The 288,358-nt window shown below is 45.7% G+C and overlaps 6 protein-coding genes and 1 pseudogene across 8 annotated transcripts; 4 read left to right on the forward strand and 3 right to left on the reverse strand.

The window, feature by feature from the left end:
• Positions 1 to 13,745: 13,745 nt before the first annotated feature.
• Positions 13,746 to 13,920, reverse strand: LOC135386471 (U1 spliceosomal RNA; annotated as a pseudogene).
• A 7,478-nt stretch (positions 13,921 to 21,398) lies between these two features.
• LOC135383632 (uromodulin-like) lies at positions 21,399 to 33,364 on the forward strand. Its single transcript, XM_064613017.1, has 7 exons — positions 21,399 to 21,539; positions 24,263 to 24,278; positions 24,351 to 24,460; positions 29,553 to 29,573; positions 30,527 to 30,739; positions 31,956 to 32,120; positions 33,109 to 33,364. The coding sequence occupies exons 1-7, from the start codon at positions 21,530 to 21,532 to the stop codon at positions 33,216 to 33,218; spliced, it is 645 nt and encodes a 214-aa protein (XP_064469087.1). The 5' UTR covers positions 21,399 to 21,529; the 3' UTR covers positions 33,219 to 33,364.
• A 12,637-nt stretch (positions 33,365 to 46,001) lies between these two features.
• On the forward strand, positions 46,002 to 142,716 carry LOC135385499 (mucin-2-like). The gene is made up of 11 exons (XM_064614847.1): positions 46,002 to 46,334; positions 114,246 to 116,523; positions 117,217 to 117,353; positions 117,865 to 117,992; positions 119,332 to 119,587; positions 129,727 to 129,876; positions 129,959 to 130,025; positions 131,730 to 131,855; positions 132,920 to 133,091; positions 139,304 to 139,447; positions 140,164 to 142,716. Exons 1-11 carry the CDS (start codon positions 46,088 to 46,090, stop codon positions 140,260 to 140,262), a joined length of 3,804 nt encoding a protein of 1,267 aa, XP_064470917.1. The 5' UTR covers positions 46,002 to 46,087; the 3' UTR covers positions 140,263 to 142,716.
• An 11,884-nt stretch (positions 142,717 to 154,600) lies between these two features.
• LOC135385501 (protein CDV3 homolog) lies at positions 154,601 to 175,685 on the reverse strand. 2 transcript variants are annotated; one of them, XM_064614851.1, is made up of 5 exons: positions 175,363 to 175,685; positions 168,765 to 168,844; positions 166,765 to 166,940; positions 163,420 to 163,618; positions 154,601 to 156,157 (listed from the first exon to the last, which is right to left on the reverse strand). In XM_064614851.1, exons 1-5 carry the CDS (start codon positions 175,531 to 175,533, stop codon positions 156,028 to 156,030), a joined length of 756 nt encoding a protein of 251 aa, XP_064470921.1. In that variant the 5' UTR covers positions 175,534 to 175,685; the 3' UTR covers positions 154,601 to 156,027. The 2 variants fall into 2 exon arrangements, with proteins under 2 accessions (XP_064470921.1, XP_064470920.1); XM_064614850.1 differs by having other exon boundaries at positions 175,333 to 175,685.
• A 170-nt stretch (positions 175,686 to 175,855) lies between these two features.
• Positions 175,856 to 199,231, forward strand: LOC135385500 (acyl-CoA-binding domain-containing protein 5-like). 2 transcript variants are annotated; one of them, XM_064614848.1, is made up of 10 exons: positions 175,856 to 176,031; positions 177,181 to 177,310; positions 183,690 to 183,762; positions 184,000 to 184,038; positions 187,869 to 188,016; positions 188,163 to 188,240; positions 188,309 to 188,382; positions 188,860 to 189,124; positions 191,258 to 191,478; positions 194,210 to 199,231. In XM_064614848.1, exons 1-10 carry the CDS (start codon positions 175,971 to 175,973, stop codon positions 194,345 to 194,347), a joined length of 1,227 nt encoding a protein of 408 aa, XP_064470918.1. In that variant the 5' UTR covers positions 175,856 to 175,970; the 3' UTR covers positions 194,348 to 199,231. The 2 variants fall into 2 exon arrangements, with proteins under 2 accessions (XP_064470918.1, XP_064470919.1); XM_064614849.1 differs by lacking the exon at positions 184,000 to 184,038.
• An 875-nt stretch (positions 199,232 to 200,106) lies between these two features.
• Positions 200,107 to 236,715, reverse strand: LOC135385502 (pyruvate dehydrogenase (acetyl-transferring) kinase, mitochondrial-like). Its single transcript, XM_064614852.1, has 12 exons — positions 236,297 to 236,715; positions 220,144 to 220,282; positions 217,333 to 217,404; positions 216,885 to 217,069; positions 216,413 to 216,499; positions 216,158 to 216,235; positions 214,103 to 214,179; positions 213,913 to 214,014; positions 213,137 to 213,247; positions 208,758 to 208,871; positions 205,193 to 205,416; positions 200,107 to 204,966 (listed from the first exon to the last, which is right to left on the reverse strand). Exons 1-12 carry the CDS (start codon positions 236,397 to 236,399, stop codon positions 204,957 to 204,959), a joined length of 1,302 nt encoding a protein of 433 aa, XP_064470922.1. The 5' UTR covers positions 236,400 to 236,715; the 3' UTR covers positions 200,107 to 204,956.
• A 45,264-nt stretch (positions 236,716 to 281,979) lies between these two features.
• Positions 281,980 to 284,088, forward strand: LOC135384721 (neprilysin-1-like). The gene has a single exon (XM_064613908.1). It carries the CDS (start codon positions 281,980 to 281,982, stop codon positions 284,086 to 284,088), a length of 2,109 nt encoding a protein of 702 aa, XP_064469978.1.
• Positions 284,089 to 288,358: the final 4,270 nt, after the last annotated feature.

The raw sequence follows: 288,358 nt of genomic DNA on the forward strand, positions 1-288,358 counted from the left end.
CTAAAGAAACCCGGTGATGGAGACATTCAGAAAATGAGCATTGTTCCAAACAACGAAAAGCTCGACGTGTTGGACTTACGCAAAGTGGATACTATCTATGGGGAGTCCGTGTACGTGGAACTCCTGATGGACAACGATAAACGCGTAAAGGTGTACCTACCCAGTCGTTTTAGGCGACTCACGGATGAAGATTTGCAAGAAATGCGAGAATTACCAGATCTGAAACTAGAGAAGAAGGAGAGATTCAGGGATGGTAAAAGAGCCGCATCGCCCGACATCATCTTTACTCACGCGAAGAAGAAGTGACCGCGACGAAAGTCCGCGTCCCATATGTAATCAGCGGGAAAAATAAAAATACATGTATTTCTGATTTTAAATGTTGCGTTGTTAATGTTGGATTAGGAAGATAGGCTGATATGATGGGAAGCTCTATTGATAGAATGATATGATAGGGAGCTATAGCGCGTATTCATTGACTAAGCGAGTGTAGTTTGTGGGGAGCTATAGAGAATAAAGGACACCAGGCGTTTTTAAGCGACAAACAACTTTTCTAGCAGCTTTATTGATTTTAGGTCATTAGCGGCGAGATTATCGGAAAACAGGGATACAATGCTCTTCAGTGATTTCCCTTTCGCCAACAATGTCGCCGCGATACAACAGTACACACCACACATTGGAGAATACAGGCTTTGGATACAGACATCATTATATTCGTCGACGGTGAGGCGTTTCAGCTCGGGTTCGATGGGCGGCAATCCGAAGGAATCAAAGTAGATGAGGTCATCCTTCATTTTCGCGTACAAAATCCAGTGCTCCCCAGCTTGCTGTCGCCGATCGGTGTTCACCACGATCATACCCGGTCTATCCAGTGCGGGCAGACGGTCGTCTCGAGCGTATACACCGCGGAAGAGTGCCGAAGTGTAATCATTGTACTTCAGGAGTCTCTCGATATCTTGCTCGAACATCGCTAATCCAGTGTGACGTTCCTGTTCTTATCGATGGACATAATTCGCACACTCTCGGACAGTATCAATACGGTCGTGGGTTCGGCCAAGGCACGTCGGAACTTGAGTTGCAGACGAACGTTTCCACGCCTGATCGGTGACAGGTGGACGGAGGATTGATCGGGATCCAGGTCGTAGTACAGTAGGAACTTGTTTCCAACGTAGTGGTCGTATTCGTAGGAGACGTGCTTCTCACACAGCTGCTCCAGGAGGTTGAAGTAGCTTCGGTGGTTCAGGTTATTGTTGAAGTCGAACGTGTCTATTCGCTGCGTCCCGTTCACGGTGAGCGTCGCCGACTCAATGTCGCAGTTCACGAATCGGTACGGGTCCCGATTGAATGCTCCCTGGTAGGCAAGGGTGGGCACGAATGCGACCACCACCTTAGACGGTATCTTCTCAGGAAATAAATCTTCCAGGCATGCATCCAGGTTGCCAACTGGTAGCGAACGAATACGCGATTCACTTCCGGCCAGTGTGTAGAGAGCCTTGCGCTTCTGCAATTCCGTTTCGTGTCCGAGGAATAGGCTGGGAGACACGGTGATTTTCTTTATGTACAAAGTGGCACTCATGATTTCCACTTTATGCGTGTGCTGCTCCTGATCGGTCTTCATAATGCGGAACGCGTCGGAGCCTTGATAAAAAACAAGCCTAATTTCCACTCCCGATATGAGTAGCTTAGGCTGCAGGAAAATGTCCGAGTTGATCTTGGAAACCAGGTCGATGGTCTTGCCGCCACGTGTGAGGTTGTATCGTTCGGTCGGTCCATGAGCGCGAATGTTGTTTTCCGTTTGATGCGCTTCTTCTTGCGTGTACAGACCTGCTTTATGCACGGTATTTTGCTCCGTGGTGCTGGCGTGAAGCAAAATATCCAGGTAGCTTCTATAGCTATACAAATCATTATTCGTAATCATGGTCTGATTCAAGAAGACGGCTACGTTCTTGAAAAGCGAGCTGGCGAACGCGTTGACGGGGTAGACCTCGTCGTAGGTCGTCCGATCGCCAGCCTGTGTTTCCGGTAGCGAACCATCGTCACGTACGATGCGGACTTTCGTCACTATGTACGCGGAGTTCAAATCGAGATAGTGGTGCCCCAAATTCGAAACCTGGAACTCTACGACGGAGGATATGTCAGCGACCGGGTAGAATACCTCATATTCCCCCTTCAGTATATGCCACTGCGTTCCCGGCACGGAAAATAACTGTGTTTCCGACTTATCCAACAGAGGAGTGTCGGGATGTACGACGTTAATCGTGTCCATCTCGCAAATAAATTGTGGCCGCGCAACCAGCGTGATTTATGCCGTCGAAGACGTCCGGTTTTCTCCTCTTTCTTCGCCCACCAGCCCCTCCGAGGTCGCGGAGAATTTCACGGCCCGTATCTTTCGCCGATCTTTTCAGTGCACTTCGGAAAGAGTCTCCCTCCGACAGATTTTTGGCCACGCGCTTAGCGGCCGCAACAGCCGTCTTTTTTAAGTAGGGCGATACGCGTTTAAAGAGTGGAATAGCGAAACGCCCGAGCTGAGAAAAGAAATTGCCTCCCCTCTGGTACAGGTGCGACCTGTATACCGTTGGAACGCCAAATCCGTAGATTGGTACCGCTTTAGTGTACATGCTTAAAGTGCAGCGTCAGCGTCGACCTACCGCGATTTTGTAGCGGTAGCTTGCGACCCGTGTCGTCGCGTATAGAGACGGTGATTGAGGAAATTTCGCGCTGCACTAACTTAAAATACTGAACGGGTAGAAAGCTGAAACTCAGTTGTTCTTTCGTTCTATCGTATACGAATGGAATTAATTTCAGTATCGGATGCCGACCGTTTCCCACTACGGAGGGCGTGACGAGATCCGTGTATATCATAATACAGTTAATGGGAAGATCTATGGTCACTTCGTCGACGCCCGTATCGTTTTCTGTAAATACGGTTTTCGCGCCGAAACCCAGTAGGTACGCAAAGTAATCGGATAATGTAAGCGACACGTTTTCCCGCAAGCTCAACGAACACTTCCTCGCCCACGCATCGTACGTGAGGGAAGCCTCCGGTTGCAGACGCTCATGGATGGCGCTCACGAGAGCTTCGGGTGTTTCGTAGTAATTCGGTGGAAGTGAAATGCGCCGACTTTCCGTCTCTTGAGTGTTTATGTGGACGCGGTACGTCTTCACTATGGGATTACACGTGATGCGCTTTCGGGATCCTTCAACATGGATGTGCTTCACCTGAATGAGGTCCAGGAACTCGGTCGACAAGTTGAAATTCGTCGGGAGAGAAAGCGAGTAAGTGTTGTCTTTGTATTCCACCCGTGATTCTGTATCGTTCGTCGCTCTGAAGAATTCGTTGAATGTGTCGGTAATGAGCGATCGGGGTTCTAAAATTAGATCGTTATTGATCACTATCACCCGGCGAACTCGCATCATAACGGCTCTTTCCTCCGCGAGTGGTAACACGTTTGGGACGGCGCGTACTTTACCGCCCTCCCGGTGATCTCCATCGATGTCGACGATTCCAAAGGCGAGATGCAGCGGTCTGTCGATTAGTTTCGCCGAGCGCACGCGCGACGGTAGCTTAAACACGTAGTGATCTTCCTCGTAAGTCCACTCTATCCCATATTCGGGGAATATTTTATTCAATAGCGTGTCCGTGTCTTCGAACGTGAGCTGTTTTGTTTGCCACTTCTCCGTTGATAGCGTTATCAGGTTATCAGGCGCTTGGTTCACGTTCAGAAAGCTGTTGGGAATGGAAAATCCCTCTAGACCGACGACGTACGAATCATCCAGGTGTAGTGGCTTATCTAACGCGATCGTGAAGTGATTCAGCGTGTTGGACGGGTACAGGTCCATGCTAGCGTTCGAGAGCAGATACACGTAAAATTCATTTTCTGACATCGCTGGCGGGCACCCAAGAATCGTCCAAATCCAAACCAACGAACCAAGTAGTGCAATACCCCGTTAATTTTCTTCTTTCTAATCACCGCGGATATGAGTCGCTTATCGTACGAGGAAAGATGGTGGACGGGCTGCAGCTCCTGCTCGTAGAATGATCCCAGTATTTCTTTTCCCGTCGAATCTTTCACGTACACTACGGGCGGATCGGTCTTTCTCGTTCGCGACACCTCGAACACTTCGGCCGTCCACCTTTGATCGTAGCCTTTGGCGAACACACCGCGATCTAACGCGAGCCTCACCTGGTCCCCTGATTTATACTTGCTCTCGCGCGGGGTCGTCTTACGATTCAATCTGTTGAACAGAGCTACTTCATTTCCGGCGTTCACGTTTTTCGGCTTTTCGCCCGTGACAGAGTGTACCGAGTCGTTATAGTCGGCCACTATCTTCGGCAGCGCGTTGATATAATTAAACTTCCCCGTACTAGTGAAATGCCTGGCTATTCTTTCTCTAATTGTTCTCTGCACGCGTTCACAGGAGGCCGCTTTCATTCCGCTTTGTGTGCTATAGTGATTTAGTAGCGACTGAAAGTACTGACGAACGGGGGAACCCCAAAATTCGCTCCCGCGATCAGTGAGCAAATTCTTCGGAATTCCGTGACGGAAAACTCGTTGGAAGGCTTTCTTTACGTCTTGCGGGCGCTTTGTGCGAATGGGGACCATGTACAGGTACCTCGATAGCGTATCTATGACCGTTAGGATGTACCTGAAGCCCTTGTTAAATTTCTGATATTTGCGCATATCCAGAAGGTCTGCCTGATATAAATCCCGCACGTGAGTTGCGATGATGGAGCGCCGCTTAAATTTTTTCTTCACTGGCTTGTGAAGGGTGTAAGCATCTTCTTTTTTCAGCTGTTCCAGGGCTTCTGTGCGCGTGAGCTTGTGATACCGTCGGTACCGATCCACTCCACCTAACCCTTTCTCCTTGATCTTTCTATAGGGCCCCATATTTGCTCCAGCGAGCAATGCGGTGTATTTTCAGAGCGCTTATAATTTTCGATACTTTTTTGTACCAGCAGGTTTTCTTGATGAGCGCGCTACGACGTGCTAAGTAGCTCACGAGAGCCACAATGTTTGAGCGATTGATTCGCTTCCCTCTATATACTAGCACATTATCCGCCTGCCAGGTGAAAACTTTCTTCAGTTCTTTTAGCACAGATTTCGCGCGTGCTTTATCAACGCCGGAGGGTAGAAGATTAAAATCGAATGGATTGGGTTCCGGTTCGGGCTCCGAATGGACAGGTTCCAGAGGAGGAGGAGGAGGAGGATGATAGTGAGCTCGCTTCAGCAAGTAATAGAGGGCTTCCAGTATTTTGCCCACTTTTACATCGTCCGAATCGTTAGATTTCAGAACTTCACCTATTTCTATTCTATGAGCCATGACCGATGGCTTTGGATATCGCTCGCCCGGCGACTCCCGCCACGAGACTTGATAGCCCTGAGAGGAGCAGTGGAAGTATGGGAATGAGACCACCTCGTTGTCCCCTAATATATTTCTTCAACTGCCGGGGGCACTTATGAAGTGACTTGTAGGCGAGGAAGCGGAGGATTTTTTTGTGTTTCTTCAGGTTTTTATGAAGTTCCGTCGAAAGTGGGATATTTCCGCGTAGAATATTCAGACAGATTTCCGAAAGGATTCGAATGTCGTCGCAGCTGAGCTCTTTAAGTAACTCTGCGCGGTGCGTCGGTTTGCTGGCGGCCAATACTTTGAGGAGCGTGAGATGTCTTCTAAGATCGGCCGTCATTTCGCGAGCGTAAACAGGAACTGCCGGTCGTGCGGTAAAATACCCGTTCGCAGGCTACGAGAGGGAGGTGTTTGCGCGTGCAGATCCACAACTAAATAGCCGTGCGCCTTCTCCGTCGCCTGGTTATATGCGTTGAGAAAATAGGAGAGCCCCTGTTTCCCGAATACCTGACGTCCGAAGGTTTCGATCTGTTGTACGGACCGCGCGTTCCGGAACAATACGATATAACTGGCGTTCAGCGATATCGTTCGAAAAGCGGCATTGTGATAGAACAAGGCTTGTGTGATCAGGATCACGGACGCATTCTTATGGTGGCTACCACGTACAAACAGCGACTCTACCTCCTATAGAACCCCCTTTTCCGTGATTTGATCGTCAATAACTATGAGAGTGGGATATCGCTCATCCCAATCTGCGGGTATCCTGTTCATAAACTCCACACCGTCGAAATCCTTTTCCCAGCCGGCTGCATACTTTCGTACGTAGAGTATCTTCTGCGGTGGAATGCTAAATAATTCGGGATGTCTCATTATATTCTGAGTGAGCACCGTCTTCCCACACATGGACGCGCCGGAGATGAGAATTCGAGCAGGGTGCTGGAACTGCATGCGCATCGTGGAATAACTCGAGCAGACTGTGTAGCGAGGTGTGATGCATCTTTATTTTCATCCATAGCTCCTAGCGCGATTGATGATCGTCTCCAGGACTCTTATTTCTTCCTGACATAGTTCCTGAAGCTCGCGCAGTGATTGCTCCCTGTAAGCCGACAGGTACTCGTCCAAGATTTCGCGTATGATTTCCCGCAACTTGTTTGCGGTGATACGGGAGCGCAATATGTGGCAGCACATCTCGACGAAGTTCTCTCGCTCGTGTGACGCCTCGAAGCGGAACAGCGCGGAGTTGATGCACCTGAGTCGCGCCATCTGGTGGCACGAGGTAAGTTTGGATGTATGAGATAGAGACATTGGGTTAGAACCATCTGAAGCCACCGCCGAGCGATCTGCGCACCATCTGGCGGCCACCCGCTAGCCCGGGTAAGTTTGAGGCCGCAGCGGTGTGTTTCAGCGGCGGGCGGCGGCCGCCAATCAGATGGGGGGGCTGGGAGAGTGATCAGTAGGCTTAGAATGGACCAATCAGCGGAGCCGGTTAATTAGCATAACGGGGGCGTGCTCAGCCATACGCGTGCACCAATCAGCGTGAAGAGCCGAGTAATTAGCATAAAGGGGCGGAGCTACAGTCAACCAATCAATGATCAGTGGGCTTAGCATGGGCCATTCAACGTTAACTGGGTGGAGCCCAGCCAACTAATTAGCATAAAGGAGCGGAGCTACGGTCAGCCAATCAGTGGCGTGGTGGCCAATCAACGTGAAGTGGGTGGAGCCGAGCCGGCTAATTAGCATAAAGGAGCAGAGCTATGGTCAACCAATCAGTGATCTGTGGGCTTAGCGTGGTGGCCAATCAACGTGAAGTGGGCGGAGCTAATGGCGACCAATCAGATGGCTTTGGATTTGGCTTGTGTTGGATTCCAACTGGATTGGATTGGCTTAGAACTGGATTTGTTGGCTTAAAAGTGGATTTTGGCTTAGAATTGGATTAGAACAGGAATTCCTAGAATTGGATTAGAAAAAAGGACGTCGTTGCGTGTAATAGAGAGCCGAGTAATTAGCATAAAGGGGCGGAGCTACAGTCAACCAATCAATGATCAGTCAAGGCTTAGCACGGGCCATTCAGCGTGAACTGGGCGGAGCCCAGCCAACTAATTAGCATAAAGGAGCGGAGCTACGGTCAGCCAATCAAAGATCAGTAGGCTTAGCATGGGCCAATCAACGTGAAGTGGGCGGAGCTAATGGCGGCTAATCAGATTGGCTCTGGATTTGGCTTGTGTTGGATTACAAGCGGATTGTGTTGGCTTAGAACTGGATTTTGGCTTAGAATTGGATTTTGGCTTAGAATTGGATTAGAATCGGCCATCTTGGATTAGAAAAAGGATGTCGTTGTGCGTAATAGGTCCCTACTACTAACACATTCATCAGGCGTGGGTGTCGAAAGATCAGCACGGCCATCACACACCTCCTCGGCTTCAGCAGCTGAGCTCCATGGGGTCCATCTGGCATTAAGCTTCATCATTTCTCAACTCACGTGCTCTCAGTGGTCTGTGTACAGTGACTCAATATGTGGCCTAGAATCATTGGCCTCTATGCTTATCACAGGGTCTCTGACCCTAATCGTTCATGATGTGCTGGGCCGCAGTATCGCAGGGTCATGATATCATATTACAGTGGATTCCTGGTCACTGCGGCATAGCAGGTAACGAGACTCTGGATGCTGCTGCACGCCGAGCACTTCAACACGGTCACGTACAAGCAAGTGCCATTTATTTCACCATAAGGGACGCAAAGAGAATGATACGTGAACTGAGACAACAAATGTGCAATTCTTCTTGGCTGACAGGATCTACTCGATCTCCGCTGTCGTACAGGGTCGACCCCGAGCTACGCTTCTAGGTACTTCCGTCATTGCCTCGGCAAGCAGCGTGTCTCCTGCACAGGCTCCGGCTGAATGTCCCGTACAGCGGTCGGTTGCTCTACAAACTGTCCAAGTCCTCATCTCCAAACTGCAGTGAGTGCGACGTTGTCGAGGACACAGAGCACATCCTCCTCAGGCGCTCCAAGTATGCCGACAGTCGCAGGACACTAGAAATCAGTCTGGCTTGCCTGACGCCCGACCATTTGACCTTGTAAAGCTCCTGGGTCCTCAGCCATTCAATCCCGAAGCGGCTGCATTGAAAGCGCTCCTACGTTTCCTCGAAGAAACTCATCTAATTGGCATTTTGTGAGACTTTCTGGTCCCTCGTTTGTGACAAGTTTTCCCACTTGTTCGGGATCTTTGTCTCAGGGCCCCAAACCACTGGGTTTTCTCCTTCTTTTTATTTATTTCAACTAACTGCGGCTAAGTGGTCTAAGGTAGCCAGTCTGACTTCGTCGTGACTTAAATTCCTCTTTTTTTTCTCTCTCTCTTTTTCTATCACATCATATCACATCACGCGTGTGAACTACGAAGTGGTTGTTCTGCCTTCGTTGTATACTATTGTTGGAGCACTCACATATCCGACCTCGGAACGAATTAATTATAGATACGGGTTATACAACACTTTTTATTTCCTAATTTGAAAACGCGTAATCAAAAATAAACTCTTCATACCAGTACACTCCCAAAAATGAACTACGCCGCACAGTGTGCTCTTAGCTAACCATCATCCCGAACGACATCGTCCTCTCTCCTGTGACTGGTTGAAAACGGGAGCCGTATGCTTATCACTGGGACACGAAGTGGTGTTCCAATGGATTCTGAGCCATGTCGGAATTTCAGGCAATGATCGTGCTGACGCTCTTGCTCCGCAAGCCCACGGCGCTGAGCAAGCAACTGTCTTTCCCCTTGTGCACTCTATGTGCCAGCTGAAAATCCGCCGCTTCACTGCCAACCGCACACAGCTCTTTCAGCAAGAAGCTATACGAACCAATGCCTTCCTTAAATCCATTGACCCTTTAATGACATATGCTGTGCCGCATCCCGCGCATCGAGGAATCGCTGCTTCATCGGCTGCGGCTGAATGTGGCCCTAACTCCTCTCCTCCTATTTAAGATGAATCAGCACCCATCACCTCTTTGCCCAACGTGCAGCGTAGAAGCCGATGTGCCACACATTCTCATTGCCTGCCAGCGGTACGAAGATCACCGATCGAGTCTCCGGCGCCGCCTTGCTCATCTAGGCTACCGAGAGCTTTCCCTCGTGGTGCTACTTGGCCCTACCCAGCACGCTGAAGTCACGTCTGCGCTGACACGATTCCTTCGGGAATCTAAACTCCTGGGCATTCTCTGATGCATCCTATGCGCAACGATTAGTGAAGGAGCTGTTTCTTCTGTATTTTTTCATAATTTTCTGTATCCCAGCTGTTTGTGTCTTCTTTTGTTTGCTTGAAAACATTAGGGAATAGCAAGCCCACACCATGGCTAACCTTTCCCTTCTCTTTTTTCTTACTTTGCATTAAACATATCCCCCCCCCTGCAAATTATGTATATACAGTATAGTCTATATCGACTCCAATTTTAAAATTTGGGTATGTTCCTGTCGAAAAGGAAACCTTCTGAAATCGCCTTTCGCTCCGGCAAACTATCGATCGTTTATTCCCTCGTAATTTAAAGGTTGAGCATATTTACTTTGAAAGCGAAAACTCCCGAGTTCGCGTTTCGCTCCTGCAAATTATATATAATCTATCGACTCCGAATTTGAAATTTGGGTATGTTTTTGTCGAAAGGGAAACCTTCTGAAATCGCCTTTCGTTCCTGCAAACTATCGATCGTTTATTCCCTCACAATTTAACCATTTTTTTAACGAACCAGTTAACGAAACCATCTGTATTCGGGTTTCGCTTCTGCAAACAATCGATAGTTTGTTCCCTCTTTTTTTAGAAGTTTAGCATGTTTCGTTCAAAAACGAGAGCTTCTGAGTTCACGTTTCGTTCCTGCAAACAATCGATAGTTTATTCACTCCGAATTTAAAATGTGAACTTGTTTCGTTTGAAAATGAAACTTCTGAAATCGCCTTTCGCTCCTGCAAACTATCGGTCGCTTATTCCATCGCAAATTAAAAGTTGAGTGTATTTCTTTCGAAAACTAAACCTTCCGAATCCGCGTGTCGCTCCTGCAGACTATTTATATTTTACTCACTTTTTTGAAAGTTGAGCAAACTATTTCTTTTCATAACGAAACATTCTGAATTCTGGTTTCGCTCCTTCAACTGACAATAGTTTGTTCACTCTATATTTAAAATTTGAGCAAGTTTCTTTTCAAACCAAAAGCGTCTACATTCGCGTTTCCCTCCTGCAAACTATCGATAGTTTATTCCCTCGCAATTTAAAAACTGAGCATATTTACTTTAAAAGCGAAAGCTTCTGATAGTGTTTCTTTCCATGCAAACTATCCATAGTTTATTCACTCCGAATTTAAAATTCGAAGGATGTTTCTTTTGAAAAGGAAACCTGAATTTTCGTTTCACTCCTGCAATCTATCAATAGCTTATTCACTCCGAATTTAAAGTTTTAGCATGTTCCTTCCGAAAACAGCACCTTCTGGATTCGCGTTTCGCTCCTGCAAACTATCAATATATTGATCACCCCGAATTTAAAATTTGAACATGTTTCTTTGCAAAACGAAACCGCCAGAATTCGTGTTTCGCTCCTGCGAACTATCGATAGTTTAGTCACTCGCAATTTAAAAGTTCGACTTATTTCTATTGAAAACGACACCTTCTGAATTCCTATCTCTTACGCACACTATTAATAATTTATCTAGTCTGAATTTAAAACTTGAGCATGTCCTTTTGAAAACGATATCTCTGAATCGTTTTGATCCTGAAAACTGTGGATAGTTTAGTCACTCGCAATTAAAAAGGTTGAACATATTTCTATCAGGAACGAAACATTTTAAATTCGCGTTTCGCACGTGCAAAGTATCAAAACGGTCGTCGGGGCAGTATCCCTTGCCGCGCTGTTTGTGAAGATTGCTGTTTGTGAAGCTTTTAAATCAATAGTTTATTCACTCCGAATTAAAAAAAATAGTTTGTCTCTTTTGAAAACGAAACCTCATGAATTCATGTTTCGCTCCTGCGAGCTATCAATAATTTATTTGCTCCGAATTAAAAATTTCTGCATGTTTCTTTTGAAAACGAAACCGTCTGAATTCGCGTTTCGCTCCTGCAGACTATCGAGAGTATGTCACTTGCAATTTAAAAGTTGAACATATTTCCATTGGAGATTAAACCTTTTGATTTCTCGTTTTTCGCTCTAACAAAGTATTGATAGTTTCTCTCGGGAAAAAAAAGTGGACGAAATATGATCATCGGAGAGGAAATATGAAATGTCGGCATATTAGACGTCTACACCGCTATAACCTGGGCATTTCTGAGGAGGAATTAGTGAAACAGAACTTGGTGTCTAAAATTGTCGCGAACCGGTATTACTGCAACAGTCACATAAACGGTTGATAGTTTTACAGTGTGTGCGGCTCCTCTGAATGATCTTTAACCACACGTATAACGCACAGTAATCCACGAACTCGCTTTGTCTATGAACATAACATTTTCAGGCAAGCTGGTTGGTGTAGACTTGATGTTAATATTGCCCTGAGCTTGAACGAAAACTGTGAGTCTGTCGAGCATTCTTCTCGACCTGTGTTTTCTTCAAACTCAAAGCAATGTTAACATCGGTTTGTCTGTTTGGTTGGTTTAAGTAAAATAGATGTTTCCATCACTTTTCCGCTCCTCTCTTTTATGTCATCGATTTTTTTCACGTGGGCGGTCTAAAACTATTTAAAACATGTCAATACTGCGTAACTAAATCAAGGTAGTTGATTACTGAACATAAAAATAGGATGCAAGCGAGCTGGTGATAATAAGAAGATTATTACATTCTTTGAGTCTGGGGGAGGAAAAACTTGCGCTGTCACTTCTCATTCGTCCCTGTGTCCACTCTCAATCTCAAGGAATGTCATCATCTTCGTATCTGATTATATTGATAATACAACTGGAAGCATTGCAGCAAACGCTTTTCGGCTGTCATTGACAGACAAATGAGTGAGCCTCAACCAACTGCACGACTGAAGAACATGATCAACACATCGAGCTTCGTCACACCCAAACTCCTAGAAAGTCGTATCGCCAACTGTAGGATGGGACATCACATTTCAAAAACAGTACTGCTCTCAGCCTAACAACGATGAGCAGGATATATTCACTCTCATTTTAGCTTTGAAATAAGGGGGATAGCGCGTACGCAGTCCCCCACCAGTGGAGTGCAGCTGTAGCTTCCACAGTTTCGCCACGAAAACCACCGCCCCCCTTGACCACGTGATCATCCGTAACGAATCACGACAAAATAGCCGGAAAACGGCGCCAAAGAGCGCGCGCTGGCTGATCGAACTGCGCATGTGCGCTGCGTGCCCTCTCCACACCCTCTCACTCATATCCTCCCCCCCCCCCCTGTTCCGAGCGCTTCGCCAGGTCATCTGCTAATATTATCGGGAAGCAGAAAATGAAAATCCAGAAGACGAAGGAATTCACATGTACAAATTTATTGACACGGTAAACATATACACAAGAAGCAACATTTGAATGCAAGTAAATCAACACGATTATTACAGAATACTGCAGAATAAACAGAGAATAAATAGCGCCGAGCAACAGAAAGCGTGACTATCATATTATACAATCCTTAAGGGAACCTATTCGGTTTGGAGAAAGTAGATATTATTATACATATCTATAGCACGTGATGAGTCGCAGAAGCCATCCGCTTCATCCCAGCACAACTGTCGAATTTTCTGGTGAGAGGGGCCACATGCTCGCAGATCGCAGGGCCACGAACAGCTGTCGGTGTCTGAATGAAAAAAACAAAAAACAAGGGAACCTGTTAATGATATGGTAAACCGGAGCACAGGCAACGTTAATTGGCTGAATACGCTCTATAAGACATGCCAGCGTTACGCGTCCAATGTCGACTAATGCCAAAATTGGAGGAGCCCTGCGTACGCGATGCACGCTGTTTTCCTTTTCATGCACACCAGTGTATTAAGCATCAGACACATTCAAACAGCGGAACAAAACGCAAGAAGCAACGCCACGCAGAATCATCAACCAGATCATGACTGTTAACCGGCAGAAAGTGGTGTAATACGGGGCAAGGTGCACACAGTTAGGCGACAGTATTAAACGTCTGATCACTGACATGCATCATACGTTTGTCTGCTTACCTTTCATTCAGGCGTTCATCCATGGCTCGAAGATCTTCGAGATCCACGAAACGAAATCACCGCCTGCTCACATAGGCAGACGCGAGCTACACAACGGTCAGACGGGTCGGCGCCTCGGAGAAACGAACGCGGGCGAATCCACCGGTTAAATGAGCCTCAGCCAATCATGATCGAGAAGGGTCACGTGGGAGACCGGAGCCAATGGAAAGTAAATAGCCGGAATTTGGCGGGAAATGCCAGTGGCGACACTATTTGCGCGGCGGCGAAACCGGCTTACTGTGCCTCCTCTGCCCCCACTACCAAAAATTACATGCCCCATCTGCCCCTGTTTGGGGTAGTGGCAGGGGTCAACCCAGCCGCAGTGCAATGGCTAGGCCTCGCCCTGGGGGAACCCCCTCGCTGATCAGGGTTGCCCCGGCACCAGGTAAGTATGATTAGCTTACTCTCAAAATCAGCCCCATGCATCCTTCGCCTCCTATTCGTAAGGGTGTTTTTAGTCCTATTTGAAGTTTATCGGGAAACTTTGTGCACGCAATATAGACGTGATACAAGTATTTACATCCGAAGTTTGTACTGGACGTGTTTTCTATTGAAGATAACAGGTTTCGCGAAAGAAACCATATTAATAGGCCAGGATTCCTTCACCAGAATATCGACCTTGAAGAACGTGCACACCCTTTCCCGATGCGAGGATGCCCTTCCCGCGCTCTCCTCGCGCTGCTCTGCGAGGAGGAAAGAGGATTGTCGTGTAGGGCCTTAGCACGAGATGGCACTGCAACGAAAGCGCGCATGCTCTGAAGCGTCCCAGCTGGAATGATTGTTTCTTATTACTCGCTCTCTTCTCCCACGGTACCTTTGGTACCTTCTCCGCCTTCTCCATGTGCGCCTTGCTCTTCCGGCCGCTCTCGGCGGCTGCTGCTTTGTCGTGTCACATTACGACTCCACGCCGATTTCTGCCAAACATTGTTGGCGATGAAAGATGGAAGTCACTGAAAAGGTTAGCCAGGCTGTAGGACTCGAACCCACATCTTCTGGATTGTCGGTCCAGGGCTCTACCAATTTTCTTAGGCACTTTGAGGCTTTGTATGTATTTGTCCTTTCTATGTGTTCCAGCCTCAGAACATCAATTTCTCATTGTTGGCGAACCCGTTTTTTGTTGGAGGCAACCGTGCAGTGTCCGTGCAGTCACACCACAGCGACACCAACACGCTGATTTATGCGCCGATCTTCCTCTCGACGACGTCGACAACACACGGACTCGACATTGTCAACAATTGCGGCTGCGCAGTTTATTTACGCGGCTTTCTAACGTTTGCAGAAGCTCGTAAACATGGATGACGTTTGCACAATGCTGTAATCACCACTGAATCGTCCTACGAGCTTGTCGTACACTTTACTGTGCGACTGTTGTGCGATTGTTTATGTACATCACGGCGACAGATAGCGTGTTTTACATCCAATATATCCGAATACTCCGTTATGATGTGAATAATGGTTTTTCCGTCATTCAATTAATTTTTTTATTCAGCCATATCTAACACCATATAAGCAAACAGAAAGGAAATCAAAATTCAGAAAGCCGTTCCTGCGAGTACGGTTCTTTGTCTTTTATTTTTTGGGTGTGCATACAGTCACGTGATACCGCTTTTATCCACGAAACCACGGTGGGAAGGCGAAACGAATCGATGGCAGGGAGGCGTGTCCGTTGCTTCTGTTCGGTTTGAAGTTCGTGTCACAGTCGGACTTTTGTGACTGTACTCGCCTCAACTCATTCTTTCCCATCCATTGTTTTATTTTTCCCGCGGTGCGCTTCCTTTTATGAAACACTGCAAGAGCAGGGCATTTTCGAGAGAAACCCCGGTTCATATTGTTTCATTCAACGTATTTTTCTCTGTCAACGGTATCGTTTCCTTGGGCTTTAGGTGCTGGTTGGGCAGAGACACAAAACACAAGTACAAAGGACAGGGGTTTTGTGTCTCTGTCCAACCACCTCCTCGAGCTCAGGGAAACATACAGTTCACATCGATATACCAGCTTGTTTGCATTTTAAAGGGACCATGAAATGATTTTCGCGAATTCCGAGCACTCTGCAGGAAACCGTTGTCGTGATCCCTCACTATCGTACACACATCGACTTTTAGCCGTATTCAGTACGACGGGGGCGCAGTTACCAGGCAAAAATAGCGGGGCGTGACCGCCGGAAGCAGACTTACGTCATCGCCATCCAATCCTCTCAGCCAACTGTGAACTGTGAACTTTCACGGTCCCTTTAATGCTCTGGTCATATTTTTCCCCGAGTACAGCTTTAGTAGAGCTACCAGGTGTTTGAACTCATGCTTTGGGCGTCTGCAGAAGAAGCCCTTTTTGTAGCTGCCATATTACAAAACTTCGAAAATGTGTGCAAACCGCGAAGTGGCTATTCATGTAAAAAAAAAAGAAAAAAAAAACGAACATCCCTCAAACATGCCACAACAGTCGACCGACTCCTGTTTCCTTGATTCCGTTCGCAGACCTCTCGGCGTTTACAGTCACGTCCAGGGGTGGATCTATAGAGGGGTGCCATATGTCCTGACCCCCTAATCGATTTCTATGGTCACAGTGTTTCACCGACCCTAGATCGCGTATCTACCATGCTGTCCATGGCTGGACGCCCTCCTCAGAACAATCCGGGATCCGCCCTTGCTCACATCAAGCAACATTTCCAGTTGTTTGTGTCGGGTATCGTTGTCGTACTAGCTTGACCTTGCAATCGACCAACTTCGTACCTGCAGATGGTACATCGTCGTCGCTCGTCGGCGTGGTATTGAAACAGTCGGCCGTCAGCATGTTAATCGACTCTGTGAGACTACGCAGGCTATCTTCAAAACACACCGATTGATATGATGTGGTATCATACTCCGGTCTTCGTCTACGTTATATTCTTTCAAGTATGTGCGCTGCAATCCAGTGGAACCACACACGGCGATGTGCACGCACGACGCTAAATAATGAAGCTGGAAACAAACAACGACAAATTGGAAAGCTCTTGAAAATATAGTGAATGTTCTTGATAAGGAACCCACGGCTGTTGTACGTAGCTTTATCTTGAGAAATGTCGGCGGTGGATTACGAGAAATAACGTGATTTAAATGAGATGTCAATTGTACTATAAATATGCTCACGATTTGAATGAAAAATCAAAGACAATTGATTAGCGCTCCACAGCAACTTTGGCAAAGGACATTAGGTGGTGGTTTGGCGAAGTCGAAGGCACCCATAAAAGTTCTGTGGTAACTGTCTCAACGCCACAAGGGCAAGTTCGGCGGCACATCGACCAAGTAAAGGGACACATGGTGGTATGTGCGGAATATACTATACAGTAACAACGAAGCATCTCATAACTGTGCTTACAAAAACTGTAATACAAATCACTTAGCGGTAGATATGCTGAAAGTAGAGCATTACTTTTTTTCTTTGTACACAACACTATGTTCTTGTTCATATTTTTGTAACCTGAAGACGTGCAGTCTCGTGCACGAAAGTCTTGTTTACCATGTGTAAGTAAATACGTTTCTCCTACCGTTTAATATCACTTCTTGATTTACTCATCACTGGCAACTTGACATCGCCTATTTTTTTGCCTTCGTACAATATACAAAGAAAGAAGAAGAAAACGGCAAACCAATGTACCATTTCTTTTTTTTTCTTTTTTTTTTGCGATCTGCAAAGAGTTTAAGCTTTAAAGCACAATTACGACTGTTTCCTGCAACGTTTCAAAATTTATGAAGTTAATCCTACGCCGTATTCGGTATATTGATATTGACCATAAGGAGGAAAATATACTTTTGAATCGCATCTTCTTACAATGTAAGCCGTTTCCCGCACATGTAAATGTAAAAAGGCGTGTGGCCAATCACGGACATTTGGACTGCACGAATTACAAAATCTGGAACATCTATTGTCACATGACGAATGATTTATAGCCCTCGCTTTTTGTCTTCCACAGATATTCTTCCATATTTTCAGACAAACTTGTTTTTAGTTTGTTGAAATAGGATTGTTCGTAGTATTGGACATGTGGCTTGTTGTCTATATCACGATAACACAATACTTGAACCACAAATGCCGCGTACCACAAAAAATCATTCGCAAGAAAGAGTAATTTGTAATTGGAGTAGATTAACAGGTGAGGTGAGTCAGCCTATTTGTGTGGCGACACGCTGCACGTGCCGCAAGATAGGACTGCGGATGAATTTCGACCACATTAGGGTTCTTTTGAAGGGCGACGGAAATCTCCGACACTAAACAGTAACTTGTGTTTTCCTGTCGCACCTTAGGTTCAACCACGACCTACTCCATACTGGAGACCTGGACAAATGGCAATCGCCTATGGGACAGCCATGTCATGGGTTCGTTACGATAGTGGCTGCTGCAAGCGCCATATAGCATTATTGAGGAGTGGAAATGTCATCTGCACTATTATCATCACTGCCACCGTCGTTCGTCTGCTACACGGCTTCACTGGGCTATACAAAAAGTTCAAAGTCCGTTTATTCAGGAATACATACAAGAAAACAAGCAATAAACGGGACTGTGAGGGCAAGCCCTGTTATAAGGCTGTCACAGGCTGTTGCTAAGCACGCGCTACTCTCTTCCGTACCTCTTCGTCGTTGTCAACACTGCCCACCACATTGCCGCGGTTTCGGCAAATCACGTGGTAACAGATAGTGCTAGCTATAGCGCCAAATCCCATAGCGAAGCGACGATTGCCAGAACTACTATACTTCGGTGCTGGAAGGTTTGCGGATGTCCAGGTTTCTAGTATAGTAGTAGGTCGTGCGTTCAACACTATAAAACTAGATCTTCACCGCATGACACGGTCTGCGCCAACCGGTGGCGTAGCCACGGGGGGGGGGGGGGGGGCTGGAGCCCCCCCTACCTGCCACGGACCGACCCACACAAATCGTGCAAATCCGAGAACATAATATATGGGGGGGAGGGGGGGACCAGTGTGACTATCGCGAAAGTTCTTGCAGTTCATGGCGTCTATCTAAGAAGCACTCTTGAATGGTTTTCAAAGTATGAGCTTTTCAAAATGCTTCCAATCTCGTGACACCACTTCATTGGTCATGACAGCCTATACATGTAATCGTACTGTGAACGTCTAAATCAACTATTTTCGTTCCCTTTTTTAATCCTCAGTTTTCAGTGTGCACAAGTATGTGTGTTGTCGACACAGGATCAGCGGGCGGGGGGCGAGTTTTCGTATCGAGCCCCCCCTACCTTTGAGGTCTGGCTACGCCACTGGCGCCAACAATGGTGCCGAATGTCGCTTCTGCAGAGAGTGAGGCGTACGAGAATGTGTAGAGCGTGTTGGATGGGTCTGATGGGTGAAGCGTATGCCCGTTTGTGGCAATTGACATCTAGTGCACGCTCGGTAATGTGACACTCGTTAATCTGACATCATCGCTTTTTATAACCATCTTGCCGGGGAACCATTCCCTCTCATCACTCTAAGAAAAAAAAGATTGAATAAGAGTAAATGGAGTATAACTATGACTTTTACACTTTTCTACACTCTTTTCCGCCCATCTTTACTCTCGTCACCCTCACCTTACTCTTCCGACACTCTCTTTACCATGCTATGATAACTATCACGTTGCCCTACCACACTGAATGGGCAGGTTCTCGTCCGTTCGAGGGATCGCAAAAGTATGGGCGTGCTAGTGAGCCATCCTTTGTCAGTCCAGGTCTCGTCTGTACACCCGTCCATATAGTCCCTCTCACTGTGTATACGCCCAGGGCGACGTCAGGCACAGGACCTCAACGTTAAAGGGCCTCTCTTCATCAATAAACAAAAAGCAGTAACAAAGTAACGTACGTGAAGGACGTTACGGAGCTTGCGGGAGAAAAGTTGAAGTTGCTTCAACTCGTTGCGGAAACGATCTTACGGGCGCCGCCTCTTCGTCGTCATGGCAACCCCCACCGTAAGCGCCCGTAACCCGTAGACGCAAGCGTAAACGTGACAGTGTGAACCAGCCTTTAGAATGCGCGGCCCGTAAAATGGTCGTCGGGGCAGCATCGCTTGCGGTGTTGTTTCCGGGAAGATTTTTCCTAAAATCCTTGGGGCAAGGAGTATGCGAGGGAGAAAAACGAAACCGGATGTCTTCAGAGGAGCAGTTTTTATTCGGTATCTCGAAAAACACACCATTTTGTGAGCTGAAACTTTCCCCACAGCAAGTAAGCCTCCGTGGCAGTTCGAAAAAATCAACTTCCGGTTTTCCCGGACTGTCCGCTGCAAAAAGCGACCGTGCGCAACGGCGGTGAAGAAAATGGTTAAAAATTGGGCTGTTCGGTACAGCATACTTTAAAAGCGATAAAACCCCCGTGCCGGGATAATAAATAGGAATAATAATAAGGATAATAAATCCTTGTTCGTCAGTCTGTGCCTGTGTGTTGTGTCGTCTGTTGACTTGTTCCCCGGCACGGGGTTTTATCGCTTTTAAAGTAGGCGGTGAAGAGCAGTACCATCCTGTGATCTGCCTGGAACCTCGCGCTGACGCTATAGACCCTTTTCACTGACCTCATTCCGTCCGCCATACTTTTGTTTTCGCACGCGCTCGCACCACAGTTAAAGCTGGTAGCGTGCACGCGCCATGCACAAAAGTATGGCTGCCACAAGCAGGGGGAAAGGCTATGCCGTCTGCGACAGTGACGTCAGATGAAAAGAGTCTATAAGGAGAACGCTCGCAGATTGGTCTAGAGAAATGTTGTCTGCTACCCCTCTGTCGTCTGCTATTCGGCTGTTCGGGGTTCTGAAAAAGCCTTTCTCCTGACTCGGTAATGATTCGGCCGCTCCTTTTATCCCCAATTCTCCGGGAGAACTGCAAAACTGGTTTACGGCGGCAAAGGGACAAGGCGCTGACCCCCACTGACAGGCGAACCAGAACGAGTTCTCCTTACAACGTCATCGGTGACGTGGCATCATACCTTCTCCTCCTCGTAATACCCGGAGTGGGAGTTAAGGGTGAAGGCGCGGACCCATGTTTATGTGAGTTTTTTTCTGGGAAACGAATTGCACACATCAAAACCTTTAGGCCCCATTCGGTAAAATGACACACACACTTTCATCAGACGTCTTAACCTGAAAATTTTTTGGGAGGTCCTCTGATGCTGTTCATAATTGTCACAAAAAAGGCTTACGCCTCCCGTTTTCAACAAATCAGGGCAGTTAACGATATCATTCGAGATGATGGTTGACTAGGAGTGTGCATGCGGTGAAGTTCGTTTCTACACTCTTAAAAATGAACTTCACCGCATAGCACGCTCCTAGCCAACCATAATCTCGAATGATATCGTTATCTGCCTTGATTTGTTGAAAACGGGAGGCGTACGCCTTTTTTGTGACACTTATGCTGTTCATAATTGTCACAGAAAAGGCGTACGCCTCCCGTTTTCAACAAATCAGGGCAGATAACGATATCATTTGAGATGATGGTTGGTTAAGAGCGTGCTATGCGGTGAAGTTCATTTTTAAGAGTGTAAGAGTGTATAACTAGCTCCTAAACTCCTAGCCAACCGTGGCCATTCCGAGTGATATCCTTCCGTCGCCTGATTTGTTGGAAACAGGAGGAGGTGCCTATCTTCGACATGCATAATGTCTCCAATACAGGCAGCTCCTCCCATTCTCAACAGATTAGGAGACCGAATGATATCATTCGGAAGGGTTGCTGACTGGGAGCTAGTTATGTGGTGACGTTCCGTATTAATGTGGTGGTATGATGTTCAAAGAGGAAGAGGAATGATGTTGGGTTCTTTGTAAGCACTATAGACACGCATTTTCGTGTAGATCGATCTACATGCAGTATTCGAAATTAAATATTGCTTTCGTGCTGTCATATAGCAATCTTCACCGGGAGCGGCTCGTGCTGCACTCACACGGCAAACGCCGTAGAAGAAGAAGGAGACGACTACGAAGAAGAAGGCGTGTTCTCAATAACGTGGCCCAGAAGAAGGATTATCGAACTAGACTTTGGCAAACGACCGGCGCTCAGTTGTCGACATGAGACGATGTAAGTTCGGTGTATTGCTTTTTTACTTGAGCTCTTGATTTGAAGCGCTTTGCACTATCACACACATCTGCGCAGTCACATTGTGAATGTTCAAAAACCTTTTTGTTTTGTTCTCCCTCTCCTTTCTAGCCCATTACTGCTAAATTCGAAACCATTGCCACGAATGATAAGGTTATTACTTCTGATTCGAAGAGAAAGTGGGGCGTACGCCTTTTTATGTCAATTTGGATATATGATAATTGCCGTAAAAAGGCGTAAGCCCCCCTCTCTCTTGGAATCAGAAGTAATAACTCTACACTCTTAATACAAAGCTTCGCCACATAGCACGCTGAAGGCCAACCATTGTACAGAGAGATAGCTCTGTCTCTCTTGATTTGTAGAAAGCGCGGGCGTACGCCTTTTTGTGACAATTAATATTTCTGCATAAGTGTCACAAAAAGGCGTACGCCTTCTTGTTTCTACAAATCGGGGAGAGAACGATGTCACTGGGGATGATGGTTGGCTAGGACGTTGTTATGTGGTGAAGTTCATTTTTAAGGGTGTATCATCTATGGCAATGGTTGGCGCACAGCGTGCTATACGGTGAAGTTGTTCTTACAGTGCACGTGCGTTCCGCCACCACCAGCGGAAAAGTAAAACCAGCGGACGGCGTCACTGATGTCCCTGTTGCCAGAGTAAAAAGTGAAAACTTGCGCTCGAAACAATGCACAAATTTTGCAACTACATCCAACAACTGTACTGAAAACCGGTCATGTACCGAAAGGCGTATTCAAACAACAACAACTTTATTTTCAGAAGGAGAGTGGGGAGGTTCATCGCCAGTGGCGATACTCTACCCCATTGTTGGTGGGGATGTGGGGTATAAAATACAGAGCCCCCTCACAATAACGATCGGAGTCCGATGGTGTCCAGAAATGTCAAAAGGGCCTTGAGCGCTGAACGTTGCTGGGCTGGATTGGGCCAGGGACCAAGCAATTTCGAGAGGGAGAAGGGGCGAGAGTCCAGCTGACGAAGAGACGTAACTGGCGTATTCAATACCGCATAAGTAAACTGCGTTTCTTGGCAGAGAATGCCTGGCGTTCTAGTGGTGCAGTAGGCGAGGCAGCGATCAGACATCACTCCATAGCAAAAAGAAAAAAATAAGATGACTCAGGAGAGCAGACGTCCATGTGCAGACAAGGCAGCGAACAAGTATAGTTCACCATAGAACAAGCTATAGGCAGCGAAATGTAGGTGGCGCAGATTCGTAGCGGAAGAGTGCTGTGATTGGCGGGCCTTGTGCTCATCCGCTTCTGGAACCGCAGACTTTGGGCGAAAATATGTACACTGTTAAAACAGAACTTCACCGCAAAGCACGCTCCTAGCCAACCATCATTCGAGTAATATCGTTCTGTGTCCCGATTTGTTCAAAACAGAGGGGAGGCCCCTATCTGGAACAAGATAATGTGTCCCAGATAGGCGCCTCCTACCATTTTCAACAAATCAATACACAGAATGATATCATTCGGAATGATGGTTGGCTATGAGCGTGTTATGCGGTGAAGTTCTGTTTTAACAGCTTGGGAAATCGACGGCGGAGGCGTCCGGCGCAGAGCGATGTTTACCGCTTTTTCGCTGAATTCGCTCCATGGAGGTTGGCCTTTACATGAGGTGGAGACTGCAAGCTTTTCTAAGGTGAAGTGCTGCGACACTGAGGGCCACCTGAGGATCAAAATAGAAAATCGTCTGCTAAGCAGTTTAGTAGTATATAGTAGAACTATACCGGGTGTTTCAGTTAAATCCCCGGGCTAAATAATTCGCGAACCGGTGCACCAATCGAATAACTTTCTTTTTTACAAGTATCTGTCCAATACCGCCTACAAGATGCGCACCGCGTGAATGAGCGGGAGGCGCTCATTATTTAAATAAAAGTTCAAATGAGTTTCGTGAAAAAAGCTAACTTCTAAAGCAGGGCGCCGTCGGCATTAAAATGTGTACTACCCCTTTTGGGGCCTTCAGTGGACACCTTTTAGAGAAAAATCTGCCACCGAAGCGGGTCATTTGTTGCAGTAATTAATTGGTTTCGGTTTACGTATTTTTGTCGCGGCTGGTCGCGGCGAAGCGCAAAATGACGTAATTCATTGGTGTAATTCATTGGTGTAATTCATTGGTGTAAGGACGTAATTCATTGATGGATAAGGGAGTGAAAGATCGTCTTTTTGCGCTTCGCCGCGACCAGCCGCGACAAAAATACGTAAACCGAAACCAATTAATTACTGCAACAAATGACCCGCTTCGGTGGCAGATTTTTCTCTGAAAGGTGTCCACTGAAGGTCCCAAAAGGGGTAGTACCCATTTTAATACCGACAGCGCCCTGCTTTAGAAGTTACGCTTTTTTACGAAACTCATTTGCATTTTTATTTAAATAATGAGCGCCTCCCGCTCATTCACGCGGTGCGCATCTTGTAGACGGTATTGGACAGATACTTGTAAAAAAGAAAGTTATTCGATTGGTGCACCGGTTCGCGAATTATTTAGCCCGGGGATTTAACTGAAACACCCTGTATAGTAATGCAGAGAGCAAGTATTTTAGGATGTGAAAGGATGTAAAACCTTCTCAGCCATAGGCCAGGCTATGGAACTACATCCCGAGGCATAGATGCATTAATGCTGTGCAACCAATCTCTGCAAAATCTCTGCCCTATAGTGTGTATCATTGTCTACCCTGTTATTCTCCCTTGCAGTCACTAGATCGTCCACGTAAGCAATCGCTACGTCTGCGCAATCTTTGTTAAATGAAAAGCGTTTACCTACATATTTTCCTTTGCGTAGGCAACGTAACCCAAACAAGTCCGAGTGTGGAGCCTTCGTTACGGTATTCCTTATGTGTATGTCCTTCTTGGCCTTACTCATCGCTCTTTTGGTGTTCATCTTCCACAATAGTAAGTATCACCTAGAAACAATCTGAGAACGAGTAGTAATCGCTTATAAGAGTTTCAAAGAATCGTAAGCGCATCGCGGCTCCCTATACATCTTGTAAATGGGATACGGAACGCCCTTCGAAGTGTTCTAGTGGAATGACACGCTTCTAAGTGGTAATACCAGCTCCCGTGTCTCAGTGGTTACCGTGCTGGCCATGTCACGTCGAGACTGGGAGGTACCCGGGATGGAATCCCGGTGCCGGCTGTGCTGTCTGAGGTTTTCCTGGGTTTTCCTCAGACGCTTTCAGACATATGTCTGCACAGATCCCTTAGAAGTTGGCCCAGGACGCACATTCCCGCAGGGCGTCAGTCGTGACGTTGCCCACCTCTGTGAGGCCGACAACGCCGAGCCCTTTCACCACCACCACCACCACCACCACCTTCCAAATGGTACGGTACGATTCCAACCACGCCGCTGTGGCGGCACCTAGGAGCGATGGGAGGAGGAATTAAAAATGAGTCAGTGTGAAGTTCCGTCGGCATAGCCGTTTTGTTTAACTGCTGTGTCATCTCTTCCTCCCTTTATTTCCTTGTCGCCGGAACGAAAATACAAAGGGAAAAAATTCCTTGGTAAGCACTCCCTGACTCACCTAATCAGTCAGTCAACCACAAAAATAAATTGTAGACAAGGAGGTGCAAGATAGGCAATAGAAGAGGAGGAGGAGGTATGGGGGAACGTTCTGGAAGAATACGGTCCTACACGGTACTGAGCCATTTCTGGTTTGAGATACAACATTTGGGTGCAGCTGACAGTGATCCGACAGTAAAATGCGGGTCGCTTTTCACGACGGCCTCTGCTTCCAACACTACAGCGATAGTTCTATGAGGGAACTTTTTCTCGGGACGGGCGTGGTTCCTGACGTCTTATTCGGTACGCCATTGGTTGGCGCAGCAGCAGATCTGAGAGCACACGAAAAGAAAAAAAGCGTCACACGCTATGGGGCGGCCAGAAAGGGTGGGTACGGCGTCTGCAAATATTATCCCGGATCAATATGAACTTGACGAGGAGGACCTCTTTACCTCAGTCAGTGAATACGCGATATAGTAATGTACATTACAGCGGCCAAGATGACGGAAGCGGATATTACAGGTAGAGGCACGGTGAGAACCAAGATGACAGAATTGGCCCGGATACCATGCGAAATACCCACGAATTGGTCCCAACAGGCAAATTCCTCATAGTCATCTCTGTGTATGTCCAGGAGATGATGTACCAGCTCATAACGCTACAGTAACAACATCAGACCGGCAGAGGTGGGCACCCTCGCGAGGGCTTGTGAGGGTGAGGGCTCCCTCACCCTCACCTCATGGAACTTGAGGTGAGGTGAGGAGCATCTTTTGGAGCAATGGTTGAGGTCAGGTGAGGTGAGGAAAAATCTTCCTAGAAGACGCTGAGGTGAGGTGAGGTGGGGTGAGGAAAATTTTCCTTGGGAAAGACTGAGGTGAGGAAAATTTTCTGAAAACTTTTTGAGGTGAGGTAAGGTGAGGAAATTTTTTCTCCAGAAAGGCTGAAGTGAGGTGGGATGAGATACATTTTCTGAAAAATTTTTGAGGTGAGGTGAGGGAAATTTTGTTAAAATTTTCTGAGGTGAGGATTCCTTTTTCATGTGAGGTACGTGAGGACTTTTTTTCGTGTGTCGAGAGAAGAAAAGGGAAAATTTGTCCGAAAATGTTTAGGTGATATGAGGCAAGTTGGCAAAAGGTACTTTAAAAGCGATAAAACCCCCGTGCCGGGGAACAAGTCAACAGACGACACAACACACAGGCACAGACTGACGAACCGGCACGGGGGTTTTATCGCTTTTAAAGTATGCTGTACCGAACAGCCCAATTTTTAACCATTTTCGGCAAAAGGTAGTTGTTAGGGCTGTCTTCTTTACTTTATTTGTTTTTTCAGTGACTGTTGGAAACCGAACAATGCGAGTCGTTGCACTTCAGTATCAATAATCGCTGCTTATTGGCTGGTCCTGGGTCCTGACGATGCACTTTTAAAAAATGAACTTCACCGCATAGCACGCTCCTAGCCAACCATCATCTCGAATGATAACGTTATCTGCCCTGATTTGTTGAAAACGGGAGGCGTACGCCATTTTTGTGACAATTATGAACCGCATAAGTGTCACAAAAAGCGTACGCCTCCCGTTTTCAACAAATCAGGAGAGGCAACGATATCATTCGAGATGATGGTTGGCTAGGAGCGTGCTATGCGGTGAAGTTCATTTTTAAGAGTGTGGGTCTAGACTCTGGCTGCACATCCCACAAAAAATAGGGGGCAATATGGGCACGACATTGGGTGCACTGATGACGTGACACTCATACGATTATGATTCACAAAGCTGCGCTTCGATTCGACCACCACTGTAGCGCTCAACCTATGGGATGCCATGCGAAGGCGGTGAACGAGACAATTAGCAATGCACCTGCCATCCCACTAGCTGATGGCGAGCGGCCATGAGATAATGCGTAGGACATGATCCGTAAATAATTTTAGCTATCATCGCCATTCATCAGTTACTCACCGCAGTCGTGGCGCTTTCTGGCCTCTGTTGCGCCTGCGCCACAAACACCTACAGTCACAATCTACCGCTGAAGCAGAGAGTCGGGACCTGATGCTTTAGTCTCGATAGTCGATACTTGCTTCACGCTGCGTACTTTCGTCATTTAAAAAAGTGAGAAGTGTCGACCTTGAGCAGGGAGGGGCACCCTCCTAACTGCAAGTGAGGTGAGGGCGCCTTGAACCCCCTCACCTCACGGAATTTGAAGTGAGGTGAGGTGAGGGAAATTCTCTGAAAAGGTTTTGAGGTGAAGTGAGGTGAGGAAAGATTTTTTCAGGAAAGGCTGAGGTGAGGTGAGGAAATTTTTCTGATAATGTTTTGAGGTGAGGGCAGGCGAGGAAAATTCTCTGATTTTTTTTAGGTGAGTTGAGGTGAGGGAACTTCTCCGAAAAGTAGTTGAGGTGAGGTGAGGACAAAGCTCCGTCCAGGAAAATCGAGGTGAGGGCAAAGACCGTGAGGAGTTTTGCCCACCTCTGCAGACCGGTGACGCCTCTCGCAAACTGCAAGAGTGGACCAACCATCGAACTTTACCGTCGCACTCAACCCGATGTCCCGCTCAAGCATTAGTCATGATAACGTGGAGTACAGCTTCCTGTTGTCTTGGTCCCACATGAACGCTATGAAGATGAACTTGTTCCGCGGGATCGACGTGGAAAAAGCCGCTTGTACGGTGATCGCACGAGAGCCGTCGTATAGGCGTGCCATGGCTGAAGATGTGAAGGCCATGTCAAGCTAAAGTATGGCTGGTCTTGTATACCGGCTATAGTCTGCTACGCTATGCCTTTTCCGTTAGCAAATGTCACAGCCGTCCGCAGAGTGCCTGGCTCCAAAAGGGTTGCAACTGAAGAAAGCTCGACGCTCAGGTAGTGAGGCCATCCACATCAACGTTCCCATTGCGCGCAATGAATACATCAAAGGAGAACGGAACTTTTTGGTTATACACACACTGTCTCTTGGTTAGCGAACAAATACACCTCTTCCCATACTCAATGACACGCATCGACGATGTCATCAACGAAACCGGGGCTGCAGGATATTTTCGTGCATCGATTTGACTAAAGGGTATTAGCAAATTCTACTTGTGGAAGAGTTCAAGAAGCACACAAGGAACTCCGTTTGGTGTACGAGTACTACCAGTTTCACTTCTGATGGAAGAACTCCGATGCTTGGTTTCAAAAGATGATGGACGACATATTACTACCGTATAAAGGAAAGTTTCGCGCTTTGTGCACCAACGACTTAGTATGCCACTCTGACACAAGAACATATAGCAGCCATGTCGATCAGGTACCCATGCAGCAAAGCGTGCATGATAGTCACATTTAGGAACAGCACGTTCTTCCGGGAGAATGTTACATTTCTTGGGCAAATCCTTGATGGTAGAACCAAAAGCATGTGCCGGTGAGCAGGATATCTCATGCAGTTGCAGAAATGGCATGTTACAGAAGTCGCACCGTGAATGTATATTATATGATATAAATTCACGGTGCACGGTAGAGCGTTTATTAGAGATTATACACTACAGTGTACTGAAACAACTTGCCTTACGCAATTAACCAGAGAAGATTCGCCTTTTGGACAGAAGTTTGTTTAGGGTTTGGTTTTGTTTAGTTAGTTCAAACTTCGAACAATATCATCCGACCCCATACTTGCACTACCAGACTTCACAGTAGCTGCCCTTTGACCTGAAAGCGGGTGCCCTGCATTTTGGAACTGGAGCAGAACTATACCAGGAGGCGATTGGAAAACCCGAGGGTCCGTCGGTATGGTCTTGTAGGGTATCATTTCTGGAAACAAAGTACATGACAACAAAGAAGGCTCTGCAGGCAGTGGTAGTGGCCCTGAAGTATACTTCGGTCCTTATTTGGAAGACCGTGAACTTTTCACGGAGCCTTTCACAGACAACCAGGCGCTGTCATACCTTCTGAAGCTATCTAAACGCGAGGGAAGCATACTGCGGTGGATATGTGAAATACAGTACTTCGACTTCAAGGACCCCCATCGATTTCCTCGAAGTTGATATTCAGCACCTTTGAGTACCGTAACACTTACGCGTGTATTCTTCACGACCATAACTTGAGAGCACCAAATAAAAATGTCTCCGGCATCACTGTAGTTGCGCATTGAGTAACCTGCCGGAAGCAAAAGCCACGAGTGTTCTCATGAGCGTGTCGGAAGTCAAGAAGCACGAAACTGTTGTGCATCACTGTCATCAGTGATGACGTGTGGCACTCAGCATCGTTATTCTTAATTCTGATCATTTTGTCGTTGCGTGTCTTAACACTCTGAAAGCGAAGGGACATGCTCAAATTTCGCACTTTTGAGCAATACGCTGTATGGGAAAGGCTTATTAGTAAACTGAAGTGTTAGTAGTACCATTCGATGATATCACAGCTGTGGATATCACTCTCTACAGAATATTACATCTGCATGACTTCAGCACTACAGTGTTTTCTTGCAACGATAGAACAGCAACATTGTACTTCTTGCTCTTTCAGTGGTTAGAGAAGACTTCATAGGTAAGCTCTTTGCCAGATAGTTGGCATGTATAGTTGGTCAGACGCGCACGGAACTGTGGATACACGGAATACGTAGATTTGAAGGAACACAGGCGTGTTGTTAGCACTCACCAGTTAGTGGTGGAACGCAACATAGGAAATGACTGTGAACTCATTCACTTTTCGATGTCGGTACTAGTATTCTTTTACCGAACATGCGCACTACAGGTAAGCTACGTTCAACAAAAGACAGGAAGAACAGTATAACGTTTTCTACCGGCAACTCTGGTCATTGCACAGGGAGGGTGTATGGGCCGGAACTTGCGTTGGTGGTAAGGGGGTAGGGGATAATGGGTGATGTGGCGGTACGTGTCGATAAATCCTAGCTCATTACCGTATTTCGCGCGTATAATCCGCACCGCAGATAAGCCGCAGGTCCCGTTTTTAGTAACGTTTAGAAACTTTTCGGGCAGATAAGCCGCGGGCAATACAACGCGACTGATTTGTGCGACAAAGGAGTCCATATAGAAGGCCGGGGTCGGCATGGTGCACAACAAAGGATGTCAGTTCTAGTGTTCTACCAAGATCGGATTGTGCCCTTGTTGTGTGTTTTTCATGGATCGACGGGTCAGTGGCCTTCCAGAAGACATGAATCACTGTCACCACTTTCGTTAAAGCTGCTTGAGGAAAGGCACCAGGAAGGTCAGACTACTTGAATGTGGACGCGCCCCTGTTACGTATTGTTCGTGCATTGGCAAGGCGATGCTGTTCCAGAGACACTGTGAGCCCTTTCGTTAAAACCGGCGTATGGGGAAAATACCAGGGGAAAATAGTTGTCAGATAAGCCGCAGAGCGCCCGTGAAAAAAAAAATCGCGCATAAGCCGTGGCTAATACGCGTGAAATTACGGTAGTCTAAATATCGATTAAACAGGCTCAGTTTCTCTAATTGTTCCACTGCCCTGGGTGTTTTCAGAGCGCATGGTTTGCCCGAGGCCCATTAAAATGATGCTTCAAGGCTATGAACGTTCCCCAGACACGTTGATGACGTCCGTGAAAAACGCCACGTGCGACAGCTATTTCCGCCAGGCCTGGTACCGCTTCGATTCCCCCAACGGCAACATGCGCATGCCGGAACGACGCATGCTACCTGGCATGTGCAACACAGGCGTGCCGTTCTGGTTCTACGGTACGTACAAAAAATGTCGACTGGGCGTGAAAGGTCACTTGTTCTTCGTTTCATTTATTTGGTTAATTTAGTTACTCTCTCCAGGATAGTCCGCAGAGTTCTCAGTACAAAATACCAACCGAGTTGCCGGAACAGAACAACAACGCTGGCTTAAGTAAAGCATGTAAAAATGGATAGATTCCAGGAAACACTTGCTAGGATGTTCTTCCTACAGATGCAACTTTGCACGGCATTGTGTCGCTAATCCTGCATTTGAGCTACATTGAATACCAGCCAAGGTCACATCTACCAGTACAATAGCTGGGCGAACTACTCATGACGGGCCTCTTGAGTGCCCTTCACCCCCACTTCACGCCCATGAGGTAAGGGTGAGTGAAGGGAAGCTCCCGAAGATGCCTATCATGACTCCACTCGTGAGGATTCGGATAACAATAAAGGAGATGAGATGAGGTCAAGGCTTGTGAGGGCAACACTTTGAAGCAGGGTGTGAGGGTGAGGCTGAGTGAGGACGTGTACTACTGAAGGCAGCGGGGTGAGGTTGAATGAAGGGTCGAGAATATCAGGTTAGGTTAGGTGAGGGGAAGTGAAGGGCGTGTACTGCTGAGGGCAGCGTGGTGAGGGTGAATGACGGACCGCGGATATCATGTTAGGTGAGGTGAAGGGGAGTGAAATAGCAACGAAATGCCCACCTACGACCAGTACTCCGCTTCAACGAACATGTACGTACTTTGTGCCCAGATTTCTATTCGTTCCCTCATGCATCTTGTCTGCAGTGCCTTGTACAAACTAAACTGCTCACGGCTTCCATGGCATGACAGTGACTTCCTTTCATTCGAGGGAATTCGTTTGCGTCCGGTCTTGCGTGAGAACATGAAGTGGCCGTGTTTGGAATGGGCGACTACGAGGTCGCCTTGTTCCCAGAAAGTTTCCGAACATCTATTCTCGAAATGTTTTTCTTATCCGATCGACTCATGCCATGCTGGGAGTCCTGCAAGTCAGCGGCAGTTATTATGCACGGTAGTTTCGTACCCTTGTGTTTCCAACACCACTTGGCGGTTTGTAGTTCCGTCATATGGCCCGTACTCCGATCAATATGGCATACAACAATTCGAGTAACGCAACGCGGACGTCGGAGGGAGGATAAATCCTCATCTATGTTAGAAACACGTGCTTTGTTATGCCATGCATCGAACTAAGTTAAGTGCCTGTATCTTAGGTGCACACCCCGATAACATAAGCCTCCCTATGCCAGCCGTGGCATGCGGTGCCTTGGAAGACGATGGCTGCAAGTTCTACGCTAACATCCGGGTACAGCACTGCGGTTCCTACATGGCCTATTACCTGCAGCCGCTACCCAAGTGCTACATGGCCTACTGCATGGGTAAGAACACAATTGGTTTTCTTTTATTTTTTTCGTCAAAATTCATAGACGTTTGTCAGATGTTATCGTGTTCATAAGGGAAGAAAATGGTAACCAGTTTGCCCCGTGTCACATGCAGCACCAATCGTATGAAAAAATCCCAATAGAAAATGTTCGGAGATTTTAAAAAAATATCCAGCGGAACGAAGTCACGTTTTGCGACACAGGAGTCTCACATTCGTTGGACCGTGAAGGCGCTGGAACTGACTAAATATCCTGGACGGCAACAGACGAAAACTGAAATGTGAAACTGCAATGAAAATATTGAAATCGTCAATGGTAATAGAAAGTATAGTTAAGCTAATGTACTGTGTCATTTAAGATGCGTGCAACTCTGCTTCATGCGAGTACGGTAGTAGAACAGATCCGTGTCCAGATTTCACAACATTTAATGTCTCATGGAAGGCACCTCAAACATTTTTTTATCACGTGATGCGACCATATACTACCTTCTGGAACTCTCACGCAAAATATTTCCCTGGCAAGCGCGCATTTAAAAATTAGTTTACAAGAGTGCAAGCAGCGGCGGTGATCTCTCCAAACTCTTTCGGGCATGTTGCGAAGTCAGATCATGAATCATTTCATTGGCTGCCGAGAACCGTCTGCTACGCTGAGGCAGCAAGGCGACGGGTCGACTACTCTCTGTCGGACGTGGGACAGCAAGCTCCAAATACAACCGCAAAAGGAGTGGGAAAAAATGTGAAGCGCGTGCCTCACTATATTTCGCGGAAGACGTGACGTCACAATCTCGCAGCCGACATATTTTTTACTCTTCCTCACATTTTTGTCGAGCCTTTCCATATACGCCTTTCAAATGGTTTAGGAAGCGTTGTCAGTGTGTAAACCTAATCGGATCTTCTTCTATGTTTGATGGTTGATGTGTTTGCTCTGTTTCTTGGGACTAGAAGTAGTCCCACGATATAAATTACCCGTAATTCTCTTAATGCAGAGGAGTTCGTTGCGGACGAAGGGGGAAGACAGCATCCAGAACAGTTTCACGAGGAAAGGGAGTATAACATTACGGAAGATGCAAGACATTCCTTCGACCTCGAGAAATGAGCGTCACGTGCAAATAATAATGAGATGGCGTTCGCGTCACCAGGAACTGTTTGGCAACATCGCTATACTTGGATCGATATGTTAACGTACACATGTGAAAACGTCAAATGTAATTCCGATATGTAAGAAAAGTTGCTATTTCACTATATATGTTTATTGTGTGTTGAGCGTGGAAGTATGACATGGTGGTCTTTCTGGTGGTGGTTCGGTCTGGTGAAAAAAACGAGAAGATGCAACCAAGAAGAAGAAAAAACCAAAACGAGAAGAAGCAGGCCATCCTGGACAGCATTTGCAGCGTCAGTTACCGATAGATTTAGTGCGATGAGAACCACCTGCTGCGCTTCTTTCATCGATGTATTGTCCATCGTCTTTATTCCTTTGCCCAATTGACCAGAAAATGTTCCGAAAACGTTTATCGCGCGTGTCTATCAGCCTATATCAGTGAAAGATCTACGAGCCAATTAGGTTTAACATTTCAAACTGCCATGGGCTTTGTGTGTGGCCATGGGCGTTTCAAACTATTAAAGAGGGCTTTGTGTATTAAGAAGGAAAAAAATCCGTAATTTTACTGCACAAGTGACTGCTAACTCTGTCGCCGAAGTATGTGCCGCAACCTATATGCTGCACAGTTAATATCCCTTTATTGTCAGTCTTCGTTTATGGGAGCTGTACAGTGTGCCCTCCCACGGATTTTTGAAACTGCTTTTTTTTTTTTTTTTTTTTTTGCAGTTCGGCACACATGCTGGCAACAGAGTTAACAGTGACTTGAGAGTAAAATTGCGGAATTTTTTTTTACAGTGTGATAGGGTTCGAGGAAACGCGGTTACATATGTGTGGGTTACATATTCGTTTTTGCATTCATTTATTAGTTGCCAGCAATGTTACTGCAACATTTGTGCGAACGATTGCCTCGGATTAAAGGGAAAGCAAACGAGTATGCGTCTGATGTAAATCTTCCTGCATGCGCTAGAACGTGAGTTGAACGAATTTGATTCCGGATGTTAGCACCGCGAAGCAACTGTAGATATGAGCGATGCTTGGAAAGAAGTTGAACGCGACATGACACCGTAGTATCGAATTTACAGTGCTGGACAGTAGAACAGCAAGGAGCGCTGTCATCCCCTTCACTCTAGAAACTGAACTTCACTGCAGAGCACGCTCTGCGCTAACCATTACCACAAATGATAGGGTTATCGCTTCTGTTTCGAAGAGAGAGAGAGGGCGTACGCTCTAAAAAACTGAACTTCAGCGCATACTCGCCATCACCTTCACCGCCAACCATTCGTGGAAGTGGTTGGCGCACAGCGTGCTATGCGGTGAAGTTCAGTTCTTTGAGTGTTCATCCCACTCACTATGCCATCAAAGCATCCATGCCGCCTCTCCCTGAAGAATGACTGTGTGTGAACTGCAAACGTCAGACTACCACAGAAAACTGACTGTGGGAGGTTTTGGTGGATCATCGATAGCTGAATCGTAGAAGATCACAGTTATGTACTGCATAGTACAAAAAAGGCGTACGGTTCCCGTCTTCACCAAATCAGGGGCGAGAACGATGTCGTTCCGGATAATGGTTCGGGATAGGGCACTAGATGGTGGGCGCTGCGCTCGCTTGAACGACAGAGACACCCGTGGCGATTTCGTGCGTAACGGTCTGGTACTAACGCCGTATCGGCGCCTTCGCGTATGTAGCTTTGGTGCGTACGGGTGGTTTCCCGAATTTTATATGTCGGCTTTGGGGATTTGGCCACATTAACCCGTGAGACTACTTGTGTGAAAGTGGTTTGTAGAAAGGGCATCTGCTCTGCAATACGAAACACGTAAAATGTATGCTAGAGGGAAGCTTTTTGCACGTGGAACATTATGTGTCTATGCACAATCTGTTACACAGTGTGCAGCACAGACAAGCGTGTAGTATGTACGTGAAGTTAAGTGCATATTTATCCGGAAGGGACTACCAATTATTGACTACAAATCAGAGGCCAGCTACGTCCAGTACCTGCGCTATGAGGATGGAACTCTCGCACTGAAGAATTCACATGAATAAAACAGTCAACAACAAATTGGAATATATGAAGATAGCGGAAAAAAAAAACTTTTTCGTTTCTTTGTCATGCATAATCCGTTAACGTGATCATGCACTGTGGTGGTAAGTTTCTTAATCAACTTGTTCCCAAACTTGCATCATTCTACACATATCTCACACAGATGTTGCTCAAGGCAGGAGATGCCCTTTTAGCCATTTGTGCCTGCATTTGACACACGGTCATAATAATAAAAATCAATCAGTCAATCAAGATTGATTCAGGGTATAAATAAGGCCTGTTTTTTGTTTGTGTGTTTGAAAATGGATATGTAGTGATAATAACGTTTTATTGGTGCTAAAGAACGGCCACAGCGGCCTTCGTGTAGGCGTACATAGCATCAGACACATTGTCGCAAACTGCAACATGGAAGTAGCCAGCCATATCATGCAAAAGAAAAGCACGACATAAACTATGCTAAAAAATAAAGCAGAAATCGACAAGAGTTAAGAAGAAACAGATATTTGCTGATCGACAAACGCATTATTACTTTTTTTTCTTCTTTTTTGACGAATAGGAAGGAGCAAAGAATCACTTGTAAACCGAGATCGCAAGATTCGCCAACGATAATAACATCATAAGGACAGAATGCACCTACATAAAATGATGACGGGTTGCGAAACGCAGCTCGGGGAGGACAAATACTTCTCATAATATTATAATTCCCATAAATATTCCCCTGTCTTCGCATGCACGCTGTATATTGAAGGAAGACCAGGCTTCCAAAAGCCAGTCTCTGCCGACACGCCACAAAATTAGGGTCCGAGTGAAAGGGATATATACTGTCTGACACATAGCAGACCTCATTTTAAGCCAAGCTCCACTATATTCATTGGTCATTGTATTTCGCAATTGTTTCACCCAAGCTGCTGTGCTATAAGTCCGCATCGTGACGCTCAACTGGTCGCTGACAAATATACTAAATGCATGAAATGAGTTAGAAACAACTGATTTTTTTTTCGTTATAAACAAACATAAACAAACGGATTGAGCAAGAAGTTTGATGGATTGCCGTGAAAGCGCTCTCTCAAATACGTGGCCGGCGGGATGATACAGCGAGAAGGACGAAAACTTGACGGCAAGTTGCCTCTCTTTCACACTAACTTGGTCGTCGTGACAGATTACAACATAGAATTACTTTCCATTTTATCTTCTTCTTTGACTTTCTATGCAGGCAGCTTCAAATTCATCGCTCTTTTCCAACGGCGAAACGAGCACACTAAAGCACAGCACTGCTAGACGCTGCTGTCTGGTACCAGGGCATAACGCCGCGTTTCCCCTCCAGGGGCCGCTGCCGTCGACAGAAAACTCTAGCGCACGGTGCCCATACACTCTTCAAAATAAACTTCACCACAAAGAACGCTCTTAACCAACCATCATCCCTAGTGATATCGTTATCGCCTTTGATTTGTTGAAAACGGGAGGCGTACGCCTTTTTGTGACTTATGCAGAAATTATAATTGTCACACACAAAAAAAGGCGCTTTTCACAAATCAAGAGTGATTGAGGTATCACTCTGTACAATGGTTAGCCTTCAACGTGCCATGTGGTGAAGCTCTGTTTTAAGAGTGTAGATTTACTAGTGAGTGGGACCTCTACACTCTTAGAAATAGGTCTTCTATCGTGCCGTCAAGAGCTGCCGTCTCTTCTAGATTCACGGTCAGGGCCGAAGTTTTAGACGACAGATGCCCACGTGACCCGGGAGAAAAGAAAATACCATAAAAAATTGTCTTGCTTTTTTTGGCGCGTACGCCGTGTAGAAGACACTTTTATCACGTGACCAGGGATCGGACGTCGTGACGTCTATTTCGTGTTGTCTAAATTTTTGTTGTATCGCGGCCGTTGTCTCTATGCGCTCGGAGTGATCACCTGACCGGCGTCGAGGAGTCACGTGATCTATGCGACGGGGCCAGACATGCTGTTGGCGCGGCACTGCTCACATCCAGTGTTGCCACACCTACAGATTTATCATGAGATCTACCTACTTTTTGAAAAATCTACAGATCTACAGAAATCTCTTGAAATCACATGATTTTTTTGCTCCAACGAATGGATCACTCAGTGCTTCGCATCAGTTCACAAAACGACCACGATGAAAAATGTCAGCAGAATGCGGGAGTGAGTGTTTTACCGACTGTTTTTTTGAATATTTTCTGGAGTTAATTTGATGAAAACGAAGAAAAGAAACAGCCTCTCAACGATCACCATAACTGGCCTCCCTGCACACGAAACGCATGCTGTTGGGTCAAGCTGCTTCGCCTTCGCCGTTGACAAGGATTTGATCGGTCGATCACAAAACTGGCGGGGCTCGCCGGAGGAGAAGGACGTCTACGGCGACTGAACCATTGGCGAGCCTCAACGCAAAATCAGTTTTCTTGAGTGTTTGTGTGCGAGTTACCAGTTTGCCTCGCAGACTTGACTGGCTTTGAAGTGAAACCACAACATTTATAGTTCACGTCACGCATGTACGCTTTCATCATGTCTGTGGAAATAATATATCGAGCTTTATTGTTTTTGTGGTCTATTGTGATCCTCGCTCACTGTGATGGTGGAACGAGCGATAGAAATGTTTCTACTACACGCGATGGCGTTATTCATGTATTGGAGCGGCATAGCTGATGTAAATACACGTGTCAAAGTATTAAAGTCTACGTGCAGTGACACTTTTTTAATTGTGATTGTAGGGGACACCTAAGTCTGCTACAATCATAAAAAACGGGACATAGTAAACCGAAACCGAAAGTTCCAACGCGTAATGCCAGAGCGCCGCAGCAATAAATTCCGGCTGTGGTCTTCAGCAGTGGAACAAAATAAGCCCTTGCTCTTCCACTAATTTAGAGACGCAAGCTGATATTCCAGATTTGAAGGCAAAACGTTCAAGAAACTGAGTTTTGAATGGCTACAGATTTTTAGCTCGATCTACAGATTTTTCGGACTCGGATCTACAGATAATTTTTTTTACGTGTGGCAACACTGCTCACATCTCGTCATCGATGCCTTGTCGCCAGCGTTTCCTCGCTTTGCTATGCGTTTCTGCGATTCTTTGCCAGGTAAGCCACCTACGTTTAATAAATTTTATTGCGATAACTATGCTAGCAGCAGTACTATTGTATTGTGACTACCTGTTACTTCCCCACACCTCTAACGAGCATTTGGAAGGTGCAAGTGCTAATGGAAGTGTCATGGCGGTCGTGACAGAACCAGGGGCGCGAAGCTGTAATAGAAATCTATTGTAGCTGAAAACTCACGTGACCTCCGGAGCTGCACCAATCACTGAGGACTAGCCACCCTTTTTTTTTTTTTTGATTATGCCGCGAATGACGTAAATGACGCGTTATCCGTTTCTCTCTCTCACTACTTTCCTCCTCTCTGCTCTGCTTCCCGTCTTCTTTTGTTGTTCCTTTTTTTTCTTTCATTCACTATTTTTTCGGTTCGCGTTTGTCGGAATGCAGTGGGAGTTACAGGAATACGACGGAGCCTTGGTTGTTTTTGTCACATGAAGTATTTTATTGTGCGACATACGGTTATGCAAGCAAGACGTGCACAGCATGACTGCGGTGACGAAAACAACATGACGTTAATATTGCTCCGGGATTTGCTTGAAGAAGCCTGATAACGTCGGACTGCCTCTGGCAAGGACTGCTACTGGGGACTGGAGCTCAGTGGCTGCAAGATGGAAAAAAAATGGTATCAGATATACAGCCATGCATGTGAAAGTTGCAATGTAAATAGAAAGAAGGTGCTATAGACCGTATGCAAAACCTAGCGCCATCTCGTAGCACTCCCGGGAACCTACCGGCATTCCGCCATGTCTGAGGCGTCCTCCCGGCACGAGCAATGCAAACGGCTGTCATACAACAGCTCTTTCACGTGTCCTGCTTCTCACATGTGCTGGCTAACTATCTTATTTGTGTGATGAGACGCGGGTTTCAAAGGGAATGTAAACCAGGTAAGAGAGCCTCAAATGTCTGTATTCCTTATTGCACTGAAAGCATGGAGCGCTCCTTAGATGGGCCCCTCAGACGGTGCACTCTGGCTGTTTCGATCATTTAGTGCGAGGACACTTCATGCTAGCCTTACAGTCACCTTCAACAGCTCCCCTGAGACAGATATGACTGCTAGCCATCAAGAGAAAAGATGAAGTTCAATGCTAGCACAGCAAATGTGTGTTCACGGCACTTCAAAGAGACTGATTTTGACGCCAACGTGCCAAATGGAAGACGGGACATCTATGAATTTGCTGTGCCATCAGTCTTCACATTCAAGAAGAAGAAGCTAGAGAGAAAACTACCAAGGGAACGTGTAGTGATGCAAAACTATCGATCAGTCACCGATAGTATCCAGAAACATAGATAGTTTTAGGATAATTGACCATCGATACTCCACAACCGTACTAAGCTTTTATTTTGTGCCAAATGTTTATGCCGTATACAGTGCAGTAAATAGTTCTTAAATGGACTGTACTGAACTGTCTAAATATGTCATAGGATGGCATTAAAGAGCAGGTTTGCACTAGGTTAACGTAAGACTCTCTCCCAAAATCGAAATGACAGCGCTCCAATGCAATAAGGAATCCAGAAGCACTCTTACCTTGCTTGCATTCTGTTTTGAACTCCTCGTCTCACCATGTGAATAACATAGTGAAACAGCACATGTGTGAGGCAAGACGCGCGATAGAACAGCTGGACGTGAGTCGTGTGTATGACTCGGGTCGGGGAGAGAGCCTCAAACATGGCGGAATTCCGAAGGTTTCCGTGCACGCTACGAGAGGGCGCTGCGTTTTGCATATCGTCTATTGAACGCGAAAAATAAGAACGGTGGTAGGGTTGGGAGAAGCTCGCAGCCATGGGGTGTGATGAGCGACCTTAGTACAAAAAATACCTGTTATTGTGCTACTTCACAATAGGCCGAATAGCCTGACAAACTGGCTTCGGCGCTACGTACAGAACAGATACTAAGTCAACGTCCTGCGAAATCACCGAGAATCAGACTTACAGTAGCGTCATACCTTTATACAGTACCACGTGAGCGGGTATTGAATCATAATATTTAGTTCATACTGTTTCACGAAAAGAAATATAGTATACCATCGTATCTGCAAAGCAACGCTGTATGTCTCGGTCACAGCGTATTCCGGTCCCGATTTATGGTAACTGTTAAGCAACTTATTCACAATTGACGAAGTGAATGCGGGTTTGTAAGGCAAAAAGCAATGACAAATGACTTACCTGTCGGCAGTCGTTGACCGGGTATCGGGTACGAGGCGTACGGACGCTCGAACAGTTTCTACACCAAGAAGCAGAGCAGAAATGTCGCGCAGGCATCTTCCCTGGAAGGCGTGACTGTTCGAGGACACTCACATGATACAGCTTGCGTTTTTAAACAGGAAAAATCAGAACTCGCAGTCCAACCCAACTGCTACACAACACGAGCCGTCCAAAACGGACGCCTGCGACTCCGGACGCCGGTTCCAACCGGCGCGGCCGCCGAGCTGTCGCCTGTTTGAGCGCCCGCGAACAAATTTGAAAACGGCCAATCATCGCTCAGAAAACGAATTCATCCTCATGGGAACCAATCAGTAATCACTAGCCACCGGATGTCTCCATGACGTTCAATTTATGACGTTTTCTGACGTCCGATGACGTGAAACGCATGAAGCGCCTCACTTTATCCCGCAATGGAACTGCCGAGTTTCGGGCCCTTGACAGAACGTCAACGAAAGTTATGTTGTGATGCTTGAGGAGAGAAGTTATTCGAGAGACGCTAATGTGTTATAAGCTGTATCCGGTTCGTAACTCTGTTAAATTGCCTCTAAAAGTGGACTTCACGAACGCTAGCGCTTGTGTATGGCGCAGGATGCTTTTGTCTTTCGGGGGCCTGTTTCGACCGTTGTTTGAGTAACCATTCTCTGTCTCGGCTGGCCGCAGTGGGTATGGACGTCACCAACGAAGACATCACTGGTGTTCAACGTGACGCCTGCAGGAAATGTGCGTGCGATTCATACCGAAGACTGACAGATATTAGATACACGGCACGAGTGTTACCCGGAACATGCGTCCAGTGCTGGCACTCACCTGTCGACTCACCTGTCGCAAGGTAATACAAGTGGCCGCGTTGTTCGCATTGCATGCGAGATGAGTTGATTCTAGTTATTCGTTTGTCATGTGATAGCTTGGCCTGACTAGCGTGTTGATCTCCGCAGCATTCAGTAAGATACCTCTCTGATCTCTCCTCCAACATACTTGATACTGCTGTGGTACCAATGTACCATTTTTCTCTCCTCGCCGCCTCACCTATCATCGTTTGAGTCTAAGCTATAGTTTGTACGCTTTCACTGTTGTCGATAGTGACCTTTATTACACTTAATGTTGTTCCTATCCACTTTGTAATGCTTCTTTGTCGTGGTTTGCTTTGTCACAGTTATGCCTAGAAGCAGAATTCCGATTCGAGGCCAGGATGGGAAGCATGGAAGAAACGCTGCACAATGGGTGACAACTGCCATATCAACAGCCCCCACAAAGAGATGGAGAGCCGCTGTAATGTGGTGATCATATGCCCTGAGCAACAAACATGCACCCAGCAGAACTCGTTTCGTAGCGAGTTTTAAGCTTGCAAATAGTTTCGCAGAGCGGCGTCGAGCCGCTCCGTTTCGTGCAATCTGTGATATTTTGACTATGTGTAGTAGTTCTTATTCATTTTTATTTTCTCTGAGACATTTCTCTGTGAACGGGGTATTTTGCTTAGTTTGCAAGTCTAGTCAATATTCACTGTATCACTGCCACAATTTCACAACTTTGCCGAAATAAAGTCTTCAATCCCGTTTGAAACAAATTCTGTTGACTCCGACCCTGCCTTCGACTGCGCCGGGGGAGAGGGGAAGCAGGAGCACGCGGGGAGGGGAAACGACCGGGAAAGGAGGAAACTGTGAAGCATAAAACAGACGCCACTTTTGTGTCTTCTACGAGGGAAACCACGTGATGCTACGTCATTCCCCGCGTTTTCGCGTGGTCTCTACGTAGAACCCTCAAAATTACTGTATCTCGGCTGTCTGTAGGAGGCACGATAGAAGACCTATTTCTAAGAGTGAGGGAAAGGACACAAGTCACTCTTGTTGGAAACAGGGCGTGTACACCTCTCTTGGACACTTTGCATTTTGCATAATCAGTCACGGGCAAAGTACCTCAAAATTACGTTAAGCTAAGTACCAAGCACCTATACTATCAGTCGTACTTCAGGTAAAAGTATAACGTGCCATATTTCAAATGTTCTTACAGTATAGAAAGCACAGTAATGCACGAAGCAATTCAAAGTACTAATGCAAGAATTAAGCTTGTATCGCCCCATATTTGTTCCGTGTGGTAGGGACACAGCCTGATGATGTCATTATGTGTTCATTGTTACCGTTATAAAGTTTGAGCAAGCGTTTTCGCCAAGTTAAAAAGCGCAGGAAGTTTGCGTCGACTCATTAATATAAACTGGAGCAGATGGTAGAGTTTGCATTTACACGCGCCCAAGAGTTCACTTCTTCTAGCGCAAACTATTATTGCTTCCCGACCTCCCTATCTGTCCGGTGTAGTGCTGTCGTCTGGGTGTAGAGTGAACCAAGAAGGGATGCTTTCAGAATAAAGACACACATGGCAACAAGGTTATTTTGAAACACTCCCTGCTGCCTTCACTGACATAAGGGTGTTTCACTTAACGTGTTAAAAATCGTACGAAAAAGTCTCCCTGAAAATCATGGTTTAACCGCTGTTTATCTCCAGGGAGCTTTTTTCATGGCTTCCGAGCACTTTTATCAATTTTAAGTCGCGAGAAATTAAATTTTCTGAATTGAACTCCGAAATTTGCCAGAAACACTCCAGAACAATGGTAATATATGAAGAGAAAAGAGTTATGAAAACAGACGTTTCGGGGCCCGCAAAAGGAGCCAGGCGAGGCGGGCATGAGTGACATGTCATGTTTCTTTTCTATGCATCTGCTGATAACGGCAGCATGGTTATAACGCAAAGTTATCTGACACAACAGTGAACAGGAAACAGGAAGAGTCGAGTCGCCATTTTCTTGCATTCACTCGACCTAGAACCAAGCTCTTAACGCATAAGAGAGAGAGAGAGAGAGGCAGAGCTTGGTCGACAATTACCGAAATGACGGCTTTCACATTCTTTTATTTTTCTGTTATTGTATTTTTTCAGCTATTACCATTGCAGCATTGTACCATTGCGAGATGTGCTTTCAGTTTCTGAGTAAAAAAAAAAAAGAGTTTGACCTGACAAATTTCTTAGTTAAATTCATACAATTCACTTTGTCACGACTTCAAATTGATAAAAGTGCTCGGAAGCTCCCCCGAGATATTTAGCCCTGAGCCCATAATTTTCTGACAAGTACATTTTTAATGTCTTTCTTTTTTTTTTCTTTTTTTTTTTTTGCAGCGTTAGGCTAAAACACCGTGTACATCACACGCCTTGCTAGAAAAGGAAACTGAACACTATGCAGAACTTTATTTTTTCTGTGGTCCTGTTGTTTCCAATAAAATTGCCACGTTAGTAAGAAAAAAAATTACAATTTCAAACGAAAGCATATGTGGAATACGAAAAAATAAAACCTATAAAACGAAGTCACCGCGGCACCCATCGCTAGTGCTTACTACTAAATACCAAGTAGTAGTTCTTATGACCAGACAACATTTGAAACCGTCGGCAAAGTACGCATACTAACCAGCTGTCTGCCTTTCCTTCCTGCTGCCCTCTCTCCATCTGTCCACACCTGTACGCCACAGTTGCTTCAGGACAGAGAACGATGTCATTTCGGAATGGTGGTTGCCCATAGCACTGCGTTATGTGGTGAAGCCCTGCTCTAACAGTGTGCACTCTAAAAACAGGACTTCGCCACATAACGCGCGCTGCTAGCCAGCGATCGTCACGGCAGACGTCGTTCTTTCGTTCGTCGTTGATTCGAAGAGAGCGGTGGGCGTACGCCTTTTCGTGACAATTTGGATATATGAAAATTTTCCATAAAAAGGCGTGCGCCCCCATCTCTATTCGAATCAGAGGCGGTAACCCTATCGTTCGTTGTAATTCGTGGCAATGGTTAGCGCACAGTGTGCTATGCGGCGAGGTTCTGTTTTTAGAGTGTAGCCAACCGTTATCCCGAATGACATCGTTCTCGCCTCTAATGTGGAGTTTTTCTTTTTTTTTTTTTTTTTTTTACTCTGCTGAAAACGGTAGGCGTACTCCTCCCGTTTTCAACAAATCAGGGGCGAGAACGATGTCATTCGGGATGATGGTTGGAGGAGCGTGCTATGCGTTGAAGTTCATTTTTAGGAGTGTGGTTCTGCGAATACACGGTTAAAATGGAACTTCGCCACATTACATGCTCCTCGTCAACCACCAGTCCGAATGATATCATGGCGTCTACTGATTGGTTGAAAATGGGAGAAGGCGCCTACACAGTAAATCGTTTTACACCTTTATTCGCTCAAAACAGGCGTACGTGTTAATTGCAAAAACGCATTCCCGTCACCGTTACAAACTTTTTCTGCCCCACTGGACTTAACGAACGTGCCGCAACAAATTGTATTTCAGTATATGATCCATCCGATACGCCAATATAGGCTACCGAGGTTTCCCAGGTTTCTTCAAACTTCGGCACTCACGCTGGTCCCACAGTGTTACCGAGCTAACGAGGCGTGCCTGTGACGGCTGGAAGTTTGGAGTCTGGAAGTCCGTGTTCAGGGTCCCATAGAAGCAAGAACGTCGAATAGTTGTGTCTGGGCATGCTGCCGCGGGAGCTTGTATAACACTAGCTATTTGAGAGGGCGTATTTGCCAGAAAACAACTCCATCCTAAAAGGTGTTTTCAATAGAATACTCCCCTTTTAAGGGTGTTCTTGTTTTTTAAACGCCCATTTTAAAGTGTTTTATGGGGAATACACCTAATTAAATGGTCTTTTAGAAAACACCCTTCATTCGGGAGTAAAGGCAACACCAAAAATGTGTGCGCCATGGGACAAGCCATTTACACCAAAAAAGTGTAAAGAAGTTTGCTGTGCCTCTTCGACACATTATGCATGCCCAAGATAGGCGCTACTCCTCAGTACGTGCGGTGTGGATTCATACCGCTATATGCTGCATCGTTCCCATCGCGGCTTCTCCCGCATCTGTTTTTTCCTCTTTCTCTTTCTTTTTTTTATGGAGTAGCAAGCCGGCACTTGCCTGGCTGACATCTCCCTTGTGTGAATAAACATATACCCCCCCCCCCCCCCCGCTATATGCTGTTCCAGTGGAAGGGGGGCATACGGTTAAGAAAACCAAGAATTCGCGTGACCAAGCAATGCACGTGCAACCTTATGTCCCTTATGTCAACGCAGAGAAGTTTCAGGCGTGGTATTCACAATGTATGTGGGACCCACCTAAAAAAGGGGTGCAGGGGTTGCAACTTCAGTCACCGAGACAAACCTTACAGAACACCTCAGCGTTGTGATCCTTTTGCAGTTTGCGAAGTTGAGTCTGCATTCAACATTTAAAGCGCACAAGGTCCGAACGCGCGCATAAGTGACCGCATGAATTCCTTCAGCCCAAGAGATCGTCCAACTTCGCCAACAGTTCCTCAGGTGGCGGTACAAGCCCTCGGATGCTGCGCAGGTTACAAGCATCCGGTCCCTCACCTGCAGCCTAAGGTAGCTTCCTTCGTGTGAAGGGCCACAAGGGAGGGGGAAAAGTGGGGGGATTCTTCTGCCAGCCGGCGACGACGTCGTTGCCCCTCCCCAGCGCAAGGAAAAAACCTGTTTGGAATGCCGCTGCGTCAGAGGCCAGTCTACGGTCAATCCGATCTCCTTCCGTCTTGCTCGTCTCGGTGCATCTCCCGGTGTTCGGATGTGGTGGTCGCTACCTGTGACGGTCGCGACTGCTATCTAAGTGACGGATACCGTGATCATGTTGTGTTCAGTGCTAGGGCGGGTTCACTTCCAACCATGAGGATTATAACTGTTGTGTGCTTTGTTGTCTCTGCGTGCCTTTGGCAGCGGACAAGCGGCTCAGGTAAGAATACGTGTGTCAGGTGTTCGTGAACAGCGCGTCAGTAGTGGTGGTGGTACTTGTGTTCCTTTATGACGTTGCTACAGTGGATGGACCTCGGTGTCAGAAAACGAAGGATGGTAAAACGCTTATCTTTAATGTGCGATGCCATCTGAAGCTAGCTGCAACTAATACCTCTTTGAAAAACGAGCACAACGACTTTCATGTTGTAGCCTGTCCCGACTTTGTCGGTACTCGCGTCCCCATATTTTTCTTCTTTCAATTAATCAATGAAAGGTAGTATTTGTCATTTACGATTCGTACTCAATGACCGATGGAGGTAACCTAGATTTCTATAAAGATACACGCATGTTTCTCGTGTTTCTCGCATACTCATGTTTCTCATCAGAAACATGCGTGTTCCTCTATACACAGTGCATGAACAAAGTCGAAACGAAAAGGCCCCGAAATGCTCTTTTGATCAGTTTCTTGAGGCTCAGGAGGACATAAAACTGGTGACTTTTCCTTTTGTAGTTGCTACGACATATTTCTTGTCGGCCAGCTAGCAAGAGATATGTCGTAGCCAGTAAAATAAATCCCAGTGCTCGGGAGCTCGATGCTCCGAAGCAACACGAACAAGGTGACAATATGTGCTTCTCCTCTTTCATGTACTACGGTAAGGCAGTGCAGTTAACGGCATACACGCAGAAATACACGAGTGCTTCTTTTTGTGAAGTAATCTGCATACTCTACTTTCCGACAACGAAACTTCAAGGTACTGACGAACAAAACGAAGATAAACACAACAGGACAAACGAAAATACGAATCAAGCGAACAGTAGGACCCCACTGTTACAGACAAAACAATGGCTGGAAGACTGCGCGCACAAGACTCCGCAGGGTCCTAAGCCGTGGTGTGCAACATGTGTAGGCTGTTGAATTCATAAAATGTTTCGCTTATTTTCGCTAATTTTCCTAATCAAACGGCTGTCTTCAAGTCAAGAATAAAAATTACTAAAAATAAAATTGCTGAAATCGGGAATACTTTTGTGCCAGTCATGATATAATTTATTGAAGTGGGAATTTCTTTGAGAGACGTCTTTCCTTTTTGAACTGGTGCAATTGTATGCATTGCTAACTGTACTATATGGGACAGTCGTATTGCCAACTGTATATGGGACAAGGCGTAATGTTTGTATTGTTGACTCTATGAGGCGTAATGCTTGCGAAAAAAAACAATATACTGCTAGTTGGAAACCCATCTCCACTCGCCGGTTTTGATTAAACATATTTAGCACAACGCGCAATATATTTTCACTGGTGTCGCTGTTTAGAGCAGCGCGCTGTAACTACACGTATACGTCGCACGACACAAACCACAAGATTGCGTTGCGACTGGTAAGGCACGTATACACTTAGTTTCATTTCTATTATGAGCCATGGCGGTAGGTAAGGATTGGTTGGGATCTTTATGTTCAAACATCCCAAAGGTGTGAGTGTACCAGCAGGTTCACTAGCTATGGGTGTCGATCAGGCTATCCCGAGCGGACAGCCACTTAGTTGTGCTCTGAATATTCTAATCGCACGAAAGCACGAATAGCAATGATAAAAACCCGAGCATGAGTAATGCTCTTGAGGATGGACTTCTTCACGTAGGCGGAGACATGTCCTCATTCCACGCGAGCACGAGTCGCCATTGTAAAGGCCAGAATAGTAGGGGCGCCTATGCTATACCCGAAGGCAATTGAACGCGGCCTCTTATTCCTCGTACGTGACGCCTTGTAAACAATGGTGTTAACATCAGGATGTCAATGCTTGGTTTCAAGGGTACATGCGCGTACGTCTCATAACGCCAGGCATGCACTATACTGTAACCTTCGAACACATCTCGGTTGTGTAGAAGTCATGTTCTTCGTATGACTATTTGAGAGTTTCGAAGTTATTTGGTAAATGAGTGTATATTTAATGAAATTTGTAATATTTTCGGGGGGGGGGGGGGTTCTGCGTGTCAAAGCACATTCTTTTGTTAGTTGTGCAAAACACAAGAGCACGGAAACAAGGGCGCTGCGAATCCATCTCGCCTGCATTTGAAGGTCAATCCATGGTTGTCATTCATGGACAGAACCTCTACCGTTAATGCTTTCAACGGTGTTATACCCGGTCGGAAGTCAGAACAACAACGACTTGTTGAAAGGCAAGCTTTGCTACTCTTCTGCATGGGCAAACTTAGAAAAACGCGTTAACGCTTGATGAACCTCTGTTACGAGAAATTCTTTACCTCCTATCACAGCCGTCATTTCTCGTTTACCAACCATCCCGTGATGCCATTACCAATCACATTCTATCACTGAGGATTTGCGAGCTCTATAGAGCCTATATGATAATGCCTATCAGTATCCGGCCACAACTTATTGTTGCTGCCATATTATGACGTGGGTTTGCTGACCCATACGTGTCTGATCCGTCCACATTTTTTTCCCTTTGTTCTTCAGTGAATTCAAACATCCTGATCCACGTTCTATTGCCGAGATGCGACGAGAGTATAACGATCTCCTATAAACAGTAGATTTCGTGCTATAGAAAACGGCACATTCTTTAACAACCCGTGGCGATGCGTCCGTCCAGACGTTCTCGCGATTTCACTTCTATTTCTTCCGAGTTTTAGGAGAGAGACTCGGTATTTACACGGCGCAGAAAGAGAACTCGGAGGGCAACGACTACCGAAAAGAATATTCTCTCATTCGAAACATTTACTAGTGAGAAATATGTTCGACAGGAACGTTTCCGTCACGCGCTATTGATGTGGAACTGGCTATTCCAACTAGAGCTACATAGAAAGCGTAAGTAACAAAGGGTTCACACCGGAGCAACATTAAGCGTGGGATCCTGACTACTTTCGTTTGCAGAGAAACTACTCTACTACAGTGTTGCTAAAGAAGGCACACCTGCTGGCAAAGGTGAACGCGCTATACGGTATTTTACACGCTATTCTAGGCATTACACGACGAAGAGCGAAACTTTGGTATTGTATATTAAACTTCAATAAATTCGGAGGTAAAGCAAATTGTAGACGGTTCTCTGTTTTCATCTGAGCATTTTTGTATGGTAAGCGCGTTCCCCACGTTCCGTTGTCAGAACAAGGTTTGCGGATCCATCCGCTGCCTGGAAGCATCGGACCGGTCTTGGGTAGTAACTATGCTACGAGAAACCTGTAAGTGAAACTAGCAGGTTTTAGCAATATCTAGTTAGTTTTCTAGAAAAGTAGTTTATATAGCTGTACGTATAGTTACTGCTCCTGGTTAAGGTAACTGTAAAATGTACCTGTAATTAAGTTACTCAGGTCAGGTATTGCAATATTTTCCACGCTTCAATTCTCTAGCGCCATTTTGTCCAGAATTCAAATACCCAGCCGTTTTCTCCAGGAATTCCACGAATTCTGTCATCTCATACGCAGCCAGGATGGCCTAGACTCACCCTCGTGCCATTTAGACTGACCCATAGGAAACACAATATTTATAACACACGTCTATACCGGGTGTCTCAGTTAAATCCCCGGGCTAAATAATTCGCGAACGGGTGCACCAATAAAAGGACGTAATTCATTGGCGCAATTCGTTAGTGTAAGGACATAATTCATTGGTGGATAAGGGAGTGGAAGAGCGTCCTTTTGCGCTTCACCGCGACCAGCCGCGACAAAAGTATGTAAACCGAAACCATTAATTACTGCAACAAATGACTCGCTTCGGTGGCAGATTTTTCTCTAAAAGGTGTCTAGTGAAGGTCCCAAAAGGGGTAGTACCCATTTTAATGCCGACTGCGCCATGCTTTAGAAGTTATGTTTGTTGACGAAACCCATTTGAATTTGAATTTAAATGATGAACGGCTCCAACTCATTCTCACGGTGCGCAGGTTGTAGGGGGTATCGGACAGATACTTGTAAAAACAGAAAGTTCTTCGATTGGTGCACCGGTTCGCGAATTATTTAACCCGGGGAGTTAACTGAGACACCGGGATATACGTATATACGTAAACACGGTCAAACTGTATGCTTGACAGTACACGCGCTGCAACAATTTTTTCGAGTTACATTTAACTAAGTTACTTTAATGTGGTAACTGTAGCTAGTTAGGTTTCAAAAAGAGTAACTGACTGTAACTTCGTTGCTTTTTTACTAAAATACCCATCCTCACTCAGGGTGCTGAATAGTAATGAAGCTCTTCATCCCTGAAGGACTAAACGTGTACGTTGTAGAAAGGTTCTTCACACTAATCGGGTGGCCCAGGACTCAAAATTTCCCTTGTACCAAACAGACGAAGTACAGCAATCCATGATCTTGCATAATGTCATTGCCTGAACGTGAATGACAGCCGTAAGGACGAAGCCCAGTAGGAACAGGTTCTTCCTCTCTCGCGTGGTATATGTTTATCGCCTTGCTACACCAGGATATGTTGCTCGGGCAGGGGGGATCTATCCGACTGCGTTGAGAACCCTGCCGACATTTGTCTTCAAACGTCCGGGGAAAGACCAGGGAAAACACCAAGATCAACCCGGGCCCGATCACTTCTCAGTCTTGGAGAGGAAGAACTACTCAACCACAGTCCAAAGGTTGTTCCCGACCGGAGTCTTGTTCATGTACTTAACTGTCAACGAACACGTCTTTTCCTTCCGTTCTCCTCAATTTATTTTTCCTGTCGTACCTCCGGTCATGTACTTTCGGCAACGCCCTTTAAACTCTGGTGAGGTTCAGTCATGCGTGCTATTTGCTTACGATATCGTTGACGTTGGGAGAAGATGAAGAAATTGCTGGCACATACCGAGACCTCGACCATTTGACCTTACGGGAATGCCAGAACGAATTTTGGGCGCCCTTCTCGCTTGGGCAAGCGCGGTGGCCTCAGGGTGTCTATAGAAGAGAGTGATGTACCGTAATACCTCAGCAAGTATCGACGCTTGCCAACATCGACAGACACTGGCAAAACTGCGCGTGTAAAGTTCCGTAAAAAGAAAAACAAGGCATACGTTGTGGGGCGTTGCCCACACGTCCAGGGGGATTTCAATTGCCTCGTCGACAGAGAACGCGCTGTTCACCACCGCCGCTTTGGCACAGAAGCTCAATGCTTCGTCAAAATCTTGGAGGGACCGTGTTGGTGGACAGACCGACAAAGGATCATGGTCATCGTTGACTCACGACGTCGGTTCACTAATATATATACTCATTCGACACAAACCCACGCACAGAGTGTTGTTCTGATCCGGAGTATACGTAAACGCTTCCGGCTGATTGCCAATTTTCACACTCTGACTCCGTGTGAACGCTCACACACACACGACCTCCTATAGTGCATACGTGAAATGTGAGAATTGACCATCGTTCCGAAATAACATTACATAGGAAACCGTCGAGTGCGAAGTCGAGCCTTGTATCGTCTGCAAAGCTATGGTTGCGTTCAACCTAAAAAAGGTACCCGGAGAAGCGCTCGTAATATTTCTGCAAAACAAGTAACTACGAAAGTACAATTACTAGGCGTATGAGCATAAGTATGAGGACTAACCTCTCCATATTTTTCTTTCTTTTGCCAATCCAATCCAATCCAGATGCTAGTTAGCATGTTTCATTTTCTTTCATTTTCATTCCATCATTTCATTTTATTTTCCTCAACTGTATGGGTTATTAACTATAAGCGCAAAGGATTGACTGTACCGTACCTAGGGGCAACACGACTGTATAGGCACTTGATATCATCTTATACGTCCTCTCCAGTGGAAGCTGCGTTCTCAAGGACTCGAGCTGTTTTTCCGGCTCCTTCATATCTGGATTACTACAATTTCTATATTTATTTTTTTTATGTTCAACTCTATGTACGCAATAAAGTGCAATTACGTCATGTTCCAAATCTCTCTGAAATGTAGAAACAGTATAGCGTTGTGATGAACAGATTATGCTGTGTAAACGGAAGAAATAAGAAACGGGCAGATTTGACAGCGTTCGGGTATTGCCTGGGAGTGGAAACTTTTGTTGCCCCGCGTTGTTGATCCCGCTCTGTCGCTACACATCACTGCACGGATGAAATTCCTGAGAAAAATCGAACAAAACCCTGTTAAGTGCGCATGCGATTTGACATAATGACTGCATATGAAGACTTTGAGAACCTTATGGCTGTATAAGGGCTAGCTCGAGACTTATTGTAAGGGTGCTGCCACACCACAGCGCATACCAGCGCTAGTACATACAACCAGTTGCAGTATATTTGTATAATGTCAAAGATTAATTTTATTTATTAGCCGACTGTTTACTTCTCCATTGCAGGCACTACCAAACTTTTTCAGGGCAACGCTTAAAAGTGTCTCTAGATCTGCTATATAGTCCGTGACCAAATCCCACTAACGCTCTGCCCTAAAAGCACTACTACCTTTTCTGGTCAGTACAGGGCTTCGGTCCGTAGTATTGCGAGCCATGGGGTGGTAGTGACGATGAAATATCCTAATCATCATCATCATCATCAAAATGAAGCAGTAGTATTTGTTTGTTTTTTGTTAGAAAGAAAGTACAGTGAAGAAACTGACCTATCGCTCACCAGCATTTCATTCAGCGACACCTTATCCGAAGTGCTAGTCTTCCCATGTACCCCGTAGAGGAAGACGCCGAACTTGTTTTCAGTATCGCCCGACTGACTGCAAACCAATGCTGGGCTACGTGACAGCTACTTGTTTCTTAAACATAAGGGATCAAAACTACGAAATCAGAATACAAAGACTCTGTCCGTCACCGTAGCGCGCTGGTTATGGCTAAAAAAATATGTCCGTTACAAGAACGATATATCCACTAGACTGAGTGGTAGGTACAAGACTCCACTATTTTTACACGTGCACCGTGAAATCTCTATCTCGTCAGACTGTTCCACACTTTTACTGCGAAAGGTATCATTCTGAATCTACGTTTGTATAACGGTACGAGCTATTTTCGTCCCGTACGAAAGCACGCAGGAGAAGCTGTTTATTTAGTATGCATTCTAAGACCAGTGCATACACCCAAATAGAGCATGCAAATAGGACTACACAGAACACGCGGATGTGTAGAATCACGCTCTACTGTTCCGCGCAATCTGGGCCATCCATTTCTCTGCTCCGAGCGTAAAGAACAACGTACCCGCTCCAGTATTATTCTTTGTAACCCGCGGAATTACAATGCTGTTCACGTAACGTCACTTCCGTAATAACGCCGACATCCAGCAGTGTGTGAGCATCGGGTGGTCAGTGGAAGCATATGTGCGCAAGAGTGTGCTCTGCCGAACGCTAATGGAACGGAAGGGAGGGACTTGCGGTCATTGTGTCGCAACTCGCGGGCATATAACGGCAGGTCTTTGTTCGAAGGATTCGTCTGTTGATCGACCTGTAGATCGGCGGTTGCAGTGCGGCATTGTGTTCAGCTGTTGGAGTCCTGGGCAATAGTAGTACACTAGGGCATGGAGTGCGAGCTGTTTGAAAGCGAGCTTCGCTTCCGACGCAATTTCAGCATTGGTAAATTGTTTTTGCAGATCATGCGCGAGCGCGAAGATGAAATTTATTCATTTTAAAGAGCGCACACCAACAGACAGGTATGGATAGCTGGAGAATTTACAGGAATTAAAAAAGGAAGACATGAAAAAGTAAGAAATGCAAAATCGTCCACCTGACCATGCACCCCGGAGAGCACATCTGAGATATGTCTTCTTTTTTTAAATATCAACCTCTGCTGTTGCGAGGTTGAAGGTCCGGGCAGCTGGGAAGCTCTTTTTCTTCAGAAAAACAGAAAAGCAGATGGGAAGGCATCTGGCAAGCTTTCTTGATAGCGGAGGGGGGTGACAAGTGCGTCAGCAGCGCTTCCATTGGGTTGACAACGAAGGAAAAGGAATTTGTGAGCTCTTTTAAGGAACGGTTGTTGTTGAAAAATAAATGTTGTTAGTGCGTTAACTCTGTGTCCGTCGTCCACGTGTTTTTAGCGCTTTTATTCTGCAGTCCGGGCAGACCATCTGTCCGCCTAAAATTTTACATAAAGATTATACACCATGCTCAGCTCTTCGACTTCTTTTTTTCTTTTCTTTTTTTTTTCTTTTTTGTAGTACGCCCCCTCTTCCCCAGCGATAAGCCTGAAAACACTTTCTACAACAAAATGTATCAAAACCTATTGGAATAAAACCCCGCTCTACTGTATGATGATTATACGCCCAAAGAAGAGAACAAGAACAGACAACCGACCGTCGCGGTCAACTCCGAAGCGCCACATTTTCCTCCTTCATCACCGACAATGACGCCGTAAATCCGACGCGAACTAGTGGAGTTGTTTTTGTGCAATTTGATGTAATGCACGGAAAGAGCAGACGACGGATGTTGAGAGCGTTCCGGAATTCCCTCTCTGTAGAAGCCACTTGGACAAGGCCAATCAGCGAGCGCCCTTTGACGCGGACAAGGCCAATCAGGGAGCGGCAGCGAGACCTTGACGTCTTGTGTGCGACCGCTGGGCGGAGGTGATGGGTGATGGCGTCTGCGGTCGCGTAGAGGCCTGAGATCGACTCGTGGAATGCTGTTTCTTGTTAGCGTCGTACGTGTTTGTACAGCCAGGGCCGTAACACTGTGTTCCACGGAACATGTTCACGTAACACTCACACTGGTAAGCGAGGGTCGGCGTATTTACCGAGGCCTTTTCACTTAGTATGTTGTGGTGCGAACGCGAAGCAGACGACCTCGGGACAATCACCTGCGCTCCCATTCGTGTGCCCGGCTGACGTCATTCTGGCTTAGCTGAAGAGGGAGCGCGAGTCTTTAAAACCCGTTTATTTAATAAGTACGCTGCTTTTGGACGAGAAACTTGGACAAGTAGACTGTGAAACCATGCCGAACGTTACCGCATAGGTCTCATACACCCCTTTCCGGATACGATAGTCCCTTTAGGAAAGTTTGCTTGTTTCTGAACAGTCTGGCTATGCGAAAAATTGCGCCAAGCGAGCATGTTGCCGATGTAGTAATGTTTCTTACATAATGTGACCATAGTCCTCCGATCCCAAGGCAGGACATCTGCGGTGAGGGAGGGGATGTGGTGCTGTCAGTCAACAAATCAAACTCCTTATTTCTCCTATCGTCAATGTTTATTTTATGTCTTTATTTTGCATTCTGCTCATTTTGTTTGAGGAGATTTATTGATCGTCAACACTAGTACACTATTACACTATATAGAATTCATTATGATGAGAAATGCACAAGCTACTATCACTATGATTGCATGACTGTGACTATGTACATATGACTGCATGACTGTGACTATGGGGCTTCTATATATACATTTATGGAGGCGCACCAGCGATACTAACATACAGGGTTGCGGAATTACCACTCCGGAGTTGGAGTGATTCCGGAATCATTCCAGCTTTATCAGACCCTGGAGTGGAATTGGAATCACATGGCGGAATCTGCGCTAGGAATGGAATGGGAACGGAATGAGGCCCTTTTTCGCAGGAATGGAATGGGAATTGAATGACGCATTTTGTCGCAGGATTGGCATGGAATGGTCTGGGTGCTTTGGTTGTTGATTTCAACCCAGTAGTTTCTGCCCTCTGCACACACACACCGCACCTGCACACGCTCAAGAGCGAAAAAGTATTGTTGAGTATTAGGCATGTGTAAACGGGGTTTCCACGCTCCTTCATTTCGAAAATAATGGGAGTCGAGACGCTCTTCAAGCTCTGTAGCTTTAGCTTCGACTTCCATCATCTGTATGTTAGAAACAAAATACATTAAAAAAATAATATTACCGGGAAGCTCTCCGCGGTGTGATGTGATGTGATAGAAAAAGAAAAAAAAATGGGGATTTAAGTCGCGACAAAGTCAGACTGGCTACCCCAGACCACTTAGCCGCAGTTAGTCAAAACAAATAAAAAGAAATAAGGAAATAAATAGAAAGGAGAAGAAACCCAGTAGGTGGGGGCCGGGAGACAAACATCCCGAACTAGTGGGAACACTTGACACAAACGAGGGACCAGAAAGTCTCACAAAATGTCAATCAGATGAGTTTCTTCGAGGAAACGTAGGAGCGCTTTCAATGCAGCCGCTTGGTGATTGAATAGTTGAGGACCCAGGAGCTTTGCAAGGTCAAATGGCCGGGCGTCCAGGTGAGCCAGACATATTTCTAGTGTCCTGCAACTGTCGGCATACTTGGAGCACCTGAGGAGGACGTGCTCTGTGTCCTCGACAACATCGCACTCACTGCAGTTTGGAGATGGGGACTTGGTCAGTTTGTAGAGCAACCGACCGCTGTGCGGGACATTCAGCCAGAGCCTGTGCAGGAGACACGCTGCTTGCCGAGGGAACGACGGAGGTACCTAGAAGCGTAGCTCGGGGTCGACCCTGTACAACAGCGAAGTTTGAGCAGATCCTGTCAGCCAAGAAGAGTTGCACATTTGTTGTCTCAGTTCACGTATCCTTCTCTTTGCGTCCCCTATGGTGAAATAAATGGCCTTTGTTTGTACATGACCGTGTTGAAGTGATCGTCGCGCAGCAGCATTCGCAGTCTCGTTACCTGCTATGCCGCAGTCACCTCCGCGGTCACCCCGGACTCCGCGCAGCTTCAGCAGACGTACAAGGAGTATTTTCCAGAGCTTCGCATATTATGACAGCACAGCGAAGTTGGCTGGTATAGGTTGGCACAGTATAGGCTGGTTGGACAACTGGTCTATGGCCTTGGAGACGGGACTTCTCCCCCAAAAATCGGGACGTCTGGTCACATTATTCTTACGTGTTATTGCATTCCCAATGAATTCCGTAATACACCAAGGTCACGAACTACACGTGCCCTCCCTTGTACGTCATCACCCATATTGTATGCATATGTAAGAAAATCCTTCTTGCAAATCCTTCTTGAAACTTTCTGCATACAGCTGTAATCCATTATTCAAACATCAGTCCCCAATGACATCAATATCATGCTGCAACAATAAGGCACCGCTAGGATAATCGACTTTCCTGTTAACCTTAAGATCGTCTGCATATTTAAGCACTTTCAGTATCTCACATTATTCATGATATATCGTTCACAAATGTACGAGGGGCGTTCAAGTCAAACCGGGACCTTTCATTTTTCGCAAAAGTAAACTTACAGGCGAGAAATTAGTTTTATTTTTCAAAGTAATCTCCCAGCTGCACTAATGCACTTGTCCCAGCGTTTCACGAGGGCTTGGATGCCGGCAGCGTAGAAATCCTTACAGACGCATAGCCACCATGGTCGGACTGCATTCTTGACCCGTCGTCGCAGCTGAAGTGGCGGCCCCCCAAGGAACGCCTTCAGTGGCCCGAAGAGATTGAAATCGCTGGGGGAGAGGTCTGGACTGTAAGGGGGATGTGGCAGCAACTCCCAGCCAAGTTCCTGTAAGGTGCGTGTCGAGAGATGCGCGGTATGGGGGCGTGCATTGTCCTGTAGAGGAGGACTCCTTTGGTGATGAGGCCCGGCCGCTTTTGGTTCAGCCCCTTATGCACATCCCTGAGAACCTGGCAGTAATATGCACTATTGATGGTGGTACCACTGGGCAGAAAATCAACATGAACAACGCCAGCCTTGTCAAAGAAAACCGTGGCCATGACCTTACCCGCAGACGGGGTGCTTCAGAACTTCTTTGGAGCTGGCGAGCCCGGATGCTTCCACTGTTTTGATGCGCGTTTCGACTCAGGAGTGAAATGGTGCACCCACGTTTCATCGCACGTGATGATCCGATCAAGGAACGGCTGTCCTTCAGTGTCGAAACGGTACCTTAGCTCTTGGGAGATTTCCAGTCTTCTCTGCCGGTCAAACACGGAGAGCTGCCTCGGGACCCAACGGACACTAACTTTCCGAAACTGGAGGTGTTCATGAATGATAGTGTTCAACGCTCCCACAGAAAGGTCCGTCTTTCGAGCCAGTTCGAGACATGTTGTCCGTCGGTCCTTGAGGATCAGTCGCTCCACAAGTTGGATGTTCTCAGGAACTCTGACACTGGGCTCTGAGCCGCCCCGCCCCGGCACTGATGTACGGCCGTCTCGGAACCGTCTGCACCACTCAAACGCTTTGCTGCGGCTAAGTGTATCGTGGCCATGCTGAGCCTGAAGTCTTCTGTGAATTTCAGATGACTTTACGCCTTCATTCACGAGAAACTTAATGAAAATTCGCTGTTCGATGTGCGCGCTCACCTCGTTGTCGGCCATCTTGTCCATCACGTGTCCTCTGTTTTGCACAAACTTTGGACCACCACGTGGTGAACGCGGAGGCCTGTCGCGTGTGAAAATGATGAAAAAGAAGTAGCGTGAGCCATTTGTACACTAAGGAGACAGAAAGTCCCGGTTTGATTTTAACACCCCTCGTATAATGAAAACTAATGGGGGAATATGTTTATTAAGAAAAAAGAAAGGAAAGGTCATTGAGACGGAGGTCGGCTTGCTATTCCCAAAAAAGGAAAATGGGGGAAGAAATGAAAAGGAAAAGAAAAATAAGAAAAGGAGAAGGAAAAGGAGAAAAGGGGAAGGAAAGGAAAAGAAGAAAAGGGGAAGACAAAGAAGAAAAGAAACGAAAAGGAAAAGAAGAAAAGAAAAGGGGACGACAAAGAAGAGAAGAAAAGAAAAGGGAAGGAAGAACACAAAACTAAAACTGAAAAGTCACACACACGGTCACACAATCACAAAACTAATGGGTCCAAGTATGACCCATGCGGAACCCCTGAACAACAACAAATAAGTAATAATGATGTAGTGGGATGTTTCGCCGCTGAGGCGGTACCCTATCCTACACTCTTAAAAATGATGGTGGTGATGGTGGTGATAGGGCTTGCCGTTGTCGGCCTCACGTAAAATGCCTTAAAAATGAACTTCACCGCATAGCACGCTCCTATCCAACCATCATCTTGGATTGATTTGATTGATTTTTAAAAGAAAAAAATGGAGATGTTAGTCTCGAGCCACTCACACTCTTAAAAATGAACTTCACCGCATACCACGCTCCTAGCCAACCATAATCTCGAATGATATCGTTATCTGCCCTGATTTGTTGAAAACGGTAGGCGTACGCCTTTTTTGTGACAATTATGAACCGCATAAGTGTCACAAAAAACGCGTACGCCTCCCGTTTTCAACAAATCAGGGCAGATATAACGATATCATTCGAGATTATGGTTGACGAGGAGCGTGCTATGCGGTGAAGTTCATTTTTAAGAGTGCAGGACTGGCTACTCCATGACGCCTTATTAAGAAAGGGAAAGAAAGGGAAATTACACAAAACTCGACGCTTTGCAAAGGAATGGAAACAATAAATGAGAACATCACCACCTAGCTTGGCACCAAAAGCGAAATCTCAATGCACAAAAACAAAGAGCGTCACAATCTGTCAGAGAGGTCCGTCGAGACAAGAAATTGCACAAGGGCGCGCATCATCGTGGATGATAACGTTACGTGCACTGATTTGTTGAAAACGGGAGGCGTACGCCTTTGTATGTGTCTGTGTGACACTTATGCTATTCATAATTGTCACAAAAAAAAGGGCGTACGGCTCCCATTTTCGACAACTCAGGGCATCACGATATCATTCGAGATCATGGTTGGCTAGGGGCGTGCGAAGCGGTGAAATTCATTTCTAAGAGTGCATTGCTTGAGGAGGAGAAGATGGTGAATGATGATGAATGTTCCAGGAGCCCTGTTGCTGCTAAGAAGGTGATGAGGGCTTGATGAGCTCGTAGCTGATGGGCAGGATTGACAGGAGGCCCAAGTCGTTGAGGAAGGGCAAGTGAGGGTGTCCCATTGGCTTCAGGTTGACGCTGGAGGACGCGTCGCTCAGTGAAACATTTCTGACAGTCGATGAGAATGTGCTGGACAGTACTCGGAGTATTACAGCAAGGGCATAGCATTGTGTTACTTTAACCCAGCTTGTGGAGGAAGTCTGGGGTGGGGTGAATGCGACGTTCAAACGAAGTCGACGGGCGATAGACGTAATGGTCCGACGAAGGGTAGCCGGCATTATGAAGGACAGTGTGGGATCTACTGAGTGGAGGAGGGATCCTTCCAGGATGTCTTGACGCAATTAATGGGCGGCCTTTGCTGATGCAAGCGCCGACAGGTAAGATCGTCTATCCCCTTTTGGCAATATGATGGAACACCAGAGATACATTCATGTGGAGCTGAAAAAGCGCAACCAACACAACCAACACGGACAACGCCGGCATGACACGACAACAATGAAACGACAGAACGATGACAGAGATTAAATTGTTTTGGGTGAAATATCGACCAGATATGACGGAGAAGAGCGGTTTGAGGGAATGAACCAGAAAATGAGCTGTACAAATTTGGTTTGTACGCTGGGGAGCGTGACAAGGGAGCCGAACGAGTTAGGGCATCATATCAGGAAGGTTAAAAATTCTTCTGTTTAGGAATATTTTTATTTCAAGAGCGTCTTGCAATTCACGAATATTTTGGACTTCATTTTCTTTGCGCTCTCGCTCTGATAATATATCGTATATATATATCGGTAGTATATGACTTTAGTCACCAAGATTGCAATCAAAGTTATTCATGTTTACGGCATCATAGCCCAAGCTCGCCCCTGATAAATAGCGGTCTTCGAAACCTGGTGCACAGTCAAGCTGTATCGTTGTACTGGAGCAAAGGGGGGAGGGGGACGAAACAAGAACAGCTTCGTAATGCTACACGAAATAATTGTATACTCTTCAAACAGAGCTTCACCACGTAGCGTGTTGAAGGCCAGCCACTGCACCGAATGGTACCGTTGTCACTCCTTATTTGTGAGAACGCTTGGCGTACGCTTTTTTTGTGACCAACAACGGCGATCCGAGTAAGACGCCCCAAGTGACAATTAACATAACTGCATAATTGGCACATCCATACCCAATCATCCCGCTGTACACGCACTTCTCATAAAACATTGAAAAATTATCTCTTCTCCAGCTTACCCCATATCCTTGCTTAGTAAACCTGTCTGATGCTTTAAATTTCTTATGTTTAAATTTGTTGTACCGATTTTTTTCTCTCTCTGTTTCTAACGTCTGTCGCTGTTCGCAACCGCCCCAACCCCCCACCAAAAAAAAGTGAGGGTGTGGATCAGCCATTGGAAACAGTTGTACATGATAACGCACTTTGGATAATGCTTATAGACATGCATGGAAGCAGTTATCACACCGCCCGAAGCCCAGATAATGATGATCACTACGAACGTCAAGCAAGAGTTGTGCGCATTAGAGGACGATGATCCGTTCATGAACCTTCCGCCAGCTTCCTTTCCAAATCGTCAGGCGTTGACGTGGCAACGGGGAGTGCCAGACACAACTGCACGACACTTAAACTCTCTCGAAAACCTCCTTTCCGTTACTTTGGGTCGTCACCCTTGGACGGAATCGTCCCACGCATCTCGACAATATGAGATGTACAGAGGCTGAAGCTTGTACGCGGGAGACGAAGAAAGAGCGCTTGGGCGTTGCCTACTGAGGAAGGTGCACAAAAAGAAAGAAAGCAAAGTTGAACAGATTGCTGTTGGCGAAGGAGGTTTGCTTCGTTGTTAATATTCAATGGAAGCATGTGAGTGTACTGAGACACCCCGAATAATAAGACACAGAAGTACCGATGGCTTGGGAGCTTGGATGACTTGGATGGCTTGGAGCGGTGGATGGGTTTCTCTCGCCTGTCACTTTGTAGTGTCACGCGTGTCACAGGCCTCCGAAATTCGGTTACAAAGTTTCGGAAACCAGCGGCTTCCGTTAGTACAAATTGTATGAGTGAGGATTGTTTGGTTGCGTTCATACTGCTTTTATTATAAAGGCGTCCTGCCATCACTGAACACCTACTGTTTGAACTCTCTCTGTTGGGCCACGCAGTGCTCGTGGTCTATTCGTGGTATTTATTATTATTATTATATTATTAGGTATTGGCTCGTAGTATTTATCCATATCCCTGAAATTGGACAGTTGGGGTCATGTCTCTTTTGTTCTTGCGTCCACCTTAGTTTACCCGATATGGTGAGCTACACTCTTCAATTGAATTTCATTGTAGGAACGCTTTACAAGAAGCCCCGCTCCCAAATCGTATCTCCTTAAACCTCTCTGTACCCTTACCAGGCCACTAAGAAGGCACTCCTAATTACTTCCAACCTTGAGCGCACAAGGAGTACCGCATCGGTCCCATCGACTGCGCTGCATTCCACAAATGCCTGCACCCTTGGATCCTCGCTCATACGAAATGCAGAAAATGTATTACACTACTGCCCTAACCTACATGGCAAAGCTGTCGGGTCGCGATAAACATTTGTCGAGCAGTGGTGCAAGGCAAGCCCTTCCACCACCGCTTCACTGCTGCAGGGCCCGGCCGCCCCGCTGAGCGAACTCGCCAGAAATACCGGCCCCTCAGCAACCGGTCCCATCGCCCTGTCAAATGGAGAAAAGACAAGACGCCCATGGTGTGTTTCTTTGTGTAGAACTTGTTACGTAAACTATGCGTTTGCTCCCAAGTGAACTTTTCGATGTCACATTGGGCACTTTTTAAGAACGATGAAAACGAAAATGCCAAATGTTACGACTGCCTCACACGTAAATACGCGTGTCCAATGCAGTGCTACTGCAGGACAACAAAGAACGCTGTTAGGCTTACTGTTATTGCCAGTCCCTTCTGAAATACAGTATTCGCAATGTAAACCACCACAATCCCGGGCGTTGCAGGTCGCGTCGCGACGCTGTTCTTAAGCCGGACACTCAGTGGGTGGCTGGGATTAAAGCCCACCAATAATGAAGCCAACTGTGGTTTTCCCCTAGGTTTTCCCGACATAAGTTCCACAGAAATGACTGCACCGTCCAGTCTTAAAAAGAACGGCGCTGAAACAAAAATTCTAGAACAGGGCGCCCGAGCACTTGGGGGCCACAAAGAAATAAGAGGTCTTCACTGCGTGCGCCCAGGACCCTTACTGTGTTTTGAGCAACGCTCAGTGAAGACTACTTGTCTCATTTGGGCATCAAGAGCGCTCTGATACCCTATATTTTAAAGCTCTCTAATGCGTTCGTACGTTCACCGGGGCGAGAACAAGGTCATCCGTTGTCCGATAATCTCTGGAGCAAGTTGCTTTGGCGGTATGATTTTATGACTCTCATATCTCACTCATATCTGTGTGTTTTTTTTATTCTTTCTTCTTTTCTTTTTTTTTCTGTGGGGAGTTCCCCATGGGAGCTGGGGCCAGTCTGCGGTGAACTGCGGCCATAGCGTGGTTGGTCCGTGGATTTAATTTTTGGCCACCTTCAAGGCTCTTTAACATGCGCTGAAACCTCGACACATAGTACTCCGTTACTGACGTCCTGCACCGAATTCAAGCCGCGTCACCAAATCGCTGACGGCCTCGGCGGGGAATCGAAGCCGCAACCTTCAGATGAGCGTGCCAGTGCGCCAGCGTCTGACCTGCTGCCGGGCCGAACTCTGTAAGTGTAAGGAATTGGGCAGGTTGGTAATACTAAATTAAAATACCCCAGTGCTGGACTGCTGGGTATAAACATTTAAAACAAGGACAAAATGAAGGACACAACACAAGCACTGGCTACTCGTGCTCTGTTCCAGGAAGAATATCCAGCCTGTATCCATGGCGGCAAGTAAGAAGTACTGCATGTATTGTGCATCAGTTAGCGTAGGAAAATACGTAGTTTAGCAGCACGGACAAACAGGGGTTTTACACCACTCATGGAGTGACATTTTCTTTCTGTACCGATTGGCCCACCTGAGAGATTCCTAAAGTAAGTTCTAAGCCCGAAGGCCAGTCCGGCCGTGCACAGATGTGCTTAATAAGGCCACTAAGTGTGTGTGAGGAAATGACAAAAGTAGAGCGTGAAAGCAACTGTGTGAGCAAGTTGGTACATATAGTAACACGACGGTAGTAACACGAACATAGTAACAGCGCAAGGACGGGACAGGATGCAGGCATCCTGCGCTTCGTTTGTGTGATTCCTGTCCCGTCCTTGCGCTGTTTCTTCGTGCGACCATGTCGGTGCTTGTAATAGGAAAGGTGCAATAATTCAACTACAGAAATGCAAGTAAATGTAGAGTGTGTTGGTTAAACGTTACTTAACGAACGAACGCACAGAAAGGCGACAGAGTCTATCTGCGCGTTCATCCATTATTATAGCGTATCTCAACTAGGCAATGATCACAATTCAAAAGTACTTGCGACGCACCGCTTTCCAGTCACACCTTCCACGTGTGTAACTTGCGAGGGTCATTCAGAATAATAATTATTCCGACTAAAATGGCAAAGCAAACACCAATGATCTGCATTCCAACGTGTTTACCACAAAAGCGGTCAATGACGCGTTCGACAGCTTCACTGAAGCGTTCGGCGATGCCATCATCATGGATGAGGGCGCTGAGCGTGCCCTCGGATATGCAAAGTAAAAGATGTTACTTTCCCGGCGCCGCTCCAGGCCACACAACCAAGAGAACCATAATTACGGCAGCAACAGGCCCTCTTCTTCGCCGACAGGAGAAATGGCTCCTGCCATGCAGGAAAGGTAGCTACACGGCCGGAAGTATTCGGGTCATGTCGCATTCCGTGCAGCATTGTGGTCTTTTATCGGTGTGACTGGCACGGTCTATACTTAAGTCGGACATAGTGACAAGGTACAGATGCTCCACAATGACATTGCCGGGGAAAAAATTACGTGCTTCCTGGTATTCTGGTTAATACATGCTGAGACATCGAGACCGAAAAGGCTGGACTTGAGAAACAAGCAAACGAACTATGCAGAGCAACAGCGAATGCTTGTGCTGAAGCTCCCCATTCGTCATCTCGAAATAAAGTTGGTGTTGTTGGTGTGCACGCAATATGGCATCGAGGATATAGTTGCACACACAAAATCAGAGATAATGAAAATGGTAGTGTCTGCAATAGAATATGCTATTGTTTAATTTTAGCGTTCTACTAGTTTACGGCTTCGGTGAGACGAGGCATCGCAACCTGGGCTATTAAGGCCCGGTTTCACCAACGCTGGTTTACTTAAAGCTGAGATCAAGGGTTCCTAAAGCTTGAAGTTAACACTGAAATCTTTTTTTTTCACGAACGTTCGTTGGTGACATGATGAATGCTTACGGTGACAATAACTGCCTTTAGTGAAGCAGAGTTAAGCGTTAAATTCAAGTTAAGGGGCCATTGATCTCGGCTCAAATGTTAAACGGCGTTGGTGAAGCCGGGCCTAAGTGAGCGATTGGAAAGTCATGTTGGCATCACATCAGGGATTTTTTATTTTATTTTTTTATTTTATTTTGCACAGGTGGAAAGGCTTTTGGGAGCGGGCTACTTGCGATGACCTGATGAAAAGAGTGTGCTGCAAGGCGCTGAAAGAACTAAAGAATCAAAACAAGAAAGAAAAGATGCTGTTCAGAGTGCACCGCTGTATCATGTATCCATGGTGTCTCCCATCACGTTATGAAATTCGCGAGGAAATTTCAAGTTCGCGTCGTTTGCGTCCGTAATATAAATAGTTAATAAGAACGAGCCTCTCAATGCAGTGTTACGCAGGAGTTACGCAGTTACACCACCGGCATCGTGTATGAAATCATCATAATCGCAAACAAACAAAAAGTAAGATGCAGGAACAGCGACATAGAAAACTAACAATTACATAAAAAGACACCTCCTTCACTAATCGTTGTGCAGACAGTCGTGTAGGAGGTATCAGAGAGTACCCAAGAGCGAGCACCGCACAGGGCAGCGCATCCGTCACTGAAGTAATGCATCGTGGAGGGGGGGGGGGAGGAAATATTTTCTCACGCATGTCAAATAGTACTTTTCTAGTTTCTTGGGATCACACAGTGGGTTCATTCTGCAACAGAATCACAGAATGGTGCTATTTTTCTCTCGACCGCCTCAGGTGTCGCTAGCGCGAGGTAGGTTATGCGTGCCCAGAGAAAAATATCACTTTTTATACATACCTCAAACACCATACTGCATGAGAACACCATAGTCAAAAGCGCGTCCTTTGCGCGTTCTATTAGAGGGTGAGGGGAAACATGTCTTGCACGAGGTGTACAGGGCAGAGTGTCACATCTTCCAATGGTACCAAAATCGCATTTAGAATGTTATATAATTAAGCACGCGCTAATTATTCGCGAAAGTGTTGGGTGATAATCGAGCGACACGTTTGGACCATTGGCGGGGAATGGCACATCTAAGCAGTTGTGGCTGTGGCTACGAGAGCAGACGTAGTAAAATGGAGTGGGGACAGCGGCAAGGAGTGGGTCAGTGGGAGATAGGGAGACGGGATGGGGGTGGGGGTTAATAGGCGTCCTGTGCCGACATCGGTCCAGCTGAGCAGTGAAGGTGACATTAACATGATAATGATGTGCATACATCTCCCATTTTCGACAAATCAGGAGAGCAAACGGTATCCTCCCAATAATGATTGGCTAGGTGATAGTGCTTGTGATGTAGTGTGGTGATTGACTAGGAGTGACGCCTAGGAGTACACTATTGACTGCACCTTGTATTATAAGTTATCTGTCAAAGTTACATGAATCACATTGAATGTACACAAACATGCAGATACAGGAAATACATATTCCAAAACAGAAAAAAAAAACAGCATACTCCCCTATGGCTATCAAGTGATCTCGTTCCTCTTCTGGTTCTTTCCGTCGACAAGTTTGTATTCCATGCCGAGCCTCTCACCATGGCCAGACAGCAGCGATGCTTTTCAAGTCCTGCCACACCAGCCCCCCTCCCTCCCCGCTTCTGAACCTCTTAGCTATAATCCTTCCTTCAAGACGTTCCCGAACCAGATCAAGAAGCCGATTTCACGGAACGTCACGCCAAATATCCTCTTGAGCTCCCAATCAGGATCCGATTGAACGGCTTCTGTCACACTGAAATGATTCTAAGCATCACCGCAGACATTTCGTTAGGGCTTATACCAGCACGAACAGGTTTTTCCTGTCCATACTCTGCGGTAAATTGGAATATGGTGTAAGCGTATGCATGGCGAAGGCGTACAGCGAGGTCCATGGCAGAAGCGCGTCAAAAACCTTACATAAGTGCCACTTGACTGACACGTAATTCTCCTTGAGAGTGTTGTCTGGATGCGAAGTTTACTATGCTGTTGCCTTCATGTTCATACGCATGTTTTGCTTGTTGCGGGCGAAGGACTCATGACCTTGCAGCAGTACGCTGTCACACGCAGAAATAGAAAGTAATTTTCGCTGTGGGAGATTAATTCATGTGCTAACTTTATTTATTTATTTATTTTTATAACGAGGGGAATCCACGATACGACCTCTGGAGGTCAGTCTCCTCTGAATGCCGATGCTACCTGCTGTCAAAGTCGCAGTGTTGAACGCATGTTCGGAGTGTCTTGGCACGGCCTGTGAGCAATGTTACAGCTGAGGGAGACTCTTAGCGGGCCAGAAAAAGTATTTCTACTACCTCTATTTGCTCCTATTTCTCACTTGAACATACGTGCCAATGTGGCAAGTGTCCAGCTGCACCTGAGCAAGTGCTCGACGGTGTCACTTTCCAGATGCAGAGCAAACTGCCCGTACGTCGGTTCTGACGAAGTGCAGCAATAACGAAGTAACAATTGAAAATGCTATACAGGGTGTCCCAGAAAACGTGTCATTGAATTCTAATAAAAAAAACTACGCCACCTAGAATCATGCGGTCAACAGCATTTGTTCTTACTATATTTTTGCCACCTCATGATGTGCATACCATTTAACCCAAGTTTAACTATGTAAATTTCGGCGAACTGAAGTCGGAAATTTGCCAAGTAAAGGTCACTTTTTTACCCCACCAATGTGAAGAGCGTGCCGAATGTACTCCAATTAATGAGAATTGACAGGAATATTGAGGAGCTGTCGTATCGAAAAAAATAGCCGAAAATCATGCTTTACGAAGCTCCCGGAGGATAGCGCGCGACGAATTTTTCGGCGAAATGATTATCAGTCCGACGAAAGGAGGTTGGAAAGCCAGCCCACACCGGCATGGTAGACAGAGATAAGACAGACGTAGCTTATCGCGCCCGGCTTCGGCTGAGACGATACCTTCCCTCTCCCACTTTCAGGAACTGTCACTTTTTCTACTATCACTCTGTGGGCTGGGTTTCCAATCTCCTTTCGTCGGACTGAGAGCGATTGCGCTCAAGAAGTCCTCGCACGTTATACTCAAGTACCCCGAGAAGCACGATGTTCGGCTATTTTTCCAGATAGGATAGACCCTCAATATTCCTGTCAATTATAATCAATTTGAGTAAATTCGGCACGCTCTTCATGTTGGTGGGGTAAAAAAGTGACCTTTACTTGGCAAATTTCCGAGTTCACTTCGCAAAAATGTACATAATTAAACTTAGGTTACATGACATGTCCTGCACTCAACGCAGGGAAACATCCCACATCATCATCATCCATTCATCTATGTTGTTGTTGTTGTTGTTGTTACATGACATGCACATCAGGAGGTGGCAAAAAGCCAGTAAGAACAAATGCCTTTGACCGCATGATTCTAGGTGGCGTAGTTTTTTTATTATAATTCAATGACACGTTTTCTGCGACACCCGGTCCAATTAAACGGCTCCGCCAATAAAAGTCAATGTCGATCTGTCGTCGCTGATATTGACCTTAAGTAAGTAACGATTACCTGTATATAGAACGTGACACTCACAGAGAACGTCTGCAGCTATAAATCAGTGCTATGGCTATGCATGTAGTTTTTAGAGTCCCAAGCTACAACAGAAGATTCCATCCCCAACTCATCAACTTGCAAAGTCACGCCGTTGCTCTATTCGACGGTGGCCTAACGTCGGTCCATTACCATACTGCCGTAATCATCACAACACCTTACATCACGACAATCGAAGCCTGCTCCGTGTCGCAACTGCTACTTCCGTGCGGAAATTAGCGGTGCCGTCAGGCCCCAGCGATCGTAACGGAAAGATGCGTCCTGCAAGGTGTAATACGGGTTCATTTGCATATAATAGACTGGCTCTCAGCCGTGTTGTTTCTTCACGGCTCTTGTAAGTACACACGTGCCATTGTTTACAGAGGTCCATCGCAAAAGGCGATGACATTTGATTGAGTGTTTAAAAGCCACTCCGTGACATTCATCACATGAGCAGCACAACTTTTGCGATTTCTCCCTCTCTCTCTTTCTCTCTTCTTTATTATTATTTTTTTGTTGTTGTTGGTGGTGGTGTACCTAACCCGATACAAAACATGATCGACAAGTATTAGTTTATGCATGTCTCTGCCTTGAAGTATACCCATTTGAAGCATGCCAACGTCCCTGCCTCGCTCAATGACGGACTACGTCATGTTTAACGAAGTCACCATCCCTATAGCGGCTCCACCCCTATGCAAAACTTACACACCTCTACGATGATTAGCCTTTTCTGCTGCAGCGAGGCATTCGAAAAGCATTATGAGGCGTAGGAAAACTATGGAGGACCTTTATACGGATAATAGATGCACGTTGTCGTGCAGAAGGGAAAGAACTCCAAGGGCGACCCTGGAAACACAACGTACACGTTCCGCTGCCAGATAGCGACAGTATGCGGGACAACTTCCACGACAGAGGTTACATAGAGAATGACAGGTGATGACAATCTGCGGAGGACACCGGGTGACACCCTTGCTCTGCACATTGTGTTGACGGTACACCGCTTGGAGCAAACCATACAGAGCCGGTATACCTCTGATGCGCACTCACAACGTTCCGGCGTACGCCCTGAACTCCTTCTACACAATCCTGTCAAGAAAGAGGGAAACGTTCAGATCAGCAGACCTCAATGTCTCTAACACGAACCGTTTGCTGAACAAAGTAGAGCATTCTCCGTTGGTAATATTATAAGGTTTCAGGTGGTTTCTTCCTACCAGCCGTTCTGCCGGACCGCGACATGTGACCTCCCGCTTACCTCCGATGAAACATTTAGCCGAGGAAGAATATTACTATACTTTGAGGAGATTTAAAGAACAGGGATTTTTGCATCACCTTCCCCGATTTCGATGTGGTGATCCGCCGAATAACGCATGATCACACTACATACATGACACATGTACTTACAGACTACATACAACCCATCCGGTGACGACTTTCAAAAACCTCACACAGGATACATTTAGTGGACGGACAAACGCTCACGCATATGATGATGATGGGATGGTTCACCGTCATTCACTGTCGTCATGGCGGATGTCACTGCCTCATTGGTTTTGTGTAAGGGGTGAGAGAGGGTATGTGCGGATGGGGTAACTTCGCCAGTCATCCTGTTGCTACCGCCAGTTACCGTGCCACAGGGAGCATTCCAATGAAGGCTATTGAGGGAATATTCTCGTATGTTTTCTGTGATGGGTAGTTCTGCGGGACTATCCGAATCCTAGGGCAAGAGGCACTCCTCCTCCTCCTGTATCACCATCGTCTTTCGCTTCGGGGTTCGTCTCATCCCGGTTGAATCCCGGCAGATCTTCTGGGCAGGTGAAGGGAATGGCTTTCCATACAGAGCAAATGAAATAAATTTGTTATTCACTCATACACAAGTCACAGCAGCTAATAAGTTATAGACAAGGTGAACTGCCAGTCGTGTCCAAGTTTCCTGCATTGTTATTCCGTTCATCTGGGCATGTGGCACTTTGCCAACGCTAGCTGGAACCTAGCCGACTAGCCTGGAACCTAATGTGTTCATCATGGGTGAAAAGGCAATCTGTAACACGCTGGTGCTGCAGGTCATCGGTCGCGACAGGTGCACAGCAGCCGATCGGCACGGAGCCAGCTAACTCGACCACAATATCGGCGCACACCTCCCAACACCGACAACATAATGTCGCCGGAGCTCGCGGCACCTTCATTAGCAGAACACGATTTCTTTTCTTTTTTTGACTCAGATGAATTCCAAAGTGAAGACATGGTTGGATGCCTTTGTCTGCAAATGCTCACTCATTTCACTTCGTGACATCATAGCGATCCGGCGGCAGTGCTGTCCTGTTTAGTGGGCAAAAGTCGCGCGATCATCGAGTCACTGGGTGTTTTCGATCGTTATTAAAGGCATGCCGCGAAGTGATGTAGCAATTGGGTGTGCTACGTGGTACAGAAAGGCCAAATACGCCGTGCACACCATGCGGCTTCCTACTCCCTTTTGCCCGCCGGCACGTCTGTTCTATACGCATGCGCAGATGAGCCCCCTTGTTTACAAATAGAAGTGGGTCTATTGCGCGCACATAGGATGCTCTGAAGAAGTGCCCGATAGATTGCGGCACGGCCCAGTCCGTAGGGTAGGCGAAAAAAAAAACGAAATATCTTGATACAAGCTTTTAGTTGGGGCGCACAATATCCTCAACGAAGCATTGGAGGAGAAACCGCATAGGAGAAAGGCATAGGTAAAGCCGGTTAGCGCAATCCTATTGGTTGGTGATGGGTTGGTGGTGTGCCGCATGGGGTCTACGAATTGCACAATAGCCAGTGCCGTGTATTAAAAGGGAGTCTGGCCAATAGGAGGAGCCTAAAAAAGAGGCTAGACCTGTCAATCAAACTTAGGCTCATTTCATTGGTTACCGTTTTCTATGGAGGCTGCCATGACACCAGATTTTCTCCAAAATGGCGGATGGTGCTTGGAACGGCGAAGCGAAGATATCGTGACAAAAAAATTTTCAGATTGCTTTAATTTCATACTGTGAGTACATATCCTCATGTACGCAAAATCAGCTTCAACTTTCGCTCTGCCATCGTTATGGGATGCTTCGTCGCTAACGTTAGGCCTAGTTAAGACCGTGATCCCAAGAAAACAGCAAGAAGGACGACCCTTATACGTAGGATTTTGCATTATATAATTGCATTTATTTATTTATACATGCATCTTTGCTCATTTTTGATTCGATCTACTTACATTACGTGATTTAAAACTTCATACCGGCAGTCGTCTGCTACGAAGAAGCGGTTGTACCGCTCTCCTGGCCAATCACTTCTGCCAACAACCATTTCTGCAATTCTGAGCCTTCCCAACATGCCTCTCTCCATGCCGATGGCTTTGATAAAAGTGGGAGCAAAATCCGTCGTTTCGGTCTGTCACCAGTGATATCCGTTTCAATTCAAATCAATCTAGTTTCTCCAAAATGGTGGCACCCAGTAAATAAGGGTGAGGTAGAAGTACTGGATGGCCTGCAATAATAGGGAATTGTATTTTGACCTGTGATTGGCTATATACCTCAAAAAGTGGGTGGAGCCTCAGGTATAGGCAGGTCCCATTAATGGCCAGACTCCCTTTTAATACATGGCACTGACGATAGTCATATGTGCTCTCCATCTTCAGCTTCGGACACATTGACTTATTATCGCATAAATGTTCTGCATTTCAAATACGAACCGAAAAATATTGACAGAAAAAACTAAGGATGAAGACTGAATTAGAAAAATTCTATTCTAAATTTCATAGTAAGCATCGTCTTAGCTCCCACTGGTTTACCCAAAGTTTTTAGCTTCAGGAACCATTGCTGTCCGGTGCCTCCCTGGGAAAAAATATATGGGAAAAAACATCGGGGTATCTGCCCCTCTCACACATCCTTCGCAACGGCTCTTGGTTGGTGAGGGTTTTTACAGGTACCGGGAACGTTGATAGCTGCAGGCAACGACTCAAGCTTAGTGAACTATTATACTGTCGGTTAGGACGTGAGTGAGCACGTCGTTAACACATACGAGGACACTCACGAGCTGCAGGCCCAAGTATCCGCGAACCAAGGGCAGAGGTGAAGCGTTAGCGTTAGCGTTAGGAGATTACTGTACTGGTAGTTGACGTGTGACGCGCTGTTGACAATGTTTGAGAGTCAAAAAAGCACTCGGGAAAATCAAAGCGGTACTTGCTCCATCGTAACCTCCACAGGTTAAAATAACAAGCTGAATATAAAGACACCAAAGTCAGACAGTCGAATTGCGAAGTGCTCGTTTTTTTTCCCTCTCCTTCTTTCCGCCTAATTTCGCTAAAGGAACCCATCAAGGGCGGTTGCGATGTCTGATTTCTCAAGCCGAGCGTCCACATTTTTATAAAGGCCCCTCAATCAGGAGAACACGTCATACACAAAAGGAACAAGAGGCCTCGTCGTCTGTTTCTTCTCGATGACTTTATGAGTACGGCGGGGAAAACGGCAGCTCAAAGATGATAATATCTGTAGCCTGTTCATAAGCCAGATGATGTCTACAATGGTGATGTGGCCTCTTTCCTTCGTGGTGGCCCTTTCAGGGTTCAGGGTGACCTAGCTGCGATCAACTCACTGGAACCGACGGCGCCTTTGTCGATGCACCGTCAGGCGTGCCTCGGGAGAGTGCATAGAGATGCACTACAGCGAGCACCGTTGCGTGTACACATGTAGCCGCCCCGAAGGCAGACGAGATAGGGGCAAGCGCGAGCCTTGCAAGGGGTCTGCCATGTCTTTCTTGCGGAGTGACGTCATCTAATAAAGCTAATTGTCTTACAATTAACTATAATAAGAACATACTTTCGCAGTACGTTCAACCACGAAAACACACACTGCTGTAGAGAAAGTGTCAATAGTTCGAACGCCTGCTGCTTTGGCTACGTTGTGGTGTACACAAAATTGACGATGGTCATGTGCCGCAAAAATCGAATTCAAGAAATCAAAGTCCTTAAAGAAAGTGCTGGTTCCGTGCTGCTTCCTGTACTGAACAGCAACTGAAAATGTTCAGGGGCGTTTCATTTCTGTTTATCACAGTCGCGATTTAGGGTGTAGTACGTACTACACTCTAAATCGCGACTGTGATAGACGCTGTGTACGTACTACAACTACGAACATATTCTGTGCGAACTGCAGATTCCAACTTTAACATCTCGTAGAGATCGGAGAGACGGTCTCTTTTCGTATAATGTCATTCAAGCCATTTTTGACTGTCCCGGGTTTTACTATCATCCATCAATATACATGTACACCCGCGTTACTTTGAGATGCCCTCTTGTTTTTTATGTTCATTCTCCTCACCAGCTATGCCCAATTAATCGATCACTGTTAATGATGAATATGTTAAAGATTGTCATCCCTGCACATGAATCGTCTTCAGCATCACCGCTCGTGAACGAGCTTTAGCGGCTTTAGTTCTTCATCCTGATGCCATTAAATGTTGTTCATCGCCCGCTACATACTCTTTTTGGTGCCGCACATTTGGTGCCGAAACCCGGGAGTCCGTTGTTTACGCAAGAATTACGGACGAAGGTCTTCGGCGAACTGCGTTACAACGTACAATTTGGAACAGTGGAGAGGGTGTCGTTCGACATTTACGAGTAGCATCAAGGATATCAAGGCTGTATTGACCCCTACCCCACTGAATACATGCCAGCGGAGAGCAAAGCTTCCTTTTTTGGAGCTGAAGGCTGCAAGCTTGACTCAGTCGAATGAACCCATCCAAACTCTCGTGGACGAGTACCCGTTGGAGAGTGAATGCGAGACTTGCGATCGATCAGTACCTGGTATCCTACATCGCATCATGACCCAAGCCCGAGCAGCGCTAGGCACTTCAGTGAGTTTTGTAAGGCATGAAGGCGGGGACATGGTGCATCGGCCAGGGATGGTACGGTTGCCTATGTTTGGGTCGAAAACGTCTGACAGCGGACCGCTCTTCCGACATAGTCCTCGAGTCTCTAGCTCCATTGTTTTAAAGGACTTCGATACAGGGAGCAAGCTTGACCTTCGAGACAGGACAATTGCCCCGGTGCTTATGAGTGTTTCTGCAGCGACTCCCGTTCCGAAGGAGCAAAGAAAGCACGAAAATACAGCCCGGTACGGTGCAGAAATCGTGGGCACCAACATAATTGTGGCGCGAGCTGAGTCTGAATCCAGCAGTCCTGAAAAGGCACATTCTGCGGCGAAGCTTGGAGAGGCTCAAGAGCCAGTGAGCAACGCTACAGTCGAGGAAAAGGCATAATGTTCACCGAAAAATTCCCCGAAAAAAGTTCACCTTCCATTCCAAAATGCCATCGGAGCTGTCTACGAGGAAGTTCAACAGGACTTCAACCTCGACAGAATTGATGTCGTTGAAGAAAGTGGAAAAAAAGTGAAAAACATGTTCTCTCAACTCGCTGGAAATCTGTCCAAAGACGAAGGTGATCGGTTTATCACGGCGAACCTCTCGGACAAGTGGTTTACATCGGAATCGACAAGCCATGATGGTACACCGATGTTCTCGGTGACCGAAGACTTCTATGTCAGTGGAAGAAGTTTCAGAACTGTCCAGACGGACTTTCCCTGGAGTTCAGAGAGTGAAGACGACCACAGAGGAAATTCAAGAGGTGAGAAACAGAGACTGAAGGGCATGAAGCAAGAGCCCTCAAGGAATCTCGTGAAACACGAGCACAAGACTGCGACGAGGTCAAAGATGAGTTATTCGCACACTTTATTTTCAGAAGAGCCGCCCACAAGCGGTTCAGTGATGTATACCTGGACAGCCTGATCGCGTCACCTCATCAGGATGACGTCCACAGTAGCAGTCCAGTCAAGCAGTCCAATGTCCAGCACCGCGATGCGACTACATCGACAAAGGTTCTCCTGAATGACCAAGACGTTTTCCTGAAAAACTGCAGTCCCATCAGAAGGTTTGAGAAGGACGCTGACGATGGCAGTTCCCTGAACCAAGTTAGCATTTCGAAAGGAGAAGTAATTCCGACGGTTCAGTCTCATTCGGAAAACATTCGTCCAGAACAGGATGAACGGATGTCGGCGAATAGCGAGATGATTCTCAACAATTTCTGCGAAGACACGCCCACTTTAAAGGAGCACCTGGATTGCCTACTACAGCAGCAAGGTGATACCGGAACTGTTCGATCCTGACAATATCCTGGAAAGACAAGAAGGATATCTTCTGACGGTTCTTCGGTGGATCTGCGACGGATCTTCACCGCACGCGCGTCGGTTCTGAAACCCGCTGACGCCTCTCCCGTCAGGTCCGAAGGACAAATCACGAACGAGACGTGTGGTGCGGGAGACGTGAGGCGCGACGGTTCCGAAGCCTTCGATAGCCTGCCGTCAGTTTGTTTGTGGCGGGGAGTGTTAAAGGGAGACTTCGCAAGGATTAAAAAAAAACATTAGCTGACCATCATATACCGAACACTATCCGCCCCCTCCATACCAAAAGCAACATTCGAATTCATTTTGCGCAACAAGGATGTCCCATGTAGTTGCCGTTTCCGTCGTGTAGCGAAACCCTTGTCGCAACCACTCGTGCAATATATTGAGCCGACCATTATGGCGCCGATTGCAACGGAATAGAAGTGAGTACGCTTTGGAAAAGGTTGTATCCCTCCCAAACACGACCAGGTCAAATGAAGCAGCGCCGGGGAAAGATACCGGATGATGTCAGCAGTGTGTTGCTTTCAGTGCCCTCTCCCTTCACAGAGACGAAACGCTCGCTTCGTATAGTAACTTCGTTTGAATAAAATCTACGCAGTTTTGGAACGAGATAGGATTTCGTACACATGTTCCTGACATCCCAAAGGTTACGGATATACCACAACCTTTGTGGTGATTTTGTTGACTTTAAGAAATGCTGAGGAAGATGACATCTGCATCTCAGGCAGCCCTCGTGACCTCGTATGGAACGTGCCTCGTTGATTGTAGTTTTCCTTTTCATTAAACCGTTGTTCATCGCCCGTTACGGACCCTTCTTAAGGCGAGTTCCCACATATAGCGCTTCGCTCTATAGGGCTAGAAAATAGCGCTCGAAACCTTGCGCTGTGTTTCCGTTTGCCGTTCTCGCATACAACCGAGGACATAGCGCTATCCTGCTGGGGTCACGGGATATCTCTTTGCGACGTGATGCACCGATGCTGCCGTGATTGCTTCCTGTCGGCGTCTGGTATCCGCAGCATCAAGGGGGATGACACTTTCGATGCTGTGATCGCGATACCAGACTATAGTAACCAAACACCCATGCATTGGCAGATGAAACTCGTGGCCATTTTCACGTCGTCGTCGTCGTCGCATTTCCGTCTTGCTGCTGCGAGTGATCGGAAGCAAAACAAACCCCAGCTTCCGCGACGTCACGGCTGAAAGAAGCTCACGATTGGTTAACCCAGACTCACCGCTCAATATAGCGCTAGAAAAGTTGACCGGGGCTCTACTTCGACAAGAGCGGTTTTATAGCGGTTCGTAGCAATGCGAGGAGGAAAATATAGCGCAATTTTCTAGTGCTATCTAGCAAAGCGCTATATGTGGGAACTGGCCTTTACACAGGATACTCCCTCACAGACATTTTCGAATCTTTCTTGGATTTCTCAAAAATGCTTTTCGCAGTCTCCGTTTATTAGTTGTCAACCTGTGGTTAGTTTGACAGGATTATTTGTTGTATTGTTCTAGTTGTGTATTCTATGTTTTTCACTTACTGGTGCACCATTCAGTAGACTACGGTTTCTATAGACGTTGTATAGCATGTTTATTCTTTACGCTAGCGGATCAAACTGCATTCGGGTGCTCGCCCATATCTACAGTTGTATTGTCAACTGTATAGGATGAGACGAACGGACAGTTGTTGGCATCCTACCCGGCCACGCCTAGGGGTGACACGTCACTTCATTGACCCTTTATGTCATGCGGCATCGTGTCGATGTCCTTTCCAATGGTGACGCTGATGACGGCGACGACGGTGTTTGTTTCAACAGCGTCGGGTGTGGAACTCATAAAACCCCGTTGCCATGAGCATGTTGTGGTTACCGCTTCTATGCAACGCATGGAATATGTATTCGAACTTTCATTTTACCTGGATATGGTGAGACTCCTTTGATTATTCCCTCCTGGTGATGATGGAAAGTACCCTTTCGTTCAACGTATATGTGTGTGTGTGTGTGTCCCTCTTCCATTACATCCTCTGTGATAATGAGCATCGCGTTGTTTGAGCACAGCGCTAATAACTATCTCACGTGCCATTTACATCTCTTATGCCCCGAGGTTTCTGCCCGGAAGTAACGCGGCATCACACAACAGCTAATGGAAATGTCTCATATTTCGTGAAGGATGAGCACTTCCAGAAATGGTCACCTTCCGCTTCCAAGAATGTTGCAATAAAAGCCATAGACCGCGGAGAGGGCACGACGATGACAGTTGAACCTCCTCCGGCAGAGGACGCTGTAAACATGATAATCAACGTAACGACGTAAAGGTTACATCGGGTCAGCGCAGAAATCAACCAGGAAATGAGGCAAAAAACGCATCTGCAAGGAAAATTGAGCACCCATACCGCGACTCCTGTTCACATTCTAGGCGTAGCAACCTTCTTTCCCTTTACATAGCTCCTCCAGTCTAAACAGCATAATATAGTAGAGGGGGGGGGGGGTATGTTTATTACGAAAAAAAAGGCAAGCAGAAAGGAAAGGTCAGCCGAACAGAAGTCGACTTGCTATTCCTTGTAGAACAAAGAAAAAAAAGGAGAGAGTAAAAAAAAAAAAGAAATATAGTCGAGTCTCCTAACCACGTTGTCCGTTATCGACATATTTCTATGAATAGTCTCGATTAAATATTCCCAATACGTATAATTTAAACGTGAGAGTTGTATTTCCCTCTATGGTTAATGGTTATGTGTAGGAGAGAAAATATGAGGACGTTACCTTCTACAACGGAGGAGCCGGCTACTTCACTCTATGACGAAGTAAATATTGACATGCATGTTTGTATGTGTGTAAAAAAGAAGGAGAGAAGAAAAGCTATTGATACGATAATGGAATGGACAGTATTTATCTCTAAAGCTAACGATACACGATATTGTATGCTCGTTCATCATTGGGGGCCACCATTAGTCTTTCTTTATCTTTTTTATAGTTACTTTCACATCCGCAGTTACTTTGCGCAAAAGGCTTAACGTTGTCTTGTAGCCATGCGCGATGAAGCAGCTAACTTCCCTCTGCTGTAAGTAAAGGCCGGTCGCGAGCGAAACGACCAGACAAACAGGGAGACACGCGTCAATAGCCGCCAATCAATGAAGCTGACAACGCCGTCCGTGAACGTTTCAGCGCACGTATTTCTGGGCACGGAATTGGCTGATGTGCTTTGACACCTTGCGTGGGTCTCGCGTCATGAAGGACTTACCTCTCGGCAATAACTTAGCGAAAGTACACATCCTCGATTTGTGTGTGTGTGTTTGTGTGTGTGTGCCTGTATCGGATATTCACACGTGTGTGCTTGTACGTGAAATTAAGCCTCTTCTGACACACTAGGTATCCGAACAACTGACGTCCTCTCCTCCATAAGACGTACACATGGTTTATCCCGAATCGCAAACGCGGGGGTGTGGCAAGGAATCGGGGGGAGGGGGATTATTACAGTTACGTCGTAGCAGCTTAACGTATCATTAACGACATGTGTCTGAAACGGATATATATAGCAAGCCCCCCACCCCCACCCCACCCTTGTAGGAGTGCACAAGAATAGAAGTTGGGAGGTGTCGCAAGACATTTGGGGGATTGTTGTGGGTTGCAGGTGGGGCCTGGATAAATCACTGCAAGTACAGAAGTGCGTTGTTCAGTGCGTAAGGTGCACTGCTGTTAAAAGAACAGGGTCGATGTGATTCTGCATAATTTGTAAAATGCGGCGTTAAGTAGTAAAGATTAGATCTGAGGTTGAAAATCCTCTGGTACCTATAGTTGATATCGTGCAATGTACATGGACGTCGCTTGCCACATCTATCCTCGTGCGTTTGATTTACTATCGCGAACGGAAGAACTTGAAGACCACATTTACAAAAGTACACTAGCGCTGAAAATTTGTGAGAGAGAGGTACACGAATATAATTTCTAAAATGTGTCAGACACTCACCAGGCAACACTCGTTTGTCCTCGTCATTAGAAGCAGCTTTAAAGGAGAAGAAAAAAAAAAGAGGTCTGCTGCTGCTTTGCCTTGTGGGTTAATCCTGCCTAGTGCAAGTACGCCTCGTTTCGTAAACGAACTCAACACACCGAAACGATCATCCCCGTCGCCCTAACGATTTTGGGCTCGTATTTCCAAGGCACGTTTCGTACACAAAATCCATCACGAACGGATACGAACGGAAGCGGACCAACTACCGGTAATGGTTCTTTGAGGAGATATTACCCTAAAAACTTGCCGAGAATGAGTCCACTTATTTTATTCACCTATTTCCGAGTTGAGCTACAACAGTACAAGAAGAATTGCGAAGAACATCTACATCCAGCCGTATAGTCGATGATAAAAAACATGTAGATTTTTCTTGTAGACTCTTCACTAGACAAAACAACGACACTTTATATAGAAGTGCCTTAGAATGACATTAGGAAGAATTAATGTCAACACTTTTCACGTCGACATAGTAGCACGAAACAACAAAATTGTTCCAGCGACATTGACCTCCCACGCCTTACAGTCTCACTTCTGTGTAGTCCTACACTCTTAAAAATGAACTTCACCGCACAGCACGCTCCTAGCCAACCATTATCTCGAATGATATCGTTATCTGCCCTGATTTGTTGAAAACGGGAGGCGTACGCCCTTTCTGTGACACTCATGTCACAAAAAAGGCGTACGCCTCCCGTTTTCAACAAATCGGGGCAGATAACGATATCATTCGAGATAATGGTTGGCTAGGAGCGTGCTGTGCGGCGAAGTTCATTTTTAAGAGTGTAGTATAGGTACGTCGGCCAAACCGCAAACTGCATGCTTCTATCCGTGCTTTCTTTCGAGATCCCGTTTTCTTTTCTTTCCTCCAAGAAACTGTCGCTTTTCGATTTTCTATCACATTCTATGGGCGTGGTGTCTTGCAGCTGCTCGATAAAGAACAGTCAGTTTCGATGGTGTTATGACTGCCCACGTCATTATGTAAATGAAGGAGCTATAGGACGCATGCACGCATTATACGCCTTCCTCTATTGGACGTTGTTCCTGATTCAGACGACTCGAGGGCATCGAGGAAACGATCCACTTAACGAAAGGAAGGAGTGAATAAATGGACGTGTGGGTGAGAGACACCACGCCTTGGCTGTTTTAATCTCAGGTTGTAGGCCATTGCTTCACCTACTCGTTCGATTATCCAAATGAAGACAGAAAGTTCCTTCCGAAGAAGAAGAAGCCCGTGCTGAACGGAAGTGTTCTTATCAAGCTCCTCTGCATTTACTGCAATCTTTCGAAGACTCCTTCTTTACGAATCCCTTTACGAAGGGGCCCACCCATGGAACAGGGTGGGGGGAGCCGCCGGCCCCCCGTTTGCCGCGGCGACGACCCGGGCACTTCTAAGTCAGGCGACAGGAGTCGGTCCCCGGTTGGAAGGCGCTCAAGCGACGTTAAACTGGCCACACCTCGCACATCCCAAACTGAAATTCTTCAGGGTCTAGACAGCGAAGGTGCAGGGTCTCAGCCAGATGGCGGCAGCAACCTGCGCATGGATGTTCAGGACGCCCGTGAACAGAAGGGTGATGCGGCGTTTCAAGTAGTGACATATAGGAAAAGTCGTTCAAGCGGCATACCAGTCGTTTTCCGGTGTGTGACCACCTCGGACTCTTTCTGGGAAGTGAACCCCAACCTTATAGCACATGATATCCTGACAGTGACCCAAGAGAAAGTCCGACATCACCGTATCAACAAACAAGGAACTCTCATAGTTCACGTGTCATCCGAACATTCGGCGCACCGGCTGCTGGGTCTCCAGACACTCGCAGGTGTCGCTGTTCAACCCTATATACCGGAGTCATACCTGCGCACTATGGGTAGAATTACTGGAGTACCTCGCCGATACAGCGAGGATCAGCTCTTAGAATACTTCAGTCCCAGTGGAGTCATTGGCGTCAAGAGAGAGATGGCATACTCCCGCGAGAGCGACGGCTCTGCAAACGCAATCGTCAAGTCCAGCGTCCTCTTGACCTTTGAACCTGGACACGTGTTACCTGCGGAGATCGCGCTTGGGTTCACATACTACCCTGTATCGGAATATGTCGACCCCCCTGTTCAGTGTTTCAAATGCCAGAAATACGGTCACTACGCTCAAGAATGTCGTGGATCTCAGCGATGCAAAGTGTGCTCTGGGTCGCATGACTACAAGGAATGCACAGCTCGGCGTGAGCCGAAGTGTGCAAACTGCGGCGGGCATCATACCGCGACTTATCGGGCATGCAGAGTTGCCAAGGCGGCTGTGGCCGCTCACCGGCGGCGAGCTCTGAGTGGGAAGCTACACACCGCTCCTCTGAGAGCTAACCGCTCACATCCTGGTTGTGCAGACCTTTCTGCGGCCCATTTCCCGAATCTTCCGGGGAGCAGTGAGCAGCCCACACGTGAGAGCAAGGGATCGTCGAAGTCTTTCGCCTCCGCCGTCAAGAAAGCAAAGCCAAGCGCTCCTTTATCTGAGTTGCCACCTAAGGAAGTTGGCCGGCGCACGACCAGCTTCAAGCAGCAAACTCCCCGTGAACCGGAGGGACAAGGCAACGCCTTTGATTCTGTACTCGTTATGCTATTTGCTGCGCTACGCGCCATCGTCCAGCAACTCCCTGCGTCAGCCGACCTACCAGCGGTTCAAGCTGTGCTTGCTCTCGAACCTCTACTAAGTAATCGTGGCCCCCTTGCAACCCGCAATGAATAATGCAGCACCACTTGCACCAACAGTTCAGCATCAAACAACGGCTATTTTTCAGTGGAACTCGCGGAGCCTGAATTCGAAGACGTCGGACTTTCGCCAATTTGTATGGAGGCACAAATTTCCCGTGCTCTGCATCGCAGAATGTGGTATCACCAAGGACTTTCGACTATCCAACTACCTTACGTTCGTCTCTGAGCCCTGTGGTAGGACAAGCCGTGCGGCGCTTTTTGTCCGTTCTGATATTCCGGTCATCCAACGCCATCTGCGTGTGACTGGGACTGGAGAATATGTCTGCTGCACAGTTCGCTTCGCCCCTTTTGACCTCACAATCGTCTCTCTCTATCTCCCGCCGGCGGTCAACTATAACGTGAACGAACTGGGAACACTTATAGATGAGCTCCCTTCGCCTTTTGTGCTCTGTGGGGACTTCAACGCCCACAATGTGATTTGGGGCAGCACACGCTGTGATGCAAGAGGTGAAAGACTTGCGGGCCTGTTTGCCGACAGGAGCCTTAGTGTTCTAAATGATGGCTCTCCAACGTTTATTCACACCACGTACCTTTCATCGTGTCTTGACCTCACCGTTGCATCGCCATCAGTAGCCCGCCGGTCTGTATGGCGCGTGGATGCTGACACCCTTGGTAGTGACCACCTACCAGTTTTGATCAGTATACGACATGTCCGTCAGTCATCTGTCTCACATGGCGTTAGACGGACAAACTGGCAACACTATCAAGACGCCATCAAGATTGCTTCTTCAAGTGGTGGGCTCCGAAATGAGCAGGACTTCCGTCGCGCAGTGGCTAATGCGACGCAGGAGGCTACAAGGACATTCCGGCTCCCTTTTCATTTCTCTGCAGTGGACGCCGAATACGAGCGGCTCCGTGCCCTTCGTCGCCGCGCGGAACGGCGTGCGCGACGCACCCATCTACCACACGACCGCCAAGAAGCGCGACGTGTCCAGAAGGCTGTCCACCGGCACTTGTGTAGACTCGGACGGGATCATTGGCGTCGTTTTTCGACATCTCTCTCTCCCCGTACCCCTATGTCTCGGATTTGGGGAGTGCTGAAGGGACTTTCTACTCCTGTGGTTCAACGGCACCCGTTCCGCTCCCTGTCCTTGGCCACCTCGCGTTCTGAACTGTGCATTTCGGAGGACTACTGCGTGCGCCTCACAGCGCAGCCTCCAGGCGTGCTCTCATCAGCTCAAGGTCTTCCACCCGCTTTGCAGGCTTCGAAAGACCCGGCTCTGGACCTGCCCCTTACCCTTCTCGAGCTCGACTCTGCACTACGGGACTCTCCTCTGCATACCTCCCCTGGAGCAGACCAGATTACCTACAAGGCCCTTCGGAATCTTCCCCTGTCAGGGCGAGCATCCCTCCTACGGATCTTCAACGAGAGCTGGAGCCAAGGGGAAGTCCCTAACGAGTGGAAGACCGCGATGGTGGTCCCTTTACTGAAACCAGGTCAATCACCGCATCACATCGATTCTTTCCGCCCAATAGCTCTTACAAGCTGTGTGGGGAAGACCTTGGAACGTATAATATTCAATCGCCTGAGCTGGTACCTTGAGAGCACGGGTTTTTTCCCCGAGGAGATGGCGGGTTTTCGCCCAGGACGGTCAGCAATAGACAGCGTCATAACTCTAACCAGTAGGACACAACAGGCAAGGGTCGAAGGTTTATTGACAGCCGCTGTCTTCCTTGACGTCAAGAAAGCGTACGACAGTGTCCTCCATAGCGCAATCATGGCGACCCTTTCAGAAGCTGAAGTCGGGGGCTGCGCCTGGTCATGGATTAAAGACTTCTTGGCTGACCGCTCCCTGTTTGTGCGCACCGCTGACGGGGACACTGCGACGTTCCGCGTGCACCGTGGGGTCCCACAAGGGAGCGTCCTCAGCCCCTTATTATTCAATATCATTATGGCTTCTCTTCCTGCGCAGCTTCATAATCACACTCACATTACAATATATGCTGACGACGTATGTATCTGGACTTCCGCCGTTCGGCGTGATACGATCCAACGCTGACTACAAGGTTCATTAGACATCATTTCAAGATACCTTTTGCACCGCGGCTTGGTTGTCTCGCCTAGCAAGACAGTAGCCATGGCATTCTCACGAAGATCATTTCATAAGTACCCGCTTTTCATTGATGGCTCACCCCTGACCTTTGTCACGACCTGCCGATACCTGGGGATTACAATTGACCGTGGCCTGACGTGGTCCCAGCATGTGAAGCTGCTTGCTACCAAGGCAAACGGTTTGGTAAATGTACTCAGGCGTATTGCTGGTGCATCCTGGGGCCCGTCATGTTCTGACCTCTATCGTGTCCATCAGGCCCTGGTGTTGGGGACATTGCGGTACAGCTTACCCATCCTGCATGGTCTAAGTCGAACCCAAGAACAGGAACTGCTCAACATCCAGGCCCGTAGTCTCCGTGTCTGTTTGGGAGTCCCCAGGACAACGGAGACGTATTCTGTCTTGGCAGAGGCGCGAGAGCAGCCGGTTCACATACTGCGGGATGGTGATACCCTCCGCGCTTATACACGCTACATTACACGGCACCCGCTCCACTCTCTTTGTCGCATTGATGAGGACTGCCCGGCGTCTGCTTTCGGCAGTGCCATTGCCCGCCTGAAAGGGAGCATTCCATCTCCCGCGTCTACACCATCCTATGCACCGGCGATGTGGACTCTTGAAAGACCCTGTATTCACTCTAACATCCCTGGACTCCAACGCAAGAAAGACGTCCCCACAGTCGTGGCCCACCAGCTCGCACTGGAGCACCTCGCCTCAACACATCGACTAAGTCGCCATATATACACAGATGGCTCGGTAACCGAAGGTAGTTCGAGCGCGGCTTTCTACATTCCGGATGAAGACCTGGGCCACGGTTTCAAACTCCCCTATACAGTGTCCTCGACAGAAGCCGAACTGTTTGGTATCCTGGCAGCACTGGAGCATATTACAGAATCCGGGCACGGAACGTGGGTCATTCTTACAGACAGCAAGGCATCACTAGATATGTTGTCGTCATCTCGCCCCAGCATAATAAGCGATTTGCATACCATGACGCTTCAAAAATTCAATGAACTCTTCGCCACTGGTTACAACATCACGTTTCAATGGGTCCCTGGCCACGTAGGCGTGTATGGAAATACCCGAGCAGACGCAGTAGCGAGACGCGCTGGGTCTGATGACACTTCGGCCCTGGCACCTCTGCCGCTTACAGTCTCAACATGCCGTCTATACATACGCCGTCGGTGTGCCACATGTGCTCAGCAGTTCCGTGCCGAAACAACGACTTACAATTCATTCCTACGGTCTATCGACCCATTGATGGAGTTCGTCATCACTTGCCACCGCAGCCGTAAAGAAGAATTCCTTCTCCACCGCCTACGTCTCAATGTTGCCCGTACACCCTCACTTCTCTTCAAGATGGGTCGGCTAAATTCACCAAACTGTAATGTCTGTGGAGTGGAAGCGGACATCCCACACCAACTCCTGTATTGCCAGCAGCACCTTCAACATAGGGACACCCTCCGTTGCCGTCTGCTCCAGATTGGTTGTAACGACTTTTCGTTGGCCGCTCTTCTTGGCCCCGTCTTGCACCCCAACCAGTGGGCTGTCACTGCCGCTCTCCTCGGTTTTCTCCGAGTCTCAGGACTCGTGAACTGCCTGTAACGTTGTGCTAGTGTTTATTCTCTTCTTTCTTTCTGTTTCTCTTTTCTTTCTTTCTGTTTCTCTTTTCTTTCTTTGTGTTTCTCTTTTCTTTTCCTTTCCTTTCTTTTTGTTTCTTGTTTTCTTTCCCTCTCCTTTCTTTTTGTTTCTTTTCTTTTCCTTCCCTTTCGTTCTGTTTCTTGTTTTCTTTCCCTTTCCTTTCTTTCCCTTTCCTTTCTTTCAGTTGCTTTTTGTTTTTCTTTCTTTCCTCTGTTTCGATCCCCCTTTTCTTTTTCCTTCCTTTTCTTTTTCGTTTGCCCCTTCCCCCTTTTTTTTCGGAATAGCAAGCCGGCTCTTTGCCTGGCTAACCTTTCCTTTCCTTTTTTCTTAATAAACATATCCCCCCCCCTTCCGATTTTCTTACAATATTTTCGCTCGTATGTCGGAATACTAGGGACCGTCGTATGGACGCAAACGGTGTTGGGCAGCTTATCTCATGCACATCTTGAGCAGGTGGAACATCCACATTCGCACCAGGAGGCCGATGGGGCCTTGTATCGAATCCCGGTGCCGGTAGTGATGTCTGAGGGGTTTTTTCCTGGGTTTTCCTCAGACGGGGCTGTCAGGCATATGTCTAGGCCCAGTTCCCTTAGAAGTCGGCCCAGGACGCACATTCCCCCAGAACGTTAGTCGTGGCGTTGCCCACTTCTGTGAAGCCGACAACAGCAAGCCCTTTCAGCACTACCACCACCACCACAAGGTAAAGCGAAGCCGGTGGAGGGTTGGGCAAGTCAGAGGCGGAAGAAGGTGCTCGGGCCTGCACTATGGTGTTAGGTAACTTTTCCGCAGGCGCGGCCGTCCTCTGTCGCCAAAGAGCTAACTTCATTGCTCCATGACTTTGTTCCATCAGACGTAAGACTTCAGCAACAACGCATTATTGATATAACCTCATTATACTGGTGTTAAGTTTGTGAACATTTGGCGAGCTTTACAGTGATGACCGAAATTCAAACCAATACAGTGTCTAGAATTGTGAGAAGTGCCTTTAGGGCGTGCGTTGATGAGCTGCATTCGTCTAACATGGACTAAGTGAGTGAGCGAGAGTATACTCTAAAGGTAGTACTGAAAGGATAGTTGTACGGGTAATGGAGAAGGATGTGTTACAGATTTTCCAAATCGCCACCAAGTGACTGCTTTTTGGGGAGTCCACTTATTACCAGCGATAACGCAGCCGAGCAGTAAAAGCGATACTGAGGCACGTACGATGAATTAAAGCGGCGTCCCGACTTCAGAACTTTCGTTGCATGCGCCTTGCTGAAATGTCCATAGCGAGGTTTCCAGGGGTTATCAGCTGGTGGTGGAACTCGTTGAGATGTTGTCGAACAGGCAGGGACGGCAGCAAGTTGCTCGGGTGGGAAAGTGCGTTCTGGGACGGCTTCGTAGGAACCTGTGGCGACATATTATTACGAGAGTGATATGCTCTTGTTCGTCCTCGTTTTTCCTGTACGTGACAACTTGTCTGCAAACGCCCGGTTAAAGCCCAGCAAAAACGGCAAACATCAACAGTTCGCAGATTCAATACCACAAATTAACACAACGCCTAGTCGGTATGCCAATGAGCTTATATTCATAGATAGTGGCTGTGATGTCTTGCAATGTGATGCAAATGCAACTGAGGCACCACCTAAAGATGTGTGCGTTATACTAGCCAACGTCTGTGGTGTTAAGATGTGCAGGGCAGACTGTCTGCGACAGTATTGCCAACCCGAGAATGCAGCAAATCGAGCGTGAGATGCCACTCCGAGTGCACTCTTAAAAATGAACTTCACAGCATAGCACGCTCCTAGCCAACCATCATCTCGAATGATATCGTTATCTGCCCTGATTTGTTGAAAACGGGAGGCGTACGCCTTTTTTGTGAGACTTATGCTGTTCATAATTGTCACAGAAAAGGCGTACGCCGTTTTCAACAAATCAGGGCAGGTAACGATATCATTCGAGATGATGGTTGGCTAGGAGCGTGCTATGCAGTGAACTTCATTTCTAAGAGTGTGGGCCCTACTCTAGTGTCTGAACACAGACACCCTATCCCCTTCAACTGCCGCAACGACCGCATAATAACGAAAAATTCGCCGGCAATTTCAGGTGATAGAAACTTAAACGTGCTCCTGCTTTGTAACTGTTTTAGCCGCTGCTGCAAAAATAACCACGTACGGAATATGTTATACAAAACGTGTCAGGAACAGCGCACAGGACGAAGCTCCACTATCAACTGTTTATCGTGAAGTGTAAAGAAAGAAAATGGTGGGAAGCAAGTACACTCTTAAAAATGAACTTCACCTCATAGCACGCTCCTAGCCAACCATGATCGCGAATGATATCGTTATCTGCTCTGAGTGGTTGCAAACGGGAGGCGTACGCCTTTTCTGCGACAATTATGAACAGCGTAAGTGTCGCACCAAAAGCGTACGCCTCCTGTTTTCAAGAAATCAGGGCAGGTAACGATATAATTCGGGATTACGGTTGGCTAAGAGCGTGCTATGCGGTGAAGTTCATTTTTAGAGTGTAGATTGGGGAAATAATGCGCGTAAAGAATATGCAAGCCTCCATGCCATTACTGCCTTTACCTGATAAATGTCTTTTTCACGAAGGACAATAGATGGCAAACTCATTACGCACATAACTCAGCTTCAAACGACATGTGGAACACTTGAGGTATTTCCGTTCTTTGAGCTGCAGTGAGGACACAAGACAGCGGGGTATTGTACGCAAATGACGTTGGTGTCGCGACCATTGGACCTTTCCTGTACTCACTGTACCTACATGGGTACTTTCCTCCAGATTCCAAGTCACTTATGCGCTATGTTTGTTAACCAATTATGTCATTATATGCGTAAACTCGTGTGTGTAACAGCATGACTTAACGCGTAATGGATCGTGCGTGAGGCCTGTTTAAATTTTTTGCCTTTAAGTTTGATCTACTCTGTAAGCTGGACTACACTTCAGATGAAGTACTTAGAAGGACCAGGCTATATGTACATGTTAGCTATATGATGTCGCTTTGTGGGACCGTGTTGCCTCACATATACACGTATATCTGGCACGACATATTGGTACGTAGTAATTAGCGAATGACAGCTAACATGGATTATCAATACCACTTGCAACTGCACAAAATGCACTGAAAGCGTTTGGGTATATATATGTGTGTGATATCGAATGTGCTGGTTAAAAGGCACTATGGCATTCAATGTGAGCAACCGATGCCATACAGAAACATCGCGTCCAAGTGACTGCTGTATGACGAATGGTACGATTTCGGAAGCACGCTGTCGTAGTGCATAACATTTGTGGAGACACAGCCTCGGTGGCTGCGAAAGGGTGAGTGCATCATGTATTGTTTTATTCACAACTCGAGGCCACCTTGCGCAACAGCAGGCGCCGGATATTATTGCCTCAATAATCTCACTCTCACAAAGCCACGAAAAACGTCGGTTAACATTGACCCCCCCCCCCTTTTTCTCGGATTGCTGGACCTTCCTTCTGTCAATTTTTCTTTTCAAATCTGGCCAGAGTGCTTGTCACAGTACTAGCAACGTCACTTCGTTCGTGGCACCGCCAGATATTCCCAGCCAGAAGAGTGGGAACTGCTGTTCGAGCACGCTTTCAGCACAGTCGAATTGAACGCTGCAGCTTCGCATCAAATCAGAATCATGACGTCGGGAGGAGTCTTCGTGTAGACTGCAAATATTAATTTCATTCAGCTACACAGGCGCGTCAAGGAGCCGCTGAAGCAACGCCGAGTCAACGACTGGAACGAATTGATACATTCCCGTTATGCCAACAAGGACAGACGCTCATCAATCGCACGAAACGTTGAACGTTGTCGGTGAAAAGGCGGAGCGATGGTCAACGGCCGGAGACTGCGGTGGGCCTTAAAAGTGCTGATGAGGGAGTCACGACCGGTTCAAGAGACGGCCTTCGAAGGCTGCTTCCCCGTTGCCTTGGGCTGCCTGGAGCAACGGAGACTGCAACCATTACATCGACACACCCTGCATGCCGAAAAAAAAAATGCCTAGGTTGCATGATGCGCGGGACGCTGATTACCCGCGGGCTTGCTGCAGGCTTGATGCGTTCTTTGGGTGGGGGTCGTCCGATGTTTTCTCTGGTGACTTCTGCGTCGCAAGAAACGGTGCATGCACTGAAAGGCGTCGGCGCTTGTTGGTTACAATGCCACAGTATATGTGAGCGTGACTCTGCATGTGCGGCACGGCAGCTTAGCAGTGGAATCCAGAGCGCACTGTCAAGGTCTTGACCTCTGTTCTTTGACCTCAACTCTTTTGTTGAACACAGCGTGGTTATTTCCTTCACTTTCAAAGAAAAACTGTGAACACGTGTTTGGTATAATTCCATAATTCCGGTTACTGAGCACGTAGGCGTGTCCACAAGCTTCTTGTCGAGGGCTAGGCGGGCCATTGACAATGAATAAGAGTGATCGAGAAATGTGGTCGGTGAAGAAAGGGTGGGGCACTAAAAGGTATCGGTATCGGTAACGATACAGAGATCGCGTTACCACAAATTTGTAACGGAAATACTTTTCCGATACCGACTTAAGAAAGTATCGCGATACGCACTCCGATACCGAAAAAGTATGGATTACTCTAACGGCGTTATTTGTAACGGCGATACGTACAACACTGCATATGCCTCATGCCTCATACAGCATGGTTTCCATGCTGTCTAGATACTCTCTGTTGCTCTGCCTCAAGACATCAGAAAGACTCAACGCATTATCGACAAAATCAGCGTGCGCGTCTCACCATGGGAACATACGTGATGTGTCTGTTCTCATGGTAACCAGCTGCTTCTCTCCATGCGAATCTTCCCCTGGGTGTCGCGCCCTGTCTATCGACGACTGCGAAGGCACTGTCCTACTCATTTTTTTTTTCTTTTCCGCCTTTTCTTTCTTCTTCTTTTTTTTTTTCAGAAGAACCGCGAGGTCTAAAGACAAATAAGCATGTGCGTGTGGAATATGTGGGACACAATGCTGCAAGTGGTCCATTAAGCGGTTACAGTGGGTCTGTTAGCCCCTTTATTACTCAGAGGGGAGATACTAAGCCGAACTGAACTGGCTAACCATACAATTGCGTGCGGTAAGCGCCTATAAAATAACTTGTGTTCTATCCCTGAAATGCGTGCCTACTCGTTCAAATGGTTATTGATGTCCTTTGAAGTGTGTGTTTGTTTGCTGCAGAGTTACGTACAATAAACAGAGGAGGAAGGCATTGCGTTCCATTTAGCCCCTCAATGTATGTTTTACTGGTTAGTACGATTTGGGGTTGTTCGGACCAAATTATCTGGTCGCCTTCTTTGCTCTCCCTCTGGAACTTTATCGCGTTCTTATAGACGTTGTTCTGCAGGATATGAAGGAGCAGGTTTTGGTGATTCAGGAAACGTACCTTTCATCATGCCGCGCCCAACGGACGTCAAATGCTTCATTTAGGCACACTTCGCCCATCAGTCCTCGGAAATAGAATATTTGGGCAACATTTCTCGTGAGTAGGTCACAGAACGTATCTGTGCGAGACTCCCGTATTGGAGCACATTTGCCTTTAAACTCGGAGACGAATATATACGCGAAACACTTTTAGCGATATCTCTCGTGAAGCCACTCGAGCCGCCCGTAGATTATTATAATATGAATGAGTCATGAATGCATCGTACCACACTAGTACTATGTTCACGCATAGAGGGCACGTAAGTGTACAGATTTCTTATTCGAATTTCAAGACGATGGTGACTATCAATTCACCGTTTTCATCGGTCTTCCTCTCTGGTCTTTTCGATAAACAGCATCGAACTATAGCAACCACAACAGTGACGAGATCTATTCCAATGTCGTTGAGGAGCAGTGCGTGATTGCACGGCATGTAGTACTATTGCTTCTATGCAGAAGGACCAAACGAATCATTTCTAAAAGACAATGCTGCAGCTACTAACATACAGGTCATGGTGCAAGCATTTGGCAGCGTCACGATGTGCAAAGTATCTTCTCAACAAAGAGGTGTTACAAGGAACCTGTTCTGTCTCTCCACACATCGTGATGCGATGAAGGTCTGTGTATATCAGTATTGTCTCCTGCATGACGTACGACCTCGCAAGCGAGTGACAGAATAACACGTCTGTTCTCACACCTTGCCTTGGTAATCACCCTATAGGCGCGATAGGCGCTTCACGTCTCTGACCTCTCCAAGGTTCTTTCGAAGAAGCATTGCTAGATTGCATTGCGTTGAATTGTTCCATATTATGTAGGTGCACGGTACACGAAACATCCAGGAGTGAGATAAATCATTTCCATGGCAGTGGCTGCCTGAAAGGCAATAAACTTGAAGAAAACGAAGGTATTCGCATTCTCTTTGCTCCAAGTTTAAAGCCTCACGTACGGGAGACAGCACGTATACGACTTCACAACGAAAAGTGTTGCCTTGACATGCCTTTGTGAGCAAATACCTCATGGGCTTTTGAAATCTCTGCGTCTGCCCATATTATTTCGTAGACTGCTGTGACGTACGATAGCGTGTGTTGGAGCCTGTATATAGGAGCCTGCTGGTACGTAGCAAAGTACATTTTCAGATACGGGACTCTCAGAAGAGAACAATAATACTTAGAGAATATCTAACTCTATTATGGCGAAGGAACGCGAAAGTGGCAAGCGCGGACATGGACAGGACACGGGAGCGCTGTCTGTGTCCGTCCGTATCATTGTTGCATTCGTTCCCCCTGTTTAAATGAACCAACACGCTTTTACACCGAATTCGTCTGACATGAAACAGCGAGTGTGTTGTAGGCAAAAGCAGTGGTTGCAATGGTTATCGGAAAGCTACACAATCGAACCACATGAACCTACAAAGATTACAGACACACACACGAGTGAAGCCAACTAATACCCTTGCCACACAGGCAGCGCTATCCGCGGTTACACGTATAGCGCCGTAGTCACAGTACGATGCACCGCCGCAGTCACACGGCCGACCGAACGGAGGTTACGTGGTTATGGGAAACCGAGCTTGGCAACTTCGGTTTCGCGATTCCGATTTGCCGACGTCAATACGCGTGTAATGACATTTCCCGCAAATAATCATGTACGTACCGTACCGTGTATTTAATTAGCGTTAAGCTTTTTTAGTTACCATTATGCCTTTTTTTTTTTCTTTTCATGATATACAGCGTAATCAAAATCAGCGTTTGTATCACAATCACGTGGTGACTGCTAACATGTCACAAACTGCCGTGTGACAACAACAAACCGTGGTTCACGATAACCGCGGTTAGGTCGGGTAACGGCGGTTAGACGTAACCGCGGTTAAGACTGCCTGTGTGACAAGGGTATAAGAGTGAAGGCTTCAGTGTCGAGGCCCTTTGGATGATGAAAGCACATCGTGAGGCACCGTTCGTTTCGCTCGCAGCACCGCCCTGTAAAGAAAAGCGCTGGTGCGTGCATGGACGTTTCGGAACACCGCCTCTGCTACCAACGGTATAATCGGTATAATCGTGAAAGAGCGCACCACACGATTGTAAGAGTTCAGAAAGACGCAACCGTAACGGTAGCACATCCACTACGGTCGACAAGGGAAGGGCGGACTAGATTAGAGGAGAAAAATGGGAAGGGTGATACCAGTATTTGCGTTGGAACTTCCCCTACCTGCCGGACGGACAGTCCTGGTTATAGTACATTTCCGAGCAGCACGCGCATGTTCATTACTTGCAACTATGTGTCGCATACCTTATCATCGCGTCGCATGTGGTGAGCAATACACCCAGACGGCGTGGGCATCATCGGTTGAATTGCACCAGGAAACAGATGTATGGATAAGTTCCAGAGTATGTGATCAATGTGGAAATCCGATAGAACATCGCCGGTTGCTCTCCCTTTGACAGCAGTATACAGGGTGTCCCAGAAAACGTGTCATTGAATTATAATAAAAAAACTACGCCAGCTAGGATCATGCGGTCAACGGCATTTGTTCTTACTGGGTTTTTGCCAACTCTTGATGGGAATGTCATGTATCCTGAGTTTAATTATGCAAATATTTGCGAACTGAACTCGGAAATTTGCCAAGTAAATGTCACTTTGTTACCCCACCAATATGGAGAGCGTGCCGAATTCACTCAAGTTCATGATAATTGACAGTGATATTCGCGAGCTATCCCATCGAAAAAAATAGCAGAACATCATGCATTTCGTAGCCCCGAACCATAACGCGCGACGACTTTGTGAGCGCAATCGCTCTCAGTCCGACGAAAGGAGGTTCCAACCCCTGCCCACAGAGTGGTAGTAGAAAAAGCATGAGAAAAAGTGACAGGTCCTGAAATTGGGAGAGGGAAAGTGCGACCTCAGCGAAAGTCGGACGCGATAAGCCATACCTGCGTTATCTCTTTCTGGGTTGCAAGTGTAAGCTGGGTTTCCAACCTCCTTTCGTCGAACTGACAAGGATTGCCCTGAAAATTTTGTCGCGCGCTAGCTCCGTAGAGCATGATGTTCGGCTATTTTTTCTGATGGGATAGCTCTTGAATATCCCTGTCAATTATAATTAATTTGAATAAATTAGACACGCTCTTGACATTGGTGGGGTAAAAAAGTGACCTGTACTTGGCAAATTTCCGACTTCAGTTCGCAAAATTCACATAACTAAACTTACGTTACACAACCTTCACATCAGGAGGTGGCAAAAACCTAGTAAGAACAAATGCCGTTGACCGCATGGTTCTAGGTGGTGTAGTTTGTTTTATTATATTTCAATTACACGTTTTCTGGGACACGCTGTAGACATACCTTTAGTTGCGGTAATATTGCACGTATGGAGGAAGTTACGGGCATGCTGAATATCCCGAGTCAAAGAACGCCTAATGTCTCACGGTGATCCTGTGAGCCGGAGCACGCAAGTGTCGTCCACAATATGTCTGACCTGTGATGAACTCGCCTCCTGATAAATACGATGCACCGTGTGCTGAGATTTCGGCACACGTTAAAGAACCTTCGCGTGAGCAAAATTAACCCACAGACCGACCACTGTGGCATTCTCCACGATCATAGTTGTCTCGCGGTGTAAAATCCCGAATAATCATTGTCAGTGCTCTCCGGTTTTCCTGCAGAGCTAGAGGTAGACGGTAGACTAACGGCGGGAATGATAATAATAATAATAATTGGGATTTTACGTCGCGAGAACGGCGGGAATGAGATGATAACTTCTGGCCGTCGTGGGTCTATAGGGCGGAAGGGATCCGAATGCCCTACCCCTGCTGTCGCCACATAGTGCTCCAAGTGACCTCAGGTGGGGTATGTACCACGCTGGCAAAGACCGATCCCCTCCCCTGAAAAAAAAAAAAAAAAAACTGAATTCGTGACTGATTCTGGTAATACGCACAAAACAGCTGTGTTCCTTTAGGTGGTTGTGATGATGATGTAGCAGATTGTGTGTGTGTGTGGGGGGGGGGGGGGGAGGTGGTTGACGTTCAATAAGAAAGCAACAACGAGCAAGAACCACGTCACCGTGGGGTAAGGCGACATTCCATTGCTTGGTGGGTAACGCGATCTTCCTCAAATTGCAACATGACACCACAGGCTAACATACAACAATTCGTATATCAATAGGTACGCATTTACCAAGCGCGCCATTTAACTACTACTTTTGCGGGGACAAGGCGTTCTACGGCATATTTAGCTATCGATTTCACGCTACACATGTACTTCTAGGAACCGTGAGCGACAGAAATATATGTCAGTTTCATAACGAAAAACCCGTATCTATATACAGGGTGTTCAAAATTAAGCTTTCACGAGCGCTACGCAAACACAGCGATGACAGGAAACCGGATGATAACTTTACGCTACTTGTGTAAGAAACAGGTGCTGCTAATTATGTAGCACCTGTTTCTTACTCAAGGAAAGAAAAAAATAGCACCACTTTCTTTTGTTCGCCTATTTATAAAGTGCTACGGAAAGCTTAATTTTGACCACCCGCTATAGGGAACGTAGAAAGAACACAAACAAACAAGGTGGAGACCTTGTTTTGTGTGCTGGGTTCTTTGCACGTACTATATTCTGGTCCTCGTCCTATAGTGTGTGTGTCTATATAGTCTCGGGTTTTTTACGTTATGAACCCTTGCCACCAGCTCGCGTGTTTTCTCACCATTCTTTCACACTTGTCACAGTAGTGCATGCTGCGTTGCCTATACTTCGAGTACCTACTGGAGTGAAGAGGTCGAGAGGAGCGTCTTACACCATCTACTTTGAGTAGGCGGGGGGGGGGGGGTAATGGCAGGATAGGCTTGCCGTTGTTGGCCACACAGAAGTGGGCGTCGTCACGACTATAGCCAAAAAGAAAAAAGAAAAAGAACGCAAAGCAAAACAAAACACAAAGGAAGGACGGACGGATGGAGGATAGAGGGGGTTGAAGGATGGGGATGCTGTGAGGTGCCCGAGTTCATCGGGGGGAGTAGAGTATTAGATGGGTCGATTAGACGGTAAGCCACAGGCAGACTTGTGCCCGTTACTCGAAAAATGTGATTGATTACCGTTACCGTTACTTCTGTGGGAAAAGTAATTGATTACCATTACCAATTACTCGACTTCAAATGTAATTGAGTAACGAGTAGAAAAGTAACGCGTTACTTCGGTCGTTACTCTGCATTCACGCAAATTATAACCGTCTTTGTGTGCCTCAGAAGAAAAAAAAGAAAAGAAGTTCAACAGTGGAACAGCTGAAATAACAAGACAAACAAAAACACGTAGGACAAGGAGATCTGTACGCCCGGGTAGACGTTGACCCGATTGTGGAAGAGCATTGCGTGGAATTCCCCATGACTCACTAAACCTCCAAGGCTTCAGGTACCATCACACTGGTGTAGGAAGAGATTAGGGAGAGAGACTCTGAAATTCCAGAGCGTTATTACAATGACCTCCGCTTGCTATAGTAGAACAGCACAACAAAGGCTGATGGCACCAGGGGCTTGACTTGGGGCAGAACATCTGAAAGATAAGCTAATCTCTGCCGGAAAAGTAATCAATTACTTAGTAATCGATTACTCAGAAAAGTAATTGATTACTCGAAAACTTACTTTGACAGTAAAGTAACTGATTACTCGAAAAATTACTCAAAAAGGTAATTGATTACAAGTAACGCAATTACTAGTAACGCGTTACGCACAAGTCTGGCCACAGGGTAACACCAGTTGCACCACTTAAGAAGCACCATAAGGTCCATGCAAGCTGCTTCCGCCGTCCTAAGTTTGCTTCAGTTGTTGAACGGTTAAGATGACAGCACACTTGTTTCTCCGCATTGGCCTTCTTTCATGTGTGTGCAGGCCTCAGGTTATTTTAAAACAAGCCATATATTCTGTCCACTTTATCGCTTATTTCTATATTTGGAATTGACGAGGAATACTATCTTCTCCGATCTCGCTCCTTCCGCGTGTGTTTTCGTCCCTCTCGCATACTTTTGTATACCAATATAACGGCACAGCTTCTTTGGAGCGTTCCCTTTCGAACGAGGCTTCCTACTAATTCGAACACTTCCACTAGGATAATAAATTGAAAGAATACGTTCAAGGAGGAACCAAATACTGGTGACAAAGAGATACGCTTCTCTTGGATGGAGAGCGTATTTGCAGAATGGCTAAGAATGGCGTGGCGCAGATATAGCCACTAACAAAAGAAGCTGCAAATTTTGTGCCTTCTTCTGATGCAGCCTCTTGCATATCGCATGAGAATCTTGTGAGTGCGTTGCATTGTTTCATGCTTGGTGCTTTGTGCTTCGAAGGAACAACGCTGTTTCTCTAAGATGCTTAGACGCAAGTGAGGTTTGGCTTCCTCGCACTCTCTCACGTTCACTTCCGTCTATGCTACGCTTCGTTTCCAAACACAGCTGTAGCGAACTGTCAGGACTCTACCGGTATCCTGTCCGAGCTCGTATAGAAAACGGATAAAGAATGCTCGAAGCACGTAAATAGTGTCTAGAAGAGCATGCGTGTTTGATGGCGTATCATCAAACATGTACGTGGCTGATGACAAAGCAGGCCTACTTATGACCATTGCTACACTTTTCTTTCCTTTTTTTTTTTTTTTTTTGCTATTGCTATTGCTAGGCATGGCGATGGTCACACATAGGGGTACCACCCTCCACCGTTTCGTTGTTGTTGTTGTTGTGTTAAGCTCGACGGATAAGAAAGAGGGCTTTCGTCAAAGTATCATGTTTGTGGGTCTGTTCCTCTCCTTCACTTCGCTTAAGAAAAAAAGCTGGTTGCTCTCAAGTGCCAAGAAAAAGTAGAAAATACAAGTATAAAACAAACAGACAACTGAAGTATGTGATATATCTTAGGCACGTGACCAAACCGTAAAATGTCCCCTCGCCGACAGGGTCACACGACTCGCTGCTGCTCGGGACAGGTCATTTCCCAAAACTGAGATGAGCACACACACCAAAGCGTGTGTTGCTACTAGTGCATGTTAGTGTAGGGGGAAGCGGGCCAAATGAGGCACATAAGAGGAAGACCTAAGTTATAACTATACCTAAACGGAGGAAAATGTTAAATTTTTCACTTCAGTGCAGACATTCATCCGTTGTCTATACGCTGACGATTGCGCAACAGACAGAACATTACAGGACGGCACAGATACGACATTTACCACGGGTATACCAAACCTCCCATTTTGCCTATACCTGTGGGGCAAAACGGAATAATGGTACGGGACAAATTGGGATGCTAGAGCGGTCACATGAAGCTTCGTGAAATTGGCAGGTGCAAAGTATTGGTTATGTTATCCCTTTTAAAAAAAACTCAACTAACCGTGCCCTGTAGGCGATGCTACACCGTAGGGCAAACAAAATATGATCAAACAATTAATTAATAGATCATAATGCTTGAGTTCGAACCGTACATAAATCATAGTCAGTGAGAGCGGGGGCCCTCATGGTACCGCAAGCAACAACTAGAGCATCATATCCAGCCTTCCTCAGCGTCGGACAACCAAGAACCACTCGATCTTAATTTCGGTGGCCAGCATTAAGCACATTGCCGATCGGCATCGTCCGCCAGCTTTTGTTCCGATTAGCGTGCCTTCTTCTTCGCCCTCTCCGATCTTTATGGTGTTTTTCTTTTTCTCTTTTTTTTTTTTTTGCATTGGTTTGACGACCAACTTTGCCATTCTTGTTTGAAAGAGCTGCTTGTGATGATCGCTCTCTAACATTCGTTGGCCTCAAAACTTCGCTGACCTCCCGGCCGACGCACTATGTCGCGGTGCGAAATACATTGTCGGCTTCCTTTCGAATCAGAGTTGCACTGAGAGAAAAATTACTAACCAATTCCGCATTGTTCACCATCCAGCCTCTTATCTATACATGCTCTTGTGCGTTGCTGAAACAAACTGCTGCAACAGCATCCTGCCTCATCCTGGCTCTTATGCGTTGCCGTAACAAACAAGTACAAGTGGAGTTCATAACAGTTTGTACACAGGACATTTGATTCGAGCGTAAATTACCGCCGTGGTGTGGAAAAACAAAAGTAGCGTTAATGAACTGCACTAATTTCAATAAGTTTTCTGCATTTTAAAGAACAGGCGGTAGAGCTCCCTCCGAGCTGGCAGCCGGGCATATGAGACATCTTTATGAGTATGTGTCGTATACACGTTTCGAGGTTTCTTTCATATAGTAGGCTCTGCGCATTGAAGCTATAGAAGACCGATACCCCGCACCCTACGTATTTCACCCAAGCGGACGCGAAACAAGCAATTGGTACTCTTATGAGACGTCTGTGCAGCGAACACTGGCGCAGCAGTGTCCCTTCTACGTCGTTCCTGCGCAAGGTGGACCCAGATCTCCGTTTTTATACGCCGTCAGCGCTTCCGCGACCCATCACGTCGCTCATCTACAGGCTTCGCCTCAACGTGCCATACAGTGGACGAGTTTTGTTTAAGCTCGGCATGGTCCCGTCCCCTAACTGCGGTCTGTGTGATGTAGTTGAGGACGTGGAGCATATACTCCAAGACTGCCCGAGGTACAGTGCACACCGTTGTACCCTTGTGTCGTCCCTGTCCCGCCTGGATAATCGGCCATACTCCACCGAGAAGGTTCTCGGATGCTGGCCAGCAAATCAGCTCATACCTGCCATGCGCGCCCTTGTGCAATTTCTCGTCTCGACGGAGCTCTCTGACAGATTGTGGCGCTCTTTGTTTTTGCGCTTGAGATTTCGCTTTTGGTGTCAAGCTAGGTGGTGATATTCTCATTTATTCTGTTTCCATTCCGTTGCAAAGCGTCGAGTTTTGTGTAATTCCTCTTTCTTTCCCCTTTCTTTCCCTTTCTTAATAACGCGTCCTGGAATAGCCAGTCCCGAGTGACTCGAGACTAACATCTCCATTTTTTTTCTTTTAAAAATCAATCAAGACCGACACCCCAATTTTCCTAACTCCCTTATTTTGCTCCACGTTCCACCATATATCGTATATTGGTGAAAGTTATTCGCCATGTGTTCCACCAGATGTCATACCACACCTCACCTCAATGTGACACCCATGCCACATTTAGACGTCTCCCACAAACGACGCATGATTTCAACAACTCGATCGGCCCTTGCTCCTTCTGCGGAGTGGACTAAATGCGGACGCGCGCTCCTCTGCCATTTAAACACCTAATTTTCGTTTTGATAGGTGTCATCATAAAAGGTGACTTAAAATACTGCCTTGATGGCAATACCGAATGCAGGTTGCGCATAACGTTATGAGTCGGGTTGAGTGCCTTAGCATTGCACGAAAATGTTGATAAAAATACCCGCTTATATTCTTGACATTAAGCGGATTCTAGAAGATTCCAAATTTTGTTATCATTCATCTGACAGAAGCTAGCAGCACATTATACTAAATAAATTCTATGATGCTTGGTTAATTTGAAACTTGAGTATTCCATATGTACGTTAGCTAGTGAGCAACGCCTTCAGAATAATTAATGAAAAAGCGATTTACCTCTTTAAAATCCCCGAGAAATACTTTCCTGTATGTACTTCATTATTCTTGCAAATTGCGGTCTCGCCCATGCATATCACCCAGCATATTACATTAACGTACCACATATACGGTGACAGCAATGAAAGAAACAGGTCATTCTCAATGGCAGCTCTCTAATGTGTTACACTCAGCGGGTATTTCGTACGGGGTATGAGTACTTTGCTCACATCATCTGTTTACAGTTTGACTTAGCCTTGAGATAACACTGCGCGTAAGTGTAATAATGAAAATAATTACGTGCGATCCCGATTTTTTTTTTTCCTCTCAAGCGCTGAAGCGAATCTTCTGAATGTGCCTCCTGCCTGAAAAGCTTAATTTTCCTTCTGTGTGTGCGGCATAAACAACTTCATACCGCAGCATTGTGCTTTCTCTCTCTCTTTTTCCTCAATTGACTCTATGTTCCAGTTCTTCTTGATTTATCATCTAGCCAAATGCACAGCGTGCGTCACGTGATAGCGCTTCAATTTTGGCGCGTGCCTCTTTGCTTCACTCTTCTGTCGAATGTCCGACAGCACTTTCGTTTCTGTAAACGCGTGTCCAGACATACATGCATTTGCTTTAAAGGGGCACTAAAATGCACAAACAAGTTCACATCAACGCTTACAATGACGTTACACGCTATGTTAATTTCGACCTTGTTGTCATAATTCAAAACTTGATTCCGTGACGGATCTACAATCGGAATTATACCGCACTCTTTCTTGCTTCAGCGCTAGGCAGTGAACGTCGTTTCAGCTCGTGCATCGGTGTTTTAGTCCATGCCACGTCATGGAGCAGCCCCGGTGAAAAGCAATGTGCGCGTTGCGAAGCGGACTGGCGTCGCTGTCCGAAGTACGCGAAGAATAATGTTGTCAGTGGAACATTCGGGAGAACTGTTGTGGGCTACAATTCAGTGAATTGGCATTGAAAAATGCAGCAGTGCGCATCATACGGCGCATATCTGGAACACTACGATCGGATCCGTTCCAAATCCACACGGACAAGATAGGTATGCGCGCGCTTCTCCTGCTGTCTCATTGGCAGGGAGAGGCAGTATTTAAATACATTGTAATTAAAATACTATTTAAAATATTAATACATGTATTTATATTTTGTATTTAAATACAGGCTCCAAAAGATGTATTTATAATTATACTTAAATACCAATTTTCGGGTATTTATTCTTGTAAATACTTCGTAAATACTCCTAAATACAGTATATACTGATTCATAACTTAAAGTTGCCCTGTATTTGACCTTTCAGGAAGAAGGGAGAGTTTGGGGCGCAGTTATGCCGAGTTTGCGCTACCATGCGCATGCGACAAACCATTCTAGGTGGCAAGTTTTTCACTGTTGTTGCGGACAACGGTCGCGACTAGCCAATTATCTTGTTGTACGAAGCATCTTCGTGAAATTTAATACAAGCATTTGGTGTTGGAACCTGTGGAGATGCTGTTCTCCTTTACGAATCTGATTGTACGGCCGAACAGAAGATGCCTAAAAGATGCAGTATTCGAGAAACTTCTCATATTAAAATTGCCACGATAATCTAAGAAATAAATGCTATTGTTCGTTGTTGATTTGTTGTTATGATCATCGTTATTTCTGTAATTCCAGATGATATTTTCCTCACAGTATATATGGTAGTAGTTACGGTATTTAAATACTGTATTTATATTTTTGTATTTAAGTACTCATGATGAAAAGTATTTATGCAAAGTATTTAAATATCTCTTTCAACAAAGTATTTTCTATTTATATTTAAATACTCAAAAAATGTATTTATGCCCATTCCTGCTCATTGGATGCTGTCAATCTTTGCCTCCTGGGGATCCCATTCGTTACAGCCAAAGACGGGTCTGTTTTCATTGCGTTTTTCTTCTAAAAGGTAGCGCTGTGTAAACTAATTTTACTTGCATTACACTTATCGAAACACGAGCTTTCATTTGAAAACGAATTGTTTTTGCATTTTAGTGCCCCTTTAACGTTAGACTGCAAGTGGGGCAAGAAAAATGCATCGCCTGTCTGCGGTCATAAGACATTCGGGTTTAGAAGCACTACAGACCGCAAATATTGAATTAAGGCACGATCTACGATCCTAAGGACCTACCTTTCGATCCGCCTGCTTTCTAACATGTTCGCTAACGATGTGCATAATTCTTTTAAAGTTGTCTTTTAGTAGTCTAATCCTTTTAGTAGTCTTTTAAAAGTAGTTGAATATATGCAGACCAATTGTGATGTTGGTTGCTACCGGCTCCAATGCGACGTTAGAAGAACAGTATCTTTTCGAAATATTTGACGGCTTGACGGATAGGTTTGAGCTTCAGGCCGCCTTCACTGGATCGCTGGATTTCGCGCCTTTCGAAGACGACGTAATGTTTGTCACCGCAACAACAAAGACATGCAAAGACGACAAGGTCATCATCCTAAATGCAGCAAAACTACCTAGAACACGAATATCTTACCAAACTCAGTAGAGCGCGGATAAATGTGCACTAAAACTCTCACTAAATATGAATGCAACTATGCACTCAAAATCTTCGAAATATGCCGTAAAAATTCGCAATATATGCAATATTCTTTTCATTGTGCTTGGTACGAAAGCAATGCACCAAATGCCTATTTTTTTATAAAAGTGAGTATTTTATTAGGGATAATACGGTAAAATAAAGCCGCTTCGTTCGGCAACACACAACAAAGAATATTTGCGCCACAGACATAAATCATGGAGCTCAATGCTTTGCGTTCGTTACTGATAAAATAGCGTAAACGCAGACTATGGTGGACCAAACCCCTGACGAAACTACCCTGAGCGCTTTGCGTTCGGCACTGCATCAAGCTGACCAAAATGCGAACACCGCCCGTCGGCTGAACGTTCCCTCACCCGTTCACTCCTGTTCAAAATGGGCCGCGTCTCATCTCCCACTTGCCCCAGCTGCGCCGTAGAGGACGATGTCTCTCATCAGCTGCTGCACTGTCAGCGTCACCACAATCAGCTGGTCGTGCTCTGGCAACACCTCTCAGAGCTTGGGTGCACGGACGGACGGACGGACAGACGTCTCTCTCGCAACACTCCTTGGCCCTGTGCAGCGAGATAACCAGTGGAGAGTCACAAAAGCGGTGCTCCGCTTTCTGCGTGACACGGGCCTCCTGGGCTCCTTGTGAGCCGAGTGTCTTTTTAAATTTTTCTTGTTTTCATTTATTTATTTATCTTTTTGTTATTTCCTTTTCTCTTGTTTATATTTTTCCTTTCTTTTTTTTAGGGAATAGCAAGCCGGCGTGCTGCATGGCTGACCTTTCCCCTTTCTTTTTTTTCCTATTTTTTCCTGCCAATAAATTCTCCCCCCCCCCCCGCCCGTCTTCGTAACGGTTATGTGGTGAAGGTGAAGTACGGCCAATCGGCCATGCAACCAGTGGAGGGTGGAGCAGCCAGGGTGCGGGCTGAACAGTGCATCACCCCCACCAAAACATGGAAAATGTTTGATTCTGACCAAAATTTTTACGAAAAACGACCCAATGCCTTCCCGAAACCAGCAAAACCATCCATGAAAAAGTAGAAGAAATAAGCTCACGCACTGAAACTACGCACCTCAATATATGCACTTTTCATGGAATTTCATGCGAAATATGCCACAACGCGGTGAAATACCCCATCTCGTCGTCATCGCCAATTGTTGTTGTTGTTGATGATGCCACAACGCGCAAAGCATGCATTTATGTGCACCATAGAACTCTTCTGATCGGTTCCAACCAAGATCAAAAGTTTTTTTTCATCATTCAGATATACGAAACCACATCGAAAAAAAAAAAAAACGCATTTGCATGCAAATCTACTGATGAGCATTACTCGTCGTTCAGTTTGGTGGGAATGCCCATCCTGTGGTATCGGATAGTTTGCTATCATTTACAGGTTGATAAGATTACACGTATCTCAATTAGAAAACGCTACATATACCGTAGCGCCAAAGGGCCTTTGGAACCCCCTCATGATCACATTTTCTCCACATATCGCGGTAACTATATAGCTCGGCGTGCCATGGAGCGCATTACACAACTCACGGTGCAACACCTCGTCCATTTTACCTCATAGCGGATAAACAATTTCACCGCCATTCCTGTAATTCCTCTAATACACGTCACTTTGAGGGTGAGTGGCCATCCAGTCATTGACCGGATGCGGAAACATGAGAGTCGGTGCGACACCTCGATGCGGATGTACGCTCTGCTGGCTTCTCGGAAGTGCCAGCACGATGTCGCATCAGCCCTGGAGGAGGGATTTGCCGATCCGTCTCAGCGCCCCTTGATATTACCCCAAGACTAAAAGAGAAGGAGAGAGTGTTAGAAAAGCAGATTCGCATGTCACAACTTTTGGATATACACGAGACGCAGTAACCTATTACGCTTTTTTTCGTTTTTCATGTGTGCTGTCTTTTTGTAAACTTGAGTCCTGCGTACCTTCTATTGTCATTCTCTCTCTCTCTCTTTCTTTTTGTGGTTGACGGGTAAATGACATCGTTCCTAGCTGAGTCTTCGATATTCCTCAGCCCACCAATTTTGCGTCTGCACGAAACACTACTTGAGGAGTCAGAACGCGTACGTAGAAGTTGTCGCTCGGAACTTTTGTAAAACACTTCCTACTCCAGTTTTCCTTTTCTTCTTTTAAAGGCATGAGACGCAGGTATTGTACTGCTTTAATCTTGAGAAACGTTAAGGGAAAGACTGCTCTAATTTTACGAAACTCTGGAGATGAGCCGTACGTGGTTGTTGTCTCTCTTTGGAATTAAACAGCTGTCCAGTAGAGTAGTCAATTCTGTCAACAACTGACAACAATTAAACCCGTGGCACCATTAAAGGCGCTACCTGCTCCATTGCAATGGATACATAAACGCAATAGACACACTAGGACTGGAACGAAATAAAAACCAAGTACACTGTCAGACGTCCTATACGCAGTTTGTGCACAGAGTCGACGCGAAAGACAATTCGTTTTAATTGTTCATAAATGACCAGTTAGGCCGTAATGGTTCAGGAAGGCAACTGTACGAGTGATTGCTTGCCTTTCATTACAGGGCTTATCACAAGGATCCAAAAGCCCTGCTACACTCGCTCAGCTTAGTAAGTCCATGTCGATGCAAAGGTCAAAGCTTCAGAAAGATGCTCTTTCCTTAAATAATTGCTATTACTCCGGGATCTTGGTTTTGGAATGCGTAACGACCAGGGCAGGAATGTAAGAATGTCTAGAGTCTAGATGGAGAGAGAGGAGTATAACTACACCCGACACACATTCCATAACATAGAGACAAAATAAGAAACGCGCATCGTTCAAATTCTTCAGCTATTTAGTCCAAACTCGTCTCGTAACCTTGACTGAATAAGTTCAATGACAGCGCCCAGCCCACAACAGAATTCCACAGGTTACGAAACCGCGCTCCCGCATTTCGACAATGATTATTACGGATGTGAATCGAGTTATAGATTGCTACGTCCTGCATGAGAATTGCTATGGAGGGGTATATAAGAAATCGGGGGTTTATCTCTATCAGGACGTTTAAGTCTAGGAGGGTGATGATGTCACTGAAACAAAGTAGCATTCGAAAGTGGCAATTTGCTTTCGCTTGGAAGGGCAAATTAAAATGAAATCGCTTCGTAATCGGGGAGTCGGTCATGTCCGAGATAAAGTACGAATTGCGTTGGCGCTTAATGTCGTCTAATGGCCACTTGCCGGCTGTGGAGCCAGAAGGGAAAATCGAAAATCCCTGTCATTGTTTTATCGTCTCAATAGTACGCGCTGCTGTGTGAAATGGAAAGAGAAAAACATTCAAAGGGACGTCGTGCTGCTACGGAAAGCTGCAGTCAGTATAGACTCGTACGAAGCGGAATCGTTAAATGGTCAATGGTAGCTAGTCAATACAGAAGATGAAAAAACGAATTGCACATTGAGAGGAAGAATGTATGATTTTGAGTGGAGAAGTGTTTGAGTCAATGTTCGATAAAGATGATGACGAAAAAAAAAAGGACGTGGGTCACGCCAAGGCTGGACTGGCTACTCTAGCGCTCCTGCTTGATTGATTGAAAAATAGAAAAAAAATATGGAGTTGCTGTGAAAGTTTGCCGCTTAAATGAGAACAAATTGTCTGTGTAATTATTCGGCGTTTTAAAACAATCACTAATCAGCAAGCTGCTTGCGTTGGTGCACAACATATTGACACACTCTAGTTTTGGGCGTGACCAGCTTTCGTGGCATAGTGATTAGGATGATCGCTTTCGACGCCGAGACTGGGAAGTGATACGGGTTGGAATCCCCGCGCCGGCTGTGTTGTCTGAGGTGGTTTTTCCTGGGCTTTCCGACAGGCTTTCCAGACGAATGTCGGCATAGTTCCCCCTGAAGTCGGTCTAGGACGCATACTAACCCTACTGTCCCCCACTCCTTCCTGCTGTCCACGTCTGTACGCCGTTCATAGCCACAGTTGCTTCGCGGCGCTAACACGGAATCTAAAAAAAAATTTGTGTTTAATTCATGACGATGTCGGGACCAGGCAGACTCGGATTGGTAAGCATAAACGTAAATTACTAAGAGATTATTATTTGGAACACTATCCAATCGACACTTTAGGTGATGGTGGTGATGGTGATGTGATAAAGAAAAAGAATGGGGATGTGAGTTTCGACGAAGTCGAACTGGCTACCCCAGTACGCTTACACACAGAAGGTACAAACAGATGATGAGATGATGAGGACCCAAAGAGATGATGAACAGAGATGATGATCGACTTCAACATGTAGTTCAGAATTTCGACCAAGTGAGTGTAAAATGTCGGATTCGCTGGGGGCACACACAGCACACATTAACCTATGTACGACAGTCGTCGTTTGTCGCGTGAAGGAAGTACTCGAAAGCGTAACTCTGGATCAACCTTGTACAAAAGCGAACCCCGAGCAGATCCTGTTAGTCAGGAGGTGCTGCACATTTGTTGGTTGAGCTCGTTCAGCATTCGCCCCGCGCTCTTAAAAGTGAGTTTCACCACATAGCACGCTCCTAGCCCACCATCATCCCAAATGACAACGTTCTCGCCCTTGATTTGTTGAAAACGAGAGGCGGAGCCTATTTTGTGACACTTATGCTGTGCATAATTGTCACAAAAAAGGCGTACGCCTCCCGTTTCCACCAAAACAGTGCAGATAACGATATCATTCGAGATCATGGTTGGCTAGGAGCGTGCTATGTGGTGAAGTTCATTTTTAAGAGGTTTAAGGTTTTTCCTGGGTTTTCCTCAGACGCTTTCAGACATATGTCGGCACAGTTCCCTTAGAAGTCGGCCCAGGACGCACATTCCCCCAGAGCGTGAGTCGTGACGTTGCCCACATACGTGAGGCCGACAACGGCAAGCCCTATCACCACCACCACCACCATCATTTTTAAGAGTGTGCGTCACCCTTCGTGAAATAAATGGGCATCAGTTGGACGCGCCTGAGTTGAAGAGCCCGGCGTGCAGTAGCGTCCACAGCCTCGTTGCCTGCAATGCCACAGCGACTAGGGATCCACTGCATTTGGATGTTATGACCTTTTAAAACTGCCGCATGGTATGTGTGCAAGACATTTTGTGCTGCTGATGCCAGAGATCCCGTAGTAAACATGGAAGCCAGAGTCTGTAACGAGTCGCTATAGATGATCCAGGAAGCAACTGAAGATCGCGAGTGGACAAAACTTAGTGCCAAGGGGACTCCATGAAGTTCAGCGGCCGAAGCAGAGGTGACGTGAGATGTCACAGCTCTTTCGATCACGGTTTCGGTTTCGGTCTTTGGTGGCCACGCCGCTCTATGTCATACAAGAATAAAGCTCCACGGACTTTACCGTACAGCCCGGACGCCAATAAAACCGTCGGAGACACTACAGACTGAACCAATCCTGGCTGAGCACCGCACGAATTCTTCAGTGAGACTCAATCAGAGCACGCTACTTTATCATGTTTTTTTCTTTCATCTCTCTCTCTCTCTTTTTTTTTTTTTTGATGCAGTAGAAAGTCGACCTTTGTCTTTGAGTTACCTTTCCAATGTTTCACTCGACTAAGGGTATATCCTCCCCACCCGCTTCTCAACTCCGGTGTATGACGGCAAGCGGTGGTGACACAAATGGTATGGGGAGCACTTTACGTGCACCCAAGAGGTATGTGGAAACCCACGATGACGACCGAAAGAGAAGTGGGTCACCTTTACGGATCTAGACACGGTTTCATTCGTTCTGACGTCAGACTCTGAAGCATTGTTGCCGCCCGCCGTCCGCTTTGGCGGGAATTCCATGTTTCCCTCCACAGTTCACATCCACTCAACACAACATTAGATTGCATTAGAATGAAAAAGATGGAGATGTTAATCCGGTTAGTCGTCTGAGCAACCTTTCCTCTATGTTTTTCGTCGAAAAAATACATGTCCGCTCCGTTTGAATCATATCCAATAAAAATCTCGCCCCACGAATCGCGTGGGTAAAGTGCCTACTAGTGGCATTGTTGCACAGGTTTACATCTTTGCGTCTCCAATGGAATGTCATCTGGCTTCTGCGGGTGCAAACCGTGTCTTGCACAGTGCAAGGCGCTGCACTTCGATGGCGAATTCCTGTTTGTTTTTTTTCTTGTTTTTTGCCATACTACGGAAGTGTCAAGTGCCTACTCCCAGCCGTGTCATCCAGATTGCGTCCTATAAGCAGTCCTTGAGTGTCCCGAGCGCGCTTCAACTTCAAACAGGGCGGACGATTGTGGTGACACTATTGTTGAGATTGTGAGATACATCGTTAGGTCAAGAGAAGACAGTCAGATTGTACAACGGAAATAACGTGGCGGAAGCAATAAGAGAGGGTCCCTCGAGGCGCATCCCTGAGGGCGGAGCGACGATACAGCGGTAATACTTTTAGCATCTGATCGTGACTTAAACATAGGTAATCAATGTGCTAAGTATCACAAAAATCATGGTGCCTCTCGACAGCCTTAGTGCTGGCATCGCGAACTCCTCTGACAGTAACAGGTAGCGGTTAACTGCGCACAAATTAGGCACCTGTTGGCGTTGGCAACGGCATCCTGCGTGCGGGCGTAGACCTTGGCTAGGTGATGCCAACGCTGTGCACGTCCTTCTCGCTCAAGCGATCGATAACATCTAATTAGTTATCCCAGAGCACCGCTTGTAGCGTTCATGGCCCAACACAGGTGTCATCAGCAGCCCAGCGTTTAAGAACGTTTGTCGCAAGGCAATGTGCAGATTCTATTAGGTCATTGGGCCGATGACATTTATCAACAACTTTATTTCGGAGATGATTGGCGTGTCTCATCGCCACACGGAGTTATCTTCAAGAACAGCCACCATTTGATTACCCGAACATTCGTAACGCTAACACACCGCACAGGTAGTAATGCAGAGGACGAAAGGGACGGCCGTTGAACGCACAAGAAAGGAGCATTCATGAATGAAGGGAGCAACTTTTATGTAGCTTGCCTTGTCCGTCTGAACAGAAGAGAGAACCGTGACGCAACAGAATCTCCTTCAATGGCCACTAGGGCACGCTCGCCCTCGTTACCGAGGCACGATATGGAAGAACCGCCAACTGCCAACTGTGCCTCACTCACCCCTGCACAAGGGTGAGTGACTGAGAAGCTCAAGAAGACAGCCCCCGAAATGTCGATCGCTCTCAAAACGAAAGAGTTCCTGGGAGTCTCTTTCTACTGACTGTCCCTTTAATTCATTTGCGTCTTGTATTTCTTCCTTTTGGGCTGCAAGAAATGGTGGCGATCTGAACGGGCGAGGTAAAAGCGAATTTGTCAAGCTTAGCGTGCACGAAGGTAACCTGCGTCCTAAATGTTACCTTTGACTGGATGCGCAATAACCATACGACAGGCTTCTTCAAATCCTTTCCTTGAGTACAAGCAAGTCATTTTGCCGATGATTTTTGCCGCAGTTTGAGACACGACGATGAAGGATGAGTTCTATTATTCCTCTGTATAGTACTGGTACTTACGAGTGCAAATTGCCGTCTAGAATCCCGCCTAATATTAGGAAAGATGTATTTCTCCCGCGTAAGTTCTGGGCATCTGTAAAAGGTATGTCGTCAATAAATAAATATATAAATTACGTGATACATAAATACTAAATGTATTTTCTCAATGGCCAACTCACCAAAAGTTAGAAAGTGTACTTGGGCAGGAACGTTCCTCGCGATTCTGAGGGATCCAGTTGGGATCCAAATGACGGATCCGCACGATAATTGGTTGCTAACCTGTATATATAAGGCGCTTAGGTATGCTAGCGTTCATGCAGAAGCGGCTAGTTTTTCAGAGTAGTTCTTTTCAAGCCCATTCTGTAAGTAGGAAATGATTTCGTAGCCGTTCTACTCTGTACCGCAACCACAGATAGTCTTAGAATGTTTAAAAGCTTATGCAAAAACTGGCAGATATGATGCAAGTTGTATCAACCTAACGACAGCGACAGAGCTGCCTCGGTCTCGTGTGGGGCCCTGATCGTCGCAGCTTTGGCGCGTCTCGCGCGGCTTGTGCAGTGCGATGTGCCCGAAGCTCTTCAGGAGACGTATACTTTTTAGGACGGACCATAATGAGGCCAACGCCACAGCCAACGTGACTCCCCGAAATGACCGATCTGCGTCTTGCAACTTTCTTCTCTTCTTCTTCTTCTCTTCGTTTCTTCCCTTCTGTGTTTCGGCGATGCGACATAGGGACAAGATCTTCATGAAATTGAGCCCTTAACAGCTGTCGCTGTAAAAGAAAAGTGCGCTTACTATTGTTCCTCTTCCTTCACCGGTTCTCGTCATGCAACGCCTCTGCTATCACCGAGTAGGTTCATCAACTTACTTTGGCTGTAATCTGTTGGTAGCGCTTAATAAATTATACCAGATTTGATTTTTTAAAAAGAATAACACGGAGATAAGAATAACATGGAGATTGTTAGCAGCTGCTAAGAACTATAGTACGTTTCTGTTAACACTTGCAGATTGGTTTCACTGGACTACGATTTCGCGTGGACGGTGAAGGAATGTTGTTGGTGTAGACATACCGCAGCAATTTAACGAGGGACACAACACTTATTCTTCAAATTTCTTCTGTGTTGTGTCCCTCGTTAAATTGCTGCGATATGCCTATACCATATCATGTTACCGACTATCCCGTATATCTACAGTCAAGGAATGTTGATACTCCACTCTATCAATGTCAACGCAGCTCATTTTCTGCATCGATATACTATATGATATGACTATATCATATATATGACTATATGATGATATCCATAAAATGTCGTGTAGTAGTGTAGTAGTACATACAGTACATATATAATAAACTACTCTCACTACTACTCGACCAGAGGCATGGCCGAGCGGGTTAAGGCGTCCCGCTCGTTGGTGGTAGCCAAGGGCGTGCTGAAGACTAGGAGGTGGTGGGTTTGAATCCTACCATCAGCTGTGCTGTCTGAGGTTTCCCCGGATTTTCCGAAGACTTTGCAGACGAATGTCGGCACAGTTCCCCCTGAAGTCGGCCCTGGATCGTCCGCATCTCTACTCCGCTCATAGCCACAGTTGCTTAGCGGCGCTAACGCGGAATAAACGAAAATCAGTACTGTTCGTTTGATTAATTAATTAGCTAATTCATTAATTAAGCGACTGTACGGGGTGTTTATTTTTAACGAGTACAAATTTTCTACGAAAAAATGTATGAAAGCAGCAGGCATACCGTCTTTGCAGACGGATTACACGGCGACTCGTGCAAGAGCGTGTAGTTACTATAGATGACCAATTACGTAAAATTCTTGAAACGAGCACGTGCGTCGAGATAGCCATCGCCAGATTTTGCCACGTTAACCAACCGAAACCAACTCATATCGCCCGAGCGCAGGAACGATACACAACATTTCACATCAGGGAGTCGCGTGTTATGAGATATGCGGAGCAGATTGCATTCGGCGCTGAGCTGCTGGTCAGATAAGTCGCCGACATCGAAGTGGGTTGTCCTTTCTGCGCTCCGGAGGCGTGTAGTTTCGGTTTCGGCCGATCTGCACGGCAAAGCATGGCTATGAATATCTATAAGTACGCGCCCGTTTCATGATTTTCTAAAGGTATGTGATGGCTTCCAATTTCGGCTACTGTAAACGTGTTTTCATTCGCGATGTATTATAATTTGTATGTAATTTTCGTGAATCGCGAGTTCAGTCATTTGCGAAGTTATTCGCGAATTTCGCGATTCCGTTGCTGTTTCGTCTCGCGGGATAAGCGTCAAGCAGCGTTCGCGAGTATAACTTTTCGCGATTTTTTAGCGGTCGCGAAATTCTCGAATATTAATACATCGCGAATAAAAATACGTTTACAGTAGCCGAAATTGGAAGCCAAATTACTCAGGAACTTGGAACTAAAAAAAGTTGATTCATGAATTTTATGTAATAACTCATCTGGTAGTTATGTACATGTATACTCTCTTGCACAGAGTGTCCGCCTGGCCGTATAACCGACCTGCAAAAGCAGCAGCTGTGGTGCTCTCCTAGTTCTTTTGTTTGTTTGTTTTTTAATAAGAAAATCGTTAAATATAAATACCCTGTGTAATTCTGCTCAGATTTGCCTGTGTGTGTGCCTGCTGAACTGAGGTGTTATGTTTCTTAGTAGTTTCTTCTTTTTCTCTCCCTTCTCTGCAGGCCCAGTTCTCGCTTCCATGTGGAACGATCGGAGTGATCTCTTCGAGTCAGGTGACAAGTCATTACATACCACGTCGTCGTTTCAAAATGACAGGGAAGCTGCATCATCACCCGTAGACATTCTATTCAATTCACCGCCAAGTGCAGTACCTTCCTCCCATAGTCAAAATGAAGGTAGGTTAGCGAGTGGAACTGAACACGTCGCAACAAATGTTCGGCATAAAGCAACAGAAACGAGTGAAGTTCCAATGCTACAATCCACCGCGAGAGACCCGATAATCTCCGACAGAGTGCATGACGTTGCGTCATCGTTTTCACCCACACCCGTCATGAAAACATCTACATTCATTTCGCAAACACCGGTTGAAGTAGCAACCTCGAGTAGGGGTGATAGAGGGACCTTGGAAGTCGCAGGTCACGTACCTCAGGACGTGCATGACGCTGTTCTCCTCGAGCCATCAGCAAGGAGTCCAGAAAGCGGCATAGCTTCATCATCTGAATCACACGGCACTGAAACTTTAATACTGCGCCCAGTCCTTCTGCGACGTATGGGGGATGACACTGAACCCACCGCAGAAGTTGCTCAGGTCGCTGACTCTGTTACGAGAGCCTTGAGGAGCGTTCCTCCAACGTTTGTTTCTGGATTCCATCCCAGCGCTACATTTGGTCGAGAGGCCCCAATATCTCCTTCTCCAGCTTCTCAAGACGGTACAGATCGCACAAGGGGAAACGGCAACCCATCGATAGACAACATTATCAGCGGCATCATTCAACTTCTAGGAGGTGATATCAAGCTGCCGCGTCCTCCTTCTTTGAGGCTTCCACCACCGCCAATGGTTCCTCCCCCGAAGCTTCCAACTCGGATTAACAATCGAGGACCTCCAAACTTCCACTTCCCAGGGCCTCCGCGACCGCCGACTCATGGCATTGCCAACATCCCTCACCCGCCACCGCACCTTCCATCGCACCCGGGACATTTCGACACTATACCGCGGCCACCTCCCAACAACTTTCACTTCCCTTCGCCTCATCCTGACAACATTCACATCGTCCCGCTAGCCCACCCTCCTACCATGTACCCTACACCCTCCGATGTGAGTCATCTGCTGGGATTGCACGACGTTGACAGGCGACCCCAAGAGGGCCAACAGCTTAGACCGACTGCGACACCGCCATTCAGTTCGAAGTCCACTCTACTGGAACAGCACATGCACGAGGAGCGCCCCACAGAACAAACAACGCTCTCCAAGAAAACTCAGAGCCCTGCGCCTCTACCGACGAGCAGCACTGTTACACAATCCACAATCGTGCTCATCCATGAGGGCCCTATCACGTCTGACACTCCAACAAGCTCTATTGGAGATGTAACTGCCAGTGCAGTGACTGAACACACCAGCGATGGAAACAAGCATCTTACACCAATAGGATCCGATGTAAGCGAGGTACCAATTACCGATAGAACCGACAACTTTGGAGCCGTACCTACTGGCCCGGTGTCTGACTGGCTACCAGTCTTCTTAAACCGGTCGGAGAGACCAGATACAATGAGGACCACTATAAACATTGCTGAAGAGCCTGAAATTATAACTGAACCTACAGAGCCTTCTGTGTTCGACATAACCGTTGTACATACGATAGGAACAGTAAATAACCCTATCCAAGCTTCCAAGACGGAAGACGTGACCTTGGAACCAGCATCCTCGGTCCTTTCAGAAACCAGGATTCCCGCTAGAAACCTCTCGTTCAGCGACACAACTGAAGAAACTGTACCAACAATAGCTCCGTCGCAAACAAGCACTACAGGGACGTTGACAAGACAACCACAGCACAGCCGAGAACCGGATGTCGTTTATGGAAAGCCAACGACCAGTCCCCCGTCTGCAAAGACGTCTGCTGCAGATTCCTCTACTGCAATAATGAGCAGCATCGGCGAGGACTCGGATGTCGTGATGACCCTTTCTGGTAAAGGAACATTAACTCCAGAGATGGCGCATACCAGGACACCGACCCAGCAACATAGGAGTCCGACAGGAAGACCAATTGTGATCCCAGTGGAGATCGACGACGTACGTCCCGTTGTAGGTCCGCCGCCGAGCTTCCAACACGGATTCGGTCGTCCATCATTTTCAACAAATAGAGCTCCTGCAGCGCCATCCAGCACATCGCCACGTCCAAACAATAGGCATTCTACACCACCTTCGAAGCAGACGCCGCCCAAGCCACCATCATCTCGTCGCAGGCCACCGTATCGACCCAAGAACAACTCCAGTATTGTCAGGTGTGTTACGGCTTATATTCTGAACATAGCGAGGTGTCGGAAGTGACAGTAAATCGGACGATTTGTACTATACTGGAGTAATGTCGGTAAGGGAGGAAGGGTAGAAAGCAACGTGTCACATACTCACTAACTGAAACGCAGCGCCGCAACATACGTTCATTGTACAGCTATGGTAGTACAGCCTTTATATCATGATGAATAAAAGGACACGGGGCTGGAGGGCACGAGCTTCTTGTTCGTCGCGCTGGCATTCTGGCTGCCACTTAAAGACATGCGTGCCTTCATTCTATCCCAATGCTGGCCAGGGGCTACCTCTTACTGTATAGCAATTATTGGCGACGAGGATGGGATTACATGACATGTATGTTACAGGAATGCGTTGCATGTTTCTGTAGGCTTAGGCTGAAGTGCACAAGGAAAACGAGGAGTCTTATACCCTTCTGGTCATTTCTGTGAACGTGGACCTTTTTAAGGCGTATCCCAGTATCACGCGATGTTTACCTGTGACAGGGTATCAAGATGTGTTCATGTATTTAGATGTTTTCGCAGCATTGTCGTAAGGATGTTCCATGCTTGTTGAACCAACCTAGTAACACTGCTGAGTTCGGAAAAAGCTGCTAGAGGGGAAGAACGTGTGCTCCAGCGGGAAGCAGGTTAATGCGCGTTCTTCAAATGATGACTGTTCTCCTACAGGATCGACACCTGCATCGTTGGAGACGACTCTACGTGCGACAATCAGCTGAACGAGTGGTGCAAAACAGAGCTTGGCGTCAGTTCGTGTCACTGTAGGCCTGGCTTTACCAGATCCATTCCCAGAGGACCTTGTACTCGTGAGTACTTGATATGTCATTCGTGAAGGTGGCTAAAGGGAGGAGTGCTGGAGGATTCTGTTTTTGATCAGCATTATTTCCCATGTGTCGGTCAGCGTACCGACGATGAATAACGCGTTCCATAAATCTCTTGAGGGAATGGGTGTCGCTCCTGTATTTTCTGGGGGGAAGCGGAAAGAAGGACGAGCTCCCGATGAGGGGCAGATGAAATTGGCGTCCTTTACTGTCGTCCAGGTCAGATCCCGGTCGAGTTTTCGTAGCGCTACGTGTCATCCACAAGAGGGTTACTTTTTTGTTTCTTTTATTTAGCACTCTTCATCTTGCTAAAATGAAACAGCGTCAGTTTTCTTGCTGTATCGGTTAAGTTTCTTAGCCTGTACCGTACAATGTTCCAGACATCCCCATTCAGAACAGGCTATATAAGTTAACTAGAATCCGCATTGCTTACTTTTGGTCAAGTCCCGCGACGATAAAACAGAATGTTCTCATATCCGCCTTTCCCGTATTTCAGCAATCGTCGTTGTCGGAGTGACACTCAAGCTGGACCGATTAGGAGACAAGAAGCTAGTATTCAATCGAAACTACAGAAATAAAGAGTCAGCAGATTATCAGCTCCTGGAATACGAAGCCAAACAAGCTGTAAGTTATGGCAGTACGACAGTGCGCACGTTCCTCAGCATTACGATGTGTCATTCTGTTTCTGTGCCACTTACCAACCAGGGCTCCATCTACTCACAAGCAACGTCGCAACAAATCAACCCGGCGTAATGGGAAAAATTAATATCTCAAAAATGCTTTCAAAATTCTGCACTTAGTACCCTAACTTGCACACCTTTTTCAAAGTTACTTGTCCTCATTTTTAAGCTACTCCAAAGATACAGTAGATAAGATATCGTTGATAAAGACAATACATGGCTTGCTTGCTCACGTTCGTTTTGTGCGGATCTTCCCCTCCCCTGAGCACAGCATCGGGCGAGATGTATGAAAAAAGAAAAGTATCTGAACAAGTGTCTGCTTTTATTTTTACTTTGTTTGTATTTGTTTGTAACTGTAACCTGAGTATCTTAAAAGTAGCGAGTTACTTCACTACTCACTTTTTCGCCTGGTACTCAGTAACGTAGCATAAACACTTTTTAAGTATCTGGTACACGTCTGAAGTAAAACCAAAGGATCCTACGTACATCGTCAAGGTCGAAAACGCAGGAGATTACCAATAGGGCTGACTTCGGTATGTGTAAGGTCCTGGGCGCTGCCGTCTACTATGCTTTTTTCGCATTGTTCATGGTATTAACGTATCCACACCAAAGGGACTGTAATTCGGTCGGCAGCCCTTGCAACTACTGAAGCCCTTCTTCTACCGATTCGCATGACCGTCCATGCGAGGGCCACACACTCAATAGAACGTTTCAATCCCCCAATTTCTCTTGAACAGTACATGAGAACTACTGTGTGGGACCACATACATCTCTCACGCTTTGACTCTAAACCTTGTTTTCACTTTCAAGCACTAGTGCTAATGTACAGCTTGGGACAAAAGTTTACGGAACACGGCATTGGTGTGTTTCTGTATCCGAGCGGCCTCCTGCAAGGTGTCAGGAAGAGATCGAATAAGAAACAGGGGACCGGCTATTCAATCCATCTCTCATTATGCATGTCCGCTCCTGTTTGCTGTTGGTGTTTCGCCCCAATAGAGAAATGCGACACCCCGGTGTTCCGTAAACTTTTGTGCCAAGCTGTAAGTCTAGATGTACCTTAGGGATTTACCTCTACAAGGCTTAGCTGCTGCCTCGAAGTTATCCCATTTCTTCGCGCCTCACGTTGACACTTGCGAATCTGACACATGCTTATGCCCTTTCTTGCCCTTATGCCCTATATCTATTTCTCATGACACACATCACGAGCAGCAACGTCAAGCGGCGTGAGAATCAACGTTCAATTTCCCTCGTTTGCCGCTTAATAGTCTCATTCGTTCCTGCAGCTTCACAGTCTATTCGCCAAGTCAAGCTTTTCCCGCGTTTTCCTGGACGTATCCGTGAACAAGTTCCAGTCCGTCGGGAGCAAAGTACTGGTGAATGCTACACTGCAGCTGGAGGAAAACGATATCACGCGGGTGCCCTCCGTCAAGCGTGTCATCCAGCATGAAGTGGTCAACATGATTAACCGAAGGAATTCCAACATCGGTGACAGCAGGCTTTACGTCGATGGTCTTCTCAACTCTGGGCTCGCCGTCGAAGGTAAGCAGGGTGCTGACGGTGGATTCGATTTAATCTGTGTCTGTCTCCGAACCACGATCCCGAATTCCGTGTCATGTTTCCGTTTAAAGGGGGACTAAAATGCAAAAGCATGAAAGAACTGATGTTCTGAGGCTGGAACAACATAGAAGGGACAAATACATACAAGCCTCAATTTGCCTAAGAAATTAACGATGAAAGATGGAAGTCACTGAAAAGGTTAGCCAGCTGCAGGACTCGAAGCCACACCTTCTGGATTGGCGGTCCAGGGATCTACCAATTGAGCTAAGCTAACACGCCTTCTCACTGACTTCCAGGGTGCGTCATCTGAAGGGACAAACCAGCCACACTCTCTCACTCATCCTCCTTTCACTCTTACATTTTTGCTCACTCATACACACATTCATGTTCTTCACATTGTGAATGTTACACACATTCACATATCATGAATGTGTGTATGAGTGAGCAAAAATGTAAGAGTGAAAGGAGGATGAGTGAGAGAGTGTGGCTGGTTTGTCCCTTCAGATGACGCACCCTGGAAGTCACGGAGAAGGCGTGTTAGCTTAGCTCAATTGGTGGAGCCCTGGACCGGCAATCCAGAAGATGTGGGTTCGAGTCCTACAGCTGGCTAACCTTTTCAGTGACTTTCATCTTTCATCGTTAATTTCTTAGGCAAATTGAGGACTCGTATGTATTTGTCCCTTCTATGTTGTTCCAGCCTCAGAACATCAGTTCTTTCATGTTCAACAGATGCCGCCTTGGTCGTTCCCGTCGTATGAATGTGTGTATGAGTGAGCAAAATGTAAGAGTGAAAGGAGGATGAGTGAGAGAGTGTGGCTGGTTTGTCCCTTCAGATGACGCACCCTGGAAGTCACTGTGAAGGCGTGTTAGCTTAGCTCAGTTGGTGGAGCCCTGAACCGGTAATCCAGAAGATGTGGGTTCGAGTCCTACAGCTGGCGAACCTTTTCAGTGACTTTCATCTTTCATCATGCAAAAGCAAGTTCACTTCAAAATACGTTACACGCTATTTTAATTTTGTACTTGTTATCATGATTCAAAACTTTGATTCCGTTTCGAAGCTACGATCAGAATTATACAGGACTCTATTTTGCTTCGGTGCTAAGCAGTGAACGTCGTTTCAGCTCCTGCATCGGTGTTTTTAGTCCATGCTGCGCGTGCCACGCCATGGAGCAGTTCCTATTAGGAACATAGTGCGCGTTGCAAAGCGGACTGGCGTCGCTGTCCTAAGGACATGAAGATAAATGTTGTCGTTGCAACATTCGCGAGAACTGTTGTGGGCTACAAGTCAGTGAATCGGCATTGAAAAATGCAGCAGTGTGCATCATGCGGCGCACGGAACAGTACGATCGGACCCGCTGCAAATCCACAGACGCACGATAGGTATGCGCGCGCTTCTTCTGGTGTCTCATTGGATGCCGCCAATCTTTGTCTCCTGGGGATCCCATTCGTTGCCGCCAAAGACGGCTCTGTTTTCATTGTGTGTTTTTTTTTTTCTAAACGGTAGCGTTGTGTGAACTAATTTTTTTAATTGTACTAATTGAAACACGGACTTTCATTTGAGAGCAAGTTGTTTTTCCCCTTTAAAGAAGCATGGAAGGCACCTCAAATATGTTTTCTCTGTTTCTTTTTTTTTTTTTTTCTTTTTTACCGCGTGATATGAACGTACTCTTTCAGGAGCTGTCACGCAAAATATTTCCTTTGCGAAGCGCGCATTTCCTGGGAAAATTTGTTTACAAGAACGCGCGCTGCGGTGGCGATTTTTTCCCAGCTCCCTTCTGGCGTGTTGTGACGTCAGATCATCCGGTCATTTTTATTGGCTGCAGAGAATCGTCTGCTACGACGCGTCTGCTTCAGATGCGAGATAGGCGGCGCCAAATACAATCGCAAAAAGAAATACAGAAAAAAAAAAGGAGGGGGCGCCTCACCACTGAGCGGATGACGTGGCGTCGAAGCCTTTTGGCCGGGACAAAGAGCTTTTCTGCCAGGCGAGATTGAAAGCTCGACTGCACACCGCAACGCTTTATGTACTTGCACTTTTCTCCCAGGGCTTGTTGTAATCTTAATTTCTACTGCTGACATATTTTTTCGAGCCCTTCCACGATCCTTCAACTTAACGAATAGCATAAACAGACATCATAGAGATGTTTTATTGTAAATGCAGTATTATAGCACCTGCGGCTATAAAGGTGTCTATGATAATGATGAACAACAACAACTTTCGTTATGATGCACCAAACAATGATGAGAAGTGGATAACATAACTCCCCATTCATCATCTTAAAATAAAGTTATTGTTGTTGTTGTTGTGAAGGAAGTATATCTGGGAGTGAAAAGTGAAAAGCTTGGTGGGATATATTTATTAGAACAAAGAAAAAAAAGGAGGAAAGGTCAGGTAACGGGATGTCGGCTTGCTATTCCGTAAAAGAAAGAAAGGAAATAACAAAAGAAAAATGAATAAAAGCAAAAGAAAATAATTGGGAAATGAAGGGTAAAGTTACAAAAGGTGTAAGCAAGATGAGATAGATTAAAGACAAAGATGACTTTAAAACAGGATGAGGGTAATGCGTACGAGGGTGAAAGCAGGGCAGAGGGTGGGGCACTGAAGAATGAGTTGGCACGACTTGAGTTCACAGGCTGTTTCTTTCACAGGTTTTTTTCTTTCTTTCAATCAGTCAATCATCATCACAGGCTGTTCATGAGACCTGTGTCGCTGAGAAACGTCAAAACTGCTTTGGTCACAGGCCGCTGTGTGGGATGTCGTACTGGGCCGAGCAGAGTGGCCGGAGAAAAGTCTGCACCGCAACTCGAGTAGGCGTCGTCTGAGCGCGGCTCGAGTGGTGTCGAATCTGCGGCAGTCGAGGAGGTGTCGAATGTCAGCTTCAACAGCGCAAGTAGGGCATTTGGAAGTGGAGAAGACTCATTTTATACAGAAGCAGAAGAAGTGTCCTGGCGACATGAAGTTGTAGTTGGTGTAGAAGGGACGCTTCTCGACACGAGCAGTGGTGTGTGGCAATGAAATCCATGGACGGGCCGATGACGGGGACAACCTTGAGATTCGCGGGATTCCTGCGAACGCAAAGGAAGACATGCTCGAAGTCCTGAATCGTGTCGCGTCTAAACTGAAAGTTGCCCCACTAGCATCGTCGGATGTTGAAGCCGCGCACCGACTCCCGTCCAATAATGACACACACCCCACTATCATTGTACGCTTCAAGGAGAGGCGTACCAGAGACACGTGGCTTGGTAACCGACACATGCTTAAGATATCGGGGGACGACACTGACTTAAATCTTTCGTCTGCCTTTATCTGTGAAAACTTGACCGTGTACAACAGGCTGCTTCTTCGACAAGCGAAAGACGTGGCTAAGGAAAAGAACTACCGCTTTGTTTGGGTTCGAAATGGGCACGTTCTCATGCGCAAAGATGCTGATGCCAAGGTTGTACGCATTAAACAAACAAGTGATCTCGCTCGATTGTGATGTGTCGCGGTGATGTAGCTTCTCATGATTAACAGTGTTCATGGACCTGATTTCACTCGAATGTCTGAATAAAGCATGTCTTAGCTCCCCGTCGGTACTGCATCTTAATACACGTAGTTTGGGGAAGCACTTTGATGACATAAAAGCTGTATTTCAAATCTTGCAAAGTAAAGTCACTTTCTTTGCTTTAACCGAAACCTGGTTACAAAGTGACCGTGATATGTATTTCCATGTAGATAATTATAATGTAGAGTTTGCACATAGGATGGGTGAACCCCACGGTGGTGTTGCTCTGTATGTTCACTCAGGGGTACCATATTCTGTCAGAAACGACATTCGGTTCCACTGTCAGCTTGTCGAGTCCTTGTTTCTTGATATCCCAGATTGTCCATCATCGTTGTCCACATTTAGTGGCCGCCCCCTCACAATAGGAGTATTGTACAGATCACCAAGCTCTCATCTACCAGATTTCTTGAATGAACTTGATGGCCTATTACATTCTTCATGCCAACATAAGCTCAACCTCATTCTCGTTGGTGACTTCAATATAGATCTCCTAGGAAGCGATACCAGTGTTTCATTATATCAGGAGATTCTTGCCAATCATGGATTTAAGCAGTTAATTAGCTCGCCAACTCGATTTGGAGGAGGCGTTAATGGCTCACTTCTCGACCATGTTGTGACTAATCTTTGTGATCATAACCTGATCTATGGGGTTGCCGGGTGTGACATCTCGGATCATAAGCTCACATATGTTGGCCGTAAGGGGACGCCCTCACGTGATTTGGGATATCACACACGCACGCACGTTAACCCTGTTTCACTCGAGAATCGCCTTCGTCAGCTCACATGGGATTTTTCCTCATATACTGACACATCGGAAAAGGTGAATTACTTTCTTGCAACACTCTCTAGGTTGATTAAGGAATCGACCGTAACCTCAGTTTTGAGCAAGCGTAGCGCGATTAGACAACCATGGATCACAAATGCAATTCTTAAAAGCATTAAGCACAAAAATAATCTATATACTAAAATGCGCCGCTCTCCATTCAATCACCACCTTCGTTCTCGTTATACTACTTATAACAATACCCTCAGAAATGTCCTGCGCGCCGCGAAACGTAACTATTTTTCTAAGGTTATCAGCGAGACCAACGGTAGTCCCAAAACCATGTGGAACACAATCAATCGCATTTTGGGTAAAAGTAATGGACAGACACATACTGACATTTCACTCCAAAATAACGATGAACTGGTGAGTGTTCCTGATAAAGTGGCAAACATGCTAAATGACCATTTTACTAATATAACGAAGAGCGTGCCTTTATTGAATGGTACAGGTTTGGAAGTTCCACTGCCGCCATCAAACCCGCATTCTTTCTTTCTTGACCCAACCACACCAAATGAAGTGCTTTCCACTATAAGATCTCTCAAAAGTTCAAAGTCATCTGGCCATGACGGTTTATCTCCATCTCTTCTTAAAAAAGTGGGACACCTCTTGGCCCACCCACTGTCAGTGCTAGCAAATAGCATGTTTTTACAAGGGACATTCCCTGACGAACTTAAACTGGCGAAGGTTGTACCTGTCCATAAAAAAGGGACCAGAGTGGATGTAGGAAATTATCGTCCCATATCGATACTTCCTGCGGTCAGCAAGGTGTTTGAAAAATTAATACTTAACCGACTAGAAAGATTCTTTAACAGACATAAGATAATACATCCGCTCCAGTTCGGCTTTCGCAAAGGTAAATCCACAACTTTAGCACTAATAAACGCGACCGAACAGATAAAGAAGAATATCGAACAAAAACTGCTTACAATGGGCATTTTTGTGGACCTGACAAAGGCCTTTGATTTAATTGATCACAAAATACTTCTACAAAAGGCATACAGGTATGGAATTCGAGGGCTTCCGCTCACGTTGCTAGAGAGCTACTTGCAAAATAGAATGCAGTATGTTCATGTCTCGGGCTACGATTCTTCTATTAAGGCCTTATCAACTGGCGTTCCTCAGGGGTCAATTTTGGGTCCCTTCCTTTTTCTTATGTATATCAACGACCTTCATCTCTGTCTGTCTGAGAAATGTTTCTTATATGCCGACGACACCAACATTTTTGTTGAAGACCCCACTATTGCAGGGCTGTTCGTGAAGGCTGATAACGTTTTAACTAAGTTTTCCGCATGGTTGATAGCTAACAAACTCGTTCCTAACATAGGTAAGACTTCATATGTAATCTTTCGCCCACGCCAAAAATTACTTGACCTAAGCCAATACACGTTGCATTTTTGTGGGCATTCCCTGTCAAGAACGACATCTGTGAAATTCTTGGGGGTTATCTTGGATGAACATTTATCGTGGACTAACCATACCCAGTTTGTGCGTTCCAAGGTCACCAGCGGGCTCTATGCTCTTTCAAGAATTCGATACCTGGTCCCCGTCACTTGTCTCCTAATGGTTTTCCATGCTCTAGTCCAATCGCATATTTCTTATGCCCTGGAAGTTTATGGGCTCACTTATTCATCCAGCCTGCTTCCTCTACTCCACGCGCAGAAGAGAGCAATGCGCATAATGATGTTCGCACATCCCCGCGATAGCATCTCATTTGCATTCCAGTGTCTGTCTATCCAGAGCATATACAATTTACTGAAATATAAGGTTGCCATCCTAATCTACAGATTATGCAACGGCATGATCTCAGATCATCTTATTTCAATCACACATCTTCAAAAACCTTATTCGCTGCGGTGCGAACCTGATATGCTACAGGTACCTCAACCTCGAACGAATTACGGGATTCATTCAATGAGTTATTTCGGATCCAATGTCTGGAATTCATTGCCGTCTCATATACGGTCCCTAACCTCTTTTCCCCATTTTAAGTATCAGTTACGCAGTTTGTTACACTCCCAGCATAATACCCCATCATCAATGTAGATGTAACCATGTGATGAATTACATGATAACATATGATGTTTTGGTTAAAATTGTTTTTCTCAATAACTGTATAAGGCTCCTGTGCCCGCAAGGCTGCTCAATAACCTACCAGTCTGTTTATTGTCGGGTTACTCTCCCTGTGTTCTGTAGTAACTTATGAGTGTATTAGTTGTTGGGTAACTCCCCGTGTGTACTTTAGTTACTTATTAGTGTTTTAGTTGTCGGGTAACTCCCCATGTAGTGTTTTTTTAAGTCTTATATTGATTTAACAATATCTTAATCACAACTAAACTGTATCTTTTAGCTGTTAGTTCTTGAACTGTGCTGGGACTGTACTACAGGGCTTGCCCTCACAGTCCCGCTTTCTGTACATTTTACAATACTGACTAAATAAAGATTACGATTACGATTACGATTACGATGTACTGGAGATGATCGTTTACTCGGACAGCGCCCTCTTGACACTGCCGAGTGCCGCTGCGGCGGATTCGGTGCATCTGTAATCGACATGCTGAGGCAAAGCCGACAAAGTGGTAGTGGACAGTTATTGATTATTGACGGGGACGTCTTCATGTGCCCGACGTGCGTCTGCGCGGGTTTCCGTGCAGGCCGGTGCGACTGGGTGCCCATTGGAAACACAGGCTATGACGCGAGTATAGAAGCCGGTTGTAGGTTGCGACTATCATGGTGTCTAGGCCGCCGATTGTTCTACGAAAGCTCGGCTATACATCCTGTGAAGCCCTCGTATTAGCTTTCAAACATACCTTTGCCGACCCTGCTCAACGTAAACTGTCTAAATCCGTCGTTTCGCCAACCGCCAACAGCTGGTAGTAGGATCAATTAGTACATACGTCGAGGCCGTTCTGTCTCTCAGGCGGCAAGTCGGTTCTAAAAGCCAGAAGCAGACAGAGATGGACATGTCTTGAAAGCAATTGCCGAGTAGCATTCCAAGTCATTGCAGCTAAAGAGCCCACGAGCAGAGCCGTAGCCAGGCAAGTTTGCGCCCAGGGCAGAGTAAATCTGAAGCGCGCCCTCCCCCCCTCCCTTTCCTCACCCACTGCCGTCAGAAGCCCTGTAAAGAAAGAAAAGAAAACGCTTATTTGCACTGCCGAGATCGTAAACTCAAATTTTCTTCGCTCCCGCTTTATCCTGTTCAACCAACCTGCCAGGGCCTGCCGTCCGGAGCCCTCTCCCCCCCCCCCCCTCCCTGTCGCTACGGCTCTGCCACGAGAGTACGAAAAATTATTCAAGAGTGTCCCGCGCACAAGGGTGACCTCCGCAACAGCCGCGTCTTCGGGCAGCCTTTTCAACGTCGCCCTTTCTCGCCAACATCGCCAACCTTTGAGCCCGCAAATTTCGGTGAGCCTCTTGCCGATTTCATCTGCAGAATAGGAGATATGCGAAATAGCGCCATCTGTCGAGTGCGCCGCTCCCGACCGCCATGGCTAAGGCACATCTCTCACCAGCTGCAGCGCGGCTTGAGGGGATTCCGCTAAAGAGGAATCCACGGCCGCAATTTTTGAAGCACGAGTTCCCGGTGGAGTACAGAACATTTCGGCGGAATGTACGAATGACAAACTGTTCAGAACTCTAGTCTCAGTAGCAGAAATAGTCCTACAGTTTTGCAGTCGATTCTATTTTCAGCGAGATCTCACACGGCGTTTATCATCGACGTTCGGCATTTCCATTTACTTTGTTTTCTGCAATACTTCACTTTTTAGTTTTAGCTGATATTGTGATGGTTTGATTAAATGAGATACTGGTCTTATAAAAGGGAATATTTTGATGCAGGAGTTTTTCATACCATTTGCCGCACTGTGCCGAGCAATCTCTTCCGTAATGTTTTGAGATTCTGGTAACCACGCCACGGTTGTAGTGTTGCTGCATTTGGTAGTTGTGATATATAATTAGACGATATAGTACTAGGTTTCAGATTTAGATGTTGGAAGGTATCTGGTTCTATTGCTGCTTGCCCCTTATGCCACGACTTAACCGTTTGTCGAGCATGTGACTTCATGAACAACATTTATTTGTTATTTAATAAATAAATATTTTATCAACATAAATGTCATGATTCTGAACCTGTAATAAGAGTGGTTTTATCCTACGTAGTTCAACTACAAGAAGTGATCTTCCTTAACACACACACAAACACAAATAAGATTTAAAAGCAAATATTCATAGATCATGTCCTATTCTCGCGTTCGGGCCTATTTAGTGGCTCGACTAATTTCTTTTCTTGCCTTCCCTTGTGCACGAGAAACTGGAACACATGTAGAGACCGCAAATTATTGTGCACATGCTTATTTGGAATTAGGATGTACGTCAAGAGAGCGCACTAGGTACATATGCAAAACAATATTCCAATCTATCACATTTGACAATTCACCTGCGGGTTATGATATAATTCACTATAAGTTCAGTGATTTTACAAAGAGAGTCAAATCAGGATCACTCATATCACATTATGGGTCTGCCTCTCAGGTTCTGCATCAGTGGTGCATAAACGAGCGGCAAATGTCTGATTCTAAAGTGACTGCATACTCGTATTAATTCTGAATGATCGAGAATGTTAAGCGTTACTCGTTAAGCTTTAGTCTGGTCCGAGAGTAGCCTCAACTACAGGATACTATTTGTTTTTGTTTTTTTCTTCATGTCATTTTCTTCCTAGTGCTCAGTTAAAGCGATTCATGAATACGCACCCTTTTGTCGTTTTATTCCTCTCTGCTAGTACAGCTTCGCGCAGCAGTGCGGTGACACCTTCATCATTACTAAATAACATTGTGTTTTGTTTTTCAGAGTTTCGACATACGCAGTCCTTTTCACGACAAAAAGTTGTGGTAATCAGACGATTCTTTACTAAGCAGAACGAAAAGCTTGCAGTGTCGTTTACACTATGCTGACGGCTGCTGCCTTGCTGCACAACAAACTTTTACTAACGCAGTGGTACATGAGGCGCTTACACATAAGATGACAACAGAAGCCCTTTTCAGCTGCCACTATTCAGTCAAACTTACTCAGGGGCAACGCAAACCGCGTACAAGGAACAGCGGGGCCATGCTTTCCAAGCATCGCCTCGACGAAAATGGCGCGAGCGCGTTTCCGCTAACGGGCAAGAGAGGGCGCTTCATTTCGCATATCTCCTATTGTGCGCGACGAACTGGAGGCCACACTCTGCAAACTACTCGGCCTTTGTAACAACAACCGCTCAATCCAACGCCCACTTTTTCCAACCAGTCTTTATATTACAGCAACTGGTTTGGAACCAAGTGCCACGTACGCTGCTCATAGATTTCAGCGTCACGTATGCACCAGGGAATGCTGCAAGATGTCAAACCCCGAAAAGCTCTTTCAGTATTCGCAATGCGCTCTGGCGGGTCAAAGAGGGGATTGTTGGTGTACAGGACACAGCAATTCAGTTATCAATGGCTGCCATTAGATACAGAAGGTGCCTATTATAACCTGAACGCCACCGTTTAAAGATGTGTGTCCCACCGTGAGGTGCACACTTGTTTCTTGATTCATTCATCACTATCTTTTATGCACGTTATTATTAATACTATTATTGTACAGAAGCCAAGTAGGCGACCGTTCATTTTGAATTGCCCACAGAAGTCACAGGAACATCTGTACACTCTAGTTTATAACTTGATGCACGAGGTTCTAGCACAGTTACGAGAGGTATTGTATTACTGCTTCTCTTCTAGATCTTAACGAGTGCAGTGACGCTTCTATGAACGACTGCTCGAAGCACGGCATCTGTGAGAACGTGTTCGGGACGTTCCACTGCGTATGCAAAGCTGGATACACGGACAAGTATCCAGACACCAAATGGAAAAGCGGGCGTACTTGCTCGGGTAAGAGTCGTATTGAATTGGCTGGTGTTGCGAGACATAGTGTACCAAAACGCATAAAATATGATGACACTATTTCTTGTAGCGTGTGCCCCGGATTACTGCAACAACAAGGGAGAATGCCGCATCAACAACGGACAGAGGGAGTGCAGGTACAGTGCGTACTCTAGTCATCGTGTAATGTTGCATAATGATATGCTCTTCAAACACAAGAAGCCACATTCGAACGCAGCTAGTTCCCCATTGTACGGGCATTGATATGTGTATTTCCGCCATGTGCACATGGAGGGATGGAGCAAAATACAGGTCGGTGCGACGTTCTACCACTCCCATGAACAACCACCATATGGATAATTTACCAAAAGAACAAGAATGCTTTGCCAAAAATGGAGACTTTAACTAACTTCTACAGAGCCCTCTCGTGAAGTGGTTACTAGTGCGAGGACCTTTCGCGGCACTTTTTTTTTTCTTTCGGTTTCTATACAGGGTGTCTCACTTAAATCCCCGGGCTAAATAATTCGCGAACGGGTGCACCAATCTAAGAACTTTCTTTTTTACAAGTATCTGTCCGATACCACCTACAAGCTGCGAACCGCGAGAATGAGTGGGAGGCGCTCATTATTTAAATAAAAATTCAAATGAGTTGCTTGAAAAACATAACTTCTAAAGCAGGGCGCGGTCGGCATTAAAATGGGTACTGCGCCTTTTGGGACCTTCAGTGGACACCATTTACAGAAAAATCTGCTACCGAAGCGGGTCATTTGTTGCAGTAATTAATTGGTTTCGGTTTACATATTTTTGTCGCGGCTGATAGCGGTGAAGTGAAAAAGGACGTTCTTCCACTCCCTTATCCACCAATGAATTACGTATTCGTGAGCTTACTTCGCAACGGGGAGTGCTGGAGAAAAAATAACAGCGTCAAACAGGCTACGCCAGTCCCCGCCCCGCTTATCTGACTGATATGCGTCCTTTCTCTGTTATGATCGCACGGACGAAACACAGTTAATCACATAGTATCTTGGTATCACATGCTTTCCATTTTTTCTTCAGCACTCCCCATTGCGAAGTAAGCTCTAGAACACGTAATTCATTGATGGATAAGGGAGTGGAAGAGCGTCCTTTTGCGCTTCACCGCGACCAGCCGCGACAAAAAAAAAATTAAACCTAAACCAATTAATTACCGCAACCAATGACCCGCTTCGGTGGCAGATTTTTCTCTAAAAGGTGTCCACTGAAGGTCCCAAAAGGGGTAGTACGCATTTTAACGCCGACGGCGCCCTGCTTTAGAAGTCATGTTTTTCACGAAACTCATTTGAATTTTTAGTTAAATAATGAGCGCCTCCCACTCATTCACATGGTGCGCAGCCTGTAGGAGGTATCCGACAGATACTTGTAAAAAAGAACGTTCTTCGATTGGTGCACCCGTTCGCGAATTATTTAGCCCGGGAATTTAACTGAGACACCCTATATAGAACTTGCTGTATTCTTCTGTGTACAACCCCCTCCCCCACACTCATGCAGTGCCAAAAGGAAGACATGTGGCCCGAGTTAGACCGCAAGGTATTCCTTCGCAAGACCTGTATTCTGTACATGATTTTTCTGAACGAAGTAACTGAAAAAAAAAAAAAAAGAAACGAAACAGGTTGTCGTAAAGTCCGGCTTCTAGCTGATTTTATTCCTTATGGTTCAATCACCATCCAACTGGCGGTTGCTTCTTTGAAAGACATTTAAATAATAGCGACGTTTCGACAGAGCTTCTTCTAGTGGTTAAGGATAAATATGCTTGTAATGCTTAGCTAAAACGTTTTCTCTCCATGTGTATCATAATACGCCACCGCTCAATATGTGCCCTGCAGTTGCCGTGGAAAGTACATTGGATCCCGCTGTGACATCGATGGAGAGGTGCTTGGCGTTGCACTGGGTGCGTCTGTCACAGCAGTCATCATCATCATCCTCACCCTCATCTGTCTTTGCCTGTGGAAGTAAGTGACAGCATTCGCAATGTTCTGAAAACGTACAGCTTTGAGGGTGGGGTTACACACGACAATTCACGTACCACATATTCTGTACAGCATGGTTCACACTAGTGCGTTCTGCTGCGTGCGGGCGCCTGCGTGCGTATGCGTGCGTTGTAAGCAATCCATTCCGCTGTTCACATGCCTGCGTCCGAATGCGTGCGTCTCCAAACCGTAAGACAATGAGCGCCGAACGGGATTTCCACTCCGGTGGCCGCCATGTTGAAAACAGTCTCGCAGAGAGAAACCTACTGCGCACGCTCGGAAGGCGGCCTCGCGATTCGTTCTCCGCTTGCGGGCTGCTGCGTGCGTCGGAAAAAGTTGAGCTCGGGCAAACTCCTTGCGTTCTGCTGCGGGAGGTCGCGTACGTGCCTTCTGCCATGGTAACCAGCGCCCGCACGCATCTGCACGCAGCAGAACGCACTTGTGTGAACCATGCTTACAATGCAGACATGCCTGCCCAATGGCAGATGACTGCCTTCATTAGGGATATCTGCTATCTTTCTTTTCTATTCGTCAGCAGCTTTCTTCCATTGTCTGTCTTTTCTAATTCGTGTTCATTTTCTGAAAAGTAGTAATGAATTACTGAGTGGTACTTTGTGGTTTATGAATTGTCATCAGTTCCTTCCAGTGCATCACGAGGAGTACACTTGCTCTTGCAAAGTTACTGAAGGCTAATATTACGTGCTTTATAGCATATTCGTTGCTTGTAGCTTGTAACCTCGTCAAGGACAGAAATAAGAGGTTAAGCCTGCTCATCCCAAGTGTTCTCAGAGCAACTGCTCTCTGATTTACCATACAGAAATTAAATCATCTGCAGACCTGCCTTTGGTTTCCCGCAGGTTTTGCATACCCTTAGATTCGTACGGGCCTTGAACTAACACCTATTGCAGCTTTCTAAAGATCGTTACAAGTAAACGAGCTCATATCCACTTTCGAGCAGCTGCAGATATATTTCATTTTAAGGTCCGCATCATATCTACAACAAGAGCGCTATACCTGCTAAAAAGAAGTTCCCTTTGTCGTTGTAGCCGTCGCTGGAAGCGAGAGCAACACAAGGCAGAAGTCCTGTCACAAGCCCACTCAGTAGGTAGCCTCGGTTACCTGAGCAAAGCATCGACCATCGCTCCAGCGTACAGAGTGAGCGTGGAAGATCGCCTACGGTGGCAGCACATTGCCGACGCCGTTGGAAATATATATGTGGTGAGAAACGTTCCCAAACATGTGTAGTTAAGTATCGTTATGTTATTGACACAGCGTTATTGAGTATTGAGTGTCGTTGTTATGATTTTCTCACTCGCAGATACAGTGTTTTCTTTAGGTTCTACAGTACATTCAAACGGCCGTCCCCTGCGGCACTCGAAGGCGCCTACAGATAAGATGTCCTACATATATGGTGCTCCACAACGGGACCATAATTTATATCGCGCTGTTATTGACAACGCGCTAATAGTGAGAATTGGAACGCAGGCAGAGACAGTAGAGCGTATCAAATGAAATGGAACATGCCTTCAAACTTCAAACATGGACATAACCTCTTACTCGCGTGTAGATTGTAGAACTTGTTGCTGGATGTACAGGTCCCACAAAAGTTTATGGAACACGCGACCGGTGTACGAGGGCTGTTCAAGTCAAAACGGGACTTTTCATTTTTCGCAAAAGGAAAATGAACTTACAGGCGAGAAATTAGTTTTATTTTTCAACGTAATCTCAAACTGCACTAATGCACTTGTCCCAGCGTTTCACGAGGGCTTGGATGCCAGCAGCGTCGAAATCCTTACCGGCGCGTAGCAGCCATGATCGGACCGCATTCTTGACCTCGTCGTCGCAGCTGAAGCGGCGGCCCCCAAGGAACGCCTTCAGTGGCACGAAGAGATGGAAATCGCTGGGGGTGAGGTCTGGACTGTAAGGGGGATGTGGCAGCAACTCCCAGCCAAGTTCCTGTAAGGTGCGTGTCGTGAGATGCGCGGTATGCGGGCGTGCATTGTCCTTTAGGAGGAGGACTCCTTTCGTGATGAGGCCCGGGCACTTTTGCTTCAGCGCCTTATGCACATCCGTGAGAACATGGAAGTAGTATGCACTATTGATGGTGGTACCACTGGGCAGAAAATCAACATGAACAACGCCAGCCTTGTCCCAGGAAACCGCGGCCATGACCTTACCCGCAGACGGGGTGCTTCGGAACTTCTTGGGAGCTGGCGAGCCTGGATGCTTCCACAGTTTTGATGCGCGTTTAGACTTAGGAGTGAAATGGTGCACCCACGTTTCATCGCACGTGATGATCCGGTCAAGGAACGGCTGTGCTTCAGTGTGGAAACGGTACCTTAGCTCTTGGGAGATTTCCAGTCTTCTCTGCCGGTCAAACACGGAGAGCTGCCTCGGGACCCAACGGGCACTAACTTTCCGAAACTGGGGGTGTTCATGAATGATAGTGTTCAACGTTCCCACAGAAAGGTCCGTCTTTCGAGCCAGTTCGAGACATGTTATCCGTCGGTCCTTGAGGATCAGGCGCTCCACAAGTTGGATGTTCTCAGGAACTCTGACACTTGACTCTGAGCCGCCCCGGCCGGGATCGTCCTGCACTGATGTACGGCCGTCTCGGAACCGTTTCCACCACTCAAACGCTTTGCTGCGGCTAGGTGTATCGTGGCCATACTGAGCCTGAAGTCTTCTGTGAATTTCAGATGACTTTACGCCTTCATTCACGATAAACTTCATGGCAATTCGCTGTTCGATGTGCGCGCTCACCTCGTTGTCGACCATCTTGTCCAGCACGTGTCTTCTGTTTTGCACAAACTTTGGACCACCACGTTGTGAATGCGGAGGCCTGTCGCGTGTGAAAATGATGAAAAAGAAGTAGCGCGAGAGCCATTTGTACCCTCAGGAGACAGAGAGTCCCGGTTTGACTTGAACACCCCTCGTATTCTCCCCTCGGTGTGGCGCCATAGCGGCAAGCGGAAGCGGGCTTGTTCACTCGTTCACAGGGGTGGAAGAGTGCGCCGGCAGCGACACCAATTCAAGCCACGTTTCCAGCACATTCAAGCGATACCGAAACTACTACGGTGTGTCGCTACCCATCGCTGTGATAACTCAAGGCTTCTCGCGATTTGAGTGCGAGCAATTCTATACTCAAGGATCCACTTTTGGGCGAGACTGAGAGTTAGTGAGAACTACAACACTGTTTATAACAATGGGAACTGTTTAATAACCATCCCGTTCTCGATCTAACCAACGCCTCGACCCCGGGTGCGCTCTGGACTCACCTAGTAGAACTTGGTTCCGGCGATTGCTTGCACCGTCCACGTCGCCGTCCTCCTCTGGGTTGGCTTTCCTTTCCGATGCTTTACGTCTTCACTAGCGGTTGTTGCTCGTAGAGTCGCTGTGAAGAGTCGGAGGCCGACGTCCGTGTGTGAAAGGGGCCGCACGTCGCCAGTGGACAGTAGAGCTTCAGTTGAGTGGAGGAGTCCGGTGTCCGTGTCCGCAAAGGGCCTCACGTCGCAAGTCGGGGTTGCGGATCCTCGTGGGCAGCTCTCCGGTGACAGGCAGGCCGATCTTCCTCCTCGCAGCAACACCCTTCACTGTGGCCCAGGAAACTGTGTCAGCCATCGTTCGCCGTCGGCTTTTGTTGAGACCATCGGACGCGGTTGACCTTCTTGCGTCGGCCTGTCCCATTCTCCCGAAATTCCTTTTCCCTTTCAGCGGGACGTGAGTCTTCATTGACAAGGCCGTAGCGCGACAGTTTTCTAGGAACCGCTGTCTGCTGCTTGGTTCTTTTTGCGGTGTCTGAAGGTTAGGTTGTCCGTCATTCTGTGTTCTGGGGATTCCTCATCGTGGTATGCTCTTCGCTGGTAAAGACGCTGCAGCACTGGTTGCCTCTTCGGTTCTTTCAAGGTTTGGGACAGTGAGAAGGGCTTTGTTGTAGTTTGTTTCGAGGAGTGCAGAGCCGTGAAGGGCGCATTGCAATGCCGAATCATCGTCCCAAAGGTGAGCAGAGCGCACGTGCAAGGTCCATATATCTACGGGTAATTCTTAGAAGCAATAAAACGTGTGACGAAGCATCACACCACGAGAGGATGTCACTAAACTCCCACAAATAGGTTTTACTTTAGAAAATTACGAACCTACTTGGAGTACACTCGTACAGAGTCTTGCCACAGATTGAGGCTGTTTGCATTCGTGCCACGCATTAATTAAGCTAATTTTGTTAATTGAACTCACAAATTAGCCAAGCAAAGGTAGCATTTTTCTGCATGATTCCGGCAGCCTGTCGCCATAGCACGCAATTCCAGTCAAAATCACGTTCTCCTTTTTTTATATATATACACGATTTCTACAAAAAATATACAGCCGAAAATCCGTCGCTGGGCAAAGTATGGTCGATGAAATTTGCGTTTGCTGAACTCTTGGCTCCGCCTTTATCGCGGCGAAGTAGAAAGAGCGACGCAGTTTTATCCCGATTGACAGCCTTGTCGCGCAATCCGTCATTATCAGTAACTGGCGACTGACGACAGACACGTTGATAAGGGCGAAAGGTGTGATTGCGGACTGGTTCGTTTTCTTCTTGGACATGGAGGGAGGGTATTTGGACGGAGCCAACAGTTTCACAAACGTAGAGGGTGATTTTTTTTTACTTCCGTGTTAGCGCCGCGAAGCAACTGTGGCTATGAGCGGAGTACAAACGTGGACAGATGGAGAGAGGGCAGCATGAAGGAGTGGGGCACAGGGTGGTTAGTATGCGTCCTGGGCCGACTTCAGGGGGAACTGTGGCGACATTCGTCTGGAAAGTCTTCGGAAAACCCAGGGAAAACCTCAGACAGCACAACCGGTGACAGGATTCGAACCCGTGTCACCTTCCAGTCTCGCCGTGGAAAGTGATCATCCTAACCACTATGCCACGGGAGCTGGTACAGGGTGAATTTAGCAAAGGTTACACATTTCGATCGAGTCGTAAAAATACAAGATAACGTCTCAGGCGCTTCAAACTTTGCAGACTGATAGTCACTCTCCTGAAGTTTTATCCATATTTTTTTCAGATGCTATGATGTTGTAGTAAAAAGTTAGAAGCAAAGCAAATTCCCACTCCATGCATTTCCTATGGCCTATACTGCTGGCGATCCGCCATTTTTTCCTCTGTCTGCGGCACGTTCACATCACCACGTATAGGTGGCGCTGCATGGAGACGAAGCTAACCCAAAACCTACGGAATAACCAACGACCAGATGACCAGGTGCAGGGTGTCGAGGCAGCGCCACCTATACGTGGTGATGTAAACGTGAAGCAGTCAGAGAAAAAAAATTGAGGTTTGCGGGCAGTATAGGCCCACCGTGTATAGGCCATAGGAAATGCATGGAGTGGGAATTTGTTTTGCTTCTGACTTTTTTTCTACAAAGTCATAGCATTTGAAAAACATGTGGATAAAACTTCAGGCGAATGACTATCAGTCTGCAAAGTTTCAAGCGCATGACACGTTACCTTGTATTTTTACGACTCTATCGAAATGTGTAACGTTGCTAAATTCACCTTGTAAATATCAGCGATCGCGCTTCGTGCACTGACGGATTTGCGGCTGTGAAATTTTTGTAGAGGTCTTGTAAAAAAAACGTGATTTTGACTGGAATAGTGTACTATGGCGATAGGATTCCGTGGTTCCCGTAGAAAAATGCTACGTTTGCTTACAAATTTATGACGCTATTTATGAGTTATGTGATTATATACTTATTGTATACTAATTTATACGTTCAATTTACAACATTAGCTTAATTAATGCATGAAACAAATGGAAACCACCTCAATCTGTGGTAAAAGTGTGTCTGGGTGTATTCAAAGTAGCTTCATAATTTTCTGAAATAAAACCTATTTTTAGGCATTTAATGACACCCTCTCGTGTGATACTCAGTAGAATGTCGACTACGTAGAACAAACAGAACATGTTCACCACCAACAGAAGCACTCTTTTCTCGTATTTGTTCTTTTTCAAACACTTGTATGTCTCTCTTCCAGAGGTGGTCGTTTGTCCTCACGGGCCTCGCCCTCACCTTAGTTTTCTGGGAGAAATAATTTCCTCACCTCACCTCAAAATTTTTCTTACAATTTTTCCTCACCTCACCTCAAAAATGTTTTTCGAAATTTTCCTCACCTCACCTCACCTCAAAATTTTTTTGAAAATTTTTCTCACCTCACTTCACCTCAATTTTTTCTTGGAAAATTTTCCTCACCTCACCTCAAAATTTTTTTCAGAAATTTTCCTCACTTCACCTCACCTCTAATTTTTTTCGAAATTTTCCTCACATCACATCACCTCAATTTATTAAAGCTATTTGTGTATTCGATGCGCGTTGGCTTTGAGTGACTACCAATGTAAATGCATATACCTCAAGCGTGAGTGCATACAGGGTGCGGTACGAAACGTGTCATTTGACCATTATAAGGAAACGGCTTAACGGGAAAATATGGGGTAAACAACTTTCTTCTGGACATTTAGTTTCTCACCAAATACAAATAGTTTCATCAATTTGCCATTGAAATATCATTTTCGAAATTGAACTCATTAAATTGCTTAGTCAATGTAACGTTCTTTTTTCTCTTCTTGCTGGAGGATTTGGCCTAGTCAATCACAGAAAATGCTTCGTGGAACGATTGTTATACCGATAAGAGTGGCGCGGAAATTGAGGTTCAATTGCGGGTATGCGAATGGCGCGCAAAGTCGGGCGTCAGATCAGCGGCGAGAGAGGACGACAGTCCCCGCCCAGATGAAAGACAGAAGCTGCGGAAAGAAGGAAAGATATCCCGTGTACACGCGGGAAAAGTTTTCATAAAGTGTGCGTTCATAAATTTTTCCCCCCGCCTCACTTCAAACAATTTTCCCATAGTTTTCCTCACCTCACCTAAAAAAATTGAAAATTTCCTCACCTCACCTCAATTTTTTTTAAAAAGATTTTCCTCACCTCCCCTCACCTCAAATTTTTTTGAAAATTTTCCTCACCCCACCTCACCTCAAATATTGTGAGGTGAGGGTGAGGAAACCCTCACCCTCACACGCCCTCGTGAGGGTGCCCACCTCTGCTCTCTTCCTATAGGCTTGTGTATGTTGCAAATGATGTCTTACCAGTCCCGTTGCTCAGTGGATAGCGTGCTGGCCATGTCACGTCGAGACTGGGAGGTACCCGGGTTCGGATCCGGTGCCGGCTGTGCTGTCTGGGGGTTTTCTTGGGTTTTCCTCAGATGCTTTCAGTCATGTGTCGGCACAGTTCCCTTAGAAGTCGGCCAAGGGCGCACATTCCCCGAGGGCGTACGTCGTGACGTTGCCCACCTCTGTGAGGCCGACAACGGCGAGCCCTTCCACCTTCACCACCGCAAATCATGTCTGTGTTTCTTGCTCAAACATTCAATATGTTCGTGCTAATGTGTACTTTCAGCAACAAGACACCATCAACCCACCTCCGAAGACACCACCGATGTATGCATCTCAGACACGGGTACGAAGCCCCAGTCCACCTGAGGACAGCCATTATAGTCACATCCAAAGACCACGCTCCAGAGGAGCCCTCTATGGCCCTCCGGTATGTGCACATCTTCCATAAATGCTCCAGCTGGATTGCTCTCGTGCGTTCCAGAACATTCCTTTACCAGCTCCCGTGGTATTGGTTAAGATGGAAGGTGACGTGGGTTGGAATCCCCGCACCGGCTGTGCTGTCTGTGCTTTTCCCTGGGTTTTCTGACAGACTTTCCAGACGAATGTCGGCACAGTTCCCCCTCAAGCCCGCCTAGGACGCATATTAACCCCCTGTCCCCTACTCATTCCTACTGTCTCTCTCTCCGTCTGTTCACCTCTGTACGCCGCTCATAGCCACAGTTGCTTCGCGGCACTAACACGGAATTTGAGAAAAAAAAATAAAAACTTGCTTTCAAGACGATGATGGGGACTTCCAGCACGAGTTTAATGGTATCAGTTTCTAATTCCTGTCCTTGTAATGTGAACAGTGGCTACCTTCTTCCAGGATTTTTTTTTTTCTTTTTTGTTTCTCTTTCCACTGAAAGTGCATTGCGAATTCGTGTACTCGCCGGACTTTGATTATACGAGCCCTCTTGCACGATATATCTTGTGAAGACAAATTGCTCACAGCAAGGCACACAGCGAACTCGCCGTGGCATAATTGGCTTACTGAAACATTTTAGTGACATTGCTGGAGCTACATTATGGGTTTACTTTACCTGGCCAAAGGAAAAAGACCTATTTTGTAATAAACTACTCATTTTCCCTCTTCTTGTTTTACAGAGTCACGGTCCGTACGAATTCGATCCGCAGAAACGGGACGCTTATACGCCTGTGCTTCCATATTACAAGACAGCAACGCTACGAACCATGTATTCCTGAATATAAGTGAACTTATGAAGTAGTGACACACTGCGCGATTATATTGGACATCGACACCCGTGTGTTGTGCAGTGCGACCGTGAGACGGGACTCCCACCGCAGACCAGAACGACAGGAGTTGGTGTATGTGTCAGGCGTCGTCTTCTGACAGGTTAATCCTGCATAGTGCCATCGTGAACAATTCTGTACAAGCACCAGATGCCGCCGGAAGGGAACTCTCGCAAACAACCGAGGAATTACAGCACCAGCAGTGGAGCACTTCCGGGTAAAGTGCGGCTGCATTTCCAGATGTCCGTCCTTGCACCACTCCTGGTTCCTTGTGTAGCGACGCAATGTTAACTTGAGAGAGGACACACTCGTGTGGAGAATGGAGACGTTCGTACCAACGGTACTGATGACAACTCCCACTTGAATCTCCATGTGGCCCCATCTCTATTAGGGAAAAGTCGTGAACCAGAGATGGGGCACTGGTGGTATATCCTCTTAAAGTGGGAGGACACATTGTGGTCAATGTAAATTATCTCTTGCTTTTTATTTTACGAAGCGGCCCTACGTGGCGCTGTTTGAGGACTATTGTTTCGCGCACGATGATACCGGTTACGTCATTTTCGTACGTCTGTCTATTAACGCTGACTGATGTCTGATATCTTATTACTGCTCGCCCGCAAGCTGCGCTTGCTTTCAGATACGAATCGTCTGAAGTTGCCAAAATATTTTTCTCGATCAGTGTCTTCTTAAACGTTAGCATCGAAGAGACAGCTAGAAGGCAGCGGTGTACAGCAATAGAGCTTTGTCGCTTTGTTGCATCTCGCTTCGCGCATCAGTTGCTGCAAGTTGTGAGGCACAGCGACGTACGGGCTTCCACATATTAGAAAAGAGCGATATGGCAGGATTTCTTTTACGTCTCAGCAGATATAGTAGTCGCGCTCCAGTTGCACGCGACTACTGGAGGTATACTAAAGGAAGTGATACTAAAATTGTAGTGTACAGCGTCGTAACACGCATGCCACAGGTCAGAACATTCGGTCTCAAAGAGTACTTTTACGAGTTACAGTTAGAAGAACTGAATTGCTCTTTTCTTTGCAATGCGCTAAAATTATGCGAGTTTCTGCAGTTCCTGTCTAATCCACGACAAAGCAATATCACGATGCACCGCACCGTTATGTCAGATACGTTTCTTTCTTTTTTTTTTTTTTTTTTTTTTCTGGGAGCCTACATCTGATTCAACAATGTGCTCGTCCTATTGCTCTTAGACTGTGCAGAACTGAACCTCCCCCACCCATCTTCCTGCAAGTGCTGCTTGCAGGAGGACGCCAGACGATCACATGAGCGCACCGGCACAACTATTTCATGTACCGGTTTGCGGTCGGACTTGACGAACGCGTTCACGTTTGTATGAATACATGTGTGTAAGTAAAACCGGACTTCAGGACATCGTAGTTGCATGACTCCTAACCATTGAGCGGGCTTTGGAATAGCTGGAATAGCTGATTGAGGTGTACATTTCATGACTCTGCGTTAAAGAGTGTACCACTCTACTTACACTGTGTTAAAGTTAAACTCTGTTATAGTGCCAGTACAGGCTAAATCTCGTGTCTTCAGCCGTCGGTAGGATTCTTCCTTCTGCAGGATTCACCGTCTTCGGTCGTCTTCATAAATTCGGTAGGATGCTATGGAATTTATGTCATAGCAATTTTCACGTTTCACGTTGTAGTCTCCTAAGATATCGTTTCTCTGTGTGACGTGGAAGTACCATAAAATAAATATCTACTTCCGAGAAGTATTACGTCATTGGGTCCCCAATCTACCAACGCATCTGGCAACATTGCTCCTCGAAGGTCGATCTCTACTGTCTCTTCACCACAGCTGCTGCCGGTCTTCCAACGAGGAGCGGAGAGCGGTGACACGGGGGAGACAGACGCCAGAGCGCACGGTGACGTCATCTACTTGGGGAGAATCCGAAACTATTCCTTCGAAAATGCGCGGAAGCGTGTAATGTTAACTTACTGCATTTATATTTTGCGCGCTGAGTCTTTCAAAGATATTGATTTTTATTCGAAATAAATTAAATTGCTTTACAACACTTGCGGCATTACTTACGGCCCTTTAAAGAGCTACTCACACGGTCCGATATGCAACTGCGTGTACTTGGGCAGAGCAGTGTCGCAGAGCCCTGTATTTTTGTTTATTTTTTGTTATCAATAACGTTTGTACTACTTACCCCGACGTGGCATTAACGGTACAAACCATGTAAGGGAACTGCAGTACGCGAGCCGTAAAAACAGCACAACTTCTGCACGTGTAAGGTTACGTGCTCCGATGCGTCGTGCTGATGCGCGGCAGTGTTGTTTCACTGCGTTTCTATTCCAAGGCTTGCTCAAAAATACATGTATAAGTTATTTTTGTGTGAAATATGAATGTTCTACGGCGCAATAAAGGCAACATGAAACCCTACGTCTGCATATGTGTATCTAATCCTAGGCGGCGCAGCTCGCGACGCGCGTGTCCACGGTTCCGCATATTTCTGAACATGCTGCAGTGGTAAACAGCAAAAGAAAGCAATGGAAGGGACGAAGCCATCATGGGTGCGTGGGCGGATGGGGCAGTCATATGCAGTCACTTCATGTGCTCAGAGCCATTTCGAGGAATGGTAACTCATCTTCTTTGCGCAATCATTTCGGATTTTTTATTTAAAAAAGGTCAAGATACTGGAACGGAAAGCCAGTTTCAGTCTTTCACTTAAAACGCCATGACGCAGAGTTTTCCTCTTTTTATTCTTTTTGCCACATGTTATTGCACAGAAAGAATGTGTGCCATATGTGTTATGTGTGCCATAGCGGGCACTGACAACGAACTGTAAACGCTGTTGCCTCAATAGCGAGTCTTAGGAGAACGTAGAAGTTTCACGATTACAACCATGATAAGCCAATCGCCTAAATCCTTTGGAGTGGCTGACATCGCGTTGTGACATCTGACTGACTGACACCGATACGGAGTCCGAATTGGAGGGCGCTTAGGATTTCCTAAGACTCCCTAATAATAAATGAGCATTGAAAACTCAAAATTCGCCTCGCTATACAGTGACGTCACTGAGGTACCCAAGAAATCGATCGACACCATTTTGTTTCACCGTCATCAAACGAATAGGGCTTGATCGATGCGCAGCGTCGGCACATTTTTACGTTCTATTACGCCTTTCCTCGGGTCGCCAAAATGTTTTGCCCTACTCAGACCACTGCCATTTCTAGAATACTTTATTCACTGCGCTTGTGTTGCCGATGTAATCAATGTTGCCCAGTGGCGACGCCACAGACTGATGTCCTCATGTTTGCTCAAACTGCGCAGAACCAAAATGGCGTTGACTGCTCCGCCGTGTACCTCCATGACGACACTCTGAAGCAAAGTTCATTCAGGAACAGTAGTGGATGTCCAGGGTGCCGCGTTGACACTGTCACCGATGGAGTTCGTGAAAACAACAACAAATACGTGATGGCAATGTCCTGCGGTCCTACCCCATTGCATGTTAGATAGGAGAGCGATACAGTCACTACATAAGCTTCGCTTACAGTATCGACACGCTTTTCCCCCATTCAGCTCGCCGTCGACGGTAGTCATTGGCTTTGAGGAGTCACATGGTGCGCAGCGTGCCGTACGGAGGGCTGTGGGCGCCGTCATCTTGGGGCTTTCGTTGCGTGGACGTGACTCTTCTCTTCCCGAGTTGTGTTTTGCGCCCAGAAAGCTGCAAAAGCTGCGATATGCCGTGCCGCGCGACGCTATGTTGTAAAAACCGCACAGCCAAGGCACATATGGTGTATAGATTTCCTCTCGTCGCGTGATTCCACATCGGGAATCGCAAGCCCTTTTGCTTTCTAAAGAAGTCGTGCTGCGTCTTTGAATACTCTGATGAAAGCTCCAAGACATATACACTCACTGAAGTTTAAAAAACGATAAAGTTTAAGATCGCAGTCACGCGTGGAATTTGACGTACAGAAATAACAGCGAAACGTTCGCGCCGAACGGCGATAGGTGCAATATGTTTTGACAAATTTCAATGTCGTGGCGATTTCTTACGACGACTGAACACGTATATATAACACGCATTTCGGCGTACGTATTTTCAGCGAAAAGCGAAGCATAATGCAGAGTTCACAGAAGCGCATATGAGTAATATGGGCTTCTTACACACAGCTACGAGATGAAGCACCGTCACCGCGCGGCAATCCGAAACGGGAACAGCGCCGACACGGGGAGACGTACGCCATAAAATGGCAGCCGTGTTCGCAAGCGTTCCTCAGTGACGATACTGTATGCGAAGCTTATGGAATGACTGTAGAGAGCGATATGGAGACGTGCCGTAACACGCACACAGATATTAAGGGGCAGAAACCATCCAGTTTCCAATCCCGTTGTCATTAGGAAACTCAAAACGGACCGAAGAGCGCAGCGCTGGTGTACCGGATTGCTCCAAGGGCCAATGAGAAAACATAGCGAGAATTCTAGTATAGATGCTTCGTCGTTCCCTGGTGTACTTTTTTCAAGCCATGAGGGTATGCTCAATGGGAAAGGTTGGACACAGTATCATGTTACTGTGGAGTTGGTAAAAGGTAAGAATGCGACACAATGCCCTTCATTGTATCATTACTCTAAACGCTCTGCATTATTGCGCGATAGCTAATAACACTGTAGCTAGGGCATCAACAAAAAAAAAAAAAAAAAAAAAGAAAGAAGAAATGAGACGTGGACGCGTTTTCTCCATGAGGTACTGGAGCTACCATACTGGAGCTGCTGGCTTTAATCTACAACACCGCCCGTACAATATCAGCTAAGGCACGAAAGCGTGCAGCAGCTTATTGAATTTGGGTTACCATGCAGCTCCTGTAGCATAGTGGTTAGGATGATCGCTTACCACACTGACAATGGGAGGTGACGCTGGTCCGCACAGGCTCTGCTGTCTGAGGTTTTCTCTGAGTTTTCCGGAGGAGTTTCCGGACGAATGTCGGCACAGTCGGCCAGTGACGCATACTACGTGGAGGACAGTATGCGGCTTGTACACATGCCCGACATTATGCGACAGACAGTATGCGTCCCGACAGTATGCGTCTCTCATAGCCAGAGTGGCTTCGCGACGCTAACACGGAATTTGAAAAGAAAAATGATTCGTTTACACCTCCTTTCATTGCATGTCTTGCTGCTTATCAGTTCAGTCGCGGCGCCGTCCGACACATGTTCGTGATATTCAAGTATAACCCTTCTGGAACCCCCTCTGATCCTGTTCATTTTCAACGAGAACAATGTCACAACAAATTGCGTACCTGTGTGTAAGGGTTCATACAGGGCACGATCTCCAACTTGTTATCCCGTAACGCACGGTGGTGGCGGTGGTGGCACTGCTGAAAGAGCTCGCCGTTGTCGGCCTCACAGACATTGCAACGTCGCGACTAACGCGACGGGGGTATGTGCGTCCTGTGCCGACATATGTCTGACAGAGGAAAACCCTCAGACATAACAGCGATTCGAACCCGGGTCTCCCAGTCTCGACGTGACATGTCCAGTACTCAACCACTCGGCCACTCGAGCTGGTCGCACGTTAGAGGAACCGTGAAATGATATTTGACAAGCCTACGATCATTTTCAATTTGTTACGCTGTACTAAAGCATTCGCCCTGTGAAATATGAAGTTGAAAAGCGTTCGAATAGCGAAAAGATTCTACATTAACCACGGCCGTGAACGGCTGCTACGACCCGCCTGCGAGGGGAACTGGCCGTGACGTCAATCACAGCGGATGTTGCCGATTCGCGAACGGTCTTTTGCGAGCAAATTGCAAACGTCGCCATGATATATGATTTAATTTGACCTGGAGCTAAGGTCGTATCCAATCGTTGACACAGAATCCTACCAGAAGTGTAATGTAGCCGTTGATTCTCAGCATATGGTTACCGTGGCACGTTTTCCTCTCTGGAGCTTCTTCGTCAGAAAATGTCTCTGTCGTTGACCTTTTGGGAACTGCTGCGTACGAACGATTCCTAGACGCTGTGTGCGTCGCATAATCTCTTCCTCCATCGCTGACAATTTGCGTTTCGCCATATTTCTACTGATTTCGATGGCAGATCCACGACGTCGTTGTTGTCCAAACTGAAACCATAAACCCACGTGGTCCCGCGAGGTGTGCGCTCCCGGTCGTCCGCAATTGGCTGAGAGGATTGGATGTGGCCGACGTAAGCCCGCTCCGAAGGCTTCGACGGGATGTATCTGGCGGTACGCCCCGCTATTTTTGCGTGGTAACTGCGCCTCCGGCGCACTGAATACGGATAAAAGTCGATGTGTGCAACCCAGTGACCAAGTGTCTGTCCACTCATAAGACAGCAATAAGGGGGTATTCATAGACCTGCATAGGTCCACAGAAAAAAAAAATCTGCTTCTCAACCTTGAAATGTTGAACATAGATCCCAGAACATTTTGGGAGGGGCACCGAGGTCGCTCCACGGTCAACAGGGGAGAGAGAGAATCTGGGGAGCTGCGCAGACTGACCTCTGAGGTGGCACCAGCTGTGTGGAAAACGCAAAGGTTGTATGCCAGTTCGTGGTCAATGAGCATCAGTGAGCAACACATCAAAGTTCCAGACTTCCCTTAGCAACAGGTGGACTCTCCTCCCTGTGATATACACGCGACATAATACAAGGGGTGCTCAAGTCAAACCGGGACTTTCTGTCTCCTGAGCGTACAAATGGTTCGCGCTACTTCTTTTTCGTCATTTTCACACGCGACAGGCCTCCGCGTTCACCACGTGGGGGTTCAAAGTTTGTGCAAAACAGAAGACACGTGCTGGACAAGATGGCCGACAACGAGGTGAGCGCGCACATCGAACAGCGAATTGTCATGACGTTTCTCATGAATGAAGGCGTAAAGTCATCTGAAATTCACAGAAGACTTCAGGCTCAGCATGTCCACGATACACTTAGCCGCAGCAAAGCGTTTGAGTGTGCAAACGGTTTCGAGACGGCCATACATCAGTACAGGACGATCCCGGCCGGTGCGGCTCAGGGCCCAGTGTCAGAGTTCCTGAGAACATCCAACTTGTGGAGTGCATGATCCTCAAAGACCGACGGATAACATGTCTCAAACTGGCTCGAAAGCGGGACCTTTCTATGGTAACGTTGAACACTATCATTCATGAACACCTCCAGTTTCGGAAAGTTCTCAGCTCTCCATGTTTGACCAGCAGAGAAGACTGGAAATCTCCCAAGAGCTAAGGTACCGTTTCGACACTGAAGAACAGCCGTTCCTTGATCGGATCATCACGTGCGATGAAACGTGGGTGCACTATTTCACTCCTGAGTCTAAATGCCCATCAAAACAGTGCAAGCATCCGGGCTCGCCAGCTCCCAAGCAGTTCCGAAGCACCCCTTCTGCGGGTAAGGTCATGGCCAAGGTTTTCTGGGACAAGGCTGGCATTGTTCATGTTAATTTTCTGCCCAGTGGTCCATCATCAATAGTGCATATTACTGCCAGGTTCTCAGGGATGTGCATAAGGCGCTGAAGCAAAAGCGGCCGTGCCTCATCACCAAAGGAGTCCTCCTCCTACAGGACGATGCACGGCCGCACACGGCGCATCTCACGACACGCACCTTACAGCAACTTGGCTGGGAGCTGATGCCACATCCCCCTTACAGTCCAGACCTCGCCCCCAGCGATTTCCATCTCTTCGGGCCACTGGAGGCGTTCCTTGGGGGCCGCCACTTCAGCTGCGACGACGAGGTCAAGAATGCGGTCCGATCATGGCTGCTACGCGCCCGTAAGGATTTCTACGCTGCTGGCATCCAAGCCCTCGTGAAACGCTGGGACAAGTGCATTAGTAGAGCTGGAGATTACGTCAAAAAATAAAACTAATATCTCGCCCGTAAGTTCATTTTACTTTCGCGAAATATGAAAAGTCCCGGTTTGACTTGAACACCCCTCGTAGATTATAGCGACCATGTCACATGTACCCCTTCCCAGCGCCGCATTTGGAGGCTAGTGGTGGCGCTACTCATCGGCCCGGTTATTGCTTCCTCAATTTCTACAGTACTTTGTACTTTAGTTTGCCTTAGTAGTTTTGTACAAGCGGTGGATGTCCCACGAGAGATGGTTGTTTATAAAGTTGATTATCACAGGCCATTCTAGGCGTTTTCATAGCTGTTGCTGCTACACTGCTACGGTAGTTGTACGGTTGTACGTCCGCTTCTGCGCGTTCAAAATTCAAATTTCCATTGTCCAATCACGATGTACATCTCGCGATGTACTCTCTCGATGAGCAAAGCGCCCGTAGGGGATCGTGCGGACGGGCTCTCTTCATAGGGTTTGCCGATTATGACATGGTCGCTATAATCTAGTAGGTCGTGATAATACATAACTTAAGCATTAACTTTAACAACACTACTCAGTGACAGCCTGCAATGTTATATAGAATATTACTGTCGACAGCACTCTCTCTGGTGTCGTACCTGCACAGGCAAAAAAAAAAGGACCAAACAACAACAACAACTTTATTTCAGGATGATGGATGGGGAGTTTCATCGCCGGGGGCGATACTCTACCCCATTGCTGGAGGTGAAGCGGGGAATGAAGGAATGGGTCCGGTTACAATGATGATCGAAGTCCTGTGGCGTCCAAAAAGGCGAAGAGAGCCTTGAGGACAGAGCGTTGGGTGAGCTGGATGCGGCCAGGGACCAAGCAATTTTGTGAGGGAGAGGGGACGGGAGTCTAGCTCGTTGAGGGAGGCGGAGAGTACGGAGCGGGAAGGGTGGTAGTGTGGGCAATGGAGAAGAATGTGCTCGATATCTTCAACAGCACCGCAGTGACTGCAGTGGGGAGAGTTAACTTGTCTCAAGTGGTAGCGTCGCGGTGCTGTGAAGGCCACGTCGAGGCGCATTCGATGAACTAATGCGGCGTCTTGACGAGAGATATGTGCTGACATGCGGAAAGCGAGCGCTGGGTCAACTCTGCTCAGCATGGTGGGGAGTAGTATGTCGGCGGTCCGTTGGCGGGTAGCCAGAGGAGTCACAAGGGTTCGAAGTATGGACCGCCGATCGCCTCTCAGCAGTGCAATACGCGTCCGTGTCCGAGACGAGAGAGCTGCTTCGGCGGCGCTGTCCGCCAGTTCATTGCCTTCGACACCGCAACGGGCCTGTTTCGTAGACAAGTTTGTAAGCGGTTAACACATCCATAACCAACGGTGCGGAGGAGCCTCGGATGCCAGAATTTTCAAATGCTTGCAGCGTAGATGCTGAGTCAGTAAAGACCACTCAATTCCGGGGGGGGGGGGGATGGAAGGATGTGCTGCAAAAAGAAAAGTGCGGCGTAGAGTTCCGCACCTGTGGATGATGTAGAATGCCAAAGGCGACGTCCTTGAACTATGCCTTCGTCGTGGATGACAAATGCTGACGCGGACTTGCCATTTCGAGATGCCCCATCGGTGTAAGCGGCGGTATAGAGGTGGAAAACTTCGCGTCTACGAGAGCATAAAAATGGGCTCGAAGGACTTGAGGGGGAACCTGAGCTCTGCGGACCTGGAGGTCAGGAAGATGTGCGAAGGTGGGTGGCACAGGCAGAGACCAGGGGGCGTTCGGCGGTGTGACAGTCCTAGGTGTGAAGCCGGTGAGAGCGTGGAGTGTCCTCTGCGCCACGCGATGGAAATCACTTTCAGGACGGTATCGAATTTTCCTGAGGAGTGGGTGACGGGGAACGTTCGCACGCAAACGTAGGAAGTGTCGAGCCGTTTTCCGCTCACGGAGGACCTCCACCGGGAGTTCTCCAGCTTCAGCTAGGACTTGCAGTGTTTCAGCCATTCGTGGAACGCAAAGGCAGCGACGAAGGCTTCGGGCGAACAGGGACCGAAGGGTATTTAACGATGTTGTAGAAACCATATGCAAGACTGGAAGGCTGTAAAGTAGAGCCCTGCGCGGATGAGATTTTTGGCATCCGCATCCGACCCGCATCCGCGCAACCGTTATCCGCATCCGAGCCGCATCCGCATCACACACAAGAGTTTACATCCGCATCCGATCCGCTGACCAAAACGCACCATCCGCATCCGATCCGCAAAATCCGCACGTTTCGAAGGACGCGTAAAGACCGCCGGAAGCATATATTGGTATAATTTCGGATGCCTCCATGCTGTCACGGAACGACTCACGACGACAAGCAAAGGGAAACATTTCAACAAACGCGTTATGGAGAGACTTCTGGAACGGGTGGAACGCTACCTCGTCGGTACTCGCGCGGTTCGAGACGCCAGAATGCCTTCTCTCCCGTCTTGGCCGTGCAAGGTCAAAGGTGAACCCGAGCATGGGCTCGCTGTCGCAGCGCAATACAAATAAATTGCTGGTGGAAAAATTACAGCACGCGGTATATCCGCATCCGATCCGCTACCGATCCGCTGCCTTCGTATCCGCACCCGATCCGCACCCGACCTCACGCCATCCGCATCCGATCCGCACACCGCAGAAAGTTCTGAATTTTCATCCGAATCCGCATGTATCTTGCGGATATCCGCGGATATCCGCTTCCATCCGCGGATGGTGCAGGGCTCTGCTGTAAAGCACAGTCGCCCTCACCAAAGCCGCGTGAACGGCTAAGAGGGAGCGTTGATCACAGCCCCAGCCGAAGCCAGAAAGATGTTGAATGGCAGGAAGCCATCGCTGCATTTTGGTTTCAAGGTGCTTAATGTGGCGAGCCCAGCGAGCCCCAGGGAACGCACAGGCTCGAGCTTCCGTGCACCAACCCAAAGAGGGAAATTACTCATAGCCTTGTGGGTGAAAGGGAGCTCGACGCACTTTTCGGGCGAAAGGTCCATTCCAAGTCGCGTAAGGTATAGAGATGAACGTTGTTTAGGGCTTGTTGTAAACGGCGCTGTATGGCTGGTCGTGACTTGCCTACTGTCCAAAGGGCAACGTCATTGGCATACACGGAGAATGCGACCTTGCGTGGAACTATCGATTTTAGTCCTGCCATGACCACATTAAAAAGTGTAGGACTGAGAATGCTTCCTTGGGGTACGCCTCGATGAAGAGAGTGCTTGGGGCTTTGGCCGTGGGATGCGCGGACAGCGACAGTTCGGTCCGTAAGGAAATCGTGAAGCCAGCTGAAAAGTCGACCAGATACTCCAAAAGACCTGGAGGACACAGATGTGCTAGATGGTATCATAGGCGCGCTTATTGTCCAGGAAGACCGATACAACGATCCGCCAATGAGCACGAGCATGTTGGACTGTAGAGACCAGATCGAGAACTGGATCCATAGAGCTTCGGTGGCGGCGAAATCCAGCCATTTCCTTAGGGAACGCACCTTGTTTTTCGAGCCACCAGTCGAGGCGATGCAAAACCTGTGGTGTACTGCAGACGTTGAGGCAGCCGCTGGTGTCGTTAGGACGACGGAGAAATCTGTCGCGAGCGTGGTTTCGTCTACACCCTTAACGATAGCCAATGCGGCGAGACGATTCTTTTGTGGGGGCGCATCCTCCAGAGCTCGAATTGTCCTCCAGATCTTTGTGGCGGGGTCAAATGGTGAAAGGTGGTGACAAACCTTACTCCCACGCTTCCGGTCCTCTTTCTTAAGTTCTCGTGTTACTTTAGCTTTCATCCGGCGGTACGCCACAATGTCAGGAAGTTGCCCAGTTCGGCGAGCCGTTCTCTCGGCTCGGCGACGTAATGCTCCCAGTTCGGCGTGCTCTGAGGTGGTTAATTGCGGGAGAATGACGGACGTGACCTGTGACCCGTTTAGACATGACTACCGCGTCCTGCATGCCCAATAAACCAGAAATATCCCAGGTACGTCCCACAAATGTTGCACACGTCGCATATGTCCGCCACGTCTATGCGACGTTACCTGTACGTCCAGATTGTGACTTTCAAAAATATCTTACTTTCTATATCCCTGGGACGTCTCATAGATGTAAAAAGAAAGGAGCAAGCGCGCGTTATTTTTCGGAGACATCTAGGGCACGTGACCCCTAGTGGCATGACGTAAGCAAGAGGAAAACTTTTGGGGTTTACTACCTTATTTACCAAATAATCAAATTATACACGGTAGCTTGAGTTAAAAACAAGATATTTGCCAGGATGGGGTGTCAGGAACGTTCACAGGTATACGCTGACGTCATTTGCAGACTCGCAAGCTAACTGCAAAGACGTTGTCACCGTTGCAAACGTCATGCCCCGCGCTACACTTGATGAACGTACTCCAACAATTTGTATTTCAGTATATGCTCGTTCTGGTATCTCTTAAAATCCGCGTACGCGGTGGAGGGGCCAAAAAGGGAGCCAGCTGCGTCTTATATGGGGAAAGGCGAAAGCATATTTATTAACGCGCGGTCTGCGTCTTGGATTAGGGCCGAAAGGCCTCTGGGCTGCCATTTACCACACTACAATACGCTTATGGTGCCAAAAACCTGGAAATAATGTAGCCGTTAAATAAAACATTGTTACATATCTTATGAGAATGGGTGGCACCCCACTGCACACATTTCTGAAAGAACACATTTATAGCAATATGTGCAGATTTGAGAACGTCCTGTGAATATCCAAATATCCCGAAGTTGACGTCCGTGGAATGTGGAAAAAGTGGGACAAACCATAGTCGCCAGGACGTACATGCGACGTCTACGGACTCTCTGCAATGATCCATGGGATATCCAAACATCCAATTTGGGATATCAGGTGGACATCTCCTAGACGTCTATGGTTTACTGGGTGGCGGAACGAATGCCTTGCGAAAGGCCTCTGAGGACATGCCGGTGTGCACAGATGTTCATAGGCCAGCACGAAAAAGTGCCTTTCGTGAAAGGGATCAGTCCAGTAGTGGGTGACAGAAGCAGCCTTTCGTGCGAAATATAGATGGGAAAGTGGTCACAATACCTCGGGTGTCGACATCGGTAGCGCACGACATGTAGCGAATTATGTCTACTGAGCACCAGGAAAGATCCAGGACATCCAGTGACGTTGGTGATCGCATATAAGTTGGCTGTCGGTTGTTTAGGAGGCACATGTGAGCAGTCTCCATTACTTCTCCTTCCCCGTCCGTCCGTTCTACGGCTTCCCCAGGCCGTATGATGAGCATTAATTGAAGTCACCCAGTACAAGAGCTGGGGATCCCAGTGAACTGAATAAGCGGTGGTCAGTCAGTCCACGGAACCTGTACCGCAGGACGTAGATAGATACTGATGACGGTTAACAGCATGTGCCCAAGGCGGATATCTTACAGGAGACATAATCATAAGATCGATGACAAACTGACCCTATGGGAGCAGCAACGAGGTCATTACGAACGTATAACGCTGTTCGGCTCTCAGAGGATTGATGAGATCGATAGATTGTATAACCATTAACGGCGATGTGCAGCATCCATGCCATGTTCGCATACAGCTATGAAAGGAAGTTTGTACTGGTAAACATGAGATTTAAAATCTGGGAACTTGTTACGTAGGCTGCGAGGATTCCACTGCATCGCGATGGCGGAGATAACGATATCCATCATGCGGAGATAACGATAATGCCTCCAATGCCAAAAGCGCTTGACCCTCAGGCAGTTACGCCGCACCAGGAAAGGCAGAGACAATTGCCTTGACTGCCGTGAGTACAGCAGAGAAGAGCAGAAGAGCAGAGAAGAGTGTCAGAGAGGGGACAGCTTCGGTGGTGCTAACTGTCGTCTCATGGGTTTGTTACACCGGCGTAAGTGCGTGTAATCTGCCTTGAGGGACCCGGGTGTGTCGGGTGGCTGGTTCTGATGGGCTTCGTCGCGGTGGCGTTCTGCAACCTCCGTTCGCCTTGTGAAGACCGGGGACTGCCGCCCCTGGGAGCGTCAGAAGGAATGCGTAATATCCGGTCTTGTGTCTTTTTGTGGCGGCGGTCTTCACGGGACATAAAGAGAATGATGCAGGATGGCAGGATTTACAGTTGGTGCAATTTGGCTCTCTCTCATTGTTGCAGTCAGATCGGCGGTGAGGCCCAGCGCATATGCCACACCTAGTCGCACCTCGGCAATTTCGAGCAAGATGGCCAAAGCGTTGACAGTTATAGCACTGGATGGGGCCTTCTATGTACTCTTGAACGATGAAGGTCTGAAACCCGAGGGAAATTGGCTAAAAGGACCAATTTGTTGTGCAGATCTGAGTTGTTCAAGCAGACTTCCAGTACAAATGCTTATTCTATTAGGTGCTTCTGCCTCCATGTCCAGCACTGGCTTCAAGCCAACAGCTATTCGACCCAGAAGGCAGCAGCTAGCCAGTTTGTATAAATCCCTCCTGCATTACACTTCCCACACAGGTGGGAATGTTCTTGCAAGTAATGTGAATCGGAAAACTGGTGTGGTCTCCCAGACACTTTAATTTCAAGAACTCTTTACCATACAGAATAAAATTCAGATACAAACTACAATTTGCATAAAAATAAATTGGGCAACATTAGGCTCACCACTCAACCCGGAGAGGGTTTTTCACAATTTGATTTGCTGAAGAAACCAGCCGCATGAAATTGTGCAACAATGCCACACAGCAACAGCTTTCTTCATTATATGCATTGCGCAACAATATTTTATGTAACAGCAACAGCATTTCTGTATTTGTTTTCTTTGTTACGTAGAAGTGCACATACTATCAACAAGTCCAGATTAACAAGGGCACAGCACAGCTTTTGCACACACAAACCATACAATTTTTGTGGACACAAGGAACGAAAAGCCTTTTGTTTAGCTTTGGACCTCAAAGGGAAGCTTAGGTTGGTTGAGCAAACCTCACTTGATGACAAGGCAGAACTGTAGAATCCTATATTTATTTCATCAAACCACAGAATATTTTTCATAAGAGTGATTCACAATCATGCAATGAAATTGGGCCCACCGACCATTCAGGACTTAAGTTGGAAACTGAAAGATTGTATTTTGTCTCACATTGATCAAGCTTCGATTCCTTCTGCAACATATTTAGTTCCTCATACTTATGTTAACAGTACTCTCAACATCTTTCCACTCTGTGGTCACCAGCTGCACAAATGATACAATGCTCACCAATCCAGATACATGCTCAAAACAACATTCATGAGCCCCAACCTTTATTTCAAACAGTGGCATTTCCTAAATTGCATTTAAACAAAAAATGCTGCTGCACAACCTATAGGTGCAAATTTGAACTTTTAGCAACTGAACTGGCAAGAACCATGTTGTTAACTCCACAACGTCCACAAAAAGAAAAATTAGCAATGAGGTATCAGTCAACTAACAGAAACTGCAAGAGATTTCATCAACGCACAGATACCACATTTGCCAAGAGAGCCTGTAATTTTCAGTCCTCTATCAGCACTGCATTCAGATGGTACACGTTGCTACACCAACTCCAGAACAGCAGTTTTGCACATGCCTAGCACAGTCACAACACTCCAGCACTGAGTCACCCGGCCTAAATGAGCTTATGTCAAACACGTGGTCCACCAGTTTGTTCTTCCTAGTTTTGCCTACAAAAATGACCCCACTGTTGATGCTGCACGGAAAAAGGGACGCAAATGACAAAGAAAAAGATAAAGTAAGTGTAGAAGGCAAAGGTGCTGCCATAGCAAGTCTCAGTTTCAGGTGATTTCCGCACATATAGAAACTACTTCCAATCCAAACTTCTGGTCCTTGCCACACTTCTTGCAGAATATGTTTCATTCCCGGGGCACGGTGCCAACAGCTCCCTTTCCTCTGTCTGTATTGAGGGTAGTGGCGAGGGTCTGCTGCAATTTTGCTTCAAGATGAGGCGCCTAGTTGTTATCACCTTGATGGAGAGCAGAGTACTTGTTCTCCAAGTCCAGCTTGACATGTTGCTGAGAAATGTCTTCTCTGTTCCGCAGGCCATGCTTGACAGACGTAAAGCTGCGGTCCACGGATTCCCTGAAAAACGAGACAACCAAGTTGATAAGTCCACAAACTATATGTGAAGACTGAAGTATATTAGTGAAAGTTTCCTGTCTATTATATCTGGGGTCAGGAATTTTGTAATAAAGTTTGGTTCTGTTTGGCCTCTGCCAACTAAGTAGATTTTGGTATGTGTAAGGATAGACCTAAAAGAGTACAGAAACACTGCAGACCAGCAGTTCCCCCTCCTCCAACATACGAGCAGCACTAGCTTCCAAGCTGGTCATGTTTTGGTTTAAAGCCCACTTTCCAAATTTAGATAGTACAAGTCACAGTGCAGATTAACCTTGAAGCACTATACCGTGATTAAAGCCCCTAGGTTTCTGCTGTGAAAAATTTGTTTTTCCGCGACCTAGACTTTACAAACCCGAGAGGGTCTTGGAATAAAAACTGAAATCTATGGGGTAATTTCTGCGGCTTTGTAACTGAACAAGGGATGCAAGGGACATATGATATATGGTTTATTTTCCTTTCTGTCTTTTCAAAAAGAGGAATAGCAAATCATTCTACAAAACTAACAAAAGACCAACAAGAGATGACATTGGATACGAACAATGGACCAGATAAGCAACCACCAAACCTACAGGTGAAGGTAGCTGTTGTCCTTCAGCATCAGGAAATGTTTCGCATGTTCAGCAAGCGGCGCTTATTAGACGATGTCCCCATACTGACTGAATGACCTCTGAGCATCAGCTGGTTGTTTGGCACAGAAATGTACCGCAGAGCAGCAGGGGCTCAAGCAGGCGTCAGAACCTTCATACCATTCCCGAAACCCACATGTTGCACATTTGCCCACATGCTGACCCACTCCTAGCGGCCCCTTTGACTGTTCGAAACAACACGTCTTTTTTCCTTACACCGACAAGCAGTTCCGAAGTCTCTTCTGTTATTACAAGCTTGAAACCGCTCAATTCTTCTGGGCATGACAATATTTCCCTACCTTTCTTAAACAGTTTTGTCCTTATTTTGCAGAACCTCTTACTGAGTTATTCATCAAAGGTATCTACCCTCATGAATTAAAGACTGCTAATGTGCTACCTATTTTTAAGAAAGGCGATCGTACTGACCCCTCTAACTACCAGCAAATTTCATTGCTCTCAGCAGTAAGTAAGGTCATGGAAAAACTAATCTTGAGGCGTTTGGAAATTTTTCTTGAAATCAAAAAAATACTTTGAGCTTCTGAATTTGGATTCCGCAAAAACAAGTAAATGACTATTCCGTTAATTCACGCCACAGAAAAGATTAGAATGAACATCGAAGGAAAACCTTTAACTATGGGTATTTTTGTTGACTTATCAAAGGTATTTGACTTGATTAACCATAAAATTCTCCTACAAAAGTTGGCACATTACGGTATTAGAGGAACACCATACAAATTACTTGAAAGTTTCGTGAGCAATAGGAAGCAATTCGTTTATTATGCTGAGAGTTATTCTGATCTAGGGTCTGTAGGAACCGGTGTGCCTCAGGGCTCGATTCTGGGCCAGTCATTATTTCTTGTTTATATTAATGACTTAACTAATTATCTATCTGCTAGTTGTTTTCTTTATGCAGATGGCACAAACACATTTATAGAATCTGACAATCTTTCAACACTGTTTTCCACGGCAAACTCCGTTCTTGATAAATACCGAAACTGGCTACTACGCAATAAGTAAGGCCCCGGGTTTTCCGCAAAATTTCACGGAACCCCTTATTTGGCTTCAAATTTCGCAGCGTTTTGCACGGAAATCCGATTGGGTCTGTAGAGGAAGACCATCGTCCTCTACATTTGGCAGTGAGAAGCGTTGGGTGCGGTGAAGAGTGCCAAGATGCGGTAGGAGTGAAGGCGGCTCAATCTGTGAAGCGCGGGTGTGCCGGAGGTAGTGCTGCTCGATGATGTCAACACAAATTTGGGATGGTGAAGGGCCGAATTGCTCCGGACGTGATGTTCTTCGTTCAGGTCACCAAATGTAGAGGACGATGGTCTCCTCTACATGAGCCCCGACCGGCGATGATGGTATGCCACGGAGAGGCAATGACGGTGGCCTATCTCCATGGCCACGCCGGTGGAACTGAGAAGCGGGTGCTCCATGCACGTGGCCATCCTTGTCGTTGTCCAGCGTCCGCTACAGGTCGAAGGACGCGATTGGCGCGATGTGGGCAGTTACTACGACGTGCAGCATGGCAGGAGAAGTATTGCACGCTCACGCAAAATCGCGTCAGATAAGTGCACACTCCCATCTCCTCCAAGGTACACGGACCCTTCGACATATTTACTCGAGTGTTTTGCACCATCGCGTTATTTGTGTGTAGCATATTTTTTAGTTTAGCACTAAAAATGACAAGTAAACAAAAAATCGCGTAATTTGCACACCCGCGTTATTGGGCGCAGACATCTGGCACGCGCGTCTCAGCGACCGTGGCGATTACTTTTTGCAATGCCGCCAGTGCTACCTAAGTTATCGCGATGCTTTTGTTTGATTTGCGCAGACTTTCGAGTGATGGTCCACGGACGCAATGGATGATACTGTCACTCGAACTATGAAATGCATAAAGAAACGCTGGACAAACCTTACAGCACAAATGACAAAGTTTGCGAACACAGCACGCTTTCGGTTGCCAAGCGCGGACTAGCGGCGTTTGCCAGCAGCGTCTCGACGTATTTTACCGGTGTATGAGCGGTAATGGCCCGCCGTTTGGCCTTCCGACTGTCGGTGGTCGCGCGGTATTTGAGTGCTTTTTTCACGCTTGCGCAATGCAGTGATAATGTCAATATCGGCTCTACCGAGAGCCTATATGACCCGCATACGAAAATCTTGAAATTCTGCGTCGTTTGAATATCGTAACGAACGTTCGCACACCCCTAAATTTTCCTACTTTTTTTGGGAGAAAAAAGTGCGCAAATTATGGGAGTAAATACGGTAATTGGTTTTGGAACGGAATTCGGGTGCTTGCTCCGAATGTAGCATCTATTCCGATCAAGTATTTGTCAATTCCTATAAACTTTGCAGATGCTGAAATATCTTTCAGCAGGCATAAAATGACTGTAGCCGACACCGGCATTCGCCGTCAAAGGAGAACACAAGATATCATGTAATGCTGAAGTTTAGAAAATATTTTTTTGTACCCACATTATCCAACAAAATAGTGTTTCCCACTTCAAGCAGCCGTTGACCCCTTGACGCGGAAAAGCGCATAATTTTTGCAAGTCAGTGCCGCAGAATTTTGAATTTGCTGCAGCAGAAAACCACGAGCCTTAGCAATAAGCTTGTTATTAATTTACAGATGATGTCGTACATCGTTTTTCACCCTCCCCAGAAGAGTCTTGATTTCGCTGAAAACAAGCTCCTTTTTGGAGACAATGTCCTTACACGTGCTACTTCTGTGCGCTTCTTGGGTGTAATTTTACAAGAAAATCTCAACTAGTTTTCTGCTGCGGCCAATTCAAAATTCTGCGGCTCCGACTTGTAAGTTCCAAGATTTTCCACAGCTAGGAGTCAACGGCTGCTTGAAACGGGAAACACTCGATTTTCTTGGATAATGTGGGGAGAAAAAGTATTTCATCAACTTAGATTCAAAGCACTGCGGTGGCACACCATTACACGATAACTTGTGTTCTTCTCTGACAGCGAATGCCTACAATCATTTTATACCTGCTGAAAGATCTTTCAGTATCTACAGAGTCTATAGGAATTGACAAATACTTGATCCCAATAGACGCTAAATTCACTGCAAGCACCCTCACTCCATTCCAAAACCCAATTACCATATTTACTCGCATAATTTGTGCACTTTTTCACCCCCAAAAAAGTCTGAAAAGTTAAGGATGCGTGAATTGCGCGAAATGTTCGTTACAATACTCAAACGATGCAAAATTTCAAATTCTTAGTATGCCGGTCATATAGACTCTCGACTATAGCCGTTCGACGTTATCACTGCATTGCGCAAGCGTGAAAGAAGTACCGAAATACCGCGCAACCGCCGACAATTGGGAGGCAAAATGGAGGCCCACTACCGCTCATATACTGGTGTAATACGTCCAAACACTGTTGGAAGACGCCGCCAGCCGCACTTGACAACCGAAAGCACGCTATGTTCACCAATTTTGTCATGTTGTGCTGTAAGGGTTGTCATAGCGTGTTTGTCCAACATTTCTTTCCGCGTTTTGTAGTTCGAGTGACAGTATCGTGCATCGCATCAGTGGACCATCACCCGAAAGTGTGCACAAATCAAGCAAAAGCACCACCACAACTTTTGTAGCACTGACGGCGTTGCGAACCACACGCGGGTCCGCAAATTACGAATTTTTTTGTTTTCTTGCTTTCCCTTGCGTAAATCTTTTCTTGTGCTAAAGTAGGGGTGCGCAAATTATGCAAACAAATGTCTCGAAGGGTCATGTGTACCTTGGAGCAGTTGGGAGCGTGCGCGCAGCACGTGCTTTTACGTGACGCTCTTTTGCGTGAGCCAACGATACTTCTCCTGAGATACTGCAAGTCGTAGGAACCGTCCACATCGCGAGAATCGCGTCCTTCGACCCAATCGGATTTCCGCGAAATTCCGTGCAAATTGCCACACAATTTCGAGCAAAATTAAATTCCGTGCCAAACGAAGGATTCCGCAAAATTTTGTGGAAAACCCGGGGCCTTAACCATGCGCAGTGCCGCCTTGTGAAGTGGCAGCAACTTAAAAAACAAAAATCGACAATGTCTAGACAAACATAAGTGACAAACTGTGCTTTTGTGTGCATGCACATTTTATTTACTTGGTTTTACTATTTCTGACAGCTGCAAACCTATTTTGGTATTTGCCCTGCGTCAAAAGTATTAGGTGCACGGTACTCTACTCTACTCTATTCAAGAGTTAGGTGAAGCCCACTTCACGCTACTGCCATTGCTCTTTTGGTGCGCAGCATCATTCTGCAAGTCTGCTTCACCTCATTACTCTCGAGCAGATCCTTTCTGCGATGGAAAATATCGTGACATCTATTTGTGACCTATATTAATAAAACTAATGAGGGGCGCATTCTACCGACAAGGGTTCGCCTGGTCTGGCGTGGTGCAACCTTCCTCTTATTGACCAAATTCTGTCTAATTGACCAAATAATGTCGGGACTCAGGGGATGCATACGCTACCTCTGTAACGTAAGTTAATGTAATGTAAGTTAAGCTGATGACAGTTTTTTGTTACTTCTTATTCCGGCTGTAATAAAGACGGCACCTCCAGCAATGAGACACTTGGTAGCACGTCCCAGTACAGATTTTTTTTAGAGCACACCCTATCAGTATTGACAAAACTGTTTCAAAAGTTGTTGCTATACTCAGCTACATATTGTCAGTCAGTACTCCACTCTCAGTCGCTGCGACATAATAGACAGACGTCATCTGTTCGTCTCGCAACGGCGTATGAAAGGTTTGCACGTAAATAAGAATGCCGACGTGGACATGCCCACAAATAAGTGCCAGCTGCGGGAATCAGTGCAACATCAGGGAGACCGAAGGCCCTGTGAAATGGGAAACGCGCGATGGCGTGCCACTCGAAAGGGGAGTCTGAGTGCAAGGCCGCAACGGCGGGGGCACATGGGCACAGAAAAAAAATTTTGCTGCGTTCACCTACTAAAATAGTGCAACATATTTTTGCAGCTGGATTTAGGGGATACGTTGGACTTTCAGTAACCGCAAAATTATTGGAATAAGTATTGCAGCGGCAAAATGTGAATGTATGAGCAAAATGTGAATTTTGTTGCAACTTTGGCGATTTTTAATTAAAGATCAAAATAGAATTGACCGGTGCTGTTTGCGCACGCTGAAAGTCGTTGTACCTGTCATATTGTGCAAAAAAAATCTATAGTTTGGGACCGTCTGATGGCGAGGAATAAAATGTCCAAGTCGTTCCGTCAGAAAGCTCCGTCGCCGAGTCAATTTCTTTGGGAATTTTTTTCGGGCGGACCACAAAACATAGAGCCAAAATATTTGTTGCTCCTGTGTGTATGCGTGTTGCAGTACAACATTTATTTTTTCAAGGGAAATCGGTGATGGTGTCCGGACCACCCTGCCTGAGTTGAGATGGCATCACCCCATTATATGAGGGATATCGCTACCGGAGGGCTGACCTAGGCCAGCGCCATCTTAGGGAAGCCGCATGCTGCGCCTTATCCCGAGAGTGGCGCTAACGACGGGCGCTACGAAAGACGGTAGAAATACCGATAATTTATTGAAAACAGTTCGTTTGTTTGATTGCTTTTGGTTGCCGTTGTAGATACGCACAGAGTCACATTCAGCACGCTCAACTGCGCCGAGGTGGGCGACGTAATGAGTGATGTCACCTTTCCGCAGTGATAATCCTCGATGATCGCTAACTTAACATACAAGTCTATCAGTTTCCGTTTCTTCGGCTGGGATGCTATCGGTGACCGAGGCACCGATAATGCGTCAAAGCAGGAAGCGGGTGCAGAAATGTTGGGAACAGCAGGTCAACAGACTTCGACTGACTATCTCCGAAGGGAATCTTCAATTCCCGTGCAGGACTTCCGTACTGAAAAGGTGCGAGGGTGTGAGGCGCTGGAGAGGGTTATCTCCGTCTCCACTAGACTTGGCACGCGCCGAGCGTGGCCCGTGTTCGCCGGAGAGCCGCTATCTCGTTGAGGATACGACACGTATGTGAAAAAGGTCAGCGGAAGATATTGCTGTACGAGTACCGTTCAGCAACTGTAGATTCCTTTTTTAGGTTACTTTGAATGTTCTGAGTAATGGTTTTTGAAATAAAGCGGATTGATGCCATTCACTAAAAATTCGGACTGCTTTCATGGCTCCCTGAAGTCCAAAAATCAGTTGGCGACTGTAATATAAAAAGCAATTGTAGCCCCTTGGAATTTGAATTGACGCAGGTCCAGTGCAGTAATGGCGGTGTCAAGCGGCTGGTCAACAATTAGGTTACAGGCACAGTATAGACAGACATAGAGGAGGAAATGTAGAAGCAGTTCCCTCTGACGTGAACTAATAGCCTTTATGAAGAAAGGTGAAGTTCACAGAAAAGAGCTTTTATGTTGATCATATTGTCATCAATGTGGCTGCTGTCAAGTATGTCAAGAACTGCTTTTTTGTTTTCCGACACACATACACATTTTATGCATTTCCGTTAGGGGGCATTTCATGTGCGGAGTTTTCCTGCAGCTGAGTGTGGCCATCAGCTGTTTGGCAAACACCTGACGCACACCCTAGCTGATGAGTCTGGCTGCTTTCTGGAAGACAGAGACTCACCCTTGTCGCACTTTACTGCCGTCCACTGCTGCCCCTAGGCAAGGGAACTGCTCTTCACTGGTGAAATCATAGGTTGTGTGGTTGCCTCGCCTTCCACCACCTCCTCCAGGTGTGCTCTGCGTCCTCCCTGATGAACTGCGCAGGTGTGGAGGTCGGTACGCCTGAGGCTGGGTGGGCTTGGTCTCTTTTGGTTCAGGTTCTAAGCAAAGCAGAGACCCACAAGACATGAATGAGACAAAACGTTTTCCAAGCACAAGATTATGTTACTACTGCGAGGTAAAAAAAGACAAAGAAAGGCTGCAGAGAACACAAAGTTTCGGAGTTGTGGGAACTACACAAAGGACCTTCTGCAAGTGCTGGTCCTAAATGCCTGTCCAGTGACTAATGTTTTTCACACGCTCAAGTGCCCTTCAGCTTCCCACACTCCAACATACGCATGCCTGCTTCACTCATGTAATTCACAGCTGTTACACTGACAGTATGTTGTGTATATGTACTATCAAAATCTATGGAAACTGGAAATACTGCTGCTGGAACCGTTTGGATATCACACATGAAACTCAGCAGTCACTTTCTTTTCCTTTTGCAATCTGAAATTCTAAAAAACCACACCATGTTTCCCCAATCACATTTTTTAATGAATATTTCGTGTTTTTTGTCCACTGTACATATTAGCAAGAGTAGGCAGTAATGCTCACTTTCAAACGCAGAAAACATGCTGACAGTTTAGAGAATAATGCTACAAAGTATTCAAGTCAAGAAAGCAAAAGCACGGCAACTGCAGTGCTACTAACGCTGAAACTGTCCCTACGCACATGCTCACTGGGATGCTTAGATTAATCCCACATTAGTTTCAAGTTTTATTTTTATAATGTGCCCATGAACAACCTGTGAAGGTCTACCTAACGGTGCACACACTAACTTAGAACGATATGCGAAACACTAGAAACATTGTATAACGAACTAAACAACTGGTTGTACGGCACAATTAAATAAACTACAGGGCATTAAAATGTTGACACCATGCTCATGATATTGATGATTGAAACTAGTCATTAGGAGTCTTAATGGACTAGAGTCACTATGTTTAGAGGTGTAGAAAACACGAGAATGACGTTTGAAGACACACTGAAAGAGAGTGATGACATAGGGACAGTCAAGGTGGGCATTAACTACTTTCTGCAAGAACGAAAGATCGTGGAAACCTCGACGTCATAACAATATTGGCAAACCCTATTTTCGTAGCAAGTGACGATAATTGTAATTAGTGAAAACACCAATGTGCGTATCACAGAACAATCTGATGAAACGTTGCTGTACTCATTCGATCACTTGCTGTCTCGTCAAGTCCAAGGGAATTCCATGTGGTACAATCAAAGTGAGGTATAGACAGAAAAAGCATGAAGGACACGAGAATGATTTTGAAATGCGTGAAATACAACCAAGGTTTCTCATTGCTGCAGATGTTATTTTGTCAACATGGTGTACAAAAGATAAGGAATGGCCGAGATCGTGAGTGCATTGAATTGCTAAAGTCGAAAGAAAGTATGTGCGGGTAATCCAATTAATTTTCCTTGCGAATGATATCATAAGTGTTTTACCATCATTACGTGTCAGTAAGTTATTAAAGCAACAATCAATAACAGACATGATATCATTCTGGAGCAATATACAATCTCTGATGCACGAAATTTCTCTGAACAGCTTCAGGCCACCTGCATATTGAAGAACATCTGAATTTTTGACACAAGTTGGCAAGTCATCCACGAAGATGTTAAAAAGCAGGGGGCCTAGGTTCGATCTCCATCAAATCAAGGCTCAACTTTCACCACAGTATGAAGGACACTGTGTACCAAAGAATATGCCTCATGCAGTCACCTCTACTCCTACACTCTGAGACAACACAGAGAATGTTAACTGCAAAAGGCTGCAACTGTTCTACAAAAAGACAACGCTGCTGCTCACACCACTCTGCAACAGTTCTTGTCTGCCAACAACATGCCAATTATGCTGCACTGTTCATACCTGCCAGGTATCCTGTGTTATTTTGTTACTTTCATGCATTTATGGCAATAAAGGAGTTGAGACTCTTTCATAGATGAGGTTCATTACATCATGGACGCATTGTATTACATACCAGAATACAGAGGAAAAAAGAATTATTCTTCTACGTGTAGTGCTCAGTGAGACACAAGCCTCCCGATCAAAGCGCAAACGTCACAGGCCCAGGAGTTACATCCATTCCCATTGGCAGCCGTACGCATGTGACTTCTCGTGCACTGCCTCGCCGGCGGCGGTCAGGTCTGTGATGTCAGGTCTGTGATGACAGGTCTGTGGTGACAGGTCTGTGGTGACAGGTCTGTGGTGCCAGGTCTGTGGTGTCAGGTCTGTGGTGTCAGGTCTGTGGTGTCAGGTCTGTGGTGTCAGGTCTGTGGTGTCAGGTCTGTGGTGTCAGGTCTGTGGTGTCAGGTCTGTGGTGTCAGGTCTGTGGTGTCAGGTCTGTGGTGTCAGGTCTGTGGTGTCAGGTCTGTGGTGTCAGGTCTGTGGTGTCAGGTCTGTGATGTCAGGTCTGTGATGTCAGGTCTGTGATGTCAGGTCTGTGATGTCAGGTCTGTGATGTCAGGTCTGTGATGTCAGGTCTGTGATGTCAGGTCTGTGATGTCAGGTCTGTGATGTCAGGTCTGTGATGTCAGGTCTGTGATGTCAGCACTGCATGAGTTTCGGTATCCGCAGCGCCCATTTTCTCAGTTTCTATTACACTCTTCACAGTGAAACCTTCAATGCAGGTTCACATTGGTGCTAAGCACAGTTTTTTACGTTTATCTGGGATAACCTTATCAGCCTTACCAATTACTTCGTTTTGGTGCCAAAACCTCAGGGGGAATGTTTCTATGTGGTACAAGAGATTAAAGATGAACTGACTGAAAAGAGGTACTTGACAAGCAACAGCAGAGATAGCTTCAGGAAGCATTTGAAGGGAGGCACAAGCATTGGGAGTCACTCTGTAGAGCTGCAAGGAGACGACAGGTCATTCTCGCTGGCAGACGAGTCTCCAGTCTCAGCCGACCTATCATCATCACACAACACAAGCAGCTGGGTAAGATCGCAGTCGCTGCACACCATCCTTACAAACTATTTTCCTCAGGAAATTTGCACTTCCCAAAGGAAATACTTTGCATGACAGTTCCTGAAGGTGGTATGTTCACCTCATGTTGTAAAAAAATGTGTTTGAAGTGCATTCCATGCTCCTCAGCTATAACACCTTTTTACAAAGTAGGTACGGGAAATCATGTATACCGTCTTGCACTGATCACATTGCATAGTTCTAAGTATAATGACACCAACCTGGCACAGGTTCAGGTTCTGGCTCAGGTTCAGGAGGTGCACAGGAGTCAGCTGCTGCAGCCATTCCTGACTGCACCTTCCATGGCCCGGATTGCTGCTCTCCCTGGGATGGAGAGTCTGCATTCTCATCTTCCATCTGGCCTTCTTTCGCTCCCTCTTCCTCCTTCTCTTTCTCCCTAGTGCACAGGAGTAAGCACAGGGGTATTTTTGTTAGACAAAATGCAGTGAAACCTATTTTAGCATTTAAAGAAGGTCTAAACAACCATACAGACTGCACTACTTCTTGCTGCACTGTGCTACGTTTCACACACGGAAATTATTGGAACTAAAAGCCACAGAATGATTGCAGAAGGCAATTGATGATTCTGATCTCGCAATAAGGTTCTTCAACGGCACAAAATGCATTAAAAGTTCAGGTTGCATGAGATGTCCTCTATGCACATTTTGTAGAACCGCACCAAGTTTTAATCTTGCTACACAGTGCCCTCTGCCATTATAAATACAATGCTTATCTCCATGATGAACTTCATCACCTGAATACAGTAGAAACACTTTATAGTAAACTGGTCGTGACTTGTGGATAACTTTAGTATATCAGGAGTTTTACTATATCAGGTGTAGCTTTAAAAGTCATAAATGGAGCAGGACAAGTAATTTAGAGATTTATTACACTGCTATGCACAAATAAGAACTCCGCAGTGTTAGAAAAAAGCCCATATTCTTCACCAAACAGAAACTGTCGATTGCGAAATAGCAAATTTGTCTGTGATTTGTTAACCTGTCAGTTCGTTCCTGTCCACCAGTTGCGGCAACATCATAATTTGAAGTAGTGTCAACACTTTGCATTTTCTGCCACCCAGTCTGCCATATCCAAAACTTCACGTCACACACACAGAAAAAGAAAACACACGTCTCGTCGCCAAATCGAGAACTGGGAAACGCGTGCTGGGCGTGCAAAATCAGGCAGAAACTAGGAAGCTACCTCGCCTATGCCGCTACGCATTTTCGCCTCACATTCAGTGGATGAACCGAGATGGACACTATTGGCTGTTCCCCTTCTGGCTGATCACGGCGGTGCAAAAAGAAAAAAGAAGAAAAGCGGCAAGCAACATCCCCAGCATCATGGACATGACAAGATGGCAGGATCCGACATATGGAACCCCACTTTCTGGGTGTCCATTCTTTACTATAAGCGGCATCATAGAATTTTCTGTTTACTATATCAGAAATATAAACGATTGCGTCTATAGGAATTGCAGTCGGGACTGCAGTTTTTGTTTACTATAAGCGGAGATACTATAGCAAGGTTCTACTGTACTCTAATGTACGGACAACACAGAAGTTTGTAGCATTCACCGCAGAGTCAGACACACGCACGATCGGTACGCACGATCGGTGCGCACGTACTGTCGTCTCAATAGGGAGGGAGGACGCGGCTTGCCATGTTTGTAGATCAGAATCGAACAAAAGGAACTTGGAACTTACCCAAAGTTACTCTGAAAACGTTCTTTTATAGGGTGTGAATTCGAAAATGTTTGGCAAGCTGTTTAGTGCCTCTTAGCGTTCAAGCTTGGTCGTCTATTATGGCACACAATGAAAAAATATCAAATGTAAAAAGGAGATCCACAGAGGAAGAACCCTTCACTCAATATGAATTTATCAATTTCTACGAAGATTTATCGAAACGATTGCGTAACAGCCAACGTCATGGAACTGTGGGAATGCTGTCACATATTTCCTACGTTCCAGGGAATTGCGAGGTGGCTATCACTAACCCTTTTCACAGTGGTTGTTGATGGTTACTCGTTTGTGACGAATGCATAAAAGAGTTACTGACTGCAGTTACTGCGTACTTGTTGTTGTTTGTTACTGCGGTTACTGTTTTCAGCAGATTCCGAAAGCCAGAAACCCTAACAACAACTACATTGGGCAAATCTAATGCTTTTTCTTAGTGTTTGACTTATATCTTCTTCCTAAACAATTGCAAAAAGGCCACTCACGCCAAGGTAAGAGCATGGATTCGAAGACCGCTGTAGTCCCTCTCCTTCTCCTCCTCAAAGTCCTTCCACTCCTCATCCTCCTGAAAGGAATTACATCTGTTAACAGAAATATGTACAAGGTATACAATCATCTTCTCCTCGAGGAAAATTAAAAAAAAAAAAAAAAAGAAAGGAAAGGAAAGGAAGCGGCTTATCAGGACAACTAAGTAAAACTGAAAATGCATGCACCACAAAATTATGAGGCAGCAAAGCCTCATAACAAAAGTTTTTTGGTGGGACCAACACTAGAGCACTGCACGGGGCTAAATTTACCAGCCAAACACGGCCCATACCTAGGGTTGCCACCAGGCCGGTATTATACCGGCACGGCTGGTTATTTGCTCTCTCTGTCGGTTGCCGGTAGGAAGGTGATACCGGCAGCCTTTTGCCAGTATTTGTGGCTCAACACCTTTCATAGGGGCTTTTACGGGGTTTTCCTTTCAACATTCCACTGCAGCTTGAATAAATCTGGAGCACAGATCCAACTCCGTAGTCACCAGTCCGTTTTCTTAATTATTCATTATTATCATTGTTGTCTTGAGCCAGTATGCTCGTTCTTTCTCTCTCTCTCTGTATACTGTCCACCCCTCATTTACTTTCCCTTTCCCACGAACGTTTCCTCCTTTCCCTCTATTCCACCTCCTCTCCCTCAGCCAGTATTTTTCACTACGAAAGGTGGCAACCCTACCCATACCCGAAGCACTGCAAGCTTACCCGACCCGAGCCCTACCCTGCTACCAAAAGCCCGGCCGTGGCCCAGATCACAGTTGCAACGTGGCAGACAATGTACACAGCAAACAGCGTAAACCACACATACTTGGAACGCGCAAGCGCAACTTTTGATGCGGTTTGTACTTGTAGCAATACGCGTGCATCGAGTCTAGCACGCCTGTCCCCGGTGCACGCCACAGCGAGGGCGAGATCCACAACATGGCGAAGTCGAGATTAACTCGACACCTATGTTGTAACATTTTAGCAGAAAGACAGAGGGAGCACCCCGGTACATGGTTGCTTTGTTTCCAAACCGTACATTGAAGATTAAATACTGCGAAAGAATGGCTCACAAAAGCTCGGCCCGACTGAGACCCAAGAACGCTCGGACTCAAAACCGAGCCCGGGTCCCAACGCAGCAAACGTCCCAGCAGTCAAAATGTCTTTGAGGCCCGACTTCGGCCCTTTGCGGTGCTCTAGTCGACACATCCCCCAAATACACTATGGCCCCTTCTGGTCACCACATACTTAAAATTTGATTGCAAGTCAAAGATAAGCCCAAAGTGCGTGTGGCCCACTAGGCAATTTGGCAAAATTCAATCAAATTAAAATTTATCGCAAGCAAATCAGTAAATGGCTAACAAAAATTTGTGAAAAAAAGAAAAAGATGTTTGCCGGGATGGCAGCCACAACATGCAACTGAAAAAGTGCTACAATCACAGATAGAGACGTATGATCAAAACAACAATGAGCTAAGCATTCGCAGTGATACATTACAGTTTCCTACTATGATACACTGCTTTGGGATAAGGAACCACTTTTTTACAACTGTGTGGGGTGTGCATCTATGCAAATCACTGAAACCAGAGCTAGATATAAGGCCAGGAATTATTTGAATCTGGATAGTTCTGATACAACCTATATTCCCTAGTCATATATTTGCTACTATGAAAAGGAAAAGTATCCGACTGAAGTGTCATGGGACAGGTATCTGGATACCACGTCCGTGCTACTCACAAAAACATTTCCCACATGATAATTTGACTGCAGCAAGGGAATAAGGTGCTCTTGAGCAACACAGAGTGAGCAGTACCAATGCCTGTGAAATTCCTGCCTTTGTGCTTCCCAGAGTTTCAGGTATTTACGCAAATGTGCGCCCCATTAGGATTGCCTCAAATGACAATTCTCATTTAGAAAGTTGAAATGCCAGCATGAGCCTTGTAATAAAGTGCTTTCTGGAATGATCACAATCACAGCTTCCATAAATGCCCAGGCGAAATCTTTGCTTCCCAGTAGTGACACGAAATTCCACAGGCATGCAGGAGAGGCCATTTTGTTTCTGCGCCAAGCTAGCGTCAATAACAGCGCTCACGACACCATCTATCGAAATGTTGCTCCTGTTGCAAGCAGCTCACCAAGGTAGACACCTTGATATCCTGGAGCTCATCTTGAGCCCCTTGGGACGCTCTCGTGGACAATACAGAGGTAAGCTGCACAACAATCACACACGCTTCCCTAACCCACAGCCTCCACGGGCGCTGGTGTGGAGCGGGAACAAAATGGCTGCCCTGTTCGCCTCTGGAACTCGTACTGGAAGTGTCACTACTCTGAAGCGAAGCTTATTTAGTGACTAGTGAAAACCAGAGACGTGAAAAGTAAAAAAATAATACAGCGCAAGACAGGGGGGAAAATCAGCTTCACAAGCTCCATGTACAAATGAACTTGAAAGCATGCACACAAAAGCATAAAAGCAACAAGCACACTGCAAACAACATTCACCAAATGTCAATGCTAAGCACTCCAGTCAGACGTGACTCACTACAGATATAAAGGAGAGTACCCGTTGCTTACTACATGAATAGTCCATAGGAAGGCACAACAAGAGCGGAGGAATGTTCAATTAAATGAACATTCCCCATTGAATTGCAACAGAAATAGCTTACATATTTCCCTCTCACACTTAAGATTTATCCTTTCTGTGCATTCACATCGAAGTACATACTACGACCCTGAAGCCATTACACCTACTTGCGAGAAACAAAATAACCATACCTACGCCACAAGATACGTGATGTCAATGTGCATGACACCCATTGACAATGATCACAAGTGATCTCTAGTCAGTGGCAATTGACTTTGCTATAACCCTGCCTGTGACCAACGGGCATATGGCAACACATATCAAACACTTACACTAAAAAAGAAAAAAAATTGATCCAAGGGACACAAACATTTTGGTATATCCCAGCAGAAGTACTGCAGGGAGAAAATGAAGTAAATATTGCATCAATTCCCCAAACAGCTGGCATTCATTAGAACCTTTAATTTTCATGAAGCACATTTGTTAGCAGCTACTGGGATAGTAAAATGTTAGCATGTCATCCTGTACACTTACGCTGCCAACAAAGAGTGATCACTACTCAAGGACAATGAAGACAGTCGACTGCACACAAAATGATTTACGTGCAGTTAAAAAACAGCCATACACTTCATTCGGATTTGGTGAGTGACAGGGTAGGAGTGCATTATGCAGTGCTGTAGGGTTTGCAGCTCAGACAATAAGGAAAAGTGTCGCGACACTGAGCTGCCAATATTCATAACGTGCACAAAGATAATCCTTCTCGAGTGGAGAAGGAACCAGACTGCTTCAAAACTTGCACAAACAAAAAACAACTCAAGTACTGATTTAGGTAATAAGGGGTGACTTCAGAACAGCAACCACCTTTCCCCTTTTGCTTGACATCTTTGGAGGAAATGTTGCACACGTGAGGCAATACGAGCTTGGCACACAGAGCGGCCACAATTTTTTAGCATGTTCCGTACATCATGATGTGTTGCACAGTAACGAAAGATTCAAATCATGTTTCATATAACCAGTAGCAGTCCAATTTCTGCATTCCTGTGGTGAAAAACCCAACACCCAGTTTTAACACTTTTACCAACCCTCAGTTTTACTTTTTTCTAATAAAGCTTCAAAAAAAGCAGAGATCAGGGAAATTTCGTCCATTTGATACGAGAGAATCATGTGACATATGACTCGTCGGACCTAGGTTTGTCAGCAGAGTATGTGAGCCAATTAATCACTTAAGCATTCTGCGAGTTTTCAAAGCTGCTTTGCATGTGCAACCTGCACAGAAACGAGACATAAGTAATTAAGGAATGAATTACGCGCCATCAAAAAATAAATGTGAATGGAAATCTGCTTCTAAAGCTTTTTTATGGACCGTACAAATTATCAGCAACAGGTGGAAAGCAGGTGTAACACGTCAAAATTACAACCCATGAACATGACTAGTTAAAGCCTGTTCTGCTCTGTCTGTGAGCTTTGTTACAAGAAGCATGGGGAAAATTCTGAAAAATTCTGGTTCTCTGCAGAGAATGGTCCTCAACAATGACCATTATCTGAAACATGTACGACTTTTGCCATATTGCATGCAGGAACGTTTCACAGCTAAAAGGAGCAGCAGTGACAGAGTTGAACCCAGCAACCCAGTTGACGAGCGGTCTAACACGATTTGCATAATTTGCTCAGTCCAAGCCAGACGGCCAATCAAGCCTACTTTTTACGTCACGCCAACGGAGGTCAAGTCGCAGCAGCTGCCTTTTTTTTTTGTCAGGGCTTCTAGCTAATATCCTGATCCTTCTAAGCAACACTCCGCATGGTGTTGGTATCCAGGAATGCATTAAAGATGCCTACTGAGGTTTAGAGGATCTCTTCCCAACTAGGAATAACTGGCAGGAACTGGGTTTAACACAAAAGGGTCAGACCCTAATTATAAGGTACTGTCGTGACCACTGTTAACCAATCTCCCATTTCCATGGCCTTGCTCCGACAAGTGCTTAACTATCGGGGAACAGTGGAAACAGCATTAGACCGGTCGATTGTTATTTTAGGGATGGCCGGGTGCTGGCATAATATCACTTGTTGTGAACACATGCGAAAAAAAAAAAAAAAACACAAAGAACTTCTAAAGCGCAATGAAAGAAGATTGCTTATTTGAGACTTGCGTGAATGATTTCCTGGGGCTTCTTTCGTTGCGTTTAGGCCATTGTTCTTAAGCTTGATTCATACATGCGTTTCTTGAGGCGGCACTGCACGCTCTGAGACAGCTGCCGCATGGCCTTCCCAGACGTTTTTCGAGAACCGAAGCGGCTCTCGAAAACCGTGCATCAATGCTGCATCTTCGCAGCGCCATTCCACAAACGTTTTTTCATCCAGCCAATTGGAGCGCCTGGAGAGGTGGAAGTGGTTTCCTTTTGGCGCCGGCAGGCCTCCCGATACACACTCCGCTGGGATCTTTTGTCATTTGTGTGTGCGTGTGTTTGGTGCTACCGTGTGAGTAATTTGTCACCAATAGTTGTTTGTGGTCTCAGCTGTCAATGCTGAGCTGGGAATTTGCACTAATCACGAAATCGACGAAAATAAATACAACTTGTGTGTGACTGTGTGTTGGTCGTCGGCAGGTAAACATGTGTCTCACTTCTTCTGCCGCTCTTTCTCTGCATCTGTGCTATATTGTGTCACGTCTGTCGTTCCAACGACTGACGATTCCAGCAGAAATGCTTCACAATAATGGCAAAATCGATAACGTGCTTTACAATGTAAATCTGGAGGAAGAGAGCTGGAAGTGTCGGTACAATCTTGACGTAGCAACTACAACGAAGCGAGTTTGCAGGCTGGCAACTCAGCTGTGTGTGACAGGCCCCTCTCAGCGATGGCGCGAACGCTGAAGCGCCACCCCTTAACGCATGTGTGAATGAGCCCTTACAGGTGTTTTCAATAAACCATACCATACCTGCAACCGACCGCCCCCAAAGTGATAGTCGACCGGTCCATTGCTATTTCCACTGTGCTCCGGTAGTCGAGCGCTTATCGGAGTGAGGCCACAGAAATGAGAGATTCGTTAACAGTGACCACGACTGCACAATATTCAGGGTTTATAGACTGGCCAAGACAAGTTCCAGTTGGCAGGAAACAACCACGTCACGCGGAAGATGCGTTGGATATTCTTTCAATCTGTGGCTCTAGCCTTGTCAAAAGAAGAATGTAAACCCAATTGGGACATAGTGCACCAAGAGCCATGCTGGTACGTGTTGAAGATACCAAAGAAAAAAAGAGGGCCTATGACTGTCTACTCAGTGGGGAAACTTTGTTTAAAAACACATGCTGCTCCATGAACAAGGCCAGACATCTAAACCTTACTTCACGTGACAAGCACTCGGAATAACCCTCACAACTTCATACACAACACGGCAGATTACCCGCATGAAATGTCCGTTAGCATAGCAAATGAAGTGACAGATGGGAGAGGTTAGACCCAAATTTATTTGAGATGCAGTGAATCTAGAATCATGTGCGGAATTTCCAGAGATGAACCGAATAAAACGAAATGATAGGGCAACGTAGACCGAGACTGTCAAACGCAATGCTCGGGGCTATTCCACCACAGCTCACGTCTGACACTCGGAACATGGGTTTTACCGACGGGACAATGCCAGCAACGCAATCTGGTTCCACTTCACACGAGAACTAGAGTGAAATGCCATTTTTCTGCTACTCAAACGCCACTATTTTGAAAGTTTCCTGTGTAACACGTGGTTGTGAAGGCCCCGGTGCCATATGAATGGAATTCGTGCTCCTAAAAGGTATTGAGTCGTGCCAATGGTTTCCTCAAACCTTGTCTCATGCGTTAGGTGGGTGACGGACAAGTTGTGGTAGTGAAAGCCACACATAAGCGGTGAGGTGCTCCACGACACATCAGGCACAAACTTGAGCTGCTCCCGTGTATTGCCGACGCCGACGAGCCAGTATACCTACCTGTTCAAGAGAAGGAATTGTTGCAGATACCTTTCCTGTAGAATTTTCAGCTTTGTCCTTCTTTTGACTTTTTTCATCTTTCTTTCCTGGGTCTTCTTGGATCTTCTTGGCAATTTGTTCTGAAGTCACCTTGCTTTTGGTCTTCGCCTTCTTGCTTTTGTCTTTCTTCGCGAAGAACTGATCTAAGCTTGAGTCTGCCATGGTAGTCAGCGTGGCGTTCACGACGAACCTTATAAGTGATTGAAATAAAATTAAGAACTTTCAAATAAATAAGCAGAACCCCAAAGACGTGAGCACGCAACGTGTACCACGCATTCACTCAAGCCACCATATCCGTTCTCGCAGTTGCGTGAACCGGCGCGAATCACGTGGACGAATAGATTCTTGCCAAAGAAACGTTAACTATTATTTTCAAATATTTCATCATTATAAATGTAGAAGAATTTTGATAGGTGTTGTGTAGCGCAGTACGAGAAACTTGCGAAAACTTCCGACGCTAACGTACGCAGGTGGCGTGACAGTCGGTTTACGGAGGGAGGAAAAAAAATCTGCAAAGGGGTCAGCTGCGGAGTAAACATACAAATGTGTAGCAGTTATTCTAATTGTCAGCGCTTTGTGTATCATTTTTGATAACCATCATGACGACGGAAGAAAAGTTCCACGCAGCAGTGGAGGTTATCCGCGGGTTGCCGAAAAATGGTGAGGTTCTGCTGAATTGTGAATAATTTCCACGTATAATTTCCTGCCACGGAACAGGCTTAGATGAGGAAAACTACCGCAAAATCTGTCAGAACTTGTTACGACGCATACTGATCGGCTACCTGATTGGAAGATGACAATTAGGGATGCTGTCTGTCGTGTATATTCGTCGCATGCAAGTCATGCACGCAGTACAGAGTGCAAAGTTGCTATAGATGTTTGACGAAATCCGTCCGATAAGTGTGAGAATGTTAGCCTTTGGAATAGTTTTCGTTTCATGCGTCTTTTCCTATTTGATGTTTTCCCAGTCTACTCACAGGGTGTATCGAACAGGATTATGTCTGTTTTCTATTATTTATTTATTTTAATGCAGCAAGTTTATTCGATAAGAATTACGCGAGTGTGGAATGAGGTAACTTTGCTCAGTTTGTGATCTGAAAGAAATTCGAAACAAAAGGGAAAAAGCCACTGCAGACAGATGTAAGAAAGTGGAACACAGCAATTTTATGGCACGATAAACACATTTTTAAGGGTAGGCTCGTGCTGCAAAAATTCTGCACTCTCTGCATTATAGGCAGATCATCCATAAAGCAGACTCTTGTAGACTGCACCGAGAAAGTGTGCATGCTGCATTGTTATACGCCAGCTTGGGATCCCGCAAAGACCTGTGTGTTCTTGTTCTTCGAGTGTCATATTGTTTCATGATATCGGTTGCATTGCAGTTGAGGTCCCAGATTGTTGTAAATGCTTTCTATTTCTATTTAATACTTATAATGCTGTGCAATAGCACTCTTATGTCTCAAGCTGGTTGGCTGCACTTCTGTATGATGCACAAACAATGAAGTATCCGAACTGCAATTATTTCACAACTGTGCCAATGGAGAACTTTCAGTGAGAAAAAGAGAATCCTTTCGTCGACAACGAATGATGCCAGATTGCAGTGTGTTTAAATAATGTTTTATTTTTGATCTGACAAGACACACCTCTACCATTTTCATTGTCGAACATAAAATTGACACATACATTTGATGCTGGTATCTTCTGCAACGTATTTGAGGAAAGTGTGTCGTTTATGTCCCAGTACAATCCCTGGCATCTATTAACCTTAATGAAACAGAAGAGATAAAAAAAAGTATTTCTGCTTTTCAGGGTCATTTCAACCGTCGCACGACCTTCAACTCAAGTTCTATGCCTACTACAAACAGGCTACCCAGGGACCAGTGGCTGAATGTAAAGTTCCTAAACCAAGGTTTTGGGATATCGTAGGAAACGCAAAATGGTTTGTGTTTTTACTTGTCCACATGTACCTTGTGGTGGGGCTCGTGCTGTGTCAAAATTTGGAGGTGTTACAGGAGATAAGAATGCTTTTATCTCATAAAGTTCAGAAACAACTTTGGCTTCAAATCAGTTTGAATCATGCAATGAGCGTAATTGCTGTGTCAAGGCCTATTTTGTGTTGTTGAAAACACAAGAAAGGAACTACATATACAAGTGCCCGTCACCTGTATGTTGGTATGCCCTTCCAGACAGTGTCTTGATCAGTGTAGGCTATGCAGTTGTACCATACATGCTCAGCCCTTGGGTTGTGGTGTTGCAGTAAGTGGCTGCAGAAAGCCTTAATGTTGAAAATTGAGAGAAGTCGGTTGATCCAGAAAAGAGAAATCTGCTGGTTGGTGGAGGGTCATTGACCTTGTTTCCTCTCCTCTGCTGTGCTGTGCTGCAGGTAGCCTGCATAGAGTAGGTCACAGCCATCAAAGCCTCAAACAGACAATTCCTTGACAGCAGCAATATTATCAGGGAGGCGTGTGAGGTAATGCTTGCGTGATAATGTTGTATCATTCCTACTCCTGTACAAAATCATCTTGTGAGGAAAGTACCAATAGCTGGCTGCATTTATAGTGATATGTTACTGTAGAATGAGAAGATGCCTAATGACTCTCTGCATTTTCACTCAGCAGCTTGAAGGTGTTCATAATAAGTGTTAATACTACTTTGTCCAGCTCTGTAGTTGTAATTATCTAAAATCATTGCACATGCGTGACATCTTCAACAGCAGTAAGGTAGCACTGGAAAGCTTTTCTCCTAAAAGCACTGAGTCTTCTTCAACCTAGATGAATCTGGGCAGAAGCAGCATTCTAGGAAGAGTGTTTCACCATGTATGAAGCTTATTATACGATCCAACGGAAACATACACTGCTCGCTTGCCTTCTCTTCCTACGTTCAACATTATACAGCACTAATTTGTTTAGTCAGTATCACGTGAGAAATCTCTTGCCTAGATTTTTTGTCCAGTGAAAACAAACCATCATTGGCTTTTCTTGTCCAACCCAGTCAAGAGCTCATAACCATAATTCGCAATACTCGTAAATGTGCATAATGGAATACTGAATATTCATAAATGCTCGTTGGCTTTTCTAGCCAAACCCAGTCAAAAGCTCATAACCATAATTCACGATATTCATAAATGTGCATCATGGTGTGCTGAATAATTCATAAATGCTCATAATGGTGTGTAGAGTTCACAAACTAACCAGTTCATCAAAGGCATCAAACTGTTAGAACATCTACTCGACGTTCAATGGACATTGACCTAGCCTGTATCCAATATTTCCGCTTGAAAATATCTAGTTCCTCCAGAGCAACTTTTATGTAGGGCAGGAGAAAGTGGTGGATTGCAGACTGATAAAGTGATTAGATCTCTCTGATAACAGGAGTTGAATTGGCAGGATGGCCTTAACTGTATACAGGGTTAGAGATCGCGAGTCAAGATAAGAATGGACAGTATAAGTGACAGCAGTGATGTGCTGATACTGACTTATCTCCATTTCAGGTTAGGGGATTCGTGAAGGTAGTTTAAGTGTCTGCAATTGATGTTAAGATTTTATATGTTGGTTCACGATTAATTATGCCTCTGAAGTGCTGCACCAAGGCTTTCATGCAGTTTATCATAGACGACCTTGCACGTTCAGTTCCAGCACAGCGCCCTTTGTTATTTGCTGCAGCACGCCCATTATGAGGCTGCAACTGTAGGGACTGTAATATTTCGTTCGCAATTCCAGCAACATCAGCGAAAACACTAGTGTGGTTACATGAGTAGCCATGTTTTTAGATTATATCTAATCATATCACGCAATGCATGTACCGTATTACTGTGCAACCTAGAATATATTTATAGTCATTTATTGTATTTAGTGTTGTAGCGTAACCAATATTATTATTCTCTTACCACATGACAGCCAAAAAGTTGCCCCTGTGCCACAAAACAAAAACAAAAACCAAACAAAGAAATGACAGCTAGAACTGACATTTCAGAGAATGGGTTATTAATTGGCCAAATAAATGCCACAGAAGTAACTTCTATTCAATATATGCTGTAGTTCATTGCAAATATACGAGCCTGAGCTTGAACACGAAAATTAGACAGACTGACGCAATAGGGCGACAGAACAGAATTTACAGCAGTTGTGTTCTAGGGGCTTCTATGTCCTGCTTATTTCTCATCTATATCTGGCTGTCACTTCCTCACTTTCTGCAAATAGTATAATTTTTTATTTGATGATTAGTTGACGATGCCCACGTGGTGTCGTTGCTCATGCATTGCACAGCATGAAGCAGCAGTCCACAGTGATTTGCCTGCGATTGCAAAAAGAAGCCAAAGTCTGAAGTTGTAGGTTTCAAGATGTGAGATTGGTAACTCTTTTGTGGGACTAATATGTTGTAGTTAGTGTTGGTGTCTGGGATATCCTTATTGCTGAAATCCCAGGATTTGGGCACTTGAGGGGAATACTGCAGACCCACTGTTGGCACAGTCACGACGCTGAACTGTGGAACACTTAGGGGTCGTTTAATTTCTAGCGCTGGTTTTAACTGCCTCCCAAGCACCCCAATACCACCTTTCATTCCTAGGCTGCCATTTTTGACGCCTGTGTCGAGGCTCTGTGCATTGAATCAGCGATAAAACTTGGGCGGGTTGGTACAACATGATAAAGGCACGATAAAACGGTGCTCTTTGTAATTGTGTCCGTTTTTAGGTGTCCCAGCTCTGCGGTTTTAGCACTTTTATTTATGCATTGCTTTGTCCGTTCAAAGGGCATCGACAGCGTCGATATAGAAAGCCTGTTTACTCGTCGACGTGACATAACAACTAAGAGTCAGCCAATCAGGACTGTGTTTTCAAAGGCCGTAGCCAATCATGAACGCGCTTTCAGCGGTCGTAGCCATGGAGACTAGCCACCGTCAGCCGCATGGGCAGCCACTGTCATCTGTGAGTAACGAAAGTCCCTATGTACTAGATGGGAGAAAAAGAGCGCAAAATGGTCCTATATTTTCCCTTAAGACTAATTTTCTGGAAAGCGTGTTGTACTTTCAGTCTGCAGGTTCAAATTTGCGAAGTTTGCTGCAGTCATTTGCGAGTTCTTGAATTTGCAGAACGGCGAATCACGGTAGCAGACAAACTCTGGCTTTATTTGACCACGTAGCGAAGGAGGGAGAGAAGGCATTCAGCAGGCCTTCTGTATCTAGGTGGCGTTGGTTGAACAGACAATGTGGCACCGTGCTCGTGAACAATAAAAAATAAAAGGAAGGCTTGTGATCGGAGCAGTGAGTTAACTTTTATGATCGACAGAACAAACGAGGTGTAGCAGCTTCCCACAGAAGTCGAGGGGATTGAGCGAGCGGGTGGTTTTACTTACGTGCCGAAGATGTGCTGGACGCTATGTTCATGCCAGGATGTGTGACCAAATACAGATAGCTGTTGGAGGCCTCAATGAAAGGCACCCACACGCAGCAGTGTAGCCAGAAAAATATTTCGAGAGGGGTTCTATGGGGACCTTACATGGTAGAGGAGGGTTCCCCTCGATTGCCTCTCCCAAATGCACTACCAAAGGTGCCATTTTGGGGTACCTTTGGGGGGTTGAACCTCCAAAACCCCCCCTTCGGCTATGCCACTGCCCATGCACATCTCCTGCGACACAATGTAAACTATGCACGCGGCAAATAAACAGTCTGAGCTTTTGATACTTTGATTCAGTTTTGTAAATCAAAACCTAGTTTCATCCTTGGTGCCTGTGTGAAATGAATCCGTGGGCACAGTACGTGATTGCTGCGAACGACATTAAATTTGAAGAGACCATAGAAGAGACCTCATAAACTTACTCATAAAAAGTGTTGCGTATTAAAAAAGAATGGAAATTGTTACGGGGGTTGAGGACAGGTCATCCGACGTTATCCCAGATAAACGTTAAAGACAAACGTGAACCTGCATTGAAAGTTTCACAGCAGAAAGAGTAATAGAAGCTGAGAAAATGGGCACCGCAAATACCGAAACTCATGCGGCCCTGATATCACAGCGCACGAGAAGTCACATGCTTACAACTGCCAATAGGAATAGATGAAACTCTGAGCTCCGTGGCATCGGCACTTTACCAGGAGCTTGTTCGGGGTCTTTTGTCTCGCTGAGTATGACACTTAGGAGAATAATTTCTTTTCTTCAGTATTCTGGCATTTGGTACAATGCGTCCATGATGTAATCAACCACACCTATGAAACTGCCCCAACCCCTAAATTATAATGATTGTTTTGATTGACATGTAGAGACAGAGCATCGAGGAAAGACACACCAAATGCAAACAGGAAACATCAGAGTTACTGCTGAATAGCTGTGTATATGTGTTGTCTTGGTTTTATTTAAGTCCCAAAATCCAGTCTTGGGATCCTGGGCTCTGTCAGGAAAACTCCAAAAATTTCAGTACTGAAAAGATAGACCTGGGATTCCCAACACTAGTTGCATTTTCCTAAAGTTATCAACATTGTGCATGCTCTGTGTACCTTATGTCATTATTAATTAACACAGGTTAGACTTACTAACCATAGCAGAACACATTTTGGTAAAGAAATGCACATGCAGGTATACACACACGCTCTAAACTATGTCAAAATTTCAGTGCATCGCTTTGTTGTGCTTTGCTCTCAAGTGATTCAATACTTGAAACTAGCACAAAACAGAAGTGTCAAGCAAAGCAGAAGGTGGCAGCAAGCATCATAGTATTACAAAACCAGCATAATGAGCGCACAAATTAAAATTGAAATGCTGCACAGCTTCATCTAATTCGGCACAGACATAATAACAGTTACGCAGTAAACACAGACCAGGCGTGAAGGTCTTTCATGATTGCTGCTGCCGCCGTGCAATAGGTGTTGTACCCTTACCCATCAAGGTAAATGGATGCTTCAGGGGATCACTAGCGTGATCAGCTGTCCAGCTGTCGGGTGTCTCTATTGTGCAAAGGAAAGGATGTAGCATCTGCATTTGGGCTTCGTGTCTTTGCTGTAGTGGGATTCAGTTAATGGTGTATTTTGGAAAATCCTTTCATGGAACATTTTTTGTGACTCTAGTTTTCAAACTTACAATTTTTGAAAGTGCATTTGAAATCATCTAGAATATGGAGTTCCAAATGTCTCATCTTGTGACATATGTGTCTGCATTCTGGTGAAACTATGCATCGACCTGACATTTTCTGCCTCTGGAAATCACTTAAACAGTGATGACCAAGTACAGTCAGGTTTTATTTGGCAACGTGCAGCCTTAAAATTTTGTGATTGTCATTATTCTTCATTGCCTTACAGCTCATACGTTCCTACTGTACATGTCTCAGTGAATATTCTTGTTACTATTACCCTAAAACTCGCAGCTGTAGTGCTTCAGAATCGTGCAAATGCGAGTTAAGTGCCACCGTATTATAGTGGAGATTATACGAGGGCTGTACCGAAAGTAATGCAAAAGTGGTCATAACTTCTTTATTAACTGATGTAGATCGTTAAAATTGCACGTGTAGTTGGAGTGACTGTTCCTCTATACAGGGTGAATAATGGATTCTCAGCAGTAGCAACGTGCTATCATTGAGTTCTTGACGAAGGTGGGATGCAGGCTGTCCAACATGCACAGAAGGCTACAGAATGTGTACAGAGATGACACCATTGACAAGAGCAATGTGCACAGGTGGATCAAGAAGTTTGGAGAAGGGATCCATCTTCTGTGTGGAAATGTGACCACAGTCCAGTTGTTTAGCAAGCTCACGAATCGTGACACATCTGTCCGCGCAAATCAACTCGTCCATTCGCTGATGATTCGTGTCAGCGGTCGCAGTTGATGGTCTCCCACTGCGCGGCTTGTCTTCAATGCTGATTTCCCCTTCTCTAAACTTCATCTACCTGTGCAATGGTGCTCTTGTCAAAGGTGTCAGCTTGATTAAGTGTGCACTGTTATCCAGGGCTTTACAGGCTGTTTACAGGCACCTCAAAAATAAATAAATTGAAATTGAAATCTCCATACGCATTCTGTAGCCTTGTGTGAATGTCGGACAGCCTGCACCCCTCCTTTGTCAATAACTCAATGACAGCACATTGCTTCTCCTTAGAATCCATTATTCACCTGCAATAAATAAATAAATAAATAAAATAAATTCACCTGCAAGGAAGAAAAAGATTATGTAACACATGTATAGAGGAAGAGTCACTCCAACTACATCAGTTTGAGAGATCTACATCAGTTAATAAAGAAGTCATGACCACTTTTGCATTACTTTCGGTGCAGCCCTCGTAAATTATATGTGGTAGCAGCATGCAAGTAGGCAACTATCAGTGTCTAATTTGTGTTTCAGGGATGCCTGGATGAAGCTGGGTGACATGTCTAAAGAAGAAGCAATGCAGAAATATGTGGAAGAGCTTGTGAAGGTAATTAAGGTGGACCAGAGACACTATGAAAAGCCATCGCATAACATTGCTCTGTTGTTGTCTTTATTTAAGCTTTGTTCTCGCTTTAATTTTATGTGTGTGTGTGTGTGTGTTTCGTTTGTAGTAGTCTGTGTGCCGTGTTTATGTTTTATTGTTAGTGCACTTATTTCAGAGCATGTTGCTACATTTTGTTTGGTTACAGAAAGTGTGTGGAATGCCATTCTGTTTGCTTCGCAGGTTATTAAACAGTTAGGAGAAAAGGCATCCCAAGATCAGGTATGGTCGCAAAATTGGGAAAGGGAATCACTAACACAAAGTGCCGGTATCATTCAGAGCCATCGCCTGCAAAAGGCAGTGTTTCTGTTAGGGGGCTAATCCTCGTGCCCTTGTTCATATTGAATGCTGAAACATAACTCTGTAGTCAGTTTTGCTGATGGTATCAGTAAGATGAGAGCAAAACTACAGAAGAAAACAAGACACAAGGACTTTGCTAGAAGACACTTTTATTGTAAAAAAGAAAAAGCCACGAGAGAATTCCATCAGAACCTTCTAAACATCTCCAAATTCTGCTGTTTTTCTACTGGAAATTTTTGTTTTGTGCTTCATGAAATGTGTACATGCACAAAGGTTTACAGTCTGTCTCCGCTGTCAAAATATGTGATGCATAGTGAATCAAAGGAAGATGGGAAATTCCAAATGTTGAAACAGAAAGCACGATTGGTCGACTGAGCAACAACAGTTGCATGTCACACACACTTTTGCAGCGTGCAAAAAGTTCGCATTTCTTTGTCTTCGTCGCTAACTAAATATGCTAGACCCAGGGAATCGAGTAGCTCACCCGGTACATGGACGAGACAGTGCAAAACTGTGTTGTGTGCCACAGTGAGAATCAGCGTAAATAGCTCTCTGCTGTCAGAGCATATCTTTGGCATATTGATTATATATACATGATTTTGTGCACAGCTTCATGCAGCATTTCGTACGGAGCTTCCTGCAGTAAATTGCAGCTCTGCTGTGTTTACTGTACTCCCGGTTTGACTCCTAATTTCCCTGAGTTACTAATATTTCTGCAGGCCCCATATACATACCCTGGAATTGTCAGTCCATGTGCTCCCAATTGTGTATTGTGATCAATATCTGTCTGTGCACAGTACCTGTGTTAGGTGGTTTCATTTCATGGTTTTACTGCATTTTGAATTTTACTTCAAGATTTCAGGGGGTTGAACTTTGGGTACCTCCATATTGGAGAACCATGGAATAAATAACCCATAAAATCCCAATCCCAAAAGCCCAACTGTAAAATCACGTGCAGAATGAATACTGAAAGTACGTACTGAAAGGACATTTATTTTGATTCATCCCTTGCACACAAATATATGTAAAATTAGCTACGATTAGTCCTGTGTTGCGGAAATAGCCCTGTGCTACAGATGCAGTAGAGCTGGTGCAGGTTACTTTTGTGTTACAGAAAAGCTTTCCAGTGCATGATTGGTTAAAAAAGTTAACTGTGTAGACATTGAATGCACACATGTGATGGAACCATAGCACTGCTATATATTTCATTGCACTTTATATCTGGAGCACCTCGTTTAGATCTAAACGTTATAAGGCGATGGCTCTGGATTAAAAGGTCATACCTGGGCTCTGTTCATTCATAAGGGTGCTTAGGCAGCATGCTGGTGACTAACACTAGTAGTGTAACGTTCATGGTGCTTAGGAGCAAGTTGTCAAGGGTCTTACTTTGGCACTATGTATACATGCGCACAAATGCGCCAAAATTGGCATATTACCCTATGAAAATCTGTCCATGTTCAGCTGTTAGCTGTTATATTATGACAACATATTAAAGGCCCCTTGGATGGGGCTCTCATTTCTTCTGGATTTGTCATTGTATTCTAGTTACAAGTGGAAGGAAATGTCTAATTGATAAATGTCAGTGTCTAGGAAATTTGGTCACACTGACCATTGTAATACTCTTGCACATCTTGTCCTCATTGACAGATATTTCATTAGGACTCCAAGATTTAATCGAGAGTACTGTACACGTATAACGTATACAATGTGTATTGCTCATTATTGTACTGCACATGGTCAAATGTTCGATATGGTCATTTTTTGTGAGAACATCAAGACCTCTATTCCTATACGACATATACCATTCAGCGATGTCGAATACAGTTACAGTGAATATCAAGAGAAAGTCTGACTTCTTGACTCTTTGTCTGAATGCACTTAAAACGTTCCCACCACTGTGTGTGTCTAAGGCATCCTACCTAGAAATACAGGATTTACCAGTTGATAAAACTTCAGTCCCTTTAGAAAAAATTGTCTAAGAAAATAGCTAGCACGTTAGCAATTTTACATGCTTTTTTAAGTTCTTGCGAATAAGTTTGCACCCTTTAGAAAATGCATGTTAGCAGCACGATTGTCCTGAATATTTCATTGCCCTCGTTTCATGAAATAGACTAGCATCTTGTAGTTTTTAATATTGGCGTTAGAGGATACAGTCTTTTTCCTGCCAATGCAGTAATGATCTGTACACTAGAAATAGCTGCTGTGGCAACTTATCACTGTAGGTGAGCGTGGGTGCAAGAATACTTGCAGATATCTGCACATTTTGGCACTCTGTGGGTAGACATTAAGTGTTGCTGCGTGTTGCAGGTAAAATGCAGGTGTACCTACATTGCAGCTGTGGGCAGCGCGGGTTTAGTACTTGCATTATGAGCCGTGGGTGGCACATCCGCGGATGCAGTGCAGATATGGATTTACTTGCCCATGCACACCTCTAGTTATCACATCGATCACCAGTGTTGCCAGGGCGATATGCCACACCACTGCAGTAGTCTGAGAATATGTTGTACCTTTCGGTAGAAATAATGATTATACAGTCATATTTCGATTATCCGGACACCTCGTGAGTCGTCACTTTTCGTCCGGATAACTGAACCGAGCAAATTTCTGGAGAAAAACCCCCCAAATTTGGGAGACCTTTTTATAGTTCCAGAAAAGTAAACAAGGAAAAGATCGTTACTTCAAAAATTCATGCGAAGTGAGCTGCTTGAAAATATTTAAGCACGCGTGTGACAGAATTTTGGTCACAGCCTTGGCACCCGCTGCGTCACCCTGCTGTTCAAAGAAGTGTAACGTCTCAGAAGGTTGATCCCGCGCATATATTTTTATCTTTTGCAAATGTATTTGGAATAGGCCAAAAGACAGCCGATGCCTTCCGACGGCCTGGACATTGATGTTCACATGTGGATTTCTTGCGCCCGGTGGATACAGGGCACCTCTTCCGCTTATCATTGACCATCTCTACCGTGTGCCCGCACACCTCAAAAGGGAGTGACCTCTGAAGAAACGGGAGTCAGACAGTACAGAATGTCCCTGTGAGATGTGACCTTTTTTCGGAACAATGCGAACACAGCACATGCCAGGGACAGAGGACGTTGTCACGTTTCTGGATAAGTGAACGAGAATAACCTAGGTCGTGGAAGATTGGTCCCCGTACTTGCTGTCCGGATACGGATAACGAATTCCGGATAACCGAGACAAAATCTAATGGTAACAGGCTCGTTCCCGATAATGTATTCCGGATAGCGATGCTTTCCGGATATCTGAACTCCGGATAAGCGAGACATGACTGTGTTTGAGTGTTCTTATTTTTAATTTGCTCTAAAGCGAAAGGGAGGATGTAGCGGGTACTTTTATAGCTATTATGTACTCGCCACACACTCTGAAAAACTACAGCCCCTCAGAAATATGACATGTTTGCTCATATGGTGTCCAAAAATACAATCGTTGATGAATGCATAGCAGAAGCTGAAACAATAACCTTAAAGCTATCTTGTTTTTTTCCTGCTAGTTGTGAACGTACCTGGCATTTTTGAAATTCTCAGTTTTATAGCTAAAATGTGATGTGCTTGCCTGCATTTGTGAAATTATTTCACTGCGATGCGTACCAGAAGGCCTGTTCACCATGTTACTATGCATGATAACGCTCTCCAGTGCACGTGTGCTCCAAATTAATCGGGAGAGCCTCGCTAGAACGTGTTTTGTCACAACAATGCACAGTATTTGCATGTTAAGGGATGACCACTTTGAAACAGATCGTGGAAGCCATGTCCTATACGGAGAATGTGGCAAAATTCATGGATCTCCTTGGACCACTCTTCGAGGGAATGCCCCAGAAAGACGAATTCCTCACCAGGCTCAACGGAAACAGAGAATCGGAGGATGACATCGAAACTTTGGACGGTGAGAAAATTATGATAATATGCTCCTGTTCTCATCCAGTGCAGAGTCTCAACTGCTGCTTTACCCAAGTGTGCTGCTACACGAATAAAAAATTACCTTGTTGCACTTGTGCTTGGGCTGTTTCAGTATGTGCTTTGTCGTTTCAGTTCCTGAAGAAGAATCACATACATGCACAAAAGCAGTAAATGGAGCACAGGACAAGAAAGCTGCTGGAAATTCGCAAGGTATAGCTTCTGTATCTTTCTCTCTGCTGCTCTTGTCTTGCAACATTCTTTTACACCCTGGTTCTCAGTGCCTGTGAATGGTCACGAATCGTCCTATGAAAGCGAAGAGGAATTCTCTGACACATACGACCATATGGGAGAGGTAAATATTTCATTCAGGAACATAAATTAAAAAAAGTGTAGTTTTGAGTCTTACTGCTTGAAGCAGTGACAACTACACTATGTTGTGTTATAAATAGAGCCTGAGGCTTTAGTGTTTAACCCAATTCTTTCCCGAATTTGTACCCCGAATTGAAGGTTGCCTCTTTAGGGTGAAACCTGATTTTTACCCGGCAAATTGTTCTCAATGAGACGTCTGTAGGAATGCACACTAACTTGTTTGGCATCAAATACAGTTACATCACCATTTGTACCAAACTAGTACAGTTAGTTTGAGTAACTGAGCCCGATTTCTCCCCGAATTTAGGATACTGAAAGTTTTTTCACTCGAATTTGCATGCATTTAGAGCTGACCCCTGAATTTAGAAAAAAGTATTTCCCAAAAACTTCAGGCGCTAGTTATATATGTGTGGGGAGCACTTTTTATTTCAAATTGAACTGGCTGGATTCTGCTTATTAGGATGATGGAGACAGTGCATCACCCCTACCAGAAGCTTCCTCGATTGAAAACACAGTGGGAGAAGCACTTCAGAACGGCACGGAGAGGGTGCTGGTACACGAGAACGACAGCCAGTTGTGGGCATTTTACGCGGAAAAGAAGAAGGTCAACGGAGATCTGCCAAATGCCAGGGGAGGAGGAGACGAGAGGCAGCAACGGTCTGGTGGGCCCCTCGGCGGGGTTCCACCAGGGGGAGGCCGGCACAACCGAGGCTACCGTCGAAGAGGTAATCGTTGTCATTTGTTCATAGTGCATGCAGATTAACACTGAACATGATTCTGAAACCAGTCTTTTTGAATGATTAAATGCCAATACCACCATAGCACTTCATCCTTAAAATAATACACCCACGGAACCAGGATTCTTGTCCGCTGAAGGGAGGTGTCCGTATACATGAGGTATTGAAGTAAGAGCATTAGAGCTCCCCGGGGAAAACCAAGCTGTTCGCAGTAAGGAAGTGTCCATATTGGGAGGTTTCACTGTACTCATATTTTGATCTCACACAGATGTATTATCGTCAATGGCACGCATACAGCTGTATCTTTTGAATGGCGACAGCCCGATTTCTCCCCAAATTTAGCATACTGGAAGGGAATTTGGAAAAAATATGACAGAATGAACGTGAATCCTTTGCGTTATTCCACCAATAGCGATAGCTGTCTGGTCCAGCTGAAACATTCTGGTTGTGTCTGCAGAGAGGAAAGAATCCGCACGTCTGCGCATGCATTGTGGATGGGTGGATGAATAGTTGCTTTTCTGAATTGCAGCGCCAGGGATAGCCCTGGAGTTAGGGGAGCACCATGGGATGTGGCTCTCTTTGCTGCACACATTACGCCCGGATTCTTTTATGACATGCGTTCCGTTTCTTTTTTATTTCTGCTTTATGATCATAGGTTTTACAAGTGCAATTCCGAAATTTGCTCAGTTAAGGTAACTTTTTTTTTTGTCACAATAAGAATTGTGTGTAAAGGAACAGGAGGTACAGGTGATTGGACAATACAGCTCGGGGTGCAATGTCTCCCCGCGTATTCCAAAACGATTCTAGACTCAAAAAGTTCCAAAGCTGCAGGTTGCATTTGCACGGTGAAGAATGTGACCATATGGGACAGGCGCCGGGTATAGACGGAGGTGTATGCATGAACTCGCAATATGCAGCTCACAAAGCATACAAAAGGTCTGTAGTGTCCTCTCTTCTTTCCGCATCATGTCTACATTTGATCCAAACCAACTAGCTCACATCAGTCCCCTTGCAGCTTTCGTTTTTTTTTCGTCGCAGAAACGTTGGTGCAGACGTACATACATGCATCTTTTATCTTTTTTTTTATGATAGCAGAAACTACTTGAATGGGATACAACAAACAACTGCCTGTTTACAGGGAACGTGTTGCATGTAGCAGAATTAATGTGACATTATTTTCCCAGTCGGCCCATGACGTATACTAACCTCCCCTGTCCCCCATTCCTTCCTGTTGTCTTCTCTCCATCTGTCCACATTTGTATGCCACTCGCAGCCACAGTTGCTTCGCGGCGCTAACACGGATTTAAAAAAAACACAAAATCTTTTCCACACAGTGCGGTGGAAGAATCACCAAATGACAGCTGTTTTTATCTTCTACTGCCGTGCCTGAGGCTCTTTCCTAAACATTTCTCCACCGGTTCGTTGATTTTCTTCTGTTCTACTACGCGTACTTTGCATGATTGTGCGTAGTACATGGCTTCATAGATTTCGCGCCCATGCAGCAGTCTCCGAACTATACAAAAATACGCATGAAAGTGTAAGAATCGTAATCCTTGAGTATGAGGAGCACAGAAAAGACACACACACGAATGAGGAAACACACGAAACGACGGCTCAACCGGACAACTCGTCCCACAACGCCACAACACACAACTCTGCTAGCAACGTGGCTTGTCTATTTTGCTTTCTAGCCAAGGCGAGACAGTAGCCAGAGTGCATGCGCAGGGTGACGGATTTTTTCGTCTTCGTCAGACGCAACCGACATTACAACATGAGACTGTGGCACCCTCTGTGAGGCGTGGGCGGAAGCACTTTAGCGCAGGCTTATTTCAACAAGACCTTGTGAGGCGCTTTACTGGGTGCTTCAGACCCTCTTCCACTGACTCCGGAATCTCCCTCCCCCCTCAATATATACCTCCACTTTACAGCTATCGCTGCAAAAAATATTTCCCGAAAACGTCAGGCTCTACGTATAAGCCAGATGACAGCACGGATGTGATCATAACAAACCTGGCTGTTACCTGAACTATTTCGTTTCACTTATTACGGTGATATTTTATTTAGTTTAGTGAAATTGATCGGACAATGAGTGGTTCCAAACATCAATAGAAAATTATGCAGATGGCGACATTGCTGCTGACAATGTACCGGCGATGCCAGGTGCACCGAACCGTTACTACGGTGGTGGCGGAGGCAACAGCGGTGGTGGCAGCGGAGGAAGACGACACCTGCCCATGGAAGTGAGTGAGCAGCTGGCCATAGCTGTACTGAGGCTCCAACACACTATGGATGAGGTAGTGGCACGTTTGGAAGCCCTTGAGACCCTCCTGCAGCAATCAAAGGTATCTGCACGTTGTGTAACAAAATGTACCTGACAAGATGATTGTAATGCTTTAATACGCTAATAATTGAAGGCATGAAACGTAGAACAAATCCAACACTGAAGCCTCACAGTGCCCAGTTGCATATTTCAATTAGTCCTGTATTTGCTCGCATATTAGATGCTCTCGCGTATAGAATGCACCTGTTTCAAGCAGCAGTTGACTCCTTTACCCCAGAAAATCGCGAAATTTACAAGTCGGCGCCACAGAATTTTAAATTTGCCGCAGCAGAAAACCAGGGTCTTAGAAAACCTTAGACATAGGTCATGATTTGCTGTATGAAACACCCATGATGTGACCTCAAATGGGATCTCAAGTTGGAGGAAACACTTTATTTGCTTGGATAATGTGGGTAAAAAAATATTTTATAATCTTACATATTCAAAGCACTGTTGTAGCTCAGCATTACTAATATATTTTGGTCTCCTCTAGTAGCGAATGCCATCTGTTGTCTACAATCGTTTTATAACTGCTGCAGCATCAACAGAGTTTATTGGAACTGACAAATTTTTTATCGCAATAGACGCTATATTCGGAGCAAGCACTCTCATTCTGTGCTAGAACCAATTACCACATTTACTCGCACTTTTTCTAAAAAAAAAAAAAGTCTGAAAAGGTGGGGATGTGCACTTTGCACGGGAGTGTTCATTACGATATTCAAAGGACACAAAATTTCAAAATTTTAGTATGCTAGGCCTATACTTACGTTATCACTGCATTGCGCGAGCACAAACGAAGTACATACCCTAATAACGTGCTACCGCCGACGGTCGGCAATATGCCGGCACACTACCACTCATATACCGGTGAAATACGTCGAGATGCTGCTGGAAGACTCCGCACGTCGTTCAATTTTTTTCCATCATATTGGACCTGGACCTCCCTGGTTCACCCCCTTCTTTTGAGTGGAAAATGTGCATTCTGTATGTGACCAAATGGTAACGGCAGCTGACGAAATTCTTTAATCATGTGCTATCATACAGTTTCAGTGGCATCCTACGCAAACTCTTTACTTCTCAGCTGTATCCCCTCTTTAGTGTGCTCGGTACTATAGCCCCCTTGAATTCCCATATAGTCTGTCTGCTAGAGAAACGTGCTTCTTTGTGAAGCCGTCCCAGGGGACATGGCCCACTCCCTATGCTGCTTGCCGCCACGTGGCAGGCAGATCGCTCAATAAACACACATGTAGAAAGGAACCAGAATGGTTGTTTTGACTGAAGTTTTCCATTGGCTAACTTTGTCAAATTACAGGGTGCTCCTGCAGGATGGGGTGAAAGATGCACGTTACATTCTTGCATTACATCACGCATTTATCACCTTGCAAGAAAGATAAAGGAAGCATTGCTAATTTCATACTAGGATGCCTGGGCAGGGGCATACAAAAATACAATGCAATAATTGTTTGTTTGACCTTGTTTTGTGTCCTCTCTCTTTGCAATGTCTTTCCTCTTCCTTTTTTTTTTTCCACGCCATGATGTGCATGTCCCTGTGTAAATTAAATGTTTTGATGGTTGTATAGTTTGGTGCTATTCGGCATTGTTGTAACGTACAGTCGCCCTCCGATTTTTCGGACTCGGCGGGGATCGCGCAAGAGTCTGAATAATCGAGCAGTCCGAAAAAACGAATTTTGCCTCAAAATAAACTTTACTAAGCCCTAGTAGGCTGAAAAAATTTGTCGATGCTTTCCTAACAAGCTTCCAGCTCTGCCTGATAACATCAGCTTCTATTTCCCGAAGCGACATTTCGTCACTGTAAGAACACTGACAGATGCACCGCCGTCATCAAGTCCGCAAGTCGGCTTCACCTAACGCATGCGTGCTGTAGGTGAAGCTCGCTTTACAGCGCTGTCGCGCGACTCGCGGGCGGACAGCACGTGCTGGGCCGTTGGCCAAAAACGAAGACGCAAAAGCGCTACGACAGACCTCTTCTACTCAGAGGAATGGAAAATAAACAATCATCACTGCCTTTTTTTTTCTTCAATATTCTAGTTGGTTGATTTCTTTTGATACGAATTTCAGATGATACCAATGTTTTCCGTCACCCCATGAAAGAAATTCGCGGGTTGGGCAAACAGAGTCCGAAATATCGAGCGACGGAGCTGCACGACGTCCGAAATTTTGGACGTTCTTATACATCATCTCTATGGGACCCGCGGCCGTTCCGCGAACAAGTCCGAATAATCGAGCATGTCCGAAAAATCGGTCGGCGACTGTATATCACACACATGATGTGTTTTCACAGAACTCCTGCGTCTGAGACCTTAACTTTCGACCGCACGCTTAGTCTACTCTTAATAGGAGCGTGACATACAGCACACAGAACCCCATAGTGCAAGAGGAGCTCAAAAGTCCCTTTGAGCATGCGCAATGACAATACCCCACGTCACATTCCATCAAACCTACATCCACGTCCAATTTACAAAAACTTGAGTTGAACGACCAAATAGTAGTAGCTGCACTGTGTCGACAAATATTATTCAGCACTGTACCAGCTGTACCACCCAGGTTAGCAGTTCTCGAAAGTGGACAAGGTCTACTGGTCCCCTAGTTGAATATGGACAGAAAATCTGGTCCTTATAGTTGATGACCGCTATAAAGAAACTCACCACTTCAATTTTGTGTGTCTCACTTTCGTATCACATAGTGACATAATCCTAACCATGCTGGTCTTATATTTCATGCGTTCTTTCCAGGCCCAGCAAAACCAACACTGGTGGTTGTTTGGCAACATCCCACCGCACATCTTGTTGGTGATTCTCTCATGGCCCATCGCCTTACAAATTGGCCTGTACATCCTTCGGAGACGTTCTCATAGGCGTGGACTCCACTGACCTAGCTGCCCTGCATCACCAGCAAACAACCATTGCAGTGCAGACATAGCGCACACTAGCACACAAGTTCCATGAGGCCACAGGACCACCAGGTGCGCAGCATCCAAGCTTCACCATTTCTGTGCAATTCGAGGCACGTGCAATCGTGTACAAGTGTTCCTTATGGCGAAAAAGAAAGTTGTTTATATGTTTGCTGTGAACACCTCCCGTGTAATTTACACACACTCCTGCCTTCTAGCAGTTGCAGAACATCATAGAAGCGTGCACCATTGTGCGTATTGCTCTTTCAGCATTTTCACACTGATTTCAACATTCAGTGAAATTAGGGGCTGCGAAATGTATAGTCTTGCGGTGCATGCTGTGCTAAGTTCCTGCAACGAAATTGCATGTTGAAAGTTCAGAGTTGCTTCATAGGATGACGTGAAGATAATTTAGAGCAAGGCCTGTAAAATCATTTTGTTTCAGGTGTTCACCCCACCCCCATCAATAAGCAGCTATTGTAATCGGTAGACCCTCTCATATGGTCTCCCATTTACCACATTCCAGATTTGGTTTTTGTTACACCGTACATATCCTTGGGATAAAATTTTTGTGGTGCTTGCTGTGCGAGTAAGCCTGAATATAGCTCATGCTAAGCTATGTGTACAAGTACAATGATTTCTTGTTACATACTAAACAGTTACTAAATCATCTGTATTGACAGCCCGTTATTATTTTGAACTCATTGAGAAAACCTTGTTAATACTGTCTACTAGTCCGACTTCCTTATTAAGTTTCTGCTGTACAGCTGGGAAACCCACTTCAGTGTCTTGCCCCCTTGAGATTACTTTTAGTTAGAGCTGTGCGAATAGCAAAATTTCCATTGCGAATAGTTTACGAATATTTCACTTGCACTGCGAATCGAATCTGAATAATTTCTTCAGACGGCGAATCGAATTCAAATAATCAGAAAAGGCCCAATTCGAATAATTTCAACTACCTCATGGTGAAATATTTTGTGCTCATTATATGATGTTGTGCTCCAAACTCGTGCACCTTTTCACCCAGCATAACGTATGGTGAGAGAAGGGTCCCTCTGTGTTGTGTATGGTAGACTGCATTAGTGGGATCAACTGCATTGAGAGTTAGTCAACATGTTCCATGCAGCCTGCTTCGTGTGCATCTCTTCATTTCTATGTTTACATTGTGAATTTCCTGCGCTTTTTTTAGGAACTGCACTTACGTATTTCCATCTATTGCTGAACATAACTCCAAAAGATGGGAATACATTTATTGGAACATGCAGTGCCCAGGGTACAGTTTTGACCATGAGCTCACGGAAGTTGTAGACTTTAGTGACTTTATTGTTAACAGTGTAAAGCGGGGTTCACCTAACTCCCGAGTGTAATTAGGTGAAGCCGACTTGCAGAATGTAGCCACGCACCAAAAGAACAATGGCGGTGACGTGAAGTGGGCTCCACCTAACTCTTCGACGTAGTGAGGTGAAGCCCACTTGCAGAACGACGATGGTGATACCTCGCGTCAGTACTGTTCGAAAAATATTCACAAATTTCGAATACTGAAAATAGGTTGAGAATAGCATTCGAATAGCATCGGATATTCGTTTCACATTCGAAATTTTTAATATTTGCACAGCTCTACTTTTAGAGTATGATTCCTGTATTTCCATTTTACTTTTTTTGTTTGTACAAACACTCTTATTGCTAATTGTGTACAGTACATGTAATGTTGGAAACACTGCAAGGTGGACGTGGTTGAAATCAATTTAATATTTTTGTTACGTGCGAATTTCTTTTCAATTCGATATTCGGGGCAAATACCAGTGAATCTTCTCAAATAGCTTCCAGTGGTGGTGACCGTAGTTGGTTCGTGGAGTAATTTTGCCGTCCAAAGTGTTTTTTAACATTATGCTGGCACAGCATATTCAATGCCATATCTCTCGAGAGGACAACACGTCTAATCGACCTGTACCATGCCTCCCAATTGCTTGTGTCGACCCTGTAGCTATTGGAGTGACAAGCAAACACATTACCAGTTCATGCATTGAGGCCAGCAGGGTTAAGCTTTGGATAGTTGAGCAGTGTTGAGACAGACACTGTACAAAATACTTTGTATTAAATAGTATTTGAGTCATTTAGTCAGCGTGTTTAGCACAAGAATGTATTCTTGTACGTTAAATGCTTTGATACAGAGCAAGTAATTCCTGCTAGGTTGGAAGGGATATACCCCAGCCTAACAGTGCAGTTCGAAAGGAACTTTGCCAGAAAGAGCAAAGCCACAAAATGATGAACATGGAAAGCTCATTTAGGAGTCCTCTGTGGTATGCGTGGCACATGTCGTTATCAAAGCAGCGCCCACAGGCTGACAACGAGTAAGGCAAAAGAAGCTATGGCTAGTTGAAATTTGCAGATTAACGCCAACCACTGTCCTATGGCCAACTATGCATCAGTGGGGTCATCTTGTGCATATGTCACACTCTGCATCCCTGTCCGTGGCAGATTTTTTTCACCAGTAGGTGTAGCTTCTCTCAAAAATATTGCTGACTGCTGAATTATTTCATCGTAGTCTGTAGTAAATATGCCACTGTATATGAGTGGTAAGGAGAAGCAAGGTGTCACGTGTTTTTGTTAGCGGCGATTGGCCCGAGGCTCAATCTCTTTGAAGCAGCTCGACAGGTTTTTGCTGTGTGGCCAGCTCTCACCAACTCGGTTGGTCCTCGTATGCGGTATCTGCTAGCTCGTACAAAGTTACATGAGTTGGTGAAAAATGTATAAGGCATATACAGTCGCCGACCGATTTTTTGGACTTCAAGGAGCCACAAAATCAGTCTGAATTTTTAGACAAAGGCTTAAATCTTCTATGTTTTTTATCGCTCACACCGGCTTGAAATAACTGTCGACAGGAGTTTGCTTCAGCGCGCGTAAACAGGCTAACGCATCAGGGCAAATTTCTGCTAGCATAGCCTTGTTGTGATACACTTCCATGAGTTTCCAAGCTTCCAAGCTTTGCCTTCATGCATGCGCTGGGTCGGCACGCTTCCCTTCGTGGCACGGTCCGAAATATTGAGTCCCAAAACGCACTGCAGTGCATCTACTCTGGCTCTTGGAAGACGAAAAGTTTGAAAAAAACCGGGCATGCTCGGAGCGAAATGAGTATAAAAAAGAGGGCAGTCCATCCGAAACACAGTCAGAAATATTGGAAACGGAAACACATTGGCTGTATGGGACGTTTGACGGTGCCAAGAGGTTTGTCCAAAAATTGGAAAGCCTGAATTTTTGGAGTCCGAAATATCGTTCTGCGACTGTATAAGCACATTGGGTATAAGGGATACCAAAGGACAGTAACTGCTTTTGTTGCACAACTAGCCAGATAGGGTCTGTTGAGCCATGCCAAGCCAGCCCATTGTGCCTGATTGTTTTAAGCTCTCCCTATAAAATTTATTAAAAATTAAAACTCTGTTGGCATGGAGAAACTCTACAAGTGTAGTCCCACATGAAACTTAAGAAGTCTAAATATCTGCATAACGAGCATAATACCGTAATTTCACACGTATAAGCCGCACCGCAGATAAGCCGCAGGAGGCGTTTTTAGGATAATTTTGAAAATTTTCTGGCAGATAAGCCGCGGGTAATACGAGACGAGTTATTTGTGCGCCAAAGGAGACCATAGAGAAGGCCATAAAGCCTGTGGTCAATATTCCGGGGTCGGCGTGGTGTAGAACAAAGGAGGTCAGCTCTATAGAGGTCTACTAAGATCGGATTGTGCCCTTGTTGGGCGTTTTTCATGGATTGATGGGTCAGTGGTCTTCCAGAAGACGTGAATCATGTTACCACTTTCGTTAAAGCTGCTTGGGGGAATGCACCAGGAAGAACAATCTACTCGAATGTGGATCCGTCCCTGTTACGCACTCTTCGTGCATCGGCACGGCAGTGCTGTTTCAGAGACACTGTCGACCCTTTTGTTAAAACCGGCGTATGGGGAAAATACCAGGAAAAAAAGAGTCATCAGATAATCCGCACCGGTGGATAAGCCGCAGAACGCCCGTGAGAAGAAAAAAATTGCACATAAGCCGCGGCTAATACGCGTGAAATTACGGTACTTTGAAAGTTCTGCAAATCAACACTCGAGTTTTAAACATTTAAGTGTCTTGTTATGCACAATTCTGATCATTATGTTGGAATATTTGTGCCTAGCTGTACACTGTTGTGGGTATTGCTTTAATGTGCTGTTGGTTGGTCAGGAGATGCTTCCTGATGTCGCTTCGAGTTTGCTGACAGCAGTGAATTGTGTATCACAGTTCACGAAAAGTGAGAATTTCCCAGGAATGAGGTTAGTCTCTAAAAAATCCCATGCTACATAAATCAAAGAGCATGGTTGCATGCACTGCATGCTTTTACAAAAGTCTTCGTCTGTGACGTTGAATCTCCCACAGACATAAACCATGTTTTATCTAATCCAACTCAGCATGAAGAACAAAATGCAAGTATATATGACAACATGCAGGTCGTACAAACACAGTTGCTAAGTACCAAGGCCTTGTTGACCAGTATTATGAGGCTGCGGAGGTTATTCTGGTAAAAAAAAAAAAGTCCAAGCCACACTGAGCCCAGAGTCTGCATTTTTTCAAAAAGTGTAGCACAAAGTGAATAGCGATTTATAGCAGACAGAAAAATATATATTTTTTACCATCGCACAACTGTGATACCTATTCTGTGTATATATAAGAAATGTTTGAAGAGAGTTGATAGGGCATAAAGTTGTAAAGATGTGTCTTGGACAGTGGTTTTTAATTTGATACGTACTAATTGTGGTGGAAGTACGAGTAAACGTATTAGTATTGTGAAAAAGGTTGTATCATGATTTAATAAATGATTTGTACCAGCATGTTGAGTGTCTAACATGTTACAAGTTTCTCTCTTGCATTTGTTTATAGATATGCAAAGTGCTGTATCATAGTAATTTTCGCAAAATTCGCGATCGCTCTTTTCTTCACGAATTTAGAAGTTCCAAAAATATTGGAACCAATGACAGAAAAATATGCCAACGAAATAGGCAAGATATTTCACCCAGGATGCTGAGTCAACCTATGTACCCGGTTTCTTAAGCTATTACAGTGCTTTGCCGCAGAGTGTTCAATTGTTTACCGCTGCGAGTGGAGACAGTAGTCCAGCCTTCACGATTCCCGCGCGGATGTCAGGGTCCCGTGATTCCAGTTCCTTGTAAGCCGTGAGGATTCCAGCAAGCGTGTATGGGTTTAAGCACGCCACCACGTGGATCGGCCATTGTAAGAGTTGCCGCATCACTATAGAGTGTCAATCGTACCTGCTGGATGCGGTGACAGGAATGACGGGAGACAGGGCGGCAATGACCCAGATGCCAGCCAAGTAAGGTCCCCCAAATGCATCCCTCTCAGTCAGAAATGTTCAAAAGGAAGACATGCAACGGGTTATTGCCCAGTCGTGATACCTTTTAACTCCTTCCTGGAAGTTGGAAGGCCCCTAAGACGAGTTATGCAGGGTCGATGCACCGCGAATTTAAGGTTCTGCGAATAATTGCCTGATCCTGGCTCCTCACAGATTCACGAATTATTGAGCCCGCAAATTTCACCACTTATACAGTAAACACTTTTGTGGCTGTCAAGGAAAAACTTAAGTGGCAACAACAGTCATGCAGAAAAAGGTACTTGGTTTTCTCAGATATTTGTACTGAAACACTACAAACTGTTATCCAATTATTTGCTTTAGGGACTAAGACACATGTTACATGTTGGAAAACAATTTTTATTTACTTCTAGTTTGTTCACATCTTAAGAGGAAACGGTAAAAGCAAACAGCGCACGCATAAAATATATTCGAGGTATATATTAAAAAATGACCGGCGACCAACTTTTTCATTTCAGTTGTCAAACAATTTTCACCTGCACTGCCCCTACAACATGCATATTACAAATGGATAAACTTATTTCTCCATGCTGTTACTATCCTTTAAGCAAGATGTGTAGTTCCTTAGTTTTAGGCATTTCTGAAATTCCAGGCAACCTACACCTGCCTAGGTGGTAGGTATCCTCTCTAATGAACAGCAACTTAACTGAACATCCTCAGGCACAAGATAAATTGCCATTTCCAGGAAGAAAATACTCAAAGCTCTGAAGTCGCAGCACAGACGTCCGTGATAACAGATAAGCAAATAAAACTGCCCTGACTAGGTTACTTAAAAAAGACGTTTTTTTTTACAGTTTGTTCTTGGTCTGTTTACAATATATATTTCCAACAGTAAGGTTCAATTAAGAAATGTTGAGCTTTGTCATGCAGTGCTGCACTGTCAATTAGCGCTGAAGTGTTGTTTCCGTAATGTTCATGATATGTCACAGGAGTGCACACAATGCAGGGGATAAGTTGAGAGGCAGGCCGAGGTTCTAATGTAGTACAGTCGAAACTTGTTAATATGACCACTGCAGTTCCCGCGGATTTTGGTCATAAAGCGAATTGTCATATTAATGTACACCATGCGTCACGAGTCGTACCATGCCCTTTACGTAAGCTTCGAAAGGTAGAAAATTACGTAAGCGGGTAACAGAATACAAATCATGAGGCATTTTAAAATAATGTATGGATTTAATGTATGTATGAATGTCGCTCCTTGAGTCTGACGCATATTCGCTTCTTCATTCCAGCAGTCCACTCTGTGCGTTTGCACTTCTTCTCAGACATGGTCGATGAATGCCGTTCGACTGCAGCAGGTCGCTATGACCATATGACCAAGGACACTGCTCTTTTAAGCACGTCAGACAGGGGCATCATGAGTCACCCCGAAAGGGCGCCCGCGTTTTCGCCGCCGTAGGTCAGGAGAACTGGCGGTTCAGTGACCAACGGTCGTAGTAACAAGGGTAATGTACATGTGTTCACCCCTAGTTGTGCGGAAAATACCTGTCGTTGTCATATAAACGAAACGTCACATTAAAGAGGCTGTACAACATGTACAAAAGGTGCACATTTCTTTGTGTTATATTATTGAAACTTATGCAGTGAAAACTCCTTGCAATTACTACTCCTTGCTCAAAAACAAAAGGCGCTTGCGTAGGGATGAAATATTCACTGCACTCTTTCGCATTTTAGCTCCTCCCCGCGCTCTAACTTTACGTCATTTTGACATAGCGCTTTCCTCACCAATTACGATCGAGTGTTCCACGTATGATTTTATTTCAAATGCAGAATTGGACTGGATGAACGTGAATCCTCTTCTATTCAAAATCTAAACAGTTACAGCCTCAAACTGAAAAAGAAATGCATTTAATTTAGGTATCATACGCGCACTACGTTTTCTGGGCAGTAGCACGCAGCACACCACGAGCGCGAATGAATATCCGGGACTACAGTTCCGGAATCTCAGGTAGGTGCGCGTGGTACATCTTCGTCATCTTCGAATGGTTCCCACAACTGGGCTGCCGTACTTTGGTTTGAGCCACGCGGCATCGCGTCACCAGCTCGCGTGGTACAGTGGATAGCGTGCTGGCCATGTCACGTCGTGACTGGGAGGAACCCGGGTTCGAATCGCGTCATGTGATAGCAGCCCAACTGTTGATGTTTGCGCCAGCCGGGCATGTTGATGTCATGATGTTGAATTTCGGAACCACGGAGCGCAAAACGTCGTTTCACACAAACAAACTGAGCGCTCCCACTCACAGCTGATAACGAAGTATGTTTATTGGCTGGTAATTTGAAACGTCATGTGCGCAGCTCGGCCCCCCGATTGGACGGCAAAACGCTACGTAGCCATGTGACATATGCGTGGTGGAGAGAGGCTCGCTGGTTACTCATCTTTGAATGCAGTTATATGGGTCAATGAGCTGGCACAAGCCGAACGAAATGTATATTTGGGTATTATGATCTGCGTTCTTTCGTGGGGTATCATTATTTCAGAAATGTCTGGTGGCCTGTTTACGGCCCCTTTAACGAACAAGTGTTACATGCGGAGGCCGTTGGGAGGAAACGGTTCCCGAGAAAAAATGGTCATAAAGCGGGGATGTCATATTAACGAGGTTCGACTGTACATGTAGCTGCACAATGAGGTGCAGTAATTCACATGTAGCTTTCGCTACATTCACAGCCGAGTTCTTGGTAATGGCTTTTTGTTTCCTGTCACGTCACAATGATTGAATCCAGTTTCTTTTTAACAGTAGGGAGGGAAAATGTCTCAGTGTCTTGCAAAGTAAAGTAAAGTGTGCATACTTCCTAACAGAACATGCTCATTCTTTAACCTCATTATTCACATAAGATGCATCATGACCGAGCAACAGCAGTGCTAATGTAATCTGTCAGGAAAATCCACTTGGCAGCTGAGCAAGACTACATTGCTTATGTTAGCATAAAGTCATCTGTCTACAATATAAATACACCAAGCATATATACTCTGGTGCCTCACAGGCAAAATATACAAACAGGTGCACCTCCCACCGAAAGATGCATGTAGCAGAAAATATCACATAATAATAAAAGAACTGCTCCTTACATGAAGTCAACAATCGTATACCTGTCTCTGCATTCTTCAAAAAAAAAAGAAGAAAAGAAATAAACAAAAAACATCAACATCATTTCCATTTAAGGATATTGTAACAAGCAACATGTTAACATCACGTGCAAAAGCATGTCATCATGCTACGGCAACACAGTACCTCACCGAAACACATGTAAAACATTTTTGCTTAAGCACGGAATTTTATCAAAAAAAAACTTTGGGCACTTGCTTGTGAAACTATCTGGAAGTTACTAATTGGATGTTGTGACATCATTTTGCCCATTTGAATTGGACAGTGGCATTCACCAGGCACCCACCGAAATGAATTGCACGGGTATTGCGATATTTCGAGAAGCGTTGAATGACTTAAGTCAGGGCTTCTAAAACTAGGTTACGTGGAATGCAGGGGTTCTGTGATGTTTCCGGGGGATTCTGCGGCTAACGTCATCCAGCGTTCTGTAATGCACGGTAACCGTAAGGAAGCTCCGTACTGCGACAGGCCAGTGTAGTCTGACCGCAGATCAAGGAAGGAGTTTGGAAGCGGCTAGGAATTGCTGGGGGAATACTTCCAGTTTCTCCTGTTGCATGTTGTACGGCATATATCACAACATGAAGTGTTGTTAAATACGAATTTTACCATCTATGCTGGGAAGAACACGTTAAATATTGATCCATGCTTCATGAGAACAACCCACGAAGCGTTGTTTCCAGTGAGGTTCTAGCAAATGTACAAACGTGCGCAGAGCTGTCCATTTTGTTCATCGTTTCATGAAGTAAATTTTAGAATGTTGTCCTCCGTGGGCGTGTCGCAAGTTGAGGTGGAAGGGGTTCCTCACAATGCCACAAAATGTGTAGGGGTTCCTTGACCACACAAACTATTGAGAACCCCTGACTTAAATGAATGGTTGAAGAAGTAAAATCGAATTCTGTTGGTGTCCAAATTCTCAAGGGTGGCCATAGTTGTACTCTTGGACACTCATTATGCCATATCCACAGGGGCACCAAAGCAGTTCCCCAGGCAATTCACCCAGACGTGCTGGGATGCCCCAACTGATAAATAACAGGGATAGTGTAACCCAACACGTAACCACAATATTGGTGCCCATGTGCAAAGCAAAAACAGTAGCAACAAGCGCTAGCAACAGCAACAACACTTTCTGAAATGTGTACAAAATTCAACACTGAAGTACTTGTAGGATGCTAATCTATGTTACTACCCAGGGTGGTCATCAGCTCTGGAAAGGCTAAGATTAATGGTAGTTTTCCTTTGAGGATGTATCTACAGTGAAAGTCAGCTACAAATGATAACCACACTGCAGCAGAAACAGTCGTATCACGCATGGTATACCTTAACATGCGGTCGCATATTAAACTCCCAAGTACTGTGTGGGACACGGTTGTCTGAATTCTCCAGCCAGTGGCGTAGCGGTCCCCTATTGGTGGTGTCGTGCGAGATGGAACTATACCAATACCATCTCCAAGGGGAGGCCAAGCTCAGCCTTGCACCATGCATTCCTCTCTCTCGACACGATTATTTTTGCCGTCAGGATGTGATGTGTGGTGCACAGTTGAGCGCAGCCTCCTCCCGGAGATGGTACAGTTCCCTTGTGCATGACACCGCTGATAGTGGACCACTCCGCCATGGGCTGAAGATGTCGGACAACCGTGTCCCACACCGTACACGTTGAAGTGTGACTGAACTACAATGATCACATTATAGTTGTACGCTCAACAAATTTGTGTTTCATCGTATTAGATACATACAACTGTATAAATGATCTGTTTTGTACCTATGCATGGTCACCTGCGATGTCCCAACAACTATAACCTGATGGGGCTTTTGGATCACACAGGATAATACAGGGAAAGGTTCACATACAAGGTCAGATACCACATGTTTTATACAACAAGTGCATCTTTATGAGCTTTGGCGCCACAAAATTTAGAATGTGACAACGTCTTTACTGTCTCTCACGTGCACACAAAATGCACACTAACTACCGGTACTGTGAAATGCAGCCGTGTCAATGTGTTCACCGGGTGTTACATAGAAAGATGATACTGCTAACGAGACATTCCAAGCCTAGTTGCCAAGTCATAGAGTCCTATAAGACACAAAAGTACACATTAATGTAAATCAAGGTTTACAGATTGCAACAAGCCAGATTCAGATCGTCCACTGCGCACGGAATGAATGCAGAATGTTGCAAAAGGATGCACGCATGCATGCTTGCGAACCTTCTGTTATTCTGTATGAGACGAAGGTGTCTCAGTTTTGCATGAGTCTCAAACGAATCTCCCATTCTACAGGTATATTATGCATGTGCTTACTCCTTGCGGTGATGCGAGAACTTCCGAGCATGCACTGCTTGGCGTGCATCACCCGTTGGGAGGCTGGACATGTATCGCAGTCCTTGCGAGTGACTGTTAGCGGTTGCTGATGATGACGATGCTGGCGGGCTAACCCAGTCGTGTGCACCCAACTGCACACTGTAGCGTCTGCTGGACGCCTTGTTGAACACTGGCAGCATTTCGTTTGCCTCGCTGCTTAGGGCCTACACCATAATAGGAGTCCTTAGTGTACGAGGACACGAGAAAAGACACACATCAGAAATACTTAATAATTAGGGAGTGACTTTTTCGGGTTCAATGCCTTGCTCAGACTCAGGGGGGAAATCGGGCACTATTTTTAAATCTGTAATTTGGGGTGAAATCGGGCAATAATTGGGCCTCGTGTGTTATCGGGTGATTTTATTTCTCCTCTTGTCTATTAAGTCCTTTCCTAATCTTTCTCTTGTGCGTGTGACCTCCCGAGCTAACCCCGATGGCATAGACAGTGCTGACACACATGGGTGCATTTCTGGGAACGTAAGTGACCCATTCTTACATGTGGCGACGTCTGTTCATCTTCAGTGGTAGCATCAATTGAGGATTTCAGTCATTAGTCGGAGGTCGGTTCGGGGGGGAATAATCAGGCAGGATCGGGTTTAACCCGAAAAAGTCACTCCCTATTAATACTGCACTCTATTGCTGGTTAATCCCATACATATCAACCACATATCAATGCCTACAGATTCAAAGAAGGTAATTCTGGTTGGATTATGCAGCCACAAACTGCCCCAAACTTCATACTTCCACCTGGGCAGCCACATACTTCAAACTGGTGCCCCAAATTGTACTGTTACTAAGGTAAGACCTGAGTCATGGAACTCTTCGAGGTTGTACTAAATGCAAAATTTTTGCAAATAGCCGCCATAAAAATGATGAAGGTGACCATTTACATAGCAGCATGTCAAGAACACACACAGAGTTTCCTTGTGGGAAATGTGTTTGGGTGATGTTGTTAAGAAACAACAATCTAAGAAATTATTCTTCAATGAGTGCATGTTTGAGCCCTTCAAAATAAGATTTTCACATACAGATACAATAAGCCCCACTTCAAACATACTTCAAACATAATCTTGTGCCCCTAGTATCCTAGTATAGTGAGTGTCAAAATCTGCATTGGCCTAACGTGCCAACACACAACTCCACAAAGATGTCATCACTGACACTTTGGCCACTGCAAACAACACAGCTTCTGCTTCACTCTGCTACAATTTCTCCAAAGTGTTTTGTCTCGAGTACCTGTGTAGTTACCTAAGTACCATCTTTGTGCAGCATCCATGTATGAGCCTGAAGTTTTTGGGAAATATGTTTTTCCCAATTCGGGGGGTAAAAATCGGGGAAATCAACGTGCTCTAAATTCATGCGAATTCGGGTGGAGAAACTTCCAGTATGCTAAATTCAGGGAGAAATCAGGCTCCATTACTCAAACAAACTGTACTGGTTTGGTACAAACAGTGATGTAATTGCGTTTTGCGTTTGCTGCCAAACAAGCTAGTGTGCATTCCTACAGACGTTTCAGTGAGGGCAGTTTGCCGGGTAAAAATCTGGTTTCACCCTAAAGATGCAAACTTCAATGCGGAGAAGAAACGGGTTAAACCCTAAAACTTCAGGCTCTATTCAGGGGTCTCGTGCTATTATTAGGGTTCCAATGTTTCGGTTTTAGCTAGGGCTATGCGAATATTTGAAATGTTCGACATTTGTACCGAATAACGGTATCGCACTATTCGTATTCGAACCGAACAACATTTTATCAAATACTCGAATATATTCGAAATTCCGTAGGCTGGCTTCAACTCATGCCTCTGAGTGTTGGGCGAAGCCTACCTTACATGTCTGCGACTCAAATATACCCTGTAAGGTGGCTTCCCCTCAAGAAGCTTACTTTACACTTTTGCGCGTGCGTACTCGAATTAGTCCTGCAAGTTGGCTTCGCCTCATGTCTCCTAGCGTCAGGCGAAGCCTAGTTTACACTTCTGCCAGTGCTGCCGGGTTACAGGCACGGTTTAAAAGTGCGATTTGAGGGATAACTGAAAATTGCAACTTTTGAGAAATATTTTAGCAAATGCTGGGAAGTTAGTTTAATAATTTTCAGCTTTAGCTGGACCAGCTATGACACCACAGAAAAAGGGATTTCATCACACGGTCGACTGCGTTATGTCTGGGTACTAGATTCCATCCGGAATTCCAATTATCAGGACAATTCTAGAACAAATGTATTCATCAATGAAATATGTGAAACACAAATTAACGGTACCATTTAGAGGGGGTGTGCAAACTTTTGCACTTGTTTGCAAAGAAGTTTGAGTTTCCTGGTGAAGCAAAGCTAGCCAGGACATAGTTTGCAGTCACAGTCTCCCAACTATAAGCACCTGGTTTCAATGCAGACTTTTGCTTACTATTCAGCAATAAGCACACACTTGTGCGTGGTTTTTTTGACATTATTCGATTCGCTACTATTCGAAGGTTTTACTATTCGATTCGTATTCGATTCGAACCCAAAAATCACTATTCGCACAGCCCTAGTTTTAGCCAATAATCACCTTCTGCGAGGTTTCTAAAATAACTGGATTTATTCCAAACGCGCAGATTTTTATCAGCCCATAAGAATGGTAACATAGGGTCTTCCCACATTTTACTCATTCATGTTTTGGAGATGAATGCCCCACATCACCATTTTAAACTGAGTACAGCTCAACACAGGAAACAGGTGAAGGCAATAATAGTCTCTAATAGCCTCTTACTAAGGGCATTGCATGGCAAAATGACATGAACAGAGAGCAGCATGTACTTGTGTTCATGCATTCAGTACAATGTGGCAGGGTTACTGTCTTCAGTCGAATACCCAGATTTTAACGTACGTTTTTCGAGCATGTCATCAAGCACGGTGCCACAGAAATGGAAGGTCTCGGCAGACTATACAGAAGTACAATCTGAATTCAAGGTGTTTGCATCTGACGGCGACAATGTTGTTATTTGTAAATTCTGCCGGGTAACCTTCAGCGTTAGCGGTGGAAGGGGATCTCCAAACATCTGGGAGCATCTTGCAACTGTGCAGCACAGGTGAGGCTCTATGTTTTTCCTTTCCTGTCATATTAAATGTATTAGTATAAGTAGCATTTACGAGTGGCTGCTATATTGCTAACTAGCTTTTGTAATTGTCCTTTACAGGTGATGCGTTATTTCAAAAGTCTTCGGAAGAATGTACAACTCTCCACAACGTGGTAGTGCATCAGCCCTTTAATTTTGATTTTATTGCTCACTTCTGATATTCTAATAAAATTTGGGAACCGATAACATGTCCTTCCAATTTTTTTTTTTTACCTCAGAAAAAAATCCAGAATTGGAAACCCCAACAAACAGCACCCTCAGATTTTTAACTTATATGCAAACTCCAGAAAGCCAGAACCCTAGCTGTAATGAATTAACTGCGTGCAATGGTACCATTTGCTACACGTTCGTACCCTGTGTATCTCTCTTGCGACATCAGACACTTTGTAGCAGAACTCACCTTAAGGTAGATTATAGCATCAGTTCCGTAGCCTTCGTACGAGGTTAGAATGAGATCACCATGAAAGTACCGAGCATATAGCCTAGACAGGGGGAGCCCATAACCGTAGCCAGCCTGAATAAAAGGCAAACACATGCAACATGTTCACATCTGTGTTTTTGCAGAATAGTTAGTCGTATTCGAATTAGAATGTGACCTTCATTGGTGATCTGGTTATGCTATACAGTAAAACCCGCGGATAACAGTATCTCGTATAACGATATCCATCGTAAAACGATGGTTTATGATTTTACCGTCAAAAGATACATTGTTTCTATGGGGAAACGAAATGCATACGGCGATGGAGGCCGCGGTTCTGAGTACTCGTATAACGATGTGGGACGCTGACCCGTGCGCGTAACCTCGCGGCAACAAAAGCCGCGATAAGATACAGTAGAATCTCCATGATACGAATCGATAGCGGTAAAAAATTCGTATCCTCCGAAATTCGTATAAAAAATTGAATAGAAATAAAAATTAAGGCAAGAAAATAGACAGTGACTGTTCATTTTACAATGCTATCAGTGTAAGAGGTCGGTGGAAACGCTTTTGTGTCTCTGTATTTGGCCAATGCTGCTCAAACTCGCGAGATGATTCAAAAGGCCCAGCGGGCCCAGCAGGGCTTTCCACCCGCAAGTCGCGCGACAGTGTTCTAAAGCGAGCTTATCCTAAAGCACGTAGGCGTTAGGTGAAGCAGACTTGCGAAATGGTGACGTGTAACGTTGCAGGCCTTTTCTGATTATTCGAATTCGATTCCCAGTGTAAATGAAATATCCGTAAACTATTCGCACTGGAAATTTTGCTATTCGCACAGCTCTACCTGAAATACGAGGGGTGTTTAAGTCAAACCGTGACTTTCTGTCTCCTGAGTGTACAAATGGTTCGCGCTACTTCTCAGGTCTCCACGTTCACCACGTGGTGGTCACACCAGGTGGTCACACACGTCACACCAGGTAATTTTTATCTTTTGATCAAAGTTCATAAAACCAATAACCCTGGGAGACCCATTATTTCAGGAATAAACACACAGACAGAGAAATTATCCTTAGTTGCTGACCACTGCATCAAACACATCCCACCCCTTCTCCCATCCTTTGTCAAAGACACAAACGATTTCCTTTCCAAAATTAACGCTGTCCATGACCATTTCAGTAACCATGCTGACATTTTGTTGGCAACAATGGATGTCGTTTCGCTATACACTAACATTCTCAATGACGAAGGTCTCTCTGCTGTTGAACACTTCCTTAATTCTCACCCTTCCGATATTCTTCCCATGCCCGCTATCATCCCCCTTTTAGAACTAGTTCTTAGCTGTAATAATTTCGTATTCAACGATCAACACTTCGACCAAATTCATGGCGCTGCCATGGGCTCCCGAGTCTCACCTAATTATGCCAATTTATTCATGGGTCGTTTTGAAAACTCAGCCCTCAATTCTTTCCCCCTTAAGCCACTTATATATCTCAGGTTCATCGACGACATTTTTGTCCTCTGGTCTGGTGATGAGGCATCTCTGCAGTCATTTTTTGATCACTTCAATTCTCTGCATAGCAAAATTAAATTTACCTGTAACTATTCAAGGTCATCCATCAACTTCCTTGATGTGACAGTGTCATGTAAATCTGGTAGGCTGACCACTGAACTATACAAGAAACCAACGGACAAGCGCCAATATCTCCACTATGAAAGCTATCATCCCAATCACCAGAAAAGGAGTATTCCATATGGTCAGTTCTTGCGCCTGAAACGAATCTGGTCAGATCAGACTGATTTTGTAAAACATGCTCAGCAAATGGTATCTGATTTCGAAAAAAGAAATTACCCATTTGAACTCATCCATGACTCGTTTGCCAAATCATGTAGCCTATCCAGGGAGTCCTTATTCACCCCGAAACACAAAGAGGACTTACGTAATGTAGTTTTATCCACCACATATCATAAATCACTTGTCAATACCAATTCCATTCTTAGACGCCACCTCAATATATTACATGCTGACGAGCAATTAAAGGAAATTTTTCCCACTCCCCCATTAGTAGCATTCCGTAGATCGAAAAATTTGCGCGACATCCTCACGTCATCATGCATGATGAAGCGCTCGCCGGGTTGTTATCCCTGTGGTAGTACACGGTGCCAGACCTGTAAATTTATCGCGCCGTCCACCATTGCCCGTAGCACTTTGGGTGACTTCTGTTTGAAAATTCGTCATTCACCCAATATTTGTTACTTGATATTCTGCTGCAAGTGCAATTCACAATACATTGGTGAAACCTCCAACACAATGAGAAAAAGATTTTATGGCCACAAATTTGATATCCTAAATGCCCGCCAAACTCCTGTCGCCATTCACTTCAATCAACCTAATCACGATTTTGAAACTGATCTGAAAATTATATTGCTAGAATCTGGGTTCCGCACCGACATTAAACGTAAGAATAGAGAGTCCTACTTAATTTTGCAATTCAAGTGTCTCACACCAAATGGTCTGAATCTTAGTCCTGGCTCGTTATATCCGCTTATGTAAATGTAGTAGCTATATCTCTATATTTATTTGTGCACAATTCTTGAATCCCCACTTTCAGTCATCGTCTGGTACTCCGTTAGATAATCCGTAACCTTCCCTTTTGTCCATTCTGGGCCACTCGTTTCCCATACTCCTGACCCCCCTTCCGCGAAACTGGGTTGGCGAGCCTTTTTGTTCATAACAACACCTTTTACTGTTCTTAAACAGTTAGAGGTCACCTATCCGTCTGCCCAGCTATTCATTGTACACAGACATGTGGCACCATATCTTCTTTCCTCTTCCCTTTCTTTGTACAGCAGTGTGTTTAGTCATGTATATGTCTATACTATATATACTTATGTGTGTCACCACTTCACTTTGTACCTGAGGAAGCATGGACCTCCACGCGAAAGCTTGTACAAATTAAACTTAACAAAAATCTTCAGTGTCGGCTTCTGTATTTTGTTTATGTGATCTACAGGACTTGACTCCCCTCTTCGTATACGCACGTGGTGGTCCAAAGTTTGTGCAAAACAGAAGACACGTGTTGGACAAGATGGCCGACAACAAGGTGAGCGCGCACATCTAACAGTGAATTGTCATGAAGTTTCTCATGAATGAAGGCGTAACGTCATCTGAAATTCACAGAAGACTTCAGGCTCAATATGGCCACGATACACCTAGCCGCAGCAAAGCGTTTGAGTTGTGCAAACGGTTCCGAGACGGCGGTACATCAGTGCAGGACGATCCCGGCCCGGGCGGCTCAGAGCCCAGTGTCAGAGTTCCTGAGAACATCCAACTTGTGGTGTGCCTGATCCTCAAGGACCGACGGATAACATGTCTCGAACTGGCTCGAAAGACGGACCTTTCTGTGGGAACGTTGAACACTATCATTCATGAACACCTCCAGTTTCAGAAAGTTAGTGCCCGTTGGGTCCCGAGGCAGCTCTCCGTGTTTGACCGGCAGAGAAGACTGGAAATCTCCCAAGAGCTACGGTACCAATTCGACACTGAAGGACAGCCGTTCCTTGATCTGATCATCTCGTGCGATGAAACGTGAGTACACCATTTCACTCCTGAGTCTAAATGCGCATCAAAACAGTGGAAGCATCCGGGCTCGCCAGCTCCCAAGAAGTTCCGAATCACCCCGTCTGCGGGTAAGCTCATGGCCACGGTTTTCTGGGACAAGGCTGGCGTTGTTCATGTTGATTTTCTGCCCAGTCATACCACCATCAATAGTGCATATTACTGCCAGGTTCTGAGGGATGTGCATAAGGCGCTGAAGCAAAAGCGGCCGGTCCTCATCACCAAAGGAGTCCTCCTCCTACAGGACAATGCACGCCCGCATACCGTGCATCTCACGGCACGCACCTTACAGGAACTTGGCTGGGAGTTGCTGCCACATCCCCATTACAGTCCAGACCTCGCCCCCAGCGATTTCCATCTCTTCGGGCTATTGAAGGCGTTCCTTGGGGGCCGCCACTTCAGCGGCGACGACGAGGTCAAGAATGCGGTCCGATCATGGCTGCTACGCGCCGGTAAGGATTTCTACGCTGCTGGCATCCAAGCCCTCGTGAAACGCTAGGACAAGTGCATTAGTGCAGCTGGAGATTACGTTGAAAAATAAAACTAATTTCTCGCACCCCTTCATACATAAACATAAATACAATTAACTACAAACTCAAGCTATTACTGAAGTGTTGCATGTGCCATATGTTTTTTTTTTTGTGTGTGTGTGTATACATTGTTAAGTCAATTGTCAGAAATTTAAGAGGCATGTTCTGTTTCACAAGTTCATGTTTCATTAAGAAATTCCATAACATATAACACTCACTAATGGTGCAGAGTTCATCCCTGAGGCTGAGGGCTGTGGAGCAGTGGAGTACATGTATTGGAAGAGCAAATCTGTTGAGCTCCTTGGAATGCCTCCACCTTTGTCGGAAAGCTGTTCACGCAAAAATAGTAAAGATCAAAATCTGTCATGTACTTCTTGCATTGTAATGCATTTCTGCTATGCCTTTCAAAATGTTATGTAGTCAGTTACACATTAACGTGATACTGCTTAATAATGTGCTCAATACTGAAGCATGGCACTTGCTTCACACACACACATACAAAGAGAGAGAGAGAGTGTGTGTGTGTCAAGCTTTGCCAATAGCCTTCTGTGGCACCAAATCATTACAGGTTCAAGCACTTACAATACACCTTTATATGACCATGTAATGGTGTATAATAACGCAGTGTGGCATTTGCGCATTTTGGCCTTTGAACTGTGCCTCCCTGAATGGCACATAACTGAGGTTAATCCACACAATAGTGGCACAGGGACCATGCTAGTTATAGCTCTTTGGAAGCTACATTGCATTGCATTGCATTGCATTGCATTGCATTGCAATGCAACGCATTGGTTGCAACGAAATGCATTGCAACACATTGTTGCATGCGCATGCAACACATTGCATTGCATTGCAGTGTACCTGTGCTGGGTAATTGTGTTCTACAATATCGACAGAAAAAGCTCCAATTACCATCCACCTGTACATGGTAGCATAAGCTTTAAATTTACAGTATATTTGTACGGATGCCTAAAGCATGCAACAAAATAATTACCTTGATTGTGAGATCTTCCTTTCCACGTACAATAAGTACGTTCAGTGGAGGATAATCATCGGTGTCCGTGCCATGGTGTTCAACGACAGCTCTCATTGAATTCTGAACACAAGATCTACATTTAAGCTTTCTTGGTGAACCGCAAGGATCAAAGGAAATTACTGTAATACAACCCTCGATGGAAACTTACTTTGAACAACTCAAACAGCATATGGTACAGATGTGATGGGATATAATCGACGCAGATTGGTGCATTTGGGTTAACAGCTGAAACGAGATACAAGCACTTGTTACCAGCTATTACCAATGAAATACTATAACAGACTGTTAATGTTCAACTGGCAACAAAGTCACTGACGTTGTTGACATGGTCGATAAGATCGATAATATATAACACGTTGGACGGTTTCAAGATGACTTCTGTACCTAACATTCACCAATGGTATGTACTTGATATGTATTCAAGTAACTCAAGGAAAAGGTGCTGACGCCAGGAATCGAACCTGGATCTTCCGATCGGTCGTCCACATTTGTGACCTGCCTCGGCCAATTCTCGTTGTTTACTTGATATGTGTTTAAATAATATGTTGTTGAAGGACATTCTTCGTGAATGTAGCCTGGTGGCTCTGAAAAAGCACTTATTCAAAAAATGCAGCAGCATAAGTGGTGGCCCACACGGAACATCAAAATGACGTCGCTCGCTCCTACTGTTGCGAGAGCTTGGAGGGCGGAGCAAGTTCAACAAATAGTGCGCAATGTGTTTTGTAATTACTGCGCTGCTATGTCGCTGTCGACCTTCATAATTTAAGGAAAGATGTTTCAGGTTTAAATGAACATCTTCCAACTGATACATCGTTGCTCTTATATCGGTTTAGTGCCCCTTTAAGACTCTCAAGTATCTCACGATTGTTATGTTTAAGTAAATGAGTTTGTTATGGAAGTTACATCTGTGTTTGGCCTCCGGTTCACTCCGCACACAGTTTTCCAGAAGCCTTAAAGTGGGACTCCCCAACAAAATCACCACGGATGTGGTATATCCGTAACCTTTGGCATGTCAGGAACGTGTGTAGGAAATATCTCCTTCCAAAACTGCGCAGATTTTATCCAAACTGATTTATTACGAAGTGAGTGCTTCGCCTCGGTGTAGCCAGATGTCACTCAAAGCAACACACTGCTGACATCATCCAGCAAGTGAGAATGCAGGTTGCGAAGCAGACGACAATGCTGGGTGACGTCACGATATCCTCGTCCAGATGAACCGCCGTAGTATGTAGCCCTGTCTTCTGCTCTTCGCGGTTCGGTTGAGGTTTGCTATTGTCATCCTTTATGAATTACTTACTAGCATAAAATGAATGCGAATGTTGTATGCGATATCGAGGGGGGGGGTCGTGTTTGGTATGATGCAAACCTAATTTTTTTCGAATCCTTGCGAAGTCTCCCTTTAACTACACTGGTTCACTATGCTGCCTTAACTATGCTGTAGACCTCAATCTTCATTTTGCGCACATTGTCTGGGCTCAGTGAGAGTAGGGCACCCCCCCATCCCTCCAAGGAATTAAGTTCGGTTTCTCAGACACCTCGAAGATCCTAAGCCCCCTGGCCGTGTGTGACATCATCTCAATAAAGTTGCTGTGGTTGTTATACTATCTTTGTTCACAGCTTCCCATGCTTCCAATTCTGATTCCTTTTGTAAGACTTCCAGCACCTGCTTTGAGGCACATGTTTGATAGCTGTGTAAGACGCCTGTAGACAATAACATCTTAAACTGCAGCCATATTCTCATCTGGCAAGCTATACAAAAGAGAACCAATGATGAACACTTCTTCTTTAATGGACACTAGCTTTCATGTAGCAGGCTACACTTCTTCGGGTGTCACACCTGAAGAAATGTAGTCTTCTCCATGAAAGCTAGTGTCCATTAAAGAAGAAGTGTTCATCGTGTCTTGTATTGCCTCTACCTGGATGCTGACTGGTTTCCCTCATCTACATTCTGGCAAGTTATACATCAAGCCAGAGCAGCAGCTATACTAGCATTTCAACATGATGCCTCCGGCAAAGGTTCGCGTTTCCTGATCCTCCTCCCTTGGAATGAGAATCCAATCAGTACTCAAGTACTGACAGTGTTTTGAAATAAAGGAGTGGGTTGAACATAAAAGCACTCCCCATATCCAAAGCCATGCTTCCAACCACTTTTTAGGTCGCTTTGAACACTAAACAGATATGACAAGTGCTGCAGCAAGCTTACCATCATGTTCCTCCATGACAACACCTGGAGATGCAAGGTAGTACTGGTCGCAGAGGAACTTTGCATTTTCATAAGCATCTAAAGCATATGACAAAAAAAAAAATACTTATAACAGCATCAAACAAACTACATTAATGCATTTATTTATACTACAGATAATGCATAAGTGGTTAATTTTGCTGTCTTAATCATTCGCGAATTCAGATGGAGGGACATTTGGCGAGTATTTTGCTACTGACAGTTGTATTAGCTTACCTTCTACCACTGAGGAGACATCACAGTGTGGATCGATGCAACCAATGTGACGTGGATGAATGTTGTTCTCGTTCCCAAAAAGTATTGCTGTCAAGAAAAATATGAGAATATGTTAGGTACCTCTAAGGTTCCTCAATGGTCCACACCATTTATATACTCCAAGATGAAAAGCATGGGCTGTGTGGACATAGAATGCTGCACAGACTGGAGAAGAAATATTTTTGCTTGCAGCATTGTTTTGTGTTTCCCCATTTTGTAAGGCAAGTTCACTTCCACAGTTCTATCCCACTTGGAATACTGTGCAAACTATCCCACAGCAATAAAATGCGTGCGTATTATTTACACAGATTCAGCCTCTGATGCATGCAAGGTTCACTGTCATAAATATTGCTAAGGAAATGTCGGAAACTTTACCAATGGGAGCAGTACTGAAAGCGTCCATCTGAGGTCATTCTTGCGGAAATATACATACTGTGTTGATTGATGAGCATTCTTATAGAAATGCGACTCATGTAGAAGCGGTCAAGGAAGTACTGGATGCTGTGGTCTGTCCTGACATCAGGCTCATGCATCTCTTTGAGCTCCATCACTCCCTGTGCCATCGTCTGCACTACATTTGAGTGCCTGTTGCGGATCTTCACCAGAGCATCCACAAATCTGAAGACATTCACAATGTATTCTGTTTTTAGCCGTGTCATATGTTTTCATTTCATTTATTAATGTACCTAAAAGCATCCATCATTATTGTAATGATGCCACTGTTAACATCACTTGTAAATCACCATCCATTACTAAAGATGCAAAGCAGAACAATAACAGTGTAGTTTATTTTAGAGTCCTAAAACATGTGACTTATGAGGCAGCAATGCATTTTGGTTTTAATAACCCTGTAGAAGCTTCAAAGACGTGTGAAAACTTACTTATTGAGCACAATGCTGTCGTCAGCAGATGAGTTCTCAAATTCGAGAATTTCTTCAAAGCTTCTCTCATACCTGGAAGAAAAAGGAGCCACAAGTTATAGTCATGAACGCGTCACTGAAAACTTCAGACAAGCGTTTCTTCTCTCCTTTGAAAATCCATGTACGAGGGCAGTTCCTTCATGCTTGTGCAACTTCATGCTGAAGCAGAAGTGGGTGGCCAACAAAAAGAAGAAAAAGAAGAAATCTAGCAAGAGCAAAGCTCCGCCATTGCTGTATTTTAGTCCTGGCTGTACAGCTTGATGTTTCTTTTAGTGATACAGTATTTTATGTATAAAAAAGCTATGAGAGCAGCATAGATATGTGCCCGTGCAGGTGGGTTATATTCTGTGCTGACATTCTGCTGTAGAAAGTATGTAACTACTAGCTGACCACTTACCTAAAATTCATTAATTAACATTTTAATTAGATTTTAACTAGATTTTTTAGATAGCAGAATTGGGCCAGTCATTTAAAGCCACTCTCTTTTTTAAGAATCCTGAAACTCGCACGTACAAAATACCCATCGCCAAATTTTGCTTTGGAAACGAGCCTATACTGAAACCAACGGCTTTGCAAAGGCAGGAAGAACAATGCCCATTCCACATTGGAGGGCACGTGCTTTGGAGCAATGAAGCTGATTGGAGTAAGTGCTGCTCTGCTGTACAGATAACCCAGTTTGCTGCCCAGATAAGACGTTGACGCTGAAAGTTGTCTCCTCCCTATGCTCCAACAACGCATAGTTTCGACTCATTTGCATAGCAAAATTTGGCAATGAATATTTCAACATACATGCGTGTCTTAGGATATTTTAAACAGAGGGTGGCTTTAAATAATGACTGATTCCAATGCAGCTGTCTCACATTTTCCTGAAAACATCTAATTAATAAAGCCAATTAATGAATTTTAGGTAATTAGTCATCTAGTAGCTACATACTCTCTCCGACAGAATGTCCACCTGGATGTATAAACCACCGACAAAAATTGCGTCTGCTCTTCCCTCGTAGCCTTCTTGTAAAAAAACCTGTTGAAAAGTAAAAATCAAAATCACCCTGTATACTAGGATGCTATGGTATACTTAAATACAATAGTTGTGGTAGGAAATGGTTAAAAAACTGAATAATCACACAACTGTCATACGAACATGGTGAGTGAGGACTGGCATTGAATAAATTCTGATTTGCTATGTGATGATGCTATGATGATTTGCTGATTGAACCAGCCTTCTGCTGCAGAACTTTGCAGCCTTGTAAGAAAACTCTGTTCTATGTCATCACTATCATCATTGTCACTTACACCCTTTGTCTACAGGCTTTTTCCTGGGCACTCGTTTACACAATGATGCATGGGTGATGCTCAAAGTTTCCTATTCTAAAACAGCTACTTTTATGACATTTATCCAGTGATTTTATATGTACTTTAAGGTTATGCTTCCTCCACTTTATGAAAAGATGGCAAAAATTCTAATCATAGGCTTCTAAATATGCCCCTGCAGAACTACAAAATGGCCTGAGCAAGTGTTGTCAAAATTTGCTGTGGCGTGAAAGCTTTCTGTTTACAACTTGTGTGCAATAGCAGCTGGAGGCTAATAATATGAACATTACACTAAAGCCCTCATTATAGTAAGGGCTTTGCAAACTTCTGGTGCATAGTCTACATCTGCATTAACATCTTTGGCATATAAGACTTCCATTTTGCACCCTTAGGCAGGCTTCCGCCACGTCGACAACAGAGAGAGGGCGCAGACAAGCTGGTTCATGATGACAAGGATGCAGCCCGAGACAGGGAAATAAACAACAGACAACAATTTTCTCAATTTTCTCAATTTCTTGAGAAAATTGTTGTCTGTTGTTTATTTCCCTGTCTCGGGTTGCATCCTTTTCCTCCATGTGACAGCCATTTTAAAGTGTAAAATCTACCATAATTTTGCCGCATCACTTTAAGGAAAGGAAGCAAATTTGGAAATCTCACGTAGTACAACGACGTTGACATGGCAGAAACATGTACATTTAAGTGAGTATACATACTTTTCCTTGTGAGAATTGTACATGTACTACAGACGGTAAAGCATCAGCAGGCATATACAAGAGTACCAAAGAGCAGGTACAGCTCTAGGCATATGCTGTTGGTGTGATCACACTGGGCCCTGTGCCTTGTGTGGCCCCACACCTCCGGCGAACAACACTGACTAAAGCGGAAAAAATAGCACCACCAAAGCCTGAGTCAAGCACCCTGTGCATTTTAACCACACCCCAGACTTGCAATTCTCTTGATCGAAAACGAAATGGTGGTGGTGGTTGATCAGAATCGGTTGACTTATCAGATATTATTTCGGAGTTTGCCAGAAACAAGGAAATGAAAATAGTTTTGTAAGTTTTTACTTTGTACCTAAGGCTAGTCAAGAGTTTTGAACTCATATGAATATGTATAAAATAGGCCATCAAGTAGAGTGCACAGAAGTGTAGTAAAACAACGTAAATATTTTTTTCATACTGCTTAAGCATTTCGTTGCTGATGATTTGTTGTTTTATGGAACAAATGCAACTCTGGCCATGATGCAGTTTTTTTTTTCTCTCTTTTCGTGCTTCCATATCACTCTCAAATCGAGTCCCGAATCAGTTCACAGCAGCGGGCACCACGCCTGCCTTGAGACAGCCCTGCCAAAGAGCCACATTGGTGAACATGTGAGTGCATGAAACACGGCCAAGGTGAAATTTCGCATTACTCTACGAGAGGTTCGGTTATAGCCGCTGCCATTTATATCGTTACACTTACCAACTCTGCACCAGTTGTACGGATGGCATTCGAAGTAAATTGTCCGGCAGTAGATGAATCTCTTTCATGATATTTGCCAACCTTACTGGGAGTTCCTTCTTCAAGAAGGTGAAAGACGTCCTTTCGCATGCATGCTCACCTGCAATGGATATTGTGTACAAATATCAGGTGAGATGCATCCGTTACCTTGAAGAATTATTTCTTATTCAAGACTCTGGAATGATTCACATCGCCCACATCATACAAAATCGCTACAAAAGCTGAGTAAATCTTTAACCTTTGGGCTATAAGGAAAATGTGTACGAAATATTACCCTCCAAAACTACGCAGATTTTATTACGAAGCGGGCGCACCGTTTCTGCGAAGCAAGAAGCTTCTGTAAGCAACCGTGAGCTCACGTCACCGGCAAGCGAACGGCACCGTGGTCATGACGCGGGTGACGTCACGGTATCCTCCTCCGGACGAATCAGCTCTGTTTCGCCTCTCCCAGAGCCGTCTCGGCGTTTCGGTTTCGGCTTCCTATTGTTTTGCGTTTGGAAGAAGGTTTACTCAATTTTGTTGTTCTTTTATGTTCTTGCGAAGTACCCCTGTAAAAGCTCTGCACAAGTCCCGCTGTAGAACTTGCCAGGGCGGCAATGTCCTTCATGGCATCAATCAAATCATTGTCCCCGGCAAAGGAATGCCATGCGCGCCGAGCAAGGCCCCGACATCAAGGCCGTTGACACGGAGCGGACAGAAACTGATCGCATGCTAAACGCAAACTCGGCGGATTTTTTCTTTGTTGCGTTTCAGGTACTATTTCCGGTCTATTACGTTAGCCAGGAAGGACGAAGGGATCATTATCTGGTCATGTGATCATGAAGGAAAGCAACTGAATCCGGGTCAAGCGAATTACACTTTCCCTTGCTGGCACAAAGACAGCTCGCCAGACGTTTGCACAAACGTGCTCCTTTTCTTCGTCTCCTTTAAAAATCGTGAGAATCTATTCGTTTACGGCCAGTGACGCAAACGGGCGCCGAAAAAAAAGTGTTCCGGAAGAGAAAAGGAAGTAAAGAAAAGCAACGTCCTCCTTTGACGGGTCTGTCTTCGTGGAGCCGGCACACTCTTTTGACTTCCAGTTGTATGTGATGCAATCCTCTCTACCTGTCGACAGCTGTGGGTGTAATAACACCCTTACTGATCGCGAGTTCCAAAGTTTCTCGAAGTCCACGAATCGAAAAAATTCGCGAGGGCACGCGGAAATATTTCTAGCAACATTTGACACTTCGAAAACTTAATATCCCAAACTTCACAGTTGCTTAATACTGGCAAGCATTCTTTATTTTATTATGGAAGCAGTGAGCATCATAAAAAAGAGACAAATAAGTAGATACGTGAAAAAAATACGTACTTACGTAACTAGAAACAAAGCTACATACGCAACCTATGCAAAGACTTTTTAACTGCCTTACAGCGTAACAACAACAACAAGGATCGTGTTTTAGACTTTGTCCGTGTGTGTCTGTTTCGTACTTCCCTAGTCTCGGGACAACAACAACAACTTTGCTTTACAGCATAACAACAACAACAACAACAACTTTATTACGGGATGATGGCTGGGGACCTCATTGCTGGTGATGATGCGGGGAATGAAATAATAAGCCCCTTCACAATAAAGATCGAAGCCCTGTGGTGTCCAGAAAGGTGAAGAGAGCCTTGAGGGACAGTGCCAGAATGAGTGCAGAAGTGCGCCTTCATTTTATCAAATGCACTAGGGGTAAGACGGAGCTTATCACGAAGTAAACCAATCAAGCCACGAATCACACCCAGCATTTGCACGTGAGTATGCGTCCTGTGCCCAATTCGCGAAAAAAAAAAAAAAGAAATGGAGCCGCGGAATTATTTAATTTTGCAGTAAACCAATGCTTGCGCAAGATACGCAAAAAGGTACTCAGGTAACAAAGTGCCAGGCAAAAAAAATATCTGAGTTCTTTTAATTCCCTGTTAGCGCCGCGAAGCAACTGTGGCTATGAGCGTCGTACAGACGTGGACAGATGGAGAGGGGACAGCAGGAAGGAGTGGGGGTTAGTATGGGTCAGTACTGGGCCGACTTCAGGGCCAACTGTGACGACATTCGTCCGGAACGTCTGCTGGAAAACCCAGGGGAAACCTCATACAGCACAACCCGTGGTAGGATTCAAACCCACCACCTCCCAGCCTTCATCGCGACCTTGGCTACCACAAAGGAGCGATGGTTTAACCCGCTCGGCCATGCCGCTGGTAAGTATCTGAGTGGATACTCGATATTTGAGTAGAATACTAAAGACTCGAAAAGCTGTTTATTTGTTGAAGTTACAATATGTGAAACTTGCTTTCAAACAAATTACAGATAAAGTACAGACAAAAACGGATACTCGTTCGGATACTATTGCTCTTCCGTGATATACCCTTGAAGCGTGCACCCCCCCCCCCCCCTGTGTGCCATCAGCCCCATTTCTTTGATATTGTCAGAAAGTACAGGCTATATTAGTCGTCACTGTTCACTGTGCATCCCAGTTTAGTCCCGCAGCTGTTTATTTTTTTTTTTTAAGAACTACGACCATTTGCTGACTGCTCGATAATAAACTTGACGCAGTTTCGTGGTTTTACTTGGAGTAGAATGGACCACGCTTATTCAGCGGTCACGTGTGCTCATTTGCCAGTAAAACACTGGTCTCCCACGAACTCTTCATCTGTTCCGATATGCTAGAAGGGCGCCTCATAAAATGTATACGTGCCAGGATGCATACTAACCCCCCTGTCCCCCACTCCTTCCTGCTGCCCTCTCTCCACCTGTCCACATCTGTACGCCACTCATAGCCACAGTTGCTTCGCGGCGCTAACATGCATTTAAATAACTATGTTTCATAAATTATTCCGTTCATATGTACCCCTCGGCAGACTCTTCGCTGCATGACTACGGCCTTGGCCTGCATATACACAACGTTCTCTCACTTTTTTTTTTTTTTAGCAAACCTACTTGGCGTTTCCTCTTATTTATTTGTTATTTTTCTGTTTTTTAAGCCTGTGAGCGCCCGCTTCAACCTTGACCCCCAAAGCACCTGTGGTTGGCAACCGCGCACCTTATTTTTGTCACTGGAGTAACGTTGTACCTCTTTATCCAGCGAGTTCTATTTCCGGTGCGCCCTCTGCACCAAAGCGGAGAAAAGATTCTTCCAAACAGCATTCTTCCAGCATACCTTCCTCCAGCAACGACCGATACAGCTCACGATAGCTTACGCAGACACATGACTGGAGCACAGAAAGAAACAGAAACCGGACCGTGCGTTCCGACGGAAGCGAAAACGACCGAAAGCAACGTCGAGCAACCTCACACACTCTCCTTTCGCATCCTGCGCTGCAAGGAGAGAGAGAGAAAAAAAAAGAGTAAATTGGGAAGCAACTTTTAGGCCACTAGATTACCCCTTATCCCCCTACCCCTTTTCTTATACCCCTTTTGAGTCCTCTGACCCTTAAATTTACTCACCAGCACTGCCAATACGCTATGCAAGTTGGTCAGCTGTCTGCGCAGCTTCCCAGTATCCCTCTCTCCCCTATAGCACGTGGAGCAACCCATTGCTCCTTCCCCAAACAAGGCGGTAAGATTTCAAGGTGAGGCGCACGTTGTCTCTTCTGTGAACCCATGCCGGTATACGAATACCCCCTCATTGCTGCCTTTTGAGCGGACAGACACCTCGTCACGTGGTTCTTCTAAACTTTACCCTCTCCACTGTGCACAGACAAACCGGCGTAGCGCATAATCCCTAAAGTTCCGCATAAAATTAGCTACGTTTAGTCCCGAGAGGGACTAACGGTTGTGTTATGTAGAGTGTCTACCCTACCGTGCGCTATGTAGGTGAACCAGTAGCGCACACAGAACTCAGTTTTTCGACAAAGTTGAGTGCCATGTCCGATGTAGGGAGACAGCAATCGCCAAATTCGCTGTCCAAAATGAGCGACACTAAGTTCTCCATTGATGTATAACCGAGAGAACCAGCAAATGCAAAGCCTCTTCTCCATGCACAGCCACACATATTTTCTGTCAAGTTGTCGATGTCAATCGGTTCGTGTGGCAGCCAGGCCGGACAAGGTATATCTAAACAAGGGTGTCGAACCGCAAAAAATACGGGTTCGGTTCGGGTTCGGGTTCGCGTTGCTTGGATTTCGTTCCGGTTCAGTTCCGGTTCGGCCACGCCAAAAATCGAACCGGTTCACAAACCGGTTCGCAGCCCCGAACTGGTTCGCGAACCGGTTCAACGTTTCCATTTTATATCTCCCATAAAACTGCTTTTATCAGGTAATGCGTGGCTAATAGCTTACTGCTGTTGTCTGCATTGACGTTTTTAGTGGTCAGGTACTCCCTTTAGCGAGAGGAAGGAGAAATGTATGAACACTTGCACATAGCGTCCACGCTGATGAAGTGCTGTAGTCCTGCTACTTTCTGTTCCTAAACCTCACACGCACAGTGCCAGCAAGATACACTTAAATGAAGCCTAATAAGATGGACAGCATTCACGGATGGGCATAAATACATTTTTTATTTAAATATAAATACAAAATACTTTGTTGAAAGGGGTATTTAAATACTCTTCATAAATAATTTTCAATGTGAGTGTTTAAATACAAAATATTAATACAGTATTTAAATACTGTAACTACTAGTACCATAAATGCTGTAAGATGGCGTCTGGATGGCATCTGGAATTACAGAAATAATGATGATTATAACGACAAATCAGCAAGTAACAATAACATTTATTTGTTAGATTATCATGGCGATTTTAACATTATAAATTTCTCGAAGACTGCATCTTTTAGGCGTCTTCTGTTCGGCCGGACAATGAGATTCGCAAAGGAGAACAGCATCTCCACAGGTGCCGATGAACAAAGGCTTGTACTAAATTTGACGAGGATGCTTCGTACAACAAGGTAATTGGGTAGTCGCGACCGTTATCCGCAACAGCAGTGAAAAACTCGTCATCTAGAATGGTTGTCGCATGCGCATGCTGGCGCAAACACGGCGTAACTGCGCCCGAAACTCGCCCGTCTTCCTGAAAGGTCAAATGCAGGGCAATTTTCGGATATGAGTCAGTACATTCTGTATATAGGAGTATTTATAAATTATTTACAAGAATAAGTACCCAAAAGTTGGTATTTAAATATAATTATAAATACATTTTTCTAGTGTGTATTTAAATACAAAATATAAATACATGTATTTATATTTTAAATAGTATTTTAATTACAATGTATTTAAATACTGCCCATCCCTGACAGCATTTTACATAGACGACGGTACCTGCCGGCACACTGCATTCGCAGCGTGAATCGATCTGAAACCGTACTGAAGCATGTGGAAAATAAGTCTGCCAGCCTTGCTCTGTCCGAGCTCACAGCCGTGTACCAGTTAATCCACAACGCAAACGCAATGTGTCACGACACGACTGCACTACCAGTAAGCAGAACCACACTTACTGTTCAAACCACGACCAATCAAACAGGCACCGTTCTGCGTACGCTCCTTCTCCACTTCTCATGTTTCTGACTTGTTTAATTTTTGGTGCTCACGTGTAAAGGGAAATGTTGGGCGCTTGCTTAATCACATATTCGTCCTATAGAGCTACACAACTGGCCTACTCCATTCATGCTTCATTCGTCCGCGTGGCGCCTCCTCTGTGAAGAGCAGACGCCACAGCGCGGCCGTGGGGCGCTAGCCGCGGCGCTCACAAGGACAACTGCGTTTCAACGTGTTAAAAACGACTCTGAAAGCATACTTACTATACGTCCTCGTTTGACTGCTAGCTGAAAATTTGCGAAATCCATGATTCGTCCCAATGTCCAACGAGGACACCAATGTGTCCTCGTTCAGGGATTGAGAGGCACTTGAACTCTTATGCTGATTTCTTCTATGTCCGAACCGTTTTGTTGCGAACCGGTTACCTCTATTATTTTTTCCGGTTCTGCTCCGGTTCAGGTTCAACAGTGTCACGAAAATTGCGGTTCGGGTTCGGTTCCGGCAAAAATAACGGTTCGGGTACGGTTTTCGGTTCGGGTTCGGGTTCGGTTCGACACCCTGATCTAAACTGGTAGCGAAAACAAGCGAAAATACCAAATCAGACCCATCGGCAAGGCCACCAGCAAGAGGCGCGAGCGATCCTGGGTGTTGACAGTAGAGGTACGGTTGTAAACAGAAAAACTTTACAACATGGGCGTGGCTTGTGTGTGTACTAATAGGTTATTCATAATTTCAATGTAGAAAAAGCTTTCTGTTGCCCCGCTTGTGCACATATACGAGATCATCTGCCACTCCAGTACATTTCCGTATCCTGCTCCTTTGCGCATGTGTCATAGTTGGGTCTGTTTATCCGTGCGTCTCTGTATCCGTACCGTTTGTCCGTGCATTGTAATACGGAGTTCGTACACTCTTTGGGTTAAACAGGAAGCGACGTTCACATCTCCGTGCTGTAAACCAAGATTAACACGAGTGAACAGATGAATACAATGATCCCATGTTGCTGGGCCCGCGAAAAAAAGATTTCGTCATGGGACGAGCGGCCATGATGGTGTGAGTGTTAGTAGGAACCAACTGTGTACCAACGATGTCGTGTTCTGTTGCAATGGACCTATAACGGCCACTTACTGAATAAATGCAAACGTCTAATCACTAGGTATACGTATAGCTTTAGGTGAAAAATGGGCCTTATGAGCCTTCCTAATTTCTCTATGGTCATCACGATGCGTTTCTGTTTGAAGTTGTCAAAATCTGTGATAACTATGTATTTGGAATTGATATGATTCATTAAATCTGATATGCTTTATTTTTCTGTGTTCTCGTCTGGTATTGTTGACTGGGCGCGGAAAAGGGAATACAAGGCAAGCGAAGTGGGCCGGGCCAATGTAAACGTGCATGGATAATTATGCACTACTTATTATTCATACTAGTGACGTCGTCTCTGACGTCATTTATTTACAATCGTAGTAGTCCGCGCAACGGATGGATGGCACTGACCGTCTCTATCATGGCGTCATTCTGAAGACACAGGGGCCTATGGGAGTTACGCTACCTGTTTAAATATACCTTGGGCCGGATCCGAACGAAAGGAAAATGTCGATGCGGTGAATCTGCTTAGGACGTACGTTCGCGAATGCTCAATATGCCACTCAACGCAGAGATCCATACGATTCAAACAGACGCCAACCATGACAGGAAGCCCTCTATCCTATTGTCGATGTCCCGTGTCCACATTGGTGCACGTGCCCCCCCCCCCTTTTTTTTTTTGCTGGTGTTCCGCGGAACGACACACTTCAAGTGGAGCGCGCAGTGCGGGAAATGATCTAGGGATTGTTCTATCTTCCGCCCCATTGTCCGTCCTAACTTGAAGACAATGACGCTGCGAAATACTCGCAGCAGAAGATACTCCGATTTCCGTCTACCAGGTTCAAACTCCAAGGCGTCGCAAACACCCGTGCACGTGCCAAGGCCGTCAACGCCGTCATCGGGAGGCGGAGGGACGCACCGGGCGAGTGACACAAGTGATCGACGCCAAGGACGCTCTTCCTCCTCACCCGTCTATCTCATGTCCCGAACAGAATGTGTCAACATCCCGCTGTGACGTCATAGAAAACGGTGCAACCCCGTCCAGAGTCCACGAGAAACTTGTTGACTGCCGGCAGCCAGCATTTCCGCGCCGCCTCATCAATACGCTTTCGTAAACACATTAGATGATTAGAGGGAGGGAGGCATTCCTCCTCCGGACAGGGTCACGAGTGTATAGCTGATATGAGATTAGAAGGGCGATCAGCGCGAGTGGGTAAAAGCAATCCGCTCCTTCTTGGTGGTAGCCAAGGTCGCGATGAAAAATTGAAGGTAGCGGGTTCGAATCCTACCACCGGCTGTGATGTCTGACGATTTCCCGCAAATTTTCCAGACGAATGCCGGCACAGCTCCCACTGAAGTCGACCCAGGACCGCATACTAAACCACCCCTATCCCTCACTCCTTCCTGCTGCCCACCTTCCATCTGCTCACGTCTGCACGTCATAGCCACAGTTGCTTCGCGGCGCTAACACGTAAATAAAAAGAAGGGACAAGGTGTTGGTGTATGAAGCCGACAAACGGGGACATCCGGTGCGGGAATCGGAATGATACATGGCTACGTCTCGCTCGTTTGCACAAAGCCAGCTTGAGCTGCAGCAAGCGTATTCACCAGCTTGTTCGCGTTTATACCATTTTATTCGTCATATTTTTACTTGTTGGCGACGAAATATGGGATCGTGATATAACAAAATACCGTGTCTTTCTTCTACCGTGTCTTTCTTCACTACGGGAACAATGCGGGGTAGTTGGTGCCAATCCATAATGTACGACAAGCAGCAGGCAAGACACGGACAAGAGCGGGTAAAACACAGACAGGAAACACTAGCAGACGTCCCGTCCCGTCTGTGTTGTACCCACTCTTGTCCGTGTCTTCCCTGCTGCTTGTCATACGTCACGTGTCTTTCTTCGTATGACGTGCACTGATGAGGAACCCAGTATGCTGTCACACGCATCATTCCGAAAAATATGGGAAGCAGGGGTGTCGCATTTAGCGGCGCACGTATCCACGTGTGATTGTTCGCCTTTATTTAATGCCACCAGATGTGCACATTAGACAAGTTGTCGAGACGACCCTGATAAATGAGCGTAAATCGAACTGTGTCAGTGTGCCAACCGCAATGCTATAAAAAAAAAAAAAAAAAAACAAGAGTCAATAATTCCTATCAATAATTTTCGGACGGCAATGGAATGCGTTGCGATTTTCAGCAGCAGCTGTTAGTGACTTTTTATTTTATTTACAGGGTTAGTCTAGCAAACGTTACACATTTCGACTGCATCGTAAAAATAGAAGACGCCTGTGTGAGGGGATTTGAATGTGAAGCAGACACAGGAAAAAAAATGGTGGCGTTTGCGTGAGGTAGGCCATTGAAAATGCATGGGGCGAGATTTCGCTTGATCTTTAATTTTCTTTTTACATGACCATAGTGCTTACAAAAAATTCAAATAAAACTTCAGACAAATGGCTATCAGTCTTCAGAGTTTGAGGTAGGCTAATCCCACAGTCTTCTATATGTACGATGCCATTGAAATGTGTAACGTTTGCTAGACTAACCCTGTATTTATTTACATATCCTCAAGGCCTTCGGCAATGCAGAGTGGAGTGGCTTATCAAAGAAAAACACACATACAACCAATGATGCAGTACAGGTAACGATAGTAACGGCATGAGATAAATGGCATACACAACGCTAATCAAAAGGGTGAAAAAAAAAGCAAAAGTAGGCCAAAAAAAAAAAGGATGAGGTGCTACAATGAAGAAAGCCACATAGGCATTTCTTAAACTCCTTGCTGTCTGCGATGTTTGTAATGGATCCGAGCAAGCCGTTCCACTTCACAGACGGAGTAACGTAACATAACTTTTGATGACGCTGACGAAAAGTTTGACGATAGAGAGTTTTAGTATATCGTACGCAAAGGCGATAGCGTACGTAACAGATAGCGTTGGTGGTTCTGCGCACTGCGCAAAGCTCTCTTTCTGTTAATGACGTGCGCAGAACGATCAACGCTATCCCTTACGTACGCAAAGGCATTAGCGTGCGATCTACTAAAACTCTCTAATAGAGAGATTTAGTGCATCGTACGCTACCGCCTTTGCGTGCGTAAGGAATAGCGTGGTGATTTTGCGCAATGCGCGAAGCTCTTATGTTTTGCGCGAGCGCAGAACTACCAACGCTATCTCTCGAAAAGGTCCATTAGTAACCTTCCTGCAAATATATCCCAAACATTTTACAAACAAATCCGCAGACCGCCACGGAAAGTGTGTCGCCCCTGGCGTCGGAATGCAAGACGTCGTATTTAACCCCAAATGAGCGAAGGGCGCGTTTCGGAGTGGCATGTCGCGCCGGAAAGTAGCCAGAGAACATTGCAAAAAGAAAGCGGAAAGAGTTAAAGCGTAATGTACTGATTACAAGTACAAAGCATCCTCAAGTGTCGCTGTCCTTCAAGGTTATTAAAGGGACCATGAAATGAATTCTGCGAATTTCAAGTAATCTGTCGGGAAACGTTTTTTATGCACACTTGCAAATAGGATACCTAGGCCCATGTCCAGTCCCATTCGCTGCTAGCTTGTCACTCCCAGGAAGGAATGCGCCGGAGCGTGCTCCGTAAACTTTTGTCCAGCACTGTACCAACCGGCCCCATACGCTGTTTTATGGACCCTACTACGTTTATTGCTATTGCAGGATACTCGTTCACTTAGTAGGAATGGCCCGGTTATGAGGGCGCTGGCACAGTTGGCGACGGGTTGACGTTCGATGACACTAATGACGCACGGCACGACGATGAAGCTGTTCCAGTTATTTCGATATCTGCAGACGGCAACACGAGTATCGGCACGTGACAGGTCTCCTGCCACGACGATAAGGAACGAAGCTCTTCTTTTTATCTGAGCCTCCAGAACATACAGAAAGGTAAAAGGGCGGCGCAATTTCTGCATTTTTAGAGCACTGCCGACAACGCGTTGCCAAAAACGCTCACTAAACTCCACGGAGTATTCTGCCAGATTTAGGGCGAACAGCTAAGAAGTGTTTGTGTATATCGTTAGTACACTTTTAGAGGCGTGAAATACATATGAAATAGTACTTTGACGAACGCAGCTGTGGTCAGGCGGTTGAATACCACATGCATTTGCCTAGATTATCAAACATTTCTACTCAACCCGCGTGGATGTCATGGTCTTTTTTTTTTTATTTCGTGTTAGCGCCGCGAAGCAACTGTGGCTATGAGCGGCGTACAGACGTGGACGGATGGAGAGAGAACAGCAGGAAAGAGTGGTGGACAGGGGGGTGTCATGGTCTAAGTAATCTTCTAGATGCAATACTGCAAATGCTTTTTCCGTGATAGAGAGTCAGCCACTTGTCTTTTATTATTATTATTATTTATTTATTTATATGTGTCTACTAACAGCCTAAAGCCTTACCAGCAGTATGGTGCAATTTGGTCCAGCAGTATGGTCCAGCATTATGGTCCCTTTCGAATGGTCCAATTTTCATCAAAATGTTGTTTAGACAGTTCAGAATTTATATTTAATCGAGAGCTTGTAATCGTTCCTAACTTTTCTAGGTTTATTTTCACTACGTCCGTAGACTTGACAGTGTTATTTTTTCCTCTCTCTCTATTTATGAATGTTAACAATTTTTTGCGTGCAAAGCTTGATAGCAATACGCTACACGAGGCCACTGAGGCCGGGAAACGGATAAAGTGTTTCACTTGAAAAGAATATACTATGCCCTGACAGCGTAAGATAACAGTTTCAACCTCACCTTCAAACGCGACCGGAACCCCATAAAATTATCTTATCTGCGCTGAAATAGAAGAGCTCTTCTGAAATCATGCACAAGTTGAGACCGCGACGCATCTACGTCACGGAGTACCCACACAGAGCGACACTCATTCTAATGCAAGAAAACGAAAAAAAGGAATAATAGAAGAGGAAGAAAGAAAAAGGGAAAGCTCGCGGGCGGATGTTTTGCCGCGTCTTATGGATTTATGGTAATTACGTAGCAGACGACACTATCGGCCCTGTCGTCTGCTACGGAGTAGCTTGTGGCTGAGCCACAGAAAATTTCCTCATAGTTATAAGAGCACGAAAAGACATGATATTGAGCCGTTACGTGGAACGTGGAGCAGAACGTTGCTCGTGTGAATCTGAGTCGCGGAGCGATTAATTGACACCAACGTATGTCTGCAGGAAAATCACGTTTCATGTATTTAGGAGTAACGGCGGTAACGTACGGCCCAAATGCAGATGGTGAGTAAGAGTGCCTGTATACGGTTATCTGTGTTGCTGAGCTGGAGAACTGCAAATGGGAAAGGGGAGACCTCCTCCATGACTGCGCGACATCCCTGGGCAATAATGTTACTAGGCATTTTCTGATAACAGCCCACTAAAAAGAAAAGTAGCTCAACCAAGGTCGTCTGCTGCTATCGCATACGCGGGCGTCGCACTGGACATCGCGACAGACAGCTCTGACAAAGCAAGAAATAGTGAGTGTCAGGGGGAATCGCCTCCAATGTGTAGGCGATTTCCCTTTTTCCTGGGCATTTAAATAGAGCACGCTGCATATCCCGACACTGTGAAGCAACGAAAAGAAAGAAAGAAAAATCCGGAAAGTGAGGGGACAGTGAATATCCAGACAGCCCTCTACAATCCCCCTCCCCCCCAAAAAAAGTTTGCTGACGCCCCCTACAGTGGGGCCTTTGACATTTCAGCTTTAGGCGCATGTCGGTAATGATACATAGATCTGTTAGAGTAATCCCGAAAATAAAAATTATCAACTTCCGTCACAAGATTATGCGTACAGTAATCGAGACCCAAATATCCACAAACATATGCATCTGATGAACATGATGGCAATTGATGCACTGGACCGGTAATCCAGAAGATGTGGGTTCGGGTCCTACAGCTAACCTTTTCAGTGACTTCCTTCTTTGATATGCACCTGATTTCTTCCAAATAGGACCTCTTGCACACTTTTTGTTTTTGTGGCGAACGTTCACACTCCTGTACTGGTCAATCAACAGTTAAATTTTAGTTTTCCTCCTCCTCTTTCAATTCTTCCTCAAAAGAAAGCCCCAGCAAGTCATCCTTCTATCTCAACCTGTTAAGTTCTACAAAATTTTGCATCACCATGGAAGAACTCTTTGCATTTGATAATTCTAGTCTAGTCTTGCACTATTGATTGCATTGACCTGAACTTCTTTTACTCTGTATTTGTGCGCGAAACAGATAAACTATACATTTATCACTTATATTACGCTATGAATTGTTCCGTGATGTTTGGGGACAAATCTAAATCATACAAAAGTGAAAAGTTAGGTTTGCCACATTTTTTTAGGAAAGCAAACTCTTTTGTCAGCAGTTGAAAATTCGCAGAATTTTGCGTCTCCACACATATCAGAGTACGACTCTTCCCCAGCTCACACACACACCCACACTGCCACTATGCATCACTTTTTAAAACGGCATTCTGAAATTGATGTACTAAAAATTAGTCTCGTTCAACAAAGATTCGACTTCGAAGTTATACACAAATACATGTGTCATAAGACAACAGTGAACGAATAGGTCAGAATAATTCAAGTCAGGCCTTTAAAAAAATTATCATAAAAGGTAATATTATATATATAAAAGGCAAGTATCGTGGCAAGCCTGAATACCAGTTGAAGCCACTGACCTATTCATGCGATTAGTGTGTTGATATTCCACGCAATGAGGAAACTGTGGGCCAGTTTACATTGTTTCTTTTGAAACTCCCCATTTTCCGCAATCACCGCAGCGCACTTGTACAATCCTTCAGTACTTTCTGTACCCTACGTTTAAGCAGTCTAAACAGAAAAAGAAAAAAAGGGGTTTGTGATGATGAGCGGGCATGCAGCCATTATATGCTGTACGTGTAGGTTATATGTCAAATGTGTATACAAAAAGATCTACATTCCTCAAAACAACAAATGTGTCAACTTCAAAGCCAGTGAAATAGATGTTTTGATATTTATGCTGATGTCCTCATGTCATGCTTTTTTCTTCTGTCCTCAACTCTATTATTTGTTGGGTAATTGCACAGTGCAGCAACCTGCAGCAGTGCATTCCATGTAATAACGTGCCAAAATATCATACTCTTTCATCCCCAATAGCACTTTTCATTCAGAACTGGGTCTGCACCTGGATAACGGACACCGTTACTTCCTACTACAAAAAAGAAAAGGAAAGAAAAGTCCTGAAAAGCTTTGAAAAAATAAAAAAATGCATTGAAAACTATGCCCAATGAACAACTTGTAGACATTCAACATATATCACAACATACAAAACAGTTCATATTATCCAAGGGGTACTCATAGAACTTTACTGACTGCTACTCCATGGACATTATGCACTATTTTAGGCAGCAATATTTTGAAACAAATTATTTGATAGCTCAATTGTATCTCCGAAATATGTTTCTAAACACTCGTTCCGCTTAATACACATCCTTTATGTTTCCTACTCACACATTGCGAACTGAAAACAAATGGAGGTTCCTTAGTATCCAAATTTGTATACTAAGTATGTTACTAGGGCCCGGTTTCACCAACGTGGGTTAACCGAGATCAAGGGTTGCTAAAATTTGCCCTTCAACGAGCACCGAAGTGATCCCCAATATTTTATTTGTTTTTCGATGCAGAGTGTTCTCCAATGAATATAATGAGTTCGCGTGAAAGAACGATGAGCGTAGGTGATGTACAGAGCAAGTGCAAGGGCTCTGTTCCACACATCTTTTAAAACTTCTTCTCCTCGTGAAAAGAGCCCATCGCACAATGAGAGGACGTCGTGACGTATGCTACTCCCCTCACGTGACCAGTGATGCACAGCATGTATAAGTGGCGCGTGAGCTGCGAAGAAAAATACACAGCTATAACGCACCGCAAAGCGAGGATATTTTGCATGGCGACTCCTGGTGGACAGCTTGACAGATGACGCAGGATTTTGAGCAACGTTAAATGTCCCGTCATTGGTCCTTTAACACTCAACTCTATTTTACAAACATTAGTCGGTGATGTGATGAATGTTTCATTGACAATGACCCCCTTTAGTGGAGCAGAGTTAAGAATTACATTGAAGTTAAAGGACTGTTGATCTCAGTTGAAATGTTAACCGTCGTTGATGAAACCGGACCTAAACACATTACAGCAATGAACCTCACAAACCGCCAGTGCTTTGTTACGGTGTTGTTTGACCTTAATCTGTCTGGCACTATCCCAGGATGCTGTCAGATATGAATTGGGAGATCAGAGCCAAGAATGTGGCTGGAGCCGAAGCCACAACATCAACCCATGACAACGCTTACTGTAAACATTGATGTCCACGTAACAATTAAGAGCAAAAACAAATAAATGAAGAGTTATGCAGAGACCAACATGCGCAGTATGAGATGTTGGAGACACAAAATCTTGCTAAATTTTTACAGCCATCTACAGAAGATGGGCGTAACAGTGAATTACATTATGTCGTCTGTATGAGTCTTTGGACTGTCTGAGCTTGTTTTAGCTTACCTTTAAGAAATGAAAATAAACTTACAAAGCTGCAACCCCGAATTAGGATTTCTCACTATCCGATGAAGTTGCATCAGCCACAAACGCCAACTGTGAAACCCAACAAGCATTATTCTTATTCAAGCCAGCAGGGTTGTACGGTTTACTGGACACATTCTTTTGCATATGACATCACCAGATAGTCACTGGAGTTTTCAATATGTAACAGCAAAGGCCATCAGTATGCGAAACAATAGTTCATTTCTGGGTTGAGTCATTGCATCATCCTAACTTGCCCGTAGTGACTCGATCTACAAAGTACATAGCATTATACCACGAGACAAATACTACTTACTCAAACCTCGCACAACCTGTTTCGTAGGAACTGTGTTGCAGTAACTACAGATTGTGCAAATGTGCAACGCCTTGTTTGAGTCGTGCCTTTTTCAAAGTTTGCATTTGTATATATCATTGGGAGCTGCCAGAACGTAAGGTTACTTAGGGTCCATCGTTACGGCACACAGGTGCAAGAAATCACAAGAGCAGCGGCGGTGGTGTACCCAAAATTACAAAACACAGAGGGGGGATGCAAAAATCTCAGGGGAGGGGGTTCGAAATTATACGTTGAAACAGACTTTATGTGTCATATATAACATTGCCCCATTCTCCCACCTGTATGGGGTACACGGGAAGAGGGATAGGGAATGTTGTCAAACATTTCGGGGGCAGGGGATGCTGGGGAGTCTGGATAGACAACTGTGGCGGCACCACCGAAAAACACGAATAATACGGAGAATGGGAATCCCTTCATCTTGTCCGTGGCTTCACTGGGACACTATGAATGATATTTGGCATGTCCCAAATAAACAACACACTTCGTACGCGAGCAGAGCATTTTTAGTATTCTTACGCAACTGATCAGCGTGAAAAATGGCAGCGCGAAATTTCCGTTCCGACGCGCAAGCTGTGAATCTCCTCTCAGCGAAGGATGATCAAAACAAACACTGGCCATCAAATAGAACGGAGCACTTACCAAAGTCGATGAACTGCTTGATTGACAGAGGACACGGATTAAAATGCGAGTAATAGTCCAGCATCTTTCGTATACCGCTGAATAAGCGCAATGTGATCTTCATGATGGATATATTCTTGGGGAGCACGGTTCGTTCACGTCACCATCAAATTGAAAAGATGGGTGAAGAATCGTTCCGGAGACACACAAGCCAACGTCACCTGTGCGATAGTGTACACTGATGAAAGGCGGAAGCAGAGGTGATACCACAGAATTACGGAATCACGTGCGCTCTACGTCAAACGTAGACATTTCACCTTCGCTGAAATACGTTCACATCGCCACAAGGAAGGTGTGTTGAACCAGTTCTTCCCTCATTGGTCAACGTGAGATATCAGAAGGGGGCTCGCCTTCCAATGTTTTTCAGAGACTGAAAAACATGGCGATCTCCACTTGCGAGGTTGCCAGACGCGTACTAATATGATGCCGTGGAAACGCCATAGAAACGCGGAACAACAAATGGGCGCCTCCATTAGTGCTGCTTCCCCGTGGCAGTCATAGGAACTGTGCGCGTGTGGGCTGCCGTTTGCCGAGTTTCCTCATTTTCCTGTGTATGTATTCGTGTTGTTTGTGTTCGTTTCGTTTAGAACCGGTGGAGATGCGATACTGCATCGGCCAGCACTCCTCACGTGGGAAACTGTACATATCGCACGCGGAAGCAAGCAATCTTCTTTTCGATGAAAGATGAAAGTCACTGAAAAGGTTAGCCAGCTGTAGGACTCGAACCCACATCTTCTGGATTACTTCTATGTTGTTCCAGCCTCAGAACATCAGTTCTCTCACAGTCTTCTTTTGTCGATCTTTCAAACATTCATACGCTGCTCAGATGCCGACTGACAGAATGTTGATAGTCTCTTCAAAAGTAGTAGTACTTGCAAACAAGCGCGAAGGCTTTGCGCACTAAAGAAGTCGTATTCGATCAACGAGGAGAACTGGGCCTGTGGTACGAGATGATAATTTTAAAGGTACTGTAAGCAGCACCGATCAAATGTCATCTAGTGTGGCTATTCGATAGTCCAAGCCACCAGGACAAAAACTGCGCAAGTTTCATTCCAATCGACCGTGCAATTAATTAGAAAATTACAATTAAAGATTACGGGCAACACTGTACTAGGTACTCGAAATGAATCCGTACTCCTGACACATACGGCGGCAACCACATTGCATGCGTATAACTCTGGGCCTGACATAACAATCCACTATAAAATCCGCCCCTGCAATCCACACAACGATCCACATCTGAGGATAAACGGATAAGCGAACTGAAATGAAGTGCTGAGCCGTTGAAAAAAATGTGTCAGACGTTCAAGAAGCCAGACAACGTCGGGACTTGTTTTGTTCACAGAGGTTCACAGAGAAAGTTTGTTCGTTCGAAAAGGCCGCGAACAGAAGGAGCGCGCAGGCGCAGCAGAGAAGTAGGGAGAGCCTCCATCGAACAGCGGCCAGCGCTGGGTTACTTCGCAAAAACAGGGGTTAACAGGTTAAACTGTTAACACGGGTTTCAGAATGCATAGGTAAACAGGAAGACTAATAATATGGTTAGTAAAATAACGAAGTTCCGATGTACTAGTGTGTAATACCCATTGTCAGTGTTGCCCGCTGTACAGGGGGTTGTTTGACACCAGGCGTCGCACCGCTCCACTACGCCGCAGAGCTCTGCTACGCCGAATCTTCCATGGCAAATTAAAAATATTTATAGCGCGTTGTTGGTCGTATGGTTCCGCATATGGTATTTAGAAGCAACAAAGTCTCTAGTCACATCACCGGCATATCATGCTTGTCTACTGCTTTACAGTACCTTTAAAGGGACGGTCTCGTACAGCTGGGGCGATTCCGAAACTGAGCCGAAGCTAGCTTCACAAGTACTGTACACATACAACCGTCAAAATTTCATTAGGAATAACCACTGATCTCTATGTATAAAGGCTGGATCGCGCATGGGAGAGGGGCTCGTGGGGGAGAGGCGTGCCTTCGGGCCGCCATGTTGGTGGGCCCTAAAGTGCTGTGTGTGCCCATAGAAAACAATGGGAGGCAACAGAGATTGTGAGTATTTATTGCGCTGCTAGCATTGATCGTTGTTTGTCATCACACAATTTTGTAAGGTGCCAGTATACTGATGTATCCTAACAGTGTTTCACAGGTGTCCTGCCGTTCGATTCTTAATTACGTTATGTTTTGCATTCCGAAACTAGACCGTCACTGCAGTGCAGCGCTGGGGATTGTACTACAGCACGTTTCCCAGCCAATATTTCAATAAGAAACGACGTGAGATTAACAACAACCATGTATATAATATCCCGTACTGCGTTCTGGACAAAAATTGTTCCATAAAGAACGGCCCGGGAAAAGATATACTCGCATGGCAGAAAGAGATCGTTCTGTAGAGTCACAGCCGTTGTTTTAGTCGTGTATGCGTTTAGTATGATTTATGTCAAGCATCGCCTTAGAAAGAGTCTTTTAGTAAACGACAGCGGTGCTTTGCCTCGCAAATATGGACACACCGAAGCAGCCCAAAAAATTACTACGCGCAATATTAGATCACACTCGTTAGGACAGTTAATCAGGTAGTGATGTAAGCTTAATCAATTAAGTTACTTAGAAAGTGGTAACACCTCCTTAGACACAGGACTTATCTCTTTTTGAAGTACAGCCCTTCTATGTTTGTTTGCTTCTTCCTTTATTTGTTCTGATTATTTGCAGGCGCGGTTGTGCCAAACTGAATGTCCTTCTCCAGCACTCACATGTTTTTGTTGAATACAACTGCAGTGTGAGAAAAGCTGCTTGGGGACGGGGTCCTGCTATCCAGTGCTGACTTTCTCATGCTTGTTATGTGGAGCATGTTCCAAAAAATGCAGCTCCACGTATGGTCTTCAAATTGCAACAGGACTATTTGGAGCTTGAAACAGTTGTGATTTTGTCATTTTGGCCCTCGTGTACCCAGTGTGTGAAACGCAAACAAAGAAGTCTAACACGATATGCTTTTGTAATGAAGATCACTGATGATGAGTAACGAGAATATACGAGTTCTAGTTTATTCAATATTTTATATCATTCATTATATTCCGCACCAACAAGCTAACTATTAATAATAAAAAAACTGAATTCATTCTCTTCCATAGCCCTCAGAGGGAACTACCGCTGCTGCCAACTTTAACGCTAAATGGTAGCTCTCTTTTACCTACTGGCAAGGTAACGTTCCTGGGAGTAACGTTAGATACCCATTTCAAGTTCACAGCACACATCTCAAACATATATCAGCGTGCGGCTTACGGCCTTCATGCGTTATCCAAGGTCAAATATTTTTTTTCCACTCCATACACTTGTGTCATTATATTACGCTTTCATACATTCCCCACCTCTCTTACTGCATTACATCATGGGGATCCACATATATCTCTCATCTCTAAACCGCTTACAAAGAAGAGCTATTCGCATCATTACATTCACTCCCACAGTATGCAGCAGTCGCCACCTCTTCATATCACTGCGTATTTTGCCACTCATGCAGCTGTTTCATTTCTGCGTTCTACTGCTTCTGTACGAGCATTTGTCAGGTGTCTTCAACAATCAGTGTCTTGCAGTAGTCGTTCCATCTAGATCACCTTGTAATTTTTTCCTGCCACGCACAACAACCAACTACGGGAAGCAAACATTCACCTTCGTTGCTGCCAAACTATGGAACGCCTTGCCCGATAACCTAAAGTCAGTACGTTCGTTCCAACGTTTTCGGATCATCTTACGGAACCATTTCATGAATTAGTTACTCATATTCATACACATTCTTTTCATGCACGCTTTTTCAACTATTTGTCTTCTTTCACCCATGGGCTTTTTCGCCTACGCTGTTCACCTTCATAAACGTCACATTTTTGCTCAATCTCAGTTGTTTTTATTTCTTACATTTATTTAATTTATTTGTTCTTTTACTTGTGTGCGTATTGTGCTTTGTCCCATACTGTGACAGTACATCGTTATATAGGATACCTTGTTCTGATGTTGTCGCCACAAACATGATATTCAGATTGTTTCCGGGAGGCCCCACCTCTAGCTATGCTACGGGGCTCTACAACAGTTCATACAAGGTATTATATACTGTGAATGCCTTTAAAAATCCCATGTGACAAATATGCCTTTACTTTCTGAAGGTGCTGTGGTAGTCAAAGTTTGTGAGCATTACGCAGGTTCTGCACCCATTTCTTGAGTATGTCGAGGCAGCCGTGAAGTAACCTGCATTGATGATGATTATTCCAATTTTTATGGTGCATCGACAACAAAGGAAATAATACATCAGAACATTGGTTTGGGTGTAACCAGTTAAAAATGAATATGTTGTTTAATAAATGCATTGGACAAATGTTAAAACATCAGTTTAAAACATGGTTTACAATCCCTGTATCTTCTAAAAATTAAAAAGATTAAAAACTATTCTAAAAATAATATGGGGAACTCTTCTAAAAAGAATTATAATCTCTAATTATTATATTGCTGGGTGAAGGAGCCTAAAGTGTAAGGTGTGTTTCTGATGTGAACATGTAAGAAAATATGCAAAACTGAGAGAGGCTAACCACAGTGCGTGCACTGAGGTTGTTCCTTCCTGTAAAGTAGAAACCAGTGGATGAGGAACGTGATACTTACATGTACACCCAGCCGTATCACACTGCACAGATTATTCACTGGGTAGCCCTCATGACGAAACCTGTATTGAGAAACCACTTTTGCCTTAAAAACTGCTACAAATAGCGCGACACGCTACAAATTATTACTATCGTAACAAGCTGACGATACAGCTCAGACACAAAGGCATTATTCAAGTCGCGCCACACCACCGTTACGTAGGATTCTTTGTCACAAATCAAACCAAGGCACAAAACAATACCAATACATGAAAAAAGGTGACAATCGTGGTCTCATTATGACGTAATACCGAACTTGTGCGCGAAGGTAATTCAAAGAAATGAATGTGGCACTTGCTTCCGCAGAGAACACGGTGTACCATGCTAGCAATGCATGCAAAAAAGCGCTCGAGTGCTCGCACATATATTAATGACAACACTACCTGTGTAGTGTAACGTGTTCTTTCAAGCATATTATGCACTCAAACTGTATTTGCCGCCGGGTAAAATGCAAGTGTGCTCGATTGAATGTCGGAAGAGCGATCAAGCAACCTGCATCCAGTGCTCGTTTTGGGCAAAAAAGCACTTCATAATGGTCCACTAAATATACAGAATGGACGCCTATTTATTCCTCGAAGAGTGACTCACCTGTATACATTTAGGCCCTGTATCCTTGCCAGTACGATTGGTACGACCGTAATTGCAAGAAGTTGCCATGATCGCTGCGGCGACTGTTGTGGGTACAGTAAGATGGCGGCCGGTTTCTTCACGCTCACGCTCCCTATCCGCGATCCAGCCTTTTACAATCGAGATCAGTGGGAATAACCTAGTCGTTTTCGAGGAATTTGTCGAAACGTGCCGTAATAGCAGACGACGAAAGCTGCGCTTCTCTCATGCATACGTCACGTATGACGTCGGCCTGCAGGTACGTCGTTGTTGTCATGGTAATTGTAACTTGCAGAAGCACCTTGGGTTGAGTCATCCCCTTTGCTCTCGAAATGGGGACACTCAGGCATATACCTCCGCGAGCGGAGAATATAGTCCGAGCATTGACTGTGGGGTCTCCGATAATGTGGCGCATAATCGGATACGTGGAAGCTAGGTCACGTGTTTTCTTTCCGCGAGTATTTGAAGGAGTACAGAGGGCCATCCAAAAAATTTTCAGATTAAGACATCTGATGAAAGTGTGTGTGTCATTATATCGAATAGCGCGAAAGGTTTTGATGTGCGCAATTCGTTTCCAAGAAAAAAACTCACATAAACATAGCTCCGCGCGTTCACCCTTAACTCGCCACTCCAGCTATAACGAGGATGAGGAGGTATGATGACACGTCACCGATCACGGCATAAGGAGACTCGTTCTGGTTCGCCGGTCAGTGGGGGTCAGCGCCTTGTCCCTTTGCCGCCGTAAACCTGTTTTGCCAGTTCTCCCGGAGAATTGGGGATAGAAGGAGGGGCCGAAGCATTACCGAACAAGGAGAAAGGCTTTATCAGAACCCCGAACAGCCGAGTAGCAGACGACAGCGGAGTAGCAGACAACATTTCTCTAGGCCAATCAGCGAGCGTTCTCCTTATAGCGTCAGCGCGAGGTTCCAGGCAGATCACAGTCTGGTACTGCTCTTCACCACCGTTGCGCACGGTCGCTTTTTGCGGCATGTTTTAAATTCAATTTCTGCGATAATTATGACTCTGCGGTGTAAATTACTTCGCATGGTGCATCTTACTGGCCTACTTAACAGTTTTATAGGAAGAAAACTGGGCGTTAAAAATGACTTCTGTGCTACTTTAATGCGGTTTTTAAATAAACACGCACTCCTTCCCCATGTACGTCGTCAGCGACACTTCATTTCGAAGCATGATCAGTGTACAACGGGGAGTGTAATGGAAGCGCGCGTAATATATTTTTAATCGGAGCTGTAATGCGACCGCGCGCGCCGATGGCCGGCGACTTCAGGTTTGTGATGGTGGACGGGGTTTTCCTGCGACTTTTAACTTGTCTCTGAGGATTAACATAGTTGTTCTAAACCACCATGCTTGCCACTTCTTAGAATGTGCGTTTTTCACCTGAGAACTGAAAGAAAATGTACGAGAGTTGCCGCGGTGCCCAGTAACTTCTGAAAGTCGTCTGCTCACGCCGATGCACTAGCGCGCGCAAAAGCAGACGATTTCTGTATCCACGGACTTACCCGCAGGGCGACGTGGCCGCTCTTATTGTTGCCGACACAGATCGCGGCATGCTCTGCAATCTTTATCGATTTAATTCGGTTATTTAATAACTGTGGCGTGTTTTGTCGGGTAAATTAGCAGTATTCAATTTTCAACAAAGGGCAATCGAATGGTACACTTTATGAAAGGGGCAGGGGGTACGAGACCGTCCCTTTAAAGCGCTACAGGGACAAGGACGGAGAGAGGTACACAACACATAGGCGCTCCTCCGTACCTCTCTCCGTCCTTGTCCCCGTAGCGCTTTAAAATTATCATCTCGTATTCGATGTCTGAACTGAATTGAACCGAAAGTTCATTACCGCCTTTAATTTTTATTGTACAGTCGAGAGCGTGAGGCAGCCAAAAATCAGGAGCCCGTACAATGAAGTGCCGGGTTGCTCTGATAGGGGGATAACGATGTGCAAGCGCAAGTGAGATGTGGCGGAATGATCCAGTCCCACATGTTTGAAAGCGGCCATTCTTTGGGCCAAACGCGATTCCATTGGTGAAGAATTCCAGATCTACCTTTCCTTCCATAGCCATATGTGGACACGCATGTAGGTGTCGTCTACTTCAGCCTGTCGCCGCAGCCCATTAAAAAAAAATCATAAGATGCCCGTAGCACGCACACCCTACACGCAGAGACAATTCGGGCTCCAGGCACAGAGTCAGGGATTTTCTTGCACCCCAGGTGGTGTGTGCACTAAACCTATTTTTTCACAACACCCTTGAAATTTCCGAGATTTCCCAATAGACCTCTCCCTGTTTGTAAACAAATGACGTCATAGTGTTCGACAGCGCCACAAATTTGGTAGAGTTGAATTACGCTCGAAGCTAGAGGTGAACAAGGTCGCGCTCGAAAGCCACGGTCTTGAGGGGATTACGATGGTCTCTGAAAGGGACGCGACCTTCGGTCCTAGTTTTCTTTCAATGGAAGGCAGCAAACAAGTGCCCGTTCGTGGTACCCTGCCATCTCCTTCCGATTTGTTTCGGTTTCAGTCTGTCTACCAACGCCATGGTGACGTTTCTCTGGTAGAGGTCTCTACAGCTCGGCTACCAATGCATACACCCTTAAACATGTAAGCTCGGACCTCCCTTTCCACGCAGAAATCGATTTCTAGGGAAGCTACTGCACAGAGAAGTGTGTCTGTCAGCGGAGAATTTCGATCCACTTGTTTTGTTAGTGCGAACATTATACGTGTTTGTTTTGAGCGCATGTAAACGTGATCTAAATACGCTATCTACTACGGATGTTTTCGCAACATGATCAATGCACAATTAATAGTAAGAGTGGTGCACAACTGCCAGAGCATAAAAATGGGCTCGAAGGACTTGAGGGGGAACCTGATCTCTTCGTTCCTGGAGGTCCGGAGGACGTACGAATGTGGGTGGCACAGGTAGAGACCAGGGGGCGTCCGGCGGTGTGATGTCCTCAGCTCTGAAGCCAGTGAGAACCTGACGTGTCCTCTGTGCTACGCCATGGAATCACTTTCAGGACGGTATCGAATTTTCCTGAGGAGTGGATGACGGGGAATGTGCGCAAGTTGCGTGAGGCACAGATGGAGATTATTTAAGGCTAGCTGCAAACGGCGCTGAATGGCTGGTCGTGACTTGCCTACAGTCCAAAGGGCAACGTCATCGGAATGCACAGAGAATGCTACTTTGCCGAATTATCAATTTTAGGCCTGCCATTACTACATTAAAGGGACTATGAAATTTCCCGATCCCCCATACTTTTTTTCGTTGGAAACTGTTCTTCCCGCAGAGAAACTAATATGCCACAAATTTTTCCGGACGAAATCGCTCCACTCTGCGAGGAGCGCGCGCTGGAAATGTCTCTTCCGCGTTCCTCCTCTCCCGCGCATATTTCCCTGTCGATGGTGTAACTGTACGGACCGCACTTCGGTTCCCAGTTACGTCACTGGTGTTGCACAATGGCAAGTAATGCCGCGAGCTCGCGCTGTGGCTGCCGCCACTGCCGAAATCTTCCACTCCCGATGAACGCATACGCGGGATCTTACGGCGCATGCTCCTGGCGGGATTCCCCGGCTCGGCAACACGTCACGTTGACGTGTTGCTGAGCCGGCCGTGGTCGCGTCAAGTTGCCCGTTGTGTCTCCGCTCGGCAGCTCCCCACGGCGCGGCGCCAGCTGTCCTCCCTTCGCCGCTCCGTTTAAATTCGCTCCCGAGAAATCCGCTCGCGCGACGAAAGTAAAATTTCGGTTCTAGACTGAGAAAAATGTCTTCTTTCGAACAAAACGAAGAAAAAAATCGTTTCATAGTCCCTTTAAAGAGCGTAGGACTCAGAATGCTTCCTTGGGGTACGCCTTGATGAGCAGATTCTTAGGGCTTTGGCCGTGGGGTGTACGGACAGCGACAGTCCGGTCCGTAAGGAAATCGTGGAACCAGTTGAAAAGTCGACCAGATACTCCAAAGAAGCGCAAGGCGTGCAGCACATAAATGTGCAAGATGGTATCATAGGCGCGCTGGATGTCGAGGAAAACTGATACAAGGACCCGTCGATGTGCATGAACATGTTGGACTGCAGGAACGAGGTCGAAAATTGGATCCATGGAGCTTCGATGGCGACGAAAGCCTGCCATTTCGTGAGGGAACGAGCCACCAGTGGAGACGATGCAAAAACATTGTCTCCATCAATTTTCCCACACAGCTTGTCAGGGTCACAGGGCGAAAAGAGGACAGGTCATTTGGGGGCTTGCCTGGTTTCAGGACGGGAACAACTAACGCCTCCATCCAGGTAGTTGGTGGAGATCCCTGTTGCCAAGACGTATAATAAACATGAAGGAGAGCTTGGAGTGACCGGTCGTCAAGGTTTCGCAGTGCGGCATAAGTGATGTTGTCTGGTCCCTGGGATGAGCCCACATTTACATGTTTCGACGCTGTCTTTAGCTCGATTAGAGTGAAGTCGCGGTCCATAACATCCGATGGACGGTGCCAGTCTTGGTGAATTTCGATCGTCAACCTTTGGACAAAACTGCTGTGTACCGCAGTCGTCGAGGCAGCCGCCGGTGTCGTTAGTACGACGGAGAAATCGTGTTTGATAGCCAATGCCGCGAGAGGATTCTTTTGTGGGGGCGCATCCTTCAGAGCTCTAATTGTCCTCCAGACGTTTCTGGCCGGGTTAAACGGTGAAAGGTGATGACAACACTTATACCAACGCTTCCGGCTTTCTTTCTTAAGTTCTCGTGTTCCTTTATAGCTTTTATCCGGCGGTATGCTACAATGTCAGGAAGTTTCCCTGTTCGACGAGCCGTTCTTTCTGCTCGGCGACGTAATGACCTGAGGTGGTTAATTGCTGGGGTATGACCGACGTGACCTGTAACCCTTTTAGACAGGACCCCCGCGTCCTGAATGGCGCAACGAATAGGTTGCGAGAGCGCCTCTGGGGACATACCGGTGCGCACAGATGTTCGGAGGCCAACACGAAAGAGTCTCCAGTTCGTGAAAGTAATTACTATAGCTCGGGTGTCGACATCGGTAGCGCACGACAAGTGGCGAATTATGTCTGCTGAGCACCACGGAAGATCCAGTACATCGAGTGACGTTGGTGATCGCATATAAGTTGGCCTCCCGGTTGTTAAGTAGGCACATGTGAGCATTCTCCATTCCTTTCAACAACCTCCTTCCTCGTTCGTCCGTCCTACGGCTTCCCCAGGCCGTACGACTTGCATTGAAGTCACCCAGCACGCGAGAGCTGGAGATTCCAGTGAATTGAATAAGCGTTCGAGATCAGTTCACGGAACCTGTGCCGCGGGACGTAGATAGATACTGACGACCATTAACAGCATGTAACCAATGCGGATCTTGCAGTTGACATAATCATGAGAGCGATGACAAACTGACCTTATGTGTGCAGCAACGAGGTCATTACGAACGTATAACGCTGTTCTGCTCTCAGAGGACTGATAAGATCGATAGACTGTATATCCATTTACGCGGTGTGCAGCATCCATGCCATGTTCGCATACAGCTATGAAAGGGAACTTGTACTGTTGTAGATGTGATTTAAAATCAGGGAGCTTGCTACGTAGGCTGCGAGGATTCCACTTCATCGCTATGGCCTTTCTATACAAGTCCATCATGCTGAGTTAACGTTAGTGCCTCCAATGCTAGAAGCGCTTGAACCTCGGGCAGTTGCGACTCACTAGGAAATGCAGAGGCAATTGCCTTGACTGTCGCGAGTACTGCAGAGAACAGTGTCAGAGAAGGCACTGCTTCGGTGGCTGATGGTGGTAATTGTCTTCTGATGCCAGCTGGTTCTGTCACACCGGCGTACGTGCGTGTAATATCTGCCTTGATGGACCAGGGGGTGTTTGGTGGCTGCTTCTGAGCTTGGCCGCGATGGTGTTTTGCAACCTTCGTTCGGCTTGTGCAGACCGAGGCGGGAGTGCAGGAAAGTCGTGTTCATTTGGACCTGACATGATGGTGGCGCTATGAGAGCGTCAGATGGAAGTCGTAGTATCCGATCTTGGTGTCTCTTTGTGGCGGCGGTCTTCACCGGATATAAAGAGAACGATGTAGGATGGCCGGATTTACAGTTAGCACACGTTGGCTCTCTTATTGTTACAGTCGGATCGGCAGTGAGGCCCAGCGCATATCTAGTAGCACCTCGGCAATTTCGAGCAATATGGCCAAATCGTTGGCAGTTATAGCACTGCATGGGGCCTTCTATGCATTCGTGGACGATGAAGGCCTGAAATCTGAGGGCAATTCGATGTGGAAGAGGGATTGTGGGTTGAGAAGTTAGGATGACGCTGTGTAATGAGGTGAATACACGTCACCGCTATCTTCTGTCATGGAATGCCGAAACTGTCGCTTTGCAGATATACCTCTAAGTCTTTCAGGTAGAGTACGAGATCGTCATTCGAGTACTCCTAATGTGTAGCATAAATATTGCCCATATTTCTGGCGTACGATTGAGGTATTTATGGTAACACAGGGCTTCCAGCTAAACACTTAGCTGACAAACGGTTGGGGGCACCCGCTTCAGACTGGACGGAGACGAAGAGAGAACCATCCCCTCCCATCCCCGTGGAAACGGTAGTGCATAACTTGTTGTTGGGATAGCAGGCGTATCTCGCTAGCGACTGCATTAGGATTGGCCATCCAGAAGCAGTAGTCACTAGTTGCTGGCCGAAATTATACGGGAATACCACCGGCTCGGTTCTTCCTGTAGGTGACTGTGAACGGGTCACGAAGAGAAGTGGCAGTGTTGGCGTCGTTCATGTCATCTGTCTGTTGGGGAGCGGCCGGTACCGAAGTGTTTATGGCGTTATCAATTGTCACGTCTTGCGGATTGTCGGCATCACCCGAGGAAGGGCTCTCCATCCGTTGTCGTTTGGGAGGGCTGGCGGGGACCTGTTGACCTGTAGAAAGCGTCATGCAGACATCGACCCACCCGTCTAGATTACGGCGGGAGGCCCGTGAAGCGTTAGATTCCGCCTTTAAAAAAACCGGTGACTCCAAATAAGCCTATCCATAGAAATATTAAATATATTTGGGAGAAACGGAAAAGCGCGACTTTACCCTTGGACTTCCTCTTTGTTACCAACTTTAATGCGAAAAGATATTGTGGACGTATTCAGCGCAACACACAAAAGACCTTGAGTCGTAGCAGCTCACGACAATAAGAATGTTTGGAAACAGTATATGTTCCCGCGAATTTCTGCATAACAGTAGCTCATATATATAATCGTAAAAAAACATGAAAATGAGTCCCCCAAAACGATCGCCCATACCGTCCCTATGTGCACAGGCATTGATAAATCTTGGCAATTTGTTGAACGCATGTGTCACTGCCAGACTTCTATTTCACTGCAGCATTCATTTAGGTAGCTTCGTCCGTGGTGTCGTTCAGCTTCAGGGGTAGCAGCAGCACACCTTCATTCCATGGATCGTGGTGGGGAGGAAATAAGTAGCTTATGACAAAGAAAGCGATGACAAATACAACGATAACAATTACTACCGACGCAGTACACAGCGGGGCACGGCACACAGCCTCCTTCACCACACTGGCACGACGGGACAAAGTGAGCTTCTTGGGCCAGTCAATGTTATAGTGGAATTGTCCAGTTGTTTCCTTCCTCGGTGTGCTCTACCATCTTCCAGTGCAGGGACTTGTTTCGGGCTGCTTCCTATGTTCATCTGCGAAGGGACGTTCACACAAGTGGCAAGAACAGCGAGTAACGAAAGGTTCTTTCTTCTTCTTATTCTTCTAACTTCTTTGGCGTATAGCATAGCGGTGGGCAACGTGCTTTACCCCTTCCTCCTCTTCTACATTGCAAAATATTCTGAATCTGACCCAAAGTAACAGTGTGCAGCATCCCCATCCGCTCGAACGGGAAAATAATAAGTTGGGGAGTAAGTGCATCTTCTATAGTCCCCAGGGAATTTATGCCCGAGCGCTACAAATAAATTACATAACATAACTCCAAGTTTAAAATTCGAGCAGGTTGCTATTGAAAACTAAACTTTCTGATTTCTCGTTTTACTCCTGCATACTCTTAATAGTTTGTTCACTCCAAATTTAAAATTCGAGCAGGTTGCTATTGAAAACTAAACTTTCCGATTTCGCGTTTTACTCATGCATACTCTCAATAGTTTGCTCACTCCAAAGTTAAAATTCGAGCAGGTTGCTATTGAAAACTAAACTTTCCGATTTCGCGTTTTACTCATGCATACTCTCAATAGTTTGTCCACTCCAAATTAAAAATTCGAGCAGGTTGCTATTGAAAACTAAACTTTCTGATTTCGCGTTTTACTCATGCATACTCTCAATAGTTTGTTCACTCCAAATTAAAAATTCGAGCAGGTTGCTATTGAAAACTAAACTTTCTGATTTCGCGTTTTACTCATGCATACTCTCAATAGTTTGTCCACTCCAAATTAAAAATTCGAGCAGGTTGCTATTGAAAACTAAACTTTCCGATTTCGCGTTTTACTCATGCATACTCTCAATAGTTTGCTCACTCCAAAGTTAAAATTCGAGCAGGTTGCTATTGAAAACTAAACTTTCCGATTTCGCGTTTTACTCATGCATACTCTCAATAGTTTGTCCACTCCAAATTAAAAATTCGAGCAGGTTGCTATTGAAAACTAAACTTTCTGATTTCGCGTTTTACTCATGCATACTCTCAATAGTTTGTTCACTCCAAATTAAAAATTCGAGCAGGTTGCTATTGAAAACTAAACTTTCTGATTTCGCGTTTTACTCATGCATACTCTCAATAGTTTGTTCACTCCAAATTAAAAATTCGAGCAGGTTGCTATTGAAAACTAAACTTTCTGATTTCGCGTTTTACTCATGCATACTCTCAATAGTTTGTTCACTCCAAATTAAAAATTCGAGCAGGTTGCTATTGAAAACTAAACTTTCTGATTTCGCGTTTTACTCATGCATACTCTCAATAGTTTGTTCACTCCAAATTAAAAATTCGAGCAGGTTGCTATTGAAAACTAAACTTTCTGATTTCGCGTTTTACTCATGCATACTCTCAATAGTTTGTTCACTCCAAATTAAAAATTCGAGCAGGTTGCTATTGAAAATTAAACTTTCTGATTTCGCGTTTTACTCATGCATACTCTCAATAGTTTGTTCACTCCAAATTAAAAATTCGAGCAGGTTGCTATTGAAAACTAAACTTTCTGATTTCGCGTTTTACTCATGCATACTCTCAATAGTTTGTTCACTCCAAATTAAAAATTCGAGCAGGTTGCTATTGAAAACTAAACTTTCTGATTTCTCGGTTTGCTCCTGCATACTCTTAATAGTTTCTCTCTAATAGTGTGGACGCTTTATCCTGTCCAACCAACCTGCCAGGGCCTGCCGTTCGGCGCCCCCGAGGGCGCCCGGGGCGGCTACCCCTCTCGCACACCCGTCGCTACGGCTCTGCCCAAGATCTCCAACCTAAGTATGACTACTCCACGTTACATTCACAAACAATACACAGGGGCAAAAAGACGCGTCTTGTCGCGTTTTGCAATCAACAAGGTCAACCAGGGACGTGAAGGAACCTCCAGATTGTGTTTTCCGGGGTTCAACCACCGGTGAATTTGCGCTGTTCCTAGCATGCTTTGCAAATGTATATGAGAACGAGATGAAAATAGACAAAATTTAGCCTATAGTTCGAGTCCTAGTCTGTACGAAACTGACTACTGATTCTTGTACAACATTGATTACTTATTCTAGGCACAACCCGGTTATGCGCACTACATATGAACTGCGTGAACATATCCCCCCCCCCCCGGCTATGCTAAAGAGGACACTCCTATTTCCTTTTCGTATTAGAAGTCGATGTGACTGACCAGTAAAATAGAAATGAAGCAAGCGCCTTCTCAGGTACACGTAAATTTTGCAACTTTGCCATTCATCTTTAATAATGAAATGTTCTCTACGTGCAATTTATTATCACAACCATCTAAGTGGCTAGACCCAGGAATATTATCGGGTTGGTTGCATCTAGACAAACCATGCGCGGATTAGCTTAGAGGGTGCGGATATCGAATAGAGACCTTTTACGAACAAGATACAAACACAAGATAGGAATAACAACTATTATATTGTGATTCTGAGATGGGCAAGCAACACGTCCTGATTACCACTCCAAAATATAAGCCGAAAAAATGTGTGCGGTAGGCAGTCTTCTTACCCAAGCAGCACAATGTACTGAAAGTCGAATGCAACAGGGGTGGACGGCATGTGTCTTATCAACGTTCTTTAGTTTCACGGGTCTGTTCAAGGCCCCACCTACCCGTCCACCCCCATTGCACTCGACTTTCAGTACATTATGCTGCCTGGGTAGTGTGAACCTTTGCCGTAACCTGCCGTTACGTATTTAATTCATCTTAATTCCAGTAAATATGCTGATAATATTGACAAGCTAATCCAACTTTTCTTTATCGAAACCAAAAGTGCACGGCAGGTTTTGTGGAGAGCGAAAGGCACAAAGCGCATTGTTAGCCATGTAGATAAAAAAAAATAAAATCTAAATAATAATAATAAACAGGAGGAAGATCAATACGGTTGAAAAGGAAAAAAGTTCGCAGACGGTCGGTTACAGTGACTGACTGCAAGTTCCCGAGTTCAATTCAATGAAACCAATACACTACATTAAAAAAAAGAATGAAGGAAATGAACGGCATAATTAACAGAAAGTTCATGACAGAAAATGAAAAAAAAATTCAACGGAAAGTCCAGAAACAGCTGGTATAGCTGTAGCAGAAAACATCTTCTTTCGGTATTTGCCTGCGACATCTCTCGGGGAAGGCTGGGACTTACAAACCATGGTTACCAACTTACGCGGTAAATCTCGCTTGCCACAGCCCATCGGTTTCGGTTTCGCTGGGCGGTGAGCGGGTAGCTTTTAGGCATTCGGGCTCCCCTTGATACATTCCGATTACGGTGAAAATTTCAGGATTTGTTCTGTGCATAATTGTCTCTCTTTAGTGCGGATTTTGCTTTCAAACAAGCACTAGAACAATACGAAATGAAAAGTTGAAAAATCCAATTATTCAGGTTTTCTTAGGAGTGTTTATAAATTACCTACGCCAAATATCAATAATACGGGGCTGTGGCGCACTTTTTGTATCCCAGGACACAACGCTGCAAAAAACTACATAGCGGTATTTTCTTTTTTCTTCGCGTAAAACCTTGGCAAGGATGAGCAAAAAATGAGACTATGGTCATGTTCCTCGCTTTATAGTAGAACAGCTGAGCGATGTATAAACAAAAGGGCGCTGTAGCGCATTTGTATAGAAAAAATGCTTTCCTAGGATATCAATACTTCCAAAGTCAGACAAACAGGAGCGGCGCAATCTCTTGGCAAACATGGCAGTTTTCACAAGAGGAGTGGGACCGAAGCCTTAAGAGGCCATACCAGTCGGGGAGCAACTCCGATTCACGATTTTCCCGATTTTAGATGGCGCCACGCTCGCCGTCCTTATCACGCCGTTCGCCTCCGACTCACGAAATAATCCCCATTGTGCATGGTTGACCTCGCGAGTTTAAGGCGGCCCGCGCCCTCTGCGCTGTTTGTCGAGTGGTAAAGTGTCCGACTTTGCCACGAAAGGTCCGCAGTTCGATTCGAGACATTCACGTCTTTTTGCTTGTCTCCTATTGCTACATGAATACTTTATTTTTATTTTTTTTTGTTCTTATATATTCATGCTACAATTATTGTTTTCACAAGTCACTACCGCCTGTACTGACTGATTATGGAATTTTTAGTTGCTCTTCGTATTGTTTTACTAGTGCATACTTACTGTATGCCGACGTACAAGTGTGATCGGATAGTACGGATGGAGGCTCTCAATTGAATCTACCAGCGGCTGTAAATTAGGCTATAAACATTGCCTACACACAGCGCTTAAAATGCCAGTCTGGAAAATCTGCTCGAAACGGAATTCCTTTTTTTTTCTGCACTCGCTTAAATAATAATAATAATAATAATAATAATAATAATAATAATAATAACAATAATTTTACTCAAGAAAGCAAACTACAAATATAATAAAACAGGCCCGTCTAAGCGGAAAAGCTTGTGGCACTGGGCCTGAAGCAGTCAGCGGCATACAGTTTGACAGTACATGAACATATAAAGGTACTACATCCTATGATAAAGTTGTTGTAGCGCTTTTTTTAGTTTGTACTTCGAATACCAAAGAAAAAAGTCGGAGGGGAGGTCATTAAAGATACGAGGTACATATCATTGCCTGCGACAAAGTCCATATTTTGTTTGTGAGAAATGCACAACAGGGCAGCATTCGCTAACCGGGGTCCTATATGAGGGGTCCCAAAAATGTTTTTACAACATGCAGTTTACCTTGATAATAACTCTATTATTCACGCAAAAATGACATTTTGATATGTATATTTCTGGTAAGTAAGCATTATCAAATATCTGAATTCATTTACAAAGCGTTTGTGCAAAAGACTTTTCAAAATTTCCGTCGTAGAACAGACGTCTTATTATTACCCGAAAACTTCAGTAACATATTTGAAAGGCTCCTTTCCTTCATGTTCTCCCTTCTTTTTCTTTCACCTCAGAAAAATGATGTCAGTCGACAACCCCGGTGATAGGGGACTCCCTTTCTTCTGGTGTACGAGTTTGCAAAACCGTACAAAGGAGGTGAAGGGCGATAAAGGCTTGGGTCGACACACGGAAACCAACCAAAAAAGATATGGGAAGGTCGAGCGGCAAGGCCTTGCAGCGGGAGTCGCGATATTCCCAACACAGTCTTTTTTTTCCCCTGAACGCCAAGACGAACGGTTCGACAAAAAATAAAAGGACACATTGTAGAAAAATAATAACTATGGTCACCTGACAACATAACAGATTCTTGTTTGAGTGTGGCAAAAAAGTACAGTTCGGCCTCCTTATTATGTGGGACAGGATAATAGATGCCTTCTTTTCTTTTTTAGAATAATTTCTGAAGCGTAAATTTTTACTCCAGATTTCGTTGTGTTGGATGCTGAGGTCTCAGTTAATTCAATCTAAACTTGAAAACGTGAAATTCGGTCGTGGAAAAGCTGAAGAACTGGACACCATGTCAGCCAAATTTATGCGTATTTTAGGAAAATCACTATTCTTGAAGGGCAACACAGATGCAATTACAAAATTGGGGTTTCCAGAGATGAATATGAGCGCTAGTTGCCAAATGAAGGAATGATCACGGAGAAGTCGTTTCATATTATCAAAGCTCGCCCGAGATGCCAGATTTTCATCCCCGGAAAAAATGTCCCCAGGAAGAACCGACCCCAGAGAAAAATGCCCCCGGAGAAATCGTCTACGCAAGAACGAAAGCCGTTTGATCGAACGCGGGAGATTTGGTCGAAAGTCATTTGATCGAACACCGTTTGATCGAAACGGCAGCGGTCGTTTGATTGAGTTTTTTATTGCTTCGTTTAGAGCAGATGCATACCATAAACAAGATTGATCTAAAGTTTTATATGGCTGGTAATACAATATCTGCATTTTATACTATGGCGAAATTTCCTTCTTAGCATTCGAGTGCCTTTCGTGCACATATCACTATCCCATTTCGGATCCCAGCAATGAAAAGGGTGCCCAGAAGAAGCACAGACTATTGGCTGCTCCCAACTTGAAGACATTTTCTTCGGTATGTGTCCTACAGCTACGCGGGATACTTCCGCATTGTTCTATTCAATTCAATTCAATTTTATTCAATTTTATTTTCTTTCGGGTGGGAGAGAGTAAAAAGCCAGAAGGCTACGCTGTTCGTGAATGACCAATAAAACCGTTCTGCAAATGACCAGTGGTCTCCCCTCTTTAGCTAAAAAAAAAAAAAAAAGCAAGAAACAAACAAAAAAGGAGAAGACACTGATTGCCTCATGCTCCGTATGTTCGAATCAAAAGTTACAGAAAAAGAGGTGCTAAGGACACGCTGCGAGCTTCGAACTCCCTTCGGAAAAACGTCTTTCGAACAGACGGCGTCGATCAACCGGCTTTCGACCGAACGGCGTGCGACCAAGCGGTCTTCGATGAAACGCCTTCTCCAAACAGCTTAGGATTTCGGAATAACTCCTTGAACTCCATCTTTATGTATAAATGTACAAGATAAAATGAAAGGAACTTGACGCGCGACGAGGTCTCGGAGCACGATTTCCGTCTCATAACGCTCTGATTATTACCCAGAAACTTCAGTACTATATTTTTAGACACTCCTTGGTTTTCACAGGGTACTTCACATTACACGAGACAATTTCGTTCAGCGTAGACACTAGTTCAGCGGAGAATCCCCAGTGACCCGGAGCTTTTCCTTATCTTCCTTAGAAGGCATCCCTTTGTGCGCCGTGCAAAGACAGACTGGTACAGGTTTTGGGTCATCCAACGTGCAACTAGCAAGGATTGTCGATAGGGTTGCCACCAGGCCGGTATTATACTGGCATGGCCGGTTATTTGGTCTCTCTGCCGGTTGCCGGTAGGAAGGTGATACCGGCAGCCTTTTGCCGGTATTTGTGGCTCAACACCTTTCATAGGAGCTTTTACGGGGTTTTCCTTTCAACATTCCACTGCAGCTTGAATAAATATGGAGCACAGATCCAACTCCGTAGTCACCAGTCGTTTTCTTAGTTATTCATTATTATTATCATTGTTGTCTTGAGCCAGTACGCTCGTTCTTTCATTCTCTCTCTCTCTCTGTCTGTATACTGTCCACCCGTCACTTTCTTTCCCTTTCCTGCGAACATTGCCTCCTTTCTCTCTATTCCACCTCCTCTCCCTCAGCCGGTATTTTTCACTATGAAAGGTGGCAACCCTAATTGTCGAAAGATGGAAAATCCAGGGAACCGGTCTCGAAAAATTGGCTGTATCTCAAAATAACGTGATCGAAGTCCCCGTTGAAAAATAAACTACTGTAAATAAATGTTATCTGGCTATTTCTGCGTATGCATATATTATACACCGCCCTGGTTTATTCTGTATACTGTATATACAGTATATACTCTATATGAAAATGCAAACACCGAACTTTTACTAACCTAATAATCAACTAACTAACGTGCTGTTCCGTCGCGTCCGTTTCATTTATCTCCTATTTCTTAATTTTATTTATTTATTTATTTATGTATTTTTGGAATAGCTAGCCGACGTCCCGTTTGGCTGAACTTTAGCCCATTTTTTTTTTCCTTTTCGTCTAATAAATATATCCCCCTTCCTCGTCGCTGTCGTTGGTTGTCGTTGGTTTTCCTTGCTACGCGAACGTGAATTTGGGTTCCGGAAAAGACTGTTGCTCATTGCGTGGGCGGAAATAATTGTGCAGCGGCCGCTTAATCGATTTTTCTTATTGGTTCACGTGGAGCGTTCATGAAAAAAAAGAAAATAATAAAGATAAAAATAAAACTAAATCGATCAATAAAAAAAGAAAGAGAAACAACAAATAAAGCTGCAGTTCTAAGTACCGTTATCCTAAGCAACATTTATCTGTGTGTAAACCGCTTGCTGGCTGTTTCAACATTACGAACATTACAGGGCAGTCCTGTTGAACGTTACTGGAATGTTTGTGAAGTCGGCCTTCCACTAACCTTAAATACGAGAGATTCTCGTTAGCCTTATGAGACAGTTGACTGAGTAAGCACAAACCCGAAACGGCAAGCTAATAAACTCATCTCACTTCTCTATAAGCGCACCGAAAAAAGAAGAGGTTTACTGGTCTCGGCGGTCTCTTACACGGGCCGCGACAACGCTGGCTCGTCTACCCAACATTCCTCCCCCCCCCCCCCCGACAATGCTGGCTGACGATAATCCCTTTACGAGCAGCTAAGTAAGCTTTTGTTCTGGTCTCCAAGGCCATGCTCTAAGTCCGCTGTCCATGAAAGTAAAGAGGAGAGAGGGAGCACTACAGTGCGCTTGCGCGCCGCATGGTCGGCGGATGGATACGGTAAAAATGTTCCGCGCGGTTTTTCCTGTGCTACTGCTAGAGGGCGACGCAGAATGACGCGGTTTACGGGGCTTTGAGACGGTATTCATCCGGACTCACTTTTCATGCTTTTTTTATAAAAACGGAAAGTGGTAGACATATAAATTTGATGTCTATCGATTCCTGAAATAATTCCAGAGAAAGTAAATGGAAAGTTTTTTTTTTTCGAAATGGCTATAGAAGTTTAATAAAACCTGTTCAAAGAGGGAGGAGAAAAATTGTGTATTTTTGTCGCATTCGTGACGTCGCCGTAAAATACATACGACATATATGAGAAATCCTGTAGCGTAATTAGTTTCATATCGTCTTCCTCTTTATGATGAAAGCACCCGCGTCAAAATCTGCGCGGCGGTTACCGAGAGAAAGCATAAAAACTGTTCAATAGGAAATACATTGGGACGGAGAGCTGATATGCCCTCTTAATAGTTGGTGTTAAAGCCTGGAAAGCATCCAACTGACCTGTCATCCTTCCGTCCAGTTAGCCTGACGAGTTGTCTTGGTAAAGTCTTGGAGCGAATGGTCTTGCATAGACTGGAGTGGTGGCTTGAGGGTCATCGTACCTTTCCCGAAGAGATGGCAGGCTTCCGTCGGAATCGTAGCTCCATAGACTCTGTTCTCGATCTCGTCACCACCGTCGAGCAAGCGAGGAGCCAGAAGAAAATAGTCATGGCAGTGTTCCTGGACGTCAAGAGAGCCTACGACACCGTCAGTCATGCCAACGTTCTGCATCTATTGTTGTAAGCAGGCGTTCCCGGCAGAATGTTCTTGTGGCTGGCTGATTTTTTGCGCCACAGAACACTCTCTGTTCGCACAAAAGAAGGAGTCACTTCGAAAGTTGTCTTGACTCAGGGCGTACCACAAGGCAGCGTTTTAAGTGCTATCCTTTTTAACCCTGTAATGGCAGGCCTAAAGTCCTGTATCGCCCCTAAAGTCAATATATCTATCTATGCTGATGACGTCTGCATTTGGACTGTTGGGAAATCGTGGCCTGCAATCCTACGCCGTCTTCAGCATTCCCTGGATAACACCTTGCGGTACCTAACGGAGGCAGGCATGGATATATCAACTGAGAAAACAGCAGTCATGGCTTTTACTCGGAAGCATATGCATCGGTATCAGCTCTTCCTTGGCGATACGCCTCTTAGGCAGGTAGCACACCATAGATTCCTGGGTGTTATCCTAGACTCCAACTTGTCCTGGAAGAAACACATCGATCACCTGGACACAAAGGCACATCGGTGGATTTCCGTCATTCGCCACTTTGCTGGGCCGAAGTGGGGAATGAATGAGAAGTCTCTTCTGGCCATCCACAAAGCCCTAGTCCGAGGGACACTGCTATATAGCCTACCAGTCTTGCACGGAATTTCACAGACGCAAGAACAACGACTGCGGTGTATTCTAGCACGGAGCTTAAGGGTATGTCTTGGCGTCCCGAGAGCTGCGGAAACGCGGATGGTGATAGCAGAAGCCCGCGAAATACCCATTGAAGTCTTACGGCAGAGGGAGACCATTCACCATTACTTGCGCCTCAGAGCACACCACCGCCGCCATCCACTAATAGCAAAAGTTTGTCGCCGGAAGCAATGTAACGCATACAACTGTTTCATGGAAGTGAAACCTAGGGTTCCCCCGTTTTCTGCAAGATCAGTGGTGTCCACGACGCCTCCGTGGTCGCTTCCAGTACTATCGATCGCATTGTCAATTCCTGGTCTTAATGTCAAACGAAACCAAGTGCCTACATCAGTTCTGAAACAGCTTGCAGCGGATATGATGCACAGTCGATATTCTGACCACACTGCAGTTTTCACTGACGGATCCTCCAGTCATGAATGTTCATCGTCTGCATTTTTTATTCCAACTGACGGCGTGTCACATGGATACCGTCTCTCACACCGCACATCATCAACGTCGGCTGAGTTATATGCTATCCTGTTGTTTCTACGTAAGACGTCCTGTGACGATCCGCGGGCCTGGGTCATTTACTCAGATTCAAAGGCTGCTCTTCAATGTATAGCCAACATGGGAATACGTGGATCGCTCGCCCCAGTTGTCACTGATATCCTCCATCAGGTTCAGCGTCTAAGAGATCACGGTCATCATATATCCCTGCAGTGGGTCCTGAGTCACTGTGGTTTGAGCGGAAACGAAGAAGCCGACAGAGCGGCAACGGCTGCCCAACAGTCTCGGACTGTGGTACCAACGGTGTTATCAAGAGGAGACAGGAGATCACTTCTGAATGAGCTCATTCAGCGACTAGCTCGCCAGCACTGACAGGTCTCTCATGTATTCGGTGAATCCCACTATGTCCTTCTCAGTTCCTGACCGATTACCACGCTATTTTACGTCCCTCCTGCACAGACTTCGTCTCAACGTAGCCTTCACTCCCCAATTCAAGTGCCGAATCGGATACTGTGACAGCTGCCTATGCTCCAAATGTGGCGTTGTAGCGAACATTGACCACGTCCTAATAGAATGTAAGCTCTACGAAACGGAGAGGCGGCAACTCTGTGCTCAGCTGAGTGGTGCTAGCCGACAGACGTTCAACCTGGCTGCAATTCTTGGCCCATGTCAGAGCCATGTCCAACACCGTCGAGGACTTCTGATGTTCTTGGAGTTCCTCTTGGCTACCGGCTTGCTCCAGACGCTGTAGGGTCCTCCCCTGCATCTCAAGGACCATTGGCGCTTCTTTCATATGCTTCTTCCTTTTGTGTGACCTTAGCGTTGCGCAACCAGAGGACGGGAGTTCAAGAGTTGTACTTGCACATAACTTCATTTTCATATTTCACATCTCATGCTTCTCGTGTAATGGCGTAGTGTACTGCTCTCAAGCGGTGAATCACCCCAGGCCATAGTCATGATTTAGCTGTTGTTGTTGTTGTTGTTAATAGTTTGTTCACTCTAAATTTAAAATTCGAGCAGGTTGCTATTGAAAACTAAACTTTCTGATTTCGCGTTTTACTCATGCATACTCTCAATAGTTTGTTCACTCCAAATGTAAAATTCGAGCAGGTTGCTATCGAAAACTAAACTTTCTGATTTCTCGTTTTACTCCTCAAACTCTCAAGAGTATTTAACGATGAAAGATGGAAGTCACTGAAAAGGTCAGACAGCTGTAGGACTCGAACCCACATCTTCTGGATTACCGGTCCAGGGCTATACCAATTGAGCTAAGCTAACACTTTTTTTTTCAAGAACGGTTTATTTCACACTGTTACAGTTCAAGACGTAGATGTTATTTACAATGCAAGATGCGGTATGTGAATGAGAGGGATGACACAAGAACACATGCTTGAGATGAAGTATGTACAATAGTGTGGGTGTGATTTGAGGACCAGGGTCAGTCCATTAATACTCCGTGGGGCTTGACAGAACAAGCTCAAGTACTTTGAGTAACACGCCTCCCCAGCGACTTCCAAGAGCACGTCCATCTGAAGGGACAAATCAACCACTCTCTCTCACCTCATCCCCCTTTCACTCTTACATTTTTCTCACTCATACACACAATCATACGATGGGATCGACGCAAGCGGCAACTGTTGAACATGAGAGAACTGATGTTCTGAGGCTGGAACAACGTAGAAAAGACAAATACATACAAAGCCTCAAATTGCCTAAGAAATTAACGATGAAAGATGGAAGTCACTGAAAAGGTTAGCCAGCTGTAGGACTCGAACCCACATCTTCTGGATTACCGGTAATCCAGAAGACGTATGGAAGAAGTATGGACAGTTTGTAGGCAGGAGCGAAGTGCTGGATTGGCTTGGTTTAAGCAACATGAACATTTGAAGAGCTCCACCGACGCACCAACGCACCGACGCACCTGGGTTTTCCTCAGACGCTTTCAGACATATGTCGGCACAGCTCCCCTAGAAGTCGGCCCAGGACGCACATTTCCCCAGGGCGTCAGTCGTGACGTTGCCCACATACGTCAGGCCGACAACGGCAAGCCCTATCACCACCACCACCACCACCACCACCAAGTGCACCAGTCACGATACTATCGATAGTCCGAAAAACTATCGCGATACTATCGATAGTCCGGTTCACTCGATAGTTGGACAATCGATATTCAAAAACTATCGATAGTATCGCATGTTTCGATAGTATCGCCCATCACTACATCAAGCTGTACCAACTACCCCGTTTTTGCGCATTGTTACTCCCCAACGCTTCAAGCAGCTAGAAGTTCTAGCTGCGGAGAGATGGGGAATGTGGACATGTGCTCGCAGGCTCTGTGTGCTCGTAGCTTTATAAGGTAAATGCGTTTCACGCGTTGTACTCCAACTGCATAGCCTTGCTGGATGGACATGAGATGAGTTTCTGTAAAACCGACAGAGGTTCGCTACACTAAGTGCATTCAAGTGGTTCTTCCTCTCGAGCGAAACGTGTCTGAAGCAGTGGTTTACCCAGAATCCCAAGCATGGAGGGGTGTGGGAAAAAATTGGGAGTGGTGGTCACTATTATAGTTATGTCATTACAGCTTAACATATCATTACCGACATATGTCTAAAGCTCATGTCGCAAGGGCACCCCATGTACGGGGTACACAGGTGAAAAAGTTTGGGGGTGTCACTGAACATTTGGGGGGGGGGGGGGTGTAGAGGGGGGTCTGGATGAAGCACTGGTCTGAAGTTTCACCGCTTCCCCGGGACAGAGCTGTAATACACGGCACTGGCGCTGCCCGGGCCAAAATAGGGACGCCGATCGGCGACACCGCTGTGTATTTGAGGAAAGCTTCGGTTTGTTTGTTAAACCAAGCATGTCATTCCAGATTGCAAGAAGAAGAGTAACTCGTTCACTAGTCCTTTCTTCGCAGGCAAGATGGGGGGGGGGTGGAGAGAGGGGGTGTATATATTTATTAGACCAAAGAAAAAAGGTGGAGAAAACGAAAATATTTGAATCAGGGTTTGCCGAACAGCAACACAGGTGCCTGCTGATGATCTTTGGAAAATTTTGCGATCAACAACTTGAAATCGCAAGAGGACTGTTCTGAACTCCCTGAACTTTCGTCTTCTGTCACGTCACCTCAACACCCGGACAACTTCAGCATAATACAATTTAGACTAAGTGCGACACGTGTGACAAGCAGTTGCGCCTGTGATGTGTGATTCAAGTGTGGGCTCGAATCGCTGGAAACATAAAATATAAAAGAAAATAGCGAAAGAATAGACTGAGAGCAATATATATATATATGATTAATGTATTCTATTTAATGAAAGAGTTTCTCTCTATCTGTTCTTGTTAATATCGGACAGAGAAGTTATGGTGACGTGGAATGTTTACCGCTGATAGCCACAGGACCCTACCCTGCTTCACAGAGGTTATATGAGAGCAAATACGTAGAAAAGTTACAAGCTGCTATTTGCGAAGTAAAATAAACGTGAAAATCGCCGTGCATCGAATAAATGATGTTGAATTCGATAAGCCATAATGGGCAATACGCCTCCGACAGCGGTACACAAGCAACGGCGTAAATAATAGTTCATGACGTGCTGGAAGTGCCGTTTCAACGGGACATTTAAGTGAATGTTTATCCTGTTCTCAGTCTGACGGGCTGCGTACATACGCTCTTAATTCCTTTTTTGAAGTTAGAACTCCCAAAGAAATCGCATAATTTGCCCTACTTGCGAACAGTTCTGCCGCCGGGCACATAGCCATCTTACCTCCCCGTCTTTGGTCTTTCCGCCCCCCATGCCTTGCTCTCTCTTTCCCTCCTCTCGTGACATATGACGCACGCCATGAGGCGGAGCCTGTGTGACTCGAACTGCTCGAACTACAGCTCTCTCAAAAAGAGTCTCCCGTATCGGGAGGGCAATGTCACCACTACCGCAGGGGGGATCGTGCGTCCTAGACCGACTTCACACAGAACTGGGTCGACTTATCTTAGAGCCCACTTCGCACGCAGGAGTCTTAGCTGATATCTAGCTGATATTTTAACTGACATTTTAGATGATATTTTAACTGATATTTTAGCTGACATTTTAGCTGATATTTTAGCTGATATTTTAACTGACATTTTAGATGATATTTTAACTGATATTTTAGCTGATATTTTAGCTAACATTTTAGCTGACATTTTAACTGATATTTTGTGATATTTTAGATGATATCTTAGCTGATATTTTAGTTGATATTTTAACTGCTATCTTAGCTGATATTGTAGCTGACATCTTAGTTGACACTTTAGCTGATATTTTAGCTGATGTCTTAGCTGATGTCTCAGCTGACATTTTAACTGACATTTTAACGCATTTTAGCTGACATTTTAGATGATACTTTAGCTGACTATTTAGCTGATATTTTAACTGATATCTTAGCTGATATTTTAGCTGACATTTTAGCTGATAGCTTAGCTGATATTTTAGCTGATATTTTAACTGACACCTTAGCTGATATTTTAACTGATATTTTAGCTGACATTTTAGCTGATATTTTAACTGATATCTTAGCTGACATTTTAGCTGATCTTTTAGCTGACATTTTAACTGATATCTTAGCTGATATTTTAGCTGATATTTTAACTGATATTTTAGATGAAACCTTAGCTGATATTTTAACTGATATCTTAGCTGACATTTTAGCTGATCTTTTAGCTGACATTTTAACTGATATCTTAGCTGATATTTTAGCTGACATCTTAGCTGATATTTTAGCTGACATTTTAACTGATATTTTAGCTGATGTTTTAGCTGATATCTTAGCTGATATTTTAGCTGATGTTTTAGCTGATATCTTAGCTGGTGTTTTAGCTGACATTTTAGATGATATTTTAACTGACATTTTAGCTGATATCTTAGCTGATGTTTAGCTGATATTTTAACTGACATTTTAGCTGATATCTTAGCTGATATTTTAGCTGACGTTTTAGCTGATGCCTTAGCTGATGTTGTAGCTGATGTTTTAGCTGATATTTTAGCTAATATCTTAGCTGATAATGTTTACCCTTAGCTGATAATGCTACCCTATGTTTAGCTGATTTGTTACTGCCTCACTTCGTAGTTGTATCAGGCAGCAATTCCACAACTACCGCAGGGGGGATCGTGCGTCCTGGTCCGACTTCACAGAGAATTGTGTCGACATTTATCTTAGAGCCCCCTTCACACGCAGGAGTCTTAGCTTATATTTTAGCTGACATCGTAGCTGATATTGTAGCTGATAATGTTTAGCTATGTCACCCTATATAAAGCTGATTTGTTGCTGCCTCATGCACTTCGTGGTCGTATCAGGCGGGAGACTCTTTTTTGGGCAATAGTTCGAGTCACACGGGCTCCGCCTCTCTGCGGAGATTTTATGTCACGTGAGCAGTGGCGTAGCCAGACTTCCAAGGTAGGGGGGGGGGGGGGGGGCTCTAGGTGGTGACAGGTGGTGACAGGACAGGTGGTGATAGGTGGTGACCAAGTGGTGATCCTGGGTGCGACAACACACAATACTTGTGCACACCGCAGCATGTGGTTGAAAAAAAAAACACGAAAATAATTGATTTCGACATTCACAATACGATTATACTGTGATGTCCAATGATGTGGTGTCACGAGACTGGAAGGATTTTGAAAAGCTCGTACTTTAGAAACCATTCAAGTGTGCCGCTTAGATAGACGCCATGAACTGTAAGAACTTTCGCGATCGTCACACTGGTCGCCCCCCCCCCCCCCCACCATATATTATTTTCCCCTCTGGTTTACACGGTTTGCGTGGGTCGGTCAGTGGCAGGTAGGGGGGCTCCTGCCCCCCCTACCTGCCACTCCTCCCCCCCCCCCCCCGTGGCTACGCCACTGCACGTGAGAAGGTCGCTTTTGCCCGCTCGCTGGCCGCTGGGGATTCTTCTATAGCAGCGGAGAGATGGGGTATGTGGACATGTGCTCGTAGCTTTATAAGGTAAATGCGTTTCACGCGTTGTACTGCATAGCCTTGCTGGATGGACATAAGATGAGTCTCTGTAAAACCGACAGAGGTTCGCTATACTGAGTGCACTCAAGTGGTTCTTCCTCTCGAGCGAAACTGGGAAGTGTCTGAAGTTCCACCGCTTCCCCGCGCCAGAGCCGTAATACACGGCAGTGGCGCTGCCCCGGCCAAAATAGGGACGCCGATCGGCGACACCGCTAGGTATCTGTCACTCAAAATAATTCATACGTTAAGGAAAGCTTTGGTTCGTTTGTTAAACCAAACATATCATTGCAGATTGCAAGAAGAAGAAGAGAGAGAGAGAGAAATACATGATGACGATGATATGGGGAGCAAGAAGAAGAGTAACTCGTTCACTAGTCCTTTCTTCGCAGGCAAGATGGGGTGTGTGTGTGGAGAGGGGGGGTTTATATATTTATTAGACCAAAGAAAAAAGGGGGAGAAAACGAAAATATGGGAATCAGGGTTTGCCGAACAGCAACACAGGTGCCTGCTGCTGATCTTCGGAAAATTTTGCGATCAACAACTAGAAATCGCAAGGGGACTGTTCTGAACTCCCTGTACTTTCGTCTTCTGTCACGTCACCTCAACACCCGGACAACTTCAGCATAATACAATTTAGACTAGGTGCGACACGTGTGAGCAAGCAGTTGCGCCTGTGATGTGTGATTCAAGTGTGTGCTCGAATCGCTGGAAACATAAAATATAAAAGAAAATAGCGAAAGAATAGACTGAGAGCAATATATATATATATATATATATATATGATTAATGTATTCTATTTAATGAAAGAGTTTCTCTCTATCTGTTCTTGTTAATATCGGACAGAGAAGTTATGGTGACGTGGAATGTTTACCGCTGATAGCCACAGGACCCTACCCTGCTTCACATAGGTTATATGAGAGCAAATGCGTAGAAAAGTTACAAGCTGCTATTTGCAAAGTAAAATAAACGTGAAAATCGCCGTGCATCGAATAAATGATGTTGAATTCGATAAGCCATAATGGGCAATACGCCTCCGACAGCGGTACGCAAGCAACGGCGTAAATAATAGTTCATGACGTGCTGGAAGTGCCGTTTCAACGGGACATTTAAGTGAATGTTCATTCTGTTCGCAGTCTGACGGGCTGCGTACATATAATCGCTCTCAATTCCTTTTTCCCAAAGAAATCGCATAATTTGCCCTACTTGCAAACAGTTCTGCCGCCTGGGACATACCAATCTGACCTCCCCACTCCCCCGTCTTTGGTCTTCCCGCCATTCCCGCCCATCCCTTGCTCTCTCTTTCCCTCCTCATGTGACATATTACGCACGCCATGAGGCGGAGCCTGTGTGCCGAAGAGAGTCGTCGGCCCACCAGTGTTACCACATCTACAGATTTGTATGAAGATCTACAGATTTCCGACAACATCTACAGATCTAAAAAATATTTCTGAAATCTACAGATTTTTTTACTCCATGATGAAATAAGCCTGAGAATGGGATACACCAAATACACGAACATACACAAAGATCGTTACCATACTCAGGCGTGTTTCATGGATTTCATGCACCAGCCAGCCTGCGTTTACGCTATGTTGTCAGATCTTCGGACAAGCGCTAAAAAAAGATTGTGACGAGAAGCCGGATTCACGATGCTCCACTCTCGGGGAAAAAAAAAAAAGAAATAGAACGAATTTCAAATCTAATGTTTGCTTCGTGGTGTGTCAGTATATGGCTCTCAGTATACAATCTTTGACATTTTGCATGGCACGGAGATTGTTCGCACTTAATTACACGATGTAGTTACTAATCACCATGGTTAGATCGCTTATGTATTGACTTGTCTGATGATGATGCTTAATCTTTTCTTATTCTTGATGCCTCCACTGGAAGCAAATAGATACGCAGTCGCCGGCGCATTTGCACCGACCATGACGGCGGTAGTTTTTCAATTCAGAGCGGTTTGCCTGACTGCTTGTTGCTCGGTACTGCTTGGTGCTCTGGATATCCTGCAATGCCGTACAACTACTTCAGCCCTTATTTGCTGGTAACACTGGTGCCAATACAATTGTTAGTTGAGGTGTGTGACAGTGTAAAATAGAACATATCATGTGTTCTATTAAAAATAAAAATTATGCATGTATAGCATATCATGTGTACATGTAGATGTTAGGTCTTAGTTATTGTACTATTTGAGCTAAATGTCGACATTTCAGCTGTTTGAGCCTGATGCCATCGTCCTTCACGCACATACAAGTGTGCCCACACCCTCCGAGGATCCTGCATAGCGAGGACTCTGTCCCGGTGGTAAATGGAACAGTTCTTTCACAAAGAAAGCAGATTTCCGCCAGAAGACCAACAAGCAATTTACCTGAAATAGTACCAATTACTTGTCGTTTTTCTAATTGCAAAATATTGGGCATGCTACGTCAGTACTGGGGTTGTTTGCTTCTTTCCAGTTACCTCAACTGGTGACTTCAAGCTTACGTAACACAATAATATAAGAGGGCAATGAAGCAGGCGAACTGGTGTCGTGAGATTGTGTCCCCCAGTCTTAGGGTTAGGGATGTATTACACAGTATTGGAAACCTGGTTGAACAATAAATTTGTTAAACAACAAACACTTATCAGATGTGCAGTAACGATGTGCAGAATACTCTTACAAAATACTACATAGTCTGGGATCCTGGGACACAGTCTAACGCAACTCTGCTCGAGCGTGTACAACGTCTTCAAGCTTACGGAACACAATAATATAAGAGGGCAATGAAGCAGGCGAACTGGTATCGTGAGATTGTGTCCCCCAGTCTAAGGGTTAGGGATGTATTACACAGTATTGGAAACCTGGTAGAACAATAAATTTGTTAAACAACAAACACTTATCAGATGTGCAGTAACGATGTGCAGAATACTCTTACAAAATACTACATAGTCTGAGATCCTGGGACACAGTCTAACGCAACTCTGCTCGAGCGTGTACAACGTCTGGCACTTCGATTCATATTTAATAAGTATCAACGTAACACATCTGTCACATCCCTTTACGCCTTAGCTGATATCGAACCACTAACTGCTCGGCGCTCACGCGGCAGGCTTAAACTTCTTTATCTCATGGTCAATGGAAAACTTCGTATCGACATCAACAAATATATCTCGCGTAACGAAAATAGGCCAGTGCGATCCCGGCATAACAACACGTTTGTTGCCCCTTTTTCTCGAATAAATGCATTCAGGTTTTCTTTTTTTCCGCGCACAATAACAGACTGGAATGCACTAGCATACGAGATAACAAATGCTTCATCATTACATGCGTTCTCATCAGCCATCGTCCCACAGTAGCTGTAAAGCCTTTCCTCTTTATATGTTCTGGTGCTTGTTCTAGGTTTTCATTATGCTCTATTCTATGTATTACTGTGTTTGCATCTCTTTGTTGTTGTTGTTTCCTCTTCATTTATACATCCAAAACTTTGTAGCCTGTTCCTGCTACGGTCGCCAAACGGCGATTAGCAGTATATAATAAATAAATAAATACGCTGCAGCTGAGTTTTTGTAGGCATGGTGGTTGGCAATGCTAAATGTTCAGATTTACAACGTGCTCAACGTTGAATACACAATACGTGACGTGCTCATAAATAAATTCTTGCGTGAAACATAATAGGCAAACAAGAAGTCCTTCGACGGAAGGAAATACAGCCATCTGTAGAACAATAAATGCAGCGTTAGTCACCTGTATTCACACGAGTCAGTTTTCTGCCGGCAGCAAGTCGGGAAGGAGTAAGAGGATATCCGAGATAAACGAGGTCACTACGCGTCTGAAGACGCCCGCTCGTTATCTAGCATTCACACGAGTCATTTTCTCGGCGGCTGTCAGTTTTCCGATCCCTTCTGTACTCGCGCTTGAAGTTCGTGTCTAGCGTAGGATGGACCAATGAAAGAAAAAACTTCTTGCGCTTGGGCTCCTTGTGGATGGTTCACAGTGCATTCACGTGAGAAACAGGACAAGATATGGGCCAAAGAATAAGTTCCGAAGAAGCGCTATGGAATGTAAAACAGCATTAACCCAAATCTCCGCGTGGACGACCCAAACGCCTGTCAGAGTATTTTGATAATAGACGTTGTCACATTCGGTTTTATTTTCCACTAATGAAGCGTATCTCGATGCTGAGCATCAATATAGGCGCTACAGCGTGCCGACAAGTGATGGACTGGCGATGAAGCTGTGATGTCGAGCTACAGGTAGTCAATAATTAATTAAATTAAATTAAATCAAATCAATTTTCATTTTCCTTTCGGTAGGACGAGTAGCTTCCAATTATTATGCTTTTATACATGTATTGGAAAGGTGCAAGCGAACGATTATGTGTAACCCATAAGTAATTCATATAGGTCCTGTGTAAAATTATATAGGATGCTACAGGATCCTTATGGGTTATTTAGGAACCTATATAACTCCTGTGTAGGTCATTATGGGATCCTATACGAGTCCATGCAGGAGTCATGTAGGAGCCATAAGGTCCTATATATCTCCTGTGTAGGCCATTATGGGATCCTAAACGAGCCCATGCAGGAGTCATGTAGGACCATGCAGGACCCATATGTTCCTACACTGAGGATGTAGGAGTTACACGGATCCTATATGTAGACCATGCAGGAGTCATACAGGGTCACATACGGCCACATAGGAGTCATCCTTTGCCGACCAGTTATAAGTCCCTGAAACCCTGAAACAAGTAAGAACGTGCAGGAACATATACCAGCCCTCCTAAAATCAATATAAAATCTTTACATGTAAAAATTTTATATTGATTTTAGGAGGGCTGATATGTGTTTCATTTCATGATGTGTTCGTCCAGTGGTTGTTGAACCCCATCCAGCGATATTGCTTTGTCGCTCGATGGGTTTCCGGGTCTAATATCTCGGCCTGCAGCTGTCATATCGGGACGCGTTTTTTTGTGACGAATTCCCGTTTCTTCCCCCTTCGCGTGCATGCTCGTGGCTTGTGAGAAATCCTGACAGTTGCCGAGATATTTGGAAATTCAAGGCCGCCGCCAGTGCTTCCGACACCTCCAAAGTCCCGTACCTCTCGCCCCGTTTATCGGATCGAGACCAAAATTTAGGTCCGAACAGGTCTGGAATAGTTCTACGATCGCTCAAATCACACTAGCAGCTGATCTCGTGGTTTAGAAGTTGTACGAGGAGACGCGTTAGAAACGCCGTTTTTTCGAACTTCGGGGCCCTTTTTCGGAAATAAGCTCGCGTCGGACATGATGTATCTTTGGAGAGCATACTGTTATCGACGCGGTGCACGTGGTAAAATTTACCACACTTTTCCAACTTTAGCGGTTCTCGAGTTACAGGTTTCCGCGTTTACTGGCCTCCCAGTACATGGGACCGACGGCTTTTCCCCCCCAAAACGTTCCCCTTGTTGCGACATGGTCGTGTTTCCCTTCGTTGTGACAGTCTCGATGTGCTCTTTCGAACAGCCTTGATCCCGTAGACGCGCGACGTTCCGTTCTCGCGATATCGGCTTAAGAGTATGACGAGGCGACCAGTCTGGCTAGCGCAACTCTGAAACGCTTCCCACTGTTTTGAGTCTTAACTCGCATACCCGACGTCCGATTCAGTTGAAATTTTGTGTGCATGTGCTCTGTTCTCTGCTCTACAACTTTCTCATTCAAACCATCCGTCCATTTCCAGCGGTTAAGGCATCATTCTCGAAATTCCTGACACCGACCACCATTTCCTGACTTTGTCTCCGTTTTCAGGTTTCAATCCCGCGGCGGATGCGAATTTCCTTTTAATGGATAAACGCACTCGATATAGGCAACGCGTAGAAACTTGCGGCACCTTTCTATCTCTCTCCGTTCCCGAGTTAGGACACCGTGGCAACGGCGGCCCTCTTATACATAGGACCGGGGCATTTTTCTCGATATCGGGTTTTTGTAGGCGTAGAAACGCGATTGAGGTCTCTTTTTGACGGGGAAAGCGTCCTCTTTCCGATAGTATTAGTCCCGTCCTCGCGCGACTTTCCGTTCTCTTGCCATAGTGCGAGGAGCGCCTGAACAGCGTGCATCTCCCTTCCCTTCCACCGCCGCCACCAGGCGGGGCTCTGGCGCTCTGCCGTTCATTTCGCTTGCAAAGTTTGTTGAGGTCGGACGCGTTTGTTCTCGCATCCGGATTTTCGCGTTTCGTTGTGGCTCTGGGCCCATCTGGTGCACCGAACTGCTGTGGATGCGTTATTCTGCTCTACAGGTGATGCCTGGACGTGCTTTCTTGTGTGCGTGTTGGAAGATACGTCCAGAAGCCCTTCGATTTGGTGAAGTAAAGGTTAGTTGCGTGCCAGTAGTGTCATGTTTCGTGCTTTTTGTTCAGTATCCTTTGCAGCATGTGGGTTCCTCCTACTTTATGCTCTCAGTGTGAATATTACCCTTGTGATTCCTATTACATTATTTTTATCTGTTAGCTTAGTGTCCCTATTGGTAAACCTCCAACGCTTATCAGGGTTAAGATGTCACATGTGATGCTCCAGTGGCCCCGCTACTTACGACGAATTTGTGAATTTCAGATGCTTTTCACGGATCGATTTTCGTGAACAACGCAGATGAGCCAGCACACACACGACGTGGGAAAATGAACAGATACGTCACGGAAATGTTGAAAGACATCAAGTAAGTCGCGTCAAAGTACGTTGCAGAGCTCTTCACTGATTTGTGTTTACTGTGAAACAGATGAGGCATATGCCTCACCCATGCAACTCCGTCATCTGCTCCACGGCAGTGCAAGCTTTTACAGCTGTGTCCTTGAATGTAAAAAATTGTGAATGGTATTAATAAATAAAGGGAAGTAGATGGTATTTTATTGTACTCCTCTCTTATTATTTTTGTTCATTGCATGTGTATGCATGTATCGCCACAGCCAAATTTCATACCTTGTCCCCACACACGCAGTGTACAGATCATATAGGAGACGCAGGTCCTACATCTCCTATAATACCTATATTGCTCCTATAAAACCTATAACTCCTGTGGAACCTACACCACTTATAGGTCCTATATCCAATAACATCATATGAGGATCTATATATAGGATTTTTCAGTAGGGAGCATAGGTGGGCATTTTCCTGCGGCCTCACTCATCCTCACCTCACGAAGCACGGACTTTATCAGCCTCACTCACCCTCACCAAATTTTCCTCACCAGTAACTTAACCTCAGTCGCCCTTACCCTCACATTCCATTTCAAATTTTTCCCTCACGAACCTCACTTCAGGGCATCGGGATCCCGAAAGGCCTCACCATCCTCATCCTCACATGCCTTCACCTCATGAGGCTATTCATGACCCTCATGGCCTCACGTATCTTCACCTCATGAGGGTCCTCATCCTCACTTGTCTTCACCTCATGAGGGCTCTCACGGCCTCAGGAGTCCTCATCCTCACGTGCCCTCACCTCATGAGGGCCCTCATGTCCTCACGGCGCCTCACGTACATTCGCCTAATGAGGACCCACATGGCCTCACGTGTCCTCATCCTCACGTGCCCTCACCTCATGAGGGCCCTCATGGCCTCACGTACCTTCACCTCATGAGGACCCACATGGCCTCATGTGTCTTCAAGTCACTAGGAGACACGTACGTGAGCCTCAAAAGAACTTTCCGTCATGTTCACATGAGACGTCGGCGTTTATCGACTGTGTCGGTAGTTGGTACTAATGATACTGCGCGGCATTAAACTGTTTACGGGGTTTCGTGCTGTGCTTGGATAAATGTGCTGACAGTTGTTACTGTAACAGTGAGGTTTAACGTTAGTGTTTGGCATCAGTAAAGTGGAGCCCGAAATACTACAGTGCAGATGTACCGTTACGGAAATGATCGGGTGGTGGCGGGGAATAGTCCTTGAAGAGATCCTGTACTCGATTCTCAGAACCGTATGACGCTGCTGCCAGAATCGGAGGATACGCTCACAGCTGAAGTGTTTGGGCACAACGATGGTACTTAATCGCGCCTGCAATCAGGTCGTGCCTTTTTATTGTTTTTTCTTCTCCTTCTTTTACAGTTCAAAGGCGCGCTACAGTCACGGGGATTCCAGTTTTCCTGGCTTTGTTTTGAGGAGACAAAGAAAGATTTTGAAAATTCTTGCAACTCCATGATGAAAAACCCGAGACTGGGGAAAAGACGAAAAACAGACGACGCACACAAACTCAATTTCAACGTCTGTTTTTCGTCTCTTCCCCAGTCTCGGGTTTTTCATCATAGATCTTTTTGATTGTTATTTGTTTGTTCTGCTTTGTTAGTTCCTTCCTTAGTACTTCCTTCATTATTGCTGTCGCACAGACTTTGGGGAGCCCGGTAAAGGCTGCTTTATATTCAGCTTTATGCTGTTAAGAACAAGGGCTGTCAAAATAAAAAGAAGGCCTCGTTACATTCCCAGCAGCGGTAACATTTGTTTAAAAAGAAAATACAAAAACACCGCACATGGCACCTTTGGCACGACACAGCACGCGTGTGTCCAGTTGCAATCATTCGAAATTAGCGGGGGAAGGCAGCTGCACGCGCTTTCGAAAACGCGGTACACGGCCTCTCCAAACGAGGCTGCTATTCCAGTAAACAGGCAGAAAAACGAATCCACAAGAGGTAGTGTGGCACTCAAAACACGACTTCGAAATCGTGTTCCCTATTCTCGGGGTTTTATCTTATGCAACAACATAACGTGACCGCCTAAGAGAGTCATGACTTATCTGTAAGGTCACTAATGAAAAAGTCGCATGCCCCTTTGAAGTGAGATTCTTCATGGTAACCTTCATACAGGGTGGCCCACCAACCCTGATAGAAATTCATAGTAAAAAACGTAGGCCCTGGGGAGACATGCGGTGAAGGGATTTTTTTCTGCCAGTAACTTTTGTCACATATTTGTAATATTTTTATTTCATTTCAATTGACGGAAAGTTAATTTCTTGAATTGAATTCCGAAATTTCCCAAGGCAATCTAACGTATTCTTTGCGGAAATGGGTTCCCCGTCGTCATTTTACTCAGTATAGCGCATAACCCCACTCGTAATGCAATGGCAATTGCCGAAATAAATTCGCCGAAAATCGTGGAAATGAGAGCCCTTGGCACCGCCTCTTTTTTGACGGCTCTAAGTTTGAGCGCAAAGCTGCGAAGAAAGGTGGTTATATTGACACGCCACACGAGGGGGAAAGGGTTACAAACCCAACCCACAGAAGAGTTCCGCTGTCAGGTATCAGCTTTGCCCACGTCAGTTTCAGGGTCGCGCTCTTTTTCCTTTATTCGTGTTTTGCTCAGTGTGTTTGTTTGCTTTTGGGTGCTACGTTGCTGTTTTCACTATGACCGCTGATAGCGGTCTCGTAGCTTTTCTGCACCACCTTGTTGTCATGAGCCTGTGTATGTGTGTGAAAGAGAGAGAGAGTTGTATGCGCGAACACCTGTCAGCTCTCTTCTTTTTTCAATTCGTTTGTTTCAACATGCTACGGATTTCTTCACACACTTCCTGTGTACTTCGATTAGGTTATCATTAGCGTAAAAGCGTTCGAAGCGTTCGCCATCTGCTGCAATGCACCAGTGGGCTCTCCGAATTGTATCTTCCACGGCCCTTTTTATTTCGGATCTGGAAAGCGACGAGCAGAAAGCAGTGATTTTCCCCTGCTGGTCAGCCGGCGATCGTGGTTCGCTTTTGTATACTTCGTCTTTGATGCGACCCCAGAGGTAAAAGTCCATCGGCGTTAAGTCAGGAGACCTGGCGGGCCATGACCCTGGACCAAATCGGCCAGCCCACTTCTCCCGGAACATGTGACGGAGCAGCTGTACTGCACGCCGCGCGCTGTGAGGTGGAGCCCCGTCGTGCTGAAACCACACGCGGGTCTGTTCAGCAAGAGGCAGGTCATCAATAAAGCTGAACACGGCATCTAAAATTTCGCTACAGTAACGGTTGGCATTTAGGGGTCCCGTGAAAAAGATTGGCCCAATAATAGCTCCATTATAAATCGCGGCCCATACATTCAATCCCCACTCGTACTGATGCTTGCAGTCCCATGTCCCATAGCCAGTGTGGGTTTGTTTGGCTCCAATAATGCGTGTTGTGTCGATTCACTTGAGCGCTATGGCAGAAGTGGGCCTCATCAGCCCAAATGACCCTGTTCAGAAAGTTTCTGCTTTCCTGGGTCCGACATCGGATCCAGTTACAGAAATCCAGCCATTTCTGGTTGTCGCCCGGCTGGAAATGTTGATGAAGGCTCACGTGGTATGGGTGGAGTTTGTGATTGGGTAGTATCCTCAGCACACTTGACTTTGATATCTGTACTCACTTTGCCAGGGTGCGCAGACTTTACGTGGAGATCATCTCCTACTTCTTTCAGGGCCTGGTCTGTTTGTGTCGACTCACTGGCAGAGATTGGGTGTGACCGGCTCTGGGTACCGGAATGGAAACTTCGTGTTGTGGACAGTCTCACAAATGCACGCCTTATGGTACAAGAGCTCACCACCCTAGTTCCTGGAAGCATTTCACTGTATTTCAGGACTGCTCTGTCATAGTCCATACCTGCAGCCCCCAGAGCAATGATCATCCTTGTTTTTTCTTGGTTGGAATACACGGTGCTTGCCATCGCTGCCGTTTACTTGTTCACTGCATTTACTGAGACCGGAGTGCATAACGGTCCAAAAATGTATTTCCTTCCCTACCTGTCAACACGTCGGGTGACCTCATTTTTGATAAAATAGCTCTTCCCGCACTCACCGCGGGTGTTTGTTCCATGGGTAAGGCTTGTAACCCTTTCCCCCCTCGTGTGGCGTGTCAATGTAACCTCCTTTCTTCGCAGCTTTGCGCTCAAACTTAGAGCCGTCAAAAAAGAGGCGGAGCCAAGGGCTCATCTCCACGAATTTTCGACGAATTTATTTCGGCAATTGCCATTGCATTACGAGTGGGATTATGTGCTATACTGAGAAAAATGACCACGGGGAACCCATTTCCGCAAAGAAAACGAAAAGGTTGCCTTGGAAAATTTCGGAGTTCAATTCAATTCCGTCAATTAAAATGAAATAAAAATGTTACCAATATGTGGCAAAAGTTATTGGCAGAAAAAAAATCCCTTGACCGCATGTCCCTCCGGGGCCAACGTCTCTTACTATGAATTTCTATCATGGTTGGTGGACCACCCTGTATATGAACGAATGAAACCTAAGGACGGAACATGGAGATCCTCGAAGATCTTCGAATTTCCATTAGCCCTTCGCGCAGAGTGATGTCATCTGACGCACACCTTCTCCAAGCGAGGGGATACAGTGGCTTCCGATTCATCCGTGAGGCTCTTCACGAATGGACCCATGACCTCATTCGTGAGGTTCCTCACGAAAGGCCTCACGGCCTCATCCGTGAGGTTCCTCACAAAGGGCCTCACGGCCTCACCGGTGAGGTTCCTCACAAAAGGCCTCACGGCCTCATCGGTGAGGCTCCTCACAAAGGGCCTCACGGCCTCATCTGTGAGGCTCCTCACGGAATACGTTGTACCCTCACGTATTGATGGCCTCACGATGACTGCCCTCATGAGGGCCCTCACGGTGGGCCTCATGAGGGACAATGCCTCACGACTGTCCTCATGAGGAATTTTCAGCGTGGTCTGGCCTCACTCCCCCTCACCTCATCATCGTGAGGTGAGGGTGAGGCGTCCTCATGAGGGTCCTCATGAGTGAGGCCGCCCAGCTATGGTAGGGAGTGAACGTCTGTCCAGCGAAAGAAATATCCACGTTTATAAAATTCATGTTTTGTATTCCGTGTCTGTTTCGTCTGACGTAGAGAAAAAGCTTCCTATGCAACACTACATTGTAGGCATCTATCTATGCGTTGCATAATTGTTCCAAAGCTGCTGCGCCGGTGTGTCGTTGCACCACTTTCGCGGTAAAGCCAAGCATCGTTGGCGTTCCAATTCAGAATTGGCCATAGTACAGTGAATGCCGTTGTATGGGGCACATACAGAACAATCCTGATGAAATAAAAAGCAAGCGCGATAAGTATCCGTTGCGTCACCTTCTCCTTCTGCTGGCAGTAGACGCCGTCGGCGTCAGAATCTGTGCCGGGAGGACAAGATATCCGGCTGCCTCCGACTGCCGCTCCGGAGATCAGAAAGTGGTGACGTGGCGAAGAGCGCCGGTCACGTGGCACCAGAGAGCGGTGACGTTCCCTGCCGCCTGAGCGTCAGCCGGCAGAAAACTGACTCGTGTGAATACAGGGTTAAAATCGCCTGACGGCGCGAAGCTGCTTTGAATAATAAAGGTAATGTCGACGAAAAACACTACTTGAAACAAAGTAAAACAAAACATTACACCACCCAGTCTTTTACGATAATTTGTGCAAACAAATCGAGCAACAAAGGGGGCATCTTCCAAATATCACAGTCGCACTTCCTTTGTTGTCAGATTGCCAACACGTAAACATAACTGCAACTGACGTAAATATAACTGCAACGCCAAGCAACCACCAGACACTTTCCATTGGTGACGGCGATACAACCAATACACGTTGCGCTGAATCGCTAGAGACCCACGTAACTCGTCAGCAAAACTCTCAAAGCCACGGAGGTACTTGAGTTCCTTGTTGTGAACGGCCGCAGAGCAGAGGACGAATACATTCGATGAAAAAGTACAGCTCACATGTCATACTTGACAGCTCAACTGTAACAAACGATTCACACGCAAAAAGCTGTTCATTATAGCGTGTTATCCGAACGCCTCCAACCAAGAAAACGTAATGCTTCAACTTCAACCCTCAGACGCGACCAGAGACCTTGTGACCTTATATGTGCGACTGGACGGCGACAGCCACAGCGGGCTCGCAGCATTACCAGCATTACTTGCCATTGCGCAACACCGGTGACGTAACGGGGAACAGAAGCGCGGTCCGTACGTTACACCATCGACGGGGTGGACGGGAGAATGTGCGCGGGAGAGGAGGAACGTGGAAGAGACATTTCGAGCGCGCGCTCCTCACAGAGTGGAGCGATTTCGTCCGGAAAAATTTGTGGCATATTAGTTTCTCGACGGGAAGAACAGTTTCCAGCGAAAAAAAGTATGGGGGTTCGGGAAATTTCATAGTCCCTTTAAGCAAATTGTACGTTTTACTGCGATCTACAGATCTCTACTAAAATGTCCATACTTTTTAACAAGTTATCTACATTCTTTTCCTCCGACGGGTGTGGAAACACTGCGGCCCACGCGTCTCTTGAACCGAACGCAACGAACGCCGTATTGTGCGTACGAGCGATCCTCTGAGAATGTCACTCTGCAAACTCAAACGTAAGTTAGCAAGTAGGAAATGCATGGTTCACCTCGTCTGCACTTAGTTGAACTGTGGGGTACTACGTTGCGACCCGCGATTGTGCCGTTTGATGAAATAAAGGGGTCTCTTCTTGCGTGGGTCGTTCCACGAAGTTCAACGCCGATATTCTCAACGAAATCGACGAAAATGGTGACCGAATATCAGTGTGGTGTCGCCAGGGTTCTCCCGACAGCGGTTTTTGTATCTTGTGCAACCAGAGCATCAGTTGCAGGCAACACGGCGTTGCATCCGTCAAACGCCATGAAGGCACCAAGCGACACGTCGAATGTGCCAATGCAGCACCGGGACGACTCTGGAATACTAAAACGGCCGAAGAATATGCAGCAAGGCTTGGACTTCACGTGCAACAGAGGGGTCCTATCTGCGAGTGACCGCGTCGCGCAGGCGGAGACTCTCTTCGTGCTGGGAATGACGCTAAAAGGAATTCCGTACTCTTGGGCCGCCTCGTCCCTTTATCCGCTAATGTTTCCGGACTCGGAAATCGCCAGGCAATTTTCGTGTAAACGGAGGAAGGCGTCGTACATTGTGTCTGATGGCCTCGGGCCTCACTTTAAGAAGCTAGTTGTAGAAGAGCTCAACAGACCATCTGTCCTCTACGCAATTGCCGTGGACGAAACACCCGTAGTGGAGCAGCGGTGCCAAGAGCTAGATGTTGTTGCAAGGTTTTATTCTGATGTCACGAAAGAGGTGGTTGTTGAACATTTGGAGTCCTTTCGGCTGGGTTCCGCGATGTCTGATATAGTGCTCAACGAAATCGCCAAGGCGACTCAGGACCTTCCGCAAAATAACCTGATCTGCTTCTTCAGCGACGGACCTAACGTGATGAAACGCTTGACACGATAGATGAAGGAAACGCACCCAAATATGCTAGATGTTGAGCAGAGTTTATCCAACGCTCACTTTCCGCATGCCACGAAACACCTCTCGTCAAGATGCTGCATTAATCCACCGAATGCGCCTCGATGTGGCCTTTACAGCTCAGTGACGTTACCGCTTGAGACATGTTGACTCTCCCACCTGCTGCCACTGTGGTGTGCTTGAGGATCTGGAGCATATTCTTCTTCATTGCTCCCACTACCAACCTTCCCGAACCACACTCTCCGAGTCTCTTCGTCAGCTGGACTCTCGCCCCTTCTCCCTATCGAAATTGCTTGGTCCCTGGCACAATCCAGCCCAGCAACGATCTGCGTTCAAAGCTCTTCTGACATTTCTGGACACCATAGGACTTCGATCGTTATTGTGACGGGGCTCGTTATTTTATTCCCCACATTCCCACCAGCAACGGGGTAGAGTATCGCCTGTGGCGATGAAACTCCCCACTCTCCAAAGCCAAAATAAAGTTGTTGTTGTGCTAGATATAGGCGAGTGTTGCCTTCATAAGGTTCATAATGTATTTGGGCATGGCTTAGACGCCTTTGGATCAGATGTTGAGGCAGCAGTGGTGGACCTATATTATTTCTTCAAGAATCCTGCTGTGCAGAGTGCCGCAGTGAAAGCACAGCAGGAAGTGCTTGGCTGCCTGAGAATGTCTTCCTCCGTCACTTAAGTTCGAGGTGGCTTACACTGGGCCCGCAGCGAGTCGACTGATTGAGCAGTTTTCGGCAGTGAAGAATGTTGTCATGTCGGAAAGTCAGTGTCGTTCAGGAGGGCAGCTGCGTGAACGCTTGCGGAAGGCGTTCTCGAACAAGGACTTCTACCCAAAATTGCTTTTTGTCAGGAATGCTGCAGACATTTTCACAGAATTTCTGACTTTGTTTCAACGCACTGAACCCTTAGTTCATGTGCTGTACGACGAGATGGTGGCTCTTGTTCGAAAACTTTGTGGGCGATTCATGAAATCTGAATCATATTGCTGTAGAAAGGGCAGTGAGCTGTCCTCGCTGCAACCTCAGTCAGCTGTAAACTGGTAGGCAAAGGTTGAGGTTTGGGAGGACACAGAGGCAGCTATGTCACCATAGGACCCAGCAGAGAAAAAAGCATTCTAGTTGGGCGCAAGAAGCTTCTACATCAAGTGCTCTACGTACTTCCTGACACGACTACCTTTTGACACCCAAGTATTTACAATAGTCAATATTTTCCAATAGCTTACACCGTAGTTAAGTATATTTGCAATATACCTGGATATTTTTTGTAGTCTGGCAACAGATAGTTTAATCCAAAATAATTATCATCTACCATTCAAGGCACCACTGGGTTATGTTGTCAAGACCGCTCCTCATTTTTTGTTTGGTCAGAAACCCATTTGACTTTCGAGTAGAATGAACATTCATATGGAAGCAGTCACACAGATTTACTCTACCTACCCCCACACTAGATCGTATATTACAATGACCTGGTGATCGTGAATGACACTCTTCAATTGAATCGGCAATCGGATATCAAAGTTACCTTGCGGAAAGACCAATATCTTCTACTAAGGACCCTGAAAGGTACTTGCATGTCTTGTGCAAGCCACATGCTCAGTTGCTGAGTACAGCGGCATTCGATGAAACAGCGTCGATGAAACGGCGTTCGATGAAATGGGCGGACACTGCGGCAGTTCCCAAGGGACCGACGTCTGCCTGACGCTCTTCAGGTATCCTGTCCCTCGATTCAACTTTTATATTTACCGTGCAGGAATATTACACATCCCTAGTATGCATAAACTGTGGGCAAGATGAAAGCGTGGAACATTTTGCTCCACTCTAGCCTCCACCATTGCAGTTTCATTGTGCATTTGCGTAGCAGTAGGTCATATTTCGTTAGCACTGTGCTTCTCATTTGGGGCTATTCGTACCGGATTGTGGAGTTGGTCCCTAGCCTCTTATATCGTAGTATTGTATCTTACCCACTGTTGAAGTCCTTGCAGTGCCTTTCTTACATCTCATTTTTAGCCTTGCACACGATGCACTGCAGTATAGTTACATCTTATCTACTGAATGATTGCCTGAGTGAGTGAGTGAGTGAATGAAAAAGAAAAAAATAGAGAAAATGTATCTGTCTGTTACCCAATAAGTAATAAGTACACACCTACACAACGTCCTTATCGCACGCAGAGCCCTGGTCCTTGGTGAATCTAGTGCAGAAAATGTGAGGAAGAAGAAGTAGTAGTTCGAACGTTTGCCTAGTTTGTCTGTGTAGAACAAGCATACGAAGCAGTTCGCAATGAGCGAAGACGAGAGGAGCGCCGATGAAGAGGTTTCGTCCAGGAAAAACACAAAAGAAACTGAAGGCAACTTTCTGATCTCCAGCTGCATAGTGATCACATGTCTTACGGGAATTGTCTCCTTGGTGTATCTCCTCTACTACCTGGAAGACAGCGCCGGCAAGATGAGGAAGCATGCCACCGTGAGAACTTGCCGTACCTTATATTGTGACCTGATGTCACAGCAACTGAGCTTCTCAATGGATGGGCGTATCCCACCTTGCACGGACTTCGTGAGCCACGTCTGCAGCGGTTGGGTCAACTCCGCTGCCGAGGCCAACACTGTCTCGACGGCTATCGAGGTTGGGTTCTTCCTAATATTGGAACTCAAATTGAAGATGTACAGAGCAAACAGGAACAAACAAGACATCGTAGACATGACAGCTATCTTGTTCCAGTCCTGCACGGCCATGAATGGATCGCACACGATAGATAAGCTCAAGAAAGTTCTTGGAATTTTTCATTTGAAAAACTGGCCTAATTTTGATTACACGGACTCCGGTCACTTCGACGTCTTTGCAGAGATACTGAAGGCGGACTTGAAGTGGAATATGAACCTCGTCTTTAAAGCAGAACGAGTCTATCGATTTGACATCGGCAAGCCCAGAGTCTCTTTCCTTCCTACCAAGCAGGCATGTCCTTACCGGAGCGACAATGCGTCCTTAGAGCAAGAGTATACAGACTACGTAAAAGAGATTTTTCGGATCTTTGGATATCAGAGCGCAGTAGGGACGGGTGAAGTAGCATCCTTGCACATGTCGCTCTGCAACTTCACCAGAGCCCCTTTTGACAATGACTATCAGTACTTGGAAAGTGTACTGAACCTAACTGCAGACCTCGGCCTCACAACGGACAAATGGATCCAGCATCTTAAGCCGCTGGGTAACCTTACTGAAAAATCAATTGTGTACACTAACCTGCATTTCGTGTCGTCTGCATTGCAGCTGCTTACTCAGAATATTACCACCGTGCAAGTTATGCGCTACATGGGTTACATGATCGCCAACCAATTTGCAGCCACTGACAGCAGAGTACAAGAGGCGAGGGATAGCCGTCCGTTCCTCACGTTATGGTTTCCTCGTCTCAAGAACACTATGGTGACACCGTGCCTGCACGAAGTGATGTACCACTTCCTACATGGCTGGAACGTGTTCACCCTGCTCGCTAGCAATCCGAATCACACGATGAGCCTAGACGTTGTCCATCTCATTCACACAATCCTGGCTGCAACGCAGCGGAGGGTTCGGACCAGCACGTGGGTGGACGAAGAATCAAAGGCGATAACGTTGAACAAGCTGAAGAAGGCATCTGTGGTTGGTCCCGTCGCGGCCATTTACATGGCAGTCTTCGAGGTGCACGAGAGGTATGCTAAGCTGAAGGCCTTCACTGATGATTACTACGACAACCTTCTGAAAATCAAGCAAAACGATGCTGCTTTCCGGCTGAGCGGTAAGAAAAGGTACGCTCGAGAAGGAAACTTCGCATCTGTTGGCATAGATGCCGACCACGCAACAAACACATTTTACATCTTCGCGGGTCTTTTGAACGTACCGTACTACTCGGAAAGTCTCCCGTTGCCAGTTAAGTACGGTGGCATCGGGACGTGGATAGCAAAGGCTCTTGCACAGGCCTTGACAAGGAAAGGAGCGAAGACAGGTGCCCTCGGAACCTCACAGCATTGGTGGCTGGGGAACACCTACCGCGAATACCTACGGAGGAAGCAATGCTTTGCAAAGAAGACGAATTCATCGTCGGCTTCAGTTCGTTCCGACTACACAGACTCCTACTTGGCAGTGAGAATTGCGTACGATGCTATGATGACGGCTGTGGCACAGAGAAAAGTGAAGTGGGAGCTCCCCAATATGCACCTTTCTGACGCCAATATGTTCTTTCTGACTTACTGTTTGGGAATTTGTAGTACAACAGAGCGTGATGGCAAAGTTGTCCTTACCGATTTGGCCACTAATATGTGCAATGGTGCGGTCAATAATATGCCAGAGTTCAGAGAGGCTTGGCAGTGCGACGAGATGCAGCAAGAGACTCCCGGCCCCATGTGCGAGCTCTACTGAACATCGTTGTTCTCGTCTGCTGTATAACAGCGACTTATTTATATGTATGTTAGAGGCGCAATGAAACGATATTCAGCTCGGAACTTGCTTATTGATAAAGTTGTCTTTCGGGGAGCCACCATGCACAGTTTGGGATAAAAGTTTACGGAACACCGGGGTGTCACATTTCTCCATTAGAGCGAAGCACCATCAGGTAACAGGAACGGACGTTTATACTGAGAGATTAATAGAGTAGCCGGTCACCCTTTTCTTATTCGATCGCTCCATGACAGCTTGCACGACGACGCAGGGATGTAGAGGCACGCCAATGCCGTGTTCCGTAAGCTTTTGTCCCAAGCCGTGCAACATTTTCGCTGAAGGGTAGCTCATTACGGCGCAGTTTACCAACCCCTGAAAATCAGTTCATGCGGTGCGCCGTGACCTTGACTGCACCGTGAGAGCCGTGAGGCATGGCACGCACTGCTGCGGCGTGACGTAGCGTCAGTGCGTCAGACAAACAGCGGAGAGGTGGCAGTTGTTCTATTCTTGAACGCTTTGAAGTGGGACTCCTCAACAAAGTCACCACAAAGTTTGTGGCATATCCGGCATATATACATTTGGCATATCAGGGACATGTGTACGAAATATCTACTCAGCAGATTTTATTCAAACGAATTCATTACAAAGCGAGCGCTTTGTCTCTGTGAAGCGAGAAGGCACTGAAAGCTTTCAGTGCCTTCTCGCTTCACATCCGGCATCCGGCAAGGGAGAATACAGGCTTCGCAGCAGACGACAATGCTGGGTGACGTCATGGTGTCCTCCTCCAGACGAACCGCCGTAGTATGGATCTCTGTTTTCTGCCCTTCGCATTTCGGTTTCGGTTTGGTGTTGCCATCATTTACGAATTAATTATTCGCGCAAAATGAATGCGAGTGTTGTATTTGGCATCGGCGGGGTGGTTCGTGTTCAGTATGATGCTCACCTAATTTTTTTTCGAGTCCTTGCGAAGTCTCCCTCTAACGGGACTTCTGCCCTCGCGACAGTGGGCAGCTGACATTCATGCCTATACTACGTATATGCTTGCAAGAGTTCATCCAACTCCCGCTTTTCGTATGCCGTGAAAAACTTGTCGTCAGCGTACTGTGTTAATTGATCAGATGCCATTCAATGTCGCTTTTACTGCAGAGCTGCGTTATCGCTTGACACAAGTGGGCTCTGCAAGCTATCGTCACTGTGGTGACTTGCAAAATATGTAACACATCATGGAAATAACTGTTCCGAGGTTACAGCACACATACAGACAAGCACAACACAACGGCTAGGGCGCAGTGCTAAGGCGCAGGCAAGCTGGTACATTGCAAAACGAAGAAACCTGAGACAGGGTACAAACAGGAACACAGCGCAACACATTATCGAGTTCTCAAACACAACGCAAGCCTCAAGCGTGGTTCGACACCCGCCACAGTCCTGCCTTTTCGACAGTTGTCATATTTCTATCTGCAATACCCCTGTCACACTGCACTTTCAATGCAGATTGAATCTGATCCGCATCGGGTTTCTCAAGAGCGTTCGGTGCGCGACGCTGCCACACGGTCCAACTCAATGTGTATTGAAAGATTGGCTTGTCGATAGGCTTCTCTAACAGCCCCAAGGCTGGGATTGACAAATATGTTCCTAAAAAGTCGTGGATAAGCGCATCCGCTTCCGCATTGTGCTGTTTACTAAGCCTCTACGGGGGGCGCGGTGTCGAGAGTGGTTGAAATGAAACAAATTAGCAGACCCAGTCGCCCGTCATCTGCAGACTAAAACCGTAACCATTAAATTCTATGGACTTGTATAGGAACATTTGCAAATTAATGTAATGTTTTTGTTTATTACTACAAATTCGCCGAGTTCAAGAATGCCAATGGCGGTCTTCAAGCCGTCTTGAGAATCTCAATCCCGTTTAACGAACTGGATCGGCTTAAGCAGGATCAGAGTTCGATCCTGCGCGAACGTGTCCGTGTAGCAGCGCCGGATCCGCATTGAGCTCGATGAGCATTGGCTCAATGCGGATCGAAAGTGTCCGTGTGATAGGGGTATAACACGTCCTCCTCCATTGGCCCCACACCAGCCTTTCATGACCACACTCACAGTGTCTCCAAATCGACTAGACTCTCGCCATCTCAATATGAGGAAATTGCTTCGCCCATGCTCATCTTTCTAGACACCGTAGGACTTCGGTTTTCACTGCATCATTATACTTTCAGCAATAACGACAGAGCACTCCACTAAATAATATGTTGCTGTTCTTCGAATGCACTCGGGAGCACATCCAGGCGAAGAATAGACAAGTAAGGTTGGTTGTTGGTGCCGTGAACTTGCACGCGATTCAACGTATAACTCATGCCCAAGAATTCGGGGCAAAACACAAAGCAGGCTTCACTAGAGTCACTAAATAAGCTACGCTTCAGAGTATCGACACTGAGCCGCCATGTTGTTTCGGATGACCTCCAGCGCCATCCATTTAGCGCTCTTCGAAGTGTTGTCTTCTTCCACTGCTGAACTTCACCTTCTTCTATTTCTACTGCCAAAATAGAGGTGGGGCTGGAGGTCATCCGAAACAACATGGCGGCTCAGTGTCGATACTCTGAAGCGTAGCTTATTTAGTGACTCTAGGCTTCACCTGTTCATGTTCCCATAGAACCCATTTATTTGGAATCTAAAAGCGCGTGCAACACATTCCGCACTGCATTCGGCGGCGGGGGGGGGGGGGGGGGGTATATTTATTAGAGGAAAAGAAAAAAAAAACGGGGGAAAGGTCAGCCAAACGGGACGTCGGCTTGCTATTCCGCAAAGAAAGAAAATAAATGAAATAATAATAAAATAAATAAAAAGAAAAGAAAATAATTAGGAAATGAAAGATAAACTAACAAAGGGTGAAAGACGGATGAAATAGATTAAAGAAAAAGATGACAAAAAAAAGATTGTTGTTATGACTAACAAACGGTGAAAGAATGATGAGATGGGGGGGGGGGGGGATATGTTTATTAAGAAAAAAAGAAAGAAAAGGTTAGCCAGGCAAAGAGCCGGCTTGCTATTCCGAAAAAAAAAGGAAAGAAAGGGGGAAAAGAAAAGGAAGGAGAAAGAAAAAAACAAAAAGGGGAATCAAAAAGAAAAGGAAGGAAAAAGAAAAAGGGGGAATCGAAACAGAGAAAGGAAAGAAAAACAAAAAGCAACAAAAAGAAAGGAAAAAAAAAGAGAAACAAAAAGAAACACTGAAACGAAAGGAAGAAGATGACTTTAAAAGGAAAGCATGAGGTTAATGCGATGAGGTTGAGAGTGGGGCACTGAAGAATGAGATTGCACGACTGAAGTTCACAGGCTGTTCATAAGACCTGAATCCCTCAAGAAAGAAGAACTACTTTGGTCACAGACCGCTGTGTGTGATGTCGTACTGGGCCGAGCAGAGAAAAGTCTGTGCACCGCAGCTCGAGTAGGCGTCGTCTCAGCGTTGCTCGAGGGGTGTCGAATCTGTGACAGTCGAGGAGAAGATGTGGAATATCAGCTTCAACGCTTGCGAAAGGCGTCTCGAAAAAGGACTTCTACCCAAAATTGCTTTTTGTCAGGAATGTTGCAGACATTTTCACAGAATTTCCGACTTTGTTTCAACGCACTGAATCCTTCGTTCATCTGCTGTACAACGAGATGGTGGCTCTTGTTCGAAAACTTTGTGGGTGATTCATGAAATCTGAATCATGTCGCTGCAGAAAGGGCAGTGAGCTGCCCTCGCTGCAACCTCAGTCAGCTGTAAATTGGAAGGCAAAGGTTGAGGTTGGGGAGGACACAGAGGCAGCTATGTCATCATGGGACCCAGCAGGGAAAGAAGCATTCAGGTTGGGCGCAAGAAGTTTCTACATCACGTCCACTACGTACCTTCTGACACGACTACCTTTTGACAATGCTGTGCTACGAAGCCTACGCTGTCTCCACCCATCGTCTAGGGAAAAGGAGAGCTCATCCGGTGACTTCAGAACCTTAGTAACACGTCTCCCACAAGTGATTCAGCCTCCTGATGTATCGTCCCTGATGGATGAATACACGTTGTTTCATCTGGAACACATCGAAGCACTATCGTCTGCAAGGCTTGATGAATACTGGAGCAACATCTTTGCACTGAAGAGGGCTGACAGCTCAACCAAATTTCCTCTGTTGTGCAGGCTTGTAAAAGCCGTGCTGTGCATCCCCCACGGCAACGCAGATCTTGAGAGAGGATTCAGCGAGAACCGTCATATTCTTCAGGAGAGGGCAC

The sequence above is a fragment of the Ornithodoros turicata genome, chromosome 2 (assembly GCF_037126465.1).
Source record: "Ornithodoros turicata isolate Travis chromosome 2, ASM3712646v1, whole genome shotgun sequence".
NCBI lineage: Eukaryota > Metazoa > Arthropoda > Arachnida > Ixodida > Argasidae > Ornithodoros > Ornithodoros turicata.

What these genes read in the sequence shown, in the direction of transcription:
- LOC135383632 (XM_064613017.1), top strand. An exon ending in GGTTAGAGAAGACTTCATAG is followed by an intron (nt 29,574 to 30,526) that starts GTAAGCTCTTTG and finishes GGGTGTTTTCAG; the next exon opens with AGCGCATGGTTTGCCCGAGG. An exon ending in CGTGCCGTTCTGGTTCTACG is followed by an intron (nt 30,740 to 31,955) that starts GTACGTACAAAA and finishes CCTGTATCTTAG; the next exon opens with GTGCACACCCCGATAACATA.
- LOC135385499 (XM_064614847.1), top strand. Translation starts at nt 46,088, where the DNA reads ATGCCGCTGCGTCAGAGGCCAGTCTACGGTCAATCCGATCTCCTTCCG. An exon ending in CTCTGGGCTCGCCGTCGAAG is followed by an intron (nt 119,588 to 129,726) that starts GTAAGCAGGGTG and finishes CTTCTCTTCTAG; the next exon opens with ATCTTAACGAGTGCAGTGAC. An exon ending in ATCTGTCTTTGCCTGTGGAA is followed by an intron (nt 131,856 to 132,919) that starts GTAAGTGACAGC and finishes TTGTCGTTGTAG; the next exon opens with CCGTCGCTGGAAGCGAGAGC.
- LOC135385501 (XM_064614850.1), bottom strand. Translation starts at nt 175,533, where the DNA reads ATGGCAGACTCAAGCTTAGATCAGTTCTTCGCGAAGAAAGACAAAAGC. An exon ending in AGAACCTGAACCTGTGCCAG is followed by an intron (nt 163,619 to 166,764) that starts GTTGGTGTCATT and finishes TGCTTTGCTTAG; the next exon opens with AACCTGAACCAAAAGAGACC. An exon ending in GGCAGTAAAGTGCGACAAGG is followed by an intron (nt 156,158 to 163,419) that starts GTGAGTCTCTGT and finishes CTCGTTTTTCAG; the next exon opens with GGAATCCGTGGACCGCAGCT.
- LOC135385500 (XM_064614848.1), top strand. Translation starts at nt 175,971, where the DNA reads ATGACGACGGAAGAAAAGTTCCACGCAGCAGTGGAGGTTATCCGCGGG. An exon ending in TGACATCGAAACTTTGGACG is followed by an intron (nt 188,017 to 188,162) that starts GTGAGAAAATTA and finishes TTGTCGTTTCAG; the next exon opens with TTCCTGAAGAAGAATCACAT. An exon ending in CCCTCCTGCAGCAATCAAAG is followed by an intron (nt 191,479 to 194,209) that starts GTATCTGCACGT and finishes CGTTCTTTCCAG; the next exon opens with GCCCAGCAAAACCAACACTG.
- LOC135385502 (XM_064614852.1), bottom strand. Translation starts at nt 236,399, where the DNA reads ATGAAGATCACATTGCGCTTATTCAGCGGTATACGAAAGATGCTGGAC. An exon ending in TGCTGTTTGAGTTGTTCAAA is followed by an intron (nt 214,015 to 214,102) that starts GTAAGTTTCCAT and finishes TCTTGTGTTCAG; the next exon opens with AATTCAATGAGAGCTGTCGT. An exon ending in AGGAAGATCTCACAATCAAG is followed by an intron (nt 213,248 to 213,912) that starts GTAATTATTTTG and finishes TTGCGTGAACAG; the next exon opens with CTTTCCGACAAAGGTGGAGG.
- LOC135384721 (XM_064613908.1), top strand. Translation starts at nt 281,980, where the DNA reads ATGAGCGAAGACGAGAGGAGCGCCGATGAAGAGGTTTCGTCCAGGAAA.